The sequence below is a fragment of the Carassius carassius genome, chromosome 25 (genome assembly GCF_963082965.1).
Source record: "Carassius carassius chromosome 25, fCarCar2.1, whole genome shotgun sequence".
Lineage (NCBI taxonomy): Eukaryota > Metazoa > Chordata > Actinopteri > Cypriniformes > Cyprinidae > Carassius > Carassius carassius.
In genome coordinates this window covers 19,226,548-19,486,086 of record NC_081779.1, presented here as the reverse complement: position 1 = coordinate 19,486,086, position 259,539 = coordinate 19,226,548, and the positions used below count along the sequence as shown (strand labels likewise).

The 259,539-nt window shown below is 37.5% G+C and overlaps 18 protein-coding genes and 1 long non-coding RNA gene across 29 annotated transcripts in view; 7 read left to right on the top strand and 12 right to left on the bottom strand.

The window, feature by feature from the left end:
• The window catches only part of atxn1a (ataxin 1a), an 87,425-nt gene extending 62,912 nt beyond the window's left edge, over window positions 1-24,513 (top strand). Inside the window, exons 1-3 of one of the 2 annotated variants that reach the window (XM_059509781.1) lie at window positions 13,815-14,055; window positions 20,168-22,266; window positions 23,163-24,513. In XM_059509781.1, coding sequence (XP_059365764.1) covers window positions 20,482-22,266; window positions 23,163-23,723 — 2,346 coding nt within the window. In that variant the 5' untranslated portion in view covers window positions 13,815-14,055; window positions 20,168-20,481 and the 3' untranslated portion in view covers window positions 23,724-24,513. Of the gene's footprint in view, window positions 1-13,814; window positions 14,056-20,167; window positions 22,267-23,162 lie in introns of those variants that run through there. The other variant, XM_059509779.1, reaches the window with a different exon arrangement.
• A 7,918-nt stretch (window positions 24,514-32,431) lies between these two features.
• On the bottom strand, window positions 32,432-36,856 carry gmpr (guanosine monophosphate reductase). The gene is made up of 8 exons (XM_059510291.1): window positions 36,735-36,856; window positions 36,406-36,489; window positions 35,633-35,806; window positions 35,435-35,516; window positions 35,209-35,315; window positions 34,913-34,955; window positions 34,590-34,749; window positions 32,432-33,553 (listed from the first exon to the last, which is right to left on the bottom strand). Exons 1-8 carry the CDS (start codon window positions 36,777-36,779, stop codon window positions 33,316-33,318), a joined length of 933 nt encoding a protein of 310 aa, XP_059366274.1. The 5' UTR covers window positions 36,780-36,856; the 3' UTR covers window positions 32,432-33,315.
• A 3,931-nt stretch (window positions 36,857-40,787) lies between these two features.
• On the bottom strand, window positions 40,788-45,674 carry LOC132104740 (tissue alpha-L-fucosidase-like). Its single transcript, XM_059510290.1, has 8 exons — window positions 45,184-45,674; window positions 44,970-45,104; window positions 43,793-43,930; window positions 43,531-43,636; window positions 43,241-43,441; window positions 42,345-42,535; window positions 41,140-41,239; window positions 40,788-41,048 (listed from the first exon to the last, which is right to left on the bottom strand). Exons 1-8 carry the CDS (start codon window positions 45,534-45,536, stop codon window positions 40,917-40,919), a joined length of 1,356 nt encoding a protein of 451 aa, XP_059366273.1. The 5' UTR covers window positions 45,537-45,674; the 3' UTR covers window positions 40,788-40,916.
• A 6,058-nt stretch (window positions 45,675-51,732) lies between these two features.
• Window positions 51,733-55,653, bottom strand: zbtb8b (zinc finger and BTB domain containing 8B). 2 transcript variants are annotated; one of them, XM_059509777.1, is made up of 4 exons: window positions 55,457-55,653; window positions 53,286-54,320; window positions 52,836-52,993; window positions 51,733-52,098 (listed from the first exon to the last, which is right to left on the bottom strand). In XM_059509777.1, exons 2-4 carry the CDS (start codon window positions 54,310-54,312, stop codon window positions 51,793-51,795), a joined length of 1,491 nt encoding a protein of 496 aa, XP_059365760.1. In that variant the 5' UTR covers window positions 54,313-54,320; window positions 55,457-55,653; the 3' UTR covers window positions 51,733-51,792. The 2 variants fall into 2 exon arrangements, with proteins under 2 accessions (XP_059365760.1, XP_059365761.1); XM_059509778.1 differs by lacking the exon at window positions 55,457-55,653 and adding an exon at window positions 54,767-54,824.
• Window positions 55,654-72,227: 16,574 nt separating this feature from the next.
• On the top strand, window positions 72,228-78,794 carry heyl (hes related family bHLH transcription factor with YRPW motif like). Its single transcript, XM_059510289.1, has 5 exons — window positions 72,228-72,789; window positions 76,091-76,157; window positions 76,501-76,584; window positions 76,734-76,815; window positions 77,758-78,794. The coding sequence occupies exons 1-5, from the start codon at window positions 72,710-72,712 to the stop codon at window positions 78,363-78,365; spliced, it is 921 nt and encodes a 306-aa protein (XP_059366272.1). The 5' UTR covers window positions 72,228-72,709; the 3' UTR covers window positions 78,366-78,794.
• A 6,597-nt stretch (window positions 78,795-85,391) lies between these two features.
• zgc:91944 (uncharacterized protein LOC436941 homolog) lies at window positions 85,392-100,385 on the bottom strand. Of its 2 annotated transcripts, XM_059509775.1 has the most exons (11): window positions 100,166-100,385; window positions 99,545-99,656; window positions 97,835-98,234; window positions 97,302-97,387; window positions 90,055-90,165; window positions 89,122-89,247; window positions 88,116-88,266; window positions 87,585-87,667; window positions 87,335-87,430; window positions 86,790-86,911; window positions 85,392-86,707 (listed from the first exon to the last, which is right to left on the bottom strand). In XM_059509775.1, exons 2-11 carry the CDS (start codon window positions 99,621-99,623, stop codon window positions 86,564-86,566), a joined length of 1,398 nt encoding a protein of 465 aa, XP_059365758.1. In that variant the 5' UTR covers window positions 99,624-99,656; window positions 100,166-100,385; the 3' UTR covers window positions 85,392-86,563. The 2 variants fall into 2 exon arrangements, with proteins under 2 accessions (XP_059365758.1, XP_059365759.1); XM_059509776.1 differs by lacking the exon at window positions 89,122-89,247.
• A 2,922-nt stretch (window positions 100,386-103,307) lies between these two features.
• Window positions 103,308-109,458, top strand: tmem54b (transmembrane protein 54b). The gene is made up of 6 exons (XM_059509773.1): window positions 103,308-103,456; window positions 104,149-104,342; window positions 104,947-105,006; window positions 106,115-106,306; window positions 108,281-108,427; window positions 108,969-109,458. The coding sequence occupies exons 1-6, from the start codon at window positions 103,444-103,446 to the stop codon at window positions 109,188-109,190; spliced, it is 828 nt and encodes a 275-aa protein (XP_059365756.1). The 5' UTR covers window positions 103,308-103,443; the 3' UTR covers window positions 109,191-109,458.
• Window positions 109,459-110,262: 804 nt separating this feature from the next.
• On the bottom strand, window positions 110,263-149,279 carry hpca (hippocalcin). Its single transcript, XM_059509774.1, has 5 exons — window positions 149,088-149,279; window positions 116,941-117,111; window positions 115,536-115,817; window positions 112,172-112,277; window positions 110,263-111,418 (listed from the first exon to the last, which is right to left on the bottom strand). Exons 2-5 carry the CDS (start codon window positions 117,034-117,036, stop codon window positions 111,321-111,323), a joined length of 582 nt encoding a protein of 193 aa, XP_059365757.1. The 5' UTR covers window positions 117,037-117,111; window positions 149,088-149,279; the 3' UTR covers window positions 110,263-111,320.
• Window positions 149,280-166,785: 17,506 nt separating this feature from the next.
• Window positions 166,786-168,006, bottom strand: LOC132104737 (uncharacterized). Its single transcript, XR_009423588.1, has 4 exons — window positions 167,972-168,006; window positions 167,547-167,685; window positions 167,305-167,354; window positions 166,786-167,182 (listed from the first exon to the last, which is right to left on the bottom strand). It is a non-coding gene; the product is annotated as an uncharacterized LOC132104737 (long non-coding RNA).
• A 3,337-nt stretch (window positions 168,007-171,343) lies between these two features.
• LOC132104349 (cytosolic 5'-nucleotidase 1A-like) lies at window positions 171,344-186,040 on the bottom strand. 2 transcript variants are annotated; one of them, XM_059509771.1, is made up of 7 exons: window positions 185,600-186,040; window positions 183,376-183,420; window positions 178,713-178,880; window positions 177,645-177,774; window positions 175,034-175,156; window positions 174,104-174,288; window positions 171,346-173,097 (listed from the first exon to the last, which is right to left on the bottom strand). In XM_059509771.1, exons 1-7 carry the CDS (start codon window positions 185,744-185,746, stop codon window positions 172,741-172,743), a joined length of 1,155 nt encoding a protein of 384 aa, XP_059365754.1. In that variant the 5' UTR covers window positions 185,747-186,040; the 3' UTR covers window positions 171,346-172,740. The 2 variants fall into 2 exon arrangements, with proteins under 2 accessions (XP_059365755.1, XP_059365754.1); XM_059509772.1 differs by lacking the exons at window positions 183,376-183,420; window positions 185,600-186,040 and adding an exon at window positions 180,093-180,466 and having other exon boundaries at window positions 171,344-173,097.
• A 2,257-nt stretch (window positions 186,041-188,297) lies between these two features.
• On the top strand, window positions 188,298-193,735 carry LOC132104346 (serine/threonine-protein kinase 3-like). Its single transcript, XM_059509766.1, has 11 exons — window positions 188,298-188,487; window positions 188,733-188,813; window positions 188,904-189,032; window positions 189,147-189,261; window positions 189,343-189,507; window positions 189,721-189,888; window positions 189,981-190,118; window positions 190,659-190,784; window positions 190,873-191,071; window positions 193,125-193,297; window positions 193,386-193,735. The coding sequence occupies exons 1-11, from the start codon at window positions 188,465-188,467 to the stop codon at window positions 193,542-193,544; spliced, it is 1,476 nt and encodes a 491-aa protein (XP_059365749.1). The 5' UTR covers window positions 188,298-188,464; the 3' UTR covers window positions 193,545-193,735.
• A 1,746-nt stretch (window positions 193,736-195,481) lies between these two features.
• On the top strand, window positions 195,482-198,986 carry rida (reactive intermediate imine deaminase A homolog). Of its 2 annotated transcripts, none has more exons than XM_059509767.1 (6): window positions 195,482-195,641; window positions 196,488-196,590; window positions 196,844-196,898; window positions 197,317-197,385; window positions 198,120-198,175; window positions 198,654-198,986. In XM_059509767.1, the coding sequence occupies exons 1-6, from the start codon at window positions 195,577-195,579 to the stop codon at window positions 198,711-198,713; spliced, it is 408 nt and encodes a 135-aa protein (XP_059365750.1). In that variant the 5' UTR covers window positions 195,482-195,576; the 3' UTR covers window positions 198,714-198,986. The 2 variants fall into 2 exon arrangements, with proteins under 2 accessions (XP_059365750.1, XP_059365752.1); XM_059509769.1 differs by lacking the exon at window positions 195,482-195,641 and adding an exon at window positions 195,757-195,955.
• si:dkey-284p5.3 (uncharacterized protein LOC557830 homolog) lies at window positions 198,924-202,798 on the bottom strand. The gene is made up of 4 exons (XM_059509770.1): window positions 202,343-202,798; window positions 200,571-200,807; window positions 199,609-199,659; window positions 198,924-199,514 (listed from the first exon to the last, which is right to left on the bottom strand). Exons 1-4 carry the CDS (start codon window positions 202,419-202,421, stop codon window positions 199,495-199,497), a joined length of 387 nt encoding a protein of 128 aa, XP_059365753.1. The 5' UTR covers window positions 202,422-202,798; the 3' UTR covers window positions 198,924-199,494.
• Window positions 202,799-204,584: 1,786 nt separating this feature from the next.
• LOC132104736 (large ribosomal subunit protein eL30-like) lies at window positions 204,585-206,237 on the top strand. The gene is made up of 5 exons (XM_059510288.1): window positions 204,585-204,692; window positions 204,808-204,856; window positions 205,491-205,636; window positions 205,722-205,852; window positions 206,131-206,237. Exons 2-5 carry the CDS (start codon window positions 204,836-204,838, stop codon window positions 206,187-206,189), a joined length of 357 nt encoding a protein of 118 aa, XP_059366271.1. The 5' UTR covers window positions 204,585-204,692; window positions 204,808-204,835; the 3' UTR covers window positions 206,190-206,237.
• Window positions 206,238-208,876: 2,639 nt separating this feature from the next.
• Window positions 208,877-217,634, bottom strand: LOC132104345 (lysosomal-associated transmembrane protein 4B-like). 2 transcript variants are annotated; one of them, XR_009423527.1, is made up of 9 exons: window positions 217,535-217,634; window positions 217,328-217,420; window positions 215,433-215,550; window positions 214,411-214,484; window positions 214,027-214,149; window positions 213,843-213,941; window positions 213,531-213,626; window positions 211,002-211,555; window positions 208,877-209,032 (listed from the first exon to the last, which is right to left on the bottom strand). XR_009423527.1 is itself a non-coding variant. In XM_059509765.1 (7 exons), the coding sequence occupies exons 1-7, from the start codon at window positions 217,418-217,420 to the stop codon at window positions 211,481-211,483; spliced, it is 678 nt and encodes a 225-aa protein (XP_059365748.1). In that variant the 5' UTR covers window positions 217,421-217,630; the 3' UTR covers window positions 210,996-211,480. The 2 variants fall into 2 exon arrangements, 1 of the variants encoding a protein (XP_059365748.1); XM_059509765.1 differs by lacking the exon at window positions 208,877-209,032 and having other exon boundaries at window positions 210,996-211,555; window positions 217,328-217,630.
• A 1,889-nt stretch (window positions 217,635-219,523) lies between these two features.
• LOC132104344 (protein LYRIC-like) lies at window positions 219,524-229,724 on the bottom strand. Of its 4 annotated transcripts, none has more exons than XM_059509763.1 (12): window positions 229,270-229,724; window positions 228,531-228,668; window positions 226,990-227,074; window positions 226,671-226,835; window positions 226,468-226,515; window positions 225,601-225,768; window positions 225,250-225,324; window positions 225,054-225,131; window positions 222,823-222,944; window positions 222,629-222,736; window positions 222,421-222,535; window positions 219,524-221,166 (listed from the first exon to the last, which is right to left on the bottom strand). In XM_059509763.1, the coding sequence occupies exons 1-12, from the start codon at window positions 229,621-229,623 to the stop codon at window positions 221,099-221,101; spliced, it is 1,524 nt and encodes a 507-aa protein (XP_059365746.1). In that variant the 5' UTR covers window positions 229,624-229,724; the 3' UTR covers window positions 219,524-221,098. The 4 variants fall into 4 exon arrangements, with proteins under 4 accessions (XP_059365746.1, XP_059365747.1, XP_059365744.1 ...); XM_059509764.1 differs by having other exon boundaries at window positions 226,671-226,832; XM_059509761.1 differs by having other exon boundaries at window positions 228,531-228,671; window positions 229,270-229,723.
• A 1,303-nt stretch (window positions 229,725-231,027) lies between these two features.
• Window positions 231,028-235,707, bottom strand: LOC132104343 (ribonucleoside-diphosphate reductase subunit M2 B-like). The gene is made up of 9 exons (XM_059509760.1): window positions 235,551-235,707; window positions 234,957-235,106; window positions 233,308-233,424; window positions 233,052-233,185; window positions 232,603-232,697; window positions 232,375-232,508; window positions 232,111-232,215; window positions 231,904-232,017; window positions 231,028-231,817 (listed from the first exon to the last, which is right to left on the bottom strand). The coding sequence occupies exons 1-9, from the start codon at window positions 235,596-235,598 to the stop codon at window positions 231,665-231,667; spliced, it is 1,050 nt and encodes a 349-aa protein (XP_059365743.1). The 5' UTR covers window positions 235,599-235,707; the 3' UTR covers window positions 231,028-231,664.
• Window positions 235,708-235,929: 222 nt separating this feature from the next.
• LOC132104342 (antizyme inhibitor 1-like) lies at window positions 235,930-242,925 on the bottom strand. Its single transcript, XM_059509758.1, has 12 exons — window positions 242,737-242,925; window positions 241,229-241,372; window positions 240,555-240,731; window positions 240,261-240,434; window positions 239,985-240,157; window positions 239,224-239,352; window positions 239,046-239,127; window positions 238,874-238,948; window positions 238,625-238,790; window positions 237,813-237,928; window positions 237,510-237,727; window positions 235,930-237,038 (listed from the first exon to the last, which is right to left on the bottom strand). Exons 3-12 carry the CDS (start codon window positions 240,654-240,656, stop codon window positions 236,963-236,965), a joined length of 1,311 nt encoding a protein of 436 aa, XP_059365741.1. The 5' UTR covers window positions 240,657-240,731; window positions 241,229-241,372; window positions 242,737-242,925; the 3' UTR covers window positions 235,930-236,962.
• A 2,952-nt stretch (window positions 242,926-245,877) lies between these two features.
• LOC132104341 (V-type proton ATPase subunit C 1-B) lies at window positions 245,878-251,575 on the top strand. 2 transcript variants are annotated; one of them, XM_059509757.1, is made up of 13 exons: window positions 245,881-246,064; window positions 246,414-246,573; window positions 246,656-246,723; window positions 246,937-247,022; window positions 247,426-247,520; window positions 247,620-247,711; window positions 247,795-247,893; window positions 248,299-248,367; window positions 249,064-249,156; window positions 249,854-249,947; window positions 250,149-250,246; window positions 250,342-250,465; window positions 250,989-251,575. In XM_059509757.1, exons 2-13 carry the CDS (start codon window positions 246,445-246,447, stop codon window positions 251,082-251,084), a joined length of 1,143 nt encoding a protein of 380 aa, XP_059365740.1. In that variant the 5' UTR covers window positions 245,881-246,064; window positions 246,414-246,444; the 3' UTR covers window positions 251,085-251,575. The 2 variants fall into 2 exon arrangements, with proteins under 2 accessions (XP_059365739.1, XP_059365740.1); XM_059509756.1 differs by having other exon boundaries at window positions 245,878-246,064; window positions 249,854-250,246.
• The last annotated feature ends 7,964 nt before the right edge of the window (window positions 251,576-259,539 follow it).

The window sequence follows — 259,539 nt, the reverse complement described above, 5'->3', positions numbered from 1 at the left end:
GCCTCTAAGTACACGTGGTGAAGCATAGCAATTCATCACATTCATGCTACTGCGCTTTCTAATGCGTTCTGAATGTCCTAATCTTCTGTTAAGTGTTAATATGGCAAAGGTGGGGTTTGGCGATGTGTTTTTCCTGTTGGTTAGTTCTCAAAATACTTTTTTTTTTTTTTAAATGAGCCCAAATGGATGACAAATTGATGTTGTGAGTCCACTGGAATGCATCAAAGTCCATTATATGTCATTATAAGAATATGAAAAATCGGCAAGATCAAAGCATGATGTGCTTCTGAAAATAGATACTGATCCCAATGTCATTCCAAACTTATACGTACTGTATTTCTTCCATTTGGACCCTATTGACTTTCATTGTGTGGAATAAAAGTCACATTTGTCAAAATATCTTCTTTTATGTTCCACAGAACAAAAACAGTCATACAGGTTTGGAATGGCAAGAGAGTAAATAAAGGATTTTGGGTGAACTCTCCGTTTAAGATTTCGTTTAAGTCAATTTCCTTTCCCTGCCCAAATAAGTGTTTTCTCAGTGATGCCATTTTTGGTTCCCCAAAACATTTTCAGTGAACATTTCTTTTTTTAGTGTGAAGAACACTGTAATGATCTAAAAATCATTTTTTCCCACTATTAAGAACCTTTGGTTGTCATTTTAATGTTTTCTTGTCAGGAGTGTGTCTTGCACAAATGACCCTTTTGAAGTTCAGGTGCTGCAGAAACCAGCCTTGTGTTTGCCTAGTGTGTGTGTGTGTGTGTGTGTGAGAGAGAGAGAGAGAGAGTTTGGTGAGTGTGCGAGGACAGCAGTGCTATTCTTGGCTGTTGGGGGAAGTCTTGGCTCCCAGGCACATGGGAAAAGTGTTCTTGGCAGGAGTAGCAGTGGCATTCCATTGTGCCTGGGTCCCTCTCCCCCTCAGCACTTAAAACTGTGTCCTTTCACACCGTGATCTCAGCGGAGCGCTTTCTAGAAAGAGGGAGAATAAATAAATTACTACCATAAACACCAAAGCACCTCGGAATCCAACCATCTACACAGGCACAGCCATTCACACACTTTTCACATCTTAATTTCATACATACATACACAAACATGTTTCATACTTCTATTTTTCATATTCCTCTCTTGAACAGTTTTGAATGGCAGCTCAAGAGATTCAGAATAACACAAACATCATTTACTGCTGTCATAAACATGTCTCTCAGGACATTGGCCCTTATTTGGTGAAGCCCCTTAAGAAGGTCAGAGCAATAAACATTCAGTTCTCCGACATGCTGTGATTTTGCTCTCCCAGAAATGATCTTGAAATTAATTTGACCGTTGACCTAACAGTGGAAATCAGCAGGCATCAGGCAATAAAATGAGGGAATATAGCGACTATATGTTTTGCAGGTGTAATATATGTAGTCTAGGTCAGTGGTTTTCAACCTGTGGGTTGTCGTGGTGGTATTGCAGTGTGTGTGTCAAAATTGTGATTAAAATCGAAATGGCAAAATTGATCAAAGTTTTTTTTTTTTTTTCGTATCGCACAGCCCTAGTTCATTCAATAAATACAGTTAACAATCTAGCTTCTGAGTACTAAGTTATTAACCCAACAGTAGCGGGGTCAGTAAATTTTTTTGCAGTGGGCCGCGCAAACATATGTGTTTGGTTGTGTGGGCCGCGAGTTGAAAAAGGTTGGGAACCACTGGTCTAGGTCATATTTTGTACTTCAAACTGGTCTAGGGGACGTGTGTGTGTTAATTGTTATCAGCTGCCATGTGCATCACGCATAATCTGCATCTGCTTCACGTGTTTGTCAAGATCTGTGACATACAGCATCTTCTTTAATAAAAAATATTTTATTGTTCATGTTCATTCCCTCTATTTTTACAGTTAGATTGTCTTTGATGTCATCTAACGCTCACTTTGATACTCAACAATACACTATTGCTTACTCTAATAATACCTTCATTCTTACACACACATTCACACGTTTATGCTTTATCCAATCAAATGTTTAAATGGGACTTGAGAGCACAAATGTTTGCTTTTGCTTTTTTATTCACCAAAGTGGTATATTTAAGCTGCGTCTGAAACCAAACAACTGTTTTCTTATGCTCGGGTGGCAGAAGTCTTCTGTCTGACACACTGGGTCAAAAGGTCAGACGCTTACTGCTGAAAATCTAGACATCAGATTCGAATTTAGTGAATTTAGGATTAGTTTTTACAAAGATTAACATTCCATCACACTAGACATAAATGCTGATGTTATCTTCAAATTCTTTAGTTACATGTTACCAGCCCGGATGGTTTCTGACTGAAGCTCACATATAACTGGATACCAATTATATGTTATATTATACCTCTAAACTAGCTCCAGCAGGCCACAGATTTGGTGGTGTGTGTGAAAGGTGACCCGCTGACCCTCTGCCGCTGTGCACATAAGTCACATATAGTGTCATGTCACATGAATTACATGACAAATACAAATGACTTTTTCAACATTGAAGGTGACAGAGGTTATTTTTTAAATCTCGTCTTTTCATAGCAGGGTCAAGGAGAAGGAGAGCCAAGCAATCAGTGTGAAGTAATATTCTGAGAAGTGTTGCTGCTATTAGCTTCCGTTTGTCCTCGATCCTGGTGTATTGAGTGTATTTGTTGACATTTGCTGGAGTTTTGTCGACCTGATTATTCACAATGAATAATCATCAGTGTCCTGCTTAGCAACCCACATCACAGAGCATGTTTAAGCAACAGCAAAGGTCAAAATGTACCATAACATGACTTTGGTGGTGCTTACAGAAAACCATGAAATGGTTTTTATGAACTCCGAGAATAAAAGCTTGGGTTTATTTGTTCCGCTCATAGATAAAGTCAAAGCATCGTCAGGGGTCTTTTATTGTGGTCCAAACCAGGCCATATTTTTCTCTTTCACGTTTGCACGAGGTCTGTGATTCTCATGCTCTCGGGTTTCGTGCTGGTAGTCTGTGTGGGGAGCTGGCCTCTCACACTCATTTCTCAGCCTTTATTTATTACCTTGGTGTTATCTAAATGTTTAATTTGTCATGAATGAATGATCACAGGACCACTAAAGTGGGCGCTAGCAGGATGGGGGATATCTCGCTGAGAGATAACAGCACGTATTACGATTTAGACCTGTCTAAATAGTGTCATTATGATTCTTATCACCCTTATGTCAGTCATGCTTCTGTGTTTTATTTATTTATTTTATTTTATTAAATACTGATTAGTGATAGAATGGAAATTATAGCTGTCCCCCCAAAAAATACAGCTAACACCATAAAATAAGGTGTAACGTTTATTAATGCATTATCATTAAATAACAATGAGCAATCATTTTTACAGCAATTATTAATCTGGGTTAACTTTTAAATATGCTGTTGTTCAGCGTTAATTTATGTTTGTTAGTGATATATCAACTAAAGGTAATTTATACAGTTTGAAAATTTTTAATTCTGTTAGAAACAAATGTTAATCAAGATTAATAAATGATGTAAAACATATGTATTGTTTATTGGAAAGCATTACAAAAATGTCAAAGGGACAGTTCATTCAAAGAAAGACACAATTTGAAATGCTTAAATAACTATTTATAATTACAATTTAATCTTTAATTGCCCTCTTGGTTTTTATTTTCTTCCAAAATGCTAAATAGCAACAAACACCAACACACCATTTTCCCTGAAAGCCTGATTGTCGCTACGCACTGTGTAATTTTCTGAAACATGAGGTCAGTTCGTACGATAACAAAAGGTCGAATTCGATCTACAGGAACTATTTAATCAGTTTTATGTAAATGCTGTAGAATGTAGCTAATAATAGACCCTGGAATTATCACATAGGCTATACTTTTACGCACCTTTTATTTACTAAAAGACAAAAAATACAGAATTGTTTAAAAAAAAAAGAAATTGCAAAAATTACTCAAAAGTGTGGTTTTAGCCTCATTTCTTTGCATATGCCACTTGGGTTTAATTTGTTATATAATGCAGTGACATTCATTCATTAGCATATCTTAGCACTTTCAATTCAGTTTTGTGTCCCAAACCTGCTGTGTACAGGCCATCAGCCAGTCTGTGCTGTGTGGGCAGACGTGGGCATTGTTATGGATCACAGCGGTGTCCTCAAACCAACCCTTCAGTCTGTCTTCGTTTGGACAGCACCGCTGAGGCACAGCGGAGCCAAACAAGGCCACCCCAAACACAATTGCATGTCGTCCCATTTTGCCACAATTCAAAGAGCCTCCATCCTGAGTCCTGCTGGCCTGCTCTCTCAGGAGCATAAAGTCTTCTCGGTGTGGTTCACAGTGTGTGAAAGCTTTTAACAGGGTCTCACGCTGTGCTTTGGTGCGTATTGTGTGAGTGTTGTTTGTTGGAGGTCCACATTTGTGTTCAGTCATTGCAGTTTCGGCGTGATGCAGCTGTGAGTTTGTATGCAGGGGTCGGTCTTCTCAGCAGCACAGGTGTGATAATGGGCTGTAGCTTTGAGGTTTGTGTTACTGTACGGCTGCGTGTTATAGTTACAGTATATGCTGTTATGTTTGTGGTGATCTTTTATGCAAAAGGACGGTGGGTAGAGGTGCACTGAAGCAGAAAGCCAGTCAGGAGTGTGTCAATTTCTAGTCCATGGACACACTTAAGGTATTTCTTTGGTTAAATACTATTTATTACTTATTATTATCTTATAAATAATAATTATACAGTGTGTGTGTGTATATATATATATATATATAGTTGGCGCTTTGCATCTTAAGTTATTTTAGGATTTACTTTGGTGCTTATTCATGCAGTTTAACACGTATCACATTTTTATGACTGTATAAGTTGCTTGTAATACACTCATAATATATATAACTGTACCCCTTTTTAATGTTATTTTAAGCATTTAAAAGGTCCTATTTACTTCACAATTTGTTTTCAGCTTTCTTTTATTATATAAATCTTTTTTTTTAATGTTTTAAAATAAACTTTCTTTGTAATATGCTAGTCATAATAACTAATAATATCATAGTATGCTGCTCATAATACCTATCAAGGAACATAATATACCTAATAATAATCATGAATTTAGATTTTTATTTTTTTTTTGCATTCCAAGAAATAAAAACACAATATTTGCTAAAATTGATTTTGGTTTTTATCATATAAAATGTTTTATTTAATGCTATTTTTAGCATTCTGACTGCTACCATCACTTAACATATTTTAATTGAAGAATTGTTATAAAAAATGTATTATGTATTAATAAAATAAAGGATGAAATTTTGTTTCTGTATTTTTAAAACAAAGCTGCTGATCATAATAACTAATAATAATCATATGCTGTTCCTAGTAATAAACGTAATAATAAACATAATATGCTGCTGATAATACCTAATAATAGTCATGAATTTTCTAATGTTATTTTTTGCATTCAAACAGTTCACTCAACAATATCAATCAACAATATTTATTTGTGAAAATGTATTTCTATATTTATAAATGTATTTATAGTTTTTCAAACTGATTTAAGATTGCTATCTTTTTTATTTTGCTTGCTAGTTTGAGTTTCCACCAATTCACTTGTCTCATCTGTATCTGCATGCATATTTATTAAAGATTATGTGTGTGAAATGGAACACAGTCTCCACTCTGAGCTTGTGTGTGTTGCTCTGCCTCTTATTTATCACAAGCGTGTGTATCCTCAGTCTCTTTTCGTCAGTACGAGAGTGTGTGTATACACTCATGTGGGATTATCGAGTAAAAGTGGGGTTTAGCAGTGCTTTGCCTCCATGTAATCCGTCACACACACACTGATACACACTCCACATAATGGCGGATTTAGGATGGCTTGTGAATGGAGGGAAGGCAAGAAGGACACATCGAGGACACGGAGGCACCGTCAACTGTTTGTGCTAAGGACAAACAAATGTGTGAAATCGATTTCAGGTCGTAATCAGACTCCAGCGCACGTCTGCAATTATGTGCAGCTAATCTGCACTTTTTAAACACAGTTGAAGCTTTAGCTCTGTGGAGCTGTATCTGAGGAGAGACGAGAGCTATTTATTTCTGTGACTCAGATTTAGCGGTCATTCAGTGCAAGTATTAGTTCAGAATGACACAAAGCACCCTGACAATATCACCTCCGTTTAGACGTGCTTATTAATACAGTCATGATAGATTAATATAATATCAAAGCGAACATTTAGCAGCCCGTTTCATATATATATAATGGAGTGCTGCTACATTAGTCTAAACTACTGTAAATTAGGTTACAAATATTTTTTTATAAATATCTTTTTATTTTTCTGTCCTCATTTACTAATTCTCATGTCATTCCAGAAGAAAAAAAGTCAAACTGGTTTGGAACAACATGAGGATGAGTAAATCATGACACCGTTTTCATTTTTCGGTCGACTATCTCTTGGAAACACCACCTTTTAAAGGACTAGCAAACACCCAGAACATATTAACGATCTATCATAGCCATATCGCGACTCAGCAATATTATAGAGATGTGCTCTTTTGATGTGATATGTATTTGATGTTATATTTGATATACTGTAGGTCTTATCCAGTTTCTGGAGCTTGCCTAACTATGGCTTTCTCACTTTCACCCACATATGAGAATGTTGGTGAGGGTTGGTGTGTAGTAATTATAATTAGGCTTATATAAACAGTATGAATCTATGGATTATTGTCGTAAAGCCATGCAGTCATATGTGAGTATTTTTGGTCAGTGACTGGGCTAACCTCAGAGACCTCCCTCACTCACATTTATAGTTACACCCTCAGACTTGGCACTGAGAGAGATTGAACAGAGCCAGGACTAAGTTTCATTCCATCCGTCATCGTCTTCATCTCTCTCTCTCTCTCTCTCTCTCTCTCTCAGTTATCAGAAACAGAGAATGAGGCTCTCTGTGCTGGAGAGAGCATTCAGGAACACCAAGGTTGGGCAACGTACAGTGAATTTAATTTAATATAATTACAATTTTTTTAAAAGAACTGTTTTCTATGTGAATATATTTTAAAATGTAACTTATTAATGTGATGCAATGCTGAATTTTCAGCATCATTACTCCAGTCTTCAGTGTCACATGACCCTTCAGAAGTCATTATAATATGCTGATTTGGTTTGCAAGAAAAAAAATTGTTTTTATTAGGAATGTTGAAAGCAGTTGTGAAACATCCCATATTGTGTGTTTGATGTGGGTAAACAGACAAATACAATCTATTATTAAAAACAACATTTAAAACAGCATGCGTTTTTTTAAATTCATTTGAATTCATTCATTTGATTGCAAAATTACTTCCATAAATTCAAATTTCATTTACATTTCTACATCTGCTTTGCTACTGCAGTTCAAAGTCAGGCACTGAATTGCAAATGAAAAGGGATTCTCTGTTTAATAGTGCACAACCCACACCAGACTAAGAGCCAAATACTACTTTTCTGACTGAAGTGTTGTGGTCTCTCTGGTGTGAGCTCAGCATTCGGCCATTGCATTTTGCTGCAGGCACTTCAGTAAAAAGCACATAACGTTAATCTGCAGCCATTCCTCTCTCCTCAGGGCTCAGTATGGGGTTAATACTCCACTCTGTAGTGCTGCTGGGTATGACTGTGGCACTGCTCTCTCTGTGCCAATCTGTCTATTCACCCAGCTAATGAGTCATTGTTGGGTTGTTAGTGCTTAGGGGCAGATGATGGTGATACAAGCAAGAGAGAATGTTCCTCATGATTATAGAAGTGATGGATAGAAGGAGATACTGGATTGAAGGAATGGTTCACACAGGAACTGGAGATATAAAGCTTTAAAAGGACACTATAATACACTAAAAGTATTATAAAGTCATGTGGATTGTTTTAACGATGCTATTATGTTGTAATTTAGACAACATTTTGACAGCCCCCTTTACTTGCATTACACTACTGGTCAAAAGTTTAGAATAATTATGATTTTTTAAAATATTTTGAAGGAAATCCTTAGGCTCAACAAGGCTGCATTTATTTAATCCAAAATACAGTAAAAACAGTAATAATGGAAATATTATAATTTAAAAGATATGTTTTCTATTTTAATGAAATGCAATTCATTCCTGTGGTGCAAAGCTGAATTGTCAGCATCATTACTCCAGTCTTCATTGTCACATGATCCTTCAGAAATCATTCTGATTTGCTGCTCAAGAAAAATATATTATTGTTATCAATGTTGATTTTTTTTTTTTCTGCTTAACAGTTTTGTGGAAACTGTGATACACTACCATTCAACAGTTAGTAATAATTTAGTAAGTTTAAGCAAGATTAAAAAAGAAAAATCAAAAGAAAATCAATTCTTTTATTGTGCAATGGCCCATTAAATTGATCAAAATATTAAAAATGTTAATGTTACAAAAGATTTCTATTTCAAATAAATGTTGTGCTTTTGAATTTTTATTCGTCAAAGAATCTTGCAGAAATTATCACAGTTTCCACAAAACTATTAAGCAAATGTATTAACTCAAGATTTGTATTAATAAATTGACAGCAAATCAGCATATCTGAATGATTTCTGAAGGATCATGTGACACTGAAAACTGGAGTTATGATGCTGAAAATGATGCTGATAGCTTTGCATTGCAGGTATAAACTACACTTTAAAATATAATAAAATAAAATAAAAAATACTTTCAGATCTAAAATTATTTCACAATATTCCGGATTTATTTTTCAATATTAGTGTCTTTCAGAAACTTTTAAAAAATCCTAATTATTCCAAACCTTTGACCAGTAGTGTACATGGAAAAATGCAGCCAGGACATTCTTCAAAATATCTTCTTTCCATTCAACTGAAAAAAAAAGTCACAGGTTTTGAACAACACGAGTGTGAGTAAATGATGGCAGAATTTGATGCCAGAAAAATGTATGCATAATGCGTGTATATAGAGCCTTTCATGTGTCTCCTTGGCGACACGTCTCTGGAGTTGATCCCTCGCGTGACAGCGACAGAAGCAGAGAGAGGGAAGCCACTGCTGAACTGCAGACAGTCGGAGGCAGTCGCAGCCTCTCTCGCGCAGGTGCGATCAAAGGCTTGCTGCTATTCAGATCTGAAAATGCATATCAGTCTGAAACCATTCAGTGTGCGTGCATGTAAAAGGCCACATCTGGCGATGAGAGGGTGGCTACATTCTTGTGAAGTTTAATTTGAGTGGATTTTTAATCACTCCACACAGAAAGCGACACAGAAAGAACTTTTAATGAATTCTTTGGCAAACCCCAAGAGTGCACCTTATCATTCCACAGGATATGAAACTGATCATTTTGTGTGTTAGGAAAACAGAATTATATCTATAGAAGTATGACTTTAAGACTATAACTTTGTTTATTCATGTGTGTGCATATTTCTATATACTGTACATGAATATTTTTTTTTCGAGTTTATTTATACATACTGTGATTACTTGATAGTGTCAAGTATAAAAAAGGACTGATAATTGCAGTTGGATATGATTTTAACTCTGCTTTCCAAGAAGCATAATAAAAGAAACAGTTTAAAATAGATGTGTCTGTGATAGTCTGGACATTCACCATGTTAGAATCATTAGGCCGGAGGATTGCAAGACCAGATGTTGACTGTTGATACCATCAAGCTTTTTATGCTTAAAATTATTAAACTGAATTTTATATTATATATGATATTATACTTATTCACTACCGTTCAAAAGATTGAAGTCTTGTGCTCACAAAGGCTGCATTTAATTGATCAGAATCACTGCAAAAGCAGTTAAATTGTGAAATATTATTACAATTTAAATAGCTGTAATTTATACCTGTGATGCATTGTCAGCAAGCATCATTACTCCAGTCTTCAGTGTCCCATGATCCTTCAGAAATCATTCTAATATATATTTTTTTTTTCAGTGACTTGATTAATTTATATTTGTAAACGTTTCTTAATAACTCTTACTAAACTATTGAACAGTGGTGTGTCATATGTCATGTTATGTTATGTTATGCCATGCTATGCAATGCTATTGTATTATTATACATTTTTAGATATTGTGAATGTGAAATGGCATATAGAGGTGAATATATATATATATAATGTAACCAACAGTGAAGCTGCACATAGACCCTCTGTGATGTTATGGGCATTGCCATAGAAACAGATCATTTCTTAGTATTTCAACAGCTCGGAGTAGAATCTGAATTGCCATCTCATAATTACAATAATTCTGACATGGTATGAACACAGCTTTAGTCCAGGATACTCAGGTTTCGAAATTTCACACTAAACCTATTTAACTTTCCTCAGATGCCGAAACTAAAAACAGGAAGTGAGCATCTCTGTGACTATAGAAAGCTCATGAATAATTAACAAGACAAGCACTGCTTAGTTTATGATTGGTTGTCAGTTGCTAAACATTTTACTTTTACAGTCTTTAAGAACTGAAGATCATTCTTGAATAATGCTGCCATATAACGCGATTCAGGACTCATATGACAGCATTTCAAGAGAAAGTAAAGCTGCTCTGAATGCAAATAAGAAAGAATCTTATATATTTACATTGTCAATTCTTTCCCATATTTAATGACTGCTATCTGTAGAGAAGAGGAAGATGATGTTCTCCGCTGTAGACAACAGATTCATCTTCTGTAAAGAAGGAATTAAGGGAATATTTTGTTATCAGGAAGTTAGCGGTTGCAGATTTCCAGAGCGAGAGATTTTAATCTGCCATTTCGGTTTCAAATTGTCACCATCTTTTTTTATCTTACTCTGCTTCTGTCTGTCCTCATAATCTCTGTCTGTATCTCTTTGTTCCTCTCTTCTCCCCCGTCCATTTATCAATCTCTCAGGTGACTGCACGTGCTTCAGAGTAAACACACACAACTAATTGAATTACCCTAAAGGCCCAGAAATGGAGAGCATAGCTAATTTGTTGCCATGGCAGCAGACAGACCTTCCCATGCTGCTTGTTGTGTTGACTGTGGTTCTGTAAACAGCACGCACTCACTCGCCTAACAAGGGAACTCCTTGCGTGCCCGTCATGCGCTACGCTTCAGATGAACTCACATTAATGACCGAGCCTGAGCTCAAAGCACTGACAATCTCTGACTGCCTCAGACTTTCCATAACACGGCCCATAGGGACGCGGTCAGCCATGCGTTAAATCGACTCATCGGCAGGCCCACATGGAGTCTGTGCACGCAGAACTTCAGGGAGCCTCATTCACAAAGTTCTGCACACTTTGTGTGTTTTCATTTCATATTCATATTCTATATATATTGATGCATGCTTAGTTAACTAAAACGAAAACTGAAACTAAAATAAAACTATAGATAACCTTTTTGTTGTTTTTTTAATATAAAACAAGGAAAGTATGATGAAAGTTTGATTAAGGCAGAAGCAGTCAGTTTAAGTGAGGAAAATAAGAATTTTGTTAATTTTTACAATATTATGGATAATAATGTGAATAAACAGTGAATTTACAGGAAATTGCTCTAAACCACTGGTCTCAAACTCAATATTATAGTAGCTGAACCAAACCAGACAGTTATAGATGAACACACAACAGCCGACATGTCAGCGGAGTAGAATTGTGTCAATAAGTTGAACTTCCTCAGCTGGCGTTTCCGTTGTGAAAAAGGCCCAGCAGAGGCTGTACTTCCTTCGCCACACTGTAAACACATTTTGCCAAATTGAAATCCATTCAATAGTTGTCCGCAGACTTTACACTACAATCAGTTTAGTAAATGCAAAAAAAAGATACAAATCTGGTTCCATCTAAGTCCTGTTCACAGGGTTTGGTAGAGAAGTTAGCGAAGCTATACTTAAAGAACCCGAGTGTAAACAGAACGTTTCAGCTTTCACCAGTGTTATTTTACTATCACTGAGATATTGTTATAGTATTTTTTTTTTTTTTTGTCATTTTATTAGTTTTGGGGTTTATTTAAATGTCTGTATCATTTTTTTTTATCACAATTTAAGTTTTAGTTGTTTTAGTAATTATAAAGTAGTTTTCTTGTAGGTATCACGGTGAAATTAATTCTGTTATGGTTTTAATTAACTTTAATAACCCTAGCTGTCGCCCTCTTTTTTTTCTCACTGCACCATCTTCACCACCACTGAGCAGAATATATATTTATCCAAACTGTTTAGCTAACTAGGTCAGCTAAACAAACTCTCTAGCCGTTATGAATCTGAGATATTTTTGTTTCTAGCACCACCTACTGATGAGTTAATAGACCTGCACAAGCGCTATAGCAACAGTTTTCACTCGTCTTTATATGGCACTTGAGTTTTAAATGGTGCTGAAATTAGATGGGATGTTGCTGTACAGGATTAGCATCACAATGTCCTTCTGCACCTGAAATGATCTTGTAATCCTGACTCTGCGGAAGTGTGTGGGTCTGTGTTTGTGTGTGCTCTTTTCCTCAGATCATTAGTGCTGTGTGTGGGAGTGCGTGTATAAGGGAGAGGGCATATTTACTCATTTGAGCAGTTTGTCTTTAGGCATATTTCTTCAGCTATGAAGCACTTTTGACTTTCACAAAATTAGCTTCCTTATTACTCTTTTCACTGGTTTATTTCAGTCGAGTTACTAGAAGATCAGACTTCCAGTACTGTGTTTGACATCAGTCTGTGATGGAAATGACAGTGGTGAAAATGACATTTCAGAGATTTCTGCATTAAAATGTTTTTTTCTTTTCAAAGTATAGTAGTAATATTGTTTATATCCTAACAGTTAAAATAAGACCTTTTGCTAAATCAGTGTTTTTGACCACAAATTATGCATAATAAAAGTAAACTAGTAAACTTTGAGGCAAAATTGTTCATTGCTTCTCAATTTTTTTTTTTGAAAGAGATTATTACTACTATTCAGCATCCATTAAATTGATCAAATGTTTCAGTAAAGACATTTGTAATTTTACAAAAGATTTCTTTTTTTTCCCAATGTTTTTTCTTTTTCAACATTGCTAACAATAATAAATGTTTCTTGAGCACTAAATCAGCATATTACAATGATTTCTGATTGATCTGGAGTAATGCTGCTGAAAATTTATCACAGGAATAAATTCAATTTTAATATATTTTCAACAAGAACAATCGTCATAATACTTCATAATGTAATTGTATTTTACTGTATTCATGATCAAGCAAATGCAGTCCTGGTGAGCATAGGAAACAAAATAAATTACAAAACTTTAAAACAGTAAATATACATAGAAATAATTTCCTGAAAAAAATGGAAACATGTTCATTTTACTATATCTTAAGATTATGGTCGTTTTATAATATTTAATATTTTTGTGATGAATTAAACAAGAAATTAATTACTAATAAAAACCTATAGCTACATAAAAAGCATTTGAGAAGTATTCTTGACACTTTTAATAAGAACTTCACTGAACAAAAAGCTCTTCGTTTTAAAAACAGTCAAACACCCTGAGACACAAAAGTGCCTGTAGTTGTAGAAATGGCCTTCTATCTCTTCATCACTCTCTTTATGACCCTCCTCCCTCTCTCGATTCCCCTCGTACTCTCGTTCCCTCACCTCCCTCCTCTGGCTCTCTGTATATCCCTCCCTCTCTCCTTGATTTCCTCCTTCACTCTGGCTCTCTTTCATTCTTTCGCTCTCTCTTTCTTCAGCAGTGTAATCTGGGCACGCTGCCAGCGGCCTTGTGTCTTTTTTGAATGAATACCTGATGAAGTTGGTGGTGAGCAGTGAGGTGAGGTGTGGGAGGAGCTGAGCGAGTGAGAGAGAGAGAGAGAGAGAGAGAGAGAGAGAGAGAGAGAGAGAGAGGGGAGAGCTGGCAGTCCGTCGAGGCCTTGCATAACGCATGTTTGAGTGCTGCAGGCAGGGCTCCGAGCTCAGACACACGGGGCCCAGCGGGGCAGGGGGCAGTGCCTGACCACAGGCATGACTTAAGCAGGAAGGGCCTGCGTACACACCGGCAACACCGCTGTACCTCTGTAAGGGGTCGGGGTCGGGGCAGAGCGAGAGGGGGCTGTCTTTTTGTCTGTTTGACTCCTGTGGGAATAAGAGAAAGACTGAGAGAGAGCGACTCAAATGGCCTCTCTGGACACTAAGGTAAGCTTTGACACACTCCCGCTACACTGTTTTACTTCATTGTGTGTATGTTAGAGATTGTGCACGTCTCTGTTAGGCTATAGTTATAGCATGTTTCCCAACAGCATCCAAACGGGTATTTTAGCTGCTTTTAGGAGGTATTTAAAAAAAATTAACAAATAAATAAGTTTTGCTTTCTTGAACTTGAGATATCAATGGATTAAATTAATTAGCAGACACACTAGCACATTAAGATCCTTTTTAAATTGAAAAAGCAAAAACTGTGTGTATGTTGTCCATTTGTGAGTAGGCTACATGTGCATATTTACTACATGAGGTCACCAGAACTGTTAGTTTTAATTGGTGTTAATGAAGTGGTACTTAAGAATTAATGATTGAACTGTGAAGGTTCATAAGATAAGGTCAGGAAACACTGTTTAGTTTCTCTCTTTCTGTGTCTTGTCATTGTGATTCATGTTCTTTATGAGTATCTCTGGACTTGAAAGTGCAAGTCATTCAGCTGCACCTTTTCATGTGGCTACAAAGCTCTCTCTCTCCTGAGAGTGTTCTTCTTTCCTTTCATCGTTTCTACTTTACAAACTGTCTCCTTTTCACTCGCTCTATCCATTTCTGTGCAGTTCATTGTAGAGATGGGGCAGTGGGACTGATTGTAAAGGCAGGGACAGTTAGTGAGTATCTGCCCACCTTTTAAAGAGATAGTACCTCAAAAAAGTGTGGAAGGGGCTACAGTACAGTAATGTTGTGTCTAGAGAGCTGCTTGTCTACACAGCATTTTAGATGCATTCTAAACCATGTAATTTGTACTTTTGTAATTTTCAGATTTTAGTTAAAAGTGTAATTATAAAAGTTTATTAATTTACACATTTAAGTAAATATATATTTTCAGTTATGTTTCTTATAGTTAGTTATAGTCTAGTCATATATCTCTTATAATATATTTATATACATCTAAAAGTCTGTGTGTGTGTGTGTGTGTGTGTGTGTGTGAGTGAGGAAAAACATCATAATATAAAGAAATTGTTTGGATTTTCACAGATTATCTGTATTCAGAATTACACATGTAATTTAAGAGATAATGGCAGAAAATTATATGTGACCCTGGACCAAAAAACCAGGCTTAAGTGTCAGTTTTTCATAACTGTGATTTTATATTATCTGAAAACTAATTTTTGATATACCGTATTTACAGTAGGAAATTTACAAAATATCTTAATGGAACATGATCTTTACTTAATATCCTAATGATTTTTGGCATTAAAAAAAATCTATAGATTTGACTCGTACAATTTTTTGGCTATTGCTAAAAATATACCCAGCGACTTAAGACTGGATTTGTGGTCCAGACTCACACACACACACACACACACACACACACACACACACACACACACACACACACACACACATATACAGTATATATTAGTTTCTCAATTAATATGAGGTGATAAAAACAATAATTACAAGAATAATGAACAGAATTTTTTTTTAGTCACTAATGTAATACATTATTTTTGTAATAATTGTTTTATTGTTATTTTGATAACATTTTCCAAATCTAAAATATTTTTGCATTTTAAATCAGTGCGGTCAGTTGTGTGCATTACTGATAGACTTTCATTCTTGTCAATAATGCTGTGGTTATATTGACTTAAACCTTGTCATCCTCATGGTCATCTCCCATTGAACCACTAATGCGGTCTGGATGACATGTATTGTTGCGGTGCATCATTGCAGTGTGCGTGGGATTTTATGGAGCTAAATGCATTTGGAGAGCCCAAGCTTTTCCTCATTCATGTCATTGTTAGAGTCACAGTGAATGTCTTTGATTATTGTCTCTGATTTGTCCCTGCTGTTCTCCGTGGCTCTGGGGCCCCGGGGCCGTGATTTATACTGTTGCAGGGCTGATGGAGGACAATAAGTTTAGGTTTTCAGGTCATCTGATACTGTTCCTAGTGCGCTCAGCAAGATCCAGCTGACAAGGCTTTTATACTGCTCTCATCTCACTACGCTCTTAGTTTACAGTGCTGAAGCAGTGTGTGTGTGTGTGTGTGTGTGTGCTAATGAGTATTTGAATGAGCCTCTGTGCTGGTCTTCTGTTGCTATGTGCTTGCCGTATTAAAAGCGTGTGTGTGTGTAGGTGTAGCATAGTGTTCTCAGTAATGTAGGTCAGTAGATTGCTTGCTCCATCCCTGCTCTGTGTGTGTGTGTGTGTGTGTGTGTATGTGTGTGTGTGTTGGGTTTAATCCTGAGGGATAAGCAGGGAGGGCTGAGAGGACCCAACTGTGAAAGATTAGGACTTGGCTTTCCCCGGGATACCACAGCAACACACTGAATGAGTTTGTGAGTAAGTGTGTGTGTGTACATTAAAATACCAGCCATTGGCATCAGTGTCATTAATCCTAAGTGGCTCCTGCAGTATCAACATTCATTAAAGAATAGTGTAAACTGCAGTCAGTGGTGTAAACTCTCTCTCATACTGTGAATTTCTCTCTCTTTTACTCTGCTTTCCTTGAAATATAATGGCACCGTGCCTTCGCAGTATGTACTAAATAGGGATGAGTCATAGAGGATGCTACCAATAATCATTATCTGTCAATTTTATGGAGTGAGTTGTACTTATTATTATTTTTTTTATCCCTCTGAAACATCATCCCTAGTGCTGGTACTGGACAGTGTTACATCAGAAAAAAGCTGTGATTTATACACTATATGAATTCATATTTAGTTGTTTTTGGACTCATTTATTTATTTTTAGCTATATTTTAGCCATGTTTTCTTTTATTGAATGGGTAAGTTATATGGACATAGGAAGTGATAAGAGAGGAAAGAGAGAAACAGGATCAGGATGGACCTAAAACTGGGACTTGAATTTGATAAATAATATTTCTAATAATATAATATAAATAATATTATTTGTGTATGTGTGTGATATACATTTTAATAACCTTTTTCTTTATTTGCAGTTCGCTTAAATAGTCTTGCGCTGACAACTTCATTTTTATTAATCTTCCATGTATTTTCCAAATTAATATGTGATAAAAAAAACAATAGTTCCTAATTATAAGGTTGTTTGAAATATCTCAGATTTGTACACTATATTATATCTATCATCATTATTTATTTTATTTTATTTATTTATATAATTTGGCTAAATTTTTTTTTTTTTTTTTGCAAACTAGGCTTTATCTGTGACCTCATAGGAGTATATTTTTTTTTTTTTGGAAAAGATGCTGGTTCTGTTCTGTCCATAGAAACAAAGTGCTATATTGAAGTTCTCTCCATGTCTTCCCCCCACACCCCAGTTTCTTAAACTCATTTGATGTGCTGAATTCTGCATACTGTGTTGTTGGAAAGTACGCAAATTCAGATGCAGAGGGTGTCTTTGGGTGTGCTTTGATTCATGTGAAGCATATATCATATCCTCTTATATGTAGAGATTAAATCGAGATGCAGATCGTACATCAAACTGGGAACAAAGAACCACTGATTATCATTTAAATAATTTTTCAAAAATAATCAGATCATAAAGGTTTTATTTCACTGCAGACATTCAAGGACCTGGAAGGGACCAGTTCAGATCTCTAGAATTGCCTTTAGAGTAAGTTATAATACCATCTGGATAATACTGTCATCTACCATGCATGATTACCTAATTCATTAATTTAAATGATTATGATAATTGGGTTATTAACATGCTTGATTGCCCTTGTCTGATGCAAATTATAGTGAAGGAAAAAGACTTGAGAGAGGTTGGGGGTGGTACAAAGAGAGATGAAATGATATATAAGCCAAAGGGAAGAAATGAGCGAGTAATGGATGGGGAGATGAAATGTAAAAAAGAAAAAGAAAAAAAGAGGCAGGAAACACTGATTGAGAGAGTGCTGAGAATAAACACCCTGCTCAATGTCAGTAGCTGTCAATCAATAGTGTTCAGCTGTTGCGTAACCTTTCTATACTACTTTGACTTAAGAGCAAACCGAGAGGACATGCTCCTGCTGTTTGTAATCAGCTGAGGGCTGTTGTGTCTGCTTTAAGTGATGACATGACCACTGTGAACCTAAACATTACCTTTGAACATAAAAAAACAATCAGTATTGTATGATTACTTATTGTGTCTAATTTTAAAGCATTCTCTGAGGATATGAAGCTTGACAGGCACACTATAGAGATATAGTAATGCTATGAGATGGTAATACCATGGTACTTTGGTATCAATATCATGATTCTGAATGATTACCATATTCATATAGTCCACAAAGTTAATTCCTTGGTTCTTTAATGATACAAATTTCAACATAGTATTGCCATATCCACACAATAGTGTTACCATGGTGTAAGTGCAAAATACCATGGTGTAGTGATGTTGATCACATGGGAATACCATGGTACCTGAATATATACCATGGTATATGGTTACTCATGATTTTATTATTTGATACCTGGTACTCCAAGGTACGTCAAAGAACTGCCACTACATGTCCAGAAGATATGGCTATACTATGGTACTTTAATATATATATATATATATATATATATATATAATATATATATATATTATATTATATTATATTATATTATATTATATTATATTATATTATATATTATTAATTTCTTTTTCTTTTATATATATATATATATATATATATTTTTTTTTTTTTTTTTGTAAATGTAATATTTTGATGCAACACAATATTACCATGGGGCCATGTCAATGACACTAGCAATGTACATATCCATAGCACCATAGTGATACTACGGTAGCCTACATTACATAAAAAGTAAGCTGCTATACAGAGTGCCTTAAAGGGTGGGTTCCTCTTACAACAGAATCCGTCTGTTCTTTTATAGCAATGCGACACTTGTTAAATCATCAGGGCCTGTTTATCATGCAAAACCACCCTCCCACTAGTACTGGACTACAGACGCAGCTGAATGGGTTCAATCAATAAAGCTCAGGGAGAAATGTCAAACAAGCCATAACACTGCACAGCATCACTGTTTCGTCACGTGTCTCCCCATACACTCTAGAGTAGGAGGTAGAGCAAAATGAGACAGTGGCTTCCTGCTTTGATGGAGAGCTTTTAAAGTCAACATTTACATTTACATTTAATCATTTAGCAGACGCTTTTATCCAAAGCGACTTACAAATGAGAACAATAGAAGCAGTCAGATCAACAAGAGATCAACAACAGTATTCAAGTGCCATGACAAGTCTCAGAACACATAGCCAGGTTGTTTTTTTTTTATTTGTTTTTTTAATAAGAATATGAAAGACAAGAAAAGAAAAGTGCTAGTATTAGTTAGTTAAGTGCTGGCGAAAAATATGAGTCTTTAGATGTTTTTTGAAAATGAGTAAAGACTGTTCGACCAACATCGAATCAAAATAGACAGTTGTATCTTCCTAATACACGTATGCACAATTCATACAGTGGTTCCAAAGTAAAGTAAACGTCTAAGTACACATTGTAACTACAGGAGCATCAAGTTTTAAATAGTAAAAATATCAAAACTCTTTGGTCATTTTTGAGTGAGATGCTTATGGTCTAATCAGCTTCAATGATCTATGCTAAGCTGCAACTAAAAGGGCTACCTCCAGACCTGGAGATCGGCTGAATGGATTCAAAAACAGTAAGACACAACTGTTTACAACTCTAAGGAGTTGGAAAATGAGCCTGTTTTCAAAAATAGTGGAGTGTTCCTTTAAGGCTTGTGTGCTGAAGTACTTAGTTCATTTAAGTCTAGCTTCATTATGCCATAGAAACACACTTTGTTTTCACATTGTAGTAGATGAGCCTCCAGTCTAATTTGTGATTGTGTGTTGCATAAGGGTGAATGTGTTACTGGCCTCAAATAAGTCCTGAGTGCAGAGTGCTGGTTCATTATTAATGATGCTCACAATGTGTGTTCAATCTCGCCCTACAGGGGGTCAGTTTACATATTTCAAACACAAGACAATGATGCCCACTCACATGTACAGTGATATTTTACAACGCTATTAAATGCACTGAACTAGCCTTTCACTCTGAAGTGTCAGAGTTTTTATATGACTTTCTTCCACTGAGCTGTTTCCAAAACAGAAATAACCTTAATGACGCATGTGTTTATTTTTCAGGTTCTTCCTGCAGTCCTGGAGACTCGCTCTCAGAGGGAAATGATTCCGCATGAATTGCATGGACCGCTCTCCCACAGCAGGTGTGACTTCCGTTGCTTAAGACTGAAATCTGTGTCCATCCGACCTTAGGCACAGGACACATCCCCTCACACCACCACTCTCCTCTCTACCCCATCCCCATCCTCGCTCTGAGCCAGTCAGTGGGACGCCACACTCTGTTAGCAGTACAAACAGAGACCAAGAGGGAGAGGAAAAGAGCCAAAAAAGACGGGGAAGAAACATCCAGAAAGAGTGGTACAAGATTCTCAGACACCATGAAGTCAAACCAGGAGCGGAGCAATGAATGCCTGCCCCCAAAGAAGCGTGAAATCCCAGCAAGCACTCTGCCCTCAGAGGAGAGGCCCATGGTGATGGCGCCTGCCAATGAGAGCCAGCGTTCAGGGAACCTGGCCTGGCTTGCCAGTCTGGCAAGTGGACATGACAGAGGGCGGCAGCACACCAGCACCTCCTCAGAGCTCGATGGGCCTCAGTACAAACCATTGTTAGCCACAGCTGAGAGCAATCATCCTTCGTCCACGTACTTAACCAGATCTCCCACTGCAGTGACTACCATATCTGCAGTGTACACATCACCCGTCTCTCAGCATGCTGGCACCATCCAGTACACACCCCTGGCTCCTAATCTTCACTTCATCAGCTCTCCGTACCCTGCACCATATGCTGGCTACATCTCACCTCTTGTTCCCCCTTTGGCTGCCACCGCTACCACACAACGTGACGCTTATGCCAGTACCTCCAGTTCTCTAACATCCAAAATTGAGCAGCACCACCAATTGGGCCGTCCTACAGGCCTGGTCACAACTGACAACACCTCTTTGCCCCACTCCACACAATACGTCCAAATTGCTGGTTCTCCTCTAAGCATATCTCCCCGGACTGCTCCGTCACCCCATGCTCACTTGCCTCTACACTTACACCCTCACCACACGCTCCCCATCAGTGGCCACTCGCCAGTCTTAGTTCAGTACACTGATGGACCTTTACCCAAGAGAGAGGAGACAAGGCCCAGGGAGGTGCTGAACGGAGAGTTAGAGAAGGACAGACGCTTTGGTCCATCTCCCGAATCTAGTGTAGGGAAACAGGGCAGCACTGCCAAAGGAGGTTCCTCTACTCAACAGCACCAGATCCACCAGCAGCATAGCCAACGTCACTATGAGGCTCGGCATGTGGTGCTCCCTGCCGAATATGTGCAGGACAGTGCTACCATGCGGACCTCGTTGGTGCTGGTACCCAACAGTCATAGCTCCGGTGGTACACCTGACAAGCTGCCTCCCCCAACATCCCACTCTGAGAAAGGAGGGATTTGTGCAGGCAAACCCATGTCCCGTAGTTCCTTCTCCTCGGCCTCCCTTCAATTTCCTCCTCCCCCTCCACCTGTGGACAGTCTGAAGGGGGCGTCTACCACACTGTCTCCCCATGGAGTCATCCAGACCACACATAACACCACAGAGTCACTATCCCTGGGCCTCCCCTCCACCAATTTCTACTCTGCTCAGCAGCCCATCATCGGTTACATTTCTGGCACAGGGCACCAGCAGCCTCTCAGCTACCACACCAGCCTATCTCAGCACCTGGTCATACCTGGAACTCAACCGGTCATCATCCCAGTGAGTGGAACTGAAGCTACTGCTACATCGACTACACCACACTTGCCTGCAGCACTACCCCATACTTTCGTCACCTCAACGGCCCCAAAAGTAGAGACTTTTGAGGCTACATCCCCATACCCTCACCCTGCCACAACTGTGGTTCAAGCCCAGTTGCATCTGCCTGTGGTTCCGGCCCCTGCTGGCTTGCTGACGACTCCACCACCATCCTCAGCCCCTTCACTGCCCCCTTACTTTACCAAGGGCTCCATCATCCAGTTGGCAGATGGGGAATTGAAGAGGGTGGAGGACCTGAAAACAGAGGATTTCATTCAGAGTGCTGAGATCAGCAATGAGTTGAAGATTGACTCCAGCACTGTAGAGCGCATCGACAGCAGTCATACACCTAACTTTGCTATTATACAGTTTGCTGTTGGAGAGCATCGCTCACAGGTGGGATAATATGTTTTTGCTTCACTCTTGATGTAGAATGTTTAATGAAATATCTTGTACAGTGCTGATTGTTTCATGACACTTGTAGTATGAGTATTTTTCGTATAAGTAATTTTCATAAGTATGTATATACTGCATAATTGCATAGTGTTTATTATTGGCTATATAAAGTGTATATTTTAGGTACATTAGAATCAAAGTTATAGTCAGTTAAATCCTGCTATCTAAACAAGATTTCAGTGGAAGTAACTTGGCAAATTTTGTCCTTTAATGGTAGTTTGATAATATACAAATGGAATCCAAAGATGACTAATTTAATTTCATATTTTTCAATGCTCATTGGCAAAAAAAGTAATAATAATAAATCTTTGCACCTTTTACAAATGCCTAGGGATCTTTCTTTACTTTGTTACAGCTTTCATGCATTTTTATCATCAGTTTGAATAACCATATGGTAGTCATTTCTATATTTTTAAAAGCTGTGAGGGTGTGAATGTCCTCTTATATGAACTCCACCTGCACTCAATCAGTGTAACTAGATGTGGGGTAAATTGGCATCTGAAATAATCTCCCTGTTCCATAATCCTTCCCCTGGCTGTCCCTATGGCATCTTTGTTTAGTTTGTGTGGGATTCACTGGCAGAATTGAGTCATTCCTTATTTCTGCTTCCTTCTGTTGTACTGTGTGTGGGCTGTATGAAAAATCTGTTTCATTTGTCTGGGAGTTGAGATGGGGCCACCCACTCGAAAGCAGCTCTAAAGTCTGTCAGTTTGAGAGTCGCTGATTAACAGATGCTATTTAGCAAAGGCATTCATTCATATCATCAGGCATTTGTGCATGACTTCTACTGTATATTTTTAATGACCTCTCCTTTTGCCTTCCTTTTTCTCTCACAGGTCAGTGTAGAGGTGTTAGTAGAGTATCCCTTCTTCGTCTTCGGACAGGGCTGGTCGTCATGTTGTCCAGAACGGACATCCCAGCTGCTCGAGTTGCCATGTACCAAGCTTTCAGTAGGTGACGTCTGCATCTCCCTCACCCTAAAGAACCTGAGGAATGGCTCAATCAAAAAGAGCCAGGGGCAAGTTTTGGATGCGCCTACCCTCGGTCCACCCCTTAAATCACCCAAAGCACTCTCCAGTGGCGTGCGAGGGGGTGTTCGGCACACAGAACAGGAAAATGGACTTGGGCAGTGTGGACATCAGGGAGGAGGAGGCAGTCAAGGCAACAGAGAGAATGGAGAACTGAGGTTTGGCGAAAGAGACACCTGCAAAACACCAACAGTCACTGAATCAGAGTCCGGCAGCAAGCCCACAGGCCGCAAAAGGAGGTGGTCGGCCCCTGAGGGCCGCAAAGTAGAGAATCCTGAAGGAGAGCCACCTTTAACGTTCCCCAAGCCTTCTTTCATCCCTCAGGAGGTTAAAATCAGTATCGAAGGCAGATCAAATATTGGAAAGTGAATGCGGATTGGACTGTCATATTGTAAAAGCAAATTTTGCCTTCAGAATGTTTTAGGTTCTTTTTTAAAATTGAGTTCTGATTTAATTTTCTATCCGGATTATTTTACCTAAAGGCTAAATTTACTCCGTATGCACATTATCACTTCTAATATTGATGCATTCAATATTACACAAGCAATTGGTGCAATTCATTTGATTGGTCAAATTCAGGGCAGATGTAGTTCAAGGTGGGAAGGTAGTGAGATACATGAAGGCTTCAGTATATACAATCAGTCACAACTAACATCTCTATTCTCTTACCTCTTACATCCTCTCCTTTTTTTTAGCACAGACAAACCTGGTTTATCTACACCTAGTGGCAATGTTAATGGTGGCAGAACGGAAATCACTCCTCCACTGGTTGCAGGAGCTTACATGATGTCAGCCATCTAGTTTAACTGTGACTAAAAAAAGACTATCCAAATCAGTGCTAACAATGTAGAGCAGTATCATCAGCGCAGTTAGACTAGCTTAGATCATATTAACATTTATTGAAATGGAAGATGATGTTTCCAAATACTATGGTACAGGCCAAGAGAGATGATGTCACTGAGCTAAGCCAGTTGCTCCTCAGAAAGATGAAACTATCATTTAAAGCAGGGAAAGATGGACGAGTCTATTTTTATATATCCAACTGTCTAACCTTTTATTTGATTATTTTTGAAGTTTTGCATGTTTTAATTTTCCATCTCACTTTTCATACCATACATGACAGGTAGTTTTTTTTATTTTTATATCACTTTTTTTTTTTTTTTTTGATGAATGTGTAAACCTTGCAATCAGGGGTCTTGTTTTTTTTTTTTTTTTTTTTTTTACATAGATGGGTTCTTGTGTGTGTGTATATATATATATATATATATATATATATATATATATATATATATATATATATATATATATATATATATATATATATGCATGGATGTATCTTGATGCATACAAACACAATGAGTAAGGACATCGACCAGTCCCCTGTTTTTAGTGCAGTCTCACCTGTTTTTTTATTCCAACAAGAGAAAGTAGTTTTTTTTTTCTAAAAGAGAGTGAAAGTTGTCTGAGAAGGATGAGATGAGTGTTGTCCTGAAGCACTTACCTAACACACCTGTCAAGCTTACTAGCAAATTATTATTGTATAAATTATTACTATCATTTTTATTATTGCTACTACTATTTTCTGTTGATCTTTCAACATGAACACAGTACTGTATGCTGTATCATGAATTGGATGTTGTGTGGCACTATGGTATGGTGATTGCTCACAAGGGTCACTGTGAAGGGATGAATGTAACAAGTGATAAAAGAGAAAACAATGAGATCTAAGAGGACTGCTTTAAAAGAAGCACTTTTTCATTGCGTATGATTGGCTTAGCCTTCTCAAGTAAACCGAAAGCTTGAGTAAAGATAGGCACAAGAGGCCATGGCCCAGTAACAACTGCCATTTAAGTCATTTAAAGCAAAAAGAGTCGTATGAAAGTGGGAATGCAGGTAGAATTAAGTACAGAGACTGTTTATATATTTAAGAGATATATGAGAGACAAAGTGAAAGTGAGAAACTCTGGCTATAGATATCTTCTGAGGATCGAAGGGTGTCATATACCTGTTTGTTAGCAATGTATGTGGTCGTGCACGCATGCAAGTCTGTGTGCTGTTACGCACAGGCTTAAACACACATAAACTCGTGCACGGTTACGGTAATTTCAATCATGTTGAATTATGTCATGTATTTTTTGTACATTAACATGTATAGAACTGCATATGTTATATCTATCCTACTGTATGAGAGCGCAAGACTACATGAGCACGTTTTTAGTCCCGTCCCCCAAGACACTGTCTCATCGAAAGTATGTTAAAAGCAGTCATGTAGTAATTTCAGTGATCTATAGTATATTTGTGAGCATGCGTGAGTGTTAGTGTGTGTGCGTGCAAATGTGTGTGTGTGTGTGTGTGTGTGTAAATACCACACATATTATAAATAGATATTTAAGTTCTACTTAAGAGAATATTGCAATTTGCACATTTGGAGAGATAGTAACATGATTTATTTTGTTTTCTGTCCGCACAGGACAGGGCTGAAAACCCAATTTTTATTGAAATGTAGCAGTTTCTTGACAAGTTTGCCTGGTTAGAAGGTCTGTTGGGTTCATTTTCATTAGGAAAATTAGGAAGCCCCTTTTCAGGGTGTTTAAATCACACACAAAGACATAAAAGTAGGATTGTGCATGGTGCTGCGTCAAGGTGTTCGCTTCATAGGGGTGGATGAAGTCATAGCCTGTAGCCTGCATACTTGTTGAGTCCTTTCAGTGGCCACCCTCAAGTTAGCTTGGGTAGATGAAGATCTGGCAGGAGGATGGGTGGTAGTACAGAATAAAAACATACATTGGATGGATGGATGGATTTAATGAGTGGTGGAGGGTTGGTGGGTGAGTGCACCCCATATACAATTTGAAAATGCTTTATTTTTTTATAATAAAACAGGGTTTCTCAGATCAACACCACAACTGTGCATTTTTTTCTTTTTTTCCATTTGACACGACGTCTCTGTCCCCTCAAAATGTGCATGTTTGAGTTTTACTTAGAATGTTTGTGTGGATGTGTCTGCTTAAACCAATCAAACTTGATATTTCTGTTGTGTTCAACATTTATTTTGGGCCAAAAGGTAGAAATAAGATGTGATGTTATTTGTCCATTGAACCACCCCAACAACACGACTATCAATGGCGAATCAATCTCGCATTTGTTTTGTTTCTGTGATCTTTCGCTTTTGTCCTTCTCTTCATGTAATGATCAGTGTTTCCAATGTCGCTCATTGCTTCGATCATTTTAAGAAAATTGTCTGCCTCCTTCTGGTTGCACAGTGCGGTTCCACATACACACAAGAAGCATTCCGAACAACGGCACGTAGCAATAACCCTTAGTCTCTAGTGCTGAACCAAAAAAAATATATATACAGAACCGGACATCAACGCCAGACCTCCTGTTCGACCTCAGCAAGCTGTTTTTATCCTCTTTAGGTTGATTTTCAGTTTGCACAGCCAGCCCTCAGTAACTTCAGGGAGAAATATAAATTCATATGCAGTGACAGAGTCTGTCCCCTTCTAGCCATCTTAACCTGTAATCAATAGTGACCTCCAGATGCTCTTCAGGTGCCCATACAGAACCAGTACGCCTCTCTCAGAGTATGTTTACCCAACCGCAACCGCTAGCTACCTTCTTTTGCCTGGCATGTACGTGCAAACTCTTTCTCACCCGGCACACCCACTATAGTTCAAAAACGTTGTTTTCTTTTCTCTCTTTTTATCTGTCTCTCTCTCTTATTCATAGCCATAGAACCTTAACAGTATTTGTGATGGAGTTTCATATTGCCTAGCAGTTTCATATTGCCTAGCAGCAGGAAAGGCCTAACTGTTGACTCGTACATTTTTGCTAACACTCACCTATGAAATCTATTAAAGTCAATGTAAATTGACATTTCAACCCATTTTACTTCCATGATGTGGTGTATTTCATAGTTGAAAAAGGATATTCAATCAAGAAAAGTGGGCTTTTCAGTCCAGAATGCACACAAAAAATATTTTGACTGCTAAAATAATACCTAAATACCTAATTGATAAATATTCAATCTATAGTCTGTCTAGACGAAGTGATGTCAAGACAAGTAAATATGTTCTTTACGATGTTTTACAAACATCAGAGTACCATCCACTGATGAATCACTCAAAATAAGATCTAGAATGAGCATTGAGGAAGTAAATAGGGTTGATATTGATTCACACTGACTTTAAGTGTCACTTGTTATGTACCAGGAGACAAACAAGTTTAAATGTTTAATTTCAGGTATGTTTTTTTCCCTTGCATTTGGACTTCAAGGCCAATGACCATGTATTGGTCTTCTCAAATATTGAAGAACAAGTCCAACTGCAGATGAATTAAACATGCTTGACGTGCGATGACCTGAATGAATGAAACATCACAGATGTTCTGTGCCGTCTCATTTGATGGTCATCACAAACAAAGAGAATAAAAGATGCACATGGTACAGCTGGCGGTTTATTGTGCTGATAATGATAGTCTCTTTTGACTTCCAGTGCTAAGAGATGAGAAAAATAAGAGAACAGCAAAAGTGGCAGCCACTATTTTGACACCTATTTTTTTTTGTATCAATGTCATTTAAAAACCTAAACCCCACTGATGATGTTCTAAAGTGTTCTTCTGTTTAGGTTTGACATGTTACACTCGTAACAGTCCGTGCCATCTGTATGTAGCACTGTTTCTGTGGTTTCCACTCATATACCTTCTCCCTTAAATTGTATTGTCTGTTTAAAACCATCTGTAGCCAGTGGGTTTTATGATTTTATTTTGCTGTTTGTGAGTAAATACGGCAAATACTGTGTTTTCACTTTGTAGTGAACCCCTGATCTATCATTTTTGCACATTTTTTTCTTTTTTCCCCTTGTGTTTCATTCTCTTTGGCATGGGGGGGGGGTTCCTGTCACTGACGTTATGACAACATCATTTGCTTTTCTGTTAAAGGTCAAAATCTTTCCTTGGGCTTACTCAGGGATGAGAAATAGGTGTGAATGTGTGTGTTGAGGAGGTTGTGTGACCTTTGAAAGGTTTGTGTACATGTAAAGAGATAAATATATATATATGTATATATATATTATTGTGTGTTAAACTGCTGTAACCAGAAGCAGTCATTTCATTGGCCCTGTGCTTTGGTTTCCCACAATGTCTCTACACCATATGAGGCCTTCCTCACATACTCTGTCTGTCTCTGTGTAACCCGTCTGTATCGGTCTGTTTGTCCGCATCACAAGCTGTCTGTCCGTCTGCCTGTTGTCCCTCTGACATCACAAGCCCAGATCCTCACACATGCAAGATTCTGAAAAAAGACTGAGAAATGATTCATTGACCTCATCAAAGTGGGGACCACTTTTATAGAAACAAATGAAAACAAAATGCACATTTTTTTGTCATTTATAAAATAGATAGACTTGATAATACTGATTCAGCACTTTCTAATCCCGAGGAAAATAGGGTGAGAGGTTGGTGTCATCACAGTTTCTCCCCTCTAATACGAATTCCCTCCGTCTCGGCCCGTTCCTGGGTCCAACGGGCTGAGACGATGAGGACAGAGAGTTGAAATTTGGAAGTTGGAATGGTCCTCTATGAACCTGAGATGACTTTACTTTTTGTTGTACTGATGTGTGCTCGAACACCGTCGTTCGGTTTTATTTGTTTAATTTTCATGTTGGTTCTATATTTGACCTTGCTTCATGTACTTTGGACTTTGTACTTTTGCTTCGGTCTCCTCTGTAGCACTCTTTTATCATGGTTGGAGACGAGAGAAAGTGTTTAAATGAATGTTTTTAAGAGTTTTCGAGCGGCTCTGTGACAGCTCGCGCTCTCATAAGAGGAGCACCGCTGACAATTTCCTTGTTTTTACTTTCATTTCTCTGGCACAAATGTCAAAAAAAGACAAATGTTGGATTGGGAGTTTCAGCAGTTTGAAAAATAAATCAAAAGATTTTCTTTTCTTTTATTGTGGCTTATTGGAAAAAAATCTATATTTAATATATTTAGTTTTCTTTTCTTTGAAATCAGTTGTAAAATCAGTCAGGATTTCTCTGTTTAACTTGACTGTTGTTTGACATCTTGTCAACTGTCCAAACCGCTGGATTAATAACCTCAGGCTGAGAATCTTCTGCAGGCCCACATTATGGTTTTGTTTCACCCTAACTAACTGATGTATGGTTTGCTTGATATGGGTATTGTAACTAGTCTTATTGTTAATTCTATAGATAATATATGAGCATTCAGCTATATCAGTGCTGGATAGTGAAAACAGTGCACACTCCTTAAAAAAAGGAGACCGGCCCTTCTCTTTTACATCATTTTGGTGAGCCGGTAAACTGACAAACACTTCCTCAGAGAGAGGTAAAGCCGGGCGCAGGAAAGAGACTAATACAACCATCCTCTGATGTATCCTGAGGAGTATTTGTCACTGTTGGGTTGAACTGGACACTCAACCCTGGTTAACCTCTGAGAACTAAACGCCAGGGACGTACTGACCATCACAGGCCTGAACCGACTCGTGTACAGATGCTGTTTTCACATACCCGATGTCACCTTCACGCATAGCAATCGACAGCCTCGTAACGTGTGTATTTATCCTTCAGAATTTGTACTACACTCTTGAGATAACATATCTTCAAGTATCTTCAAGAAAAAAAAAATCATTTTGTAAATCTGGATTTATTGCCAATGAATGCTTATTAAGATGTCTCTGTAAAACTGTACTCTGTAAAATCTTTTTAGGCCTAATTTTAACATGTCCGTAATTTCCAAGTATGTTTTGTGTAAATTGGATTCTGAATAAACAGTGAAGGTAGTTTCTCAGCCCTTGGAATAATCGCCACGAGATTTTAAAGCTGAGGTCAGATACACAAACTATTAGCCAGAGGTGAATAACACTATGTACTCCTTGTCAGGTGAACGCCGTTTGGTTATCATTAAATGTGCACGCATGTCCAGCCTCTTTTTTTTTTTTTTTTTTCCTTTTGAGATTGAAATGTTAAGATGTGTTTTGTGATAAACAGGAAGCCATTGGTCATTCCTCAGGAAGGAGTGGGTTCTGATATTGCAGTATTACCCCAGGCTTGCTGGACTATAGAGGTGTTGAAGGTCTTGTCATAAAGAGATTTGATGTCTTCCATTGGAAGGAAAATGGAAGCTGTTTCTAATTTCTTTTTTCACTTGCCATTGGGCAGAAAGATCCACGTTAATAAAACCTCCGGACTGGACCTTTACCTACTGTTAGAAAACAATGACTCAGTAGAGGCAGGTTGCCATATTGTTAGTGTTGTTGTTTTCTCCATTGCTTCAGTGCTGTGAATTTACTGAACCTACAGTATAGTATGTAAGACACCACGCAGAAATGTTTAGCGAGACTGTTAAAGAAAAATTGAATGTTGCATCCTGTCCTGAGGTTCTATTTTCTTGGAATTGTATCGGAAAAGTCTGGGCAGTAGCAAGAGATGGTTGTTGGGAGAGGAAGTAGTGTCTTGCACCTTATTTAGTAAAGGAAACTAGATTAAAAAAATATAAATCCATAGGTAGGAAATCATTGTGAAAGGCCAATTTTTTTTTCTTTTGGTTTATTTTATTTCCAGATGCGTGCATACTATGTAAGTTGTGCAAAAATATTGTACTTGCACTAGCTTTTTTAAAAAAGAAAACTAATATAAAAAACATTTGAATTGAAATTCTATTTTCTAATTGTGGTGTGTCTATTTGTAGGATACACTCACGTTGTTTCTTGGATTTTTTTGGTCCCTTTCTTTGATGGTGCTTGCCGGTTTTCTAGTTAGAACTTATTTCATTATTCTGAAAAACAAAAACAATATTTGATTCAGGTTGTGAACAAATTTGTTTAAAAAATAAATTGTCTGTATACCAGTACAAGTTTATTGTTGCAGTATACACGTACTAATAAAAATGACAGTGCCAATTGCAAACTGCACCCTTTTTGGAGTTTGTGATTTGTGAGAATGGGATTTTAAAGGTGCTTTTTTCAGATACAGTGGGCATATTTCACAGACAGACATGAAGCTATACTTGCAAACAATTGCACACTGAGGTATTCCACAGGCTTCTTTGGCTCTATTGCACCTAGTCAGTGGAGTGTGGGTGTTGGCGGAGGAGGCGGCCTTGAGTATTCACTTCTGTTCCGGACTGGATCATTCATTTGAAGAAGTGTAGATCATGTAAGACATTGAGATCTTATCAAACACAATCAAACCCACACCTGACTGTTGGAAACAGTTATGACTGATACAATAAGCCAGACTGATTCAGCTCGGTCTGCTTGTCTGATTTTGTGTTTACAATTTAGTTTGAACCACAGTACATAGTCTAAAAAGAAGGTAAGCCTGAATATACACATTTAATGAAAAAAAAAATTCCGGGAGTAAAAATTCTATTTATTTTTAACAATTCATAAACTAAGACAGACCTACTGTGAGCTATGAGGAGATTAATCGATAGTATATGCTTTTGTGGATATGGTGCTTTTTGTGGATACCCTGTATTATTTCAACTTATTTTAAAAAAATGATTGCATTCAACAATAATTGCATTGACCAAAAAACACTTTAGTCCCTGCCCACTCTCATGAAGCAATGTCGATCAGTCTCCCTATGCTCTGAAACTAAAATAATTGTATGCAGAATATGCATTTATACAATAAACATAAAGTGCTGTTTCTGTATACATAATATCTTTAAATCAATAGTTTATATTTATTGTTTTAATTTCAATTGCATTTGCAGTGCTTTATGGGATTGTTGTTCTTTCCTCTCAGTAAAACCAATCTCAGGTTTGTACCACTGACTTTTAAATACTTTTTTTTTTTGCTCCAGATCAAGGTTTGTAATGTTGCAATTGTCCTCGTAGCTGGTTGGTTTGGATCAAGTTTTTAAAAAAATCCTTATGTGAAAAATGAATGGTAAAAATACTGTGGGAACCAAGGCCGTTCTCTCTCATTTCATACAAACTCGAAGTGGTGCCATCTTGCTTTTCAGTTATCATCTAGAAAAAATTATTAAGAGGACATCATTATTCCTATTACCGGAGTGTATAGGCTGATAGTTTTGTTTGCTGTAATGGACAATTTTTCTTAGTATAATATACAATCACATATAGTCAGTCAGTCATCATTGTAAAATAACATATTTGATCACATAATTGGCAAAACAAGAGAAGATATTTAAGGCATAAAACAACAACATTTCTTGTTCAGATGTTTATTCCTCCATATGTAATTTTTTTACTCGTAATACATTTAATAAAGTATTTTCTACTTCATTTAAACTGCACAAGTCATGTTGAAGAAATGAGGTGCAGTAGTTTTCACATTCCTCTGGTCTGATATGACATCCCACCACACCCTCTGTACAATCACAAAGGAAGCAGGCCAGCAGAAATTGTTCACAACAGTACAAACTGCACCACTCGCTGCTCAAATCAACTCAAAGTTACAACACACATGGGACTAGATCTTAATGTGGCAGAGAATTTTCTCTGCTGGTGTGTAAATTCTCCACCAACATGCATTTCTTTCTCTCAAACTGTCATGCTGATAGTTACACTCTAGGGAGAGAATGGATTGCAGCTGCAAAGAATGAATTCGCCCCAGTATTGTCCTGTCAAGAGATTTGATGTTTTCTTATTCATCCTCTGCATCATACAGATGCAGACCCACTGCATACTTTAGAGAACTTGAAATGAATAAAACTGAGCATGCTGCAACATAATTGGTTTTCCAAGGCAATGTATTGGGGTTCAGCAAGGTTCCTGAGTGAAACAATATCTATGGGTCTGTCTGTAAGAGTGTAAGAGTTACAGAATGAATAAGATACTGTAGATTCATGAATCTAATGAGCACAGAAAACTGAAAAAGCCAGAGGGAAATATGTTTATGAATGCATCTGCCATTTAAAGGGACAGTGCGTCCAAATTCACAGAACAAGGACAATTATCATTTTCAGCTCAACTAGTCCTTTACTGGTGAATCTGTATTTGTGAGCGTACACGTTTTTAGTGTGCACAGGTAAGTGAGCATTTGGCTAGACTGCTGTGTGACTCTGATGAAGGTCGTCCTGCGGCTCAGTTCTTTGAGTTTGGCAGCTCCAACATATATGCAGGTGGACCGCAGGCCACCCAAGATGTCCCTGATGGTGTTCTCCACGTCACCTTTGTAGGGCACCTGGACCGTCCTGCCCTCTGATGCCCTGAAATCACACAAACAGATAAGATGCCCTGTAATATCAGTTATTTTTGTAGCAAATGCACTAAAACCCCAAAATGTATATGTAGCAAGGTAAGCAGGAGAAGGGGAGGGGTGATTGGGGAGCAACTACCAATCCCATTGCAGATTGCTGATAGGGTGACCAAATTTAAAGAACAGGCAATATGGAAAGGCAGCCGGGGTCCTTGTAGCACCAGTTAGCCGTTTGGCTAGTAGCCATGTGGGGCTGGGTGTCCTGTGTTGTAGCTTTTTCTCTCAGTTGAAGAACGGTTTGCCCGATGGAATAAATTCAGGACCATTATGTATTTGTTTGGATGTGCACCTTAAAGGGTGTTGGATGTTGATTGCTAGTCGCTGTTCTCGTATATTGTTTTTTTTTATGTTTAGTTTTATGTGATAGTTGTGAAAGTGACTGCTCCCTGACTTAGTTGTGGTAATTAATTTCCTAGCCAGCCTTATGTGTGGTTGTTAGTTTAATGTATTGTGTGATTGGTGGCTGGCTAGTGGAATTGTTCATGTATTTTTAATTTTTTTATTTTTTTTTCTTTAAATTATGTATTTAATCTAAGCTGTTCTTCACCCTTGATGAAGCAGCAGGGGGTATTTTCCCATTGTGATCAGTGGAGAACTAGGAGTACAATTTAATATAGCCCTTATAGGTCTTGTGGGTTGATTTGGGGTTTACTAATTGTGAACGTGTATCACATACTCTGGTTTGTAGTGAAGGGCGTATGGGGGTTTGCTGTGGTTTTCCCAGAATGCAGTGAAGTGTCTCCTGTATAGGTAGCTCAGGTTTCTTTTGTATTCCTAGTTGGACACTTTAAGAAACCGTTCCCCCTGCCAGCTGAATCAGTTCATGTCCTGAACAATTTTATGGTATTGTTTAATAAAGAATTTTGTATTTTTTTTCTACAACTTATTGTCTTTGATAGATCTGTTTTCTTTCTGTTTGCCTTGGCCCTTGAGGGTGTTACATATAGCTTTAAAGATGCCCTATAAATGTATGAAAACATCCTCACCTGTACTCCGCTACCCCTCCGACATTCTTCTTCATGGCAGTGTCTGAACTCATCCCATAAAATAGCTTCAACTTTTTGCCATCTTTCTCAATGATTTCACCAGCACATTGATCATGTCCTGCCAACATTCCCCCCGACATGACAAAATCTGCCCCAGCACCTAACGTAAAATTCATTATTAGATACATTAATGCTTTATAGTTGGACAACAATATAACAAGCATACTGTATAATAGCAATTTTTTTTAATAATGGTACAAGAACAGTAAAAATGTGTTTTATTAGAGATGTTGGAAACATGAAAAAACAAGAACTTTATTCACCAAAAGCTTTAGCAACATCTCCAGGGCAACTGCAGCCTCCGTCCTAGAAGACGAAAAAAAATCGCTGCAACACTCTATTCTAAAAAAATATGCATGAACTAAAAGAAATAAGTCTGGTTAGATGTTAAAGAAGCCTTTTAGTCTTTCTGAGGAGGCAAGCAAAACTGAAAAGATAGGGAAACTCTGGCACTGAGTTGAGGATGCTGCTCTCTTGTGGTAGTGTGACACTGCTGTCTTAAGCACTGCATTACAGCATGGTAACATGCTAACAGTGATAGCCATTTAAAGAGCCTCACAGAGATGATGTGTCCCTTCAGTCCATGGGCCGAGTCAGCACACTCGATAACAGTGCTCAGCTGAGGATATCCCACACCGGTCTTAATGCGTGTGGTGCATACAGAACCTGAAGATCACAGAGTTTTCAAATCACTGTGCTCCAGATTAAATAATATCTAATTTCATTTAAAAGATGATTGTGTACTATGAATATGTATTACAGTGTTGGGAATTCTAATGTGATACCTGGCCCAATGCCCACTTTAATGATATCAGCTCCAGAAAGAATGAGCTCCTCCACCATCTCCCCCGTCACCACATTTCCTGCCTAAATGATCAAGATGTGTTATATGATACTTTTACTTCAAAAAACACAAAATAAATGAATATTTTTTGTCGTATTGACATGACATTTGTTTTGTTACATTTGGGCAAAAATCTCACCATGATGGTGTGCTTTGGAAACCTTTCCCGAACCCTTTTTACAAACTCCACAAAGTGTTCAGAGTAGCCATTGGCCACGTCCAGGCAGATGTACTGGATGAGAGGAATGGCCACCAGGATACTGCACAGTTTCTCCAGATCCGCCGCTCCACTGCCCGAGCTGGCCGCCACATGCTGAGGATGAGAGGAAAGATGGCTTCTGTGATTCACCACATGAAAATTATGAATTCGCTATCTAGAAAGCTTCTGTATGCTTGATATAATGCAAGTTGCATTGCCTAATTTGCTGTCATTCTGTTATGATAAAAAAACTGGTCATATATAAATGCATATGATGCCTGACATCTAAAAGATTTTCAACCATATAAAAAACCAAATAAAAAAAAACTTAAGTAACATTATTAGATACTATATGAGTATAGAGTTTTAGTGTTACAATCGCCCCACCAGTTTCAAATGCGTATTAGTCTGTTGAAAGGCTATTACAGACTAATGTATAATGTATTCGGTGTGACAGTTGCTCAGGTGTTGCTCTGGCTGGTTGCTGCTATGGCATTGCTAAGGTGTTGGATAATAGCTGGGTGGGATGCTAAGACTAGCTGGGATGTTTTATCTGCTATGGCAGATTTAGTGTTAGAACTCAGATGCTATGGCATTGGTAGTAGGCAGTTGCTAGAGTGTTTAATTTGGTTTGATGTTGATATAGTTTCTAGATGAACTGCTTAAACAGCTTTTGATCAAGCAAGGCAAGAAAGTCATTTTTGCCCTTTCACCTCAAGGCACTCTGGATGACTGGCTGCAAAAGCCTTCCACTCCTCCAGGGAGTAGTGTTTCTGGATGGCTGTGAAGAGAGTGTGCTGAAAGACAGAGCAGAGAGACGTCTGAGAGGGCAGTGAGTGTCTGGCACTGAGACAGACAGAAATATAAGAGCCTCTCTATCCCAGTGCATGGAAACAGGACACAGCTAATTATGTTTCAGTGAGATCTTGATAATCACAGAGATAAAACATAGTAAAACAAGTCTTTCGCTGGGTTATATTGCAAAGATAGAGGTACTACTGTGTTTCATCAGTTACTGTGCTTCGTTTAAAGAAGCACTCACCTTGCTGAGCACCAGTGCCATCTCAAAAGTCCTGGTGGTGTCCATGTTAGCAGCAATGATCGGGATGCCATTGTAAGTCTGCTTTGAGTTGCGGAATGTTTAGGTCCTCTGCAGGTCAACCTTCAAGGACGAAACATGTAGAGGAAATAACTTTCCAAACATACAAACAGTACATGTGACAGCCTGAAAAGCCTAATTTTAATGGATAGGCCCATAATCAACCCAATATATATATATACTGTACACTGTGTGTGTGCTGTGTGTGTTGGTCTTCCGAGTCAAGCCAAGGAAACAAAAGTCCATCAGTGATAAAAATGGAGAAAAAAAAATAATAGTAAAAAAACCTTGGGAGGCTCAGTCAGGGCCCAGTTCTCCTCTGGACAGATGAAACCAGCATGGTGTGGTTTAATTTCAGGCAGCAACACAAGTCAGATTGAGCAGAGGACTCTTGTGGTCTTGTGCCGATGGCCGACGAGGTCTTCACATGGGATCGGTCTCTGCTGATATTCAGAGCTGCAGTGGTCGTCTTTAGGTGGGGATCCACCATCTGGACTGAATACGGAGGGCTATCACAGCTGTGCTGATATACAGCCATATCGCACTGATACTCATATGATATTGCTCATACTGAGCATACACACACATAGACGCGTGTGCAGAAAGATGGCTCTTTTATGTCAGCTGTCTAATACACACAAGGTTATGTCAAAAACACAAAGTTCACAAACACAGTTGGTTATGTTTGTAAACGTAAACAGCCGCATGTGTATCAGTATGTTAAATCTGTGAAACAATGTCTCTTGGACATAGCAACTATACACTCCTAACATAACTCAATCAGGCCTCGCCCCCTTTTATTTATTTGCTTATGCCTTGGGTGGTAATTATTTAAATTAGGGATACTGCAACTTTTCAGAAACTAAAACTGAGGCCTTTGAGGGGGAGTTCCGAAACAGTGCTTACTTATTGAAGAACAACTCCCTTTGGAGTGGACTTTCTAATTTTGCAGGTCTTTTGCATGCACAATCAGCAACACTACACACTAAAAGAAGCTTAAAATGTATATGTATATATAATGATACATACATATATATATATATATATATATATATATATATATATATATATATATATATATATAGACACACACACACACACACATATAAACCTAATGGGACCCTTTTAATGTTCAGTGGATATTCTGAAAAAAAGTGTTTACATGACCCAAAATTCTGATTAAAACAGGTTTATTCCAACTGATTTAATCAAGTTTTATATATATACTTTCATACAGTATTAATACATCAGAGCATGTAGCGAGGATCAAAATCATAAGGCACATTGATTTGCAAGGCAGAATTAGAAACTAGTCTAACAAACAAACATACATTCACGCGTACATACAAAAGGAGAGCAAAGTGGATGAATGAATCCATTAGAGAAACCAGAGAATGCAGTTATGGAAAGAGTCAGTTAACCACCTGAGAAAAACCATTAGCGCAGTTTAAGAATGGGGTCTATAGCTTATACTAAACCTCTGTTTCGTTTAGTTAAATGTACAATACTTGCATTGCCTTGGCCTGGAACGAGCGTCGGGATGCAAGTCTTGATGATTTGGAGGTTAGTTGGTGTAGGAGTTATGATCACCTTCTTCCGGGTTTGAAGAGTAATGAATTCCAAAGATGTTCTGACTAAATGGTGATTGGGAGTTTCTTCCCAGTGGGAAGTGAAAAAGAGCTAAGAGAGACATCAGCTGAGATCCTAGGATCTTTGGTAAATGGAAAGTCAAGACAGAAGGCATAGCACATGCTTACCCCAAAGAACTAGTTAATTATAGACCGATCTCGAATCTCCCTTTTCTTACCAAGATACTAGAAAAAGTAGTATCCTCACCATTATATTTCTTCTTAGAAATAAATGGTATCTGTGAGGATTTCCAGTCAGGATTTAGAATGTATCATAGTACTGAGACTGCTCTTCTTAGAGTTACAAATTACCTGCTCTTATCACCTGATCGTGGTTGTATCTCTCTATTAGTGCTATTGGATCAACACTATTGACCACAACATTCTTTTGCATAGACTGCAACACTTTGTTGGCATTAATGGAAGTGCATTAGCATGGTTTAAATCGTACTTATATGACCGCCATTAATTCGTAGCAGTGAATGAAGAGGTATCATATCGATCACAAGTGCAGTATGGAGTACCTCAAGGCTCAGTACTAGGGTCGTTACTCTTCATGCTTTACATGTTACCCTTGGGAGATATTATCAGGAAAAACGGTGTTAGCTTTCACTGTCATGCTGATGATACTCAGCTCTATATTTCTTCGTGGCCCGGCGAAACATACAAATTTGAAAAACTAACAGAATGCATAGTCGATATAAAAAACTGGATGACGAGTAATTTCTTACTGCTAAATTCTGAAAAAACAGGTGTTAATCATAGGACCTAAAAACTCTGCATGTAATAACCTAGAACGCTGTCTAGGACTTGATGGCTGCTCTATCAATTCTTCGTCATCAGTTAGGAACCTAGGTGTGCTATTTGATCGCAATCTTTACTTAGAAAGCCACATTTCTAGCATTTGTAAAACTGCATTTTTCCATCTCAAAAATATATCTAAATTACGGCCTATGCTCTCAATGTCAAATGCAGAAATGTTAATCCATGCATTTATGACCTCAAGGTTAGATTATTGTAATGCTTTATTGGGTGGTTGTTCTGCACCCTTAGTAAGCAAACTCCAGTTAGTCCGAAATGCAGCAGCTGGAGTTCTTACTAGAACCAGGAAGTATGACCACATTAGCCCAGCTGTCAACACTGCACTGGCTCCCCATCAAACGTTGTATAGATTTTAAAATCTTGCTTATTACTTATAAAGCCCTGAATGGTTTATCACCTCAGTATTTGAATGAGCTCTTGTTACATTATAATCCCCCACATTCGCTGCTTTCTCAAAACTCAGGCAATTTGATAATACCTAGAATATCAAAATCAACTCCGGGCGGCAGATTCTTTTCCTATTTAGTGCCTAAACTCTGGAATAACCTACCTAACATTGTTCGGAGACTTCCATGTTAGGGGACCCGTAGTGTATGTATATAGAATTAGCTCAATCTCAGGTAATAAAAACATAACGGTTCATTAAGAAAAGTCTTTATACACCTCTGAAAACATAGTTATATATATTATATTGGATTTCTGTAAATAGATCGTTGTAAATATTAAACATTGGACCTGTAAATATTAACATATATAATGAATTCAATGGTAAATCCCTGTTTGAAGATGTAAAAGTACAAGAATTGTCCCTAAATATGTGTTGTCATAATTTTCTTAAGCACCATTTACAGCTTTATTATGCAGTGTCACATGCAGATTGTACGTTCACAATGCATTTCACTGTTGTTGTTTTTTTTTTGTATAGTATTATAATATTTAATATAATTAGTTAGTGCCTGTTGCTTATTTTCATTAATTTCTAAGTTTATAAGTCTTATAAGTTTGCTTTATACAAACAGTAAAATGATACTAACATTACATTTCAATTTAATCCAAGATTGTTCCAAGGTCTCAAACATGCAATGCTCTCGCAAGTAATGAAAAGCCCCATTATCAATCTGAAATTGACATTTGCTTTTTATGTGCCATTCAATTTGTAATTTTTTATTCAGCAATCAAATTCTATACAATAAAAACTTTATAGAAACTTTTTTAAAACAAATGCATTACAAAATCGAGGCATGTCATCAGTGAACGACAAAAATGAGAAGTGTTTTCAAATGCACAGCAGTATTTACTCTGAAATGAGCCACTTCATTCTAATCTAAAACACAGTGCATCAGAGTATATATAATTAAATCAAAGCCTTTGAGATTTGATGAGTCACACCAACAGTTTCATATACTCTCCATCACTGATTGTTACTCTCATTGGGTGATTGACTGGGATGCTAAGGGCTTTCCGCACACAGCTGCTACACGTAAGTAATCCATGTATACAGATGCATGAATGCATTTGTAAAAACACAGCATTTCACAGTTTTAGTAACCGTTTAAGGCCATTCACAAGGGTCATACATTTCAAATGTGAAAATAAGTGGGGTGGGGCTTTGGGGTCACATCCCTGAGAATCTCATAAAAATATACAAAAAGGTTTTTAAAGGTTTTTAAAGGCTTTATGCCACCTCATCCAGCTGGAGGGTCCAGGCTTCAGCGGGTGTTAAAGGCAGATCAGGCAGCTGAACAATAAGTCCTGATGTATGCAGAGGAGCCCATTTCAGAGGCTCAGGGTTCCCCAACAAAGTCACCTAAACAGAGATGCAAAATTAATACAGATATTTCATTGATATCTAACCCCCCGGATTTTTTTTTTTCTTTGATGAATGAACAAATATTTACCACTGTGTTGTGAGAGGTTTTAGGAGTTAAAAGCTTAAAGGAGTTCTGCATGGGATTGGAGGTGAAGATCGCATACACCGTGCTGCTTTTTGACGTATACCTGAAATTGAAGGAACATTTTAAATACTAAAATTTATGAAGCATTCACAGCTTTCATAGAACTACACCACATGCTAAATAGGACTAAACTAAGTTTGCAGAAACAGAGAAGGAACCAAAACTTCTGCTGACTCAGCTCACAAAAACCCAAGCTGCTTATAAACAGATCGAGAATTATTCAAATCATGTGAAATGACAATCAAATGATCATATGATGGATTTATTAACATGTCATAATTTCAGGGTAAAGGTTTGCGTTCAGTCTAGATTAAGTTAAGTGAAATGTGGCCAATTATGGTGACCCATCCAGGTGCACACACACACACACACAGCAAATACGTCTGAAATACGCCTGCCTTCTGAAATACGAAATGTGCTGTGATTGGTTAGCTGAGCCAGTGTGTGTTGTGATTGGATCCACTCGGCGCCTGGTCAGGAAATGCTATGCCCCTTACCATTGCCACCTGCTGCGGGCTTCAGTGTAAATATTGCTCAAAATCAAATCAATTTGAGCGCAATTTAAACCCGTTTGTCTGCCTTGGGAAAGCTAGCGTGTCTCCAACATAGTGATAATAACACTCGTTGCCTTCTCTAGTGCAGCTCAACCCGGTCTCGTCCCATTCGTCTGTATCTATGATATCACAAATCCCGAAAAACATGCGTTGTAGTCCAAACAAGTCATTCGTTGGAGTTTTTGAAAAGTGATTTCTGTTAAATAAAATATCTCCTTTTGAATTGGACTTTGAGCTTTGTAACTTTGCAGATCTTTTTTATGCTCAAACAGCAACATTACAGTATAACTAAAGTTGAAAATTTTAAAAGCATAACAGGACCCCTTTAATTGAGAATAAGTACCCAGAAGTCTCAGCAGAGTTTTTGGAAAGGCCGGTAAAGTGAATGCACTCTTAGGATTGGCCTTAAAGTCATAATTTTAAACAGTGGTCTATGAATCCTAAACTATAATTTTCTCACATGGCTCCTGTTATAGTCATCATGGACTCTAGGTGACACTATTTCACTGCAACCACAACATGAGTTTCTGAAAGTTTTTCAAAGGAACTGTAAGGCAAAGACAGAAAAGAGGAAGTTTAAAAACATCAGCATACCTGACGAGAACAGTAGCATTCTCAGCCTGGACTCTCCAAGGCTTAGTTCCATAGATGGCTTCACCATTGACCTTCAGCCAGGTTCCGATTCCTCTGAGACGTTCCTCAAAGACTGGTGCAATAATGCCATCTGCTGTAGGCCCTATATTCAACAGGTAATTACCCCCTAATGCCACGACGTAGACCATGTCCTGTGGTCACAATATATGAGAGTCATTAGGCACCATATGAACTTGCATAAGCTTTATATGTTTTATTCACACACACACATATACATATATATATATATATTTAGGGCTGGGCAAGTTAGCATGTTATTATCGCGTTAACGCATTAATTGATTAACCCCGATAATTATTTTATCACGCGTTAACGCAGTTTTTTATTATTATGAAAGTCCGTTACTCTCTGGTTCTGAATACACAGAGACAAATCAACGGTCACAGGAGGGAATGCTCCCAATCAAATTATGTAGGCTAAGCATCAGCATCCATAAACCACTGTCCACTGTTATTTTTAACAAAAAAGAATGCAATGAGCTCATAATCACAACTTTATAAATGGGAAATAGGAAGTTTCTGATAGCACGTGAAATTGTATGATATAGCACTACTTTTATATGAAAAAGTGCACTATACACTACTTTTGAATGCATTATTAGTTTTGTGCATAATTCCAATTATGCAATTAATGCAGACAATAATGCAATTAATCGCGGTAAAAAAAATAAAAATAATAATAATAATTAATTGTTGCCCAGCACTAATATATTAAATATATATATATATATATATATATATATATATATATATATATATATATAATACATTTACAGCACAAGGATCTAGTATTAGAATCTAAGGCAAGATCTTCTGTCTATTAGCAACACATCACACCTTTATAATGGATGGTAGATCCATCAGTTCGCTTAGCTTCATATTTCGGCGATACCCCCATGATATTATGTCCACTGACTGGCATTTCTCCCACTTGTGGTTGGGAAGGTGTCCAGGAGTGAACTTGTCAGCACAGTTATAATAACCTCCATGTTTACAATAACAGCCCGCCCCCCATCTGTCATTGGTCACCACCACATCCTGTAAGGAGTGACATAATGCAGTCATTATGATCTGAATTACAATTTGAGATCATTTTAAAATAAAAACAACAACATGCATGATCTCACTTTGACCGGACTTTCGTTGTAGAGCCAGGCTAGGAATCCTGTAGAATTCCAGTAAGTGTCAGGTGCTTCCCAGTCTCCATCTGACCAAATCAAGTCTGGCTTGTACCTGAATCATCAAAAACATCACCAGTTAACTTTCCGAAATGTCACACCATATATGTAAACCTTAATCTTTGCACAGAAAAAAGCTGTTAGACTTGTATCATAAACAACTGCACTTCGTTCTCCAGCCTGTATCATCATATGACTGATGCAAAATTACCTGTTGACCAGATCGTAGAGCTCTGGCATGGCTTTTTTTTCAACAAAGTCCTGGGTCTTGAAACCAGATCGCTTGTCACTCAGGTAGATGGGATTGAACCATTCATACAGAGAGTGGTAGAGTCCATAATGCAGAGACCTAATATAAGAAATCCAAAAATGTTGCACTAAATAAATTATGCAAAGCCTTACTGAGATATCCACATTATTTAAATGTAAGAGCAGGCATGGCCTTTTTTTAATGACTTTCTGTGTCATCTTCCACTTATTTTAGCTGTACAAAAACGGTTACGCTGCTTGATTTAGCAAACTGATATTTGTTATCATATTATTTTATTTTAGTATTGTAAATCGAAATTTGCAGTTTTTACTACACTTAATTATTCTAGTTATTTACCTATAGACTGCGACCAAAAAAAAAAACATTTTAAAGACAGACCTACTGTGAGCGACGAGGTTGTCAATCAATGGTATTTGCTTTTGTTAAAGCCATCAGCACACATCATTTCTACTAATTTTCTAAAATAATGTTTAACAACAGATACATACATACATATAGTTTATTTATATATAGTATATGCATGTGTGTCTTTGTGCAATAAATGTAGAATATATTGCACCTATATCTATAAATAAATTTAATTAACAGATTTAAATTTGTTTATCTAATTGAATTCAATTATGTCATTTTCTCTCATTTAAGCCGTTAAGTACAAGTTTTGTACCTTTGTCTTTTTGTCTCATTTTCAAAGACATTTTTGCTTCAGATCAAAGTTTTTAATGTTGAGCTTGTTAACTGTTGAGGATTGTTTAACACAATTATACAAACACCTGATTTTATGTGTACAGATATTGGTTTAAAAATGTGCTCTTTAAAAAATATCACATACATAAAGTAAAATATGTCTGTTGTACAAAATATATAAGATTGTTATCCACAGTTATAATGATTCTATAATTTCTATAAAGAACAACACTAAAGCAAAGACGAAAGCTTTGTTTTTTTAATAAGACAACTAAAGTATTAGTTATATGGTTGACTTTTGTTGCATGATGTACGATGTGTAGCCTATGTTGTGTAACTTCTCATCAATAGAAGAAAGCAAGAGGCTTGTTTCCGCGTTGAAACGACAATGTAGCCTTCGCTTTAGCATCAGTCTGTTCTAAAAGCACAATACCTCTTTCTTATTGCAGCTCCCAAATCTCCAACAAGATCCCTGTGAGGTCCATTATCAACAGAATTCCAATTCCAAGAGGTCGGGGACCCCCAGTTTGTAAAACCTTCGTGGTGTTTTGATGTGAGGACCACATACCTGTGCAGAATGACAGGCAAAAGCATAAATACGTAGAACAAACACAGAAGCCACCATATTAATTAAGTAGCCTACATACTTAGCTCCCGAAGCCTCGAAGATCTCAGCCCACTCGTCGGGATCAAAAAACCGCGCGTGGAAATCAGGAGCGAAATCCGCATACCTGAATCCAAGCGGGTAGTTTTTGACCATGAACAGGATATATTCAAATTTTAGTGAGGCCTTCCAGTACCACCAGAACCACTCGCTGCCGAACGCTGGCACTGAGAACACCCCCCAGTGAACAAAGATCCCGAACTTCACCTCATCGTACCATTCAGGAAGAGGTCTGGAGTCCAAACTGTCCCAGTCGGGCGTGTATCGAGTCCCGAATGATGCTGCGCATGATAGTAGACAAAGAAACAGCGATATCTGACACGGAGTCACTTGCATGACTGACCACAGGTGAACTTCACTGACCGTGAGCAGCAAAAGTGACTCTTAAGCGATTTCTGCCGACAACAGGTTTGTATTTCCTGGTCCAACATGTGACTATCTACAACACATGACTTACTGCAAAACTATTTGTCTCAAGGGATGTGAAACTGCTTCCTCTGTAAATGTAAATGTTTTGTTTTGTAAAAGGGGAAATGGCCGTTTTACTTTGACATTTCAAAACAAAATATTTTATTTGCCTTTTCTAAGACAAAATGGATTTAAAAAAGGCAATATGACAACCTCTTGGTTAAAAAAAAAAATCAGTTCACAGTGTTTTACATTTCATAACATTACACTTCTGCAACAGATACAGGCCTATTAGGCTACTACTCATAACACTTATTTAATCAAGCAAGGAAACCACTAAATCCAGTCATTTTTTTATTCCACCAAATAATTAACAGTATTTTCTATTCCACAAAGTAAAAAGTGACTAAACCGGTAGTTTGTTAAAATGGTAGAACATCCCGGGCCACCCTCTTATGTACTAGCTCTTATGAATGAATCTACAACAGTGTGCCATTCCCTGCAAGCTTTTTTGCAACTTTGTTTATCATCTTGTCCAGTAGTACTAGCAATCACCTCGGCTTCATCTTTCCTTCGACCATAAACACAGGCCAGTCAGAGTCTCATTAATTTGTTTTAGACAAATATAAAAATTATATTACCAAATGCTAAAATTACATTTCAGTTTTAACCATGGGTTCTAAGGTATTTAACATGCATGTGATAACGATCTGATCTGTAACAAGGAGGACCAATATCACGGGCGCAAAGTTGGAGTCTAAAAATGATTTTTATTTCAAGTGGATTGGCACTTGGGTTTTTTTTTTTTTTTGTCTAAAGCTATAACTGCTGAGTACTTAAAACAGTACTAACTTCCATCCACTAAATAAGGGACTTTCGCACCACGTAGTTCCAGGAACTTGCCAGCAGGGGGATTCAAGAACCAATTTCTCCCTCGGGCTGTTTCCTGGTTGCTTTCGCACAGAATGAATCAAAGATGAATAAAAAAAATCACAGAAGATTAACTGGAGTGTGAGAATCATTTTTCTATTGTCGGAGGAGACTGGTCAGTAATTAATTTCAGGTGCAGGTGGCTAATCATGTGACCAAGAAAGCATAAATAGCTGTTGTAGCGACATATAGTGAGATTGGCATGTTTCTGAAGTTGAGTGTGACATGCAGCCTCTTAACCTGGTTCTCGGTGTGCAGCCTTTTAACTTTTGAGCTAGACGTGCAGTTTTTACCTTTTCATATAGGCTGATTTATTAAGTGGTTTTACACTGTCTGGAAGCGGGGCAGACAGACATTTATTGCTGCAGTATCTTCAATGGGCTGACAGCTGTGTTGGAATGCTGAATAATCGTATCTTCTCTGTATCATATTTAGAGTTTGATCTGGGGATTGAGCGCTCAGATTGGGGGAAGACCAGCCAGTTTGTTGTGTATTTAAGTTTTTCTTTTTTGGTTTGTTTTCTTTCTTTTTTTTTCATTTGAGCTTTATGTTTAATTTGATGATAAATATTGTTTGTCGTTTGCTTTTGTTTGTGTGATATTGCCCTCCTCTTGTTGTGTGTTGCAGTGTGTAGTGGCTTTGTACAGGGCCGGACCTGCATCAACACTTTTTTATTATTGAGTTTATTATTGATGCATGTTTTTATTGGGAGTTATAATTTTGTTTGTCTGTGAATAATAAAATTGTGATATTTGATGACCTACGTTTACTGCTTAAAATCAAGTATTGCATCAAGACTTTGTAGAGGGCTCCTCCTGCCCTAATAAGGAGGTGGCGTAGTCAGTTTTATTTTATACACTACATTTTTGGCATATTCAGAAGGGTATTTATTGTGATAAAACTGAAACAGTGGCTGGTACGAGATGACAAAGAGGAGAGTTTATTTTTTCTCCCCTCTTTTTATATTTATATGTATTTTTGTGGTTAGCTTGGTTTGTTGTAAATATGAGTTTGGAAGGGGAACAGGAGGAACTTCTTGCTCTACGTGAAGATGTACAAAGATTATGAGTATCTAATGCAAATGAGCTAAAATTAGTTTTATCAAGGATGGGGTGCCAGTTCAGTTGCAAGTAGTATTAGTGGACTACTTGAGGTTTCTAATACTGCCTCATCAAATTTTCTTAATCAGGCAAAACCTGAAAGGTTTGTTTATATTCATCGGGAGAGGAAGTGTCCTTATTTTTCAAAACTGATTTATCGGTTTATGACTGGATTAAGAATGTTAAAGCATGCATTAGAGGTAGGTGTATTACCAGTAGAGAGAAGGTCCTCTTCATTTATGATCATTTGAATGGGGAAGCAAAAGCAGAAATTAGATTTCGTTCTTTGAGAGATCAGGAAAACACTGAGGTTATTTTACTAATTTTAAAAGATTTGTATGATTCCTATTCTTCCTTTGTTAGTCTCCAGAAACACATTTTTGATAGAACGCAAAAAGATGGACAGTCCTTAAGAGTTTTCTCACTTATTGTAGGCTTTAATTGGGGATATTCAGCGTTTTTACCCAAATAAGCTAACAGACCCAGACACCTTGGTTAGAGACCAATTTGTGGAAAATGTGCATGATGTAGCATTGCGCAGGGAGTTAAAGAGTATCGTGAGGATACAACCCGTTAATCTCTTTTTTAGCACTCCAATAGGAGGCTATTAAATGGGCTGAAGAGGGGGAGAGGCCTTTGGGACAGGCTCAAGCAGGGCTTTACCATCAGGGAGCTAATTTTAATGTTGAAGGGTTGTGTAATTCAATGGGAACTTCTCTACTCTACAAGAGGAACCTCACTAACTCTAATTATCAGTTTTCTGCAGAAGGTCTACCAATTTGCCTGCGCTGCCGTAAGCCTGGACAAGTCCTTCGCCAGTGTCGACAGAGGCCAAGACCACGAGCTTCTAGCACATCCGTTGACCCAGATGCAACACCTGCTGCTACTGGATCTTCAGGTATGGGAAATGGGGGGAGAACAAGTGTTAATAATGCTATTGGTAGCGAGCAGGTCTCACCACACCTTATAGGTAAATGTCCAGTTGCTGAGGTGGTGATGGGTAGGATAGAAGTGAAATGTCTGTTAGATACAGGATCTATGGTCACTACCATTACAAAGTCATTCTTTAAGGAGACATTTCAACATTTGATGGCCCCTAGACTTAGATCATGTGGGTGGCTTGCCTTGAAGGCAGCTAATGGGCTAGATATCCCCTATGTAGGTTACTTGAACCGGATGTTCAGGTGTTAGGCAGAACTATTCAATGCTGGGGGGTTTAGTGGTAAAAGATCCCCTTGGTGTGTCACGACAAGAGCAGAATACCCCCTTCACAGTGGCAAGCTGTGAAAAATCATAGTAAGCAGCTTTTGGACAGTAAGGTAATTGGAGAAAGCAGTAGTCCCAATGCATCACCTATTGTTTTGGTATAGAAAAAGAATGGTGAATTAAGAATTAAGATTGTGTGTGGATTATCGGCAACTGAATGCCAAGACACGAAAGGATGCTTACCCACTGTACCATACTGAGAAGTCTTTAGATGTCTTTTAGATTTAGGCAGGTGCATAGTGGTTATCTACCATGGATCTAGTGAGTGGCTATAACCAGGTCCTGGTAGCGTAAAGGGACAAAGTGAAGACTGCCTTTTGCACCCCTTTTGGGCTTTTTGAGTCCGAGAGAATGCCTTTTGGATTATGTAGTGCACCAGGGACTTACCAATGACTCATGGAAAGAATATTTGGTGATCAGAGCTTGCAATCTGTCCTTTTGTGTATTGATGACGTTGTTGTCTTCTCTTTGTCTGTGTAACAGCATTTGCAGAGGTGGTCCTTAGTTGACTTCAAAAGAAAGGACTAAAAGCAAAGTTAAGTAAATGCCATTTTTTCAATCGTGTGTCCAGAGAAGGAGTGGTGACTGATCTAGAAAAACATCTGCTGTGACAAATTGGAGGTGGCCCCGTGATGTGACAGAGGTTGGGTCTTTCCTCGGCTTCTGTAATTACTATCAACACTTTGTGAAGGGTTTTGCCCAATTAGCTGCCCCCCTCCATCAGCTGGTTGCAGATGTTGTTAAAACTTCAAAGAATGCTGCACTATACACTATGCTGCAGTGTAGCAAGACATTTGTCCCTTTTTGCTTTCTGTACATCCAGTTGTGTTTTGATGTATTTACATGCTGCAGTATTGCCAAATCCACATTCTTTTTTCCGTGGAACTGGGCTTTATTACACAAACCTGGCAAACCGAGGGGGAACAGGAATTCCAGATGGGAATAGAATCAACTGCTACAGTGGCAACATTACACAAAGTTGATCCTGATTTATCTTCCTGTTTGCATTCAAAGTGCTGTTTTGCTCACAGATAGAACCTTTATAGAACCAAGTTAGAGTTTGACTTTGTTGATGGAACTGTTTTCTAAATAAAAAGTCCTAAAATGTACACAAAACATCACATAATGTAAAAAAGCTGTAGCAGAATAAGAAAATGTGAATAACTCAATTTTTTACAAAAATGTCAGATAGAACTTTATAATTCCAAGGAGACAAAGGAGCAAAAAGCAATGTATAAGCTAAACAATAAGATAATAATAATAATTCCTTGTGCTTTTCTGGGCACTCAAAGCATTTAACATGGAAGCAGGGAATCTCCTCAACAACCACCAGCGTCCACCTGGATCATGCGACGGCAGCCATATTGTGCCAGAACACCTACCACACACCAGCTTACAGGTGGAGAGGAGACAGAGTGATGAAGCCAATCAGTAGACATGGGGATGGTTAGGAGGCCATGATCGGTCCGAGGCCAGTGGGTGAATTTGTCCAGAATGCCGGGGTGTTACAGCCCTACTCTTTTCAAAAGACATCCTGGGATTTTTAATGACCACAGAGAGTCAGGACCTCGGTTTAACATCTCATCTGAAAGACAGTGTTCCAAGGTGATGAAGTAGCAAAAAGCAATGCATAAGCTTAACAATAAGATAAATAACCTAATGGCCAATAACATGTTTTTAGGTTCTTGATGACAAAACCTTTTTTTTTTCTTGAACAGACATGATACTCATAACAATTACATAAACAAATACATTGACAAGACTACAGTATTCCCTGAATGTGTTTAAGGCAATTCATTTTAAAGCATTTATTCACACAACTACTACAACGCATAAAAAAATGTGGTGCCCTCATTGTCATACAGCAAAATAGGTTCATAATCCATAATTAGCCAGTGCAGATTTGTACTAATGTTTGACAGCTTTCCCAGCTGTGTAATTTTTCCAATACAAATTAATGCTTTAAGGCGGTCATATGATGTTGCTAAAAATATTTTTTGCATTTGTTGCATTCAGTGGGGACATAATTACTATTTATAATGACTTCTACTGTATTTTTACACGTTGCGTATCAAGCTGTGTAAACATAAAACCACATCTGCATTTGTGATCAGAGAAACAACAAACGCTACTCTGCACTGCTCATAACTTGCATTTGAATCATCAGTGGCACATTCTTTAAACATGAAAACGTACTTCCAGACTGTGAGTCAGAAGCGCCAGACTGCCCTTGCAAAGTTGGAACTGCCCCACTTTATAGAAACAGACACAGGCATTGTATACTGTCGTCCGCAAAATGTGCTGCATACATCTGAATATTTGGGTTGAACTGTTCTGGAACAGTGTTGTAAATACAACTTAAGCACTGATTTCTAGTTGTGTCCTCTTTTGGAAGGTCAAACAAAGTATTTTCGCTTTCACAACGAAACACACAGCATCTCCACGACATGGCTCCGGCGGCAACAGCAAGAATAAATCTTTCCTTGCGTGAACATTTGGGTGGCATTATGCAAATCTTCCCACATCGTGATGTAGAGATGTGGGGGCATGTTAGAACGAGCCGTTAAGGAGGCCCTGGTTGACTCTGAACTTTTATAAAGAAGATCTCTTTGGATTTGACACTTTAGTCTTCGCAACTTTACAGATCTCCTTTATGCACCAAGAGCTTGTAACACTCCAAAGAGAAAGGAAAAATTTTAATCACATCATATGACCCCTTTTAATTGCCCTAAATAATTAACCGTCTTTTCTAACCACAAATAATATGAGGAAGTGACTAAGGTGGTAGGTTGTAACCGGTAGAATATTGAACACACCCTCCCTCAGTCTTTTCATGCTCCGAAGTCCATTCATTTAGTAAGCATTCATGTGAAACTGTGAAAATGAATCTACAACAGAGTGCCATTTTCTGCAAGCTGCTTTGCAACATTCTGTTTATCATCTTGTCCAGCAGTATTAGCGCTCGCCTCTGCTTCAACTCCTTCCACCATAAACACAGGCCAGTCAGAGTCTCTAGTGCTCTTCTCCATAGATTCAGACTGGATGCTGAGGTTCATGGAGGAGGGATCCTCATTGGTTGTAGTAACAAAGGTGCAGCCATCACAAAGTCCAAATCGCTTCATTCCCTGGGACACAATGCCTGAGAACACTTGACGACAGCCTTTGCACACAATGGGCCAGGTGGAGCGATGGACCTTCAAAACATAAATATACATTAAAACATTTTGATGAGAATGATTAAAGCTCTATACTGATACATAACCAGTAGGGATGTCAACTGACTCAAATATTTAATCATAATAAATATTATATATATATATATATATTTTTTTTCCTTTTTTAAATGAACTTAATTTGTATTAATGCATTTTTTAAAGAAATTTTTTTTTCCAAAAACATCTGTAGAACCGAGCAGCAGTCAATTAATTAATATAGTTGCTTTAGACTCAATATATGATATACAGCAAATCTTGGCAAAGAAACTGTTAATATCACAAAATGTAAACGTAGCTCAGTTTGTAAACTTTATTTCCATATATATAATACACTCGCATTAAACAATATAAAGCAAATCTCAACTGTTTGTTTATATTCTTGCAAAATGTAAACTATATTAATGCCTAGTCTGCTGAGTGTGACTATAAGGCATGAATTAAAATGAATTTCAGTAAAGCTGCTTTCAAACAATTTGTACTGTGAAAAGCACTATAAAATGACTTGACTAGAATAATTAAAATTTCTATCAAAAGCATGACTATTTTTGAGAGATTCAATACTTTGGAATGTAAGTGTTTGCATAAAAAGTCAGCTAAATTCTTTCTCTGTAATTCTTTTAAAAAAAACTTAAGCTGAACAAAAACAAACTGACTTATAGCAAGTTTGGATAAATGATGCAACACATTCAGATAATTCCCAAGTTATGACGACTTACGGAAATGGCATGAGTGCGCAAATGTTCTTGTCGCGTGAACCGTTTGCCGCAGACCTCACAAGGATATGGTCTTTCTCCTGTGTGGCAGCGGATGTGCCTCTTCAAAATACCCTTCTGTTTGGCTGTGTATGGGCAGAATGGACATTTGTGCAGCCTCCCTATATAAGCACACACAAACATTTCAACAATTCAAAAATGATTCTCTGCATCTGAATATGCCAACTTTTTTTGCCATTTATAAATGGCAATCAAGTGATGCAACTGATGCCACAGGTCACATGACATTGAAAACATGTATGTAGTACATCCAAATTTCATTCCTACTACACACATTCATACTATATAGAACAATTTTTTTTACAGAAGTTTAATAGTAGTACCTACTATGCAGTATGCAATTTTGGACACAATGATTGTTTGACTGTAGCAGTTTTTGTCAGCATCTCTCACCTGGATCATCCCCGTACCAGTCATTCTGAATCTCCATCCCACAAGGCACCGCAGGACCGAGCACATCTTCGCCACGGCCCAATCCACCAACGTACCCCAAACTCTGCGAAAAGTGTTCATTTGGGTTTGGGTTTAACCCTGCTCTGAACAGCACATCTGGAAACGGCTTCATCGGGCAATTAGCATATGATACGGAGGAATGCTCAGTACTTGGAGCCGGGCTAGTGTTAACAGTTCTCTCCTCGTCCTGATTCGGGCCTTGATAAAGAGTCGTGTCTTTGGATTCCCGTGAAGATTCGCCCTCCTCATCAGGGTCATACTCTATTTTGGGATGCACCAAACCTAGAAGCAAACCTGGGGAGGATGAGTTGACTAAATCTGGGCCTGGACTGATCTTGAGTGAAACATTCATGGGAGGATGGTTGGAAAAAGCTCCTTGGGAGTTTTCGCCTTCGGAGTCTTTACTACTGGTGGCCACTGGGGTGCAGACAGCAGCTGTTGGGGCGTCATCAGGGCTGAGGGCCTCTGCGACCTGACAGGTCCTTTGGTCGGCATCAGAAGTGGATGCCACAGGAGCACTATTGGCTGAAACTGAATTTTCTCTATCATCCAAGTCCTTATGCCTATTCCTCTCCCTGTTACAGATCTCCAGGGAGGATTTTATGTAGCCCTTGCAAAAGTTCACCACGTCGGTCATCTGAAGGTAGCTCGCAGCTGACATTATTTCAATGACATTGTCGCTGCGCAGGTCCAGGCAACCCGAATACAGAAAGTCTAGGATGAAGGAGAATGCCTCAGCTGTGACGATGTCCAGAGAGGCCGTACTGTGTCGCTGGCTATTGTCCTGCAGGTAATGCACCAGCAGTGCCCGAAAATAACCACTGCTGGCGAAGAGAATATTACGATGTGCTTTAAAAACTCGTCCCTCTACTATGATGCTGCAGTCACAGAAGAAGTCCCTCTTACGCTGCTCATTCAGCTCAGACAAGAGCCGGGAAAGGTAGGAAGGAACCTCCATATTCACCATGCGTTTCTCTGGAAGAATCGAGGTGTAACGAATTAATTGATGATCACGAGAAAGCCATGCTATGAAATAATTCCATATTCTCAAACTGCTATAACATTCACAAAGAGATAAAAAAAAAACAGGGGTGACCAGATGTCCACATTTTCCAGCGACTTGGTTTTTGGTGTCCTGTCCACAGAAATGTACCTATTTTTTTTCACACATCTTAACTATAACTCATGGGTGAAAGTACACTACGATATGAAAAAACAACAACAACAACTAAACAATTACACTTACAAAAACTTACATTCACAGAAAGCATGTAAATAAAAAATGCATGTTATTTTTTATTTAGCACTGACCTGAATAAGATAGCTCACATAAAAATAAATTTACACATAGTCCACTGGATTTATAAAAATTACCCCATTTAAAATGCTTGTATGCTTGATTCTTAATACTGTGTTGTTACCTGGATGTTCCACAACTGTTTTTTTCTTCTTCTTGTGATTGTTGTTTATGAGTCCCTTGTTTTTTGTTAAAAGCTGTGGATCTTCCAGGTAACAATACTGAATTAAGAATCATAAAGCACATGTAAACTTTTGAACAGGGACATTTTTATGAATTAAGCTATTATTTTATCTCATGCATTATATGAAAATATCTTTTATGTGAAATAACTTTTTCAGGTCTGTACTAAACAATAAATAACATGCATTTTGCATGATCCTTCTTATTCTTGTAAAACAACTAATAGATAACTAATAACATATACTGAATTTTTTTACCACAACTATTTTGACCAGTGAACCAGGAAAATTTTCCATTTCAGAAATCTGGCCACATTAAGATTATATCAACATATGTTGACAAACATTTTAGGTGTAATTTATCACTGTAACAATAGTATAAAACGTATCTGAACCAAAACGAACTCGCATATCAGTCGTTATAATTTCGGATCAACAAAAATGCGATTATGACGATCGTTATGTTTTTCAGCAATGCATTTTATTTTAGTGATGAGCGAATTATAGGAAGCAGCAGCGATCAATAAAAAAAAAAGCCCACTGCATTGTAACAAATCCAGCACACTCGAAACAGCTTTAACAAATTTACCCTTAACCTCTAACTCTAATAAAAATCATTCGTTTATACTCACATTTAGGTGTCTGTTCTGTTGTTCTTCATAGTGGTCTTTTAAAAATGTCTCCCTGACTCCTTCCTGATTCCTACGTTGTACTTCCTTTCTCTGCCATAGCAGCGGGCGGAGTGTAAAACCGCTCCATATTCCCTATATAGTGTACTACGCCGGATGTCGGCCATTCGTTCACTGGTGTACACTTGTCGAAGCACTATTGTCCAAAATTCAACGCGAGAGAGACAGCGTGAGAGAGTAGTGATGGGAAGTTCGGATCATTTTACCGACTCGGATTTTGAGTCTCGTTCAGCAAAATGAACGAATCTTTTTTCGAGTAATTTCGTTAATTTTAGCAAAATGTAATTAAAATGTTACTTGTTACTTCCCCAGCACATATAGTACTTACGCAAACGTTGATCACACTACAAACAATACAAAACTAAAATGCTATAAGATACAGAAAAGATTAATTCATTGTTTATCTGGGTCTTCAGTCTGTGATTAGCTCACCTCACCTCTTGTCTGAAAAGTCTTCGGCTCGAGTCGTTCCTTAATCAAGACAGCCCCGTAAACTTAACCAATGCAGTCTGAGCCAGCCGCAAAGAGAATTGATTAGTTCATCTTTCGGGTCAGTCGTTCCTTAATCACGTGACAGCCCCATACGCTATTTCTGACATTTCTGCCACTGTGTTTTTGTTTCTGTTTCTTCAGAATCTGTGCTGTGTTATTATTTTATAAATAAATAAAACCCTGTTATAAATAAAATATTGATGAATTTGTCTTTCTGACTGTCTATCAGTAAATAAACACTAGGCTATATAATAGTCCAAGCCTACAATACAAAGTATTTATAGGCTAGTTTGTTCATTTTTAATCCAATTTTGAGTTTGCTGGTATAATAATTGCTTTTCCTGGGCAAACTTGACATTTTGGTCTAATATATGTATAAGAAGATTGCTGAAAAAGGACATAATGACATAAATTAAAAGCAAATAACATTTTGAATCCTAAACAAGTAACACTACAGTTCTATAGTCTAATCTGAAGGGTGAACTCAACATAAATCATACAACAAGGTCATTTTTGAAGATTAGAATCCACTGTAAAAAAAAAAAAAAAAAAAAAAAAAACAGAAAAAAATCTCTTCTTTATCAAAGTGATTTCACCATCATATGGGCAAAATGTAAAGCATAACCAACGATTATAATAAAAAATATTAATAAGTTCTATGCACCCATTTGTAAGGAAGGTTGTAAATTAACTAATTACTCTAACCAATGTTGTCACGTGACAAAAGAACAAACAACCCGAAGACCCAAAAGATGAACTAATCAATTCTCTCTCCAGCTCAATACTGCATTGGTTTAACGTATGGGGCTGTCACATGATTAAGGAACGAGTCAAAACCCCAATAGACCCGAACCATGAACTAATCAATTCTCTTTCCGGCTCAGATTGCATTGGGCAAGCGTATTGGGCTGTCAAGTGATTAAGGAACGACTCGACCTGAAAGACTCATGAGATGAACTAATCAATTCTCTTTCCGGCTCAGACTGCACTGGTTTAACGTATGGGGCTGTCACGTGATTAAGGAATGAGTCAAAAACCCAATAGACCCGAACTATGAACTAATCAATTCTCTTTCTTGCTCAATACTGGATTGGTTTATGTATGGGGCTGTCACGTGATTAAGGAACGAGTCAAAAACCCGATAGACCCAAACTATGAACTAATCAATACTCTTTCCGGCTCAGACTGCATTGACTGACACAAGTGAATTACTACTAGCAGAACAGAACCTATAGAATATTGTGCATGCGTGACTGAACGAATCACTCCCCGAGACGACTCGTTCTTCCCGAGTCACAATAAAGATTTGTTTAAAATGAACGAATCGTTCAAGAACGACATCACTACGAGAGAGTCCTTTTACTATGTCCCCACAAAATGTACAGTAGCTACTTACTGTAGGTGCAATTAAGTTAGGTTAGTGTAAGAGGGCCATAGGAGGAAACTTCCATCTCTTGAAAATGGGTCCGTCGAAATAATGCAGGGATACACATAAACTGAAACTTTACTGCCTTTTATTTGACAGAGCTCAGGAATGAATTTAACACCGTTTTTTTTGACACACTCCCCTGTGACTCCCCATTTCACATCACAACTACTGCGCATGTCATCGCCCCAACCTGTCCGTCACATCACAAATGCATAAACCAATCAGATTATCCTACTTGTATAACAATTTACACATAATATAAAATCAAAATAAATCTCACATTAGTAATGGTCAAGGTTAGAGACCCCCATTCTGGCTAACGTTATAGGTTTAAAAACTTTTTCTTGAATCATTTCTTAAGGTGCCCGGGAGACGACATGATCAGTTTACTTAGTTTTGTCGTGGCCACGAGATATTAACTTGTGGGAACGTCATATTATGTGTCCACAAGATCATTTTGTCGAGGTAAGGATATCCTTATGTCGTGGGCTCGAGATGCTATGTTGAGAGAATGACATCCATATCTCGTGTCCACAACTTCTTATGTTAAGGAGGACCACATATTTTTCTCGTGGCCACGAGTTTAATGCGTAAACAGACTGTGACCATACCAATCTGGGATTAACAAAAATAGATAAAACATTTTTATTAACGTTAAACACTTAATTTAATGTTTGTATATAATTATTATTATTACATTAACTTATTAGGGCTATTTTGTTATATTTATTGTTTTATATACTTATTTTCCCTTTCAATTTGTGTATAGCTTTAACATTACCTAGTAAACGTTTTGTATAATTATGCTAGCATTTGCTAGCCTACCATATATATTACAAATAAATGCCTGACAATTAAAGCTTTGACTTTATGATTGTATTTATGCTCATTTGTGATGATAAATGAGTGTGTGGTGTTTTCATTTACAAATTAAACTACTTTGTAATGACTGATTAAGTCCTCAACTAAACACTATAATTATGGTTTATTAATTAGCAGAAATAAAATGAAATAAATTAAATTTAAACTGCTTTCCAGCAAAAATTCCAGTCAACCATATCAAATCTTTATTGGCATGTTGAGCATTTACAGTAGGCTATTATTTACAAAAATGTTCAGAACGTTAAGTAAAGAGATCGAAATGAAGGGGAAAATTAATAAACAAATATAAAAATATAACCAATAATAATAGCCTATTTTTAATAATAATAGTTATATACGAATATGACAGGAAAAAAAATGATCAGTTAATGGACTAATATGAATGTATGGATTTTTTTTTTCTTGTAGGCAAACTTTTCATTACCTGATGGGACACACTTATAGTATTGTATAAATGCAAGTGTTTACATAGCTTTATTTTAATTTTAAATACTTTGCATTTTAAAATCAGCATGTTGCATGATGGGATATAAGTTTTGAATATCACTCCGGAGCGGTATTCGATATAGTGTGGATTTAGTGGGCATTAAGGGTACTGTGCTTTGGCATTTTTAAAATCTGGACAGTCTTGCACACTTACTTCCTGTCTCATGCACGCGCTCTCAAGTGGCCAAGACCGCAAGTGTGGGTATTTGGACAAGGCAATAGCATCCCGAGCCCACAACATCCATATGACGTTCCCTCAACGAGTTATGTTCCCACAAATTAGTATCTCTTGGCCAGGACATATTATCACGTTCCCACGAGTTACTGTGTCATGGCCACAAAAAACGAAGTGAACCAACCATGTCATCTCCCATGCACCATAATTTCTTGATTAAAGCAATTTTAGATTAAATCAAATGAGATCCATAAACTGTAGACAAATTGGTGATTGCCTCAGTCCACTTTAAATGTCATTTGAATGAAAATGCAGGCAGACTTTGGAAGGTTCATCCTCGCCTTTCAACGCTTTCTTCATTCCACAGACTGCGGCGCAGAGTGAGAGAGAGGACAAGTTGTGTGTTTAACGATAGATTGTTATAATATCTGCACCTGTGCAGTTCTTTGTCATAAATACAGTTTACAAAATGTCATGGCGGAGCAATCGGTTTCCCATCTACTGTAAAGTTATCGCTCTGTTCACTCCTGATCACACGACAGCTGTTCCCTCCAGCGAAAATGTAACCTAACCTTTAACTCATATGAACACATCAAATGACCATGTTGCTATTTTCATTTGAAAAATGAATTTCAGTATAAAACACATTACAGTGCATGTGGTATTAACTCCCATACAGTCATGCACAGACATGATTCAAGATAGTGACAGACCTACTTGAGCATAGAAAGAGGTTTGTTTAGAATTGCAAATAGTACAATTTTACTCAAATGTTATACCCATCTAACGTGTGCAATACAGTTGAATACTGCAATAGATTTAGTATACCACCCTAACCTACACTGAATTTTTTTTTAATTCATCCAATTAAATAAAACTCTATCTCTATATTTTTTAACTTGAGCCAATGAAAAATAAATAACTAAACAATATTTTCTAGATCTATGAAAACTATTTTATAAATCCTGGCAAATTATATATTTCTTGTTGAAGAAAGTTATAAGTTGGGACACTGTACAAATTGTGAGTAAAAAAAGGAATGGAGTAATTTACAAATCTCATAAACTCATATTTTATTCACAATAGAATATAGATAACATACCAGATGTTGAAAGTGAGACATTTTGAAATTTCATGCCAAATATTGGCACATTTTGGATTTCATGAGAGCTACACATTCCAAAAAAGTTAGGACAGGTAGCAATAAGAGGCCGGAAAAGTTAAATGTACATACTGTATAAGGACCAATTTGCAACATATTAGGTCAATTCGAAACATGATTGGCTATAAAAAGAGCCTCTCAGTGTGGCAGTGTCTCTCAGAAGTCAAGATGGGCAGAGGATCACCAATTCCCCCAATGCTGCGGCGATAAAATAGTGAAGCAATATCAGAAAGGAGTTTCTCAGAGAAAAATTGCAAAGAGTTTGAAGTTATTATCATCTACAGTGCAGAGCATTTAATATCATCCAATATCATCCAGTGCATTTAATATCATCCAAAGATTCAGGGAATCTGGAACAATCTCTGTGCGTAAGGGTCAAGGCCGGAAAACCATACTGGATGCCCGTGATCTTTGGGCCCTTAGACGGCACTGCATCACATACACGAATGCAACTCTAATGAAAGTGAAAGTCGTGACATTTGTATGATAGCCCATACTCGGAAGTGGTGCTCTGCATTTAACCCATCCAAGTCGATACACACAGCAGTGAGACATGAACACACTGTAAACACACACCCGGAGCAATGGGCAGCTATATATCCAGCGCCCGGGGAGCAATTGGGGGTTCAGTGCCTTGGGCACTTCAGCCATGGGTATTGAAGGTGGAAGAGAGCACTGTTTATTCACATCTGGAAAGGCACCATCAATGCTGAAAGGTATATATATAAGTTCTAGAACAACATATGATCCCATCCAGACGTCGTCTCTTTCAGGGAAGACCTTGTATTTTCCAACATGACAATGCCAGACCACATACTGCATCAATTACAACATCATGGCTGTGTAGAAGAAGGATCCAGGTACTGAAATGCCAGCCTGCAGTCCAGATCTTTCACCCATAGAAAACATTTGGCACATTATAAAGAGGAAGACAAAGAAGAACTAAGACAGTCGAGCAACTAGAAGCCTGTATTAGACAAGAATGGGACAACATTCCTATTCCTAAACTTGAGCAACTTGTCTCCTCAGTCCCCAGACGTTTGCAGACTGTTATAAAAAGAAGAGGGGATGCCACACAGTGGTAAACATGGCCTTGTCCCAACTTTTTTGAGATGTGTTGATGCCATGAAATTTAAAATCAACTTATTTTTCCCTTAAAGTGATACATTTTCTCAGTTTAAACATTCATCTATGTTGTATTCTGAATAATTGAAATTTGAAAATTCCATATCATTGCATTCTGTTTTTATCCTAATTTGTACAGTGTCCCAACTTTTTTGAAATTGGGTTTGTAGATTTACATTTACATTTAGTCATTTAGCAGACGCTTTTATCCAAAGCGACTTACAAATGAGGACATTGGAAGCAATCAAAAACAACAAAAGAGCAATGATATATAAGTGCTATAACAAGTCTCAGTTAGCTTAAACGCAGTACACATATAGTAGTACAGTAATCTAATTACCTTTTTAGATTAGTTTTTTTATATTATTATTATTATTACAGTAGCTTTTCTCTCTGCCTGATTGATGTGGTCTAATAGGCATGTCTGTCAAGGCAGAACTTAATATTTTAAAAGGACATGTTATCGGATGTTGTTTCAAACCTGTTTGATTGTGAAAGTAGATATTTAATTAAAGAATGTCTTTGTCTATGAAAGTTACATTTCCAAGCATGTTATTAATGTACCATCACATCTGATTTGGACTCTCTATAGATGAGTTAATAGTGCACACTAGTTTTACAGTGTGTATATAGTGTACTGTGATTGTGAAATGTAGCCTATTCATAGTTTCAAGAATACTGACTGTATAATACTCATGACTTAAAAGATTTGCTAACTCACTGGGATCCTGTTCCCCAACTTTCCTCTGTTTCTTCACTGTCTCATAAAGAAAAGTAAAAATCATCTAAATGATTAAATTATTTATGCTCTTTATCTCCCTCATATCACGACTATACTATGGCATAAATGAAGAGAGTGTAATAAACACTATCACCAGATGAGGGAGCAAAATCCCTGAAACAGTTGGCACTGCCAAGAGTTTCAACAAGTGCACATTTCCACTGCTGTTACACAGATGACAGGGTGATGAACAGCACATTCATGAGAAGTAGTTTATTTTTCAGCATAGTGGTTGACCACCATTGTGGGGACAAGATGACAAACTCAAATCTGCTCTGAAATAGATCCCGTTCTGAGTGAGGACTGATGTTTTCACAATGCCCATATCCTAACATGCCCCTACTGCCAGCTCATGTGCCTACCCCCATTGTCTTGCTCTCTTTAGCCCCCAAATAGCTGTTTTTTTAACATTTGGACCAAGATAAAAACAAACATGCAGTTCCTGCAGGCTGCACCGCACCCATGCATCACAATCCACAGCACTCGAAAGTGATTTTTAACACTGATGGGTCACCGGGTGAGTTATTTGTTTGCAGAATTTTCCCATGGTAAAGCCACAGAGCACAAAGGCTTCATGGTGGCCCTTCTAAACCGCAGGGTAGGCGAGTGGACATAAGCCACCATACACCCTCTTTTGAAAACGAAGTTTATAGCACCTCACAAAACTCTGTTCATCCTTATAATTCTTATATACAAACCAGAGTGTGTTGTCCCTGAATCCTGTAAACTTGAAACTAACCTGAATTAAATGCTCAGGCTTCAAGTTGGAGTGTCCCCAAAAAACAACCAAAATAAGTGCTTTTGATTCAGCTTTTTTTCATCCTTAAATCTCATAAGGTAGGATATGTATTAAGACTGAAGGTTGCAAGTGAATATTTTTCTGTCATCTTTAGCAAAAAGACAATGTTTTGTTTCATAAATATGGCTGCTGGAAAATCAGAGGCCTGTTTCAGAAAGGAGGTTAAGTGAAAACTGAGTATGTTAACCCTGAAATTATGGAAACTCTGGGTTTTCTGTTTCAGAATGAGAGGTTTGTCAAACCCAAGAAAGCATGGTACGTCAAGCCCGTTTCGGTTTTGATCACTTTGAATACTGCGGTACGATTACAAAATAAATAAATAAAATAAAATAAATAAATAAAATGTTAAAACTAATGGAAAAGAGTGGGATTGGAACAATAAATTATTCTATAATTTATTATCTGTCAATAAAACACAATGAGAGAACAAAAGTATTACATTATGACTTATGTATGTATGATAATCTGTCTACTGTTTACTATTTTCCTGCTTAACACTGTAAAGCTGCTTTGACACTATTGTACAAAACCCTATATAAATAAAAAATGTGACTTGACTGTAAGGCATTGAAATCTATTCATCCTTGTAACTCCTATGTATGTTTTCCAAATATTGTAAAGTTAAACAACCTAGACACTCACAAACTCGTGCTTCAAGATGGAGCCTAAAAGAACCAAAATGAGTGCTTTTGATTCAGCATTTCTGGATGTGTCATAACTATGACAGGAGACTTTATTTTTTGTGCCATTCTCAGACTTCCTAGGTGCTCCTACATATCAAGTTTGAAGGATGCAAGTGAAAATCTTCCTGTCATCATATATGCAAGGAGGCAGACAGTGTGGTTTGATGGCATGTTTCGGCACCGAGTGGGGCAAAGAGCTGCTTTTTCCCAGGCATAGATGCACACCACAGGGATAGTTAGAGCCACAGAAGAGCACTGATTAAAGAGAGAGACAATGGGGAGAGATTGCCATGACATGGTGGCATTTTCCGTTCCCGAGAGCTGCCTCTTATGTGCGCAAAAACTGCACCGTGAAACGTTTGAATTATCCTAGAATGTTAGGAATTTGTTTTGTGGCACCAGCGCAGACCCCTCACACACTGATCTCAAGATGTGAGACACAGCCTTGACTGTCTCTTTTGTGTGCATGCGTGTTGTGGACGGGGAGATGGGTGTGTTTGTTTGAGGTGGAACGGTCATAATACACCACAAAGGGTCTGGAGGATCTAGACATCTGATGGGGGGTGTAGTTGGGGGTCTTGGTGATATGATACCAATTTTGGGGGTCTTAATAAGACCGGCGCCTCTCTACAGTCTGAAGACACCACTCTCCTCTTTAGTCAGAAAGGAAATCTCATCTCTCTGTAATTACCACTTAATGTCCTTGTGTCATTCGGAGACGATATCTCATTGTGTCCTGCGCGTCTTTGCTTTTTCTCCCGGGCCAATGACTGCCAGAAATAAACACGTCTGCCTTTTTATTATAATTTATTTGAGGCAAAGGAGAGTAATAATTGCTGTTGCTTTAACCACATGCTTCCGGCCACAAGCAAAGCTTTGCTGTCTAGTTCAGTAACACTCATTGACTCCTTTATTTGCATTCCTCAATTTATTCAAGGAATAATTCACCCAAAAATAAAAATAGATTTTCATTCATGTATATTTATTAAGATATTATATATATATATATATATATATATATATATATATATATATATATATATATATACAGTACAGACCAAAAGTTTGGACACACCTTCTCATTCAAAGAGTTTTCTTTATATATATATTCTCCTGTGGTGGCAAAGTTGAATTTCTTTTAGCCATTACTAGTCTACATTATCACATGTGTATGTGTGTATATATATATATATATATATATATATATACACACACACATATATATATATATATATATATATATATATATATATATATACACACATATAAAATTTATTTATTTATTTTTGGAACTATGATAGTTGTTTCAGGGTTCTTTGATGAATAAAAGACGTTTCTTGTATTCGATGTGCAGCTAGGTATTTTTGTGCTTGTTTTTATGAATAAAGAGATGAAAATAGAAATCTTTTGTAACATTAAACAAGTCTTTACTATGACTTTGTATCAATTTAACATATGCTTGCTAAATAAAACAGTTAATTAAAAAAAATAAAAATACTGACCCCAAACTTTTGAATGGTAGTGTATATTGTTTTCCATTTTTCAATAAATGATGTTGTTTTCTATTCTTCAAAGTATCACAGGTTTCAAAAATATTAAGCAGCACAACTGTTTCCAACACTGATAATACATTAGCATATTTAGATATGAACTCCTGTTGCATGACTACAAAAATTCTTTAAAAAAAATGTTTTTAATAAAAAGTATCAGTGTATGGGTTTGGAACAATAAAGATATTAGAAATGTAATAATTACATGATTTTCTGGTCAACTATTCCATTAATTACTCCCTCAGCTCTCAGTTCAATGAGACTTGGGTATGTATAATAATCTGTATCTGCTGTAAGACAAGGATTTTGTTTGTGTTAATGCGGAGTGCGTGACAATGCTCTTGCTCGCATCTGTATTTCTGTTCGTGTCTGTGTGGTTTGGATAAGTCTGTGTCTATCCCAATGTGTGTATTCTGTGCCCAAGAGAGTGTGTGAATGCATGCTGTTGTTTGGGATTCTGCCGCCACTACCTACGGGCCGGCCGTCGCTCGGCTGCTCTGGGCTGTAATGACAGGGCCGTCTGGCTATAATTAAGTTCAAACATAGCAGCGTGGTGGACGGAGCCGGAGGCCTGCAGCCCTCAATATCATGCAGACTGACCACAGACTGACAGCTCTCCAACACCCACCAAACACTGAAACTAAGACTAAACTATAATCCTACACATAAAACCCGGACTTAAGGCTGAGTTGACGTACAACAAAACACAATAACTATCCAAAATCAGCACATTACCCAACAACCATGCATACATGAGCTTTTGACATGTTCAGTTTTTAAATCATCTGTATATTCTCATGTAAAATGTAAACAGATATGCACATCTTTATGAGTATAGCTGAGTACATCATATCTTTAGCTGAGTATATCAGTCTCTGTAAACACATATATCTTGAACCCATCATTTCATTCACACCTCCTGCACACTCTGTATAAAAAACGAATTTATATATGTAGAAAAGGAATTTGTTACATAGAATGTTTGCATTGCAATAAAAAATTTTTTGTTCAATATTTGTCACATTTATATGAGTACATTATAACCTAAATATACACCTTTTGGAAAGGTACTATTATGAAGGTAATTACTGTATATATGCACCCTTTAGGGGATGTGTACCATTTGGAAAGGTACTGTCCAAGTGACCCCTTTTATATCTTTTCTTCTAAGAGTGTGTTTATATATGGACTATTTCAGACTAGAGCACCAAAAGTTGCATAGTTTACCTTAAATTAAGCACCAAGGTCCATAGCTAACCCATCAGTGAGGCGTGTGCAGATTGAACGAAAATGTACGAATTAAATTATACAAATTCATGAATTAACCACCAAATGTAAAATAGTTCTGAATTTTTAAATATTTAGCACGAAATATAAACTGGATTGCAGGTGATTAGAACATAAAATGCATGTTTTGTGCTGAAATACTGTGTGCGCAAAAGTTTGGCAATTTAGTGAATTCACCCCTGCACTGTGAAAATGTAAAAATATTTTGGAAAATTTAAACACAAAAGCAAGGAGATATTTCAGCAACATAAAACACATCCATTTTAAGATAAACAGTGGTTGCAAATATACAGTAAAATTGCTAGAGCCATGCTGTGGCACAAGCTACAAGTGCAAAATAAGTGATTCTGACTTTCGTTTCTTCCCCTTCTCTTGCCCAGCTCATAAAAGATGGCGTAGTGCGTGTGATGTGGTCGCCGATCTCAGTCAGAATGAACTGATTACCATGGAGCTGCAGATCCTTTGAGTCATGGCACACAGTGACATTCTTTAGACTCTTAAAAATAGAAACACGTTTCTTTTTTCCAGATTTGTTTTTCTCCTTCAATGTCTGTGGGGCATCCTCTCTTAGTTTAGAGTCTCGAATCATAACCAGATTTTCTCTCTTTTCTCCACTTTCTCCTTTCCCTTCTGTTGTTGGAGCTTGCTTAATCTTGAGGAGAAAATTGGCTTAGCATGGGAATGACAGAATTCTTTGGGGATAGGTTTTGTTTTTGTTTTTGAGTTTTTCCCCCCCTTTTTCAAGTCAGAAAAAGTATGAGCTTGTGCCAAACCCTCATAAAGTAAAATAAAAAAATGAGAGAGGCAGGCCACAACACCATGACAAAGACAGGGCCTGCTTACCACTCAAGAGTCTTACAAATCACAGTCTTTTGGAGGAATAAAGAGAGATGGAGCAAGAAAGAGAGCGACGAGGATAACATTTGGAGGGAGAAGAAAAAATGAAAGAAATGTGGATGGGTTGGGGGGAGAAGGGGAGGAAACATTCCCCTTGCCACATTAAAGACAAAAAAAGAAAACAAACAGAAAAACATGTCTGACATGAAGACGCTGGTTTCTGTGGCGACAGACAATGGCAGCTTGTGGCCTAGTGAGGCCTACCCGGCCCGTCTGGACCCCGGCACCAGCGAGAGTTACCGCAGTCAGGCCCTCTATCGGGGGCACGCACTGTGGGAAAACAGCTTGAAAGGGACCTCGCTCTCAGCCACAAAGGGCCCTTTCTGCTTCCTCTTGTTGGCTTTTGCCCTTCTTATTTATCTTTTGGGAGCCGGATGAGGAGTGCATGGCAGCGTGGGTAAACAGCATTGCTGTCTTCCTCAGAGATAGAGGATAGAATGGCTGAAAATCGCACGCTACCTTTTGATAGCAGTAGACGCCGGCTGTCATCATGAATCAGGGCATCATGGCATCGTGGCCTTCATTGCCTGGATGGACCCAGTCTTACCATGTTGTTGTTGTTGTTTTGCAGCACATGCATGCATAACTTGAACCACACTGTACTATCCAGTGTTGTTTTTGATAACTAATATTATAAAACCTTAAAGCTTAAAAAAAAATAAAACTTAAATGAAAATTGTTTATGCAAGTTACTAAAACAAAAAAAGCTAAATATAAATACATTAAAAAACTAAAACTAATGAAAATGTACGATATTTACTAAACAAAATGACTAAAACTTAAACTAAAATTAAAAAGGGAACTGAATATTTGTATACTATAATAATATGTAAATAACTCAAAATTAACACTTACATACTCATAAAAGGCCAATACAAAAAAATACATAAAATACATGTTTATCTGTAATTTACCTATGTAAAAAGTCTTTTTATTTTTATTTTTTTGATTGTATTTTTATTTTAAAACCTAATAAATATTAGGAAGTAGGAAAAAAAATTTAATAAAGGAAAAAATGTGCAGATGCAGAAAAATAAAGTTAGCTTATACAGCAGACCTCATGAGATAAATGAAGTATTACAAAATACATTATTTTAATATACAGTAGAAATAAAATGATGGAAATTTAAAGGAATATATATATATATATATATATATATATATATATATATATATATATATATATATATATATATATATAGCCTAGTATAAAGGGGGAATATAAAATTCTAAAGTGAGAAAAAAATAAAAAAAATAAATTGACCCTAATGTCATTATGGGTCATTTTAAATATCCATCAGCAAATGTGAGAAATGTGAAATTTCCATGTGAGAGCAAACAGGCTCCCTCATCAATAACCCAATCAGTTGTGACATTTGTCATGTGTTCAGTGCATTTTGTCCTTGGGGACACATATCCATGAATACACATACAGAATCATGCAATGCGGAGCTGTGTCATTTGTGGGCTTTAAAGTGGGCAAGCCTCAGTGTCTGGCATTCCTCTCGTGGCTGGAGGAGAGATAAGTCCCTGTGAGATTCGTCAGCGCCCGCAGCAGGGCCTCAGCTCTCCGACACGCAGAGAGTCAAATGAAAAGAAACATCAAAACACAAGCTGATTTTGGGGTCAGCCGCTGAGATTTGCACATAAAGGGAGGAAAGTCATGCAAGATGTGGCAGAGCTGGTTAAATGCATGTGGGCGTGTGGGTGTGTGTGTGTCAGCACGAATTAAAACATGATTACTGCTTGAGGAAGACTGTGTGAGCTTTGGCTGCTGTCATTTGGCAGTGACATTTAATAAGTAAGTTGCACATTAGTTTGTGTGTTGACTGTGTGAAAAACAGAAAGTGGGCGATCGCGTGTATGTGTGCATGCGCTTCTTTCTATGAGAGAATCGTAAAAATATGAGCTTGTTAATTTCAATTGTAGAGCTGTTCTTGTTGTGGGGAAGAGGGAGGGCTGTGCGAAAGCACTGAAGTGGCCAACCAAGAGCGTAAGAAGCCGCTCTGCTCAATTCCAGTGTTCGCTTTGTTCTCTGGTTCTTGCTCTCAGTTTCCCCCCTTGTTCTCAAACTATTTTTGCAGATCAACTTATTTATTTACTTAATTCCCCCCTCTGTTGCATTCATCCAATTTCCACAGTGATTTCCCCCTTAATTTGTCATCAGTGGAGGAAGTGTGTCATGACAAAGATCAAAAACCCAGAGGAAGAGGAGGAAAAAGGGGGAGAAGCGAAGGATGCAGAAAAACCTTGCATAAGAAAAATAATCAGAACGGAGAATGAGAAGAAAGCACGACTTTGAAGCGTGTGGACAACAAAAATAACAGCAGAGACATGGCGACAGGCCCGACTTCATAGATTTTCTCTCAAGCTCCTTTCTTCTTACTTTCTGGAAATGAGATCCAGACCCGAATAAAAGAGGGATTTGTAATGACAGGAGATGGAGTCGGGGGAGGATGGAAGGATCTCTTACACTCGTTTTGACTCACACATCAGACCATAAGCCTCCCGCGACGGTCAAATGCCACACGTTCGCTCACTGCTAATTGCTGCCACCATCCATCTCTAAACGCGGGAAGAGAGGGGAGATGTTCAAACAAGCATATGTGCTTTATACGGCTCATACCCTGGAAAAACAAACACACATGTACATGTACAGTGGCCTCAAAAAGTATTTGGACATAGAAGTGACACTTCACAAAGCATTTCGAATTCATAATGAAAGAATCAAACCAAATGGCATAAAATACTAGCAAAGCTTTTATTAAAACATAAGATGTGACAACTTCCCTCAACTCTTTTTTTCAGTGGCCGTATGAAGTAAGTTTTTATAATTTTTTTAGGGGCTAGCAGTGGAATACACTACCTGACATAAAAAATCGGAGAAGATTTTAAAACACTAAGCACCACACATTTAACGACTTTGTGAATAGTTACAGAGGAAAATCTGGCCATCATACATTAAATGACTGAGGATCACACTCTACTAGACTTTGAAGTCATTCCATAGACAACAAACTCATGCAGAAACATGTGCTTTGTTAGTAGGAGACACATGACAGATAAAAACATGTTTGATATCCTAGTCATAGTCTGAAGCTAAAACAACTGGAGTTTTTGACCATGATACACTCTGCTATTTTCTGTCAAATCTGTCATCTCAAATCTGCAGACTGGCTCTGACTTTCAGAAACTACCGTCAACTTGAAGTTGTGTAGTATGTTCCAGTCTTACCTTACATCGTTTAGTAGTGTGAATGTAGTTCAGCTCTTTTCAGAGTGGTGCAGATTTGAGCTACCTTTTCCAACCAAATGCTACATTACTGTTTTAATGTCTGAGTTGGGAGAATAGTCAAACACATTTAATTTGACATAATTACAAATGGCACTTTTTTAAAATTTCCTTCATGAAAGTGTACTGTCATTATGCCATTTTATATAATTAATATTGTATTATCTGCAAAATCAGGTTACCCACTGATCCGGGTGTGTGTTCACTGCTGTGTGTGTGCACTTTGGATGGGTTAAATGCAGAGCACGAATTCTGAGTATGGGTCACCATACTTGGCTGAATGTCATGTCACTTTTACTTTCTAGAAGAACCATTTTTGGTTCCCTAAAGTACCTTTTAGTGATCAGTTCTTAAAAGAACCATTTCTTTCCTACATGTAAATAATCAAAAGAAACTATAAAGAAGCTTTTGTCCATTTGAAAGTTTCCATGGATATTGAAGTTTCCTAATGAAACCACAGATTCTAATAAGGAAACTTTATTTTCAAGAGTGTACTGTAGGTGTAATTGCATTAGACAGGCTGCCTGCCAATAGCACTGGCACAAATGTGCACACACCAGAAAACTATTCAATTGCGTACGGCCCAGTGGAATCAAAGCAGCAGGCCAACAGGAAGGATGGAGTATTGTGTGATTAAGGACATGCTGCTGCAGCTCTTGGGTCCGTAAGGCACCATTCCTGACAGCAAACTCCTGCCAGGCACTTGTAATTCTAGTTTCTATGGCTGGTCTCACCCTACAGCTTCCCACGGTAGTGGATGGAGGGGTGAACACCTCTGATTTTACATGTATGTGCTTAGCACTTTATAGTGTGAAGTGGAATGTTTCTTTTGAAAACGCCGTGTGTCTGACATGGGAGACCGAAAGGCTTTCATCCTTGAAAAGATCCTCTGTTCAGACACTCAGTGTCTAAATCCTCTCTTAACCTCTCTTCATCTCTATTCAGACTGAAGCCATCAGTTTAGGGTCACTATCAGAGCTGCTTTGTCCTTCAGACTCGGGGGCATATCCTCAACATCAGATCAGTGGTCAAATAAAGTGTGTTTATCAACAGTTGATGCTTACACTCTCAAAAAACATCAAACTCAAGCCATTTGAGCCAATTTTACTGTATAGATATTTAAACAGATTCTGAATATAATTGTATTTGGACATTTAGGCCACATTCAAAAACCTTTTCAGATTTAAGTATTTTCTTCCAGCTTGTGTTGCAGTGATTTTATGAAGGCAGTTCATAAAGAGTCTTCACATATGTAAGCATATTCCATTGACAGCCAAAGAGTTTCCAAATGTGTTTTTTCTTAATTGCATTTGGATTTTTTTATTTTTAAAAGAAAACAAAACTTCTATTCTATTCTATCCATTTACTGTTTGGGGGGCCACTGTATCTGTGCATGTGGGTCCAAATCCAAGGCACTATTCCCACAGTGTTCTTCCTATTGTCCTGGGAGAGAGGGAGGGCAACTAATTAAAAAGAGTGGAAAAGAGGAGACAGAGAAACAGACAGAAGGAAGGAGGGAGGAACTGAGGGGGTAAAGATAGAGCGAGATGAGACAGTGGAGAGAAGAGGCTAATTGAAAGGAGAGAAATGACAGAGAGCGAGAGAGAAGGGAGGGCTGATGAGGGGCTGGGATGAGGGGGGTATGGGAGGGTAAGGAAGAGGGAGCCAAAACACTTTGCCAAAGTGCCCAAGTTCAGTCACTTGTGCTGCTGCAGCAGAAAGTGGGAGGACGAGCGTAGCCAGGGTGACTGAGAGGTAGGAAGGGCCAGGAAAAGCAGCAAAAGTGAGAGAAGACAGGACAAGGACTGTCCTTCTCTGGCTTCAAGTCCAGGGGGTCTGGAGATGTCAAAACACGACTACATATAAGAGCAGAAACAAGTACCAGACTTAGTCAGCAAAAGAGGTCTAATAAAAACTCCCAAGCAAGCGTGCTTGTATTGTGGTCGGAGGATAGAGGGAGAAATAGAGAAGTTGGAGAGGAAGAAAAGGAAATAGGGAGGGGCGTGTTCACATTAGAAGGTGGCTGCTTTCCGTACTGCTGCATTTGAAGGACAGAGGAGGAATCCATCATCTGAGATCATCTCAGATCATCTCACACATCTCCATCCATTCAACAGTCCCTTGCAGGGATAGAGGAGGACGGAGGACCCTGTGGCGATGAAGAGACCTCATGATTACAGTTCCCCAGACTCAGACACGGATGAACTGATTGATGTTGGACAGGAAGACAGCTACTGGTGAGGACTTTGAGTGTGTATTATATAATGTGCTCAGTGGTGGTGATATATGGCTGTCAGTGACTCTACTAAACATGCAGAGCTCACACTACTCAGAATTTCTAAAGACTGAATCATGTGTTAAAAAGTGCCATTTATGATGAGTTTAATTAAGTATTCATTGAAATTGACAAGCTATAGCTCTTTTAATGCAAAAATAGCAACTTTGGTTGTCAAAATGCAAGGTGTTTTTTGACAGCTGCATTTTCGACTTTGCGTGGGCCTTAAGAGTTGGTGTTGTTTATAATAATTCATAAAATGTTTAACATTCACAAATTAAGTTATACAAATGCTATATTTGGTTATGAGTTATCCTTTACACTTATTTACATAATTATACTATTTCATTACAAGTATGTACTATAGGGTATAATTACAAGCAACACCAAACCAAACCCTAACCCTAAATATGTAGGAAGAACATATTGTTAATTAATATTACTTGTACTTGTAATTACACTGTAGCGAAGGCACATTGAAATTTTCACTTCTTGATATTTTTTATGTTGTACTTTAATATTTTATGATGCCTTATTATATTCAGCTAGGTTTCACCAAGAAGCATAGATCCTGCATGAGGGGACAGCCAAGTCATGTCCCAAAAATCATCAAATACTACAAACCGAATTCCGGAAAAGTTGGGACGTTTTTTAAATTTTAATAAAATGAAAACTAAAGGAATTTCAAATCACATGAGCCAATATTTTATTCACAATAGAACATAGATAACGTACCAAATGTTTAAACTGAGAAATTTTACACTTTTATCCACTTAATTAGCTCATTTAAAATTTAATGCCTGCTACAGGTCTCAAAAAAGTTGGCACGGGGGCAACAAATGGCTAAAAAAGCAAGCAGTTTTGAAAAGATTCAGCTGGGAGAACATCTAGTGATTAATTAAGTTAATTGATATCAGGTCTGTAACATGATTAGCTATAAAAGCTTTGTCTTAGAGAAGCAGAGTCTCTCAGAAGTAAAGATGGGCAGAGGCTCTCCAATCTGTGAAAGACTGCGTAAAGAAATTGTGGAAAACTTTAAAAACAATGTTCCTCAACGTCAAATTGCAAAGGCTTTGCAAATCTCATCATCTACAGTGCATAACATCATCAAAAGATTCAGAGAAACTGGAGAAATCTCTGTGCGTAAGGGACAAGGCCGGAGACCTTAATTGGATGCCCGTGGTCTTCGGGCTCTCAGACGACACTGCATCACTCATCGGCATGATTGTGTCAATGACATTACTAAATGGGCCCAGGAATACTTTCAGAAACCACTGTCGGTAAACACAATCCGCCGTGCCATCAGCAGATGCCAACTAAAGCTCTATCATGCAAAAAGGAAGCCATATGTGAACATGGTCCAGAAGCGCCGTCGTGTCCTGTGGGCCAAGGCTCATTTAAAATGGACTATTTCAAAGTGGAATAGTGTTTTATGGTCAGACGAGTCCAAATTTGACATTCTTGTTGGAAATCACGTACGCCGTGTCCTCCGGGCTAAAGAGGAGGGAGACCTTCCAGCATGTTATCAGCGTTCAGTTCAAAAGCCAGCATCTCTGATGGTATGGGGGTGCATAAGTGCATACGGTATGGGCAGCTTGCATGTTTTGGAAGGCTCTGTGAATGCTGAAAGGTATATAAAGGTTTTAGAGCAACATATGCTTCCCTCCAAACAACGCCTATTTCAGGGAAGGCCTTGTTTATTTCAGCAGGACAATGCAAAACCACATACTGCAGCTATAACAACAGCATGGCTTCGTCGTAGAAGAGTCCGGGTGCTAACCTGGCCTGCCTGCAGTCCAGATCTTTCACCTATAGAGAACATTTGGCGCATCATTAAACGAAAAATACGTCAAAGACGACCACGAACTCTTCAGAGGCTGGAAATCTATATAAGGCAAGAATGGGACCAAATTCCAACAGCAAAACTCCAGCAACTCATAGCCTCAATGCCCAGACGTCTTCAAACTGTTTTGAAAAGAAAAGGAGATGGTAAACATGCCCCGTCCCAACTATTTTGAGACCTGTAGCAGAAATCAAAATTGAAATGAGCTCATTTTGTGCATAAAATTTAAACTTTCTCAGTTTAAACATTTGCTATGTTATCTATGTTCTATTGTGAATAAAATATTGGCTCATGTGATTTGAAAGTCTTTTAGTTTTCATTTTATTAAAATTTAAAAAACGTCCCAACTTTTCCGGAATTCGGGTTGTACAACCAAGATTCTACAGAAAATGTCATGTTGTTGTCCCTCCCTTATTAGTGCATATCACTGGCATCTACACTATTCCTGATAGTTGAGTACGATGACACGGGAGTTTATGTGAGCAGACCCACATTGTCAAAATCATGCACAGGGCCAGTGTCTAGCTGATGGAGGCCCATAATGATCTTATTTGTCTTAGTCTTGAGAGGCGTATCTTCCTATTGCTGTGCCACTGATGAGAATTAAGCTCAGCATGCTTTTTCCTTCTCTGTCTGTTTTGCATTTTTCTCGCAGTTGCATTTAGTCTTTTTGATGCAGTATTTTCAAAGCTGTGACCCAAATCAAAAGCAGACTTAAGACGCATGTAGCCGCCGTTTGGTCCTTTTGAATTGTGCCCTACGATGACCAATGGTTTCTCATCTTATTGCATTCGAAAAACTTTTAACCAGAATGCAAAAACTCTATTTCTGTAGGACAATTTCTATTTCTTATTTCTGTAACTACTCTTCTTTTTGGACTAGACTCTTTTCCTCTAAACAAACCTAATGTCTGTGCATTAAGCCTCTTAATGTTAAAAGGAATTACAATATGATAAAAAAATAATAGTTATGCATGGAAGTCAAAGTAAAAGCAAAACAAACACTGTCATTCTGCTGGCAGAGCACAGAAAGTGCTCATGCAAACCAGATCCACATTGAAGGATAATACCATGTATTGATGTGCTCAAAGTGCATGCAAAAGCCACCATTTCAGCCTGCCCTGCAGATATGTAATCATCATGTCTTTTGAGCTTAAAAAGAAAATGCTTTCGTACTATGCAAAAACCATAACATATCAGCCATCTGACAATAATGTCCAAAAACGCGTTAAACCAAAATAATCTTGTTTTCTGTTTACCCTGGTCCTCCCGTGTCTAGCAGTTCCCCAAGACAAATTAGATTGGGTTTGATGATGTGCAACAGCGTTTCTGCATTGTATTAAGTACAGTAATGACAACAATATGCATTGACATCAAAGCTTCAATCTGTCCCTTCCCCGCTCGCTCTTTCTCTTGATCAGCCCTGTCACTGGGTCCATGTCTCCAGGCAGTACCTCACAGATCCTGGCTCGCAAGAAGAGAAGAGGGGTGAGTTTACGTCAATCTAGCTTTGTTTTTCCCCTGCTTGTTCAAGAACAGACCAAATATATAATTTGGATATGATCTCGGTACAAGGTCTCTTCTGTGAATGCTGGCCTCTTTAAAAACTCCCTGCAACATGACCCTCTGCAGCAACATGCATTTGTACAGTTTAAGCCCTCTTGTCTGACTTTGATTTGTCATTTTTTTCTCTTTGACTTGGTATTTTTTTCCAAAATCTGATTTTAGAAATGCTGCAACTAAAGCCTCGGCCACAAAAATAAACCAGTTAGCAACTGCCTTTAACTTCAAATTGTTGCTATCTTTAAATTGATTCTGCTGGATTCCACAGATAATTGAGAAGAGACGCAGGGACAGGATCAACCACAGTCTGTCAGAGCTCAGGAGACTCGTACCCAGTGCTTTCGAGAAACAGGTAAGATGATCAGACTGAACGCCACAGGAACAGTTAGATGCTTTAAATTTTCAAAACAGCTGAGTGGACAGAGTTTAAACGTACAGTAACAATAAAATAATAATAATAATAATAATAATTTAAAACTAAAACCAGTTCATTTTTCCCAGGGCTCCTCTAAACTGGAGAAAGCTGAGATTCTTCAGATGACAGTGGATCATCTGAAACTGCTGCATTCCATGGGCGGCAAAGGTAAGAGAAGATATTGAGCAGGAGAACCTTCATGACCGTATACAGTGTTACTGCTACTATAACTATTGCTCATCCTTTGGGTTATGGATTTTGGCAAGCCCATAACCTCAAATATTCACTTATGATGCCCTGTTGAGCAACCAGAACAGCTTAGAAACAACACAGGAACATGCTAAAACTTTAGCAAATGCAACAGGAACATCATTCATTGTAACAGTGCATGTTTGCACTTTCAGACACCACTCGAATTTACTTCTTAAAAAGATTTTTAATTTACTCTTTACATGTATTAAAACTTATTTTAATTTGACTGACAATTAAAACTTACAGTGTGTGCTTTTAAAGACTGGTCAGATATCACTAAGATTAATCACAACTGTGCTATTCTATTTTACAGATACTATTTTGCTCTGTTTTAGTGACACAAAAACATAAAAGCCAATTATTTATTCAAGCATAATATTTTTTCACATAATATAGGCCACATCTGGGATCAGTGAGATTTTTTGGATGTTTTAAAAGAAGTCTTTTATGCTCCACAAAGCGCATTTATTTGACCAAAAAAACAAATAACAGTAATAATGTGAAATATAAAAATAACTTTTCTATTTTAATATATTTTTAAAAACATTCTTAAGTGATCCTTGAGAAATAATTCTAATATGCTGATTAACATTTCTACTTATTTTAATTTCTTATTAATATACACAATATTTTTTTTCAGGATTCTTTGATGAACAGAAAGATCAAAAGAACATAATTTAATTGAAATATAAATAAAAAGTAAAAAATAAAATAAATACTGACCCCAAACTTTTAAAAGCTACTACAAATGTCCTTATATATGAAAATGTATAGATATATTTTAGGAAGTAGGTCCCTCAAAAGGTAAACATAATAATTGTGGGTACTCAAATATATAATTTGTTTTCTCTGTCCTAGGCTACTTTGATGCTCGTGCTCTGGCAGTGGACTACAGGACTCTGGGCTTTCGGGAGTGTGTTGGAGAGGTGATAAGATACCTCAGCTCTCTGGAGGGGGTCGAATCCTCAGACCCCATTGGTGCACACCTTGTGTCCCATCTCAGCCACTGCGCCAGTGAGCTGGACCCTCTCCTCCAGAGCCCCGCTTTGCCTTTTCCTCCTTGGCCCTGGCCCTCCTTTCCTCAGCTGACATCCACTTCATCTCCTGCTTTATCTAGCCCGTTTCCCCCTACCACCTGCCGAGATCTGATCCCCCATGGCACCGCTGCCTTGCTGGGCTACCCTTCACCGGCCCTGCGAGTGGGATCTTTGAGCACCCAGGGGGCATTACTGAGTCCAGCGCTGACCCAGGTGCGTCGAATGCCCTCTGTCCCCAGACATCCACACAGACTTCAACAGCACTCACCTGATGGACCCACAATCCCTTCATCCTCCTCATCCTCCTCCCCTCCCCAGATTTCCTTCAGACCCTTTGCCCCTCTGGGGTCTCAAGCCCCAGGCCGCAGGGGTTTGGGCACCTCCAGTAAGTCTGGACAGGCCTGGGGCACAGAGATTGGGGCATTCTGAATCAGAAGTTTGGAGTTTATGACAGCCTGAAAGGAAAAAAAACATTTCTTGGTCATTCAGACTTATTTATGACCATTACTGCCTTTTAAAGGAACTACAAAGCATTGAACAATTAAAATAAAATGTGTTTTCAGTTGAATCTACTGTTCCAACATTTAAACTCTCAGATGAAACAGATACAAAAGCTGTCACTGGGGTGATGCCCTTTTAAAAGATACACCTTGGTACTCCTAAAGGGTGCATATTAGTACATAAATACATATTAGTATATACCGACTGACTGCTTTTGTATTTTTTTTCGGAGAGTTTAGAAATAATTGAACAAAACTTTTTAGTTGTTTGTGATTTTTCTGCTTACAAAGAAAAATAGGATGGGAATGACATGGACTGTAGAATTTAAGTGTAAAATCAATTAAATGCATCTATCAGAATGACGGGATGAGTTAAAAGAATGGCTCAAAGCAATTTAGTGATAGGAAATTGGATTTTGAGATCCATATACCGGAACTTTCTAGAATGTATTTTTATTAGTGTACTTGTTTACTCAGTCATTTATACATTCACTTGGATTCTGACATGATATATCATACATCTGAGATGGAAATTCTTGAGAAGATTACATAAAGACAAATTAAATGTGCCTTGTTAAAACAGTGTTCCTCTTGTTCACTTACTTCCAGAAGATGGCAGCACTCGAACAAACTCACAAACTCACTCTCTCAAGGCAGGGCCATGTGTGCAGAATTTTGTGAAAGTGAGTTCCCTTTTCCTGAATCCCATGATCAGAGGAAAACTATTAGCAATGTTATGTTTTTTTTTTTATTCTATACTGGACACCCAGTTCTTTTATCAAAAAGTCAATAAAAAAAAAATAATATATATATATATATATATACAAATCTCGCAGACTACTCTAACTTGCATCATAACTAAATTTTATTACCAATATTTTGTTCAATTGACTTTCCTTAAAAATAACAATTAAAAATCCATTAAAAAAAACGCTTATAAAATTTCAAGGGGAGGTCTAATGCTATTTCATGCATTCTGACATACAGTTAAAGAGTTGAATCCTCATGCTAAACGTGGCCAAAGATTTAATAAACGAGTTGTATGATGGAGTATTTTTGTGCCAAATACACTGCTTCAGGGTTTGTTAAAGTAGTGTAAAGCTGTCTTTTATAAATCTGGTAAGACTAAAGACTCGTTGGAAATATTAAGGATGAAATACTTATCTATAGGTACTAAAGATTAAAATGAGAATGGCATAAACTGTGTGTGTGTTATGTCCCCTTTAAAGAAGAGATGGACTCACCAAGTAGGTGTACACAAGGTGACTCTTATCTGAAAGACTCTTCTGGGTGCTGTAAGAGTAAGGTGCCATTTAGAGCATCTTGTTTCCTTTAGCTGTCTCCAGTGATGGTGATGAGAACACTGCGGTACAGCGGCCACTCAGTGAAAACATAGGCGCCGATTTATGTTTTTCTCCGTCGGTGCTCAAGGGCGCACGCCATTTAAAAAATAAAAAAATAGACTAGGCTATTCAAAAAATATTGCATTTCAGAACCTTAGGCTAACGGACAGCGGCCGATACAAACAAACACAACAGCGTCACTTCTCAAAAATACGAACAGGATTGGAGATGAAAAGTTTAGCTGACACGTAACCGCTAATGCGTTCAGCTTCTTGGGAAATTAATGTTTTGTAAATATTGATTAAAAAACTATTGCGAAAGGACAGCGTTTCCATTAACCGATTGTTGCGACTAAAATAATGAGTTTCTGGGAATGTCTACCTCATTTATGTTTCGAGGTTTCTTTTGATAGTGGCATGGCTTTTCTTTGAGGTTTCGAATCCATTATTCATATAGGCTAAAAAAATATTTTTTTATTTTATGTATTTAACAAAGAACTCGTATTCTGTCCAAAAGTAGGCTACTTTTGTGTCCATTAGTTTTTCCTCTTTTAAACCGTATATAGGCCTATACTTGAGCAGAAAAATGTTCCCATTTAAACCCTGTTACAAACTTTAAGGAGTCTAGGGAATGTACCGTAACATTTACATATTAACGTACTGCTGGGTATGAAATGAGGTGGAAGAACATGACAGACAAAACTTTGAAAGAGAAAAAATACTGGACGTTTATTCACAAAAAGCCAAAGCCACTAGATCCAGTAAAATAACAATAATAATGTGCGCTATGTACAAGGTGAAAATGTAAACAAACAAACAATAAAATGGGAAAAGAACGAAAGCGGCGCCAAAGGAAAGAACAAAATATAAGAAAACAATCCTTAATCTAAACCTAATCTAACCCATTGGCGCCCCCAGAAAATGTTAACAGGGGTGGCCAAATGAGGCCACAGTAAATTTTGGGGGTGGCACATTAAAATAAAGAAAAAAATTAAGGGTTTGCAATATAGACAAAAAGTTATATCTCTGTGAGTTCTAGGATTTTATCGATAACGATAATTACACTATTTTGCTGAGTGTTATTGTGCTGATATCTTATTTTTAATTGTGCTTTTTTTTTTACCTTTACACCATTGTTTCTAAAAGTGTGCACCATATTTTAGGTCAAATACTTGCATTTGGGCTGTTACCAAGCAAATGCAATCAGTATCAACAAAATTGATCTTTGCAATGTAGATAAAACAGAAGCTGCATCTGAAGTGCCATTTAGATGTTTTTACACACTGTTTAATGCAGCTCCGTGGAACATGAAATACTTTAACCTGCAGTTACAAATTAATAAATAATGTTTTGATATTTTAAAGATAAAACATTGAAAACTGATGTTTGAAATTATTTAAAAAATGAAAAGGTTCCATTAAATGTGAAATTAAAACCGCCAATAGGTGGCAGCGAGTTACTGTTAATAAGTGAGTCATTGCGATTGAACCGAATCATTTAAACGGTTGATTCATTCAGGAACGAAACACTTTAATGTTGCTCAGACAGGGCCGGCCCTGACCAATTTGCTGCCCTAGGAAAGATTTTACCTGGCGCCCCATGCATCACAGCCCATTTCACCCTGTCATTGTGTTCATGATTTAGCATATATGTATATATATATATATATATATATATATATATATATATATATATACACACACACACACATTACAGCAGAACTGTTTCCAACACTCATAATAAATCATCATATTAGAATGATTTCTAAAGGATCATGTGATAGACCGGATGTCACATATGACACTGAAGAATGGTAATGATGCTGAAAATTCAGCTTTGCATCACAGAAATAAATGATAATTTAAAGTATAATAAATTGAAAACAAATTATTTTAAATTGTAATAATATGTCACAATATTAAATTTTTTTCTGTATTTTTGATCAAATAAATGCAGGCTTGATGAGCAGAAGAAACTTCTTTCAAAAACATTAAAAATAGTAATGTTTCCAAACTTTTGGCCTGTACTGTATCCCCTGCACAACTGTAGAGTAAAACATTAATAAAAAAGTGATAATAAAAAATGCGTCTTAAAACTGACATGATTGTACAAAATCACAGTCTGGGGACTCAGAACTCAGAACAACTGCTAACATTAAGTTTAAGGTAAAAATAACTGCAATGAAATTATAGTATCTTACTCCTATGCAATAAATTGTTCTTTCACTGCATCTCTTTACCTCTGTCTTTATCCTCTTCTCTTCTTTTTTGCACTGTATCTATCGCAGACTATGCTCATTTATAATGTGTCATGTAAATTCGGCCTTCCGTCACAATCAGGAAACTTTCACCGTGTCTAGAACTGGCGCGAGCTGCCAGGCCCGTTTCTACGAGCTGTGTGTTAACAAAAGCAGTGCTGTCTACATTGGATGCGGCGTCGGGCACGCTACACAACAAATTACCAACAACTGATCGCGCGCGCGCTCTGTTTCTAACGCACTTCAAGCACTCAATGGGCGGGGGAAGATTGAAGATCCGGACTTTTTTTTTTTTTTTTTTGCTTTATTTGGTAGTATTTCGAATTAATGGTTTTTAAATAGTAGCCTATTATAAAAAAAAAATATGTAAAAAAAAAATTCACTCGTTCACTCATTCTGGCGCCCCTATGGATGAGTGGCGCCCTTAGCATTTGCCTATACCGCCTATGCCGCGGGCCGGCCCTGTGCTCAGAGACGCAAAACTGTGGCTGCAGCAGGTGCTGCACTTTTTTTTTTCACTTCTTAAACTATTGTGAATTTACATTCTGCATTTAAATTAATAGGACCCACTGTAAATAATCCTAGGGGTGGCCGCAGGGGTGGCCACTGGCCAGAGTTTATACAGGGGTGGCCTTGGCCACCCCTTGGGGGCGCCCCTGATCTAACCAAAGCAAAATGTAGAAAATAAACCGAAATCTTCAGTGCATCCGGCACCTTAACTAAACTGTCTAACAAAAACAGAAATACAATGTGTGGCGCTCACTTCTTACCTAGTGTGTCTATACAATATGTACAGTGTATATCGCGATATACTGACCTGCGTTCTCTTCCCTCTGTACTACCAGCTGTTACTCAAGGTCCCATAGCGAACGAATAACTCTTAGTCTGATTAATGATTAGTGATTACGGAAAGCAGTAAATGATTACATACTCGCACGGAACTGTATAGTTGGGGATGGGACGTTTTCAGAAACGCTGTGATTGGTTATGTCACTGTCACTGTCAACAACATAACCAATCACAGTGTGGCAGACGCTTCATAGCGCCAACTGCAATGTTTAATTTTAAATAAATGTAGCCTACTGGCAGTCTGGCACTGGCACACGTGGGTGCTCATTTTCCGTGGGTGCTCGGTATTTTCCGTGGGTGCTCGAGCCCCGGAGCACCCACGGTATCGGCGCCTATGAGTGAAAACATGGTGGCTGCTGGCCCTGATCCTGCAACAGCAAGAGGAGACCAGGCACACCGTGTGTCCTCTCAGTGCCTCTGCCAACCACTCTCCATCTACAGGCTGTAATTAGAGTGAAACCAAACTAACCTGCTCTCTTCAAAACACAAAGAAAACAAAAAAAGGGATCTTGTCGCACACATATCCTCACATTTATACACTGAAGAAACATACTGCTATATAAGAGATAATGTGTTGTATAGTCAAAATCTGACAGTTATTAAAAGGGATAGTTCACCCAAAAATTAAAATTCTGTCAGCATTTACTCACCCTCATGTCGTGTATTAGTTGCTTTCTTATGTTGTACATAAAAGAATATATTCTGAAGATTGTTGGTGATCAAACAGTTGGTGGTTCCCATTGACTTCCATAGTATTTCTTTTCCTACTATGGAAGTATGGTTAGGGTTAGGATTTGGGTTTGACTTAGGGTTAATTGCATGTAATTATGCATAATTAATTGTTACTAATAGTTAAAACATGTAATATGTAACAAGGAGACTTTAAAATAAAGTTATCAAATGGAGAAATATAAAACTATTGGCTTCCACAAACGCATGTATTATCGGTTAACAACCTTGTCACTCACAGTCGATGTGTTGTTATTAAGTCAGTAATCATTAAATCAATGGGACCTTTACTTTATGAACCCATCTGCACAACACTGATTTTTAGGAAATATCTGACAGTCAGAATTAAATATTCTAGAAACTGGTAATGCACACACACACACACACAAAAAGAAACATAATTGTATTAAAGCAAAAGTACAAATGATCACATTCTGTGACAGAGAGCATCCATTATATCTGACTCAGAAAAAGATCAGCTTTCCAGCAACACCACCGGAAAGACAGCATGCATCATTTACAAGATTGTTTCAAATTAAAAGTGGGTTTAACCATGAAAACTGAATAATCATGTGTTTTACCACTAAAAGGGCAATTAAAACAAAAAAATCAAAGTGTTGGTCTTTGGTGATGTGATGAAGGAGAGTTGTTTTTTTTCATTCTTGGGTTGTTGTTTGTTTGCTTGTGTTTTCCTGCAGTTTGAACCTTAAAATGGGCATGGAATGTGTGTATGCGTGTGCTAGACTGTGTGTCTGTGAGGGATGTGGCGCAACAATGGGCAGATTCTCATGTGAGTGGCATGTGGACTGTGTGTAGAGAGATTCGCTTGTTGATCGTGGTGTGTGTTTATGTTAGTGAACGTTTAGGCTTGAGTGTGTGTGGGTTAAGTCTACCATTCTTTCGGCACCAGTAGAATCACTGCTGCGACCACAGCTTCCAGTATGGGCCACCACAATCACATGAGGCCAGCTTTCCCACGGGTAGGGGCCACAGAGAGAATAAACACTAAAGAAGGAATATGACACACACAGGCAGGGTAGATATGTTCCTGTCAATATGAAAATAAGATTTTTTTTTCTTCCTGTTTAGGAAGTCTGACCTTACTTCTTGTTCCTTCAACATGTTCCATGCAGTGCATTGTTGCTTTGATACAGTGCCTTCAATCTTAGCACATTTCACACTATGCAGGCTGTGGCTATTTTAGCCCTTGATTTGTGTACAAGTAGAGCTAGCAAAACAGTTCTTCACTGCAGTTTGTCATTATAATGACTTCCAATTAAAGCTTTAAACAACAGTGCAGACAGCTTCGAGTTATATGCATTGACAGGTAATTTACAGTTAAATCTAAGAGCCTATCAAACCAGTTTTCTTAAATAATACAGTGATAGTACAGGTCTCATCCAATCTGAAACAACAGACACATAATAAATATCACTGCCCTCTACTGGTCATGCTCTGAGAAAATCATCTCACAAATACCAGTGCTTCTCAACCAAGAGGGCTGCAATATGACTTCAAAATGTTTAAATCAATATATATATATATATATATATATATATATATAAAATTAAAAAACAGAAATATTAATACTTTCAAATACTTGCAAAAATGTCAATATGTGTAATTTTACAGTATTACTATTCTTACTGTATTTTTGTTCAAATAAACCCCAGACATGTACTCAGTTATATTATCTGTTTTACCTGAAGAAAGGGTAAAATGAGCATGCCAAAAAAAACCTTGCCTTGCCAAACACAAATTTAATTCAAACTCAACACTACATTTGTTTATTCGTTTTATTGTTTTATACCATTAGGAAAAAGCACAGAGTAGTGGGCCTTGACAGCGTGCAGCATCGAATCCTGTTGGTGTACAGAGCTGACAGGCCAGAACAATAATCATACTGTGTGCAGCTTCAAGCCTTTACACACTCAAAGCACTACTCACCAAGGTACACTGATGTGCCTTAAGCAATTGTCAAGTCTATTTGACTTTGTTCATGTAAAATGCATTGTTTTACAACTTGGCCAAACTTTGGCATTCGTTAAGACACAGAAAAATAAACCATGGATATCAATCCATTGAAAAGCAGCTTGTTGCATTAAATGCTAATATTATACTTGTAGTTTTACATACTGTATTGCATTATTAAAGAGGTTCGTAAATTATGCCTTGTAGCAAATAATGCCATGGGGGGACTTTTGAAGTATTTTAGACCCTTCACACTAGTAAGGGTCAGTATAGCATAGCTGGATACAAAGAGCTTACAATAACTATGTATATAAAAACAGAGCTATGATAATCCGAATATTACTTTCAGATCAAATCTGAAAAAAAAGTGTAAAAACAATATGTACACAGATCTGTATGCTTGAGTCACATTTCTATCCAATGAACCATTATTGTGAGAAACACTGATTTCCATGAGGGTGAAACTGCAATATTCTCACTTAACTGCCAAGTTTAGTTTTACCTGAGTTGGTATATCTAGTAGGGGTTTGTCTATCCAATCTTGTCTTTAACTATTGCATATGACAATTAAGAGACTGTTAAGCTCTTAAAATTCATAGACTTCAAACTGGGTTCAGTGCACCCATTGTGTCAAATTAAACACCTGTCCTGCAGGTTTCTCTAGACTGCTCGCTTGAGATAACAGGTAGAACTGTTATATATGAGAACACTGAGAAATTAAAGCAAACAGCTTTAGCATGATAAGAAAGTTATTAGTTTGCACCTTACACATTTTTCCCTCTTGCAGGAAGCGTTAAGACTGTATCGGAATGCACAATATACTGTATAGAGTAAATATTGCCGTTACTACACACGTGATTACTGTAGATACATAAGAGTGGCCTCCCTACCACTAGAGGCACCAGAGAATTTAGAGTGTCAGGCTTGGCTGAGAACCACGTCAAGCCACTTTGGAACAAAAATACGACTCATTCATTGGTTAATCATCATCAGTAGCCTCCCTTTTCGATTCATCCAGCTTCTGCTCCATGAGTTGAGAGGTCAGGCTTGAAGGAATAACCACTTCCACAGGATGAAGCATGTCTCCTTCTAACTCGATGTCTTTCCTCTGAGACAGCTCCTCCTGGATGCAAACACATCACATGCAAGTGAACAATCCTGACCACAAAAGCAGTCCAAGTAGTGCATTAACAACAACCTCTAACCTGCTCAGAGAACCGCTGACTCATGTTTTGATCTCCAAACACCTGAATCTCGACCTCTTCGCTGTTGGAGTGGCAGCTGGGGCTGGGTACCTCTATCCCATGGCTCTCTAGTATAGCAGCCTCTGAGTGAAAGAGACAGATAACGATGATAATGATGCTGAAAATTCAGCTTTGGCATTACAGAAAATAACATTTTAAAATATATTAAAATATAAACCAGTTGTTTTAACCTGTGAGGATATTTCAGAGCCTTTTTTTTTTCAAAAACATTACAAAAAAATCTTACAGAGACCAAACTTTCGTATACTTCATAAACACACAAATAGACAAATAATTATTTTTAGTAGCCAGAGAACCTTACTGGATAGGGACCCATAGACAGACTCTTTGTGATTTTGTTCTTAAAATAAAACCATTTTGGTGAATATTCCACATGAAGTACTGGAGAAATAAATTAAAACTTCAGGCTTCCTAGATAAACATTTAATGCTTGTGTCACTTAAAATGAATGACTATCTGTCAGACTATCATTCTTGCTGTCTCACCTATGTTTGCACGTCTCTTCATCTCCTTCCTCCGATTGGCAAACCAGTTGTACACTTTGAGTGCAGTGACTCGTTCAAATTCGGACAGTTTGCTTCCTGAAACAACATTTAAATAAGAAATTAATCATTTAAATCAATTAGTAAAGGCATTTATACATTTAGTGAGGAAGGGCAACATTTGCAACAAAGACGGCAATGCCAAGACTAGTCTGGATCTGTAGCAGTTCAGATACTCATTGCAATCACTTACCAGGTTTTTGAATGACAGAATTACAAGCATTGGCAATTTCCTCTCTTTTGGCTTCATCAGGATACTGATTCTCTGTAAAGAAACTGAGAACAAACAGAGCGAATCAGAACAAGACTTGTGATGTCACGATTATTGTTCAACCAACAGGAAATAGGAATGGCCTTAGAACATTGCAGATTAATAAAATAGGCTATTTAATGTTTATGACAATGACATTAAATGTTAAAATGCTTGTTAACAAAGAAAATATTCCAATTGTATGGGTAAATTGTTGGTCAACATAACTCACTCGTTGGACGGATATTATTTTAAAAAAAAAAAAAAATATATATATATATATATATTTTTTTTTTCCGATAATATGTTCAAATTAAGCACTTCGAAGAAGAGTGAAAATCATATTAAACTGCAGCACGTATGTTTTAGAGTGTTTTATCTCAAAGGAGTCATGCAAATGTTCTTTTACAGAAGTCACCCTGAGAAAAATTACGGTCTGAATAGTGCCAAAGACAGTAATGTTCTGTGATTTACCTCTCCATGATTGACTGGCACTCCTTTCTCCAGGTGAAGCGACTACCTCTACGTAGTCTAAAAGGCCCAACAGCTGCCCTTTCTGCAGGACTTCCAGCAAATCTCCAATCAGGCTCCTCTTTAACCAGAGAACGCATGGACAATGTGGCCCCTGTTGTGAACATTATCCAAAATGATGGAATACAGAACTTAAAACGCATACAAACCAAAATAAAAATCAAATATAAATTCACTGCATTGTCTGCATTGTCTCCCATGGAGCACAAAAGGAGATATTTATAGCTGATATTTTATGATGCTCTTTTCCATAAAATAAAAGTGAATACTGACCAAACCATAGAAGTCTCTGGTCCCCATTCACTTTCAATGCGTGACATTTTATTTTTCATTTCTTAGTTTGTGTTCCACACAAGTAAGAAAATCATAGATGTTTAAAACTGTGAGGGTGTAATTTTCCGTTAACTATACTTTTATATATAGCTTATTTAATTCGAAAAGATTCTAAAGCCACCTTTCCACTATTTCCATAGGTTTGTTACATATCACCCCCTAGTGGCAGTCAAAACTGGTCCTGATGCATATACTGTACTACATGTACGAATATTTCCACACAAATGATCGCAACACGTTTAAAAGAAAAGCATAATGGGTTTTCTTGAGCTAATCATTATAAATAATTATGTAATATTTAAAAAATAATTATTTTGGACATTATTTATGACGGTTTTTTTTTTAAATATTTTATTAGAATCAGTCTAGCTGCAAAAGTTGAAATATTTCAACTCAACAGAATCTCAAATCGGATCTGAAAATTCCGCTTATGCATATGACTGGAACTGTACACAGCTGCCGTACTACTCTAAATTAGAAATGAATGATATCCGATCTGTTATATTATGAGATATTGAAAAGGCGGCTTTAGGCTCTAAGAGAACAAATATTAATTTCTCAAACTGTTTGTATTGAAGTGAACTTAAGCTGTGTTTCCTTGCAGCATAGACGTTACCTGACTGGGACTGGTGAGCAGAGTACCAGGGGAGGAGGTGCATCAGCAGTTCTCTCTGCCTATTCAAGGGAGTGTCAGTCCTGCTCCTGGGGACCTGAGCATGCTGGTTTTTACTCCATCTGATTCCTTTAGCCCATTTGGGCAATCAGAAAACTGTGTTAACTAGAGTCCCTTCAAGGGATCAAAAACTTGCTGTGATGATCGTTAACAAATATTAACATAGTGCTCAATGAAAATCCTATGAGAAAACTTAATTGTAGACACTATACAGTGTTAATAGACATTTAAAGTGATTGAGTTTTATGGAGCCATGCTCAATTCTCTAGTGCTGTAGAGAATGTAAAAGCGTCATGCTCAGGGGTCTGTTAGTAGGGTCGGGTGTTAACTGCACCTGAGTGCAGAGAGGACATGAAAACCAGCATTAGACAAACCCAGGATCAGGACTGAGAGCTACAGAAGAATGTCCAACCTGGGAGATGGAGAGCAGGAGTGGTCCTGGAGGGCTTCACATTACATAATTAGCTCCTTTACGCATCAACACGTTCTCTATATTATAAATGTGAGATGATGCAGGCGTTGGCAGTGTTACAGCCTAAAAGGCTTTAAAGCTAATTTCTGACTGCCACAACCTACACTTCTTAGTTGTGCCAAGAATAGCATTAACCTAAGTGCATAATTGATGGGAAATGACACCAGTTGATTGAATTTCAATTCAGTGCAGCATCATGGCATGTCCTTCCAATACACGTCTTGATTTCTCTAACCCTCAAGGACCATGCAAACTACATAGGGAAGATATGGCAGAATAGCAAATGAAGAAAAAAAAAACGAAATATAAAACTCTATTCTTGTTTAAGCCAGCCCCAAGCCCAAAATTCAGGCCACTGCCTTGTTTTTGAAAAGACACCCCCTTGGAGAGGAACAACAACTCACCTGGGCTGTTGCGCTCCAGCAGGTACCAGCAATAGAACGCCCTGCGTTTGGAGTCGCTCATCTCCAGCCCCTGCTGCAGAAGCCACTGGGAGATGTAGCTCTGGCTAATACCTGCAGAATATCAGTCAAAAATAAAATAAAACAGAGTTACAGAAATGGCATGAAAAGCTGAAAGTACCAGAATAAAACCAATAATTATCATTGGTAACAAAAAAATATTAAAAACATTTTTGGTAATTTAAACAAATCTGAAATCAAATAAAATAGAAACATTAGATGAAAAACTGGAAGCTAGACAAAATTTAGGAATGTTGCCTTCGCTAACTGAAATAAGTTTAAGTTGTAGCACTAAATTTACTAAGTAGAAAAAAAAATTAACAAACTAAGACTGAAAAAAATACCAAAAGCACATAAATAACTGATTATTAAACTAAAATTAAATTAAAAAAAGAAAACATAGAAAATTTAAGCTAATTCAAAATACTAATAGTATAAGTAACACTAAAATAAGACTTTATTCTATAAAGTTCTAATTCTAAGCTTTATTCTATTGGTGTGATTGTACAATGATTTTAAAATATTGTTTACATTTTTAAATAAAAGTTCAGCATGTTCAGCATCAATGCAATACTGACTTACAACAAACTTTAATTTCAAACAAACATCTTGCTTTTTTGACACACTATTTTGAAAAAAATAAAATAAAAAAAATAACGTCCTCGAAATAAACTGATTTGGATACTATAAGCATATCTGTACCCAATCTGTACTCTGTGTATTAAATGAGATCCAGAGATGATTTCACTATTTAATGTATAATAGTGTATAATGGTGCTTGAAATTCTGTAAACCCTTTCTGAATTTTCTATATTTCTCCATAAATATGACCCAAAGGGTAATCAGATTTTGCTCTCCGAAAAGAACATTGCTGCCCATCAGGAATTTGCTAAGATTATGTAGACAAGCCAGAGGGCTACTGGAGAAATGTTTTGTGGACGGATGAGACCAAAATAGAAATTTTTGGTTTAAATGAGAAGCGTTATGTTTGTGAAAAGAAAAAAAACACTGCATTCCAACATATGAACCTTATCCCATCTGATGCCAACATGTTGGTGGTAGTATCATGGTTTGGGCTTGTTTTACATCATTGATGGAACAATGAATTCTGAATTATACCAGCAAATTCTAAAGGAAAATACCAGGACATATGTCTGAGAACTTTATCTCAAGAGAAAGTGGGTCATGCAGCAATACAATGACCCCAAGCGCACAAGTCATTCTAACAAAGAATGTTTAAAAAAAGAACAAAAGTTAATGTTTTGGAATGGTCAAGTCAAAGTCTGGACCTTAATCCAACTGAAATGTTGTGGAAGGACCTGAAGCAAGCAGTTCATAGACGGAAACCCACCAACATCACAGAGTTACTGTAAGGGGGTTCATTAACGAGAAATGGGCTAAAATTCTCTATCAACTTTCAGAAAATCTGATGAATTATGCAGAAATATAGAAAATTCTGAAGGGTTCACAAACTTTCAAGCACCACCATACATTAAAGGGTTAGTTCACCCAAAAATCAAAATTATGTCATTAATGACTCACCCTCATGTCCTTCCAAACCCGTAAGACCTCCGTTCATCTTCGGAACACAGTTTAAGATATTTTAGATTTAGTCTGAGAGCTCTCAGTCCCTCCATTGAAACTGTGTGTACGGTATACTGTCCATGTCCAGAAAGGTAAGAAAAACATCATCAAAGTAGTCCATGTGACATCAGAGGGTAGTTAGAATTTTTTGAAGCATCGAAAATACAGTTTGGTCAAAAATAGCAAAAACTATGAATATATTCAGCAATGTCTTCTCTTCCGGGTCTGTTGTGAGAGTTCAAAACAAAGCAGTTTGTGATATCTGGTTCGCGAACAAATCATTCGATGTAACCGGATCTTCTTGAACCAGTTCACCAAATCGAACTGAATCGTTTGAAACGGTTTGCGTCTCCATTAAGCATTAATCCACAAATGACTTAAGCGGTTAACTTTTTTAATGTGGCTGACACTCCCTCTGAGTTAAAACAAACCAATATCCCGGAGTAATTCATGTACTCAAACAGTACACTGACTGAACTGCTGTGAAGAGAGAACTGAAGATGAACACCAAGCCGAGCCAAATAACGAACAAAAGATTGACTCGTTCACGAGTCAAGAACCGTTTCTGTCAGACGCGTCCGATTCAAGAACCGAGGAGCTGATGATAACTGCGCATGTGTTGTGTTATTCAGTGTGAAGCAGACTTACACACAGCGTGTCTGAACCGAACTGATTCTTTTGGTGATTGATTCTGAATTGATTCTGTGCTAGTGTTATGAGCGCGGGTAAACCAAAGGCTTGAATCAAGGGCAATCATCGCCAATGACGCCATTACGTCGAGCGCAAAAGAACCGGTGAACCGTTTTCTTCAACCAGTTTATTGAATCCAACTGTCCGAAAGAACTACTAGTGATCCGAAAACCAATGCAACTTGTTCTTGACTTGTGAACGAGTCAATGTTTCACTCATAATCTGGCTCGGCTCGGTGTTCATCTTCAATTCTCTCTTCACAGCAGTTCAGTCAGTTTACAATCGCGGCCAAAAGTTTTGAGAATTACATAAATATTGGAAATCGGAAAAGTTGCTACTTAAGTTTTTATAATATCAATTTGCATATACTCCAGAATGTTATGAAGAGTGATCAGATGAATTACATAGTCCTTCTTTGCCATGAAAATTAACTTAATCCCAAAAAAACCTTTCCACTGCATTTTATTGCTGTCATTAAAGGACCTGCTGAGATCGTTTCAGTAATCGTCTTGTTAACTCAGGTGAGAATGTTGACGAGCAAAAGGCTGGAGATCATTATGTCAGGCTGATTGGGTTAGAATGGCAGACTTGACATGTTAAAAGGAGGGTGATGCTTGAAATCATTGTTCTTCCATTGTTAACCATGGTGACCTGCAAAGAAACGCGTGCAGCCATCATTGCGTTGCATAAAAATGGCTTCACAGGCAAGGATATTGTGGCTACTAAGATTGCACCTAAATCAACAATTTATAGGATCATCAAGAACTTCAAGGAAAGAGGTTCAATTCTTGTAAAGAAGGCTTCAGGGCATCCAAGAAAGTCCAGCAAGCGCCAGGATCGACTCCTAAAGAGGATTCAGCTGCGGGATTGGAGTGCCACCAGTGCAGAGCTTGCTCAGGAATGGCAGCAGGCAGGTGTGAGCGCATCTGCACGCACAGTGAGGCCAAGACTTTTGGAAGATGGCCTGGTGTCAAGAAGGGCAGCAAAGAAGCCACTTCTCTCCAAAAAAAAACATCAGGGACAGATTGATCTTCTGCAGAAAGTATAGTGAATGGACTGCTGAGGACTGGGGCAAAGTCATATTCTCTGATGAAGCCCCTTTCCGATTGTTTGGGGCATCTGGAAAAAGGCTTGTCCGGAGAAGAAAAGGTGAGCGCTACCATCAGTCCTGTGTCATGCCAACAGTAAAGCATCCTGACACCATTCATGTGTGGGGTTGAGATGGGCTCACTCACAATTCTGCCCAAAAACACAGCCATGAATAAAGAATGGTACCAAAACACCCTCTAACAGCAACTTCTTCCAACAATCCAACAACAGTTTGGTGAAGAACAATGCATTTTCCAGCATGATGGAGCACCGTGCCATAAGGCAGAAGTGATAACTAAGTGGCTCGGGGAGCAGAATGTTGAAATTTGGGTCCATGGCCTGGAAACTCCCCAGATCTTAATCCCATTGAGAACGTGTGGTCAATCCTCAAGAGGCGGGTGGACAAACAAAAACCCACTAATTCTGACAAACTCCAAGAAGTGATTATGAAAGAATGGGTTGCTATCAGTCAGGATTTGGCCCAGAAGTTGATTGAGAGCATGCCCAGTCGAATTGCAGAGGTCCTGAAGAAGAAGCGCCAACACTGCAAATACTGACTCGCATAAATGTCATGTAATGCCGCGTTTCCACCGAAATTACCCGGAACATTTGTACCAGGAACTTTTTTTCCCAGAAAAAAAAAAAAGAAAAAGTACGCTGATTTTGGACGTGCATCCTCGGTAGTTCAGACTTTGTGCATTCGACTCGGGAGTGTGATGTCAGCGACGACGCGAATCCTGTAATTTTCCTCTCTGTATATTATCAATAAAACGAAATAGGATATCAAATACCACTGCCTCCTTTGGTTTTCATTTAAGCATAATAACAGCTGCAGAAATGTACTTAGTTCAGGAATATGTGTATATGCAGCCATTACAATGAAACTAAATATTATATAAATTTGCCTTTTTTATTTTCATTTTAACATATAGATAAATTGAATACAGACCAAAAAAACCTGTTAGATTTACCCCGCAGCTGATTTATATTTTATGTTTAACCACTAAAGAGACATCAGAGCCAGTGGCACATATCAGAAGGTCTAGCCGAGGTGAGGCTGCTTCTGGTCGGATGGATGATCACTGAGCTCCCACTGATCGAGTGAAGCTCACCGTCTCCGAGATCGGCGAAACACATTTTTAAATAGGCGCTGTCTTTATAAATAAACCACAGATTTGAGTCTTAAACAACTACATTCTCGCCTGAAATACTTTTAAAATTACATTTCATGACACAATAACAGTAATATTTTGAAAATGTTTATCTGAATAAATGGTGGTTGAACTCAACCAATGCTGCGTGAACTCAACCAATCAGCATGTTTAGCGCCAAAGTCCTGCCCCCGAAAGTTCCGGAACTTTGAAAAAGTACCACCTCGCCAGCAGGGACTTTCTGAGGGGCTTTTTTTTACCCGGAACTATATTTAGTTCCTGGTTCCTGCGGTGGAAACACACCAAGTACCAGGCCAAAGTCCCTAGTTCCTGGGTAAAGTTCCTGCGGTGGAAACGCGGCATAATTGTCGATAAAAGCCTTTGAAACGTATGAAGTGCTTGTAATTATATTTCAGTACGTCACAGAAACAACTGAAACAAAGATCTGAAAGCAGTTTATCAGCAAATTTTTTTAAACTAATATTTATGTAATTCTCAAAACTTTTGGCCACGACTGTACTGTTTGAGTAAATGAATTACTCCGGGTTATATTGGTTTGTTTTAACTCAGAGGGAGTGTCAGCCACATTAAAAAAGTTAACAGCTTAAGTCATTTGCGGATTAATGCGTATTGGAGACGCAAACCGTTTAAAACGATTCAGTTCGATTTGGTGAACTGGTTCAAGAAGATCCAGTTACATCGAATGATTCTTCGCGAACCGGATATCATACACTGCAGTGACACGCTCACAACAGACCCGGAAGAGAAGACAATGCTGAATAAAGTCGTAGTTTTTGGTATTTTTGGACCAAAATGTATTTTCGATGCTTCAAAAAATTCTACCTGACCCTCTGATGTCACATGGACTACTTTGATGATGTTTTTCTTACCTTCCTGGAAATGGAGAGTAGGGGTGGGCGATATCTCGATATTTAAAATATATCGAGATATTTTTTAAACACGATATGGATTTTGACATATCGTATATATCGATATATTGTTTATATTTAATTCTGATTCCGCCACTTTGCTGGTTTGCCTTCTCTGTGCTGTGCTCACCCCCGCCTCCTTGATTTTGTTCCCCCTCCCCTCGCGTGTACAGAACTAGTCTCAAAAAAAAGTCTAAAAGAAAAAAGGAAAACGATACTTCGGTTTTAAGGCGTCGGGCAAACAGCAGGCAGATGTCTACTGTACGTAGGGCACTATGATTTCCACGATGCAGAAAACGTGGACGGAATCGCGGAATCCAGGCATAAAAACGGAATTTACATTTTAACGTGGTATGTCACGGAATGTCAAATTTTGAATGAATTAATCAAAAGTAGGTCATTGCACTTACATCAAATCGCAATATGGACTAATATCTGCTAATATTAAGCCAGAAAAATTAATCCTGCATGAATCCTGCATGTTCTGCGTGTCTGTGTTAATGAATGGCACAGAAGCGCGTCTTCGTTTATTACAAACACGGAAGAGCGCCTGACACTCGCGGTGATTTCAGCGTTTGTCTTCTCACTAAATAAAGACGTAAACACATGAAGAACATGCTCTGAGAATCACTTCATGAGCATTTGACCGTCATAGACTGTAGTATCACATACACTGAACTGTAAAGGTACGGTAACCCGTCAAAATAAAAGTATTTGCCAGAAATCTATTACTATTGTTCAGCAGAATGTACATAGCCCACTACTACTACTATTAAAATGAAACGAACATAATTTTTTAAGGAATAATCACACAACATTTCTTCCATGTTTTATTTTTAATAGTAAATCCCCTTTGTTTACCAAAAAATAAAGTTTGCTTAATTTTAAATAATTAAAAGATAAATTAAATGAATGTTTTATGCCTTCATTTGATAACCAGAAAAATGTAAATACACAGAATTTCTGAAGGGAAAAAACATTTCACATAAGGCTATTTTAAGAAATGTTTTTAACTAATTAAGTTGTTTTTATGCATTTAAATAATTACACATGCTAAAACACAGAAATTAGGTAACAATAAAACATATGGTGAAGAAAAAAATAAAACATTTCATAGGGCCCTAAACTTAATATTTTGCATATTTGTTTTTACAGTTGTTTTTGGGGGGTTATTTTTCCTGTAAAGATATCGAGATATATATTGTATATAGAGACATAGCAAAATATATTGAGATATATTTTTTGCTCCATATATTTTTTTAGTTATTAATGACATAATTTTGATTTTTGGGTGAACTAACCCTTTAAGTATGTGTGCAATCTTTTTGACAATGTACAATTTCTTAAAGAAATGGAAATGCAAACTGAACTTGAAATCACAGTTTGTTTCCACAGACTTCAACTATTTCATTGTGTAGATATGTTTAATATCTGTCTGAAATTTGTCTCACATGCACATGCTTGCTGTTTTTTCCTCAATATCAACATTTGGGTTATCAATGGCCTAGACTTTCTCTGTCTGAAAGTCTTGAAGGACAAACTTTTGGTGCACCTTTGACATGTAGTAAAATAAAAATTTATATATTTATTTTAGTCAGCACAGGAAATGAAGAATAATTTGTGTTTGTACAGTAAATGATTATAGGTTTTAAATAAAAAAAAAATACTTTAAGTGGTTTGCCTAATTAGAATATTGCTGTTTTGGGCTACACTTTTCCCACTGCAAGACAGAAAGCATTCAGAGTACCTGTGACTTGTCCAACAATTGCCTGTGAGATCCTTCTGTTATTGAGAAAAGCCTTTATCTCTTCTTTCACAAGGTTGCTGTCCCTCCTAGTCCAAACAAAGACAAGCATTACAGTGACACTGATCAAAACAAAACATAAGTATTACATTTCATTAAACACTGACATAGTGAAGAACTTTAGCAGCTTTAAAATATTTTTTTTTTGCAATTTTAGATTCCAAAGAAAAATATTCATTTCATATTTTATTTTAGTACAGGACATTTTCCTTAGCGTAAACTTAAACTCTAGCCTTAAATGGGGAAAATACTGTTTAATGTCACATTCTCCAGAGCCAAAGCAGTAACAGAAAAAGCTACAAAAAGCATCCATCAGAACCAACTGTCCACCTGACCTGATTCAAAAAGAGATTGAGTTCTCTGAAAATTACGCTGTTGCTCAGGGACATTCACTGCCATTATCGGCTGTTATATTAATCTCTATCTCTCAGTAGACCGGAGAACAGAAGCCCACAGAAGCAGCTCATAAACAATACCTCATGTATTCCTCCACCTTCTCCTCCAGATCCCAGTCCTCTTCTGCCAAGTCGTAACTAAACGACCTCTGAACTCCGCTGGGTGGGGGCGAAGCATCGTAACTGTTGCTTGGCGATAATGCAGCATCCATAACAGGAGTCTGTGTGGTGGCTGAGGTAAGAGAGGAGAAGGAAGAAGAGGAGGATGAGGGAGCAGCAGGGGCTGCGGAGGTAAGGGCGCTGGGTGGGGCCGAGTGATTGTTGCAGCATGGGGTCCGATGGTCTAGATCAAGCCTCTCTAAAGACTCAAGGGCTTGAATGATCTGAGGTTTGGTCATCCCTGACAGCCTTAAACGCTGGAGCAGGTTGATCTGTTCAATGGTATAGCGTGGCTCCACATCACAACACTCCATCCTAGCATCTGCAGGACAAGACAAGTAAAGAAATTTCAATTGTCATTTGCAACGCTTCAAGAGATTGTAATTCTTTGTCATTATAGTACGAATTCTTGTTTTTGGACAATTTTCGAAAATGTTTTGCTTCAAATCAAAGTTTATAATTTTGTGATTCAACTCATAGCCACTTAAATATATTAAACAAAGACAGAATATTAAACAACGACTTAAACCAACAGAATATTACATATGGAGGTGGGGTTGTGGTCATTGTTGCACAGGAGAAAAAAAAAAGTAAAAAAAAAAGTTTTTTTTTTTTTTTTTTTTTTTTTAAAGTTGAGTCTCTTCCTCGCCATTTGAAACAATATGTATTGTAAAACATGCTATACAAATAAATGTGATTTGAACTGGATTACACAAAGCTATTCCATAGCCCTGGAATATAACAAAAGTCAAACTGACCACTTTGATCATACTTTTATGGTACTTTTTCTCATTTTGGAGCCTGACAACCCCATTAACTTTCATTATATTTAAAAGAGTGAGGAGGACATTCTAAAATTCCCCTTTAATGTTGAACAAAATAAATAAAGTCATAAAGTTTTGGAACAACACAAGAGTAAGCTGATTTTTCTCAAATATTAGTAAACTGCAAAAGGGCCAGGCCAGCCAGACTTACATCAAGATGTTTAGTCTGTAAACTCTCCATAGACGAGGCTTACTCCGAGGGGCGGGATAAACGGCTGTCTCTCAAAATCCCTCTGCACGCAATAGGATAGCGCTACAACCAATCAGAGCAACGAAGAAGGTTGAACTTTTTCCGTATCCAGTCGGCAAAACTCATCTTCCTTTTTTAAAAATGACTTAAGTGCCGTTCTTTGCTCTTTTCTTAAAGAGAAACTTAACTCCAAGTCCTCCAGGGTCGCGGCCAAAGCCGATTCAAAAGATCGTTGTTCGACAGCTGCAGCCGCCATTCTTTGTTTTCAAGTGGCAGCCGTCGCAACTCTCTGTCGTCATATGTTAAGCCCGCCCCGCCTGCTCTATACACGACGTGATTGGCCTGACCCAATCTGGGTTTTTGCTGCTAGAAGGTGTATTGAGAGTTGCTAGACTGTACTCTAGGCTGCGAAATACATTTTGCTGCCGCTAGGGTGCGTCTAGATTTCTAGGCTAATGCTGGACTCATATTACTGTCAATCTCACTTCTTTTTCTTTTCTATCTAACCTTTTACTTAAATCAATTATTTTGCTATCCCGCAAACACTGGCATTCCTTCAGGAGTGTAGTATACAGTAACTTCATATAAAATTTATACACATCACATTTGTGGTCGTACCTGAGATTTGAGGTGATAATCGGCCAGTTGGGAGCGGTTCGGCGCGTTGAGCCACAGCTGGAAGACACCACTGTCGCATGGTCGAGGAGTCACCCCGCAGGGCACAGGGGGGCTGTCAAAACATCACAATAACTAATAACAGCCAGTCAGCATGTATCAGTTAGTCATGCTAGACTAACGATAGAAATAGAAACAACTCGTCCGTTGGTGTCTGCTTTAAAAAACGACCTTCACAGCCAACGCACCTCTGTGATCATGACTTTAATTTGTGTCAGGCTCGCGCTAGCTGGCTAGCCCCAGCGGGCACGCGCTACTGTGCAACTGCATGCAAGAATGCTTTATCTTCGCGTTTGTTTTCACACTTGCACCTGAACCCAGTGGCTTGGGGACGGCTTTTACTTCTGACAGACAACCAGACAACGCGTACAGTCAGCCGTACTAGAAAAAAAAGTAGCTGCTCTAGTTTTTGAAACGGATTCGCTTCTCACTGTGTCACTTTGTTATGACTGCGGGTGTAAGATGCCTTCATAGTAGCACAGCTTTGATGCACAGAGCGCTAGAGTAACTGTATTGCCGCTAGCATGAAAAGCTATATGCCCTAGACGCAGTTTTCCGCCTTACCTCCCCGCGCTTCCGTCAAACTGCCGCCGGAGTTGGAGATGGTGCGGTCGGTGCACACCCTGGGTTAGATCCCGGCCCTCCTGTGCGCTCACTTTCACTCCGTGGCGCTTCAACTAGCTAATGAAGGTGATCCGAGGAGGGTCACATTGTCCTGGGATGCCGCAGCATAATATTACTGGATAAATGGAAGTAAACAATCGACCTCTCACCCGCAGCGACAGTCCCATGTGGATGCTAGTACTTCCATACCTCTTTAACGACATGTAAAAATATTTTAAAAGACATTATGAAGAAATATTTGGGAGTAGTTGTGAAATATAAAATGAGTTCTTACTTTCTATCAAGTTTGTTTACTTTCGTTAGATTTTGCAGGACTGCTATTGTGTACGGATTCAGTTTTCCTTTTTTTTTTTTTTTTTTTGCTTTCTTACTTTTTCTTTTCTGCACTAATCAATGTGAATGTTGTCTGGAGTGCACCAGTAATGAGTTGCTTGTTTGCACTGTAAATATGAGGTTCAAACTGCTGACCAAAAATAAATCGTTGTTATTTTATATTATATTATATTGTATTGTAAAAAGCGCTATACAAATAAACTTAAGTATTAATACTATAGCATGCAATGTGCAGGGGATTACTCCTACAACAAGCACAACCAATTTAAAGCTTCTACAAGAGATCTAAAAAAAACTAAATCATTAGTCATGACTTAGACTAAACAATAAAATGAGCATAAAAAAAGTTCCATACAATTACTAAAATATTTAATTGTCAACACAATTATTTATGGACTGTAAATTTTAATGTACAGTTTAGTCTTTTATTGTAGCCTATTGGATAAAATAATGAACTCTTTTTTTATGTATATTAAAAAACATAAAATTTATTTAGAAAGTCTAGTTATGTATCCTTTCCCCGTTCATTATCTAACAAATGTTCAAACAAAATGTTTTTGCTATTAGTTTTGTTTCACTCTAGAATATCTCATTCTGTCTAATAAAATTTACACAACACACACAAATACAAAGCAATAGCTTTCTTTAGTTATATGTGGTATATTATAGTTGTAGTAATGAATAAATGCCTGAACAACTAACAAATGTTGTAACAAAGTATGTTGTGTTGGTATTATTTGTTTTATTTCATTCTAAAACAGTTCATTCTGTCTAATAAAATGCATACATATACAATAGTAATAATCAAATGAATATAAGTGCCTCAGTTTGATTATTTCTGATCAATGATTAATCAAGTTTAAACAAAACTTTCATTCATAATAATCCACAGCAGAGCACTTCACCTTTAATTGACAGTGCTGTACATTTTCATCATCTGAATGAGAAGTCCTGTCCTCAGGAGACCCGGCCAACAGCGAAACCCATCTTAACAGTATTTTTAACATAAATGTGCCTGGTGCACATCCTGCCTCCTCTCTGTGAGAAGCTGTATCTCATTATGAAAGGCTGATATGAGTGTGCCAGCTCGCACAAACGGATGATCCATCTAGCAACTCTGGCCTGCAAAGACAATCAAGATAATATCCAGGAGACAATATTATTATAGCTTGCCTACCAGCATCCTCCCTCAGACTTTATTAGTGCTGCTGGCTATCTCCTGAACTGGACTTCCTCTCTTGCCCAAATTAATATGCTTTGGTTGAGACGCCACTGTGTATGATCCAAAAACAAAACCATTCTGGTCCTGATCAAAACTCGAAATACTTTTCTAAATTTCAATCTAATTTTCTTAATTTATTTTATCTAACTAGCCATACATAACATAAAAAGAGCCTTTGAAACAAATTTTACTCAGAAATTAACTTAAAGAGATATTTCATTCAAAAATGCTAATTCTATCATCATTTACTCAAACTGAAGTTGTTCCAGACCTGTAGGAATTTTGTTCTTCTGTTGAACACAAAAGAAGATATTTTGAAGAATGTTGATAATCAAACAGTTCCACAACAATTCCATATTATGGTTGGGAGATATGATGGCAGTCAATGGCTCCCGTCAACTGTTTGATTAATATTATTATTATGTTTTTTTGCACCTAATAAATTATGTTGATGATGATGAAAAACTTGATGAACATGTCCCTTTTATAAGATCAAATAAAAATACAAAGACATTTTTAAGTACAAAGACTGAAATAGTATTTTCTTGTAAAATGTATAGGCTTGTAATTTGTTTTAAAATGGCATTTAATACATTGTAGTATTTGGTAATGATTATTGTGTGTTGTGGAGAGAGAGCCACACTACCTCTAACCCAGAGGGCTCTACACTCTATGACACAAGACAGAAGCGGAAAGATCTATAAAATGTTTATCTGCTTATCTTGTTTCACAAGACAGGGGTCGGGGTGCTCATCTTCTACTTGCTTTGTAGGCCAGTGATATTGCTACCATGCCTTAAACATGGCCTGCATTCAAAATAAACTTAAAATGATTCAAAATCAGTAACAATTTCATTGCCATTTTATCATATTTTTTACAACTGAAAAAAGTGGATTTGTTACCCTTGATTTGAATTCTCACTGTTTGCCTCAGTTGTGTTGTAATAACCATGCAGGGGAAAAAACAACAACAATAAGAAGTAGAAGAGAGAAAAAAACTGCTAAGAACAGTTTAAGCTGGTTGGCTGGGTTTAGCTGGTCTTCCACCCTGGCCGTAGCTGGTGTTTAGGTGGTAGAGCAGCTAAGACCAGGGGCCAGTTGCACAAACCTAATAGTCTGTGACTATTCTGACCAACAAGCCGTTGTCAAGGGGTAATGAGTCGTATATTTTGGATTTAAATGAAACCAATCTAAGTTTTTATGCAACTGACTTAAAAAATAAATAAAAATATGACCAGTCTTAAATAAATACATTTGATGACTAACTTGTAAGACTAGTCTTATGAAACCGGCCACAGGCTGGAAGAGCTAAAACCAACTAGGCAGTGCTCTTCCCCTCGTTTGTGTTTGTGTCCCTCTTGTGGAGAGAATCTACATCAATTATTATCCTGTTCGATTATGAGACAATCCGAGTCCATTTGCTTAAACATTATTCAGAATATTAAAACAAGTAAACTAATCATTAACAAACGATGTATAAACTTATCAACCCTGAAGACTGCCCAGCCTGTGAGGAAATATCCGGGGCACATTCCTTCAATCTGTACACAAACACATGTGTGATTGAGACAGTACAGACAGGAGGTGCAGCTCCTCTCTTCTGGTAAATATACAGAAGTGCCATGACCAAACCAAGGACATAAATTAGATTGGAAACTGTTCAAATGGGGAATTTAGGTGAGTTACTGAGACAACCATAATAATTCTTCACACACCCCTAATGATTTTGAATCTATGTTGAGGATGACTGGTAATTTTCTTTCTGTTTACTGAGAAAGCCTAAATTAATAGTGGTACTCAATATGCATTAGTCTCTTCAACACAGTCTGCTTCATATGTCATAAAGCTTGTGGTTTATAGAAGGTCTGTTTATAGTTTTACAGGCTGCAGGACGTACAGTATTACTTAGAACATAATATTTCAAATTTATGATCACAGTAGTACTGTCACAAACCTTTTTTCTTTTCCCAAAAGTCTAACAATTATCTGTTGAGTTTGCTGTGCCAAGTGTACAGAGTGTGTAATGATTAACCGAGGTGACATCTCTCCTGTAGCCCAAACCCTGTCCTCAGTGGATCAGCGGAGCCTTTGTGTTTGTCCACCCACACCGGTCTGCTCCACTTCTAATCTTTCCTTTAGCTTTCACAGTCTTTCCAGAGCACAGCAGCAAAATATCTGTAATGTTTGTCAGCACAGCCGTGTCAAAATACAAGCCTTGTCTTCTCTCCAAGTCTTAACTTAGTGTTTATCTTGTTGAGAGGAAGTTACTGGAGTTAATTAATCGACTAATAATAAAATCAGCACAGAGCTCTTGGTTACATTTGGTATCCCATCAGCTCTCTCTCTCCCTCCCCCCCCCCCCCCCCCAGGGGTGTGTTGTGGCAGTCTGGAGGAGCAGAGGGGGCTGATGAAGATGGGTCTTAGTATGGTGTTAGTAGGGCATGTGAACTTCCTGCTGGGTGCTCTGGTCCATGGTGTGGTACTGAGACACTTCAGCCTTCAGTGGGGACAGGCCATGGAAAGCGCCATCTCGAACGTCATCGCCCTGACTGCAGGCCTGCTGGTGAGGCACGACATATTCATGTAAAGTGGGCAATTAGCTGAACAAGATAATTTTTTTTCAAAACAAGCTATTTAACAAAATACATATAACTAGCAGAGTAACCACAAGTGTAGTTTATCTACAATGAACATGCTTTACTGTTTAATGTCTGAAAAAAAAGAAAATGTCCAAATGCTTTTTATAATTTAGGACCTAACATAACACACACTGTATGTTCTAAATGGAACTTTATTGTAAAGTTTTACCAAGATATACATTTTATTTTTCTTATATACCCCGGACAATGTCAGGCTGACATGTTTGGTTATATATTGTTTGGTCTTATATTATACAAACACACACACACACACACACACACACACACACACACACACATATATATATATATATATATATTTTTTTTTTTTATTATTATTTTTTTTTTTTCCTTGTGAAATATATTACTTGAAACATATTCTTGTGCTCTTTGTGCTTTTTTTTATTTATTTCTTTTAAAAACAATTGCATTCTTTTTTAAATGTGGCTATTTTATAAATATTTGCATTCAAATATTTTGGGGCCAAGAATAAAATGGAATAATGTGCTTTCATGTTCATCCTTTTAGGGTGTAATTATTGGGATACTAACTATTGTCCTGTCCAAAAACAGGAAGAACAGGGTGCTGGTAAGTAATAATTTCTAGTACACAAATGATTTGTTTTTAGATAACTGTAATATAGTAAATGTAAAAGTTCAAGCTTTATTAATCAAATAACATTACGTTTCAGCCATCCAGGTCCTTCATCAGATGGCCGGAACGTCATGCTATTTTATTAATAAAGCTTGAACTTTGAAGAGTGCGTGTTGCACCTTTGTATTTTTGGTTGCACCTCCTCTTCTGTTGGTAGAGCACCTCTTTTTACATTTGTTATTAAAACCACACACATTCTCTTGTAATGCTTAACAGATGAACACAGCACAACAGTAAAGATAATTTCCAACTCATATTTTCATGAAGTAAAAACTATAATTCTATACTACTTATATATGTACTGATATTAGATATATATTTGTTTTTATTATTAATATATAATTGTAATATAATATAATTAATAATATAATTTCTATTATTATTATTTCACCATAAATGTATTAAAAGTAATGAGAGTTACGATATAATTCCGGAACATATTTACGGACAATTAATAATAAATCAAATTTGATGGGACATGTTCTTAATTGTCATGAAAATAATGTCAATATAAAATAATATTCATCTTAATAGTAGCCTAAGCTTCAGTGTATTTATGCAAAATGTATTTTCTCATCTAATGAAATTCAGCCTTTCTTTCATGAACGTCATCTTCTAATATCATAGACCTGGGCTTTAGATAAAAGCTAGTTTTGTATTAAATGCAAATTTCATTCAATGTTGCTCCACCATAGTTGCACAAATAGGAACTTCAAAAAAGTTTCTTTCACGACTCAAAGAGAAAAAGCCCATGAGAGTGCTGTGAATGATTTGTGTGTTTGTGCATTCTCTGTCAGTTTTCCTCAGTTTTACTCTCTCTTGGGTCTTTCTGCTTCAGTGGCACACACCTGCTTCCTCTTTCATTCATCAGGGCTTGTGTCGAGCTCGCTAGCATTTGATCACTGGTTTGTGAGAGTGCTTGCATGTGCCTTCACAACTCAGAATTGACTAAAACCCTGTGATACAGAGAAGCCTGCAAGGACAAATCCTTGAGATAATAGCTCTTTGCTAATATGACTAAAACAGCTCTCTTTTATTGTAGAACTGGTCAGTGTTCGTGTCAAGTGCTGTTGCTGTTCTAGTGGCTGCCGCTTCAGTTATCGGACTGATGGTGTCCTTGATAAAGACCATAATTCATGGCGACAAGAGATTGCTGGCTTACTGTGGCTACAGTGATGGCAGGAGTCACCTAACCATCGCCAATGAGTGTCCTTTTGACCCCACACGTATTTTTGTAAGTACAAAAAGAGAAATCAGAGAAAATAGTCTGACTATTAAAAAAAATATATACATTTCAAATATGTTTCCGGTTCACCAATTATATAGAAATGATTTAATGCAGGGATCTTTAGCAAGGGGTCTGCAGTAGAACTAATTAACCTCAAGCTAACTAAAACAGTCAGTTAACTTCAAACTAAAGCTCATGTTAATTGTCCCTGTCATGTTAAAATGTATTGAGCGAAAATAAAATCCATGACTCTGTGAACAAATAATGGCATTTTTTCAAAGCTTTGCAATGTAAGCATCATAAAAAAATGTGTAAATAAATTAATATTCATTAGTATTATACACATGCTATTTTGGGCCAGACTTAAAATGATGGTTTAAAAAACATTTATTTTTATGCAGTTTGTAACAACAGACTTTAGTCAGGGAAATCGTCAATATCACATACTGTATAAAGGTTCTATATCACATAATTTTCACAACTTTCAAAACAGTTTTATGCAGTTTTTCTTTGGAAAGTTTGGAGATTTTGGATAGTGTAGTAATTATAATACAATTTTGATATTTAATTTTTAATTGCTAAACTGTGGTTTATTAGAATTACCACTGTTGTCAGTATTAAACTTGAAGTATTCTGATGCAATATTCTCCCACTGGATTTCATCATTTATTGCTCATTAACTTCAAATAAAAATGTGCACATTTGTAGGAAAAACATTTTCTTCTGTCATAATGCCTATTTTTACTTAAGCTATTCAAAGGAGCATATTAGATCTGATAATTTTGTTCACAATGTGAGTCTCTACTCATTAAAAGCACATTTAGCAATTTCTTCCTCATTAAAAAGTTTTACAAAGAGAAATTAGTATTAATGTGAATGTTCAAAATGTTTTAGCCTACATCATATTAGTAGCCTAACTATGGCCAAGATCACATGATCAGTCAAAAATGACTTTTTTTTCAGTAACCCCACCACTATTGGATATTTTCATTAGTGGAATAAACTAATTAGGACAAACTGTAAATAACCCATTTCATTTTGCATGATAATGCATCCACTATATCAAGATGACTGTTATATGGGCCAGTATACAACTTTAAAACTGACATTAAAACGCAAAGCAGTACAAACAATGCATTAGTTTAGGCATATGACACAACATTAACTAAAGTTATGTAACATTAGTTAATGAATTATAACATTACCATGAATCTGTTACAGTATTTATTAATATTTAACATTAGTTAAGAAAAATACAACCGTTGTAGACTGTGATGACTCTGATTAATCCAAAATCTAGCAACGCTATCTATCTATATATATATATATATATATATATATATATATATATGTGTGTGTATGTGTGTGTGTAGATATGCTAAGCTTTTTTCTTTTCTTTTTTTTTCTTTTTGCTATATGGGGCAAATGAAAACACAAAAATATATATTTTATTGTAATTTCTTGACTTGACATCCGCTTCTGAGAATCCAGGAAATGTGAAAAGGGTCCATATTAATGTTTTACTAAATGTTAAAATTAACATTATCTAAGATTAAGAAATGCTTTAGAGCTATTTTCATTGTTAGTTCGTGTTAACTAATGTTAAAAAATGGAACTTTATTGTAAAGTGTTACCAAGATATAATTTTTTTTTTCGTATATACCCCAGACAATGTCAGGCAGACATGTTTGGTTATATATTGTTTGTTCTTATATTATACATACATATATACACACACGCACGCACGCACGCACACACACACACACACACACACACACACACACACACACACACACACACACACACATATATATATATATATATATATATATATATATATATATATATATGCACAGAAAAGGAACCAACTGTAAACAGCAATTAAATAACACTGTGCTGGTCACGATCACCCAGTGCGCTCACAGAAAATATATGCAATAAATCAAGGCTTTCTATATTTTCTCTCTCTCTCTCTCTCAGAGCACCACGATAGTCCTGTGGGTCCCACTGATACTAATGAGTGCAGTGGAGATGGTGTTCTCATGTCGCTTATTTAAGGTCTCCATCTCCTACCTCGGTCTTCCTTGGTGCCTCCGCAAACAACATTTACAAGATGAGAGCAGATTGGTATGTGCATGCACTGAGTCTCAAGGGAGCTTAAATTTGCACTAATAAAAATAATCAGTGCTTTGGCGTAGGTGGACTCATCCTGTGAGTCTTAAGTTGTTCATCTGACAACTGAAGCGGTCATCCTAATAGGCGAGCGTGATTTCACCAAGTACAACATGTTCACCAGGAACAACATTCCAATCAACCAATCAGAATTGAGATATAACTTTTCAGTGCTTCTACACCCTTGTTAATCAGCTATCATTTCCCACTGATTTTAGGAATAAATTCTGGGTAAGGTAAGGTTTAGGGGTAGGGATTGGGTTAAGTCTATATTTTTGGACAATAATGTTGATCCAGGATCATCAGAAGATGTTGATCCAGGAACATGTCTTACTTGGCAAAATCACAGCGACCCATCCTAATAGATGCTTGAGAGAATACTATCTAACATGTGTGTGACTGACTCACATCCCCTGTCTGTATGAGAGAGGGTGTGCTCAGTGACTCATTCTGCAGTCATACTGTACTATAGCAGCATTACTATGTTCCATTTCAGATGAAAATCCCAAGAGCAGCCGACCCCCATTGCTCACCCCCGTCCCAAAACTGCCAAGAAGATGAGGAGCAAAAGCTGTCCATTATTAGATCCCCAGAGCAGCACAGGCCACCCTACAATTCACGGCCACACGGCTCTGTGTCCTTCGGTCTGTACCGCCAGCACCACTGTGCATCTCCGTTTAACCGGGCAGCGCTGGAAAGGTCCAGTATCTGGATCTGATTATGAACCGGACCATGGCTCTGGCATCATTCAGGGACCAAGTGCATTTTAAACACTTATGAAGAAAGGTGAATGTTACATTGGCGCTTGTGCAGGTTGGATTTGATGTTTTGTCATTCATGTATCACAACTTATGTGTTTTTTTGATACACTTAACATACCTTTTTAAAAACTTTTATGCTGTCTAGAGAAAGTGTAATCTAATAAAATATAAATATTATAAATATAATTAAAGACTTTCAAACTAAAAAGTCTTTGAAACAAGTTACATGTATTTCTTTACATTTCTATTCATTTGAATAATTTTAGCTTCTTTACATTTCTATACAAATTTAAATTTTGCATTCTGTTTTTTTTTCTACCTTCATTCCAAAATCAGGAATCATATTGGAATTTTCAAGGTATTCTAAATTCAACTTTGAATGCCACACAGTTCGTCTAATTACCTTTGCAGTTTATGATCACATCACCATGTTAATCAATAAGTTACTGACACAACATTACAGTAAGTGTAAAGTATGTCAGTGTTGTGTAAGAATCACTCTCAGGCAACAGTCTAAACACATATGTATATTTTTCAACGTCAGAAAAAGGGGACAAACATTGTCCTCGCATGAGGTTTTCATGCAACATAATAGAGGAAAGTTGCCATAGAGGGTGCAGCATCAAATATGGTCTCAGTACAAATATGGAAGCAACATAGATGCCAGAAAAGTGAGAGACAGCTACACATGTATTGAGAGTGGGCATATATGGAGTTCACAAACTAATGCTGCATGCTACAAAAGCAGGAGCACCTGGAGAATTCAGGTCATGGAATCTCAGTCGCTGCATAAAACGAAAAAAAAAAAAAACCAAAGCAGTGGCGTTCTCTTCACACCTGTTGATTCAAGAGTGGAAATAAGCCCTTAGTGATCGCTTTCAGGATTCAAACTTTTTATCTAAAGGTGAGAAATGATTATAAATTATAACATTGTACATTCCTGTCTATGTTGTTGATGGAAAAGTACCATTTGATGCCGGATCAAGGTGTCACGAATTTGCTGCTTCAAATCAGGGTTCAAAAACTTGCTTGCATACAAAGATATTGTATTAACTACACAAAATGACTATAAAGTTAGCACAGATGCATACATACACCAAAACATGCAAACCGTCATTCTTGCGTACATACAAACGCGCATAACCGCACGCACACAGATGAAGCTCTTCAAATGATATGTGCTACCAGTGTCTTCCATTCAACGGAATGTGTCCCCTGATGCAAAAATGTCCCACAATGCACTGAAAAGCCTCGAACGACTAACAACTAACTCCAAACGGCATAATACATCAAGTGTCTCACATCTAGTTTTGACAGTAATAAAATATCCCCAGTTAAAATAAACACCATAAAAATGCAAAAAATAAATAACGAAATAATGAAAGCAAACCACATATTTACAACAAAAACAACAACAATTAAATGAACAAAATTCAAGAATGGGATCCTCAGCCTTCTCTTTGTAAAATAAAGATCATGAGTGCCAGAGCAGAAAAATCCCAAAATTCAGTCCATCAGTCCACTGGGTCAATTGGAGGCTAAAATCTGGATAGTGGATACTGCCCAAAGCTACATAATACTGCCATAAGATGCATGTGACGTCTATAACTGCCTTCCTTTGTAGTCCTATCATGTTTCTCTATGCATTTATACTGTATATACACATACATATCAATATAAAAAGTAGATGGGGAACTGTGCCCTCACAAAACTAAGAGGAAGAGAAACAAAACAGCACTGATATTAAACACAAGAGGGGTGGTGAAGATCAAAAGCGCATGCATGATTCCTAAAAAGGAACTTTCTTTTCCAAAATCTGGACCCTGGAACACGATCAGCCGCTTTTTTATATATATTTTTTGGAGTCGAGTACTCCATTAGCTTCTGCAGAGACAAGGACGGATGCCACGCACCAGACAGAGAATGTCCTGGCAGGTGTTCTCTTTGTTCTTCAGATGTACACGTCCATTCTGGGAAAAACTGAAAGCAAAATTGTTGCACTTTTTCTTAAACTCTTCTGTCTGGAACACAAAAAAGACTGACATATAAGAGCTTTCATGCATTGAGTGCCGCTTGTCTGGAGCGACTCAAAACTGTGAAGCACTGCTGGGGTCACACTGTAGTAGCCGCACAATGGAGGGATCACTTTTGGCACCTTTTATGAACTCTTCCAAAGACAGCTTGCCTAGAATGGGAAGACAGAAATGATCCAAAAATAAACATCAAAATCAGCACAAAAATGGGTCACTGAACACAAAACATATAGACACATTGTTCAAATGCAATTTTCTCTTTAAGGCAGATTTGTAACATCTTTCCTTGATTGGAACTTCTTAATTATTGCCCACTTTCTATTTGGTGAATCTCAACAATCTTGTGCTGCACATCAGAACTATATTCTTTGCTTTTACTCCTTGTTATGGATGATTAAGGGAATTTGGAATTTGTGCTCCTCATATCTATAATCCTGTGAAACAGAAAGTCAATTTCATGCTCCTAGTAACCCTGGTGTGCTAAAAAAAATTTTAAATATTAATGGAAATATACTTCAGATATATTTTACACATAAGAATTTCTAGAGGTGGCAATAACTGGCCAAAAACATTTCTTTCATAATGTGAGTTTCCCCCCAATTTCAATTGTCTTATTTCAATGAAAGATTATAATTTTGTGCATATTTTGAATGGAAGATCAAAAAGATAAATGATGCAAAGTTATTTTCACAGTAGCCTTTGCTCATATTTACCAAGGGTGCTAATATTAGTGGAGGGCACTGTAGCTATATATGATTTATATTGCTTTTTACAAGTTAATCAGTAATCTGAGCATTATGCTCTTTCACGAGGCCTACACGTGTTCTGAATGCACACATACTATACATTTATTTAATGAAATCACATACTTTTGCTATTTAATAATCACACAATCCACATCTTACCATCATTGTTCAGGTCCATTTGTCTGAATATCTTATCTGTCCTCTTCTCTGGTGTGGATTCATCCTCAGGCATTTTCATCACCGATGACACCATCTTATAAATGGCCTGTTAAAGAATAATGACCCAGGTTCAAATATCAGTAGACCACCTCTATCTGGCCTTCACAGGTTCAGCTTATCCAATATTCTGTTCCATTAGCATGTCATCCTCCACTGAGGTTCACCACGAGCCATGAAGCAGAAAGCAAACCAGAGCAGGGAAACTTCATAGGCTTTTTCAGCTCATTTACCTGCCATACCCACTAAATCAGAGATGTCGGTTTTGAGTCAATCAATTATGTCAAGTTTTTGAGGGATAATGATATTCACAGTTGAGCAGACTGCTGGTGCTGTACTCTCGGCTTAGCCCTCCACCTTTTAAAAGCAGCCGCCTTGATAAAATATGCAACATGCTGCAATCTCTGAGTGCCAGCCAACTGTAACCTCCATGAGCTTGCGGATAATCCCACCGTTCTGCACACACAGGGATAAACCGTGGTTAAATTTAACTCGTTGATCCAACAGAGAAGAGAGCCAACTTGGGCGCTACGGCCCTCCCCCCATCTCCGCGATCTTCCCCACAGGCTTTGCTAGTCAAGGGGCATCGCACAGAATGGAGCTTTGCCAAGCCTAGCTGAGGGACACTGGTACCAACTGAGCACGCTAAGCACATGCTAATAGCTTCTCTATACTCCCACAGCACAGGATGACAGGGGAGCGATCATCTGGGACAGCGCACTAATGTCTGTGTTTGATCTCTCCACCAGGGGTCAGGCTGCTTATCTCTGTGCTTTCTGCTAATTATGAAGACTTGTACTGTATGTGTACTTAGAAGTGACTGCTGGTTTAGAAGAAGAATACAATGCTACTTTTTTATAACAAGAGATATTTGATATATATGATATTTACACAGTATATATACTGCAGAAATAGTAATAGACTATATGGTAGCAGGCTGGCTCAAATATTGCCGCTTGTCTCTTACTGATTAATTCTGATCTGATGAATAATTTCACACACATTAAAAGAGAAACAAAATCGAGGCATGCTGCAGTAAGAGGAGCATGAAAGGCTATGGCTGCATTGTTAATAGGCAACATATTAGGTGGGTACAAATTGTGTCTGTTTCCTTCAAGTACTTTTTTTTTTTGAAAGATAAAAGCAATAGTTTTTTGACTGCAATCTGACATTATAAGGACACAAAGTCACTACAGAAGTCAATGAAGAGGAGGATTTCTTGAGCCAAGATTGATCATCATAAGACTAGTGTGCTCAATAAGCCTGAACTTTTAGAAATCACAAATCCTTGTAGAAAAGGTGAGCAGATTTCTGCAATGGAAACCAGGAACATTTTCTAGTTCAGTGGTCAAAATATCATTGAAATGTCATATTATTATTTAAGAATTAAAATAAATGGGGACATTTAAATTGTTTCCATATACTATTATTATAATTAATAATTATTATGCAGTTAGCTGGCCAAATTGACCCAAACTGCTTGTAATAAAATTCACCAAAAATCACACTATGGAAAATTATAAATAGTAACCATTGCAAAGAGCAAACAGATCTAAAGAGTATTATATATAAAATAAACTATTACTTTGCATTTAAAAATTATACAAGATAAATAAAACTGTTTTTAGCAAATAATGTTTTTTTACATGTTCTAATTGAATTTAATAATTACTTTCATTTTCATCAACTGTGCTGCAGTTGTTACAACTTCTTTATGTTATGTTTTTATGTTTTATGTTATTTTATGTTTGTGCTTTTGAAAATGGAACATTATTAGGCTCATTATTTTGCATTTTAGTCTCTTTTTGAGCACAAGGGTTGGATAGTAATGTGAACACCTAGGAAAGTGGCAGTATGTCTCGGTATTTATTCCACCATTTGTCTTTAACAAAGCATCCAAACTTCCTAGAACAGATTCATGCAACTATTGAATAGTCTCCAGTGGACTGCTGTCTATCAGAACAACTGTCAGATGCTTAAAGTCCCCATGAACTGGAGGTTGCTGCTGACCTTACTTAAGTATTGTGATGTATTTCCAACTGAAAGAGAAAATTAAATAGAAGGTTTAGCACACCTCCTCTCCACCTCTCACTTGCATCAAACTAACAGTTGTGGGGGCGTGGTTAAAGATATTCTGCCCAAGTCGTCAAGCTGTCATCATCAGAGAAGGCATGCCCCTCCAGAGCAGAAGCAAATGTTCAGATTTTGATTAAAAATCACCAAGACAAACAATTATTTTAGAGGCTTAACTTGCATAGATTAATTGTTCACCTCAAAACTAATAATTTGCTCTTATAAAGTAAATAGTGTAAATATTGATTTCATGCAGAGATGCTGAAGAAGAGAATCGGCTTCTCACTCTTCTCTCAAAAACTGCCTACAATGGTTTGATAATATTAAAATCATGTGATTTCCAGGGCATCTTGGTGCTACAACTGTCCAGTTTTTATGATCATAATACCATGTCTATTATGTACTTTCACCCATGTGTTAAGATTTGTGGGTGGGAATTACGGACCTTTTGGGAATGTTTAAAATTGTGGCAAAACAATCCGGCATGCTGTTCAGGCCCTGTTGTATAATACAAAATAATCACTACACGATTACTCTGGTAACCAGCAAGCTATGCTGATCAGGCTTTAATAGTCAGCTTATTGAAAATGCCTGCGGCTGTTAGTTGGTCTTCCAGCCTGCCCAGTCTGGTTAGGCCACTTTGTTTTGGTGTTTTGGGTGTGTGTCAGCTAATCAGGCTGTGAGACAAGCTGGCCAACCAGCTAAACATTTGACAATTGTCATGACAGTTTGAAAAGTCTGGGAGATCGGCTAGCCAAGCTTTGAAAGTTAGCATAGCACCTAACATCAAAAGTCCAATAAACCATATTTGTTTATTAAAACCATCACAGCATTGAGAAAATGAGGGTATGGATGCAATATACAATTTTTTTTTCTGCTAAAGGGAGATCATCCAAAAATTTAAATTCTGTCATAATTTACTCACCCTCAAGTTATTCATAACCTTATTGAGTTTCTTTCTTCTGCTGAGCACAAAAGAAAATATTTTGAAGAATGTTGGTAACCAGACAGTTGACAGAATCCATTAAGATCCATAGTATTTTTCCGTACTGTATTATGGAAGTCACTGGCTTCTGTCAATTGTTTCCTAAACAACATTCTTCAAAATATCCTCTTTTGTGTTCAACAGAAAAAAGGGTACAATTAACAAGTTGAAAGTGATTAAATGATGACAGACTTTAAGAGTGGATTTACGGTGCAGACTACAGTACATTCATCCCAGAAAGCCACTGACCTGCACAATCTCTAACATTTCCTCACGGCTGATGTAACCGTTGCCATCCAGATCATACATGCTGAAGGCCCACTTCAGCTTCTGCTCCAGTTTTCCCCGCGATGTCACACTCAGAGCAATAATGAACTCCCGGAAGTCAATGGTCCCATCGTTGTTCGTGTCAAATGTACGAAAGACGTGCTCAGCAAACTTAGAGGCATCACCATATGGGAAGAAGTTGGCATAGATCTTCTTAAATTCCTCAACGTTCAAATGCCCAGTGGGGCAGTCTTTCAGGAACCCCTGTTTAGAGCGAACAACATACAGCATATTACCATAAGTGGCATGGTTTAATAGACTCCATTATTAGAATATGACATCTCAGGTCAGATACAGTCATCCCCAAACCCCCAAAGTCATAAATGATTTCTAATGATGATGCTGTAATTTCCACTTAAGTCTTCAACCTTCACAATCAGCCAAGGTGTTTGTGGGTTTAATACCAAGTGGGACAGTCTATTACTGCATTCACATCCTCCTGGGAGGTTCCTGCTAGCAGAAATTACTTAATAATTTGTTTTCAAGTGATTTTTAAATACAAAAATTTACTCCAAAGACAATATCATATTTCTCTCTTTGTTGACTTCCCAATAAAGACAGGGACTGTTTTCAGTGCTAATACAATTATATAATTTGTGTATTTTATCATTCTTGTGCTGCCATTGAAAGTGATGTGAAAGTAATTTGGTCAGCTCATAAATTCTTCATCAACAGTACACAAAATATATAAAATTAAATGTGACAGTCATTTCGAAAGTACTTGAATGCACAATAAGATCTGCTTTTATTCAGCCCCAAGGCCACTGTGGCTCATAATATAGTAGCTCAAATTTACATAGATATACACATACATATGCCCTTAACCTTTTGTCCCCTCTGGGGCAGCCAACCCTGGGATATGTATTTTACTGTAGGCTTAGTGATTTCTCATGACAACCACTTATAGAGACATAAATTAAATGCTATATTTAACCATATTTTTGGAAAGGTGGCTGTTTTCATGTTCAAATATGCATATAGTCTATGTATAAACACCATATATTTAAAAAAAAAAAAATTAGCAAAAGTTGTGTCTTTAGGGATACAATAGTTTTTTACTGGGACAGTACTCTTAAAGGGACAACTTTGCATCTTATGTACCTCTGTATGGTTCATAGTAGGACCTGAGGGTATATATTACTACTCCTACATATTAATAGACACGTTTTAGTGGTAGATAAGGCTCAAAGTTGTCCCTTTAAGGGTACTGACCCAGTGACAAACTGTTGTTCCCCACTAAAGGTACAGTTTTTGCATTTTGTTCTGAAGTATGGTGGCTTAAGTGCCCAGATTCACAGCACCTGTGCATGTCTCAAGATGTTCCCACCTTGTACCACTCCTGCAGCTCGTGGTCAGTGAACTCTGTGTTCTCCCTCAGGTCCTGTAGCATCTCGGGCCTGAGTTTGCTGTTCTGTTTTCCCATGATGATATGTCTCTGTGTGCGCAGTGACAACGCCGAGGCCCCAGGTCAGACCAATGAGGGCCAATGAGGTAAGACCTGAAAACATTTTAGAGTAGGTTACAAGTTTAAATGGCAAGAAGTAGTTTAAGTTATGAGGCCAGGGGTCAAGTGATAAGATGCCGTCATGGCATCGTGAACATAAAATTTCAGCTAATTAAAAACCACAGGCTTCTTCCACATCATAATAAAGTGTGTTTGAACTATCTTGCTCTGGTGTTACACCCATCAGGGCTCAGTGAACTCTAATGTCTCCCCTGACATTAGATGGATAATTAGAGACAGTGTGTTTGTGTGCGATCGTGTTTTTGTATATGTGTGTGTATGAACATATCCATTAGTGAATTAAAAGTACTCCTCTGAGCTGACTCATTCTCACTTCCTGGGCAAAAAATGTGCTCTGATAAAAACACTTAAACGTCTGTAATGCTGCAAAAGGAAATGTACAAATTAATTGGTCTAAATGTGAGGCAGAAAAACCGCCGTTCTCTCATGATGTTTTGAGATCAAAGTTAGCTACCCGCGCTAATTAATAACAGAGCTACCCACAATTACTGCAAGATGGGCAATGATCCGAGGCCACACAGTGCACCATGGTAAAAACACTGAAGGAGGAACAGTACACACAATCAAGACTCTCCAAGATATATGAAAGCATCCAGCACTGAGCACTAGGCACATTTATCTCAAACACACAGGGAGTGGTATGAGCTCAGTGAAGAAAGATTATCTTGACAGTATGCGATAGAAGCAAAATTTAAGCTAAATAACCTTACATAAGCATAGAGAAAAAGAACATCCTCCAAACTGTATCACTTTCAGGGATGCTAATTTTTGCACGATTACGGATGATAGCAGTCTGTCTGATTAGATTTTTCATGTACTTTGAATGCATGTACTCACGAGGGAGAAGCAAGCCCCAGCAGAGAGAGATCAGATGATGAAAACCTAATTTAAAACATTTTTTTAGCTCTCAGATACATGATCAAATTCAGATTGCTCCATGCTGTGGTTTGAGGTGGGTCTGCAATAAAAAAATCTTCCTCAAAATATCTTGTTTTATGTTCCACAGAAGAAACAAATCCAGGTTGGAAATGACATTAGGGAGAGTAAAGAAAATTCATTTCTGGGTGAATTATACCTTTAAGTAAGTCATTACAAATATATTGAAGTTAACTATTTTGCATTGCGATGAGGGCTGCACAATTAATCAAAATAAATTGCAATATGCCTTAAATTTAGACTGCAATATAATGAAAATAATTTTGGAGTGAAGCATGGCACTGTGTTCATTTGCACATCAGCAGCTCATGAACCTCATGAGTTTTCATTTTATCAGGGAGGCTTGGTCCACAACTGTTCCACACAAAATCCACCTGCTCTGTATTTGGGTTGCCTGTAATGTGCATTTGGGAACACAACATGCACCAATCATCTTCTAATTTTTGCAATTTTTAATAATCTAATTTTTCACCAAAATTCCTCAGCCCAAATTCAAGTCAAATCAAGTTAAGTTGAGCAATATTGTCATTCCTCTACATGTGTGGACATCCAGTGGTACAAAATGTCGTGCTACATAAATACAGACATACAACCAAGAAGTAAAACAGTATAAACTTTGCTTGCCTATACATAAACTTAAAAAATATAAACTATTAAAATGCTACTCATAAACACTGTAGCTATACAAAACTAACCTACTGACAGATTTTGAATACGAATATACTATATACAGATATTTACCTATACATAGACTGAAAAGGAAAAATATACAGACTATACATACGAATGCTTCACATAATACTGTACATGTGAAAAGAGAAACGTCGTAAGTCAAGCAGCTGGCTGGGGAACAGTGCAAGATGATTTGTAGTGCATAAGCATGTAAACACAAATATTACTCTTTTATGAATTATGTAAATACAGCAGTGTGTGAAAAGTGTCTAGTGAGCATAGAGGAGAATTGCAAAAAATAGATTTGAACTGCACAAAAATAATTTTTCAGACAGTTTTCCAGTGATGTGAAAAGGCTGGGGTGTGTTTCGGGGGTAGAGGAGGTGAGATCGTCCATGTTTTAGGAGGTAGGGGGTTTGTGTGGGGTTTCAGAGGAGGGTGAGGTAATTTGAGTCCGGAGCTCTCACAGCCTGGGGTAAAAAGCTGTTGAGCAGTCTGGCGGAGTGGGCTCTGATACTCCGGTACCGTCTTCCTGATGGTTGGAGCCTGAAGAGAGGGATGGGTGGGGTCCTTCATGATCTTGTTGGCTTTGCTGGACCATTGTGTGATGAAAATGTCCAGGATGTGGGGTAGTGGGGCGGCGAAGATCTTTGCAGCTGTGTTCACTGTCCGCTGGAGGGTCTTGCGGTCTGCTGCACTACATTTTCCATACCAGACAGTGATGCAGCTGGTCAGCATGCTCTCAATTGTTCCTCTGTAGAATGTGGTGAGGATGGGTGGAGGGACTCTTTTCAGCCGGCAGAGAAAGTGTACCCGCTGTTCTCCATTCTTGGAGAGTGACATGTGTTGGTGGTCCAGGTGAGATCCTCTGTGATGTGCACCCCTGGAATTTTAGTGCTGCTGACTCGCCCCCCAGTCGAGCTGTCGATGGTCAGTAGGGGGTGGTCAACAAAGTTTCTCCAGAAGTTCATCAAAACCTCCTTTGCCTTCTCCACATTGAGGGACAGGTTGTTATTGCCACACCATTCAACCAGCTTTGCCACTTCCCCTCTATAATGTGTTTCATTGCCGTTACTGAGGAGACCTACCACAGTTGTGTCATAAATCGAACTTGATGATGTGGTTTGAGCTGAATTTGGCAGTGCAATCGTGGGTAAGCAGCGTGAAGTGCAGCGGGCTGAGCACACAGCCTTGTGGGGCACCTGTGCTCAGTGTGGTGGTGCTCGGGGTGTTGTGGCCGACAAGGACTGACTGAGGTTCTAGGTGAGTAATGTTACAATATGTTATATATTGTCAGAAGGATGTGACAGACCATGTATGGTAAAACTGTGAGTCCTGTTTATTTGACGTCATTAAGATGAGCGAGCATGTGAAGTAAAGTGAAAGCACTGAGAAGCATGCGGTTGTGAGATTCCTTTATTTATATAAAATTAGAGATATTGACAGAGAGAACCAAGCATAACATGGTGGCAGCGGTAAAGTACAATATAAAAGTGAAATATTAAGTTTGCTATCGAGAAAGCAACTGCGAGAGATCCGATCATGGAGGGTGCGTTCAGATTGAAACCGCCAGCAAATTTTGACTGGAATGCTACGTGCATACCCAAAGCTTGGAAAGCGTGGGAAGAGGAGTTTTCCCTGTACATGGATTTGTCGCTTACAGACGCGGACAACAAAACGAAGGTAAAAGTTTTCCAATATCTAATCGGAGAAACAGGAAGAGAACTGTGTAAGACGCTGAGCGCGGCTTTGCCGGCTGACGGCGAGCTGACGCTGGAATGGCTGTTAACCGCGTTCAGAAATCATTGCAATCCAGCACCGAATGAAACTGTGGAAAGATACAAATTTTTCTCCAGAAATCAGAACTCAGGCGAAACGTTTGACAAGTATGTTACTGACTTGAAAGTGCTGGCTGACACATGCAATTTTGGATCAGCAAGAGATTCTCTGATTAGAGACCGAATAGTATGCGGCATAATGAACTCGCACGTGAGAGAACGCCTATTAAGAGAGATGGACCTGACACTTGATAAGTGTGTGAGGATATGTAAAGCATCAGAACTGTCAAAAGAGAATGTGATGACTATTGAGGGTCAGAAAACGGAAGTGCACGCAGTTCAGAGAGTTAGACAGGCCCAGAGTGCCAAACAGACACAACCAGCTAAGTGCAAATTCTGTGGAAAACAGCATGAGTGGAAAAAACTGAGTTGCCCAGCTTATGGAAAGCAGTGCAGAAAATGTGGCAAGCTGAACCATTTTGCATCCACATGCAAAACAAAAGAGACCATGCGAAAAGGAATACACAGTGTGGCAGAAAAGGAAGAAGAACCGTATCAGGAAATCCTAAGCCTTAGTTCACAAAAGGAGGACAAACAGGAAAAACAGCTGTTTGCGACCATGCTGATAGGTGAGAGGCCAGTAAAATTTCAACTAGACTGCGGAGCCAGTTGCAACGTCATACCCATTCAACTGTTAAACCCTGACACAGTAATGGAAAAGACTGAACAGATTCTGGTCATGTATAACAAGAGCACTTTGAAACCCATAGGGAAGTACAGAATAAAAATAAGAAACCCCAGAAACAGAAAACTTTATCGTCCGGAGTTCATTGTAGTGGAGGAAAGCGCATCAGTGCCCCTGCTAGGAAACAAGGCTGTACAAGCAATGGATCTGGTAAGAATACAGCATGAAAACATTATGGCAATTGATGATATTGTTACCACAGAGAGATGCAAAGAAAACAAAACGTGGGGCAAGAAAGACTTACAACGAGAGTATGCTGATGTATTTGAGGGAGATGGATGCCTGGAAGGGAAATATAACCTCGAGGTGGATCCTGAAGTTAAACCGGTGAGGCTTCCAAAGCGCAGAGTTCCGGTGGCACTAATGAAGCATCTAAAAGACGAACTAGGAAGCCTGGTAGATAGAGGAATCATAGCTCAGGTAGAAAAGAGCACAGATTGGATTAGCAGCATGGTAGTGGTGAAGAAACCAAGTGGAAAATTAAGAATCTGTATAGATCCAAGACCATTAAACAAAGCACTTAAGCGTCAACACTTTCCTCTGCCTACCATAGACGATGTTCTCCCGGATCTGACCAAGGCGAGAGTTTTTACAGTGTGTGATGTAAAGGACGGATTCTGGCATGTAAGGCTGTCAGAAGAGTCAAGTTATCTTACTACTTTCGCTACTCCGTTTGGCAGGTATAGATGGATCAGAATGCCCATGGGGATCAGCCCGGCTCCAGAAGTTTTCCAGCACAGGTTGACTCAGGCGCTGGAGGGGCTCCCAGGAATCCGGATAATAGCGGATGACATCCTCATCTGTGGGGAAGGCGATAATGATGAGGCAGCTGAGAAAGATCATAACGAAAAACTAAGACAACTACTGGAGCGATGTAGAAACAGAAACATCAAACTAAATTTCAACAAACTCAAGCTGAAACAGAAAGAGGTGCCATACATCGGACACTGACTGACTTCAGAGGGTCTAAAGATTGATCCAGAGAAGGTGAGAGCCATAGTGGAGATGCCCAGGCCGTCAGATTTGAAGGGGCTGCAGAGATTATTTGGTATGGTGAACTATCTGTCTAAATTTTGTGCACACTTGTCAGATAGCTGCGACACATTAAGACAACTGACACACAGAGATGTGGTTTGGGAATGGACTGATATACAGGAAGAAGCGTTCAATAAATTGAAACAAATGATTGCCTCTGCACCTGTTTTGAAATATTATAATCCAGAAGAAGACCTGGTTCTTCAGTGTGATTCCTCAGAGACAGGGCTGGGTGCAGCACTTCTGCAGATAGGACAACCAGTTGCTTTTTGCAGCAGAGCACTTACACCCACGGAAAAGGGGTATGCTCAAATAGAGAAAGAATGCCTGGCAATCCTGTTTGGGATGGAGAAATTCCACCAGTACACCTATGGACGGAATGTAGAAGTCCATTCTGACCACAAACCCCTAGAAACTATCACAAGAAAGCCACTTCTAGATGCACCTAAGAGATTGCAGAGAATGCTTTTTTTCAGAGGAGAGAGAGCTGTAATACCAGCACAGCTAAGAACAGAAATCATGGAGAGAATTCATGCTTCGCACTTAGGCATAGAAAGCTGCTTACGCCGAGCAAGAGACTGCGTATACTGGCCGGGGATGAGTGGCGCCATAAGAACATACGTAGGAAACTGTGCAGTCTGCAGAGCAGTGGATGCACGGCAGCAGAAAGAGACAATGTGCCCACATGACATTCCTATGAGACCATGGTCCAAAGTGGGAACAGATTTGTTTTCATTTAACAACAGAGCATATCTCATCACAGTGGATTACTTTTCAAACTTCTGGGAAGTAGACTGTCTAACGGACACCAGGTCAAGTACAGTAATACACAAGTTAAAGGCCCATTTTGCACGACACGGGATCCCAGACACTGTGATCTCTGATAACGGACCACAGTACAGCTCACAAGAATTCAAGCAGTTCAGCACGGCTTGGGAATTTAAACATGTAACGTCATCTCCAGCATATCCACAAAGCAACGGCAAAGCTGAGTCTGCGGTAAAGATGGCCAAACAGCTGATGGAAAAAGCAAAGAGAGCAAAGACTGATCTGTATCTAGCTATTCTAGAACACAGGAACACACCATCTCAGGGGTTCCATGCCAGTCCTGCACAAAGACTCATGAGCAGAAGGACTAAAACATTACTGCCGACACATGACAGCCTCCTGCAGCCAGGTGTTGTAAACACAGAACATGCAGTAAAAGACAACCAACGCAAACAAGCATTATACTAAAACAGAGGAGCAAAATATCTTAGACCTCTCCAGCAAGGAGAACACGTAAGAGTCCAGCTGGACACGAAACACAGATCTGACTGGACACCAGCAAAAGTGTTAAGAATTGCCAATAACAGATCATACACAGTCAAGCTGGAAAATGGAACTGTTGTAAGGAGGAATAGGAAACATCTCAGGACTGTGCCTGGAGGACCACAGAGAGCAGAAACACAAAACTTGAGTGACAAGATTGAACAGTCTAATCAGAAGATCCATCGGGATGAGGGACATTCACAGACAGTACCAGAGACACACACACGCACACAACATTCGGATAACAGCAACAGTGTTGTGATGTGGCAGAATAGTCAAGAGACCAACACATTTGAAAGATTTTGTTTAAATCTGTTTAATTGTTATTGTGACACAGAAGAGTTACTTTGAGTGTCTGTTATATTGTTGTTCTTAGTCACAAGTTTATTGCATACAGTGACCACAGTGACAGTAAAAAAAAAAAAAAAAAAAAAAAGGAAGGATGTTACAATATGTTAGATATTGTCAGAAGGATGTGACAGACCATGTATGGTAAAACTGTGAGTCCTGTGTATTTGACGTCATTAAGATGAGCGAGCACGTGAAGTAAAGTGAAAGCACTGAGAAGCATGCGGTTGTGAGATTCCTTTATTTATATAAAATTAGAGATATTGACAGAGAGAACCAAGCATAACAGGTAAGAGCCAGGTGGAGGAGAGTACATTGTCTGTAGAGCGGTTTGGACAGTGTGTCCGCTCCAAACTGGAGTGGATCAAGTTTGTGGGGGAGGCTGGTTTTGATGCATGACTAACCTTTCAAACCACTTCATCGTGATTGTAGTCAGTGCTGTGGGACGGTAGTTCTTTAGACAGGACACAGGTGATTTCTTTGGTACCAGTATGATGGTTGTGGATTTGAGACATGTGGGGACGACTGCGTGGCTCAGCGAGGTGTTGAAGATATCTGTTAGGACATCTGTCAGCTGTGTAGCACAGTCTCTCAGTACACGGCCAGGTATGTCGTCAAGGCCCGCAGCCTTGAGTGGGTTAATGCTAGATAGGGTCTTCCTTACGTAGACTGGAGACAGACAGAGCGCTTGGTCATTGGGAGGTTTGGGCAGTTTTTGTGCAGGTGTGTTATTCTGCATTTCAAACTGTGAATAAAAGGGGTTGAGTGCATCCGGGAGGGATGTGTCATCTTCACAGGCGTGTGGAGGGGGCTTGTAGTCAGAGATGGTCTGAATGGCTTGCCACAGGCTCTGTGTGTCTCTGCTGTCTGTGAAGTGATTGTTGATTTTTTGAGCATATGACCGTTTTGCATTTTTGATGCCACAGAACAGATTGGCTCTTGCTGTTTTGAGGGCTGCTTTATCTCCTTATCTGAATTCTTCATCTCTGGTCTTTAGCAGCCCACGAACCTCTGCTGTCATCCACGGCTTTAGGTTTGCACGTGTGGTGATGGTCTTGGTGACTGTCACTTCATCAATGCACTTTTTGATATAAGCAATCACAGTTTCAGTGTACTCATGCAGGTCTGTGAGGTTTTTGTAGGTGGTTGCCTCTTTAAACATGTTCCAGTCTGTGCACTGAAAGCAGTCCTGTAGTGTTGAGGTAGCATCATCTGGCCAAACTGTGATAAGTTTTTGAACGGGTTTGGTGAGTTTCAGAAGTGGTCTGTATGCTGGAATTAGCATAACAGAGATGTGATCCGAGTACCCTAGGTGGGGGCGGGGTACAGCCTTGTATGCGTTCTTTTCTGTTGTGTAGACAAAGTCCAGTGTGTTTTTTCCTCTTGTTGCAAAGTTTACATGTCGGTAGAACTTTGGCAAAACTGTCTTTAAGTTTGCGTGGTTGAAGTAACCGGCTATTATGAATAGACCGTCAGGGTTATTTTTTGTTGTTTGCTGATGGTGCTGTACAGCTCCCGAAGCGCGTCCTTTGCATTAGTACAAATGGCAGTGAACTCCCCCGGTATATAAAATGGTCGACACTTCACAAACATAAACTCCACCAACGATGAACAGTGTTTTGTCACTACCACAGCATTATTACACCACTCTTTGTTGACGTACACACACAAGCAACTGCCGCAAGCCTTACCAGACAGTGGTGTGTCTCTGTCCGCTCGGTAGCAGGCAAGTCCGTGTAGCTGAATAACGGAGTCTGAGATGTTGTCTTTTAGCCACGTTTCAGTGAAAACAAACACACAACAATCCCTTGTCTCATGCTGTTTAGACCGACTGAGATGAATTAAGTCCAGTTTATTTTCCAGAGAGCGAACGTTTGAGATCATGAGTGATGGAATCGCTGGTCTAGAGAAGTTAGCCCTTAGCCTAGTTTGTGTTCCTCCTCTTAGCTTCTCAGTAGTCACCTGCGAAAGCTATTGTTTGTACACACTGCAGATTTCCAAAAGGCTCTGTCAATCATAGATGTGTTTCTGGGTGTTTATCTGATGATTTTGCGATAAGGTGAGACTGTTCGAAGACGAGGAAGCGAGACAAGCAGGCATAAAAACACTGATTTTGGGACCCGAAGTAGCCGTTGCATCCGACTGTGGAATGTTTTTTTAAATTGCAATTATAGTGATATTCAAGTTCATACTTGTTTTTCCTTGAAGGCCACCATAGGATGCCATCCAAATAACACCATTGGTATTGTCCCACCCTCATCAGGCTCCAAGGTTCAGAGTCTTTAACCTCAGCTGAGTCCTGTGACTATATGTCCCAAACACTTCATAATCATAGCTTGAGGCTGATCTTCAGACTTAGCCATTTAGGGTTGAAACTACAGCAAATGATTTAGCAAAGGGATCACAATGAGGCCAATGAGGGAGTGTGTGTGGGGAGGGATGATGGGAAAGAAAAAATAACAACAATGGTAAGAATGCAAAGCAGGAGCAGCTTACACTGGCAGCAGGCCCAGAGGTGATGAAAGAGCATCACCGCCGAGTGTTGGTGTTGGACTGACCAGCAGACATGCAAATGGCATTGTGCCGTGCATGTTTTTTCATTATGCCATCTGATTATGTGCCTTAACCAGCCCTTTGGATATTTCCTGGATTTCTAAAGCATTTTTGCTTTAAGTTGCCTTCTATAGGAACCAGAAAACTGAGAGGCGACATAAAACTGAAACTACAGGACAAAGTAATTGTGTCTGCATCTGTACTTGAAAAAACTCCTTATGGGTGGCAGTTCAATGTCGCGACATGTCTCTCTCTCTTTCTCTGTGTAGCAAACACCTTGCTGATATTCAGTTAGGAGTGCCATTACCCGTTCCCTGAACGAGCCTACCCAAAGAAAAAAAATATCCTTAGCTCCAGAATAGCGGAACATAAGACATCTGGAGGAAGATGAGAGCAATATATAAAAAATGAAAAGTGACCCTGGACCACAGTCTTAAATCGCTGGGGTATATTTGTAGCAATAGCCAAAAATACATTGTATGGGTCAAAATTATAGATTTTTCTTTTATGCCAAAAATCATTAGGATATTAAGTAAAGATCATGTTCCAGAAAGATATTTTATACATTTCCTACTGTAAATATATTAAAACTTAAATTTTGGTTAGTAATATACATTGCTAAGAACTTAATTTGGACAACTTTAAAGGCGATTTTCTAAAAATAAAAAAAATTCTCCCTCAGATTCCAGATTTTCAAATAGTTGTATATGGAACAAATGTTGTCCAATCCTAACAAACCATACATCAATGGAAAGCTCATTTATTCAGATTTATTCAGATCAATTTCCAAAAAAAATTTTTTTGCCTTAGGGTCCAGCGTCCCAAATGACTTCATCCACTTACATTTTCTCAAATAACTGTCTCTTGGCAAATCCCAAAGGGAAAGTCACCAGTGAGATCCTTTAAATGTTGTGTTCCTCCTTAGAAAGGAGGTTAAATAACCTGCTTATAAATTTTCTCTTGCAAAAAAAACACCCTAATAGTCTTCTCTAGGGTTTTCAGGAAGCTCCTATACTTTGCTTAGATAATCAAAATCACACTCAGTAAATCTGCACTCAGAAGTCAGAGGTTTAAATAAGAAGAGTCTGTTATGCTATTCTCGATTATATTATCGCATATATTGTTTAAAATATTGGGGTCGGTAAGATTTTTTTATGTTTTTGAACAAGACTCTTGCGTTCACTAAGGCTGCATTTAAAACAGCAATATTGTTACATTTTATATATGTGTTTAGTTCAATATATCTCTTTTCTAAATATTTTATTAATACATTTTAAAATGAAATGAAACCCTGTGTTGGTCAGTCACTGTCACATGATCCTTCTGAAATCATTCTAATATAATAAGAAACATTTCTTATTACTATCAATGTTGAACAGTTGTGCCAATAAATCTTTTTATGGAAACCATGATACTGTTTCAGGTTTCTATCTTTGATTAGACTGTTCAAAGGACACCATTTATTAATGTTGAAAAAAATTTAAAATCTAGTATAAAAGTTAAATTTATGGAATAATGTACACAGATAAATCATTCACTATAATAACAGGCAAGAGCATGAAAAAAGTAAATGGGATAGTTATCTAATTTTGTGCTGACTTTAAGCCTCCTGTTTAATGAGCAGGCAAACCTCTGAGCAATAAAATTTTCATCTGGAAAAGCCTAAAAAAACAAAGGTGCATAAAAAACGAAATTACTAACAGAGCTTATTTATTACATAGAAATGGGACAAGTGCTCTTGAAAACCCCTGATGACAGCAGATACCAGAGAGTCAGATATGCTGAAGCACACTGAAACAGCCCCTGCGTAAGCTCAAACAGAATTTCTCCTTTTCTTGTTCTATGCAGTTTCTCTTGTTTCTTCCTCTGGATGTTTGGGCTTAAGGGGTAATCCTCTCTCGCTCCACAGTGTCCCACATGTGTTAGTGGTTGTTCTCACTGTTAAAATCCAGGACTGCCTTCCCACCCCATCCTGCAGACAGCTGTTCCTCTCCTCTATGTGGGTCAGCAACATCTGGACTGCTAATCCAGCTGTGGAGGGATTGATGGATAAAAAGGAGAGTAATGCTGTGCTCTCTGGGAAAATGTTTTTTTTAATTTGAGGTTAAAATTCACGCAAATAACTGCATTGATTGCCTTGAGTCTGCACAATGCTGCATCCACACCATCAGTTGTCAGTATAGAGGCAACTGAAGTATCGGTCAGCACATCATAAAAACAAAAATTTCTTTAAGCACAGCTACAAGTAGCCATGTTTGCCTTGACAAAAATGCTTCATGTAAATATTCAGTGCATTTAGTTCCCGTTTAAAACTGGATTGCAAACATTCAAAAGTGCCACAATGGTTCAGTGAAATCGCCCCAGAGTTGTGTGGGAAAGCTTGAGGGATGTGGAGGCTGAATATCTGAAACACAAGAGCCTCATTAAAATCCCTGCTAGCATGAGAAAGGAGTGTGAATGAGCCACTGCATACCAGTCAAATAAAAATGCAAGGCTAAGAGAATATAGAAATGAAAGGAGGGAGTTAGAGTGCATCAGAGGAGGGGAGAATGAGCCAAAAGATGAATTTCACAACAGTAGTATATCACAATAAAGTATCTTATTTCTGCATCTATAAAAAGGCAGAAGGAAGAGGATGACAGAATTGATTTTTGTCCCTGCTCCTGCGTTTCCATCTCTCATCCATCTATGAGAAACAGAGGTAATCAGGGAATCAATCTGACCCGACAAGCGACTTTTGATCTCTCTAAATCAGCCACCATCTCTTTCTCTGCCTCTTCCTTTATAATCTGCCAGCTCTATCCCTTCCTTCATTTCATTTACTTAAGACAATTTTAATTCCTCTAAAGTTGAATTCTAATTGCGCAACCTTCGCATGAACCATCTCTCTTTTTAAATTCTCTCTCTATCTCTCTTTCCCAAGAGTCTTGTTCCAAAACCTATTGAGTTGTCTCTGTAGGCAGCATTTTAAGAAATCATAGCCGCCCAGCTGTTCCAAAAAGAAGATAGCATAATTACGCCAGCTGTTGATATACCACCATTTTGGGATGTATCCCTTGTGGGGAAGGCAATCTCATTGTGTAAAGCTCTGAAAAAATTCAAGGCTGTCAACTGATTAACACTTTTATTCAAATTAATAACATATACTGCTTTTCAATATATGCTGAAAAAAGCCCCTTAGTACAAATAATTTAAACAATACATTATTAAAGATGGAAAAAATCAATGAATAAACATTAGAAAGTAGCTTTAGAAGTCTATTTTGTTTTATTTTCATTGCACATTAGTCTATTACTGGCCCACAGTCCATTTTACAGAAGTGAATTTTCAGTATGTTTGAGGGGGAGTTAAAGGAACACTCCGACTTTTTGGGACTTTAGCTTATTCACAGTATCACCCAGAGTTAGATAAGTCCATACATACCTTTTTCATTTCTGTGCGTTCTGTAAGTGTTATTTGACGCACCCACCGCTAGCCTAGCTTAGCACAAAGACTGGATGTAAATGGATACTGGTAGCATAGTAATCCCAATAAGTGACAAAATAATGCAAAGATTTTCCTATTTACATGTTGTGATCTGTATAGTCACCACGTGTACAAATAACAAGGCTATATGAGACAGAGACCATTTTTAATCGTATAAATACTGGAAACTATATTCTCACTAGGCGTAGGAGCACAGCTAACGTTACTTGGGCGGAGTGATTAGCGCTGCACACGAGACGCCCTGTTGATAGTTCCGTAAACAAAACAAATGTGACTAACTAGCTAGACGTGACTTGTGATCATGGCTGACTTTGAGGAATTGTCAGACTCAGAGGAATTTTACTGTGTATCAAACCAAGATCCAGAACCATATAGTTTTGAGCCAGAATACACAGACGAGGAGTTACAAACTTTGGAAGCTGTAAGACGAAGGGAGAATCAGAACGAACATGGACTGGTGGTGTAAATGTGGAACATGACAACCTATGCCGACAGAAACCGAGTGCCTTTGTTGTAATGAATTGGACCGGGTATTACCATCAATGTCAAGGCTTGATGACAATCAAAATATTTGCGTCAATACCACAGAAGATTTCTCTGCCCTAATACACCCGGCAGTTGTCTTTTTTTCCCCATTGTGACAAGATCAACTGGAAGAAACGCCCCATGCCGAGTGAACCTAATGGTCAGCTATCCACCAAGTAAGTGGTTTTGTTATAATGATCATTCATAGTTCAATAAAATTTTAGTATAGCCATTGCATACAGTGTGTCACAATAATAACAATAAAGGGGATACACGGAGCCCCTATTCACGTAATAGTGTCACTGCTAAGGTTATATTACATTAGCATGGCACTGTTACAGTATGGCTAATGTTAGTCATCTCAAAACATAACGGAACACTTACCGCAGCAACAGGTGATCCAATTTGTCCTGTCTTTATTATCGATGGGATGGCTGTATCCTTTAGCACACGTTTCATGGTCCGTGTGGCAACTTTCATTTTTCAAAATAGTCGTCTACAGTAAAATGTTCAGAGCAAACGAAATACTTTGTGATGGTGTTTACAGGTGTGTTTGGATCTATGTCGTTTATGAGCGTTTTTGGTTGGAATTCTATGAAACATCATAGTAATACCTGGTCTCCCCTGTTTATTGTCGCAGTTCTTTACAATACAGCGAACACCCATGATTGTACACTATAAATCTACTATCTAGTAATTGCTGACTCTATTACTCCAACTCTGAGCGAACTCTCTTCTCCTCACCACGGCGCATCTCGTGTGCAGCGCTAATCACTCCGCCCAAGTAACGTTAGCTGTGCTCCTACGCCTAGTGAGAATATAGTTCCCAGTATTTATACGATTAAAAATGGTCTCTGTCTCATATATCCTTGTTATTTGTACACGCTGTGACTATACAGATCACAACATGTAAATAGGAAAATGTTTGCATTATTTTGTCACATATTGGAATTACTATGCTACCAGTATCCATTTACATCCAGTCTTTGTGCTAAGCTAGGCTAGCGGTGGGTGCGTCAAATAACACTTACAGAACGCACAGAAATGAAAAAGGTATGTATGGACTTATCTAACTCTGGGGAATACTGTGAATAAGCTAAAGTCCCAAAAAGTCGGAGTGTTCCTTTAAATATAACTGATCGCACTAAATTAACATGTTAAAGGGACTGTAAGTAGGAATTACTCCCATCTAGTGGTGAAATTGTATTTTGCATTCAAACTAATTTTGCTCTCCAGCGCCTCGCTTTTTCAAATGCGCGTTGCATCTACGGTAGGCGATATGTACCAAGAAGCTTTGACAGGATGTCTTCTAATAGCACTTAGTTTTGGCGACAATGTTTTCTTCTCCTGTGCCGCGGCATATGTATGGTCCATAATAAGAATGCAATCCAGCCTTTTAAACTTGCCGGTGCAGTTTCAAGCGCCTCTCACTACTCTGCACCTGCGTTTCTGGCTCTGACCGAAAACGCGTTGTGGAAACGCGATGGCTTAGTACTTTTTGTCCCTCTCTGCTATTATAGTTTTGCAAGATGGCGGAACTACATGGAAGCCTCCGTCGACCTACCCGTCCCATGTATATAAAGATAATAAATTCTTCATTTACAAGGATTAGTTTAAACATTGGCATAGGTATTTGTACACCATTGAGGGCATATTTATGAATAAAAATATTGATTTTAGATAATAAAATACCTAAAAAGTTACTTATTGTCCCTTTAAATAACAGGAAAATAAATTCACAGATGAAGTGAGAGAATTGTTGATTGTAAAAATACTTTATTCAAATAAGAAAAATCCAAATGCTCTATATTACAATATTTGTGGGCGCTCTGTATTTTTAACATGATTTTTATTCCCTCCCAACCAGTTAAGAGCAAACTAACTCTGCAGTTGATTCTCAATATTTCAATCACAGTGCTGATTGTCTTCATAATGCTAAAACAAATACTAAGCATTATCTCTAACCTTAGACTTAGCATGGTAGCACATCCTGATAGCATTATTGTTTTTGGCGGCTGGATGTTTTTTCTGAGCTCTGAGTTGAGTCCATGAAGTCTGACCTTTTCTTTACAGAGTCGACCAATGAAAATTATTTGGGAGTGGACTTTGAGCTTAACTGGTTTTGGGGTAGGGGGAGTATATTTTATCAGAGTACTCCACCTCACTATGTTTTGGAATAAAGCCATTTTCTCTTTTTTGATTTTTTCCTTCTGTGTGGTATACTGATGAGATAAATTACAACCTTTTTTCACCACACACACACACACACACACACACACACACACACACACACCTCACAAATGCATCCTTGCACTGACATTTTGACAATATACAAAAACATCTCCCATGAGCCGAAGGACAGACCATCTTCTTAAAAACACTGTTGTTGAAATCCCCAAACCATCAAATTTCGGAGCTTACAGAGACTAAAGGCTCCATGCCTCATTCCACAAGTGTACAACAACACGGTAAATCTAAATGCAGATTACAAAGCACAGTTTAGCTGATAAACAATCCTGTGACGTGACATCATTGTCTAAAGAAGACTCTTAACTCTTCAAGTCAAGACCTTTCTAGATGTTTCTAGATTTGGTTTAACATTTGAGCGTAGCATTACACAGCAGCACTCGTTTCATCCAGCTGTCAGGTATGGCTTTTAATAAAGACAGCAGGGGTTGAGCCCTGACCTGAATCAATGAACCTGCTTCGCTTTACTCAAGAGAGAGGGAGGGACTAGAATACCTAATAACAAGAACAGTCTGAGAAAGAGAGAGAGAGAGAGAGAGAGAGAGGAGGAGAGAGAGGGAGAGGAAGATGGAGAAAGCACGCTAATGAAGGAGGTAAAAATAAGAATGAGGCTGTGTCCTCGGTGAGTGCGGTCCCCTCTGTCAGCTCACATTACAGACGTAATTTCATACCTCTTGCCAACAGGGACTTGCAGCTGATCTCAGTTGGCTGCTCATCAGAGAGATGGAAGAGCAATGGTCTCTCATACCTTCTTGCTTATATATTTGGAGTATTTGGTGTCTGATTGAAAACAACATAGAATACACTAGTAACTGTATAGCAACTAATTATGCATACTCAATCACCACATACATTCTCTTTAAAAATAAAAAAACAACCAAAAATGTATGTATGACATAATCTAACTGAATCTCCAAACTATCAAATTCACCAAACTTTGTGTGTTTCAGTTGGCAAGCTAACCACAAAACAAGTGCTCTGACACTAGTGCTGCTTTTAATCATGACAGTTAATGAGGGCCACAAAGGAATCAGAACTTACATCTCAGTGTGATTACAGTAGAGCCATACGAATATATGAGAAGTAGAGATATTACTCTGAGAGAGAGAGAGAAAGAGAGAGAGTCAGAGAGAGAGAGAAAAGAGATTATATGCAGGAAAAATATGGCATAAGCAGAAACATATGCGCTATGAGCATCTCCCCCAGCATATGACCTACACCTCCATTAACAAGCTTTCCGACACATTGGCTGTAGTGTGTCGTTATTACAACATCCCTCCTCCACACTTACGAGGGGTGCATAAAGGAAGTTCCGCCGTCTCTGCCAGCATACTGTGGCAGATCACTTGATCATAATAAACAAAAGCAATTAGGACCCACTCTGAGCGTGTAAGCCTGATAAACACTGGAGACGGGATGACCGCTGTGACCTGTGTGTGAGCACATAATGTTGGTGTCCACACCTGCATATATACAGTACGTGTGTGTGAGTTGCATCATAAACTGGATAGAGTTGCAGATGTTGCTGAAAGAGTATAACTGCTCATCTGTCGTTTATTGTTTCAGACACAATCATTTGGTTTCACTGCGACTGCTGAAAGAATGCAGTCCATGACATACAATGATGGAGGGCTATTCTGTTCAACAAAAGACAATATTGACTAGCCTTTAATGAAATGCTTTCTTGCAGAGACTCGATGAGTAGGTTGTATGCGAATTTATTGCTGTAGAATACAAGCTTCTCTCAATCTCAAGAAGAAAAGTGAATACAAACTAGACTTCTTCTGCACAAAAATCAGCACCACCATGCTAGAGTGTTGTGAATTGTTGTCACGGTTACTATGCTCATCACGGTTACACCTTACTATGCGGTTGCTAAGGTGTTCTGAACACATTTCTATGCAGTTTCTAGGGATAGGTAGGGATGCAACAATACAGAGTTAATTCACGGCTCAGTAAATATATAATTTTTTTACCCAAGGTTTTCGGTTCGGTTAGGCACCACATTCACTGTTACTGAATAAAAATAATTTTTTGAATGATAAAAGAAAGAAATATACACTCAACTGCTACAAATATAGTTTATCTGTGTTCTTCAAGCCATCTCTGGTATTTTCATGAGGATTAAGTATTTATGTAATCCATTGCTAATCGACATAGCCTTTATTACAGTTTAGAATATGCTTATTCTGTGATAAGAAGCCACATCATCATAATACAATAATTTAAAAAAGCATCAGTTTGCTGTACTTGTTAGTAGGGATGCACAAGAAAATGTGTGATTATATATCAATATGACTATGAAATAGTAATAACAATAATAATAATAATAATAATAACAATCAATTATAGTATATAATAAATAATCAATTATTAAGATAAAATACTAAACAAATTGAGAAATCTCATTATCAAAAATATTTTTTTAAATGTATTTAGGAAAAATACTATAATAATAATTGATGTTATAATCAATACCATGACTATATTAATCAATACCATGACTATAAACATAATATCAATAATAAAAACTATGATGATGATCAGAATTATTACTAAATACAAATATTAAATATTAAAGAAATGTCATTTTAGTGAAATTTAATATTTAATTGTAAAATAAAAAAACCTAAAAGTAGTTCAGAAAAATATAATAATAACACTTTTTATTTATAATAGTGTAAAATTACAACAACAAAACAAAAATCCTGGCTGTCTTCATTTCTTTATTTTTCAAACATAAAAACCACCAAGCTTATATTCTGGTGGAATATGTTGGCAGTCTTTTGATGATGGATGACATAATATCGTTTCTCATTACAAATTTAATAATCACACAAAGCCATATTGTGATTCCAAGTCAGAAAAGTGTCTATGATGAAAGACTATGAAAGTCATACAAGTTTAGAATGACATGAGGATGGCTAAATATTGACAGAATTCTCATTTATGTGCGAAGAAATTGTATTTAAATATGAGCAATAGTGATGTGTGCTTTAGTAAGCAATGCTAAATTGTGAAGAAAGACCACTCACTGTTGTAAACAAGTACAGTTATCAAGTCACTTGGCCTGAACCAAATGACACTGAGTAAAAAAAAAAAAAAAAAAGAAAAAAAAAAAAAAAGACAAAAAAGTGGTACATCGAGGTCAACCCTGGGCATGTTTCCTTAGAGAAACTCAGGCTTTTATAAGCACTTATGGTTATGTGGGTCACACAGAAAGGGACCACTGGCCTTCATCCACATTGGCACAGCATCAGAGCACAAAAGGAAAGAATTGAGAAATGAAAGGCGGACACATGCACAAAAACTATTTCACATTCCACTTTAAATGAGCTAAGTGCTTCTTTGAATATACACAGCAGCATAACTTACTAATGTAACTGAGAGCTGATGTATGAACACATAATCATGATCTTAACACATAAGACATTCAGTGCTGGAGCGATAATGAAAGCACTTTACAAACCAGGAACGGATCATGACGTTGAAAGAAAATAGACAGCCACCTATTGGAAAGGAATGCTGTTTATATTCAGCTGTACACTCATGCTGTACACATTGCACTTGCATCAGATGGCATACACTTCAGAGAAATGAAAGTAGTGATGCACAATGTATTGGTACCATACCGATTATCGGTTGATATTTGATGTTTTTATTTTTATTATAATTTTTTTGTTAGTTTGTTTGTTTGTTTTTCAGTACTGGTCGATAATGTATATTTAATTGTTCATTCCCATTTGACATTTTAAATCCAAGTTAATTTTCTACTTATTTAATAACACTGTTAAATGTACAATTAAGCAAATCACAAAATATATATTTATTTGAATCATAAATTATAATGTTGTGATACATAATTTCAGTTTAGCATCTAAAATGCTAGAATAAATTTTGTGTTTTATTTTAATGTATATACAGTACAGACCAAAAGTTTGGACACACCTTCTCATTCAAAGAGTTGTCTTTATTTTCATGACTATGAAAATTGTAGAGTCACACTGAAGGCATCAAGGGCTATTTGACCAAGAAGGAGAGTGATGGGGTGCTGCGCCAGATGACCTGGCCTCCACAGTCACCGGACCTGAACCCAATCAAGATGGTTTAGGGGTGAGCTGGACCGCAGACAGAAGGCAAAAGGGCCAACAAGTGCGAAGCATCTCTCGGGGAACTCCTTCAAGACTGTTGGAAGACCATTTCAGGTGACTACCTCTTGAAGCTCATCAAGAGAATGCCAAGAGTGTGCAAAGCAGTAATCAAAGCAAAAGGTGGCTACTTTGAAGTACCTAGAATATGACATATTTTTTTAGTTGTTTCACACTTTTTTGTTATGTATATAATTCCATATATAATTCCACATGTGTTAATTCATAGTTTTGATGCCTTCAGTGTGAATCTACAATTTTCATAGTCATGAAAATAAAGAAAACTCGGTAGCACTTTATTTTACAGTCCTGTTCCCCATGTACATACTATGTACTTATTATAGTAATTACAATAACTATGTAATAACTAGGTACTAACCCTGAACCTACCCCTAAACCTAACCCTACCCCATGTAGTTACCTTTTATTACCAGAACTTACTTAGATAAATACAATGTAAGTATACTATAAGTACATTTAAGTACACGTACTGTAAAATAAAGTGCAACCGAAAACTCTTTGAATGAGAAGGTGTGTCCAAACTTTTGGTCTGTACTGTATATATATATATTTTAGTATTTTTTAAAACTGACATTAACAATCAATCTTTTTTGAATTCTGTGAAATACCTTGTATGCCGCAAACAAAAGCTAAGATGGAAAAGCAGTGTTTAAACTCTGTGTAATGCATTCAGTTTCAAAGAATTCAAAAGAATTGAAATTCATGAAAAATTCATTCTCAGGGTCTAATCAAGGTTCGCCGCCTCATTAAAGCTGCTCGTTTGTGGAATTCAATAGATAACAATAGGATCTCTTAACAGCTTGTTGACCAGAGTCTGTAGCTTTATTACATGTCACCATATTGATGTGCATTTGGCAGGAGGTTTTACATTGCAGTATACACTTTATACGGAGTCTGCAAGAGCCAGTCCCATCCTCTATTCATCTGCCCATCTCATTACGTTGGGTCTGAAATCTATCCTGTGCAGTCTGTAAAGATAGCAAACACACACCCAAACACTACAATACTACAATGGTGCTCATAAAAGTCAGCTTATCTTCTTCTGCTGAAACACTGTTCTGAAATACAGCACACATGAGCGACCCCTCCACTTCAAATCACTTTAAAATTTAAATAAGTTGTGCATTTGCTCTCAGCCGAAAAATAAACTTTCATCACGTTCAACTGGTAGTAATATTCTTCGACAGAAAGCCACTGGAGCTGACTGAGAACCACATCAATAGAGAAGGTGAACCATGACCACAGTTTGACTTCCAGCCCCTCAGGATCTCTTCCCAAAGTGGAAATAATGTGTAAGGGAGTGGGAAACAACATAGAGGTTCAGTATAATCTAATGACCCCTCAGGCAGTAGCCTAAATAGAATGAGTATGTATTAAATTTCATGCCATTTTTTCCCCAAAGGGTATTTTCACGCTTCTGGACTGTTCGTGTGTGTTTTTCTTCCCATGTGCTCCCCGTGACCCAGTTTCTCCCTTGTTTGATTGTGTTAATTTGGGTTCAGGTGTGTTGTGTTAATTGGCCTCATTTCCTCTATGCTGTCTATGTTGGTCGGGTCTCAGATGCCATGTTCGTGTGTTACAGCCATAGTGTGGATTACCCTCTTGTTTTGGATTTATTAAAGACTGTTTCTCTGATCCACTTCTCCATTGTTCTCTCCAACACAGAGTGTGAAAGGCATAGTGTAGTGATATCTTCTATAGAGTTTTTTTTTAAAGCAATATTACAACTTATTATAGTTATCGTCCTTGATAGTTATAGCTATCATCCTACGTGTTAAAAGAGTTAGATGTTGGTTCAGTTACAAATCTGTATTAATGAGTTCATTCAGAAAAGGATTAACCAGACTGAACTCATAAGTTTTAGAGTCTTTTTGAATGATTCATTAAAATTGAGTTGATAAGAGTCATTTGTCTAATGTCTGGTTTGGGGAAGTCGTGGCCTGGTGGTTAGAGAATCGGACTCCCAATCGAAGGGTTGTGGGTTCGAGTCCCGGGCCGGCAGGAATTGTGGGTGGGGGGAGTGCATGTACAGTTCTCTCACCACCCTCAATACCACGACTGAGGTGCCCTTGAGCAAGGCACCGAACCCCCAACTGCTCCCCGGGCGCCGCAGCATAAATGGCTGCCCACTGCTCCGGGTGTGTGTCCACAGTATGTGTGTGTGTGTTCACTGCTCTGTGTGTGTGTGCACTTCGGATGGGTTAAATGCAGAGCACAAATTCTGAGTATGGGTCACCATACTTGGCCGAATGTCACTTCACTTCTTCACTTCTGTTTGCAAAAAACGAAAACATAATGCATTTATTTTCACCTTTTTTTCTCAATTTGGACTTCAATCTCATAACTCAAAACTAAAATATATATATATTTTCCAATTGCAGTACAGCTAATGCCGTAAATCAATGCCACTTAACATTCAGCCAACAGAAACCTCTCGACAATTTGTTTTCACTTTGCATGATCCAATCAATTCCCTATGCAATAAATCAACTCTCATTCTACATTTATGATGTCTCGTTTGACTCAGAAAGGCCAGATTATATAAGCAAAATGGTTTGTGAATGTCATTTCATGTTGACTTTAAAAAGAAATACTTCAGCTGCACTGTTCAACTTAATAACTTTTAGCCATTTTAAATGTTGGAGGAATGGAAAATGGAAAAATAAAAGAATTTGGATAATATTACAGAGACACAACCGCATTGGGGAGAAAATGTATCCTTGTTAGCCTCCATGTGCCTTTTATACGAACATAACATCAACATAGAGATATGTCAACTGGATAATCTCCCAGCTGTACAAGTACAGATTAATTCAGATAACACCTCACTCCACACAGCCTGTTGACACAAATACACAGAAGGTCTGCCATTCTGTTATTGTTGATGAATTAAAAATATATGGCAGTGCTTATTAAAATATTGCAATTAGCACGATTTAGATTCACCCCAGAGAGTTGCTTCAAAACCTCTGCAAAACCACTGATGTTTAACAAATCCATTAATTTCTGCCTCAAACGTCCACCTGCTAGAAGTTGCTGAGGGATCGGTTTGTGAGTTCCTGCTGGCAGATTTGGCGGCGGTCTCCTGCCAGCCAGTCTAGCACTGGCTGACTGTTTAGCCGCAAGAAGACACAAACACATAAATCACCTCACAGGGCTGTGAAGCCTGAGCTCCACAGTATCTCCTCAAACTGTGCCTGAAGGTCATTAGTCATGATCAGGTCAGAAAAACAGACAAGCAGCCAGGGCATGGTTTCAGTAGCCCCGTTTTTAAGGGATTGGGTTATGGAAATTTCCTGCACTGTGGTCTTCATATTACATCTGGAGAATCTGAATTATGGAGGTGACATAATTAGAATGTAACTTCTGCTTTGGGTTTCCCATTTTTCCTCTGGGACGTGCAGTGCAATGGAGTGAAGTGAAGGCAGCGTATCATTCATCCCCCTGGAGTTACCTGTTGCAGGAGTCTTTCTGCAGCTGTAAATCCCACTGACTGGGATTTGGGTGTCAGCTCTCAGTGTACTAGCTCGAGGAACACAAAGAGCTTTTCGCAGAGAGTCTGATCTTATTAGTGAAGAAAGTGATCAAGGTTGTGAGCAATTCAGTTTTCAAAGACATCATCCTGTCAATATCAGAAGACACATCAAATATTCTACAACCAGTGTTAAGAACGATAAAAACACCAAAATAGCATGAACTGAATGTAATATTTTCGGACACTTAATGTTATTTAATTGCATTTTTCTCCACTTTTTTTGAATGAAACAAATCAATGCTGCTTCTGAGGATGCCCTGGACCAGAAGAAGTGGAGAGTGACATGCCAAACAGTGGACCCTGCGCCAATGCAGGATTAATGCTAGGAAAGAGAATTGCATGTTATTTACAATTCAATGAAAATGTATTAAGGTTTAAATGTATGCAATTACTTGAAATTTAGAATGCTCTTTTGACCCACTTTATAAGTACTCAAGTACATATATAATTTTATAAATACTTCTGTTGTCTTCGAAGTGTGCAGCCAAATGTACTGACTAATTACACATTTACACTGATGTAATTGCAATTTAGTACATCTTAAAATTAGAATCAAGTATTTTACATGTTTTAGAGTTTTAAAGAAGAAATCAGATGCCTGGGACAACAGTTAGTTTAGTTGTAGTTTAGCGGACATTATATAAATATATGCATAAATATATTGAGCAATCCGGATTATGTACTTCAGAGCACTGTCATAAAAAATAATAAAATGCACTGCAGTAGTGCTGACTACCTTAACAAAGGAGGTGCTGAAAAGATTGTCTTAAAATGACACTACCAGTCATAAGTTTGAATTAATAAAAAAATATATATAAATATTGTAGAGTCTCTTATGGTCACCTAGGCTGCATTTATTTGATCAAAAATATGGTAAAAACAGTAATGATATGAAATATTATTACAGTCTAAGAATTATATTTGATCTCATTCTTGCACTACTTTTGTAGGACCAGAAGTTGGTCCAATTTCCTGGAGGCAAGAAGAGCATTTCTTCCTGCTGACAATCACACAAAAACACCAAGACTGATTGGAACATCTCCGTGCTCTAAGGCTCAGTCTGCAGTCACTTGTCTGAGCTTGTGGATTCTGCTAACCTGGTTTCTGGCAGTCTTCAGGCACTTAACAACTGCTAGACATACAAATCACATCTGTTTTTCCGACAGATGTTTGTTCCAATTGCCATATTGAGCCAGACTACGAACATGTTTCCTAAGCCTCCGTTACCAACATTTCAGAATCCACTCAATGAGGAATGGGAAAGCAGACAGTGAAGACAGTATTAACAAAAGATCACCAGCTGCAGTCTGTGCCTGCACAAATTTAAAATAAAAACTATATTTAACCATTCTGACAATACAAATAATTCCAAAGCATCTGTACATACAATAGTGTTTTAAAATCCCCAGCAGGAAAACCCACATCATTGACAGTAGCAAAGAAAAACTCCCTAAAATGCCCTAAAAGATGTTTAGTAAGATCCGTAAGAAACCTTGGAAGGAACCAAGACTCAGCTGATGAGCCCACATCCTCAGGCTGGCACGTTTAAATGAACACATACAACCTAAACCTATATATATATATATATATATATATATATATATATATATATATATATATATATATATATATAAATATTGTCCCGCTAGAGAGTACAACTGATTTTGTGGAAGTTTCGTGGAAGCAGAATGTAGCGCAGCTCATTTCCATTTTTAACACTATACACCGAAATGTTCTAGACTCAGAGGACATCCTCCATCCCACATCCACGTAATTATTCTCACCACACCTTAATTGCCTAAGGCATCATATTATTCAGGTCAAGGAGAACAGATCTCTCACTTCACAGAGGCCAGTCACAGTCAGATCGTCAAAGTGCTGACCCCATGGATGTCCAGACATCAACCCATGCCAACCTCAGCACGTCCCATGACAGGACAGCAAGAAAAATAACTCTTTCCTATCACACCTGAGATTTCAATTCAAAGTAATGTTTGAGTCGATAAACTTACAATACACTAAGGATTCATTTAGATGAGGGTGTATTACTCAAAATGGCTAATTCAATGCAATAAATTCAGATTCAATTTCAATAATAAATATATAGAGTGGTTCACAAGGCTATACAGTCAAATTCGGAATACACAAATCTACATGCTAAAGCTATAGGAGGTCTTCATACTACTGCCATGATATTCCCAAATAAGGATGAACTGTTCCAGTTATTGTTTAATGGGAGGGCTTGGGAGAAAGAGAAACAGAAATGTCTCAAAAAGTATGTTATTTGAGACATTATGGAGCCCACTATCCCATTTCCTGTCGTGATGAGGCCAAGACTAAAAATACACATCCCCTTTTGTCAGAACACAAACTGCCCCCTCAGCACGAATGTCTCCTTCAACCGCTATCATGTAGCACAGCACACAGTCTCTGAGCAGAAAGCAAACCCCACAGTCCCCATGCCTGGGATCAAATGAGCCACACGGTTGGCTTACTTTGATCGTGTAATGGGTTGTGTGTAAACTGTGTTGACCTCACTAGTCTAGAACACTTTCTTGACATGACTCAACGGCAATATATCAGACCAAGGGTGTCTGAAAACTAATTGCGTGCGTTGACCTTCAACGGTTACTCTCATTTTGTATATTAGTATCCATAGATCCTTTGGGAATACTGACAATATGTGTTCACTTTATGATGAGAGTATAAAGGTATAAAAGGCCTTGTGATTTGCTCTTAATTGTGCTCTTGGAGGGCCAAAGTAGTTTGGCGCCAACTTTAATTAAACACACCACATCCTTGAAACAAGATTGGAGCAAATATGCAAGTAATGCTCAGGGAGTCATTTTCAATCAGCATTTCAGTTTTTAAAAGTGTGCTGTTTTGGCTTTACTTTCATTCATCTTCCTAAACAACTAATACAACAGAGATCTTGAACTTAATACTGAAACCTAGTGGCATGGATGACAAACCACGTAATAACAGACAGTTTTGTTATGTATGGCATTGTAGAAATGACTTTTTTACCAATGTTTAAAATTCATTCACAAAGTGAAAGTGTTCAGAAATAGAGAAAGGTATCAAGAGTGAGTAGTGTTCAGTCGGTCATGTGATCCCAACATGGCAGCCTCCATCCCGATGTAAAATAAAACTATTTTTTATAAGCCACTGACTGGACTATGCATATTTGTTAAAATTGCTGAAAATAATAAAAATAAAATTCTGTATGTGAAAATATGTTAAAGGGTTTAATAACCTCATAATTCTTTTGGCAACAGTTTTTCTCAAGAGTAACAGTCTAGTTTTATATAACTTTCACTATGAAGACACTGGTCATTGGCTGCTTTTGTAAAATGTTTTAATTCATTTTTATTGTATGCAACTTTTAATTGAAATTGCAGCTTGAATCCACTATACTGCTTTCTTTTTCTCATTTTCTTCTGTGAACTTTTCTGTTGGTCTCTGAATTTCTCAAATGAGGAAACCCCTATGACTTTTTATTTGCTTTTCCTCTTCTTATCTCTCTGTAGCTAAGTCATCTCAAAACACCAAGTATAGTTCTCATCAAGTTCAAGAGGTCCTCCAAACTCCCCTGTGTCAATAAAAGGTCATCCAAGATGACAGCAAAAGGAACTGACTCACCAGGGCCCAGTTCATGCTGAAAACAAGGCAGTCCATCTGAACAGTGGGAAGATCTATTGAAAGAGCCAAAACCAAGTTAGACTGGATGTACAGAAGCAGTACAGTACTTCACGTTTTGGTCCGCTTAATTTCAGATTTCTGGAGGTTACTGTGCTTAAGCAGGGCATTTGTGCATTTTCAGCAAAAACCACAGACTTTATTTTGCTCTTAGGTTTCTCTGCAGCCAGCGAGCTTAAAAAACAGCATGACACTGATTGCATTTACTCACAGACGGAGGCTCACTCAAGAAACACTTGAGCACACAAAAACACACACCTTACCACACACACTCTCCCAGTAGAACAACATGACGATTCTGGGAGAACTCCTTAGAATCAACCACAGTGCGGCTGCTGAGAGTAATTGGTCTCCCTTTCAGCAGCCTAATGGAAGGCACAGGGCAAGGCTAGTTCTGGGTATGCTATGGAAAAAGGAAGCAAGAACTTTTCAGTGGGGGGCAAAAGCCACATCCTCCCTTGAAAAGGTTCTCAGACTCACAATCAGATCTCACAGCGAAGCCACAATCGGGCTGAGTGGAACGCACTGGTCAGGTAAAAGGCACATGCAGGGCTTGGTTACTCAAAGTGTTGAAATGAGCTGTATAATGCTGAGTCATACTACTACTACTACTACTACTAATATATATATATATATATATACATAGTACAGACCAAAGGTTTGGACACACCTTCTCATTCAAAGAGTTTTCTTTATTTTCATGACTATGAAAATTGTAGATTCACACTGAAGGCATCAAAACTATGAATTAACACATGTGGAATTATATATGGAATTATATACATAACAAAAAAGTGTGAAACAACTAAAAAAATATGTCATATTCTAGGTTCTTCAAAGTAGCCACCTTTTGCTTTGATTACTGCTTTGCACACTCTTGGCATTCTCTTGATGAGCTTCAAGAGGTAGTCACCTGAAATGGTCTTCCAACAGTCTTGAAGGAGTTCTCCGAGAGATGCTTAGCACTTGTTGGCCCTTTTGCCTTCTGTCTGCGGTCCAGCTCACCCCTAAACCATCTCGATTGGGTTCAGGTCCGGTGACTGTGGAGGCCAGGTCATCTGGCGCAGCACCCCATCACCCCATCATTCTTGGTCAAATAGCCCTTGATGCCTTCAGTGTGACTCTACAATTTTCATAGTCATGAAAATAAAGACAACTCTTTGAATGAGAAGGTGTGTCCAAACTTTTGGTCTGTACTGTATATATATGTGTGTGTACATAACAAAAAAATATCTGAAATTCTCAAAATTTTAAATGTCTCTAAAAAATGTCTATAGGTCTTTTTGATTGCAGTATAAAGTCTCCCTGCATCGAAAGAAATGGGACTTATTGCTCCTCTGATTTGATTTCCATATTTACAGTATATCTTGAATATCTTAATTACAAAGGGCACTTTAATTTATTCTTACAACTATCATGGATGTCTTATTTATCTTAGATTATGTGCCATGACTAATATTATCATCAATGTCCATTAACTCACAAGCCAGTAAAGTGGATGTTTTATGGACCAGTGTTTCCGACATAATGTGTGTCATAAACTTACATTTTATGTGCAGCAAACCACAGCTTCCCTGTAGTGAATGCATATACAGTCACTTATTGTTGAAAATGAACAAAGTGGATGAGATCCACCCTTCCATTCGGCCTTTCACCGATTCCAAAGAGGATCATGTGCTTCGAGCCACTAAAGAAAACAGCAGAGTGAGAACTAATGTGACAGCTAATGAGACCACGAGATTTCTAAGAGAAATCCAAGGAAAAGCCCCGACGGGAGATTCTAGCCTCACAGAAGCAATTCATCATGTGTCAAGCACTGATCACATACTTTAAATGGCGCTGTTAATGGCATGCAGAAACTCAAAAACCTTGTGTCACTGTCATCTTCGATTTTCTCAGTCTACACTTAGATGCAAAGTAACTTTCAAAATTAAGCATTTTCTTCAAAGAAATGGATCATCCAAAAATCTAAATTATGTCATTATTTACTCACTGTTCCAAACCCATATGATTTTACTTTTTTAACTGAACACAAAAATAAAGATATAAAAAAAAATTGGTAAGCTCCTCTTCCCACAACAGATCATACAAAGTTATTATATGACTTAGAATATAGCACTAGAGTTGGTAGAATATAGCACTAGAGTTGGTAGAATATAGCACTAGAGTTGGTAGAATATAGCACTAGAGTTATATGGACTAATTGTATAATATATTTATGCTGTTGTTATTGTTATTTTTTCTTTTGTCTTCACAGCAACGTTTAATCAATATAAACTGTCATTATACTGAAAAAAGCTGTGTTACAATTCTGCATTTATGTGTTATATAAAAATAACAGCATATGATATATATATATATATATATATATATATATATATATATATATATATATATATATATATATATATATATATATATATATATATATATATATATATATATATACACACACACACACATATATGTATATATATATATACACTCAGTGCAAATGATAACACCCCAGTGAAACAACACCCACATGTCAGAAAATAAAAATATAATAATAATAATAATAATAATAAAGAAACAGAATCACTGAACTGGAAAGAGGATCACCCCCTTGTGTCAGTATTTTGTTGAACCACCTTTTGCTTTAATTACAGCCTTTCGTTTGTTGGGATATGTCTCTGTCTCTACTAACTTTGCATATCTAGACTTGCAATATTCACTCACTCTTCTTTGCAGAACTGCTCAAGTTTGGTAAATTTGATGGTGACCATTTGTGGACTGCAGTCTTCCAAGTCATTGCACAGATTTTTCAATGGAGTCTGGGCTCTGACTAGGCCATGCAAGAACATTCACCCTTTTCTCCTTTAACCACTGTGTGCTTTGGGTAATTTTCATGTTGGAAGGTAAACCTTCTTCCCATTGACAACTTTCTGGCAGAGGGCAGCAGAATTTCCTCAAGAATTTGTCTGTATTTTGCCCCATGATAGGTATCCTGATAAGTGCTCCAGTTGCTGCTGCAGAGAAACACCCCTATAACAGGATATTACCACCTCAATGCTTTACTGTAGGAATGCTGTTACTTGGATGGTGAGCTGCATTGGTTTTCTGACAGACATATCGTTTGGTGCTGAGGTCAAATAAATCAGTTTTAGTCTCAACTGCCTCAGGATCTTCAAGGTGCGCTTTGGCAAAGCTCAGTCATGACTGCATGTGGCCTTTCTTGAGGAGTGGCTTTTTTCTTGCAACCCTCCCGTACAAGCCACATCTGTGGAGAGTTTGTGTTATTGTAGTCACATGCACTCAATGACCACTCCATTATAAATTCCTGCAGCTGCTTCAGAGTTGCTGTATAGGCCTCTTGGTCAGACCAAATACCCTCAACTTCTTAATAATAGACTTCACTGTGCTTCTAGCCATTGATATATATATTTTTTGCACCCATCTCCTGACTTGTACCTGTCCATAACTTTATTCAGGAGATATTTTGACAGTGTCTTGCCACCTGCAGTTGATTGTTTGCTTCAATTGCACTATCAAGGACTGAAATGCTCCAAGAAAGCTCTTTTCATGCTGAGCGATTAATCAAAATGACCACAGTTGATCACAGTTTAAAGTCAAATGGCTTTGTACGCATTGAAAAAGTGATTGAGTTTACAAGTCATGTATAGGAGGGGGTGATCCTTTTTCTAAGTCAGTAAAATCTGTTTTTTGTTTGTTTGTTTTTTCTGACATGTTGGTGTTACATCTTTCACTTAGATGTTATACATTGCAATGAGTAAATATAGCTGGATAAAACCAAAACATGTCTGTCTTCATTTCAATTTGCAAAGCAACAAAATGTGATTATTTTAAAGGGGGTGTTTTCTATACCCACTGTATTAATATATATATATATACTATATACTATCCAAAACTATCAAGTGAAATATCATTGCAGTCACTACTAAATCACTCAGATTTGATAAATAAACATATTTGTTCTCGTTTATTTATTTTTATTTAATATCTGTGAAGCAATAAGAAATATGCTGCCGTCTGATGGTAGTAGTTTTTTTTTTTTTTTATAAATAGGCTATAAAAATACTGCACTAGCTATTAATATAATCCTGCTGTGGGGTTCTTTATATATTTAATCCTATCGGTTAAATAATTAACTGGTTATTTTAAAAGCATCACTAGGTCATAAAACAGGCTATACACTCACTTGTGGGTAAATATGTCACTTTTTCGAGATTATTGTTGATATAACACTGAACTGCTTCTAGAGTTTAGCCTGCAGTCTAATACACGTTGCCGAATATGGTAACTCGTCATAATAATTACATTTATATTATAAATATTTTTGCATTGACCACTTTTCGAGCAGGCTAATGATGACTGATCGCAGCAGCCGAGGGTTCCCTCCGCAGGATCACTGTCCCGCTTCCTCGAGCCCTTCAGAAGCGCAGTCTGGACAATAGCATCGCCTGACTGTCCGAGCAGAATAACTGGAAACGCGCACATCCGTCGAGCGCGAGCCCTGACCCATCGAAACATTCCTTACGTCCTTCATAATCACAAAACTATCAGTTCACTCATAAAGAAATGTTCACACGACATGGAGGATACACGATGACCCCGATCCTGTGTTGTGAACTATCAAGCAATGGAGCAGAAATATTTTACATCCGCGTTATTGTATGTCTTTCTTTTTAATTACCAAAAAAAAATTAATATTATTATTATTATTATTTTTTTTTTTTTTGTAACTGCAGGCTTTACTTTCAATCGTTCCCAGTGTTCCGCGTGGTTATGATGGGATGCTATTTGACAATACAGAAGAGGAGAGCCAACGCTCCGTCATTAAGAATTTAAAAATATTAATATGTTACAGTAAGTAATCTGGGCGCGTTGATTGGCCATCATATCTGGCTTACCGTGTCCAAGAAACGCAAAGTTTCCCTCGTTGCGTTGATTTGTTGTGGAAGGAGAGCAGGTCAAGCAGTGCGAGCGCCTTCTCTTACGGTCCAGCGATACTGTCTACTGCTGCCGCGCGCTGCACACCATGTTACCGAGGAACACGAGCCGCGGAGGAGGAGGAGGAGGAGGAGGAGGAGGCTGTGCGTCTACACAACTGCCCCGGACGAGCGGATTTAAAGCTAGGGAGGGTGTTGGTAGGATTACGTGGTGCCGCTTTAATAAGATATCACTACGCCGAATGGGACCGCTGCTACTGTGTCAGGGTCCATATCGCTTATTTTAGAGAAGTACAGTCAGCAACACCAAAAAAAAGCTCATATAGGATAGGAGTCACAAAGGAAAGCTGACTGCAGAGAGGCTGCAATTAAACTGTTTTAGTGCATTATGTGTGAGATAGATAGATAGATAGATAGATAGATAGATAGATAGATAGATAGATAGATAGATAGATAGATAGATAGATAGATAGATAGATAGAGAGAGAGAGAGAGAGATAGATAGATAGATAGATAGATAGATAGATAGATAGATAGATAGATAGATAGATAGATATATGACTATGAAATACAATAAAGTGAGGTGGATCCAAACCATGAGATCTCTCTGGTGTAAGACTAAGTAGCTTTAAAACCTCTTAATGCACAATCTTAAAAGCAACCAGCCGGGCAGAGCTTTGACAGTGATCCGGCTAATTAACAGCTTCCCAGCAGGATTTACCCAAGATGCATGATGACCCACCAGCAAGGCAAACATCAAGACAATAGCAATTTTTCTGACAAAATTACTTGCGACTATACCTGTGCAGTTTATGTGTAGTTTTAGCATCAGTATATATTATACAATACCTCTCATTATTGGACAGAAACTTAAAATGACTAGATTCAGGTTCTGAATTTAAATTGATGTGACCAACAGATGGCGAATTCATATTGGAATGTAGTAGCCAAGAATTAAAATGGAATAAAATTTAAAGAAATTAATATAACTGCTGTGTGTGTGTGTGTGTGTGTGTGTGTGTGTGTGTGTGTGTGTGTGTGTGTGTGTGTGTGTGTGTGTGTGTGTGTGTTTGTTTGTTTGTGAGAGAGATAGTTTGTGTGTGTTTTGAGTGGCCGTGTTACTGGTAGATGGATACTGCTGATGTGGAGTCTTATCCCAGACCAAATAAACTCGGAAAGTGTTGCTATATCTTCAACTCTCTCCCTCTCTCTATATAAGAAACTGATGTGATTGAATTTCTCCACTGCTCCTCATCCGATTGCACCTCTGGCTTTGTTAGCTCAAGCATTATTCTGTTTCTTAGCCAGAGTTGCATTTTCTCACTCCCAATGTTACATACATTACCTGTTTCCATAGTTCTTTTTTTCTTCCAGGGATTTTTTGGCTTTGAAATACACTGGACTCAAAAGCCTAGGGCATATCACAACAGTCCTTCCACAAAAAAAGAAAGCACCTTCATAGGAGTCTCAAGGCCTAGAAAAAACCTAGCCTTTTTACACATTCTGTTCTGATTTTAAGTGGAAAACTGTGAATTTCTGTTAAATGTAAATATAAAATACATACATATATATATATATATATATATATATATATATATATATATATATATATATATGTATATGTATCTCACACAGCAATACCAAGGTTAAAGGGGTTTGATTCCCATGGATTGTATAAATCAATTTACATCTAAATTTTTAATCAAAACATCTGCCAAATAGCACTAGATAAAAATATTGATTTTCTGGTTCAACTAAATCCTGATATTGATTTTTCTGAGATTTTACTCTGACAAAAATCATACAACCATTTTAGTCTGAATGAAAAATTACTCTTATAAGTCAATTATTGATAGTGAATCAAAAACATGCAGTGCAAAAAGTGCAGCCTGATTCACAAAACAAATGACTTACAGTTCAGTTCTTATAAGTTAGAGATTTCAGTCAGTCTGAAACACCTGTCCTGTATGGCTACAGCAGAGAGAGGATTTCTTTCAAATAAGGAAAATGGACATTATAAACAAAAAACACCCAAATGAATCAGTATCAAATAAAAATTACAAATCAAATAGAATTGCTGTGAATCTGAATGGAATCAGGAAATCTGTAACAATCTATAACAATATCCAGACAAAAGTTTCCCGTGCAGTTTTAGCAGAGAGAGAAATTTTATTATATAAACAAACTGGACATAAAAACTGAAAAACACCCAAATGAATCATATAGAAGCAAAATTAAAATGATTCCGGGAATCTGTATCCAGAGCACCAATATAAATGTGCGAACTGAGAGCTCTACATACACTTTGAATAGCTCAAAGCATTATCAAATTAGACAAATATATAATAAATGAACACAAAAAGGCAGAGGGTGTGTAGAATTTTATGTATAACAAAAGGTTAAATTCTGTGACCACAGATTCAATCATCACTAAGAAAACGAATCAGTTTTGACCATGCATCCTCAACATTAAATTAGCACACATACAGTCGTGGCCAAAAGTTTTGAGAATTACATAAATAATGGAAATTGGAAAAGTTGCTGCTTAAGTTTTTATAATAGCAATTTGCATATACTCCAGAATGTTATGAAGAGTGATCAGATGAATTGCATAGTCCTTCTTTGCCATGAAAATTAACTTAATCCCAAAAAAACCTTTCCACTGCATTTCATTGCTGTCATTAAAGGACCTTCTCAGATCATTTCAGTAATCGTCTTGTTAACTCAGGTGAGAATGTTGACGAGCACAAGGCTGGAGATCATTATGTCAGGCTGATTGGGTTAGAATGGCACACTTGACATGTTAAAAGGAGGGTGATGCTTGAAATCATTGTTCTTCCATTGTTAACCATGGTGACCTGCAAAGAAACGCGTGCAGCCATCATTGCGTTGCATAAAAATGGCTTCACAGGCAAAGATATTGTGGCTACTAAGATTGCACCTAAATCAACAATTTATAGGATCAACAAGAACTTCAAGGAAAGAGGTTCAATTCTTGTAAAGAAGGCTTCAGGGCATCCAAGAAAGTCCAGCAAGCGCCAGGATCGTCTTCTAAAGAGGATTCAGCTGCGGGATTGGAGTGTCACCAGTGCAGAGCTTGCTCAGGAATAGCAGCAAGCAGGTGTGAGCGCATCTGCACGCACAGTGAGGCCAAGACTTTTGGAAGATGGCCTGGTGTCAAGAAGGGCAGAAAGAAGCCACTTCTCTCCAAAAAAAAACATCAGGGACAGATTGATCTTCTGCAGAAAGTATAGTGAATGGACTGCTGAGGACTGGGGCAAAGTCATATTCTCCGATGATGCCCCTTTCCGATTGTTTGGGGCATCTGGAAAAAGGCTTGTCTGGAGAAGAAAAGGAGAGCGCTACCATCAGTCCTGTGTCATGCCAACAGTAAAGCATCCTGACAACCTGGTTGCTTCTCATCCAAGGGAGTGGGCTCACTCACAATTCTGCCCAAAAACACAGCCATGAATAAAGAATGGTACCAAAACACCCTCCAACAGCAACTTCTTCCAACAATCCAACAACAGTTTGGTGAAGAACAATGCATTTTCCAGCATGATGGAGCACCGTGCTATAAGGCAAAAGTGATAACTAAGTGGCTCGGGGACCAGAATGTTGAAATTTTGGGTCCATGGCCTGGAAACTTCCCAGATCTTAATCCCATTGAGAACTTGTGGTCAATTCTCAAGAAGCGGGTGGACAAACAAAAACCCACTAATTCTGACAAACTCCAAGAAGTGATTATGAAAGAATGGGTTGCTATCAGTCAGGATTTGGCCCAGAAGTTGATTGAGAGCATGCCCAGTCGAATTGCAGAGGTCCTGAAAAAGAAGGGCCAACACTGCAAATACTGACTCTTTGCATAAATGTCATGTAATTGTCGATAAAAGCCTTCTAAATGTATGAAGTGCTTGTAATTATATTTCAGTACATCAGAGAAACAACTGAAACAAAGATCTAAAAGCAGTTTAGCAGCAAACTTTTTGAAAACTAATATTTATGTAATTCTCAAAACTTTTGGCCACGACTGTACACTGAGCAAGCCCTCTTTTTCACCATACAATTCCCTTTCTGATAGCAGTTCTGCAAGGTAAACACACAATCAAAGGAAACCGTGCACAGGGTTACTGGTGTTACATTTCTGCCTGACCCAGAGACCTCTAAAGCAGGTAGCACTTTCACCTAGCCACTGTCTCTCTCAGCGACGGCTAATCCTTACACTGTTCATGTCACCTCTGCTCAGTTAGGGGATTATCGGGTTGACCTATTTCTGGTGAAGCAGGACGAGCTGCCCAATAATCTTAGTAGAAGTCTGACCAACGGTTGACCAACGGTGGTCACTGAAGACAAGCACACAGGTCTTAACTCTGCCTCTTAGAACACAATGTGATGTTTGTGCACATCACAGCTGTAATGCTTTGACCAAGTGCTAGAACACCTTTCAATAATCAGAGCGGATGTTCTTGTATACACCAAAGACCACAAAGGATTATGAATGAACGCACAAACAGCTGAATGAAACAGATGAATGAGAAGAGCTTCTCAAAGCTCTCAGTGTACTCATGCGTTTGGCTTATTCACAGTGCATTATGTCTTTAAAGAGAAATATTAAACTTTGATATTCACTACACAACCTTAAAGGTCAAAATGGAGACAAAAGATACAAAGGTCACATAAGCTACTGATCTGCATAGAGTTTTGTGTTTTTTGTGATTCACAATCACTGACCTTAGCAGAAGCTTCTTAGTTTCATAAAGGCAGTGCACCTGTGGTCCATGTGGTCTAACTAAACAAATGCTGGGCAGAGTGGTGGAAAGTGCCTTTGCCATGTGTTGTCCAATGTGGAAGTCATTTAGGCTCTGCAGCATCCCTCCATATAGGATATTACTGTAATTACGATATTGGCAGGGCTGGGTAATGTCCAGAGAAGAACATCTCTTTCTGCAGGGCAGGGCAGAGGGATGAACCTCCCCATGTTGGCACATTAGTGAGAGTGCTCACAAAAGCAGATTAATAAACCTCCATTTGGACCTCACAACCCTTTCTCTTAATTTAATAAATGAAGGGCTGAGAATTGAGAAACAGGACTTATTCAGAAAAACAGGTAAAGCTTCTTGCACATGCATTCTTATGCTGAGATGTAAATGGAAAACTGTACTAAAATACTCAAGAGTTTCCTGCACTATACTTCACTTCTACTGAATCTACAGCACAAAATATACAGGCCAACCAGGGCACCTCATGAAACTTCTAGGGGGTGGGGGGCTCAAGAAAACTTAAATCTATTTAAAATAAGACAAAACAAGAATTCAGATAAGTATAATCAACAACAACTACAAAAACAATATATTTATTATTGTGTTTCACCCCCTCAATAACTGTTTTTTTTTTCTTTCTTTTTTTAAAGAACTGGGGTTCCCACTATATTGAAACACCTATATATGAAGAAGCCTAATTTTAAAAGTGTGATTTATAGACCTGGAAAAGTAATGTGAATTCGTAAAATGTGCATTTTAATACTAAATTGTAAATAATTGATGGGGTGGGACCTGTAAAGCAATGCAAATATAAATACATACAGTATGTATGAGTACTGTAATGAGCACTTATAAACAAACCTGAAAAACTGTAGGCAATTTTGAAATTTGAAAAACGAGGACATATGGTCACCACAGCCTTGGAATTAAAAAAGGTTGAGAACCACTGGTGAAGATTGGTTAAAAAAAATGAAAGACTCATGAACGATTAGGAGCTGATTGTTTATGTGAGTCAAAAACATGCAAAGTACAGCCTGATTTCTGAAGGAATGACCCTAGTGATTTGTTTCAGTGCAACGAATCAAGCAAAAACTGATTCAAGCAAATAACTGTGATTTACTTTGTTTATTTTACTTATTATTTAAGTAAAAATTAGCAAAATGGGTTTCGTCAGTAGCATTTCATAAAAATAATTAAATGTTTTGTTTGTTTATTGTTCTTTGACACACTCATAAAAGCATATTACAACATTTACTTTCAATTAAATGAAGAATCAACAGAGAAAAAAAAGAGTTTGATAATCGGTAAAGAATTAACATAATGAGTCGTGATAATAACAAAATGAATTAACATAATGTGTAATGAATAATGTATTATCTGTAATTTGGTGCATGAGATGTCTAACAAATGTACCTCAGTCATAATATGTTGAAAGCTACATCAAGAATCATTTTTCTCAACCTTGTTTGTCAGTAGGATAATTTTATTTATGGCATGTTTACAGTTGAACAAGTGTTGTGCAACAAGGACAATCTGCATGCTTGATATCAGAATCAATATCAACTACCTGATGATTTTGTTCCCTCAGTACACAGATGAAGCAATGACACCAGTACATATTAATGGGCCATTGGTGACACCAAAGAAAACGAATGGTCAAATTCTATTGCAATGTCAATATCAAGGTGGCACCATTCTGGCAATTTAGTATTAGACTATAAACAAAGCAGCCAAACTTTATAAGTTACATTCAGCTGTATGTGAGAATGAATTTAAAGACAGCACTTGCTGTCAGACTGTTTGAACTATTAAAGTGTTTGTCAATGTCACTACTGCTATTAGCTACATACTGCCTTAAAGGACAAAAGTTGATGTAATGTTGTGGGAAAACCCTCAGCCATGATATTTACTCCACTATGAAGCCAATAAACACTGAGCATCTGCAATGCAGCCCCGGAGTCAGCCTTAAGTCTTGTACAACAGCAGCTGAGCAGCAAGAGACTGAAAAAAGAAAAAGAAAACAAAGCTAAATTAATAATGAAGGTGGAGCCCACCAACAGCAGGAGAGTGTTGCTGCAATATTGATGAGTTCTGATCTGAATAGAAACAGAGTCAGAATTTGTCTGTACAAAAGCTTAGAAGTGTCATGAAAAGCTTGTTATTGGTATAACATACTATCTGCTTATTAAGCTACATCGGGCTTCTCTTTGTCAAGGCCATGGCATTTACATGCAAAATAAGCTCACAAATATAAGAAAAACCCCACAATATTTTACTCTGGTTCTGATGTTGAAGCATGAAAAAAGATGTGCACATTGAATAACCTGCCTGCATGCAAAGGTAAATACGTGAAATCGTGGTAATTATCTTATTACAGGTTACATTTACCCATTACAAATAACATTGTTTAAGGTGTTTTCTCACCCTCATACATTGTTGGGTTATTAAGCACAGTAAGCAATCTAAAATTGTACCAGTAAATCCTTTTACCGAGAGTATTTGCATAAAAACGTAATTTGGCAATATTTGCTGCAAAGATTACTCTAAACACCCGGGCTTGAATTTTTCCCGTTCCTCGAGGATATACTGTACAATAACCCACACATGAGCACTGAATATCAATTCATTTGCTTGGGCTCCCTTTCACAAGTTCCAAATCAATATGCACTATCCTTAAAATGACCCAATCAGTTTTGCAAAGCATATTGCTGGTTTATATAACATACAATTCTGAATTATTTAAACAGAGTAGATGGATTTAAGTGTTAGGAACTGTGATGAAAGTTCTGAGGCAAGTAAGTAGCAGTTTGTGATTAAATACAAAACTTGCTACTGCATAGACAAAGACATTTATGAAGGTTGATTAAGATGAATGATATAGTGTTTAAGCTGTTTCCTCTGATTTACTCCCTTGCTGCTCTCTTGAGTCTTTTGTACAGACCCAGAATGCTCCTCATAAACTGTATTTCTCACCTATTATCATTCAGGCATGCAGTGACCGTTTTATTCAAATAGGTGCAGTTCCTCACAGGAGCAGAAAAATAGCCACTTGTAACAATGATTATTGATGCTAATGAATACAGTTTTGACGTGGCAGTTTATTTCCCCAGCTCTTTCACACAAAGACACCAATCAGGGCAAACCCCTCATCAACAAAAGTCACATTCACACACCCATGAGAATTTAGTTAACAGTAGCAGAAAATGAGGAGAAATTAATCAGGTTTACTGGAGCGCATAGGCCTATTTTTTTGCAGAAGACAGAAAAAAAAACATTCAGATTAGCAACTTCATGATCATATCTGATTCAGTCAGTGGCTCACTAATGTTGGGGAACCACCAACAAATGGGTTTAAAAGATTAAATTATAACTAAATAATTCTGCATAGTTATTCTGCACGTATTTTTTACAGAAAAATGATGATGATTTTTAACTGAATGTTACCTTATGATATATGGTGACATTTTTTAAATGACTTAACACCACATTTTTTACTATAAAATACTTTAAAAAAAAACTGTGATTTACAGTTAAAAACAGTAAAATGGTATTTCTAGAAGCTCTGCATGACACTTTTCAAATCATACTTTTCTTCATGTATATTATTTTTAGGGTATTTTGTACAATGCTATGCTGTTAGAAAAAATAAAAATACTTCGGCCACTTGGAGCAGCCAAAATAGAGCAGTCATGTGTTGTATCCTCATCCTGGAAACCTGTGAAGGAAACTAATCAATGTAAAAAAATAAAAAAATACAATTAAATTAAAAAAAAGTGCACAACGTTTGAACATTTGAGTTCTGGGATTAAAATTTTTAGGGTAGAATAAAATTTTCAACAAGAGGCATCATTTCATGAGCATAATTCATTTCTGAAATGTCCTTGCAAAGTGAATTATTTTAAAAGGAATCCTTAAGCATTATTTATAACTTAACACACGGATCAATAAGAGATTCCTTCATTGAATTGAATGTACAACCATCCATAAGGCATTAATACTCAGTGGCACTCAAGAATATCTGAACATGTGTAATCTTGTGTTATGAAAGTATCACCATCAAATAAATCTGTAATTCTGAGTTTTTCAAAGCTTCCTCTGTTCAACTTTGATCAAAGTATCTTTCCTTTCCAACTACTGTCAAAGCCACAGAGACGATTATCAGAGCATAAGTGACATGTGCAGAGCTGCCCTCTTGCTGTTGCTGATGGCAAGATGCCATAAAGCAATACATGTGACTACTTTAAATTATGCATAAATGTAAATTAGAGGGTTCGCTATGCAGCAGACACCTACAGTGCACCAGACTAGTCCATTTGTGTACAGCAGTAAATCCTGTTAAAGTAATACTGTAGTGGAGTAATTGGCTCGATGTCTTCCCACAACACTCAGCTGAAGCTGTACCTCTAGAGAAATTCACTGAGGTGGGTTAATGTGCTCAGATAGGAATCTTCTGATGGGTCTCATGACTCATCCTCTCTCTGAAAGCAGCTTTGTGTTCAGATCAATAGTCAGTATCTTGTGTGAATATCAGTATGCATGTCAGTAGTGATCTTAGTAGTCTGCTTAGTAAAAACAGAGTGCATATATCTTTTCGCATGCTTCTCAGCTGTTCAGTAAGTGGAACATTGCACATATATTATGCATGGGAAGTAATAGACACTTTGTCTACTATATGCTGTAGAGTGCAACTGCTAAAAATTGAAAACAGGCTGAATATGTTAGCTTGTGTAGGTATTAATTAAAGAGATAGAATATCCTCTCATAGCGTATCCTCATGTTGTTCCAAACCTGTAGCAATGTCCATTCATACACAATTATTTTTATTACATTGGTAAATTAGTTGGTTGATCCCATTCAGAAAACCAGTTTGAATTATTTGTTTACAAAATCTTTGTTCGGATTGTGATTAAAATGCATCTAATTTCAAATGGATACAGATATTTTTTTCTATTAGTTTCTTTTTTAGGGCTAGTTCAACCTTTAATAGAGCAACAATTTGTTCATGCATGCCTTCATTCAGTCTTGTCTCTTGCTTAAAGAAAAAAATCATGATCAATGCATCTCTAGTTTTTATAAATAGCCTCTAACAGTCATAAGTGACTGACTATTAAGAGTATCCACAGTAGGAATACACACAAATAAACACACACTGTGTGTGTGTGTGTGTGTGTGTGTGTGTGTGTGTGTGTGTGTGTGTGTGTGTGTGTGTGTGTGTGTGTGTGTGTGTGTGTCTTGAACCACAGTGTATGGGTGTTGTCTGGCTGGACTGATTCTGAATGATGGGCCATTAGGATGCTTTTATCCAAAGCGACTTACAAATGAGGACAGTGGAAGCAATCAAAAACAACAAAAAGAGCAATGATATATAAGTGCTATAACAAGTCTCGGTTAGGTTAACACAGTACACGTAGCAGGGGCTTTTAAATAATATAATAAATAAAAAGAAAACAGATACAATAGAAAAAGAATAGAGCAAGCTAGTGTTAGAGGTCTTATACATTATATATATATATATATATATATATACACACACACACACACACACACACACACACACACACACACACACACACACACTTGCATAATAAATGAAAATAAAATACAAAAAGATTAGAAAGGTAGTTAGATTTTTTTTAAGAATATAATTATAATAGTGAGTGTTAAAGTTAGAGGGTCAAATAAAGTTGGAAGAGATTGGTTTTAAGCAATAATAACCAATATAGTACCAATATATCTTTCAGACCAACTAGTGTCCTATTTTTATTTTATTTATTTTTTTGCCTGGGAAAGACTGCAGAGATGTCAATGCCATAATAACTGGAATCCAGCTGATCTCAATATCTCGTTCACCTTACCAAAAATATCTCTCTGTTTGATGCTGTTTACTCAAAAGACTTCACTGTGAAATCTACTGTACAAGACTCGCTCACCCTTTCCCCATCGCATTAATCTCACTAGTTCTTGTCACTTGTTGAGCTTGCTGAGCTTGAGCAGAGTCTCTTTTTAATCTGGACTGAACTGTCAGATCACAGTCTGGACCAATTTCACATCTGACCCCTCATTATGATGCTACTGTATGAACAATGGTTTTGATGTAATCATGTTGGCTTTCAAAAAGTGTTAATCTCATCACTACATCCTTTTATCTAGAAATACTTTGTAATTTACTCTGTTTACAAAGCTATCAGACTCAGCACTAAATAATTAAACAAAGAATGAAAGAGGATTTAATATCAAACCACAGTTTATGGACTAGTCCCTGTAGTGCTGTGGAATATCCAAGACCATCTTTTTAAAAGGCTTATGATCAAAGAGCAGAGTGCAGCATAGGCTCTATCTATGTAAACATCAATCACATTTGTACCAGTCCTTCGATTTAAGTCCAATTTGAGACCAGCTTCACATGGGAGTGATTTTAATTAATGTGGATTGCCCTAATTAGCCTCTTTGTGACTGTCTTAGTTACCAGGACAAAAACCGGGACAACCCAATCTGAATTAGCATCAAGCTAGTGGATTCTAAGCTTTATTTTTATGCAGCAAGGTCAAATGTTTCCATTCTGCTCTCCTTGCATTAATGAGACTGCATTTGCATGTGTATTGAATCAGATGTGACAGATTATCATCCCTCTGCTAATCTCTGTCATTGGTATCCAGGGAATATTTTTTCCATAACAAAATTCAATAATCATTAACATATTATAACAGCAAAGTACCCATAGTATTGGAAATGCCACAACTCTGCCAATGGGAAAAAAGTTTTCATCTATTTTTCAGGAGAAAGTATGGAAGCCTGTTATCGCCTTTAAAATGTTATTGCAGCAAAGTCACAATAATGAGATATAAAGCTGACAAGAAAAGAAGTCACCCTATGAAATATAATGTCACACTGTGAGATATAAATTCACACAAATTCGCAATTACAAGAAAAGATGCAATAACTCAAATTACAAGAAATTCACAATAACAAGAAATAATGTCTAAATATAAAGTAAAAAAAGGTTGCAACTGTAAGATATAAATTTGCAAGTAAATTTGCAGTTGCAAGAATAAGTTGCAATAGTAATAAAACATCACCATTAAAAGAAATTTGCAATTACAAGACATATTCCAAATTTAATGATAAAAAAATTAAGAAAAAGTTGCAACAGTCTCAGTTATGATATATGAATAAATAAAGTCGCAGTTGACCTAAAAAAAAAAAGAAAAAAAAGGATGAAATTATGTAAACAACATTGTTATTAAGTGAAAGTCATGAGATATTGTGTGATAAAGTCTTTGGGCTTCCTTACACAAGTGAGAGACTGATGATAGCCAAGAATAGAAATGACAACATTACAAATTCATAAAGGACTACTGAAAAGTAGATTTTCTATGTACAATAAATACTTGTGGATTTACACATATTTATGAATTTAAGTTGCATTCCTGGTTTCAAACGAGATGAAAAAATATTAAAAACCCTATGAACCTCAGAATTCCCAGTATTGCCTGAAGCAGAGGATTTGTTGTGTTCCATAAGTCTGACGGCCACACAGAAAGAGTCGAAAAACATAACTTGATAGAATTGATGTACTTAAAGTAGTATGCCAAAAAGCCTTTGGCAGCTCTGGAGCCTTAATTAAATGGAGATTGAAGAATGAGAAGCTTCACCAAAAGGACTGAGCTTCCATGGCAACAAAGTTGGAAAGGTTTAATTTATGTGTGAGGATTTTCTCTTGCTCTCTCTTCCCCCACATTATGGGGAGACTCAATAAAGCATTAGTGAATATTGATGACATTGCTTCTATTGGAAGGCCTTGTCACCCAGGGCTACTCATTGGTCTGAAGATACAGCTCACCAGGCGCTATGGATTTGGTTATTGGTATGGCCTAAATATAGCACCAGGGCCGCTAACAGATGAGAGCAGACAACTGGTCCCTGGAGTAAAGGAGCATTTGCAGAGGCATTCGGGCAATGCCCATCTAGCAGACACTTCGATAGAATGCAGGAAAATATATTGGGCTTTGAATTTCATTTAAGAGCAATATTGTTGAGAGACTTTCAAATCCAATTTAATGCCAACCATTGATTAAATGGCCAAAAGAATAAATCTCAAACAGAGCTGCCGGAAATGTAGTTTGAGTGACGGATGGAGCTCAAGCGTAGTCCAGACTGACCACAGTGTGACAGCAAGCATCAGCTGATGCTTATCTGATTGTAACTCCTCCCACTACAATTAAATAATATATATAAGTAGGGACGGGTATCATTTACATTTGATCGCTACCGATACCGATACTGCTTATTGATATACTCTATAATTCGGTGCAAAAAGACAATGTCAAAAGATGTTAAAAATTTAATGTTATTTTATTACTGCTGAACATTAGTACTGCAGTTTACAAATGCCTCTAAGTAAACAGAAATAGGCACATAAAGCACATTTTTTTAATAAAAAGGAGGGAGAGATAGAGAGATCCTTATGCATACCACACCACAACATATTCGAAAAGCATGTGCATAGTAGCACAACTGAATATAATAGAGAATTCTGGCATCTCTAGCAATTTTTATTTAAGAAAATGACCATATTGAGACTTTTTCAGGGAGCAGGCACTATCACTCCTTACAGAGAGTGTCCCTGGCTGTCGAGAACACTCTTTCACACTGAGTTGAGGAAGCCTGAACACACAGGTAGATGGTGAAGAGCTGTGAGAGTCTCTTTCTTACCCCACCACCAGAGGACAGGGTCTTCGGACGTGGGGATGAGAGGCAAGGCTCTGTAGACGGACACTTCACTCTTCATTTTCTCGGTATAGTATGTTGTTGTTGTTGAATGAGGAGTCTCTCCAGCTCTCGGTCCTCTTCTGTGAAAAATTCCTCCAGTGCAGAGAGTCTTTGTTTCTGAAGCTGAAATATAAGATTTGCCATGTTATTGTAGTCAGTTTTATTCCTTGCTTTTTAGAACACAGCATAAACATCACACAAATAAATCTAACTTACTAAGTCCTCCTCCACCTTTTCATGCGCTTCTCAATCTTGGGTCTGTTGCTGATCCCATACTTCGATTACCTCGTCAGCCTCTTCTGACAACTGAGATGGACATGACTTCATTAATGTCATGTACATGATTACATTCATTCTACATTAAAGATAAAACATCTCATAGTTAACATTTCTCATATTCTGAAAGAAACTATTTAATGAGTACTTCACTGCCGTCTCGACTTATCGATCCCAAACTTCACTCTGCCACCTTTGCCTTGAATTGAGGGTCCATGGTGGTTGCCTCCTCGAGCAATGCCAACACATCACCATCCTGTATGTTTTTTTTTATTATTATTAATTAATCAATCAATCACTCACTCATATTGACTGTCTTATTGTAGGCAACAGCCAGCTGTGTATAAATTTTCATTATGATGAGTGATAATTTTTTGGCACATGGAAGCATTTGGATGGATCACACCATATTTTTTTTTTTTTAATGGCGGCCACAAACTAAATTCTTCCACTCTAATTCTAAAGTAGATGCTCCATCTTTTCAAGGATTTGGTCACATGTAGCATTCCTGTCACTGGACACGATGGAGCAGATGTGTATAGAAGGTGCATCACACTGACTAACTCCTCAGCCTTCCTTTAGTCCTCCTCTCTAACCTTTTCAAGTGAATTCGATTCTGATGTAAATATTGCACATTAACGTTACATTATTTGTCTTCATCATTACATGTACTTGAATCAGGCTGGCATGAGCACTTCCAGTACAATACAATAACTGAAATCTACTAGATTCAGCCTAGCCACTTTATTAACTTAAATCTGCTAGTTCTACTAATGCTTATGTGAAATCCAGCTCATTGAATTACTTGTCCCTCTTTATGAGCCATTTTGCATTCAAGAAGGTAGTTTGTATGGCAGGGTATTGTTCAACATGAGGAACAAGGTGTTCCAGCAGGTCTTGATGTCCAGGACAATGGATTGGCTTGGCAAGCCTGAAACATAATGCCAATTGAAATCAATTTAAATGATAGTTATTAGGATGTTGTACACCTTTTCTGCAGCAAGGTTGAGGGTGTGCGCAAAACACCTAAGATTTCTGATCTGTAGCTGTCGTATGGCCACTATCATATTCGCAACATTGTCTACTACAATAATTGCTATAAGTTTCTCTCCTAAGCCAAATTCTTGAATGACTGTCTCCTCTGCCACCACTGGTCCACTCTGAGACTTATATAAAGTAAACTATATATAAAATATATAAATTTAAATATTAATAAACATGATATTATTTACATTACACAGTGTACTGTTAGTCAGTACTTTCTAGAAGAGCCGTCTAAACAGATTCTGTGAATGAGCCTCACACCATACGATCTGGAAGCAACCCAGTGCACAAGTAGGTTGCCATGGTGAGCAGTGGAAAGGATCTCCCCATGGAGACTGACTCAGACAAATCTGAATCGGGCCAAAATCTGTTCTTTTGCTGTTTGAAAGATGGTTTGGGGGACTAATTAATTTACAAAGTTTTGTCTTGTGAAGAAGAGAAAATCTACTTTATCTTCCACAGGAGAAAGCTGAAGTTTATTTATAAAAAAAAAAAAAAAAAAAGGATATTTATAAAGAATGCGTAGAATTCATCAAAAGTGACAAAGACATGTTTAATGTTACAAATGATTACCATTTCAAATAAATACTGTTCCTTGAAACTTTCGGTTCATGAATTCCTGAAAAAATTAATCATGGTTTCCACAAGAATATTAAGTAGTTAAACTGTTTTTAACATCAATAATAATAATAATGTTTCTTCAGCAGCATATTAGAATGACTTCTAAAGGATCATTGTGCTAAAATTCAGCTTTGCATCACAGGAATAAATTACATTTTAAAATATATTCAAATAGAACATTTGAAATTGTAATAATCTTTCACAATATTACTGTTTTACAGCAGTTTTGATCACATAAATGCAGCCTTTGTGTACATAGGAGACTTCATAAAAAATATTAATAGTAGTGTACAAATTTTAAAATTGTAATCTTTCGAGGCAAAATGGAGCAAATGAGGAAAAGTCTGAGAATAAGGCCCCCTCAAATATCCTGTAGAATAATTTTCTACTATGCCGTTTATCAACTGTGTAAAACTGGAAGATTGATGAACATCCAGCACACTGCTCCCTACAACAGTTATTAGATAAATGATGACTGGCTTAAGGTGTATATTCTGTGTGACCTTAGCGGAGACGTGTCGTGTCTGTGCTCCCAGGGTCCCTGTTATTACATTACTGTCTGCTTCACGTCACAGAGAGGGAGACGAACACGATCATTTGAGGCCAGCGGTTCAGCCTGACAGGGAGTGGAAATCAACAACATTGGATGCCTGTTGCTCGGGATCAAATAGACAGAGACATCAAATAACACTGATTTCCGGGAACAAGCATTTCACACATAGGGGGACCTGTGACTCAACAGTTAAAATGTCACTGGGAGGTGAACAAGTGACCTTTACAGCACATTTTGGTTCCAATAAAAAGCTACTAAAATTAGGCCATAAATACAACTGTTGGAGGACAAGCACAAAGACGCACATTTGGAGGCAGTTGAGTCTATCAGCTCCTTCCTGCATAAGTAGGGAATCATCACATTAAAATGGCAGCTATAAAAAAATAAATATAAAAAGACAACATTTGGCATCGCAACAAGTGTCACTGCTTTCGGGATACAAATGACACACATCTTTGTGATTTTAAAGGCAAAATGAATGTGTCTTACAAAATCTTTCGCTTTAAAGCATCCACGATCATGACAGATGCAAATTAAGAAATTCAATGCAAATTCCATGTAGATGAACATATTCCTGGGGCTCATGATCAACCAGCTGCGGAGTGTAACATCTGGAGATGCTGCTGATGACTGCAGTTAACTCATGCATCATGAATAGATGAGGAGAACTCTTCAAAATCAGTGAATGTCTTAAAGTGTTTGTTTTCTGACACTTTAACAAGAGATATTGATTACTGAGGTATGGACAAAGTTAGGCAGAATTTTCACTAAATATTTAAAGAGGTCCACACAGCATATTTATTTAGACTGAGTGGAATTCACAGCAGAAGGGATGCACACTGGGGACCTAAAAACCCAGAGCCAGCCACCCACCGCTGCCCTGTCCACCCACAGCCTGACTGCAAGGTTACGTCAAGGTGTCAGCAATGTATCCAGATCAGGCTAACTTTGCCAATTCAGTTACACTTTACAATTAGGTTGAACATGTTAAATATCCCTTAATGCAATAATCAAACTGCCTCAGTGCGAGACTGACACTGCTTTAAATCCTGTCCTAACATAATGCTCCAGCATAAAATATATATGATAAAGAAGTGAACATTTTATAAATATAAAGTATAAATCTAAATTATTTTGGGTTCACAGGAAAAAGACATAAAATTTTCAAATGGCATTATGGGTAGTAAAATATATATATATATATATATATATAATACTACCCATAATTACTGAGATATATAAATATTAGATATACAAACCATCTTTTTTTATTTGACTTATTTTCTGGAAATTGCATTATTTATATACTATTGTGTGTATATATACATACATATATATATATATATATATATATATATATATATATATATATATATATATATATATATATATGTATATATACACACTTTTTTTTTTTTTTACAACTTTTTAATATAAAATATTTTTCCAGTTTTAGTGATTTTAGTACTTTTACTTAAACTCATTTAGTTGCCAAAGCATTATTTATCATTTTTGTTATTTTATCATTATTATTTTATTTCAGCTTTATTTTAATAGTTTTAGTTAACAATAAAAAAAATCGTATAACAAATCCACTTTAATCCATTTTGCTATGCTTCTGACAATTAAAAAATAGAATTAATGCTTATTGGTATATGATACATAATGCATTAACAAATGCTGACGCCTTACTGTAAAGGGATACTTGCCTGCAATTATCATTAAAAAACACATTATAAACATTACATTTTCAGTGAGTTCTCTTAGACATCAAAAAATTCTGAGTTCACTTACGTATAAAGGTGTTGATTAATAATAAGGAAACGGTTTATCTGTGGATCCCAAGTTATGCATGATTGGTCTCATGGTTCTACTTGAGCTCTGGTTACTATGGAGACAGCAGTAAGCGGTTTCTAATTCAATAAATACTGTAAAGATTGACCATAGATTGCCCACACCAAGGGACAACCTCATCCTGTTGCCATGGATACCTCCTGCCGACCACTTAGACCAGGTTCAGCACCAGAGAGATCCTGAGATAAATCAATTCACCAATTTACATTATTAAAAAAACTTCAATCTTAAAGTTAAATGAAATGTTTAAACATCACAATCATTTAAGCTTGTAACTAAGATGTCAGTGTTAAGTTATTACACAAATTCTTGTCTGCCTCCATGAGACTCAATTCAGTTCCACAGTGATGTCTGTGGAAAAAAAGAAAATAAATTGCTGTTCTTTTTTTAGACAGAGGTAGAAGAATGCGTCTAACTGTTGCTTTTAGTCACGACGGAAATCAATGGCCGGCAGTGTATGAGCTTATATTGATTAGATCTGCAAGCTTGCTTAAGCAGATTCAGTAGAGTTGTCTCTAAGGGATCAGGGCTTTCTACCGATACCGGGCTCCTATTCAGACCTGTCATCCTGAACTGATGGCTCTGACTGATCAGATTATTCTGAAGCTTGATGGATCCGTCAGGACTCATTCGCGCTTAAATTAGGCTGTTTTGGGGTTATAGGAGTCCAGACCATGGTCTGCTGAAGAGATGCCTGTGTTAGGGCAGAAAGTGAGAAGCAAGAGAACAAAGGGAGAACTGGGAGATCTAGGACCTAAACTACTTTTATATACATCTATTTAAAAAACTGCCTAAGCTTGTCTATTGGTTGGCTTTTAGGGGTTTCTGGCATATTTTCTAGTAATAAATTATTTTTTCCAAACGTGTAGCTTTGTAGCGTATCAAAACGCTATGTTGCTTCCCTATTATCGCAATAATGAACTTTGCCAAATAATACAATATAGTGAAGTCAAAATCAAGCGGTTTACCTGGTTAACATGACCTTATTAGACCCTGCTGGTAGATAATATAACTTCACACCTATAATTACTCCATACCCAGCCAAAACTAACCTTCTAAGCAACATCTATATCACTAATGTTTTGTTAATACAGTATATATTTTACATTTTAGCCATAGTCATATATGTGACCCTGGACCACAAAACCAGTCTTAAGTCGCAGGGGTAGGCTATAGCAACAGCCAAAAATACATAGTATGGGTCAAAATGATTGACTTTTATATTATGCCGAAAATCATTAGTTTTAAGTAAAGATCATGTTCTAGGAAGATATTTTGTAAATTTCCTACTGTAAAGATAAAAACTTAATTTGATTATTATGCATTGCTAAAAACTTTATTTGGACAACTTTAAAGGTGATTTCTCAACATTTAGATTTTTTTCTTTTCACCCTCAGATTCCAGATTTTCAAATAGTTGTATCTCACCCAAATGTTGTCCTATCTTAACAAACAATACATCTATAGAAAGATGTTGTATGATGTATCAGATCATGATGTATAAGTCTGAAATGTACCATTATGACTGGTTTTGACACCTCTTTTTGCACATATAGATTTTATGTTTTTTGTTGTTGTAATTATTTATCTTTATGATGGCATATGTTAATGTGGAGAAAAACATAATGAATAGGGTAAAAACAACAGCAAATTCCCTACGATCCAATTCCGTGGTCAGTCATGGCACTGGATTATACTGATGATTAACTCCTCGGGGCCATACCCCGTCAAATCTCCCACATTTTCCCTAATGAATTTCCGCAGCTGCTGATAGAGTCTAATTATTGTTATCAGATCAAAGTCTGGCAATTACCTCACCATTACCTCATTGCCACAAAGGCCAATTCATTGGCTACCATCAAAGAGTCTCAAAGCTATTGATTTCAAACAGGATATTAAACATTAAGTGTATACAGAACCTGCTGCAGCCTATCTGATGAGAAGATGTTCTTCCTGTGGAATATTCGCTAAAACATTGGTCTGAATACATATAGGCACAGCATGATGAACTGAAGTGAAGTCATGCTGAGGGAGAGGGCGACCTTGCATTGTGGCTGGCAGATCATACGAGTTCACTGCACTTCTCTTCATCAGTCTGCACCAGGTTTAGATGTGGTTTCAGCTTCGCTAGCTCTTAATAAACTGGTTATAATCATCCACCCATTAGATCACTTGCAGCTGATTCAGCCTAATACTACAGGATGTAATGGTGCAAGTACAGCACATAAAAACTGCCAAAACGTACACAGAATCGATAACATCTTGTTGTGACTAAAAATGCTTTAAAGCATGGTTTTCCCCAAGCAAACAAAATAGTTTCAGCATCACCATCAATTTTTGTGAGCTTCATCACACATAAGTCATTTGAAATGCCACTATTAATTTATAACATGTATCCTCATTCATTTAAATTTGCCAATAGAATGGAAAATAAAACAGCAGTTCTACCTTTTCTTAAATGAATGGTTCACCCAAAAATGAAAATTTACTGAAAATGTGCTCACTCTCAGGCCATCCAAGATGTAGAGGAGTTTGTTCCTTCATCAGATGTGGAGAAAATAGGCAAATTTAGTGAGCACTTGCTTACCAGTTGATCATATGCAGTGAATGGGTGCCTTCAGAATAAAAGTTCAAACAGCCATTTAAATTATAACAATCCACAATTAAATGTCTTGTGAAGCGAAAATCTGCATGTTTAAACAAATCGGTCGAGATGTTGCTTCCATGCAGAAGTCCATCCCTTGTTGTCTTCTCACTGTTACGAATGCACACATGAAACAAAAGATCCAATTGCAGTGGTTTTAATAGTGTAATCCAAAAATCAAAATCCAAAAACAGGCTAGAGGTCAATAACAAGAAAAGCATTCCAAAAACAAGAAACCCACGAGGGAACACGAGAAAGCCGGGTGACAGAAAACAAGGACTCCATGAAACAGATAGAAACAGACCGGTTTATATAGACAGGAGAAAACGATGAAAGTGGAGACAGCTGAGTGCAATTAACAGGTGTGCAATTAACAGTGATGAAGGGACAAAGGCGTTGTGGGAAATGTAGTGCCTGCAGTGGGGTGAATATGGGGAAGTTAGACCACTAGTGGACACCCAGGAAAACACAGACCAGACACTGTGACACTCACATCCAAATCCAACCACATATTTGCTTAGAACTGTTTTGGACTGTTTTATTCAGTATTGGAAATGTCTTTAACTACATCTCTATCTGTATCCATCTGCATCCATGCCTTTGATTCTTACAAACATGCAAGATGAGATGACCATGATGAACTAGACTCATGTTGTGGATTATTGTGGAATAGTATAAGATGTCTTTTTTCAACAGTTTGACGTCACCCATTTCACTGCAGAGGATCCATTGGTGAGGAAGTGATGTAATGCTGAATTTCTCTAAATCTGTTTCGATAAAGAAACAAACTAATTTATATCTGGGATAGCCTGACCGTACATTTTCATTTAATGTTTCATTTTAACATTCAAGTCCAGCTTTACGATTGAAATGGCTTTGTTAAAATGCACCCTGAATTGATTATCTTAGTCAGTTTCAAATGACTATTTTATTGAAATTCTGGTTAACAGCAGACTTTAATAAGCTTATTTAGAGTGTGTTTGAGAAGAGTGTATTAATAAAGTCACCCAGATGGCAGTAGTCCCTCCCCAGCACTTCTCCAAAGTAATAAAATGGAAACGATCTCTGATCAATCACTACATATGGGGTGGACAAAAATGGCCTCATTACCACGATGGCACCTCAGAGGCACAGTTGCTTGATAGCCCTCTAGTTTATCTGCACTTGCAGTTTGGCAAGGCTTCTGGGTAATTGGCACCAGCAGCAATGATGAACAGAGAAAGCATTCATTTTTTCTCTTTCTAGTTTCAAAACCTCACTGAGCGTAACAAGTGCTTAGACCCTGATAAATTTCAGTCCTGTTTTAGCCTCTCGCTCTGCAAACTCCAGCAAAGCTGATACATTATACCATAGGATGATGCACAAAAATAATAAATATCTGAAGTAGGCTATATAAATGCTCCTTATTCCTCAGTGTTTTAAGATATTTATTTTGAGATTATGGTAGCATTAAAAATGTTTTTGAGGTCCTCAGCTTTTGGATCTTCAGCAGTCTCTAGGATCATATACAGCTTTGCTGCCACCTAATGTGGTGATGAGGAGGTGCATGCCGGGGTTACTAAAATATATTCTCAAAAAATACAATCAAAAATGTTATTTTATAAATAGTTAATTCTATATACTGAACAAGGAACAACTGAAGGACTGTAGTATTTGTCTATACAGCATTTTTAGGTAAAATATGCTGACGGTGAAACTGATAAGACTTTTTTGTGCCACGTTATACATGGAGACTAAATTTCTGCATTCCTCAGATCTTTACCTTTTTTATCAAGGTAGATTAGTTTATAAGAGCAAAAAATAATAATAATAAGTCAGAACAGAACATCCTATTACGTAATAGGACGTTCTGTTGTGGCAAATTATGGAGAAGGCAGCTAATATATCACAAATTGAGTAGATTTAACAATCAGAGCTGGATTAATTTAAAGAGGTAGACTAAACACTAATGTCAACATAGTTTGTTCCAATAATGTTTATACGACGGATGCTGCAAAACATTACTAAACAGCACAGAAAGACAAGGCACAAGAAACATGCAAATAAATCAGTATACAGTATAATAAGCAGGAAGTGATGTCTTCACTACCCTTAAGTAGAAATAGACAGTTGCCAGTTCTGATGATGATTACTTTTATTTGTGTGCTAGATGCCAAGCTATGGACCATGTGTAAACAAGAAATGATATTAACTGCATGACGAATGTATCTGGAGAGAAAGTGTTGAAGGTAATGATAATATCTTTTAATATTTTTGTGGCAGCACATTTTCTGTAATACATATTTTTCAGGATTCTTTAATGTCTATATTATAATTATAATATTTACTGTCTCTTTAGATTGATTTAATGCATCCTTGCTGAATAAAAGTATTAATTTCTTTCAAAACATATTAACAGTAGTGTATATTGAATGCAGATGACAAAACAAAAAAGTACAGTTAGCACTTTAAATATATCATTCACTACCCATGGCTTTATAGACTCTGAGTACTTCATCTTCTCATAAAATATTATGGCTTCTTATTAACATTACACTACAGACTAACATTCCATCCATTATATATGACCATATTCCTTAGATTACATGAAAGAATACTGTAGTTTTGCTCACACAGTAATAAACAAGAACACCATCACAGTCCAATGCTGAATTATACAGTGCATTTCAAAACACACACTGTACAAATAAGAATAGCAGCACGCATTCCATTTTAACAGTAAGTTGATGTCATGTATATTTCGACAAACTGAGAAACTCTCTTAGAAACATATGCTTAGATGAAAATGACCGTTCATTGCAGTGCTTCAACAGAGGCACATTGGTCAAATTTCATTCATAATAAATATTTCAAAAGTCATGTACAGAATTACTGATGGTGAAACAGTGCAGAGGAACAACACTGGGTTGAATCTTTAGCTGGTTAAATGTTGTGTGTGTCCTTGCATAGGTCATATAGAAAAAGGCCAAGAGAATACTGAGGTCCTGATCCAATGAGTGCACAAACGAGTTTAAATAATAAAAATGTACGCAACTTAAACGTCGTTTCCAAAATAGGAACATAATGTGCCTCTTCAAATTTTCCCCTTTCTTTGTTATTTTCCTGTATTGGTGCTTTTTTTATGAGGGTATTTCTGTGCAAACCCGTAGGGCACATGGGCGGCAATGGCACCCATCTCTACAGCGCCCTCCACATGAAACATCTGGTCATCAAAGTAGATGTGGGGCCGGATTTTCTCCAGCATGGGGCCTTTTGGTGCCCCAGCCAGGAAAAGAGCCTCATCTGTCTCTAGTCCCCAGGCACGGAGAGTCTTTAAGGCACGGATGCCGGAGCTGGCTGCGCTGCGGGCCGTCACGAGGTAGGTGCGGATGGGACAGTGCAGACGTTGGCCTTTAGCGTAGAATTTCTTCTGAATTTTCCCAAGCACTTCCAGAAAACCTTTCAGTGGCCCCTGTGAGGTAAACAGATACGTTAATGTCTGTTGTAGCATCAACTATATTGAAGAACAAGGACACTCAGTCCGGTTGTTCGAGATTCAGCTTTATATAAAATAAAAACATGATATATTATATCTGCTACTTTAAAGATGGTGCGTCATTATTTACTCCACTGGTGACAATGCCAAAATGATAACTCTAAAGGATTACAGAGGAATAATTTACATTAGCTGAAAATTTGAGTTTGTTTCTTCATCAGAAAGGATTTGGAGAAATTATATCATTATTATATCACAGCATTATATCACTTGCTCACCAATGGATCCTCTGCAGTGAATGGGTGCCGTCAGAATGAGAGTCCTAACAGCTGATAAAAACAACACAGTAATCCACAAGCAATCCATCCATTAATGTTTTGTGAAGTTCCTCTATATATAATAGAGTCCACTATAAATAATATTGTTTTCTAGTTGTCTCGCCTGAATCAGGAGAGAAATATGCATAAATCAAGCACCATTTTCAACAGTTCTAAACAAATATGTTTGTAGATTTTAATGTGAAAAGACAACAGGGAATGATTTTTTCACTGGAGGAAGTGTTATTATGGATTATGAATATTTTGGACAGAAGGGACGGTTTAAAGTTAAAATACCTTAATGATGTATTTTTTTTCTTACTAACATTCATCTTTTTTCTTCACAAGACATGCCTGATGGATTACTATTATCGTGTGGATTACTAGTGTATTATTGTGTTGTTTTTATCAGCTTTTTGGACTCTCATTCTGACGGCACCCATTCACTGCAGAGGATCCATTGGTGAGCAAGTAATGTAATGCTATATTTCTCCAAATCTGTTCCAACAAGGAAACAAACTCTAAATCTAAATGGCATGAGCATGAGTAAATTATCAACAGATTTGAATTTTTGGGTGAACTATTCCTTTAAACATGCATTTTTCATTTGCTCTGTCTCATTTAAAATATAAACAGATCAAATGAATAAAAATAAAAATGCATACATGATCTAACAATGTGTTTTCATTTTCCCTCTCGTGTTCGAAGAACTTGTCCAGGCCATGGGCTTTAAAAATACGCTCAGATTCATCAGAAAAAAGAACAGCGTCACCATCAAATGCCACTCTCAGCTGGGTCTCGGACACCTCAGTTTGTTTTTCTGACATAAACATGGTGGCTGCTGCAATCCCTATAAGAAAACACAAAGATCAAACTCATCAGCCTAAAAGCTGTGTGATGACTGACATTTAAAGAGTGTTCTTTAAAGACTTTAGGACAGGAACCATTAAGCTTCAGTAAAACAAATAGGTCATTGGATTGTTAAATTGATCTGGAGTTCAATGTCTTCCCCCACTTCAGTTAGGTTTATTTAGCTTACTTTATATACAAGTTATTTATACAATAATTAATATGATGACTGTACTATGTGAACAAAGCGACAGACGGTACAGTGCTCATGTGTTCAAAGGATCTTTAAATGGCAAACTGCAAAAGCAATTTCTTTGGGGTCACTATGACCAATAAGTAATTTAACACATTTCAAAATTCACAATCATTGACAGGTTACCTCTTGATACACCACAAGATTAATGTTTGTAAATCACCTGGTCATGATAAACTGTTTTTTTGGTAAGTTCACTTCACATGGTTTTGCTATACTGTGCTGTGACATTGAGACTGTACACCAATTCTGCATCATATAACTTTTACTCACCATTTATGAATTCAATTTGATAAAAACCTTTTTATGCAACAATTTTTTGCCAAAAAAGTCCTATGAATATTGTATTTACTAACATAACATCAAAGGTCTCTTGTAAGCACTTTGTGCACTGCTTGTTGCATAAAAATGTCACAGTTACTGAATGTAATTGTGCTACAAGATGAAGTACTAGTCGGTTGCATGTGTTATCTCATATTTACTGTGTCCTAACCTTCAGCGAGGGCTTCCTGAACCTTTTCAGCATCGGCAGACAAATACAAGTTTGTATGCAATGCTTTCAGGTACCCAATGGGGCTGCTACCTCCTGTCATGCAGAACCGCTCAATGAATAGATCTGGGGATGAGAGAAGAATATTAAACACCCATTTACATTTATGCATTTGGCAGACCCTTTTATCCAAAGCAACTTACATTGCATTCAAGCTATTGTTATTGTAGTCTTTTCAAAAGGTATATACATGTGATCAAAAAAGAGTGTAGGTATATTGATCAGTAAATAGTTAATGTGGTTAATTTGGCAATCTATGGTTTATAGTGACACCTAATGGTGTGGATGTAGTATCAAACTAAAAAAACCCTTCAGTTATCAATGCAACTATAGAAATACTCTGTTAGCTGTCGGCCAGGAGTAATTTATTTTCTGTGATAATGCAAGTATTATTCAGCTGGTCATGTGATTCTATAATGATCCTTGTGTCCATGTAAAATAAAACAGATGTTATATGAATGGAGTCTTCCTCTCACATGAGTATATATTTAAAAACATTTACCAAAGTAGTATTAGCTGTAGCTTTATCTATACAACCTTTTTAATGAGGGGAAATGTCGTTAGACATAAAGGTCATTAAAATTAATGTTATTAAAAAATCAGTGTTAAAAGGTCACTGTTCTCGATTAGAAGACTTTAGAAGACTATTTCGACACCTCATTTATGAACTGTCTAACAGATGGAAAGCTTAGACTGGTGGGAAATGTTGGGGTAATGAGCTCCTTGTAGATTTTGACACATTAGTGCTTGGGTGCCAGCTCAGTAAGACATCAGCAGCAGGTTTGATTTACATGACACGTTAAGCCAAGTTTGGCAGGAGTAAAGGATAAGGTACAGTCAGCTGATCATTATCTCAAAATGAACCCCCAACAGCATCCTGGTGTCGTACATCACCTGAAGGTGTTTATTTTGAGATAATGGTAATAATTTTGCTCTGCATAACATTATTACATTTCTAGGGCTACTTAGCAAATAAGTGGATACATGGACATAAAATATTGATTTGACTTATTTTATCATTTATGAATGATAAAATAAGTGAAATGAAATGAAACTGTGGAGTGCAAGACAAGAAATTAGTACCAAATAGGATAACAGGAACAGTGTCGAATATACAGTTTAGCCTTGTTATACAAAAATATGTGACCTGTGACCAGAGGATGCTGTGACTGACCAATCAGAATCAAGTATTGCTGAGAGCCTTTAAATAAAGAGATATATGCAGTTCAGAGATGTAAAAGAAGCGAAATGAGAAAAAAAGGCTCAGGTGAGAGGAAATGCACTGAGACATCAAAACATTTTCATATTATTAATTGCTATTGCTAAAACATTATACTACATTTTAATAAAGTATGAATATAAAATATTAGTGATGTGAATGTGTCTACAAGCTAATGGGGTTAATGTTCTCCAGTGAGAATAGAACAGAAACATGAGAGAACTTTTCAGCACTCTTGATATTTTAGATCAAATGATCTCCCATGTGATTTGACTGGCTCTTGTTTCAAAGCCCAAACAATTTGAAAAATAATTATCGGGCTTTAGATGAAAGAAGAATATATAAGCAAAAAATAATATTTGTTGCACTCTTTTGTATCATTTTTTTTCTTGCTGTGATGGATTTTGGCACTTTTGCAGCATTAGACTCTTCTTATTTATCATCTAACAAACATCTAACAGTATTTCATGGTACAGGACACAAAGTTCTGACTTCAAATGCTTCATGAAACATCAGTTCATATCCGCATATTTGTTGTTCTGTTCAAAGAGAGGCCAAAGGATGGAGAGATGTTTGTTTTTTCTTCAGTCAGCCACCCGAACGATCAAAACCAGTCCAGCTGGGGCACTGCAGGGAACCGAGCAGGAAGTGGCTGGTTTGTGATACAAAGGTTAGAGGTGTCACATGCATCTCTGTGGGAAGATATGATCGGCCAGCTGGAGATTTATCTTCTAAGAAAACATTTGTATTTACAGTTTTGTGTCCTCTGAATCATGTCAGTACTTTGTATCCCATGCCTTTGACTTATTGATTAATAATATAGCATAGCAATCTACATTTTACTGCTTTATTGTTTATGATTTCATGCTGAGTTACCTTTATTTACATTTTACTGCCTTTAATCAAAACGAATGTAATTTTCTCAAATGAATAATCATTTTCTTTCTTATTATTTTTTAACTGAATATATACGTTACATACATGTTACAGTTTTTGCAGTAATTAAAGGGATAGTTTACTCAAAAATAAAAATGCTGTCGTCATTTACTTATATTCATGATCTTCTGTGAAACACAAAAGAATATATTTTGAAAATCTTTTTCGTTTTCAAACAAGACATTTCTCAAAACATATTTTATGTTTCATAGAAGAAAGAAATTCATACTGGTTTGGAATGACCAATGATGACCATTTTCATTTTTGTGTGAACTATCCTTTATTAATTATCATTCATTGTCAACACTGATCACCCAAGGATAGCATTGTGGACCTTTCCATGACCATGTTTATGGAAAGTATGGATCCAGATCGCTGGAAGGTCAGCAGTATACTTACTGTGGTAGTTGATGGTGTTGATGAGTCTGATGCCTACATTAGCATGGTTGTAGGTTACTAGCACAATGTCAAAAAGCTCCTCGCTTTCTGGATAGAGCTCCCGCAAGTGGCAATTTACTGTCTCCAGTGCCTGAGAAAACACACAAAATACTGTGTCTAATCAAATGGAGCTATATTGTAAGCAGTTGATTATGGGGTGGTCAGTGACAATATTACAGTCAATATTGCTAAAAGAATAGTTCACCCAAAAATCACACCCTCAGGCCATCCAAGATGTAGATTATTTGTTTATCAGAAAAGATTTGGAGAAATGTAGCATTACATCCTTTGCTTAGCAAGAGAATGAGAGTCCAAACAGCTGACAAAAACATCACAATAATTCACAAGTAATCAAGTGCACAAGCTTTGGATTTGTAATAAACAAAATTCATCATTAAGATGTTTTCAAACCAATGATTCTGGATAAAATAATCCTCTATTGCTTTCTGTAGTGGAAAAGTAATCATCTTGTCTGAATCAGGAGATACATATGCACCAATCAAGCATAAATTACATGCGAAAACAGTCCAAAACCTTTCTAAACAAATATGTGGATTTTAATGTAAGAGGGCAAAAGGGGATGGACTTTTTGCACTGGATGAAGTGTGATTGTGGATTATGGACTCATATTTTGGCCAGAAGTGACTGTTTAAAGTTAAAGCATCTTACTGATGGATTTGTTTCTTACAAACCTGCAGCTTTTCACTTCACAAGATGTTAATTGATGGACTGTAGTGGATTACTTGTGGATTATTGTGATTATTTATCATTTGTTTGAACTCATCTGACGGCACCCATTCACTGCAGAGGATCCATTGGTAAGTGATGTAATGCTACATTTCTCCAAATCTGTTTCAATGAAAAAACAGAATCATCTTCATCTTGGATGGGCAGAAGGTTATTTATTTATTTATTGTTTTGGATGAACTCATCCTTTAAGACAATGCCCTAGTATTTGTTTAAAAAAAAACTCATAACTTGATAATGCATTATATTTTTCAGTTTTCAAATATCATTGTGCATTATTACCTTAACCAATGGGAATGCTGGGCCAGGAGCAAAGGGCTCATTTTCATGCTCCACCTGATACCTGAGGTACTCCTCTATACCTTTCTGCTCAAACACCTTCTGCTCTATCTCTGTGTGGAACAGAACCCTCGACGACACAGCAATGGTGACTGCGTTCTCTGGTTTGGGCTGAAGAGGGATGGTGAAAGTGCTGTGAGACATTCATCACATATTTAGAGCATATATCATACAAGTACAGGGTACCCGGTTCCTATGTTTATTTAAAGCATGTGCACTGATTTAATGAAAGTGGTCCATATGTCAAATGATAGCCCCATGTGACAAATATACTGAAATGTCAACTTCCAAATAATAATCTTCCTCTACAACTCTCAAATTCCATTTGTGTGATTTGAAAATTCTCATATTTAAGTATTACATAATAATATGGTTATTTTAGTAATCATTTTAGTACTAAAGTTAGTAATCCTGTTATATGCTTTAGTCATTTTTGAAACATTTACATTTTTTATATTTCTATTTAAATTTCATTTATATTTATTTCAGTTTTAATCATTTTTGTACTGCAGTTCAAACTAGGCCAAGGCAACATTTCAAATTTTCATTTATATTTTTCTATAAGTTTAAGTTTTTCATCTAATATTTTATTTGTTGATTTATTTAACTTAATTTGAGCTTTATTTCAATTTAAAAAAAAGTGTATACCTAGTTTTACTGGTTTTTAATATTTTTATTGGTGAACAATAACAACACTGTTCAATATAAGAACTAGTAACATTTGGAATCATTGATTTCAAATCTGACAAGACATGTCTACTGTATATATATATATATATATATATATATACACACATATGAACACATGAAAGGACACATTCTTAAATAACAATGTCACTAAGGCATGGCAAGACTTCAGATGAAGTAAATATAGCCCAGAAGTCATATTTACCAATTGCCTTTAAAAATAACTGTCAAGATTTAAATATTGTGAAGTGCATAAAGCAGTTGAAAGAACAACATGAAACACAATAGTCATCTCTCTGCAGCAGGCAATCATGCATCATTACAGATTATCACTTTAGATGAGAAGGCAATAATAGCGTGATTAATGAAGAGCACATTATGATCTCCGGTAGATCGAGTAGATCGGACAGGACCAGATAATTTTAGATTATCATCACAAACTCTATTCCCGAATTTGATTATTCAGTCAGTAATTAATATGCTGCCACACAGACCACAAAGAGTGACCCAGTCATCAAATTAATTTTCAAGTAATGTTTTCAACTTGTGTTCTGTAATTCAGTGGAATCTGCTGGTGATGTATCAGGTGGTGTAGTCAGTAATGTGATTCCTAGCTGCAGAGCATAAAACATTTACCGTGCTCATGTGTCACATGGCCACATATCAGCTGACTGATGGCTGCTCAGTATGTCACAGGAAACCACCAGGAAGAGCAGGGCTATTTAATTTTGGAAAGGGGCTCCCGCGTGACGCAGCCAGACCACTGTGCATGCTGTTCAACACACCCTCAACCGGGCGACAACCCTCCAGCCCGAGACGTGTACTGTTTGTGGGTTATGGGAAAAGGACAAGCCTGTGTAAATTGATCTGTGATGAGTTAAAAGCATCTTTTCCCAAAGAACTGAGGCCGATTGGCCGTTCCAGATGGGCCATGTGGCATCTCTCCATCGTGCTATAGGGGATCCTAGAGATCTGATTAAAGGGATAGTTCACCCAAATAGTAAAATTATGTCATTAATAACTTACCCTCGTGTTGTTCCAAACCCGTAAGACCTCCGTTTATCTTCGGAACACAGTTTAAGATATTTTAGATTTAGTCCGAGAGCTCTCAGTCCCTCTATTGAAACTGTGTGTACGGTATACTGTCCATGTCCAGAAAGGTAAGAAAAACATCATCAGAGTAGTCCATGTGACATCAGAGGGTCGGTTAGAATTTTTTGAAGCATCGAAAATACATTTTGGTCCAAAAATAGCAAATACTACGACTTTATCCAGCATTGTCTTCTCTTCAGTGTCTGTTGTGAGAGAGTTCAAAACAAAGCAGTTTGTGATATCTGGTTCGCGAACGAATCACTCGATGTAACCAGATCTTTTTGAACCAGTTCACCAAATCGAACTGAATCATTTTAAACGGTTCGCGTCTCCAATAAGCATTAATCCACAAATGACTTAAGCTGTTAACTTTTTTTAATGTGGCTGACACTCCATCTGAGTTCAAACTAATCAATATCCCGGAGTAATTCATTTACTCAAACAGTACACTGACTGAACTGTTCTGACAGAAACGATTCTTGACTCAAGAACGAATCAATCTTTTGTTCGTTATCTGGCTCGGCTCGGTGTTCATCTTCAGTTCTCTCTTCACAGCAGTTCAGTCAGTGTACTGTTTGAGTAAATGAATTACTCCGGGATATTGGTTTGTTTGAACTCAGAGGGAGTGTCAGCCACATTAAACAAGTTAACAGCTTAAGTCATTTGTGGATTAATGCGTATTGGAGACGCGAACCGTTTAAAACGATTCAGTTCGATTTGGTGAACTGGTTTAAGAAGATCCGGTTACATCGAGTGATTCGTTCGCGAACCAGATATCACAAACTGCTTTGTTTTGAACTCTCTCACAACAGACACGGAAGAGAAGACAATGCTGAATAAAGTCGTAGTTTTTGCTACTTTTGGACCAAAATGTATTTTCGATGCTTCAAAAAATTCTAACCGACCCTCTGATGTCACATGGACTACTCTGATGATGTTTTTCTTACCTTTCTGGACATGGACAGTATACCGTACACACAGTGTCAATGGAGGGACTGAGAGCTCTCGGACTAAATCTAAAATACCTTAAACTGTATTCCGAAGATAAACGGAGGTCTCACTGGTTTGGAACGACATGAGGGTGAGTCATTAATGACATAATTTTGCTATTTGGGTGAACTATCCCTTTAAGACTGGAAAAATGTTTGATATTTCAGGTGGTTGTGGAAATGAGACATTACCAGGAAATAAGAGTGGATAAGAGGCCACTGCATTACAAAGGGAATGGGCTGATGGGGCATATTTTTCCTGCAGATATTAGTTTTCTTTATCAGACAGAAATACAAAGGCAAAACATAGTGAAACAAATGAGTTAATGTTAAGGGGGAAAAGTTGAGAATATGCTAACATTTAGGGTGTTAAAGGGAAAAAAATATTTACAAATAAATAATTAATTAATTAAAGAAAGAAAGAAAGATAGAGAAAAAAGAGGAAAGAGTCTGAGTGTCCTAAAGACCAGTGGTTCTCAAACAGGGCCTGGGGCAACTTGGCCAAAAAAAGTATTATGTGAGAACTTTGACTTTTCCAGGTCCAGAAATCAAACTTTTAAAGTTAAAATCTAGAAGAAGAAAAAATTAAAAAGAAAAGAAGGTGTACATTTTTATAATGATTTTTTTCTAGTTATGTAATTTCTTCTAGCTATGTAAAATTGCTATTTGTCAGAAAAAGAACAAAACAAAATAATCACATATGACTATAAAAGTCAAGTTAACTGATTGGTAAAAAGTGTAAACTGCATTATAAGTCAAAATAATTCGTAAAATTTGTTAAATTCAATTTAATTTTTTTTTCTGATTGCATAAGTATATAATTTCTATAATGATATACTCTACATTTATATGTGTGCATGCGTGTGTGTGTGTACATTTTATATACTGGTGGGGACTTAAACCTGAATACACACCAACTCATGGGGACTTATGTCACCGTGGGGACCTAAATTGAGGTTCCCATGGGTACAGAAGCTTATAAATCATACAAAATACATTTTTTTTTAATTGTAAAAATGCACAGTTTTCTGCCAGGGGTAGGTTTAGGCGTAGGGTTGGTGTAGGGCATTAGTGAGTGAGTGAGTGAAGTGACATTCGGCCAAGTATGGTGACCCATACTCAGAATTTTTGCTCTGCATTTAACCCATCCGAAGTGCACACACACAGAGCAGTGAACACACACACACACACTGTGAACACACACCCGGAGCAGTGGGCAGCCATTTATGCTGCGGCGCCCGGGGAGCAGTTGTGGGTTCGATGCCTTGCTCAAGGGCACCTAAGTCGTGGTATTGAAGGTGGAGAGAGAACTGCACATGCACTCCCCCCACCCACAATTCCTGCCGGCCCGGGACTCGAACTCACAACCTTTTGATTGGGAGTCCGACTCTCTAACCATTAGGCCACGACTTCCCCACAAATTAGAAAATTTGATTTGAAAATTTGAAAAATACAATTTGTACAGTATAAACATTACGCCTAGTCCCCACAAGGATAGTGAACCAGACTGTGTGTGTGTGTGTGTGTGTGTGTGTGTGTGTGTGTGTGTGTGTGTGTGTGTGTGTGTGTGTATTGCCTTTAGTTGAACCCCACTGCCAGACACACTAATATATCTAATGAAAGGCATGGATTTTGAAATGAATTTTCTTTGCACCCAGTAATGTGACTTAAAAACACTGTCAAATGTTTTAAAAGCATCATCAAACTGAGCTCTTAAAATGCAATTACATAGTCCATATTGTAGGTCAAAAGGTCATGCGTTTAGTAGAGCAAAGCAGAACAGATTGTTAATGTGACGGCAGAGATGAAAATCTGCATGACCCTTTGAAAATACTTACAAAGAATATGCCTCCCTCCACCTTCCTGGCCCGTCTCACAGGTCCCTTCATAAAATAACATTTCATATCAACCTCCATGTCACAGTTTTACAGATTTGTCTGTTATGTAATGCATATCATAATACATGTATTTTCTGAATGGAAATAAATAGGAAAACACAGATGGAAAGCAAATACAACAGATGAGCCTTGTTGAGAAACAAACTACCAAACAATCCTTTCATGGTCACCAACAACAATATTGGAAAATTTGCTTCTGATTCAGTAAATAATGCTATATTTCACTAAGAATCATGGGTAAGTGATATTGTAGCACTTTGGAGTGGCTGTTCTTATTAGCTCTCCTGTGGTGATGTGTTATATATAAACAGTGTGCTTAAAAAAGCTAAATGCTTGCTCAGTAGCATGCAGTGTTATTCATGGTTCAAACTCTTGATTTAGAGACACTTATATTCTGTCACAGATACAGTTACAGACACCACAGGGGGTTCAAGATTGAGTTTTAGCAGCAGCTCGCCTCAGGAAATAATCTCCCGGTAAATAAAAAAAGTAAACTCTGTGTTTTCTTTCCCTCTGACCAAGCAGAAACCGAAACTCCAGCTCTGCTCCTTTACATTGTGGGCATTCCTTTGAAATATGAAGTGGGCATAGAAATATACCATCCTTCTTCAAAAATGTTGTTTTGTTGTCTTATAAAATAGGAGCAATATAAGAAGTTAGAATATAAGAAGATCAAAAATACATCAAACTGTCAAATTGAACATTACTTCAGTTTAAAACAACTGTTTTCTATAATAATTCACAGCAGCCATTACTTCAGTTTACAGTGTCACTTGATCCTTCAGAAATTTTATGATTTTATTTAAAAGAAAGTTCAAAAGAACAAAGTGTATTTGAATCAATAAGAATTTTTTTTACATAACATCTTTACCCTCACTTTTGATCAAATTAATGCATCCTTGCTAAGCAAATGTATCAATTTCTTTCAAAAAGGAAACATATGACTGACTCCACACTTTTGAATAGCAGTGTCTGTTGTAATTTTACAACATTTATTACTTAACCAAATTTTTAAATGTATATGTTTGTATATTATCATTTATCTAAGGCCAGGTTCCCACTGACAACTTGATAACTTTAGTATAGTGTACATGCAATAAATGAACTGAAATGTCTCTCTGGTCAATAATGCTGTAAATATTCAATTGCTTTTTTGTACCCAAGTCTTTAAGGTATGTGTCTGTACACTCAAATTAGATATTTTACTTGGCTAATGTGTGTTCATATAGGTCAAAGTGTATGGGCTTTGTGACTTCCTATACCCACTAACTAGGTAAACTACTAGACAATACTGGGAACAGGAAACATAAATCACTTCTGGGTCCATCTGGGACAAGCAGTGCAAGTGTTGGAAACAGGAGAATACAACAAAGAGGAGAACAGCATTGCTGTTATTAATAGATCTGGAAAAGGCCAGTGACGCTTAGAGTGTGTATTGAGCTAAAGGTTACTGCAAAGAAGGGAAATATCCACATGGTGTTGACCAGTTGCCTGTTGCACGCACTGAGCTGATTTCATGTCTGTTCAAATTAATGTGCCATCCAAAGTGTATTTAATAACACGTGTAAAGTTCTTTAAGGTACAAAACAAATGCACTAGGTCAGACAAAATCTCCTATTATAAAGCTCTGCCCTTGGAGGCAATGTCACTATTTTATTCACCACAACATTTGACAGATGGCATTTCGATATCTTTACGCTGGTGTTAGCAGAGTCTAAATAAGCAATGGACGTCTGAGCTGCACCTGCTGTACCTCCTCTGATGGCATTATCTCCTTACATTAGTGCTGTTACTTAATAGTGCTGTCCTATTAAACCTGTTCTGTTTCTGTTTTACAAACACTGACACAACAGCAGGCATCACAACATAAAAGGCTATGCTCCTCTTTATGTTTTTCTAATTATATTTCATGTAATTATGCTGTTCTGACAAGCTACAGGTCACTATGAGGGTAAAGTGACTTAAAAGGGGGCACTGAAATACGTGCACTAATGTACGTACACACTTAACGCACTAAATAGCCGGCAAAAGTGGGACCTCACCAGAAAAAGGACAGAAGCGATAGGAAAAATCACACCACAATTAATGTTGTAGAGGTTATCTATACAAATATGATGCACAAACTGAATGGGAAAGACAGAAATCACAAATGGGAAACACTCACTGATTTGGGCTTCTTTGTAGAACCCACATTTTCATGGATATCCTTGCTGTCGTCCCAGGGTGCTTTGCTATTACCGTTTGAGGCTGACGGGCAGGCTTTGGGCAAGGAGTCTTGCCTCTTCATAACCAGAACAGGGTCAAGACTCATTCTCCCCAACTCTTCTCATTAACGACACACTGATCCAGGGCTAATTCTCTCTGTTCACATGCACAGCCTCTCTTCCACACACAGTGTATATCTCCTGCTTTAGGAAGCACAGTACAGCTAGTATCCAATGCTATACTCCTGATTCAGTGTCTAATGATATTGCTGGCTTTGGTTCTATATCCTCTCTGCTCTGACCGTGCCTGCAATCTACTGCTGTGATGTGGTATGTGTTGATATCTGTCCCCTTCTCTCTTTCTTTCCCTCCCTTCATACTCATCCCTCACTCATGCACATGCCGCCCTCCTCTATTTCCCTCTATTCCCTCTTTAATCTATCTGCATGTGCTATCTCTCCCTCTCTCAAAATATAATATTCTGATTGGATCAGCATCTTACAGCCAATGAATAATGGGCTTCCCTGACAGCTGTTCTTACTGGTATATCCCCATAGACACAGACACAGATAGACATACAGACAGATACCCCTTACTGTCATTGTAATGGGGTGAAACAGCACATTACCCAATACTGAGTTGCTAGGCAGCACTTCAACCCCATGTACAACCTCGCCAGGGATTGGCTGTTTAGTTGGAGCCCTGACAAGAGCCCTGGGGCCAGGAGTGACAACTGTCCACACTGTCCAGTGCTGTCCTCTTCTGGGTGAAGGAAGAAATTTACACCCACGACTGCAAGCCTGTGCATGGATCCAACTCCATCATTAAGTTTGCAGATGACACCACGGTGACTGGCCTCATCACAGACAATGATGAGACTGCCTACAGGGAGGAGATACAGCACCTGGCCACATGGTGCGCTGACAATAACCTGCTCCTTAACACCAATAAGACTAAGGAGCTCATTGTGGACTTCTGGAAGAAGAAAGGAAGCACGCATGACCCCATCCACATTAACGGGATGGTTGTTGAAGGTGTCTCCAGCTTCAAGTTCCTGGGAACCACCATCTCGGAGGACCTGTCCTGGACCACAAACACCTCCAGCCTGGTCAAGAAGGCTCACCAGCACCTCTTCTTCCTCAGGACACTGAAGAAGGACCAGCTGTCTTCAGCCATCCTGGTGAACTTTTACCGGTGTGCGATTGAGAGCATCCTGACCAGTTGCATCACAGTCTGGTATGGGAACTGCTCCGTTGCTGACCGCAAAGCACTGCAGAGGATGGTGAAAACTGCCCAACGCATCAGAGGGACACCACTTCCTGCTCTTGAGGACATCCAGAGGAAACGCTGTCTACGATGAGCTCGCAGCATCCTCAAGGACTCCTCTCACCCTGACCATGGACTGTTTAACCCCCTGCCCTCTGGGAGGCGCTTCAGGAGCCTCCGGACAAGGACCAGCAGATTCAGAAACAGCTTTTTCCCTAAAGCTGTCTCCTTGCTGAACTTTGCCCTCTGACACCCCTCAACACCCCACACCACACACACAGACTCCTCCCCCTCTTCATCACTACATCTAACTGATTTATTTATATATTTACAACAAGCAAAAACAGTAAACTTGTTATTACTTGCACTACTGTCTGTTCATCCAGAAACACTGAATAATCCATTTGCACACTGAAATATTTTCTATGTACAGTACTTTACTGTCCATTGCAATAGTGTAAATTATGTTCATATGTTCATAGTCCTGTCTAGTGTACATACACTTTTACATAATCCATCTGTATAGTATATTCATAGTACACCTATCTGTGTATCATGCTAATAGTATTTAAAATCTGTAAATTATGTCCATAATACTTATCTGTATAGTTATTGTACATATTGTAGACCTTGTATATTCTGTACTTACTGCTTATTGCACTTCTGGCTAGATGCTAACTGCATTTCGTTGCCTTGTACCTTACATGTGTAGTGACAATAAAGTTGAATCTAATCTAATCTAATCTAAAATATATGATCATTCTCAGGGATTCCACAATAGCAGTTTAAGTATGACATCTAGATATGCAGCATGCAGTGTGATATTGCATTGGGTAATGTAAGTTTTGGCCAGTTAGTTTGTATATTTTTATCCAAGTTTTGCATGTCACCAAGCAACTCACAGACAGAAAGCTTATCTGGCACAACTCTAGGCAAATTCTGCTCCTCGCTCTCTATATACCACTTCTGGTTTGTGAACAAGAGGAGGGATAAATGCAATGGCCCAGTGTTGTACTCTGAAACACTGCTCTGCCAATCATAGCGAAGAACTGGAACTAACTAACTGTACTAACTGAACACTATTATATGTTTGAATCTGCCTAGTCCAGCCACATTTCTCCCCATAGAAACAAGCAAAGAGGAGACTCTTGTTTTATATGTTTTGATTATAATCCTGTTTTATTCAGAAATAAAATCCACTGAACCTCTCAAAGTGGCTTTTGAAATCGATTCATGATGTTAATGCAGATGTACGATTTATTTTCTGCTTAAACACTGTAAATGAAAAGTCTCCATTATTACACCCTCACTGAGCCTTCAATATATTTAGTACTTTTTTTCTTTTTTTACAGACTTTTATTTTGAAGTGCCGGTTGTCGTGGAAAATCGCACAAGACAGCTCGCTTCACATCATTGTGAAGCGGCAAGGAGAGACAGATAGCGCTTCCTGAAAGTCCGTTCCCGAAAAAATGCGTTATTGCCTGACTCCTTAAGATTTGAGCAAACAAAGTGTTTGAAATTAATCGTAAATTACCTGTTCATCAGAATAACAAAAACAAATGGAGCATTCGGTGCCCAAAAAGTAAGTGAAAGATCCGCTATGCTAACCAGTTATCGGTCAAGCTAATATTTACAGGCCTCATCTTACCAACCAAATTGAAACTGCAGATTTTGGGGTTAATATCTAAATGTTCGTAATTAGCCCTATCTACAAGAGCAGTTGTTGTTATTTTTTGTTGGCGTATATATAAGTTTAAGTCACATTTGAACTTCCTCTGTCTTGGACCACGGCGTTAAATAACCTACGATTGTGTTTATTGATGACAGTAAGCTGAAGAAACTCAGTGAAGACAGTCTCACCAAGCAGCCAGAGGAAGTGTTTGATGTCCTTGAAAAGCTTGGAGAAGGGTGTGTATTGACAGTGTAACGTTACTCAAGTGATGTTAAATGGATAAATCTTTAATAAGAATTTCACCCAATGAATGCTTTTTGGTTCAGATCATATGGCAGTGTTTTTAAAGCCATTCACAAGGAATCAGGCCAGGTTGTGGCCATTAAACAGGTTCCTGTCGAATCAGACCTGCAGGAGATCATCAAAGAGATCTCCATAATGCAGCAATGCGACAGGTAAAACAGCCCATTAATGCACAATAAATGAATAATAATAATAATAAGCATTTTATTTTATGCCTATATGAAACATTTCCCAACACTGATATTTTTTCGTTTTTATTTAAACAGTCCTTATGTGGTGAAGTACTATGGCAGCTATTTCAAGAACACAGATCTGTGGATCGTGATGGAGTACTGTGGCGCTGGATCCGTGTCTGATATCATCAGACTGCGCAACAAAACAGTAAATAAAAACATGACTTTACATACACTACACAGCTTCAACACAGGGTTAATTACACTGACTTTTTTTTCTCTTGACAAGCTCACAGAGGATGAGATCGCCACAGTCCTCAAATCCACCTTGAAAGGTCTGGAGTATCTCCATTTCATGAGGAAAATCCACAGGGACATCAAAGCAGGGAATATTCTCCTCAACACGGAGGGCCATGCTAAACTAGCTGATTTCGGAGTGGCTGGACAACTTACTGTGAGGATTGAAACTATCTGGTTTAATGCAGAACTTGCAAAAACTACTAGTTAAAGGGTTGAACATTACATATAAAACATCCAACATTACTCAACAATTTTTTTTTACATTTTCCATATTCTAGAGTAATAGTAAAGTCATTAAAATATAAAGCATCCAGCACTTTATGCTTGTTGTCATGTTTTTTTTTATTTTTTATAATGACCACAAAAGGACACAATGGCGAAGAGGAACACCGTTATAGGAACACCCTTCTGGATGGCCCCTGAAGTAATCCAGGAAATCGGCTACAACTGTGTTGCAGATATCTGGTCTCTCGGCATCTCATCCATAGAAATGGGCGAAGGAAAGCCTCCTTATGCAGACATTCATCCAATGAGAGTGAGTGGAACATGCTGAGAAGTCCTTGGTGTGCAACTTTGATCAGAAAATGATTGGTGATTGTGTCTTGTTCTGTCTTTTTGTGTCATCAGGCTATTTTTATGATCCCCACAAACCCTCCACCCACTTTCCGCAAGCCAGAGCTGTGGAGTGACGAATTCACAGATTTTGTGAAGAAATGTCTGGTGAAGAACCCAGAGCAGAGAGCGACAGCCACTCAATTGCTGCAGGTATATGAATAGCCAAAAATATTGCTAACTTCTCATTCTGTTTGGGATTCATACAGTTATTTATTCATTCTCTATTTTATTTGGGGAAATTTTTTCATTTCTTTTTTTTCTTCATTTTCCATCCAAGCTGTAAAAATAAACATCTGGTATACTTTTACTGGTATACTTTTACTGGTATACGGGAAGTCGTGGCCTAATGGTTAGAGAGTCGGACTCCCAATCGAAAGGTTGTGAGTTCGAGTCCCGGGCCGGCAGGAATTGTGGGTGGGGGGAGTGCATGTACAGCGCTCTCTCCACCCTCAATACCACGACTTAGGTGCCCTTGAGCAAGGCATCGAACCCCCAACTGCTCCCCGGGCGCCGCAGCATAAATGGCTGCCCACTGCTCCGGGTGTGTGCTCACAGTGTGTGTGTGTGTGTGTTCACTGCTCTGTGTGTGTGCATTTTCGGATGGGTTAAATGCAGAGCACAAATTCTGAGTATGGGTCACCATACTTGGCTGAATGTCACTTCACTTCACTTTCATTGTCTACTCCGCAGCATCCATTTATAACCAGTGCTAAGCCGGTGAGCATCCTGCGGGACCTGATCACAGATGCCATGGAGATGAAGGTCAAGAAACAACAGGAGCAGCAGAGAGAGCTGGAGGAGGAGGATGAGAACTCGGTGAGATAATTCACCAACGTTGCATATTAGTTGTACAGCTTACGTCTGCATATGTTTTAGCTTATGTCATATGTGACTGATTGTGCAGGATGATGAAGTGGAAGTGGATTCCCACACCATGGTGAAGTCTGGTTCAGAGAGCGCTGGCACCATGAGAGCCAGCGGCACTATGAGCGACGGCGCTCAGACCATGATCGAGCACGGCGGCACCATGCTGGAGTCTGATCTGGGAACCATGGTGATCAACAGCGACGATGAAGATGAGGAAGATTTCGGCTCGATGAAGAGTGAGCGTTTATATAGTTTTCTTTACATTAAAGGGGTCATATGATGCTGCTAAAAAGAACACTATTTTGTGTATTTAGTGTAATGCTATGTGTTTATGCAGTTCAAGGTTAAAATATATATATATATTTTCCACATACTTTACATTATTGTTGCTCCTTTATGTCTCGCCTTCCTGAAACGCGTAAATTTTTACAGAGCTCATTGGTCTGGAAAGCGAGGTGTGCTCTGATTGGCCAGCTATCCAGTGCATTGTGATTGGGTGAATTCCTTAAGTGTGTGATGGAAATGTTACGCCCCTTAACGTATTGTGATGTTCCAGTCAGAACACTGGCCACCGTGACAAAAAAACAATAAAACCCATTACAAACAAGGCATTTGCTGCATCCAAAGGGGACATAATTACAGATTATAATTATAATGACTTACCGTATTTTTCAGACTATAAGTCGCACCTGAGCATAAGTCGCATCAGTCCAAAAATACGTCATGAGGGGAAAAACATATAAGTCGCACTGGACTATAAGTCGCATTTATTTAGAACCAAGAACCAAGAGAAAACATTACCGTCTACAGCCACGAGAGGGCGCTCTATGTCTTCAGTGTAGACTACAGGAGCACTGAGCAGCATAGAGCGCCCTCTGGCGGCTGGAGACGGTAATGTTTTGTCTTGGTTCATTTCTCTTAGTTCATGTCAAATTATTTTAATAAATAAGACGCACCTGACTATAAGTCGCAAGACCAGCCAAACTATGAAAAAAAAGTGCGACTTATAGTCCGGAAAATACGGTATACTGTCTTTTTATGATTGTGTTGCCTGTATCGCGCTGCGTAAACATAAAACCATGTCTGCATTTATGATTGGAGAAACAACAAATGCTACTCTACTTAAATCATCAGTGGCACATTCTTGAAATATGAAAACATACTTACAGACTGAGAGTCAGAAGCACCATACTGTCCTTGCAAAGTTGGAATTGCCCCACTTTATAGAAACAGACATCTGCTTTGTAGGCTACTCTCACAGGAAACATTCCTCGTTCTCTGTAAAATGCGCTCCACACATCTGAATAGTTGGGTTGAACTGTTCTGGAACAGTACTGTAAATACAACTTAATCACTGATTTCTATTTGTGTCATCATTTGGAAGGCCAAACAAAGTAGTTTTGTTTTCCAACGAAACAGTGTCTCCACAACATAACAGCAGTGGCAACTGCAAGAATAAAAGTTACGCCTTCTTTGTGTGAATCTTTGGCTGGCGTTATACAAATCTTCCCACATCATGGCGTAGACAGTGGGGGCGTGTTAGAACGAGCCATTTTAGGAGGCCGTGGACAAGTCTTAAAGGGGTCATATGATGTTGCTAAAAAGAACATAATTTTGTGTATTTGGTGTAATTAAATGTTTATGTGGTTTAAGGTTTAAAAACCACATTATTTCCCACAAACTGTACGTTGTTTCTCCTCTATGCCCCGCCTTCCTTAAAACGTTTTGATTTGCACACTAACCACTCCCCCAACCCACATGATGGAATGACAAGCACAAGATATAAGTTGTAATTCGTCAATTTGCTTAACAGATTCGTTATCACTGCTATTTCAGAGTAATACTTACGTCAGAGACGTCAGCAGGTCTCTATTTCAAAGCCTCTACACATTTGCTTTGACTGTTTCAGTGTTTCATGAAGCCTTGCTCTGCCCACCACTAGGAAACACACAGCATCTCCATAACATGGCGCCGGTGGCAACAGCGAGAATCAAAGCTGCGTCAACATTTGTGTGGCGTTATGCAAATTTCCCACATTGTGACATAGACATGTTGGGGTGTGTTAGAGCGAGCCATTTTAGGGGGGTGTGTTTGACTCTTAACTTTTATAAAGAATATCTCTTTGTATTTGAGACTTTAGTCTTTGCAATTTTACAGATCTCTTTCATGCACCAAGAGCTTGTAACACTCCAAAGAGAAAGGAACATTTGATATCTCATCATATGACCACTTTAACACTTTTGTGCTGCTTTGAGAAATGTTTAATCTGATGTTTTTTCCTCTAAATAGGGAACCCTACATCTCAGGAAATACAGCGTCCATCCTTCATGGACTACTTTGACAAACAAGCCTCAAATAAAGCACAAGAGGGTTACAATCACAACCAACAGGACCCGTGTTTAATTTCCAAGACCGCTTTCCCTGATAATTGGAAAGTTCCGCAAGATGGAGATTTTGATTTTGTAAGTGCTCTGATTATGTTCTTTTTTGAGTCGTTGTTTATGCATAAAGCTGAATTAAATGATTCACTGTTTGTTTCTGTCTGTGAAGCTGAAAAACCTCGATTTTGAGGAGCTCCAGATGCGGCTTGCTGCTCTGGACCCCATGATGGAGCGAGAGATTGAAGAACTGCGGCAGCGCTATACGGCCAAGAGGCAACCCATCCTTGACGCCATGGATGCAAAGAAACGCCGGCAGCAGAACTTCTAACCGACTTCACAGATGCTGTAGCTTCAAAGCTGGCTGGCCAGATCTTATGTCCCCTCCTGTGTTCAGTCTTTGTACTGACGCTTCTTATTCTAGACTCCTGCTGTTTGTACATTTTGAAGAAGGTCCCAGTGGACGTATAAAACATAAAATTACTATTTTCTTTTATTAATTCAAATTCACAATATTAGGAATTAATTCTAAACTGAATAAATTATTCAAAATCTTAACCAGTTTCACCCTATATCATGAAGTTTAGGCTTTTCGCTAATCTTCAAAAACAAATTCAGCAAACTCTATATTTGTGGTTTATACATTCTAAATACTTAAATGGATCCAAGGCGAAAATAACTGTAAAAATGTGAAGTTTTGCGGCTGAATTTATAAGAAATGCTGGTTGGACTGCTGCAAAGTCATTTTTAGGTGTGAATGGATTACTAAACCAAAGACAATCAAAAGCAGAGGATGCCTTAGAGCGCTTGATAACCCTCTTTTTGAAGTTTGCATCACCAAGCTTTGTTAGTATTCTGTTAATATGGGACCATGTTACAGTAGAGATACCACAGTTTTGTCTGTCATCTTTATTGGTATTAATTTACAGAGAAACGGGACCATTCCTGCAGCTATGCTTCCAATCCTATTAAAATTCCTTGTCAGCACAAAGTAGGGTTTGAAACATCTGTTCACAGCTTTGTAAATATGCATGGCTTTTTTATGCTGAATGTCACTTTCTCGGTTTCTGAATGTTTGTGTGACACCTTCCCTATGTTTTCTTCACTGCCACTGGTTTCTTGATAACTTGTGGCAAATATGTGTGTGAGGAAGTGAGAACTACTTTTCCTGTGCCCCATTTTAAAGTTCTCACTTTATCTCAGGGGTTGCTCGGCTTTGAACTGTCTCTCTCTCTCTCTCTCTCTCTCTCTCTTCTGGTCTTTTTCGAAGATTGAGTCATTTCAATGCAGTGATTTTGTGTTTCTCATTATGGTAATGGTACCAGCATTACTAGGCCTATTGAGTCTTGCAATACCTACCAAAAGCAATACAGCAGCTCAAGGACATAGTAATGTAACAATGCCAGTAATGTGAATGTCCTAAACCAGTTGCTGAATCTTCTCTGAAAAGGATGAGTTGTTTTAAATAGACATGGTTTGAAGTATAGTCTTCTAATAATTTTTCTTTTTAAAAAAAGCTTATTCATAAAATAGTTAGGGATGTTACCAATGCCTTACATTTCCTGCAGTTGTGAGTTATATCAGTTTATTTCATACTCTGACATTTATATAGGCACATTTTTACTGAACACTCTAATTTATTGTGTATTATTCATAATGTATGTTATTTTTTTGCGCTCTGCCTAGAGTTTTTGAATAAAGGTCTGTTACTTGTGTCCATAAACTCTTTGTGGAATATTTTGAACAACAGTATTTTTAATATTGTTAAATATATGGGGAACACTATTGAAACGCTATTAAATACACTGACAAACCTGGAAACAAAAGAAAAATGTAAGCCAACTTTTTTTTTTTCAGTTTGAAGTTACAAAAACAATACTTATGGTTTGAATGTGATTGTAACATTGTCTCAAGCTATTTGTTTAAACTATAACACTTTAAAAACTACAATTAAGCTAATGTTTATAAAATTGTATATAGGCCTACAAACCATAAAAACAAAAACTAGGAATATTTTATATTTCCTGTTTACACGAATTACCGTAATCACTCAATTACACTCAGCGCTGATTTATTCTGCCAAGTGATAATAAATACTATATTTATGCATAAAGACCTGAAACAGCTTGTTCAACCGTGTATGTTTTGTCTATGATTTATTCCCTTCATTCCCCAAATAGTTATGACTTGTTATTGAATAACCTGAAACACACACACAATGTGTAGGACTATGTGTGTCGTTACGGTAGGAATCGCTGACGCCTACTGGAAGTGAATCCCTACAAACCTGCTTTACACTCATTCATTATTAACTCAACTAGGAGTTCACGGACAGTTGTGCGTCTGGATCTCAGTGTTGAAAGATGTCTGCGGTTATTAGGAAGATCATTCACACTGCAGCTGCTCCAGCCGCCATCGGGCCCTACAGGTGAGAGAGTCAAACCATCATCTTCATCTTCCTCAACAAACGCACATGTGGCACGCTCTAGCAAATGGATGAGTGTGATTTCTACATAAAGCACCACCAGCTATGCATTTAACAGTCAGCATTGACCAGCAAAAGGCCTGAAACAGGCTGCTGCAGTGCAATATTTGTTCGGGGCGTGTCTTTAGAAAGCTCACTCAACTTTGTGCTGGGGATTTGGTGCGATTTATTTTCATAAACTGTTTGGACGAGATGACTTCTGTTCAGAGAAAAATTCCATTTACACCCAAAGCCCCTATTAGACAGGGCATATACAGGTAACAGTCTTCTTATTCACTTCACTGTTACAGAACAATAGCATTCTGATTTCAAACTGTTTAAAATGGTAAATCTGGGTTTTGTTATGAATGCATTATAATAAGATTATTTGTAACGCTCCATAATGCCACTGTTTTTTAAAAACGTTTCTCAGGAGCAATAATGTTTATAATAACATAATGTTTGCATTATGTAACTTTCTGAAGTAGTTTTGTGTTAGACACATATTAACTTGGACTTGGTATTGGACTGTGACCTCAAGCTAAACTTGCACTTGATCTTGGTGGTCTACAAAGCTACCGGGTGATATTTTAGTTGATAAAATATTCAGTATCCAATTTATGATTAATAATATCCAAATATACTGTGCCCAACATTAAATAAAGCAAGAAAACCTGATTGGCTGTTGGGCTAGTCAGAAGACAGAGGAGGACAACATTTCCCACAGTGCATTGTAATGTACATTTATTCCTTCCAAAATCAGAGTTCACTATTAATTCAAATTTGAAATGATACTGTTACTACTTTCAGCCAGGCTGTTTTGGTGGACCGGACAATGTACATCTCAGGACAGATCGGCATGGACGTTAGTGGACAGTTGGTGGTGGGAGGAGTGCAGGCTCAGGCCAAGCAGGTGTGGCCCTTTAATAATTGTTGATATTTTGATGAAGATATTTTCGAATAAATTATTCATTGACAATCATGTATTTGAATTATATTTTAAGTAATTAATATTAATTAAATAAGGTCAGGGTCACGTTGACACTGATACATACATTAAAAAGTTTTATTACACAAAGTAGTTATTCTCACTAAAGAATCCAGTATGGGATAGAGGTAATTATGTAATTATGCATGTTCCAGTGTTTTTTCTTTCAACTTCATAGGCACTCATTAACATGGGGGAGATTCTGAAAGCTGCTGGATGTGGATATGAAAATGGTAAATCATCCAGCATCACCTGTTTACAGGAATAGTTCACCAAAAAATGAAAATTTGCTTAAAATGTACTCACCCTCAGGCCATTCAGGGTGTATGCTGCATTGCAAATGAGAACCCAAAGCAACGGTTTTAAGTAAAAGATTTCTTGATGGATTTAATTTTTACAACAATGCAGCTTTTCACTTCAAAGTATTTTAACTGATGGACAGGATCATTACTTGTGGATTATTGTGATTTATCAGCTGTATGGACTCTCTTTCTGACGGCACCCATCCACTGTTGAGCAAGTGATGTAATGCTACATCTCTACATTTTCACATCTCAGATGGCTTGAGTAAATTGAGCAAACCTTTCTTTAACATGTCAGTTCCTTCTTACAAATTTTGAAGAAATTTAATGTTCTGTTTTTTTTTGGCAGTTGTCAAAACCACAGTGCTGTTGGCTGACATTAATGACTTCAATAACGTCAATGATGTTTACAAGCAGTGTGAGTATTAATAAAGCAATCTTGATGGAATAATTCACCACAGCGTGTCATATACACAATGAACCACAGATTTATTTCCCTTACAGTTTTAATAGCCTTGATAATAGCTCTAGAAAACCTCATCATTGGGAATGACATTGGTGTCCTTTGTTGTGGAATTAAAAACAATCATGACATTCCTGTATATAGCTTCCCTAAAATCGCTTTACTTAACATCCTTCACTTTAGTGATAATGCTTTATGGAAGTTATTGGAAGTATTATTGGAATGTAACACAATGATGCCTCTGTGCATCCCTGGGTATTTCCTCTTGAATACAATGCTGATGGGTAATCCTACCCTGTCTGCGTGTAAAGGGATACAGTGCAGATCTGTGAAACGAAAGCCTCCTCTATACGAGGACAGCCCATCATCACTGCCTCCTGCCACACAGAACTTTCCATGATGTGACATGCAAACCTGCATCGTCAACAAACACTCTAAACTGAATTCATGTCATCCTCTCTTTAAAACTTATGATCCAATTAATGATACACACAAGGATAAGAGGCTGCTATTCATATCAGAATACTATGTAAAATGAAGATTATATTTGATATAGCATACAGCTTATAGACACAAAGTGTCAGTTTCAACTTTACTGGCAGTTTTGTTTACATTTGTCAACAGTAAAGATCCCAGAGTTTCCCAAAGTCTAAAAACATTTGAATTTCTGTTTCTTTTCTTCTTCTAAGTCTTCAAGAGCAATTTCCCAGCTAGAGCTGCCTATCAAGTAGCTGCCCTGCCCAGAGTGAGTATATCACATAGACTAGTTAGTGGTGTTTGCTAAGTCAACCTGGTAACTACACACTACTTTTTCAACAGTTTGGGGTCAGTAGCTTTAAAACACACACACACACACACACACTGAAGATTGAAAAAATTATTAAATAAATATTAAAATAGAAGTTATTTTAAATTGCAAAAATATTTCACAAGATTACGTTTTATGATCATGTAAATGCAACCTTGGTGAATATATGAGACTTCTTTCAAAACATTTGTGAAACGTTATCGATCAAAACGTTTGAACAGTAGTGTAAGTATTAAACTTTGGCACACAAGCCATCTCACACTGTTTGAGCAAAGGAAAAGAACAATACCTCAAATTATATGACTTCTTGAGGAGAGTTGTGCTATTACTTTACTCTAATGGATCAACTTGAGATAAAAAGGGGGGAAATCCCATAAACCTGCTTTGTTTTTATATCTCATTTTCTGTTTGACAGGGAGGACTTGTTGAGATTGAAGCGGTCGCTGTGTTGGGACCCATCACAGATGCCTCCTGACTATATGACCCCAGCATGCATCACAAATTGTAAACACACTATATGGAGACAAACCGTATCCCAGATAACAAGAAAATCTATCCAACTTTTAACCTCCCATTTAACCTCCCAAGTCACCAACAGAAGAAAAACAATCTTTTCTATTGCCCATTTTGCTAATATAAATGTTATTGAGAGTATTATATATTATGTAATAGCAACGATTCAAAACCCAGTTCAATTCGACTTTATTTTTAAACTTGTCATCATCACATTAAATCAAATCAAACCACACCACAAAAACCAAATTTCTTCCATTTGGTGAGTTCAATCTGTTGTGCTTGTTGCAGGAAAACATTAGCATACATTAAATAAAACCTAAAAAAGCCTGTTTTTCAAATAGTAAGTCCTTTGTCATTTTAAATGTATATAACATTTTATTTCCGTCGGTTAAAATATTACATAATTATATAAATAGCATTCCACAATTTTATTATCCTCTTTGGCTTTTTGCATTTTTTATAAAGGGGTAAAGCCACTTAGATAGGCACCAATATAAAATATCGATGAAGGAATTCTCTAGCAATTATAATTCACTAAACTAGAGTGGGATGTTTGTATTCTGTGTATATGAAGACAGGCACGGAGTCTCTGAAGACCAGCTGGTCTATATCTTGGCAACAAATAAGCAATATCAACTAATGTTCCACTGGATTTTTAAACCATTCATATGAATCTGAATTTTATTGAAAATAGGTGGTTGAGTCTGGATTCTGTAGTAACTGTGCTAAATGATGCACACTTAACCCTCTCCACCAGAAGCTGAAAGAGATGAAGTGGTATGGGAAATCAGACGAGACATTTATCCCCTGGAGAAGATTTTTAGGTCTGTCTTGCATCATATTACCCTACTTACCAGGTGCTTCCTCTGGTGGGGAAGATTCAGCCTGGGCCTCAGTTGTGTTTTCTGTGGAAATACGGGTGCGTTTCATTCATTTAGGCTAAATTTTTCCCCTTCATAATGGTTAAAGTAGCCAAATAAATTGCATCATCATCCAAAAAAAACAGAGAAATTAAACTGATAAATAATATTTCATATAAATGTATCAGTCTTCATTCCGTGATTCTATATTTCCTATATTTGTCCTGTGGTTTGTCATTATGTTATTTTACAATGTCAGAGTTTTTTCCACTTTGCACCCGAGGCATTTGCATGTGTGGATAAACTGTCATTTACATTTAAAATTCAGGCAGTGAGGCATGATGTGGTCCTCGCCACATTAAAGATCTGGCCAATGGAACTACTGTTACAGATGAAAAAAATGCACTACTCCTATTCCTGTCTTACTGTGTATTCATAATCCTGAAATGAAACCGGCCAGGCTAACTGGAACCTGGTTTTCTTAAGGTTCAGTTTTTCTAACCCTTATCAGACCAGTGCAAGAAAGCCTTAGCAAACCATTTGGTAAAAAGAGATGGAAGGAGGAAACTAAGCAGAGCAGTGCTGTACTTCTACTGTAGGTCTGTTAACAGTGAGTAGGACACCTGTCAGGTTAAACAATCACACTATTACCAGTTTAGACTAGTACCATCACCTTTCACTTGAAGTGTAAAGGTAAGTATAAATTTGTAAAATGGTGCTTTAATGTTTAAAATGATACAAAGAGAGAATGTGCAAGGTGTTTTGCATCTAGAGATACGTACCTTGAAAGTACCAAGGCCATTTGCATGCACAAGCATAGAACACAAAGTATTATGTACCTTGATCTTGAAGAACTACTGTGAGCCAGTTTTTCCATGAGACTTGGCTCACCATCTCTTTAAGATATGGAAACTGGCAGAAAACTTAGTGTTGTTGTCTGTTAATGTGAAACGTACCACTTGGTGCTGGTTCTTCAGTATTGTCAGCTGTTGTGGAGGGGTTTGATTCGGGTTCGGCAGGCTGGTCAGATGCAGCCGCTTCTGGTTCACTGTGAGCTACAGCAGCCGCAGAGCTCTGTATTTCCTCCGAGGCAACAGGAGCTGCACTGGATGTCTGAGGAGATTCCTCGGCCTGGGTCTGGTCTGGAACCGTCTCGCTGTCTGCTGCAGGACCACCATTTTCATTATTTGTTCCTTAGAGATAAGGAAAAGATTTACCAGTTTAATTATTGTTAATTAAAACCATTTAAAAAAATCTCTTGAAATAAAACAAACTTTAAAAATAATAAAACCGGTTAAAGCAAAAAATAAATAAAAGTCAAAAAAAGTTAAAGCACTAAAATCAGAAAAAATATTTAGACATAAAAAACTAATAAAAATGACAAAAGCAATTGTAAATATAAAAATTATATCTGAATTCAAAACATTAACAAAAATAAAATAGTTTCTCAATGATATCAAAACTTGAAATATTATTTTACATATTAACATTTTGATAGTAAAATAATAGTGGTTATATATATATCAACATATTTTCCTACATTTAAATCTATTCCACAGAATACACATTTCATCAACACAGAAATAGGAAAATATATTACGTCCTTTCTCTCTTCCTATCTTCTGTGTATCAAGTGTCCGTACGATAGAAGACAACTCTTTTTGAGACCCACTTTAAATTCAAAATAAACCTCTGAAGCTTGGACTAGTCTACTAAAGAAGATCCACTGCCCATAACTATATATGAAACAAAGCTATAACGAAAAATAACAATAGGTGCAGCAGAAAGAAAACTGATGTATTAAAACAAGAAAACTAGCTTTTATGTACTAGGTTATGACATGGGTCATCTGTGATCTAAAGCACACAACATTTACATACATAAGACCTGTTTCTCATCTCCATAGGCACACACTTTGTTTATATGTCACCATCGGCAGGTTGACATGCATCACCACACTTGAGGGAGCACCTGAGGTGGGGAGGACCTCCTCTGACCACCGATATGTATTTCCTCAAATTCCAAGAACTCATCCACTGTGAACAAGCATGTTACATCAACAAAGCAAAATACACATTTCCTATATTTGTTTGATAAATTAAATTATATTTAAATTTGCTCTTTGAATGGCACTTTTGTTGTTCGTGAGATTGCATCATTTTTTTGAATACATGTAGATGTATAAAGGAGGTGTTTGCCACTATAGATAAAAAAACATCTCCCAAATACATAAATGTAAGTGTAACACGGGATCATACAAACTGCATGCATGCATGCTATTCATAAATAACTGTATATTATAGTGTTTCTCTGAAGGATTATTAATAGTTTAAAGGCAGTTATAAAATTGCAATGGTTTTGCTTATGGTTTAAGGTCGTGGGCAAGGTGTTTAACCTTAGGTTTCTCCAGGGGGACTTTTAGTGTAATGAATACTCTAAGTTTCTCTATGAGAGACGCTGGAGTCAAGTAGATCTAAACTGATGACAGCATTCTGGATAAGGATCTGGGTTCCTTACACATTGTTGAAGGTTCAGTTTCAAGTTAAGGTGACCCAGGATCCGAGAAGTAACTAAGATCACAATCTACCATGCATTTTAGCAGCGTGTCTATATCATGGCATAATATCACGTGATCAGTATACAACATTTTACCTAAAATTCTTCCTTAACCTCGTGAAACACCTTGCAAACCAACAATAAATGACTAAATATAGTTGTGTATTCTTACCTGATGTGCTTCCATCTTGTTTGGTGTTGGGTCGTGTTGTGTCTTGAGCTGTGGTCTGAGTGCTAGAAGCGCATCCCATCGTGTCTTCCTCTGACAGGAGTGAAGTCAAGCACTTTAGTGAGTGTTGTTTTGCCCAGAGGCGTACATCGACTTCAATTGCAGAAGGAATGTGCTAATTAAACGCGCAGTTGGTAGAGACAGCACTCATTCCCTGCTCAGGGAACACATTGGGTGTATCTGAGTGTGTATGAGCGGCGGTCATATGCAAACCTGCTCTCATTCCCGGTAACTTAATGGTCACAGTTGAATTTGCAAGACAACAGCGAAGTTCTGTCCTCTGTGGTTAGAATGCTTTGTGTTACGAAATAATAGGTGACGCTTTATGTTCAACTTCAGTTCTAACAACCAAAATAACGATATAAATCCGACTGTAACAGGTTTAATGAGAGAAACTGTATTTTAACTTTAAATTATAACGTGTTGGTTGAGTAATTATTTTGGCGACATCTACAGGTGACCTGTGGAGTAGCGCTAGTCAACCCGAATTAGACTGTAATAAAAACTACTATAGGCTGTAAACCAGCATCTTCAGGCTCTACAATAAATATCCCTGATGTCCATAAAACTACATCTAAAACTGGACATCATGTCAGTTCGCAGAGAATGCTATACATCCATAACTTACTGTTAATAATTTTCATAAGTTTCTTTATTTGGATAAATTGCTCTTTGGAAATTGGAAAACTTTGTTTTAAATTATACATCTTTTGCATTAAAATAATGAGGAGACATATTTGTGGGCCTTTTGACAACAAAATGTATGAAAATTGTTTGGGTTATCAAAAATCCCATTTAATATGCTTCGATCATTCTGCATAAAAATGTCATATTAAGGGACCCCTACTGTATATCCTATAAAAATAGAATATAGTGATTTGAACATTAGACAAAAGACTCTAAATTCACTCTAAATACTCATATTGCATAAAACACAGAGTGTGTGTTTGCTATGCATTATAAATTGCCATCAGACACATTTCACAACACATCAATGAGCATCAAAATATGCCTCTAATACTCAGAAAAATATATTGATGAATGAATAGTTTGAGTGATTTTAAAAGGAAAAATGGCTTTGTAACGCAGCATTACCCACATTATGATTCTGTTAGGCTTTAGATCATCATATTTTTAGTTATTAAAATAAATAGTTTAACTTTTCTAACTTAATTTATTTCTCAAAGTAGGAAAGGCAGGCTGCTCATCCTCAAAAAAAAAAAAATTAATTCCTTGTACGAATTTTTTTTTATTGTCAACATGTAACCAAGTCAGTAGCATGCATTAAAAATAAATTGGCCAAGTTTATGTATTTTTTAATGCATGCTACTGGTCAACAATTCACCTTTTAATTAACTTCATAGCTTGCTCTTCCTGTGTTATGACTCTCTTGACATCTGTGATGTACTGAATGCAAGGCATCACAAGCCTGTCACATTCAAATCTACCTTTAATTTCACATTCCAATAGGCAACATGTCTTAAGTCCATGACAACATCGTGTTTATTAACGCCAAGGCAACCAAATATATACAAGAATAAGAATGCAGTCAAGTGTGTATGTTTGATGCCTACAGTTTTTTGATTAAGAGGCCTACATCAGAGGTTCTCAGCTAGGGGCCCGAGCATCAGCACACTTCCAGGGAGTCCTCAAGATGACATGGTAGTGAACCACTGTATTGGCGTCTCGGATCAGTTTTATCAATTTGACATTTTAACGATACATTTGTGTAATTAAAAGGATGAGTTGTAGTTAATAGTCTCATACAGGCCTCATACAAGTTCTCCGTTAAACAAACAAAACAAGCCCAGGAAATTAATTATATATATATATATATATATATATATATATATAAACATACAGACACTTCATATTTAACAGTATTTTATTATTTGAATTACATTTAATATATTATACTTTAAATAAAGCATTTGCACTGAGTTTGTAAAAGCTGTTTTATGCATGTTTTGACCTGTTTTTATACAGTCTATGGTTTTGACATGAGTTTGTGCTGCATGTACACAGTTTTCACCAGCAGGCGTCACGCTTCGAAACAGTGAATCATTTTGCGAAGCAATTGGTTCAATTGAATCGAAGCTTCAAAAAGGTTCGTTTTTCGCATCACTACCATAGACAGTTGATCACTACTGGCACCACACGTCACTTGTGTGACTGTTCTGAGATCAGCGGTCTCGAGGCATCGCGCTCTCGCGATGCGGGTGCGTGAGGTTTACGCGCGCGGTGCACGCTGGGAAGCCCTCTCTCTACTAGGCCATCTTGGTGTGATCAGGAGGTGAGCGTGGCTCTGGATGAAACGATTAAAATATCCCATTTAAGACTTTAATGAAGACTGCAAATAGAAGGGGTTTGAAAGTATAGGTTTTGATTTGTTTCTCTTCTGTATTTAGGTTGGCCAAATTGGACTAATCAGGAAAAATGGTGGCCGCGAAGAAGGCGGTGAGTGGAGCGCGGTGCTTCACGTGGAGCTCCCTTCAGGCCCGATATTAAAAAACAACATGTTTTCATTCACAAATACTGAAATATTACATTTACGTTACGAAATGGGGCTCTTATTAGTCATTGTTCATATCTATGTGCTGTCGTGTTTGCTAAATGTGAGCTAGTTAAAGAGTGCAGCTGCTTGCCCGGATGTTTCTGTTTCAGAGGATTCGTTTTATTGAATATATCAGATATCTTTATAATGATACAGGTGTCTGCAGAAGACAGTAAGGGAGTAATTCTTCTGAATTATCGTTGAGATATAGTATTAAACTAGTTGTCTGTGACGCAGACGTGACATGGTCACATTGTGTATATAACTTACTGTTTATAAGTGCATTGATTTTTTTCTTCATAGAGCTAATGGGACGTGTCTTTCTTAGTTACTTTGGAAATGCAACCTATTTGTGTAGCTAATTATGTGCTCGACATACTAGTCTAATGAGCAATTCAAAGAAATCTGTCAAAGAAATGACTGGTAGTTGTCTAATGTAAAATATATTTGACATTTTAGTCACTGTTGTCTGTCAAAGTGTATTTTTATGTTTTGTGCAGTAGGTGTATTTATGGTTTTCTTCATTCATCTTTTCAGAAAAAGTCCCTAGAGTCTATCAACTCCAGACTGCAGCTGGTGATGAAGAGCGGTAAATATGTTCTCGGATACAAGCAGTCTCAGAAAATGATTCGCCAAGGAAAAGCCAAGTTGGTAATCCTGGCCAACAACTGTCCTGCTCTGAGGTGTGCGCCGCTTACTACGCTGTTAATCTGCTGTCTAAATGTGAAAAGTCTTTGTTAATACAATTGTATCCTCTTTTGTTTCTAGGAAATCTGAGATTGAGTACTATGCTATGTTGGCCAAAACCGGAGTCCATCATTACAGTGGAAACAACATTGAGCTCGGCACAGCCTGTGGCAGATACTACAGAGTGTGCACACTGGCCATCATTGACCCGGGTGTGTGTTCATGCATCCGTCCCTTTCAGTGGGGAGCTGATCTTATACTTTTGCTTCATTGTTAACTGGTTTAGTATTATTATTATTATGTGTCAGAGTAGATGTACATTTAAAAGGTTGCTGGTATGTTTTGTGCTATTTTGATTCCGGCGTGGAACTCTAGAGCACCTTACACAGCGTCTGACTGTCCTTTATGTATTCTCAACAGTAGTATTGTAACGTTGTGTCAGGTTCAGCTGATTGTTCTGTCATTAATGTCTTTCTCTTGCATTTGACAGGCGATTCTGACATCATCAGAAGCATGCCGGACCAGCAGCAGCAGCAGGGCGAGAAGTAGAGCCATTTCCACCAGATCTTATTAGAAATAAAATTGGTTGAAACGGTCTTTGTTGGTTCTGGTTGTTTTTGTGTCGGCTTTTGTTTAGACTTGATGTTTAATGGATAAAAGGCATGTAAAAGACTGCTTTTTTTCTCATCTTTTGACCTTTGATGTTGAGAAACGGGTTATTGTTTAGTCACCGTTTTCTTTATTCAAGGTTTTTTATTATTATAAAAAAAAGATCAACAAGACATTATTTTTCCCAGTTTAAGAGCATGAATGGTCCAATATTTTCATTATGTGTGCTGTGAATTCATTTTTGAGCCACAGCAGTGGGCTGAAGAAATTCACACCATCAATATGTATTACTATTTTGTCACTAGAGGGTGCAATATTTAATGCATTTTATTCTTAGTTTTGCAGTTAAATCATTTTATCAGTGTAGGGTGAATTAGAAAGTTGTTCTTCGTAGAATACAGTGTTATATTTTGGCTTGAAAATGTCTAGTCCAGTACTAATTTGAAAAATATGTATAAATTGTTAAGCAGTCTTAAATGAAATGCTTGTCATCCATTGTGGATTGACCTGAAAAAGTACTTTGTTTTAAATTGCTGCCAAATATATTATGTTCAGTTAGAAGGGGTTGACTTGACTTTTATAGATTTGAGGATAAAATATATTTGAGGTATTTGAATTACTCAATTCCATAGTTATGTAAATTAAAATTGAAAATGATGTCATTGCAGTAGCTATGTGCCAACAATGTCAGCAATTAATGGGCAGTTTGTGTAAACCAGGTAGATAATTGAATTTACAGAATAATTTGTCCATTGTTACTTAAATAACAAATACTCTCTAAACAAGGAAACCGTCTGTGAAGGTTTTAAATTTTTTGTACTGTATTCATAATACTCATTTCAAAATGTAAATTGTTCTCAGTGATTTATAGCACCCCTGAGATGAGGCTGAGGTATTAGAAATGTGCTGCTGCAAAGACTTACTTTTTTCCTCTTAAGGATTTTCAGACCAAAATTAAGATCTGACAGCCCTAAAGGGCTTGAGCAGAGACTCTTCACTGAAGTGATTGCCCTAGTTTCCTCAGTCACGTGTAGTTGGTTTTGAAGTCTAGCCTAATTCTTAAATACCCACACAGATGAATATAATCACGTCCAGCATCACTGGACAGTATCTTGGACTATCAAAATAGGACAGTGGATGAATATATATAATATATATAAATTTCTTGTAACCAAAATAATTGGTAAAACCCTGACATAGTTCTAATGAGGAAGGACTGAAATAGGTGAATCCATCTCTGGTCATCAAAGGTAATGCCACGCTTTAGTTCTGAAGTCAGTCCACTCTGATATATCCCAGATCTCCATGGACTTCTACAGACATCAGACAGCCATAATGAAACATTACTGTAATATTTTATTGTTTAGAAATAAGTCATAAGCCAGTGTAAACCCAATACAGGATGTGTATCAAGACAAAGACAAACATTCACAAGCCTTCTACCTACTGACAGACATTGCCCTGGGTTTCTGAGAATTCATTCTGTGATCATTTAATTTTATGAGAAATAGTGTGAGATTTTATGCTAAAATTTACAAGTCACAATGGATACCGAAAGCAATATTCCAAATACACATAATGTGTTTCATGATTAAACTGCTTATATTAAGCTGATTCGGAGATGGTGAATTGAAGACAAAAGTCTACGCACAGAACAATGAAAGAAAATTCCTACATCTATCAATGTCTAACATTTTTATTAGCACTTCTATACCTAATGTTATGAATAAATGTAAGCATATAGTCATTTTCAGCTATGGACACATGTTACAAAATACCATTGCATAGCCACTGTATATAAAAATCAAAAAATGTTCCCAATAACAGAAGCTACTTTGAGCTGGAAGGTGACTGGGGGAGATGCCATGTCATCTGAACTAAGCTACAAGCTAATCTACTGTTTTCATTTGTCACAATTACTGATTAACACACAGACAATAACACGAATGAATAATATTCGTATGTGCAAAAAACATTGCAGTCTGCAGCCACAGATTGTAACCAAGTGATAATGACAAAAAAGTTATGCTACTTCTCTGAACAGGAGGATGTAACTTCACCAAATGACAAAAATGATTTCCTAACACCGGTCATTTTCATTTATTCAATGAGAACTGTCTGGTTCATAATGTTGATTAACTCAAAATGTTCTGGTTTTCTTAAAAAAAAAAAAAAAAAAAAAAAAAAAGGAGCAAAAATCAAGGTATGTCAAGGAGCAAAAATCAAGGTATGTCAAGCACCTACAATGGAATTGAATGGAGATATTTTACAGGATTTTAAATGTCAAGCTTCTAATTTTATAAAAGCACTTTAATATTTCTGTTGCTGCAACGCCATTTAAAGTATTGTTAGTCAATTTATGGGTTAAACTGTAAAATGGGATATAACTTCACATAGAGAGTTTATGATGTTTTCACACTAAAATCATGTTAACACATATCGTCCTGTGATGCTATTGAAAGCAATAAAGCAAGTATTTTAACTTTGACTGGCCCAATTCACTTCCATTCTAAGTGCCTCAACTGTTAAGATGCATTTACATTATCAATATTTTAAACGAATTTTGAGACAAAAAAAGTTTTTTTTTCCATTGTGCCATTGTTTTTTTCCATTCCTTTTCCAAGTCCATTGTGTTTTGTTAATAGTGTAGTGAAGTATAAAGCACAGTTAACACTGAAATCACTTTCAAACCGTGCAGCTTTTGTTCGTGGCATATTTGTGTGCCAAACTTAATGTTTTTAAATCTTTTAATGGGGCAACTGTATTCCTAATCGCATGGATTCCTATTGAATGGTAAATGTGATGGCACCTTAACTCAAATATGTCTTTTTTTGTGACAAGTCCTTTAATTTGAAGTCATATCCCTATGATGCATGAAACAGTCCATAAAATCATTCAAATCTACTTGATTTCACCTCTAAACCAATGTTATCAATTATACACAGCTTTGTAACTGTTAACAAGCAGCAGAATCATTCAGTCTTTGCGACACCATCTACAAGTAACGATTAGCATTTGATTGATTGAAAGAGAATATTAATCAATAATTGCATCATGTTTTGGGACATTGTGTATAAAGGAAGACTTGAAAGATTTCACTTTGTTAGATAAAATGGTGTAGAATTGCTCACATTATTTTTTTCTTTTACAACCCGAATTCCGGAAAAGTTGGGACGTTTTTTACATTTTTATAAAATGAAAACTAAAAGACTTTCAAATCACATGAGCCAATATTTTATTCACAATAGAACATAGATAACATAGCAAATGTTTAAACTGAGAAAGTTTACAATTTTATGCACAAAATGAGTTCATTTCAATTTTGATTTCTGCTACAGGTCTCAAAATAGTTGGGACGGGGCATGTTTACCATGGTGTAGCATCTCCTTTTCTTTTCAAAACAGTTTGAAGACGTCTGGGCATTGAGGCTATGAGTTGCTGGAGTTTTGCTGTTGGAATTTGGTCCCATTCTTGCCTTATATAGATTTCCAGCTGCTGAAGAGTTCGTGGTCGTCTTTGACGTATTTTTCGTTTAATGATGCGCCAAATGTTCTCTATAGGTGAAAGATCTGGACTGCAGGCAGGCCAGGTTAGCACCCGGACTCTTCTACGACGAAGCCATGCTGTTGTTATAGCTGCAGTATGTGGTTTTGCATTGTCCTGCTGAAATAAACAAGGCCTTCCCTGAAATAGACGTTGTTTGGAGGGAAGCATATGTTGCTCTAAAACCTTTATATACCTTTCAGCATTCACAGAGCCTTCCAAAACATGCAAGCTGCCCATACCGTATGCACTTATGCACCCTATACCATCAGAGATGCTGGCTTTTGAACTGAACGCTGATAACATGCTGGAAGGTCTCCCTCCTCTTTAGCCCGGAGGACACGGCGTCCGTGATTTCCAACAAGAATGTCAAATTTGGACTCGTCTGACCATAAAACACTATTCCACTTTGAAATAGTCCATTTTAAATGAGCCTTGGCCCACAGGACACGACGGCGCTTCTGGACCATGTTTACATATGGCTTCCTTTTTGCATGATAGAGCTTTAGTTGGCATCTGCTGATGGCACGGCGGATTGTGTTTACCGACAGTGGTTTCTGAAAGTATTCCTGGGCCTATTTAGTAATGTCATTGACACAATCATGCCGATGAGTGATGCAGTGTCGTCTGAGAGCCCGAAGACCACGGGCATCCAATAAAGGTCTCCGGCCTTGTCCCTTATGCACAGAGATTTCTCCAGTTTCTCTGAATCTTTTGATGATGTTATGCACTGTAGATGATGAGATTTGCAAAGCCTTTGCAATTTGACGTTGAGGAACATTGTTTTTAAAGTTTTCCAAAAATTTTTTACGCAGTCTTTCACAGATTGGAGAGCCTCTGCCCATCTTTACTTCTGAGAGACTCTGCTTCTCTAAGACAAAGCTTTTATAGCTAATCATGTTACAGACCTGATATCAATTAACTTAATTAATCACTAGATGTTCTCCCAGCTGAATCTTTTCAAAACTGCTTGCTTTTTTAGCCATTTGTTGCCCGCGTGCCAACTTTTTTGAGACCTGTAGCAGGCATTAAATTTTAAATGAGCTAATTAAGTGGATAAAAGTGTAACATTTCTCAGTTTAAACATTTGCTACGTTATCTATGTTCTATTGTGAATAAAATATTGGCTCATGTGATTTGAAATTCCTTTAGTTTTAATTTTATTAAAATTTAAAAAACGTCCCAACTTTTCCGGAATTCGGGTTGTACAACTAATTTAGTTATTTTCGGAATAAAAACGTGTCATTTTTATTTCGCACAGTACAACGGAATTAAAGTGAAAATGCCGGCTTCTTATATTCAGTACATTTCTAGGTAATTCCCATTTATTTAAAAAAAGTGCTCTTGCGTAACTCCCGTGTTCATCATATACGCCGCATTCAATTCTCAGGTATATCAGTAGACAATAACACTACTGAGAAATTCACAGTATTAAAAAGGCCAGTGCCCCACATAATCGCCGAAAGTGCAAATCGGATTGGAGCTGACACACAGCGTTGGGTTGCCAGGACAGCTGGGCATCCTCGTCGAGGGAAGGGCGTCTCAAAGTCATACTGCTGCCTCCAGAGAGGAGGCTTACGTCACACAGCGACAAACAGGAGACCGGGGCAACAGAATGGGCTACTGTGACGGAGAGTGTTTCTTTGGAGGAGGTTTGGGAGGAGCGTAGTTAGAGAAGGGTGTGATTCTCAAGCTGAAACGTACTGGGGAGGGGGATCCTTCGGCGGAATGGCGACGGCCTCCTCGTAGGGTGGAAGTAGTACCTGAAAGTAAAACAGTAACATATTAGTAAATGCTTTCCATATTTCTGTTGCATTGCACTATGTTCTTAGATTAAACAGGATAAATTGTTACTTTTTAAATAAATCAATTGTTGCATTTTTTTAAATCTAATTTTGTGAATAAATGTCTCAACTGAATATAAGAAAGCATGTCTAATATTACTTCATTTTTCCCATTGGACATAATGGGTCGTGTGAAGAGCACTGCATTGTGGTATACATTATTTTAGTCGGCTACTGCATATTTTGGCAAATGTATCAGGTCATCCGTACAGAGCCCTGCAAATTCACATTGGAGAAGAAAAACAATATCACGCTGGAAAAAAAGGCCACAAACTGAGAATTCTTTTTTTCAAAACTTATTAATTTGTTCCCTCATTTTTAGTTAAAACAAGGGAACAATTTAGTACACAGTGGCCATGACTTAATTAAAATGAGGAAATAAATTAGTACAACATGGCCACGTAATCAAATCAAGGGACCAAACTGATCAAATGTGACCATGAATTAATAAGTTGTCCAAGAAATTTCTTAATTTGTGGTCATGACAATATTTTCTTTTTCGTGTCATGTTCGGGGGCTCTGTACATCAGTGTATTTCTTAAAGAACATTTTGTGTTTTTGTCCATGAGTCTTTCTTCCTTATTTTCATATGTAACTTTTTTAATTATTGTTATTAAGTTTTAGTACTTCAACATAAACTTAATGAAAATGAGAAATGCTGAATTGGCAACTAGCTGAAATAAACTAAGTTGTTGATGTTTTTATGTTTTATTTTAACAGTAATAATGACCCTAGCATAGTATACATGGTATATACTAAAGATATAATAGTAGCATGGAAGTATGTATTCTGAAAATAGTCATTGATCTATGGTGCTCATGTAGAAGATGCAGGTTCGAATCCTGCCTGCATCATGCCCAAAATGAAATCTCTTCATAATTTCCTAATTTCTTACGGTTTCTTACGGTCTGTAAAAACACACTTAAAAATAAATGTATTTGTTGCTTTCTAGCAATCTGTAAGCCATTACTGTGTCAGAAATAACAAAAGGGGAAAAAAGACCCTTGGTAAGAGATTTCTGCCTTCATCTGATCTGTAAATGCTGTCTGTCACTGCACAGAAAAGTTCATCCTGCCTATACAGAAAGACCAACCAAAAACATTCTGTTATGAAAAGGTGAACTGATTAGTAATATGGTCATGAATGCCCTAAGGGGATCACATTCTCAACTTGTCTGGATGCATTAAATGTAATTCTTCATACATGTGAGTTGTCAGTGACTGGAGGGCTTTGAGAATCAACAGAGAAGCAGGACAAATAGACAGAGGCAATAAAACGGGATTACGTCAGACAGCCAGACAGCGGCGGGGTTAGAGGCAGTAGAGGAACACAGCACTGCCCTCTCTAATGCCCTTCATAAACACTGACTCAACAATACACAGGGCATGAGGAGACCGGCATCATGATCCGTGCATCCCCTTTAGCTGTGCAAAGATAAACTCTACAGTGGACTACATGAGACTGTTTTCATGACTGAATCACGTGTTGGGACAGGAACCAAACTGGAACATTTTCATTATGTTTAGTTTGGTTAATGGGATGTAAAAACTTGCATTCTTTTGCTGATATATACAGCATGACCAGTTTGATAAAAAAAAAAAAAAACATTTAAAAATGTAATTTATTCCTGTGATGGCAAAACTGAATTTTTAGCATTTACTCCAGTCTTTTATTTTTAAGTACTGTTGGATACGGTTGTGCTGCTTTATATTTTTTTCTGGAAACTACGATACATTTTTTCCAGGATTCTGGAAAATAGGGGCAAAAAAGTCCAAAAGGACCGCATTTAGTTGATATTGTTTATGTGTGGTCATTATGGAGACATCTGCAAATGTGAGTGTAAAGAAACAAGACTCAATGTAACAGTGAACGTACAAATAAACCTCTGACTTACTGTAGTGTCATTTGTGGTGACATAAACCAGGACCTCTGTAGTGCTTCTTCCACTGACGTATCTGTAGCAGTTCCACACACAGGCAATAAGGTATGCCTAAAGAAAAAAAGAGTAAGAACAGTAGTTGATGCTAAATAAAACACCACCATAAATCATGTGCATATGGTTTAAACAACAAAAATAATGAGCCACAGATTGTTTGTCTGAAGCAGTCATCTTGCAGGCTACTGTGCATCACATCTAGCTTAAGCGAACCAAAAATGATCTGGCAGAACACAATAAAAGGAAAGCAGTACAGTTGTTTCACTTTACCTTAAAGGCTAAGATGCATCCAACAAAGAGAAGCACTGCTAATACTAGGCACATGTTGTTTGTGGACATCAAGTCCTCTTTGTATGGAAAGGTCCCAGGCTGTTAAAACAGACACATCAAGTCAAAAAACGGAATGATACTTTGCCATATCAGATCTGCAGTAGTCAGATCAGATCGATCTTACCAGCTGCTGAAGATAGTCCTGTATAGTGTTGGGGTAGACTACAACACTTATCGCTACCAGTGTGTTAAGAGCAAAGTCAAAGATTTGGTAGCAGAAGAAAGGAATGATCCATGCAGCATGTTGCTGAAAGAAAAGAAAGAAATCATTTTACTATGCAGCACAACTGATGGATTGAGCATTTGCATTTATTAAATTAGCGGAGTCATAATAAATGGTCTTATAGTCAAAGGATCCTTTAAGCCCAAATGAAAGTCTGTTTTATTAGCTCACCCTTGTGTTTGAGTTCAACGCAAGAAAGAAAGTCTCATGGTGATGTTGGGTAAATAACGTCAGAACTTTAAAATTTTTAGGTGAATAATTTATTTAACAAGCAAGTTGTCAAACCTTATATGCACCATAGGTCGCCATTCCACAAATCAAAATCATCAGCAATGAGATTGCAGCAGCGATACACATGTCTGTGGAGGAAAGACACGCAACATCAGATCTGCACAATATTGATGTACAATCTAGGACAGAAAAAGCTAGATAGTGACATATGAGCCAGTAACATTGCCTGCCTGAGTTAAAATTCTAGTAGTTCAGCGAAGTGCTCACAAGACGTTACAGGCACCATGAGCTAGTTACCTGACCTACTGTCTACAGTGCGGTTTCCAAAACAGCTGCCGGACTCTCAATCTTTCCAAAACACAGGCATATCTCATATTATTGAGAAATACAAACAAAGCAGCATGCAAAGAAACTTTACAGATAATAAAACAACCTACAAAGCACATAGTGGAGGAGAACAAGCGAACTAACTCCTGAAGCTTTCAGAAGGAAGATTGTTTGAACACACTGCCAACAGGAAGATTTCTGGCCTTAGTTACCATTTCCCAAAAATATTTTTCAGAGTATGTCATATTACCACTGACATCCTGAGGAACTATTACACACCGAGTTCGCCTAATGGCTAATATTACAGAGTTTTCTTAATCTCTGACACTCTTGATTGGGAGGCTGTAACTCTATCGTATCATTATGAGCTGCTCATGCTCTTAGTACTGTACATTGAGTTCAGTGGTGCTGGTCTTAGAAACAGAACTCTCTCCAGTTAATTCCCTGCATATGTTAAAGGACACTCCAGTGTACACTCTGTCTACTTCAGCGCCTATTACAAAACAGGCCTCATATAACAGAGGACAGATGCAAAGCTGCCCAGACCAATTAGAAGGAATCATAGTTTAAATCCTGCTGATGAAAGCTGGTTTTAATCGAAGTCACCAGAGCCAGAATCTATAGCTGCACAGACAGCAGGAATTAAGATAGCAGCCTTTGAGCTATTGCTGAACTTAAAAAGTTGATGAAGACTTGTTTGCTCATACTGGAATTTAATAACTATGGGGGATTAAATGACTCAGACGTACTTGCATCGTCCATGACATCCAGATCCGTGCCGAGTTCGGAGCTGGTGAGGTGGTAGTGGTACTGGACTGGGTCATTGAGAGCCGACAACAGGATCAATAAAACCACTGCATTGATCAGCTGAAGAGGACAGAGATTATTAATAAATATTTACATCTAGTCATTTAGCAGATGCTTTTATCCAAAGCAACTTACAAAAGAGGACAATGTGTATATATATATATATATATATATATATATATATATATATATATATATACACACACACACACACACACAAATTCAGAATCAGAATCAGAATGAGCTTTTATTGCCAGGTATGTTTACACATACGAGGAATTTGTTTTCGTGACAGAAGCTCCGCAGTACAACAGAATGACAGCGACAGAACATAAAACACATAATAAAAGAATGTAAAAATACAAAAAATACAAATAAGTAGACAAGGAATGACAATATACAAATTGACAATTGGGCACACCTGAGCATTCTAACCCATGCCAATCAATGTCTTCATTATCATTAGAAAATCAGAGGTAGCTGACTTTGATCAGGGTTGGAGCTAAACTATGCAGTGCATTGGATCTCCAGGGCAAGATTTAAGGAACCCTGGTCTAAAGTTTGTGCATAATTCACTTTCATAATATTTGGCACATTGCCAATATTATATATATATATATATATATATATATATATATATATATATATATATATATATATATATATATATATATATGTAGTTTTATGTTTTTGCAAAATTTACTTTTTATATTAAACATTTTAATAAAATATTAAAATATTAAAATTCTATCTCTGTTTCTCTCTCTCTATATATATGTATATATAATTATATATATATATATATATATAATAAAATATATTTATAATTATAATTATATATATATATATATATATATTTAGAAACTATATATAATACTAAACCTACTGAAAATGTTTGACTTTCCAGACCAAACAAAATCAGTCCCATCAACCATATTATGCTGTTAGCTCTACATAATGACATTTACATTTATGCATTTGGCAGACGCTTTTATCCTAAGTGACTTACATTGCATTCAGATTATACTTTTTTTTTTCAGTATGTGTGTTCCCTGGGAATTGAACCAACAATCTTTTGTGCTGCTAAAGCAATGCTCTACCACTGAGCTACAGGAACAGATTTATATGAACATTTTAAATTAATCTGTGACACACATTGCCTTTATCCTCATTCACTGTCTCTGATAATGTTTTTTCTGTGACAGCACTTTCCTTTCTGTGTCAATAAACATCGCTAGGGTTTTAGGTTAATGAATTCTGCTGTTCCTTGCAGTGCAGAAGAGACTGCAGGTGACCACAATATTCACTGCTCCTGTATTTGTTTGTTAGGACAAAACATCCTTTAGTAACAGTTTCAGCATAGGAGTATTTTTCTATTTATACCAGGTTAAAGGGCTCTGGTTTCTAAAATAAGCCTCAACATTAAGATTAAGACTAGGAGGAAGTATGACATAATCAGAGTAATAACGGTAACATTTAAGAGTTAAATTATTTAATGCATCTCAGATTTTCTCTTTAATTCTGTATTGATGTCCTGCAACAGTGTTGAATATAGCACGATTTCCAAGACAATATTACTGGGCATCATATAAAGTTAGATGTGTGCAGACTTTTCTAGAATTTTCTAGAACTTCTAGGCTGTCTAGATAGGTAATTTAACACTCAATATTTATTTTTAAAACAGCAATTTTTAAATAAAAAAGTAATTAAATTAGAAATCTATTAATACAATTATTACTTAATAACATTTATCATATTGATCATTATTTATGTGGCTATAAAAATAAACAGAATGGCTATATGTGTGTGTTATTTAATAAGAGTTGCATTGGCTCACCATATACCAGATGCCCAGGATAATGGTGCCCGTCCGTACATGACAGCACAGGCAGCAGCTGGTCGTGTACCATCTGTCCAACGGAGAAATCATCTTTCCGTCCAAAAACAGCACGAGCTAGTTCATGTATGCCTTTTTAGCACGAAGCAATATTATAATTTTTTTTATTAATATAAATCGATGGATTTTGAGAGCGCTACAGCTCACCGTCGCAGCATTCGGTCGCCGTTAAATCCTGAGTTGTTTCCGTTTTCCCGTTACCGTCCCGTTCGTTCCCGACCGCTGCATTAATCTGGCTCATCTCCGCACCACGTGACCGGAGGGGGATTTGGTGTGACGTCATGTGCCCGCTGGTGCAGTTCGCTGTGCATATTTATTTTTGAGGGGGATGTAAAACGTTTAAGAAGATACAGTTGTGACCTTTTGAGACAACAATATTATCATACTACATGGGGCAAGTTGTCACAGTGCAATCTGGGTTCATCAGCAAAATGTAAACAGAGAAGTAAACTTTAAACACAAAATAATCTATTAAATATTAAAAATATAAAACATTTGGCTAACAAATATTGTAAAAAATAAATTGTATTAAATTGATAATTTAAGCATATTAACAAACATAAATAGGCTATATAAATAAAATAAACTTGCCCCAACCTGAAGATATATGATATTAAGTTAAATTAAGATTATTAAAACTACTGGCTTCATTGTTTAAACTAGAAATGGCTGTCTAGGAAAAACAACTATTTTATTAAGATCTCCCTTTTTTTAGTTTATCTTAATTTGTGACTATACAACTATTTAAATCTTTTTAGTGACAAAACTGTCCATTGTGACAGGAGTTACACATGGATATGAAAAACATAAGTAAAAACTGGAGCAAACATGTCTTCAGACTTATTCTCCCTTGGTTACAATAGTGTTCATATAATCTTCAGTGTTGATGAGGACACAGGAGGAGAGCAGATGGCCCATACCAACGAGACTCTCTTTGTGTGTGTGTGTGTGTGTGTGTGTGTGTATGTGGGTGTGTGTGCCTGCTAAGCCTCTGTGGGCGACACACAGCTTCTTGACAGCATCAGGGGATTTACAGATCTCAGTCAATGTAAGTTAGTTTAAAAGCAGCAAAACAACATGGTGGCTATAAAGAGTGAAATGTTTTCAGGTTCACCTGGCATTGGGACTTTTGTAATACTCAGCTATACTTATTTATAGAAATATATTCAAATATTTTACGATATTTTGGTCCTCAAGGTATTTTTTGTATTCCTTTTTAGTAATGTATATTTGACTTTTGTATTTTTCTTTCTTTTCTTTTTGTTGTACTGCACTTCTGTTGATTTCTTTGTAATTTTTAATACTAAAATTATTGTACTATACCATTTAAAAGTTTGGGGCCAGTTTTTTTATTTGTTTTAAAGAAATCATTACTTCTATTCAGAAAGGATACATTTATTCAAGTGACATTAATAGTTAGAGGAAAAAAAGCTATTTAAAAAAATGCTGATCCTTTGAACCTCTGTCATAATTTATGTTCATCAAATAATCCTGAAAAAAAAGTCTTGATTTCCACAAAAATATTAAGTAGCACAACTGTTTTCAGCATGGCTACCACAAAGGATGATTGCTAAAAAAAATCCCTATCCCTTCGGGGTGGGGGGCATAAATCAATGAAAAAGGATTAATGTACCACAGAGAAAAAGCAGGAGAGGTTAGACTGTACACGTGACACGAGACTTATTGTCAGGATGCAGCAACATCGATACCAACAATTCATTTAGTATTTTTTAGTGCACGTTTGGTTTAATATCGGATTAGAAAAAATTGAAATACTGCAAACAATAAAAGAATAAAGATTAGCATTTTCCTAAATATTAGTTCTTGCAAAACAATGAAAGAGGGGTGTATAATTACGGTTTATTGTTCCAAATATTGCTGGATAAAAGACTTCAGTGCACAGTGTGCTGTATTTGCAGTATAAAGATAAATTAAACAGAAGCCAATAACGATTCAGTATGAGAACAAAACAAAAAATGACTAATTGCAATTCAACATGCAAATATTATGACTAGGATGTGGGTTATATTTAAACTCCATAATGTTCTATCAGTGTAAGTTTAAACAGCAAACCTAAGACTGTTGGCTGAATTATTCACAGAAGTGTATTGTTGCGAAGATTCATTAAAAAAAAGCTCAGAGTCCAAACAAAATTTTATTTTTATTTAACAAATCAACAGCTCTAAGCTCAAATAGCAATCTTCTTTTATTTAACAAATCAACATAGAAATATTTCATTGACAAGTAAACATGATCATTCTTAAATTGGTAGAAATACATAGAGTAACCTCTAGAATGACAAACAGGCAGGCATCCGATGCTAGCCCAGGGTGCCTCCGAAACACATGATCTACTGAAATTTACAAAACCATGGGCAAAACACCACTAATCAACCTATATATGAATACGCATTTAAAACCCCCCTCCCAAACCCACCCCACATCCATTCATCATCATCATCATCGATCATTCATTAAAGCCTATTTACAGTGAGCGGTACTTGCACGAGTTGAAGAGAATCAGGACGTTGTTCATCACTATGAATGGTTATTAAACTCATGCAAGTGCAACACTAAAATCAATCAATTCTGAAATGAAATAAAATGCCAAACCTGTTAAAAAGACTTTAAAAAGAGGAAGAGAACAGAAAGCATACACTAATAAGTACAGATTAAGGCAACAGATTCCTGATACTGATCCTGTTTTAGTGTCATGGAATTAAAGCTGCGCCAATCATAATCAACATCCCGATCAAAATCATATAAAACTTGCTCAGTCAAAACAAACATGAACAAAAATCAAATGTTCACATTGTGCAAGGGGAAAAAAAAGAAAAAAAAAGAAAGGTAAATAGACATGGTATTTTACAACCTTCAGCACAGTGCAATTACAAAGAGTTTCACCATAGAAAAAAAGCCCTTATAGTTCTATACATATGGCATGGCTTTTTTTACTTTAATTTGCAGGAAATAAAGCATTGGATTCAACTAGTAGTTGATTAAAAAGAGAAGAGTCATTACTCATCTCTAATATCCACATACCCAATTATACGGGTAATATAGGCCTATATATAATAAGGACGGAAGAAAAGCACTAAGAAAATAGGTTTAGCATAAAAAAAAAACATTCTCTGTAATATTACTGTTCTCTGATTTTCCAACACAGCGATTACAGTATTATAGTAATTCACCTCTTACTGCTGGAGGAGACGCCGGCTCGCAGTGCCTCTCTCTGGCTTCGAACAGGAACTGCAGCACTTCTGCAATTGCTGGACACTGCCAAGTGCAATTAAGCAGTATAAAGTGTCCCAGGAAAAGTAATTGATGGAACAAAGGTAGATCCTTAAAATTTCCCAAATGAAATTCAACACTCCAACTTCAAAATCAGTTTAGTAGCAGTTGGAAAAAAAATGACCATGAATGTTTTGCTCCACTTAAAGCATGTCTGATATCAAGGATGATAAGTATTCCTCAACAAACCTCAGTGTAGCGTAATAGTGCACACACATAGTGTTCCAGCCGACAGAATGCTCACATATACTCTAGATTTCTTTCTTTTTTTTGTGCCGAGTTCTTCCAACTCAGTTTGGTTTCCATTTTTGATTTTTTTTTTTTTTTTGAAGCACAGTAAATTTATTCAGTATAAAATTCTGTACTGTGAAATTATTGCATAATCATATTTGCATAAGCTATCCTGGATGCTATTCATGGTTCATGTTTCTCTCCTGGCCTTTTTCTTCTGAACTTGCTTTGGAGGTTCCCAATTCTGATCCGATTTCTCTGTGGGAGCAAAAACAAAGGATATTATTCAGCATGATTATTATTAATTATATTATTATCATAATATTATTATAATATACAGCAGGGTCCCAGAGCCAACTATGAAGATCTAGGATTTAAAATGTAATTTAAACCTGGAAATAAAGTTTCAGGATTTTTGTGGGGAAAAAAATAGTGATATTCTATTACAATCCATCATGCTCCCTAAGGTCACAAAACGCTGGACTTTTGGTAGTTCCTAGGATAGCAAAGTCCACTAAAGAAGGTAGAGCTTTTCCTCATTTGCTTCCCAAACTCTGGAATAGCCTTCCTGATAATGTTCGGGGTTCTGACACACTCTCTCTGTTTAAATCTAGATTAAAAACACATCTCTTTCACCAAGCATTCGAATAATGCATCTTATAATTTGTGACTGCAATTGTATCTGATCAAATGCGCATTATTATTCTTTAGCTTGGATTAAACCAATTAATTTTACTTGGTTAGAACCGCAGCTACGCTAATTATTGCTTCTCTGTTTTGCCACGAGAACAAGGATTTACACAAGCTCCAGTCTGGATCCAGAACACCTGAGAAGAGATGATGCCAACCCTGAAACATCATACAGAACTACCAAATTTTCCTATAAGTTTGATTGCATCATTAATAATTGCTGTCAATAGTGTTCATCGTCTGTTTATGTCTTTAACTGATTTTTTCCGTACATTTCTGTCATACACACATAAACTGACGGTCACCACTGATAAGCTACTACTAAATATTGTAGAAATGTTATTTTCTGTAAAGTTGCTTTGCAATTACTTGTATATTAAAAAGTACTATACAAATAAACTTGAATTGAACTGAATTGAATTCTGAAAGTTTCATCAAAATGATGTCGAAAATATTCTCTGTAATGGGAAAATGGTATTAAAATACATAGAAAAAAAAGTGCAAAATACAATAATTTTTACTCAGTCAAATGCATTCACTGAGGTCTCAAGTCACAAATATATAATTGCTGTTAATCATTCTCACCAGGGTTATTATAGTAAACAAACTACAACCATAAAAAACATTTTCGTTATTTAAAATAAACATTCATTTAAATAAAATGTGATATAAAAGCCTTTAAACTTTATTTGTAACTTTAGTTTATAAAACAACATCTCATTTTTTCATATCATTTAACTCGAAGTACTAAAATAATTTCAATTAAATTTAAACTAAATTATTATACTATGGATGGATGGACATCACCTATGCCCCACTCACTTTGTTGGGACTGTGGAGGGATGTTTTGCTTGGATCCCTCATCCTTTGGAACATGAGGCGGATGAGGCTTGACGGTCACGATCTTCTCTGCAGGAGCAGAACCTACTTGAGTCATCTGGAAGAGGAACGTACAACTTGGTCGGTTTCAACTGCAGAATGGTATTAATTTGTTATGTCTATACATATTTCATTAAAACATGATCGTTACCTCAGCGGCTAATCCGACTTCCTCTGGTCTCTTCTTTTTCTTCCGCCTTTTGGATTTCCCAACTCCTGCAGGGTCTGTCTTGTCATTGTCATCATTTGATTCCTGCAACTGGAACAAATATTGAAATCTACTAATAGTCTTGTTGATTTAAACTATAAAACTATAATTGAATGCGTTTTTTTTTTCTTTCATACCACAAGTGGCTTGGAAACTGGCATCTCTTTCAAAACAGGGGCATTTCCTTTGGGATCTTCATAATTCTCCCATAACTCAGTTGGAGCATTCCAGTCTGAGGAGTCCCCGGTGGGAAGACCATCTGAAATCATAAGAGGACACTGGTGATGTTAAAAGTCTTTCAGCATATACAACTACCTTTCTAAAGTCAGTTTTTTAAAATAATAATATTATTATTATTATTATTATTATTAGGGATGTAACGAGATCTCGTGGCATGAGGTCCGTTTGGTCTCGTGAGAACGTGACAATCCTCGCAAAACAATTTGCAATGTTTACATAAGAGCTGCAAGATTTATCGTTTAAAGATGGCGATCTCAATTCAAACAACCACGCGATCCTAATTCCTGAATGCCAACGATTCAGCTATGTCTATTATGACTGTTTCACATCGCAAGTGTCAGTGGAGCGTGAGAAGCACGTAGTATGCCCATACTGTACGTGCACCGCAGATTTTAACGGGGGTACTTTATACACAAAAGGTATTGACTTGGTATTGCACTAATCAGTTGTTCCACAAGGTGGCAACACTGGCTGGGATGTTGTTACACAAACTAAAGATATGGAACAACAACAACAACAATAGACACCTGCATTGACAAGCACTTATGTGAGGACCAGCAACTTTAGTTTAAAAGAGAACAGAGTAGGGATGTTCATTTTAACCGTTTAACCGTTAACTGACCATTGAGAATATTGACCGATTTATACAATCAGTTAAATGGTTTAAAAAGTAATTTATTTATTTTCAGTAATTTGTTAAAATATTTAAACAAGTTTACTGTATTGTTAAAATAGGCTACACTACACGTATTAAAGAAATGTTGTCGTCAAGTAGCATTTTATTATTTCATTCAGAAATACTGTAGGCCTAATTCCGACGCGAAATGTTTAGTCAGCGGTAAATCTCCATCACCTGGGCGATGTCACATGGAGCAGGATTAACTACACAGGGCCGTTGTTCACCGACAAGCTGCGCAAAAACACAATCAGCTTGTCAGTGAATAACGGCTCTGTGTAGTTAATGCTGCTCCACGTGACATCGCGCAGGTGATGGAGATTTACTGCTGTTTACAGAACCGGCTTTACTGACAAGATGCGCATTAAATATCCCATGCGATTTATCGTGCAGCCCTAACAAACATAAACACTATAAACATATCTATGCTATTTTAGTTCCACTACAAATCCTTTCAATTAACAGTAGCCTATTTAAAAAAAGAACAAGAATAAAAAATAGCCTATAAGAAGTTATAGCAACATAAACGAAAAGCCAAAACGAATTCATTTAGGCCAAAACGAAACTGAAACCAGCGTTGGGTCTTTCATTCGACACAAAATCAAATGTTTCCGTACTCACAATATATTTGAATGCCAAATTATGAGACTACTTCAATCGCATTACAAGATCCACGTAAAACAAAATGTTTTGCACAACATCATGGTGGTACGGTGATAACACTAGCACAGATTTTATTACATGTTTAAACTGAGCAGTGTGGGGGTTTTTTCCCATATGTTTGACTGACTGTATTTTATTATGATAATGAACAGGCTGCTTTGTCAAAGTAGCATAGCTTAACTTGATTTTTTTTCCTTCTAATAGTGGGAGCAACTTCTTTTAGTTATAAAGAGCCTAATCCGAATTGTAAACTGTTTGCCTTTGTGTACATTCAAAATAAAAACAAATCTTTGTGCGTAAAATAAGCCTAAAGAAAAATAGGATGCCGCTTTCTGCTGTCTGTTTCCTTTTGCACAGCACAAAAATTAACCGAAACTGTGTTCTTCTTTTTCATTCCACGTCACCCCATCAAGTTCTTGCTGGATCTGCTCCTCTGCCATCAATGAGAGGAATGTCTGTGCTTCCTCGAAAGACAACGATACAACATTTTTGGTTGTTTAAAAAGGTTCACTCGTTCTAAACAGTTGCGTTTGATCCTTTGCTGGCTGTGCGGATTTAAATCTAGCGGTTCTTTTGTGTTTGTGTCGTTCAGTGATGCAGGTAGTGATGATTCACTCTGGCCAATCAGTGATCAGCAGAGTTTACATGTCACGTTTTGGTAAAGATACTCGCTATACCTCAACTGAAGTGGTATGAAAAAAGTACCAGGTACTGTACCCAGTGGAAAACCCCCCAAAAGTGAAACGTACCACACAGTGGAAAAGCGCCATAAATAGGTTTTGATCTTACTTAAGCTGGACCATTCACTGATGCGTTTACGGTCCCATAGGCCACTATCACTGTTAGATTTTGTCCCAGTCTCCCCACCTGTGAAAATACATGGGTAAAGAGAAAGTTTTGTGTTTCTAGTGCTCATTAGCATACAAGAACAAAATGATTTGCTCCTCACAAGAATGACTGCCTAATTAAATTTTGAAATAAGTACCTGATGGGTTCAGTCTGAGCATGTTTACTGGTTTCGGTTCTGCCTTAATTCTACTATCCAAACCAGTCCACGGCCCTGCCAAAAATAAGACAGCACATAAATATAAAGCTCTGTGAGAAGTGTGTTGTTAAAATGCTTGACATCTCAACTTAATATTAAGTAAGGAGAAATAACTCAACTCGAATTTCACTGGAACTACCATCTGATTACTACATGTAACAAGAAACTCCAATATCTCCAAGATCTGTCACAATAATCTGAAAGTTTACTGTAAAGCTAAAAACCCTTACAAGCAGCCATAATTGTTTTAAACGCATCAAGGCAGGGTCATAAACAACTCTGAATTCTTACCCTCTGGTTTTTGATTCCAGGTGGAGTTCTCATGGTTCTTGAGTCCAGGGGTCTTTCTCCCAACAGACAACTTCTTATTGTTTAAAGCACTTGTTTGGGTTGACTTTACAGGAATCTCTGTCCATCCTCCACCGTTTACAGTGCTCACGTCATTACAGTTAGAGGTCACTAAAAGAAAAGGGTGAAATTTGTAAAGTATATTCTGTAACATCATTAGTTTCAAAAGTTTGGGGATGGCAAGATGCTTTTGAAAGAGGTCTCTTTTGCTCACAAAGGCTGCATTTATTTGATCAAAAATACAGTTCAAACATTAATACTGTGAAATATTAGGACAATTAATTTTCTATTATAATGTATTTTTAAATAATTTATTCCTGTGATGCAAAGCTGAATTTTCAGCCTCATTACTCCAGTCTTCAGTGTCACATGATCCTACAAAAATCACTTATATGCTGATTTGCTGCTCAAAAAGCATTTCTTATTATCCCTGTTGAGAACAGCTACTTAATATTTTTTTGAAAACCATTTTTTTTTTTACAATATTCCTTCAAGTACAGCATTTATTTGAAACAAAGCTTTTTTAACCTTTGTTAAAGCCTCTTGTCACTTTTGATCAATTTAACGCATCCTCACTGAATAAAAGTAGTAATTTCTTTCAAATAAATAAATATAAAATCTTACTTTTGAACTCAAGTTTACATAAATCTACGCCCTCAATAAAAATTCTAAATGTCTGACATTTATAAATTGTATGAAATGTATAACACTTAAGGGGCAGACTTGGCCTAATGGTTAGAGAGTTTTTCATTAAGAAAAGGTGGAACATTCACAGACTCTATATTCATTTTATGAAAACTGTAATTTTACCTGGGGCTATAATGGCATCACCCTTCGAGGCCTTGGCACGTGATGACTCTACAATAAATCAAAGGAAGAGCGCTCCAATGACTAACACTGGCAAACATCTTAAAAGAAATCCTTGTGATTTAACATTTTCTTGGATGCCATGCGCACAGTCCTTGAATGCAGAAATGCATTCAAAGAAAGTACTCTGTATAGGAAATGCATACCTTTGTTCTTTTTGGTGCCAGCTGGAGCTGTAAGCGCAGGTTGCTCTACCTTCTGGCTGGCACGATCTCCACCCACAGGGCTCCCAGAGCTGTCACCAGGGCCCTTCTCTTTTTTGCGCTGCTGACGTTTTTCTCGATTACTGACCTTGGTTTCCCAAGCACCTGCTAAACACAGACATACTGAAAGTGCATCTGGTACAAGCAGCTCATATGAATTTCTGATGTTCTGCATTTCAACCACTGAGACTCATTACTAATAAACAGCCTTCTCACTGAAAATGTGAGGTTGCCACCACAGTTTGGTAACCCAGTTTCATACCTTCATCAGGTTCCTTGCCATCGGTGGAGGAAACCTCTTGGGTTGGCTTCACCTCTGGTTTTGGTTTCTTCTTGTTTTTCTTGGTCTACATAGGTCCAAAAATACTAATTTAGAACTTCCTGACAAGTCGGAAACAAAGTGTCTCTCTTACTCTCACACTTACTAGAAGCACAAAGTGCCACTTCAGACAGTAAGAAAGATATCTAAAAATACTTATTCAGCTTTGTAAAAACTATGCCTAAAGTGTGAGGCCTTGGGACAAAGTATATAGATTCCCCTGGCCTGTGGATCTACCTTATATTTGCCGTATCTGCATTATCAAATTACAGGCCGATACTGACACCCGACCTCTCTCAATCGTTGTTTACAGACTGAACAAGGCTGATTCAAACCTTCATAGCACTATTGTGCAAAAGAGTCAACTGTACATTCCAAACCCGTCTATACAAGTCATTTTAATGTGCCCTGTACAAGTGGAGTCAGAAATGTCAGAATTATGGATTCGGAGCACCGAATGACCAAAGCAAAGTCATATTTACAAGTGGGAAACTGATTCCAGATGACGCCTGAGCTGCGACTTTGGACAGGGCATGTAGAGGGGGATTTCACACTAGCATCACGAAACATCCATAAATAATACCATAATATATTTCTAATCTACATTATGGAGATCAGTGAGTGGAAAGCAAGTCTATAGTGCACTTTCTGTCTGCTGAATCCATTTGACTAATTTCACTTGCAAAATATTCATAAGTACCCCATGAGAAGCCCAAATGGATTTTTAATAGTTTAACACCAGATTTGCATGTTCATGTTTCTCTGATGGTCACATGACATGTAGGTAAACAAATTTCATTAGCTTCTGTAAGGGTTTTATCAGTAAGTTTGAGTTACAACACTAATATTTGTCTTTAACTCTTCACTTTTGGAATCACTTTCAGAACTATTTTCTCCAGCTGATGAATGATAAAAACATCCAACAGCCAGGCGAGAGCCAAATTCACCAAAGGTTAAAGAGCAATTATTTCAGAATATGTCAGAAGACAACATAACCGCAGCATGTGCTTATAATAATCAAAGTTGGTATCATCTGTTGGTGTAGAATAATAGAGTTTTCGTTATCATTCTTGGTGTGTGAACGGACCTTTAGGTCACTCAACTTTTAAGGTTTGCTTCACATTCAGTTGTGATATCATGTGCAAATAAGTGATAGAAATTAGTACTAAATTCAGATGTAGTTATTACAAAAAAATTTTTGCTTCGTTTATGCCACTTACATGTTTCTGAGTTGAGTGTTTTTTGTTACTACACACATTCTACTCTGAGATATAAGCTTTCCAGTCAAATCACTCCATACTTATGTTCGATGTTATTAGCTAATAAATCTCCAAACTGCGCTGCTCATCAGAAAAGAAAACCACTCTTACTAAAATACACCACAGCTGCCAAAAAATGCCTTGGTTTCTAGTTATTGTTACTACAAATATATAAACAAACACACTTCCTCAACCAAACCAGCATGAGTACTAGGTGGACCCAACCTTTGTATCCGCAGGTGGCTGTGCAGGCGCAGACACAGGTGCAGGTGCAGCAGGAGGAGGGGGTTTCCTCTTTTTCTCCTCGATGACTTTGATTTCCTCCTGAGGTTCAGTCACGGTCTGTCCATTCGCCTGAGCCTTCTGCTGCGGGAACATGAGTTACCAATAACCAGAAACTCCACATTTCCGTCCTCTATCAACTGACAGTACTTAAAAACTCCCCTTAGGCCACGAAAACTGTCTCTACGGCGGATCCTTTATAGTGTGGACTCACAAAAGCTGGTGTTTAGCCGAAACGAAACTCGTGTTGTGAGGCGCTCTGCTTGACTGTGTGACGTGGCTCTCCTGTAGTCCTCGTGTCTGTATTATTACTATACCGATAAGTTACTCGGTATCAAATAACAACGTCAGATTTGTTCTTTTAATCCTAAAGCTGACGATAAGCGATATAGAATTAAATCGTTATGATAGGTAAAGTCTTTCTATATGAATAGCTGATGCTTAGAGGTTCTGACAGGTTAGCATGTTAGCAGCTAACGTTACTTTTGGAATTCTCCATCAAACTCAAAATAGTTGAATATGATTTTTAGAAAGACAATGTTACTCGAAACCTGGTAAGCTGCGTACCTAGATCTCATTTTCGGGGTTTCGCATAAGTGTCCAAAAAAACGACAGTGTAGGACGAAAGCTGATTAAGTTTTGAATCACAGCCATTAGCAGATCTCCATCACAGGCCGCTTACCTTCTCGGCTGCTTTCTTTTTGTTCTTCTTTTTTGGTTCGCTCGGCTCGGTCTTCACAGTCTTCGGTGGCAGAGCGGTCTTAACCGGGGTCTCAGCAACGGCGGTGCTGAGACTCACAGTAACGGGTGACACTCGGCGCTTCCTCCGTCCACAGGCCGCAAGCAGCACCAGCACCGTCAGCCCGATCAGCACCGCGCTCAGAATCAGCCACGACGGACACTGCTCCGGCTTTAGACCCAGATCAACCCCCAGCTCGAGCCGGAGGAAGTCCAGGCCTGAGGACAACAACCCGCGGATACGGTCGGACACGTATTCGGCTCGCCGTGTGGCCAAAGCTCGCCAGTCCTGGTCCATTTTTATAAGCAGCGGACAAGAACCGCACGCAGAGAGAGAGAGTGAGCTGCTGCTGGCAGCGGGAGAGAGTGAACGACAGGGGGGAGTGGCTTTGAGATTTCTCGCCTTTTACGTGATGGCTGTGTCTCAAAACATATCGATCTGACTACCTAGACAACACTTTTATGCGTCTTAGGAGGGCGCAGCATTTTTGGACAACAAAAGGAATATATCCTCGGTTTTTTTGTCTGTTTGATCATTTTTTCATCTAGAATTAAAAAAGCTTCCGGGCTCACTTCCTACTATCGCACTTTTTTTCTTTTTTGATTAGACTTCTGACTTCTCTTTTTTTTATAGTAATAGAAATTCTTGAAACAATACGAGATTTTTTTTAAGATTCTTTCGATTAGTTTGCTTTCCTTAGCTTGTTTCCGTTTATTTATTAATTACTACTTTAATTTTTTTGTCATATTCATCGTTTGTTTATAAGGGCTTGTGTTTGAAACTTTTTTTTTTGGACATAAAAAACAAATCAAAATTAATTAAATTCTTATTGCATTTAATAACCTTATCAGTCTATTACCAAATTATGATATTATTTCAGTTTTAACCCACCAGAAATTGCTTCAGTAATTGGTTCTGACTGTATTTTAAATAAAATCACTAAACAAATAAACACGTAGGCTAGTAACTAATCCATTTTTTCAGTCTGGGTTTGTCATACTCTAACAGGTTATATTTGAAAGAAATATACATTAAGTATATCCTTATAGGGATGCAACTGAGGCGGCTGCAACGGGCCCCACAGCGATCAGACCGAGGGGGACCCCACTCCCTACCTCCACCGGGCCCCGTGCCAGCTAAGGACAGCCCTGTACACACGTATAACAATTTTTTACGGAACTCAAAGCATCAAATATAACTGAGATCAGTATAACTAATTTATCAATAGCGAAAAATTTAAAGGCGATCCAAGGAAGGAAGGAAAATTAATGATTGGAGGATGGGAAGATCACGCTGATAAGTAAGTGTAACAGCCCTAGCTGAAGTCATTAAGACATAGCAGTCCTGGATAGACATGAGACCAGCCGAGCTCTGTGAGTGTGGTGCTGGCTTATGTAGATGAAGGTGATGGCAAACAGGTGTTGTGATTGTGAAGTGAGTGCGGGTGGTAACCAGGGAGGATTGTGGGAGATTTAGTGCACAGTGGTGACAGGTGATCTTGACAGACACAAAGTTTGGTTTCAGAATGTCAAAGCTATGAAGAGATACAGCCTCAGGTGCAGTTTGGCATTATGCCATCAAATCTGTTGATGTGGTAAATTAAAACAGCTATGCCTATCAACACGAAATCACAGAAGACCAGTGTTCTTCTAGGCAGAGTTTGATGTAAATCAAAATGAATGACAGGAAGTTCAGCTAATTATGGCATAATTAGTATTATTGTTCTCTGCATAATCCAAGGACTCTAAAAAGACCAGTCTCATGACAAGAGGGAACATGAGTCAAAAGTTATTAAGAGTATTTTTTTTTTCATTGTAATTTTTGACCACAAGATGGCACTGCCATTAAACTTTTGGAGTTTGTGCTGAAGACACATACCAAGTTTCAGAACTATACACCAGTTCATTAGTAAAAAATAACATTCGTAAAAACTAATGCCCAAATTGGTAGACACAGGAAAACTGGTTGCCATTCCACTTGGCATGCTACTCCAGACTGAAAGAGACCAGAGTCTTGTGATTTTTGGCCAATCCATTAAGTTATAAGCAAACATAGCCATTTTTCATATCTCCTGACCAGTGGTGGCAGTATGTTGAAACTGTGCATGCAACCTCAGATAATGGTTGTCATAACACACACCAAGTCTGGTCTGAATACGCTAAAGCCACACGTCCACTTTGGTGAGCTCTTTGACAAATTCGTTACCATGTTATTCAGAAACTGGTAAACCTGATTTCCACTTCTTTTCGACAAGGTCTGAAGGTGATATGGCTTGTTTTTTGTTTGTTTTTACTGAAACTGTCCCAAAAAAATAAATAATATTTCTTGTAGTTCATCGTTAGAAATCTGCATCAAGAGTGAATTCACAGTCCATCACATTTGACATCACTCCAAGTCGCTGGTATTCAGCCACTCGCTTCTCGAAGAAATTAGTTTTTCCCTCCAATGAAATGGACTCCATGAAGTCGAAGGGGTTTTCTGACTTGTAAACCTTTTCAGACAGAATTTAAAAAGCACTGTATAAGTATAAAGATTAACAGACAAAAAATCATAATACAATCCCAATAAAATACTGACTTTGGGCAATCCTAAGTCTGTTAGCAGCCGGTCAGCCACAAACTCAATGTACTGCTTCATGAGAGAGCAGTTCATCCCGATCAAATTGACGGGTAAGGCTTCTGTGAGAAACTCCTACAGGAAAACAAGCAAATACAAATGCAATTACATTCATGTCTGAAAGAAAAAGGAATCCTGCATCACTCGAGTACAGAAAATTGTATGTACCTGTTCAATGCTCACAGCTTTTGTGATGATGTCTTTCACTCGGTCAGCAGAAGGTTTCTTCACCAAGTAGCTGTACATTAGACATGCAAAATTACAGTGCAGACCCTGTGAAGGTTCAGATGGCTCAATCAATACTAGCCATGATTAGATTTTCACTGGGGATTCTTATTATCTCTCTATTTTTTTATTGTGGATACCTAACAAACCTTGATCAAAACATGATCTTAATATCATAAAGATCTTTAAATATCTTAAAGATTTAACCTCATCTCTGCTGATGAGTTCATTGGAGTAAGTGAGTCCTGGCATCAGGCCTCTTTTCTTCAACCAGTAGATGGCCGCAAATGATCCAGAGAAGAAGATGCCTTCCACTGCTGCAAATGCTACTAATCGTTCTCCTAAAAAGAAATAAATATACAAACACTTGTTGTTGAACAAGTGTGATAATCAATATTGTATACTTTTTTTAAGAAAAAGGTATTTTCCACACACCAAAAGTTGAGTTTGTGTCAGAGATCCACTGTAAGGCCCAGTCTGCTTTCCGCCTTACAAAAGGCATGGTGTGAATTGCATTGAACAAAAAGTCCCTTTAAATAGTTTGGATTTAGAGAGAGAAAATGAATGAATGCATGATTTCATAAATAATACAGATGTTATGTTTATAGACATGTATGATTATTTATAAAGTAAATCAAATTTTAATCAAAGATATTCTGATAAAACACAGGTAGGTACAATCAATAACTTAATTTCTCATGCATGTAAGACTTTTTTTTGTGGCTAGAAAAAAATATCTTGCAACATTTGCACATAAACCACATAAGGAAAATGTTAGGATAAACTGCTTAACTGAATCTTGCACCTGTCACCTGTGTAAAAGCACTTTAAAAGGTGTAACTGACATTGTTGAAGTAGAAAAGCATGCTTTATTTTCTTCTCACCTCTCTTTCAGATCCCTTATGTAGGTGTTGATGAGCATGCTGTACATTTCGGAGTGCACATTCTCTATGAGGATCTGAAAGCCGTAGAAGGAGCGAGCCTCTGGGATCTGCACCTCTTGACTGAACCGCTGCACCTGTGACAAGTAAAGGCATGATGTTTAGTAGGAACACAACTTGTACTGATCTATTCAGTACTATATCTGAAATTTTTCATTGGTTTTTCACAGCCTTAATGAAGGTTAGGAAGCGCACTTGCCAGGTTCTCGTTGACTATCCCATCACTTGCTGCAAAGAAAGCCAGTACATGGGATATGAAGTGTTTCTCTTCAGACTTCAGGCTGTCCCAGTGGACCAAGTCCTTTGATAAATCCACCTAAACCAACCATTAAAATGATAAGCAGTTTTACATTCACCAGTGACAAGCACAAATACTAATTTTAATTAAATGTTCTTATAGGACTAGTTTATTAAAAATGTTAATTCATCAGCAGGAAAAAAATATTCTGAAAGCCATTTCAATGATATCATTCCTCTGTGTTTTTCATTATAATTGTGGCGTGTACTTCCCTATCTCACAACATTAGAACTAGAACCTAATAAAATTAATAACTGTAACATAAACCATATTAGGGTTGTCACCAACACTCAACAACGTTGTGCTTATAATAAGCGCATGCTGCAGTTATTTTCTCTGCCGCTTTAAAGGGGTCATATGACGTTGCTAAAAAGAACATTATATTGTGTATTTTGGTGTACTTAAGTGTTTATGCGGCTTAAGGTAAAAAAGGTGTTTCTCCTCTATGCCCGCCTTCTGAAATGCGTCGATTTTTACAAAGCTCATCGGTCTGAAAAGCGAGGTGTGCTCTGATTGGCCAGCTATCCAGTGCATTGTGATTGGCTGAATGCCTCAAGTGTCTGACGGAAATGTTACGTCCTGGTCAGACAGGACAAAAACAATAAAACCCATTACAAACGAGGCAGTTGTTGCATCCAGTGGGGATATAATTTCTGATTATAATGACTTATTCTGTCTTTTTACGTGTTGCATTGCATATCGCCGCCGCGTAAACATAAAACCATGTCTGCATTTGTAATCAGAAAAATTACAAACAACAAGTGCTACTCTACACTGCTCAAAATTTGCGTTTGAATCACCAGTAGCAAATCCTTTACATATGGCCCTACTTACATACCGTGAGTCAGAAGTGCCAGACTGTCCTTGCAAAGAGCAAGGAACGGCCTGCGGCTTGAGTGAGCAGCAGCCTGTGGCTATAACGAGGAACGGCCGGTGGATTCGACGGAGGAGTGTCCGGGGGTTGGACTCTGCTTCGTCCACAGTGAAAGCCGATCCGGCGATTTGGGCGGTGTTTTGAAATCTCCCCACACAGTGACGTAGATGACGTAGACGTGTGGATGAGTCTTAATTTTATAAAGAATATCTCTTTGGATTTGAGACTTTAGTCTTTGCAACTTTACAGACCTTCTTTATGCACCAAGAGCTTGTAACACTCCAAAGAGAAGAAAGAAAAAATTTTTATCGCATCACATGACCCCTTTAAATACACAGTAAGCCCTTTGCCTGGTCGATTCTGATTGTCTATTTTATTGTTTTATTTTATTTTTATTGTTTTTATCGTTTATCAGCTGGAAAAACATTATCATTCCTCTGTGGAGTGGACTGCGCTGTTCTTACAGAATGAGAACAATTATTACAGTTTTATAATTATATAGCTACAGTTATAGTTAAATAGGCCTTTAAATGATAACATAATTTTGTTGTTATTTATCCGATTAATACCACCACTGTCCTGTTACAGTTATTACAATACATTCAAGTGTTTTAATTGAGTTGCCAAATGATAATCCTAATATTAACTTGATAAATAAATAAAAAATAATATTCACCTCCTCAACTGTCCAAAATGACGCCTGGGCTTGTTTGTACATTTTCCAGATGTCGGGATACTGAATCGGAAAAATTACAAATCGCTTTGGGTTTTCTTTGAGAAGGGGTTCGTCTTCAACACTGTTTGCGTCAACATCCTTGTGACCATTCTGCAGGAGAAACATAACTGTTAAATAGAGCAATGAGTGTTTTTAAAGTTGTTTTAACTGTATTGTCTTCCTACATCATTCATTATGAGAGCGATGCCGCGAAACAAACTGATGACGAATCTGCTTACGAGATATTTAAATGGAAGGTTTTTATGGACATGTGATTTAAACAACAACACCGCAATCCCATATTTACATTTAACTTAGAAAATAACCATCAAATCTGTCTTTAATTAACTTTATTCGGTCTTTAATGTTACAACTTTTATATTTAATCAAAATGTTGCTGTCGCTACCCGCAACACTAGTTACTTTACCTAATGTGCGAGGCTCTTTGTTATGAAAGCTGACAGCCGCACACATAACCAGGCAGGCAGATTCAACATTATTTTTTTTAAGGCCGCGATATTTCACTTAAATACTGTAGAATAAGTTTGTTATTACCTGATATTCCATAACGCTCGACAGAGTGTTGCTTGTGCTGGAGTTCATGGTTATAATCGTCTTTGGTCAGCAGCGGTAGAGCTGCGATCTCTCTGTCGTCTGTCATTTACAACACGCTCATACTATAGCTCCTCCTCCACTGTTCTCATCTGTAGAAATTAACCCTTTGCTTCTCGTCTTACGTAAAGATGAAATTACAATATAAAACCACCCGTCAGCTGGTTGATTCAATGCAAAAAGTAAAATACATGTAACGCCAGTGTTGCTTTGGGTATTGTAGTTTAATTTATTAATTTACAAAGAGGTTTTTGTACCAAGCTTCAAAAGGTCTACATTAAAAAACAGACACAAAAACGACTCGATCGTAGTTGGTCAGAAATGTATTAAATTAATATTTTATTAACTTTTACTAGCACAAATTTACAGTCAAAAACAGGCAATGGTCCATTAGTGGACAAAAGGTATATTTCATTTCTAAAGGACGTGATTTATAAAACAGCGAGCTGTTATTATCAATCTTAGACACCATGCTATACACACGTGAAGTTGAAATATACATCATTTGAATTTTCGATTTTAGATTGAGGACCAGTGCTTTAAAGCATTTAATCGGATTGAGGTGAATCTTGTGTTTTAGGTTACTTGAGGTAAATGTAGTATCTAAGCAGGCTGTCAGCAGATTCATAACACTCGGCAGACTTACTAGTTTTATAAAACATATCATTGGAGAAAACGTGAGACCAATTTATATCTACTCATAACCTGACAGAAGGTTTAAAATCTTCAGAAGGGACACTGCAAATTACAGCACACTCAACCATAGAGCACTATGAAATATATAACAACCTTTGGAAATACTGTCACGTGACACACCACATGTAATGAGGAAACCATGATTTGGCATGAGGAGCAATGAGAAGCTCCCTACTATAAAACCATGGAAAATTAGAACGAGAGAACAAGGACTAAACCAATTTTCACTTGTTCACACACTAAGAGTCATGGCATATTTGTGCAGAATCTATACTCTATCCTGATCTGAGACAAATGCATCATGTTGTACAGACAACTCATTTACAAGACTGTCATTAGGTCATCTATATGTACACATAATAAAATTAAATTAGTTGAACATTTATGTAAACGGTGTTTGATTAAGAAACCCAAGATTTGGGTGCCATCTCCAGTCATCCATTTTGTTGCATATGTTCTTTTATATGGGTTTTCTGTCATTCTTTTTGAGTGATAAGGAAAGTGAGCCTTTTTGTAATTGTGAGAATCTGATGTAACAATGTCAATCAATTTGTTTTTGACCAATAACAAAGTAATTTTATTCCTCCCATGACTGCTGGAATGTTGACTCTGCAAGCTATTCACGTGCCCATTGGTTAGTGGATGGAGCTTGGATCTTTTCACAAGCCATACTGGACCAATGAGAGGGTTTTTATGGTGTCATCAAGAGAAATTCCAGCCTTTTGCATCTCAAACCTGGGGGAAAAGGGAAAAACAGCATGATATTAACTTTTCACACCTGTGCTGATAATCCTTTACCTAATTTGGCTTTCCTGGTCAAAAATGACTGGCATTTAAAAAATGCTTGTAAAGCTTTCATTATGCTATATTATCACCAAATCTTGGATTCAATCTGTCAACTTGTTTTTTTTCAAATAGCACATTGATCTGAGTATATGCAACCTTTCGTATTGATAATTTTGTCAATCTTCACTTAAAAACTGAGGCACATAAGCTCAGATCAATGAAGCCTAAGACCAATCAGTTCCAAATAGAAGCTGATAAAAAGACTGAATCCAGAACACAAAATGATCACGCAACCAACGTAACATTTAAACAGCCTTTCAAATTACACCATCCCTCTTTGGAATGGGTGGAATGAAAAAAGGAAGACAAAAACCATTTGTGGCCAGAACAAAAGGTCAAATGCAATGTGATCTTAATCACCAGTCATCTGTGGAGATGGTGTAATACACAGGTGGTTGGTTTGTGTCGCTGAACGTTGCCGGACCCTCCTGACCCCTGGCCCCCATATTGCTGAAAATGAGCCAGTCCCCAACAGCGAGCTCAGGGAGCAGGCAGTGCTCCACCACCTGCTCCAGTGGGTCACACGATGGACCCCACAGGCTGCTGGAGAACACGGGCTCATCTAGGGTGAGCGACATCTGAAAAACACAAAACAATGAGTTTAAAATCTTGGGCAACCGATGCAAATATTGTTCATGTGTTCAGGTACTTGGTGTTATTTACCTTGTGGACAGAGGGTGTGGTGATGACATTTCCAAACAACTTTCCCATAAAAGATCCATAAACACCATCGTTCATGTAATAGACAAATTCTAGTGCATCGTTTGGGGTCAGCTCATCTGAAAGTGCAAAAGAGACACAGAGAAAATGAGGCATGTGTATTTCAAGGGTAAATTCACACAAAAAGATAATTCTGTCATTGATTACTCACCCTCATGTTGTTCTGAACCCGTAAGACCTTCATTCATCTTTAGAACACAAATTAAGATTTTTTTAATGAAATCCGAGAGCTTTCTGTCCCTCCACAGACAGCTAAACATCTGAAATGTTTTTATAGCACAGAAATGTAGTAATAAGATAATAAAAATAGTCCATGCAAATCAGTGGTTCAACCATATTTTTATCGAAAATACTTTGTCCAAAAAAATAAAAAAAATACTTTATTCAACGATTTCTTCTCTTCCGGGTCAGTGTCCGCTGCCATTCATGAGTGCCACGATGCATGCGTGCAATGATGCTGCTGACGCATGAGCCAGCGTACTGACGTAGAACACGTATGCACTGAGACTTGTTTACAAGCAGAGGAATGCAAACGACAATGTCCTTACTACCTTTCTGGGCCATAAAATGTTTCAGTTTCAGACAGCTGTAGGATTTCATCAAAAATACCTTAATTTTTGGTCTGAAGATGAGCCAAAGCCACAACATGAAGTTGGGAATGACATGAGATTGAGTAATCCTTGACAATTTTCTTTTTTGGATGAAGTATCTCCTTAATGCCAAATACAGTTTGTGTCAAATATGATTGGACTCACCATGTGTGCTGCAATGGAGATCCGGGTATACTGCCTTTTTGCCAATAACATTGACAGCCAGAGTGAAGGAGGAAAACACGAAGAAACTTCCTGGTTCAGCAATGATGCTCACTCCAGATGCTGAGGGGAAATAGGCCTCCAGCAGGGGTTTGATGATTGAATGTACCTGATCAAAGAGAAATTAAAGAAATGCTTTTAGTAAGTGGATGATATTCAAAAAAGAAAAAAAAAGACATATACTTGCCGTACCTGTTTCAGCTGAAACTCAGAACCACTGAATCCTCCACCAATATCCAGGATCTTCATGTCAAAGCCAAGTTCCTTCTATAGGAACAAAGAAGACTCAGCACTCCAAAGGATACATGAAATTTACTGATAAATCAAAATTCAATTATCACATAATATCCGTACAACTACTCACTGCCATGTCAAAGATGCAGCGGGCGTCTGACAGTGCATGGGTGTATGCTTGGGGATCTCTGCATGATGCTGGTACCTGGAACCTACCCCAAAAAAAAAAAAAAGTCCCCCTCTAAAAACTCTTAACAAGACAAAAGTAAGACACAGCAGATTAATAATATCCAAATCAGTTGACTTACATGACTCCAACCACATTCACACTAATCTCCTTGGCCATTTCCAGAAGGTGTCTACAACTCTTCAGGGAGCAACCAATGGTCAGACTTGTCTCCTCAACCTGTGCTTCAGTACAGGCTTGAAGCAAAAGCCTAACACAAGAAAATTGCAGAAAGAGAATTTATGACATAAATATATAATAATCATTCATTAATGACTGCGCTACACCTGTTTTAAGGTCCACAGAGTCAGCAAAGGCAATTTCTTTTAGTTTTCTGAAGGTTCCAAAAAACTTCAAATGTTGCATCTTCTCCACTTTTTTTTCTCACGAATTACTATTTTAATAATCACAATATAGACATGTTTTATTTTATCTTTGTTATTAACTAGAACAAAAATGCAAATAAACAGTAGAACAATTATAATACAAGAAAGAAAGAAATTAGTGACTTTTTTCATCTTACATTTAAACAGAAGCATTGAAGTAAGAAAAACAAATAGGCTAATCAAATGTAAAAATCACTTAAGTATATTGATTACAAATAAACCGATTATTAAAACTACAAAAGCAGTTTGAATATATTTTCAGTGCCACATGATCCTTTTGAAATCAATTTAATATGCTGATTTGGCACAGTTCTTATTATCAATGTTGAAAACAATTTAATGTTTGAATAAAAGTTAATTTCTTAACGATAATTGTATTGACATATATAAAATACACATACACACATTTTGTTTAAATGTTTATTACACATATATACGATATGTTTTAAGGACTTACTTAGCCTCAGGATGAACACGGGCAATTTTGCGAAGCTCTGCCTCATTTTCACACACGAGATAGTTAATGCCAGTCTTGGCCGCGTGTTTAATGAGTGAAAGTTGCTTGCAAACTCCAGACAGGATGATGTTCTCAGGAGGGACATCATGATTGAGTACCAATGTGGTTTCAGCCTGAAAGAAATGAAAATTTCTATTATTTGGTGTGCTTTTACAATACATGTTTTGAGATCTTTTTAATATCTACATGTAATAATAATAATAATAAAAAATGTACCTTATTTGCACAGACAAAACCAACACCAAGAGCAGACAGGACTTCAATGACTACAGGGCTGCTGTTACAGCTGACTGGGTAGAAGGGTCGAACGAGAGGCATAGTGGTCTTCCACAGGACATGCTGTCGCATTAAGGCCCCAAGGTCGGCCACAACAAATGCATTCTTTTCAGCCTTACAAACAAAATCACATCAATCAGTAAAAAAAGACAGAAACTTGTTCCATTTGTTGACTAAAACAGATGTTCATAATGCAGTCAGACATTTACTTGGAGACTGATTTTCTGCACTCACCAGATTTTGCTCACAGACGTGGTTCTCGATAACATCGTCAAGGGTCGTTCCTCCCTCCAGTAGTTCAATGAAGTAGTTTGGTGCATCAACAAATCCTTTCATCTCAACCGTATTCCGCAAATCCGACAATCATAGAGAGTTTACTGAGCCGCTGGGGTATTCTGGGTATGCAACAAACTGTTCAGGGGAAACCATAGCATAGTAGTTTCAGTACAACAACTTCACCAACACCAGCAAAGTCACTGTAATGCTATCACGGATTTAAATTGGGTTTCTATGAGGCTAATAAATACAAGAGGCAGGGAAAATGAATCACATAACTAGAGAAGGCATCACATGAGCCCATCTTTAGAGATGACGACAACACACAGGCTTCAAGAATGTGGCCTATGGGCTATTTTTAATTTTTTTTTACTCAGACCCAATCAAGATAAATCCCTGTGGCTTTGAAGCACAATGGAGCATTTAATGGTATTAATAATGGATTATGAACGGGGGACAAAGCGGTTACATGCCATTAAGCCATAAATAGTGTTATGTAAAACCAAAAACTATCCACTACAGTTTGGTGGGTGCAGACACGGATTTTGTGTGTAATTAAACAAATCACATTATTATGTAACTGTCTCTAAATGGTACTTCAGAAGGGATGTGTCCAATATTTATGGACTCACATGGACAACGTGGGAGATGGTCTTCTCCCGCTATCAACTAGGATCCCAAGGCGGCTCAGCGTTGAAGTCAAACTGCTCGCGGTAGAGGGCCTCCCCTAGGCCTTCTGGGTAGCGCTTATACACCCGCAGAGAGAGTGGGGAGCCCTGTGAAGCCACAGAAACAGGTGTATACATACATATTTGATGTACAAGAGCAGCTGATGGATAAAATAAACTTATACAGCACAGAAATGTAGCCAGACAGGTTGGTACATTTCCAATATAACTCTTGACAGACACATAACCAGTTTTCTTGATATGGGTACATTGTACATCATCAGCATCACTTTATTTGTAGGCTACAATGTTTTAATTAAGTGATCACTTATTTAAAGCTGTACTTTGAACTGGACCAGTTAAACAGACCTGGTGATCAGATACTCCGTGTTCTAATTTTTAAGCAACATTGTCTTCATTTTGTTGACTCCATGTGTTAAGATAAAGTAACTTGCTGAACATTTATCAGAGGTGATGGTGTTTGTTTCTTAATGTGGACACCACCTTAACTCTGTAAAGTCTAATGTAGGATATTATTTGAAACATGAATTTTGAAGGCCTCTAAATGATCAACATCATCAAAACATGGCTGGAAAACCCTGTTGTACACAACCTACTACCGTACATGCCGTGGGTCATCTAATTGATAGTTCATACTTTTTTAGCAAGTAAATGGTACACGTGTCTTGCTGTAAAAAATTACTTTTAAATTGTTAGTAACATCCTAAAATGAACAATTAGTGGACTAAAGCCAATTGACCTTCTTTTGGAAAATCCATGTTAAAATGTATCAAATATGACTCATCAGGCTTTTGATTCTATCATCCTTGTATTATATTGCATTATAAGTTTTGCCCCCCAAAATTAACACTAGAGCTTTTTTCCCAGTCACCTTACCAAGACATTTAATTAGAATTATGACATTTTATCTTTTAAAAATATATATTTTTTCCGACTATTGTTTAGTTATTATGGTATAATAAGCATGAAAGTGATTTGTGTTTTTCTATGAGGTAACTTTAACGTTAATACTTTACCAAAACATATGTTTCTTAGGAAAACAACATTTTAAACACCTAACTAGTGTTAGCATGATATATGTTATTACCATATCTCATCTGCTATTAGAGCACAGTAAATCAGTATTAATATTTAATGTGTAACACGCTCGTCATTCAAGAACCTGATCGGGCATGTCGTAAGCGCCTGGGTTTGTCCACTGAATCAACTATTTGACCAACTAAACCGGCCATGCTCCGAGAACTAATGATTTATATCAATAAATAAACGCATTTAATCCTTATTAACTGTGAGTTTGAACTCTATTTCTCGTTGTCCTTCACGGAGGACTGCTGTTGCCCGTATAACAAGCGCGACTACAACCAACCGCCATGTTGTGTCACGGATCCTTACAGCAAACGGCGGATTTTTCCGGAATGAAGATTAAAAACAACAACAAACGCGGTACTTACGTGAGATAACGGCTTGAATGATTTGGAAAATCGTCTTCTCTTTTTCGGCGGAATTTTTAAAGAGTGGTGGGGACACAACTAGAAGAAAGAAGAGGGGCTGTCTGTGCCATATGCCTGGGCGAAGATAGCTCGGTCGAACACGAGAGCGCTGCTGCTGTCTGTCTCACGAAGAAATGGTCGCTGGAGGAAGGCGGGAGTAACCGTGTATTAGAAAACACGGGGCGGGGCGTGGCCTAAAGTACCAGCTATACAAAGGCGCGGCTACGTGAGCTACGCAGCCGTGACTGGCTCGAGATTTGTTCGAGACTGGCCGTTCTCGGGAGGATTTCCAAGAAACGTCAGCCAACTCTGATTAATATTCATGAGCTAATCCCTCCGTTTTGACAGCGGTGAGCGTGGACATCAGATGACTCGTGAAATAATTACGTTCTTATCTTAGATTCATTAGCAAATTCCTTTTAGAGAAACGCACTGGAGTAAGATTTTGTCTTACAATAACATGTTATAAAATTGTATTGAATATAATTTCTTGCATACATTTTATAATACAAAATATGACATACAAAATATGTCAAAATATCCACCTTGGAAATTATGCTCAAAAAAACTGTCAGTTATTTCTTAAGTGAAAGTAAACAGTTGAGGAAAAAAATGGGATGTGTATTACGTATATTGGATGCGTTCATCGTCTCTTAAAGTGACCGCGCCTAATTTAGCTACTGGCTGCTGTAATGTTAATCCAAGAAAATTAAAATGAAAATCAATCACTGCTCTTGACTGAATTACTTTGTAGTTTTAACAGTCAAATCAAAAATTATTCAGACACCAGATATAATTTTTGATATATATAGCAAAACTGTAATAATGTGAGAAATGTTGAAGGTGTCTGAATAGGTTTGATTGTAGGCTATATTTCATTTTTACATTGAAGACTATCCAGTGCTATTTTACATTTAATTATTTGGTTTCTGTACCTGGACACCTACAAACTTGAAAAAACTTAAACATTGTGTAAATAGCACAAATAAATAAAAATAAATGAACATACAAATTAAACTATTTCAAACAGGGCCCACTGGTACTACCTTCACCGGGGCCCCAGCTACGGCCCTGCTCACACCTGTTTCACACATACTCCGGCTGCAGTGTGTATACTAGCTTGATAAACCCCTTCTCAAAGACTTACTGTTTTTCAATTTTATTTGGGTAACACACATATTCTGAATGCCTTTGGCAGAATTCGAATGAGCCATTTTAATCTAGATTAATCTAGATTAATTTTAAGATCACAGTGAGATTAATCTAGATTAAAAAAAATTATCTATGCCCACCAGTAATATATATATATATATATATATATATATATATATATATATATATATATATATATATATAATATATATATACATACATATATATATACATATATATACACAGTACTGTGCAAAAGTCTTAAGCCATTAGTATTTTCACCAACAACAACCAAAAAATTAATCTTTTGCTGTAGTGTGTCAGTAGGAAATTCCAGTTTACATTTACAAACATTCCTTTTGCCACTAAATGTAATACTTCAGTGAGATTTTTGAATGCACAGGGAGTCTGACAGCAGCCAGTGCCTCACACAGAGATCTGATCTCACCATCTTCAGTCTGTTTGGGATTAAAGAATCAGGAAAAACGAAGGCAGGACACTTGAAGAAACCTATCTGCAAAGCTGTACTGTGAAAAGTTATAGGCACTTATGTAAAAATGCTGTAAAGTGAGGATGCTTTGAAAAAAAATGTCATAAACAGATTTATTTATCAGTTAACTTTAATTAACTAAATCAAATCATTTAGTGCAATCCACCCTTTAAGTAGACTGAGCTTTAGTAGGTACATTTGCGCATAGTTTTTCAGGTTTTGCAGATAGGTTTCTTGAAGCTTCTTATAATCTTATTGAAGCTTCTTGAATCTTGTTATAATGCACATGCCTACACTGAAGTTATTTTCACAAAATTGTTGGTAAGCATTTATGTTTGAGATCTCTGACACTTTGTCCACAAATCCTGTTATTTTTCAGTAAATTGGAAAATTTTTATGGATTTGAATTGAATTTGCTATCATCTTGTATCAGTTGAGTTGTTGTATACATGTGAATTAATTCAATAATTAATTAATTGTATACAGTTAATTAATTCAATAATTAATTAATTGTATACAGTTAATTAATTCAATAATTAAGATATTGAATCATAATTATTATTTTTTCTTCAAATGTATATTTATTTATTTATTTATTTGCCATTTTTGGGACCAGATGTATGAAGGAATAGTTAAAGAATGTAATCCTTTTGATTATCACGTTGTTGAGTTTTTATGCAAATCGTCTGATTATATTATTATTTACATTAAACCTCCTGGGACCCATAGACCTCTGTAGAGGAAATTATATTTTAGTGAAGTTCAGGGTTTGATCATAGACACACCTTCTCCTTGGCCTTTAAAATACTGATGCTGACAGAATGATCAAATCAAATCAAATTAATGTAGCACTCTTAGGGAAATATGACAACATTTTGTAATTATCTTTAGATCTGACTAATGCACAAATTGTTTGTCATAAAAAACATCTAATGGCATAATTTTGGCATAATTATTTTTGGCACAGGGCATAATTTTCATACGTATCTAGGACGCAGGACAAACATCATGTTAATCATGATAAGAAATTAGATCAATATTCCTATGAAATATGAGATATTTTATGAAAAGTTATGACTTGCATACACTTCTTTTTTACATTATGGTTTCCCCAAGAACACAGTGATATGTAAATTAGATTAAATGTATAGAATGGGAATTTTAATGGACATTGTTTTAAAATGTTTTTTCTTCTCCATTTGTTTCTTATGCTCCATCCAATCTAATTACATAAAAAAAAAATCGCAAAACGTGTTTTATGGTTCTCAATAAGGTTAATGTAGATTTCTTAAAGCTGCTCCAAGTTTTGTGGCCTATATATATATATATGAAATTTTATTGAAAAAAAAAGGAATCAGCAGCTAAAATATCTTAAAACTCTAACTTTGAAAAATAAATTGATTAATTATAATTAATATTCGACATTTGAAGGGGTCAAAAAAAAAAAACTTCCCACATTGCGCATTCTGAACGCACTGTCAGCTGAACGAATCACAAGCTCCTCTGGTCAGCTGACTGGAAGTGTGACGCTGTCCGAAGGGTTTTCAACAGCGACTCAATTAACTGTGTTTTCAGCAATGTTTTATTAAAACAGCTTCCAATTTTAACAGATTTTTTTGTAGATTACTGAAGTGATTCATATAATCGGTAAGTATCGCGAAAGAATTATGTCAATTTGATAGTCGTGACTGGCGTAAGCGCTGCTCATACAATATTTACAGACATCAAACAGCGAATTTAACTCATTATATCACGGATACGTAATAACGTAAACCATATCAGCGTGCACTTTTACGATTAAAACTATGTGTTACATTTTTAAACGCGATTAAAAGCATGACAGATGTTATCTGCTGATGACTCGTGACTGGTCATATATTTACGGAATGAAATGGAGAAGTGTGAATTTGCGCATATGATCAACCTTGAAAGAAGTTCAGTTTTTTGGGGGGGTTTAAGTGTCTCATATGGCTATGAGATTTGATCTATGTTTTAGGACCCTTTCCCGGATTATTTGAGGAACCATCATGACAGAGTTCTGGTTGATCTCGGCTCCTGGAGAGAAGAACTGCCAGCAGACATGGGACAAGATGAACACGGCCACAGCTCAGACCAACCTGTCCACCAATCACAAGTTCAACATACCTGAACTGAAGGTGAATGACTCCTCGTCTTCTAATTCAGTTAAAGCACTGGTTTATTCATTGTCTAGTGAGTTTTGGTGGTGTTTCTCAACAGGTGGGGACTCTGGACATCCTTGTAGGGCTGTCTGATGAGCTTGCCAAACTGGACTCTTTCGTAGAGAGGTTTCATGTCTACATTTGACTATTTTTATATTATTTTATTTTGTGCATTGTCAACGACACACTGCTTTTGGTACAGTCTCATAGTTCCCCAAATTCCCTTAATGGGGTTATTAAGTTATTAAGCTTCTGTCATGTTAAAGTTCTCTAAATATAATTAAATGTATATGTGCTACTGTTATTTTTATTCATTTATTAATTGCTGTTGTTTTCCAGCGTAGTGAGGAAAGTGGCCCAGTACATGGCGGATGTGTTAGAGGACAGTCGAGACAAAGTTCAGGAGAATCTTTTGGCCAATGGAGGCAAGTGAACATAAAATCCTCAAAACATTTAAAGTGTACTAATGTCAAATTAACATTCACATACAAATCTTCAAAGACAAAGATGTAATCCTTTATGGTCTACCCCAGTAAAAAAAAAAAACAACAACTATACAATAATATATTTAAAAAACATTTATTTCATGCTTAGTATACTTCAAATTCATTACCATATTTATTGATGTGTAACTTAAGACTAAATATTAATATTGATAAGGATTGTATGATCTTTGAATAATATCGGCCTTTAAATGCAAGGTATTTAAAGTGTACCTGAAGTATATCTGCAATAGTTCCACTTTTGCAGAATGTCCTAGTAAATAAACTCATAAATCTTATTTTATATAATTCTAAATATTTATAATGAATTATTGTTTCCGTACAGTTGATCTGGTCACGTATGTTACGCGGTTTCACTGGGATATGGCCAAGTATCCAATCAAACAGTCCCTCAAGAACATCTCCGAGATCTTGTCCAAGGTGACACACGTTAAAATATTTAGTCACTGTTTATATTAGGAGAATATAAAAGGAGATTTATTTTTCATTGAATTTCCCGTTTTGGTTCTCTGTTCTTAGCAAGTGAGTCAGATTGACAATGATCTTAAAGCCAGAGCTTCAGCTTATAATAGCCTAAAGGGAAACCTGCAGAGCCTGGAGAGAAAGAATGTGTAAGTTTCATATTCTTCATTTATTTGTGACATTCTCTGTGGCATTAATCATTTTGAAAGTAATAAGTTGTCTTGTCCACTAGAGGGAGTCTTTTGACTAGGAGCTTGGCTGATATAGTCAAGAAGGAGGACTTTGTTCTGGACTCTGAATATCTTATTACTCTACTTGTAGTAGTTCCAAAGTAAGTCAAGCTGGAGTATTTTGTGCTTTTAAAATGTTTCTTCTTTGGATCCAAAATTCTGTCAGTATTTACTCACCCTCGTGTTGTCCGAAACCTGTGTGACTTTCTTTATTCTGTAGAATGCAAAAGAAGATATTTTAAATCATGTCAGTCAGAAAACAGTTTCTGTTCCCATTGAGTTTTGTGTCCATACTATGGAAGTCAGTGGGAACCATAATTTTTATTCTTCCCAACAATATTCAGAATATCTTCTTTTGCATTCAGCTGAAGGTGTGAGTAAATGATGACAGAGTTATCTCTATAATTCAGAAGGAACCCATTTTTTATTATTATTATTATTATTATTATTATTATATGTTGTTACCTCTGCAAAACTTATTTTTGTCAATTTTATGGCCTAAAAAGGACGAGTTATCCTGACTGGCACAAGACATATGAAACTCTTTCTGAAATGGTGGTTCCAAGATCCACAAAGTGAGTAAAATTCAATGACTATCTTAAAATTGAATCACCTAAAGTACAGAATTATGAACTTTCTGTCAGCTGTATGTATTTAAAGCTTGACATCATTACGCTTTGCTTTTGGTGGACATGTGAACTCGGCAGACAGTGTCTATGGAATCCATGCACTTCTGTTATTGCAGTGACACATAGAAATACAGGCATTACAGTGCAGTGTGCATCTGCACACAAACTATGCTTTCCAAAACATTGTGCACTCCTTTATGTGCTCAATTAATTGAAGTAATACACTCTACAAGAAATCATAGTTAAGGCCAAGCAACATTTCAAGGAGATTCAACAACACTAAGGATACATTTCATTCAGTCCAAAGAACATTTCCAAGACTTTGAATAAACCTCAATAAAAAGGTAACAAAACTGTGAACCTATTGAGAACATTAAGGAAGATAAATAAAAAGTCAATGGCAGTGCTGTCCTGCCTGACAGACATGAGGAAAAACTGCTAGTGGAAAAATGGTTGTACTCTTAATGAGAAACAAATAACCTATAAATAGTTTTTTAGAAATAATCTTTTTTCACATTAAGTACGTAGTATATACTTCATGTTGCAATGGAATTCATGCTTTTAACATTCAAAGCTTATATGTGTTAGATAAGGGAAATTTGATGTTGATAGTGACTGATCTTTCATCTGCTCTTCTGTTAGGCTTTTAGTTGAAGACCAAGACAGTGGGCTGTTTAGTGTGACACTCTTCAGGAAGGCGATTGATGACTTCAAACACAAAGCCAGAGAAAACAAGTGAGTCTTTGAAGCTTCACAGTCTATAGTTGTTGTTTTGTGAAGTGAATCTGAAAATCTGGTTGAAATCATCCTGTAATCTCAGTTTCTTAAGTGTATTTGAATGGCAGATTTTATGAATGTATTACTGTTCAAAATATTTTTTATATAAGTCCCTTATGCTCACCAAAGCTACATTCATTTGATAAATACAGTAAAAAAACAGTAATATTGTGAATATATAATTAAACTTTAATATTTGTTTGAATATATTTTAAAATGTAATTTATTCCTGTGAGTCTTTAGTGTCACATGATCCTTCAGTAATCACCGAAAACTGCTTTATTTAATTTTTTTTTTTGTAAAAACCATGCATTTATTTTTTTCTTCTGGATTCTTTGATTAATAGAAAGTTCAAATGAACAGCATTCATTTAACTTAGAAATCTTTTATCTGTATTGGCACATTTGATCAATTTAATGCATCCTAGCGGAATAAAAGTTTATTTTTTTTAATCCTAAATAAAACCAAGAAAGTTTTGTCCCATATTTCAAGAACCAGTGTAAATATATTCTCAGATTATGAATGATGTACTGCTGTAAGATTGTTATATAATATCACAATGTGTTGGAGTGTCTGTCTGTTTTTGATGTTCACTGATGCCATCCTGTCTTTCAGCTGATTCAGAGGAAAGCTTGACCCTGTTTCTGATTTTCAGGTTCATGGTGCGTGATTTTCAGTACAATGAAGAGGAGATGAAAGCAGACAAAGAGGAGATGACTCGCCTCTCCACTGACAAGAAAAAACAATTTGTACGCGTCCAACTGTCTAAATTTGATTCAATATGGAACATTATAAAATCCTCCACAATGTTGTTGATGAGTAACCTCAAAATGTATCAACCTCACAGCCAGCTTGAGAGGCCCTGGGCCTTGATTAGTCTTCATTTTAATATAAGAAAGAGAAAAAAGATAAGTAATGATAACAACGGTCAATCTGCTTCTGCACTTCAGGGTCCTTTGGTGCGTTGGCTTAAAGTAAACTTCAGTGAGGCTTTCATCGCATGGGTACACATCAAGGCACTTCGGGTTTTTACAGAATCAGTCTTGAGGTACAGTGTGTACAAATCTGTTAAAAGCATTTGAATCTGTTTCATAAGTAGATGTAGATTGTCTGATGTAAGCCCTGCATATGTGTATTTAACAGGTATGGGCTGCCAGTCAATTTCCAGGCTATGCTGCTTCAGCCCAACAGGAAGAACATGAAGAAACTGAGAGAAGTTCTGCAGGACCTTTACAAACACTTAGACAGCAGTTCTACTGTTATTGATGTGAGTAATAATTACATTTCTTTAAGTTAATGTCTGTAAAAGAAATCTCTTATGTTTACCAAGGCTGCATTTATTAAAAAAAAAAAACAGTAATAATGTGTAATCTTTACAGTTTAAAAGAACTAGCTTCTATTCAGCATTACAAGAATACATTACATTTTAAAATATATTAGACATTTTTTAAATGCAATTTTTGTACATTTTCAGCATCATTACTCCAGTCTTCAGTGTCACATCATTCAGATGTCATTCTAATATGCTGATTTGCTGCTCAAAAACATTTTGTGTATTATTATCAATGTTGAAAACATGTTTGGGGTAAATAAGATAAAAACAATTAATACGTTTATTCAGAAAGGATGCATTAAATTGAGAAAATGTGACAGTAAAGGCATTTATAAAGTTACAAAATATTTACATTACTGTATTTGACATATTTTTGATCAAATACATGCAGCTTTTGTGAGCATAAGAAACTGCCCTAATTAAAAATATCTATACGTTCATTTTTGTTGTGTTTTAGGCTTCTATGGACATCCCGGGTCTGAATCTCAGCCAGCAAGAGTACTATCCCTATGTTTACTACAAGATCGACTGCAGCCTCCTTGAGTTCAAATAGAAGACAAATTCCAGTGCACTGTTCCATCCTGCTTCACTGAGACAGTACCCAATAACTTATTAAACACTTACTGTTTATCTTCCTCATTCCTTCATCATTCCTGCAGATCCGATAAGATTTCTAATAAGAAGTCTTAGAATCTCACCATCTGTGTTACTGGTTTCATTTGTTTACAAATGAAGGATTTTCAGGGGTTTTAAAATCTGTCCTTCGTTAGCATGATTGGTCCAACACTGAACACTCGGCTTTCGCTGAGCCCATAATGGTTTTGCATTCTGTTGTTTTTAATCTTCTTTTGGTGCGTACTCTGTGCCACGTGCTGGTAATGCAGTGATTATGTTTAATTGTGTTGCTGAGAACCACTATGTTTGTGTTTGTACTTCTGCTGTGAGATTAAATGTATTTACTGTATGTTTTTGTTGGAAAAGGTGAAATACATGATAACATTCTGGATGTAAAAACCAATCAAAGTCAATAAAATTATAGCACATAATTTTGTTTTTGTTTTATTGTCAGGAGTTAGGACATTTGTTCAAATTTCTATGCACTGATTCTGAAGAATTAATTGAAGGAGATGACTGCCTTAAAACAAGTCCTTAAAAAATACCATGGCAGCACCAGTGTACCACAATCCATTAATATCAATATGTTTTCTTAGGGTTACTCTATTTGGCCCCAAAAAACGTCTGTACAAAAAAGGTGATAAAAAATATATACATAAAATAAATATATTGTAATTTAAAAAATGTTGTAAAAATGTTAACATTAACAAAAATGTTGTATTGAATTGGAAAATACAAAACAGAAGCACTCTCATCACTCCTAGGTGTAGCTTCAGTGTGCGCTTTATAATATAGGCCTATAAAGGCTATCTATACAAGTTTTATTTGAACATGTTTTTGTGCTAATACATGCATCTAAAACGTAAACCTATTCCTTTATTGTTTGTTTCGGCGCAAATCGCCTCCACACAGTAACACAATAAATTGATGACGTAAAGGATGACAAATCTCAAGTTTGGCAAATGCACGAGGCCACTCATTCACTCCCAGCTGCGCGTGGGACCAGAGCTTGCACGCGCATTTTTTATTATTTCAATGGGCTGCGCTGCGGTGGGAGTCGAGCAGATGCTATTGAACCGCGAAATCATGAGAGCTGGACCAGAGAAACCGAATCGACGTGACTTACCAATACTGATGCTGAAATCCACAACGGCGTGACTTCTACAAACTGCGTCGTTCGTGGAGAATCTAGCCATCTTATTAAAGACAATGCAAAACTATCAGGTACATGCTGTTTTTACTTAAAGTAATAGGTTATAATATGCATACATACGGTTGAAAATATTGGCTGTTCAAACTTCAGGGTCTTCACGTAGCCTGACAAAGCAGACTGAAAGAACAGCTGTGTCAAAGTTTGAATAACATTAAGTCTGATTATCATTCGATATATGGTGACAGCTTCTTTGTGTTTTACAGCAGATAAGTGACTCAAAACAGACAATGCACAAAGAGGAATCTGCTGCATCTGCGGGGGAACCATGAGGGAAAAAACATCTTTGTTTGATGCAGAGGATACACTTTGAAACCCAGAGGAGTTCAGTGATGTGAATTAGCAGACATCCCAAGTCTCCCGGAAGTTCCGGGAGTCTCCCGCATATTGAAAGCGGCTCCCTGAGACCCGCAAATTAGTTAAAATCTCCCGGAATCTAGACCGAGCGAGCAAAAGCGCGCATGCGAAACAGATACTGTGTTTCAAACCGTGTAGCGCAAGCACGGCAGAGAGGGAGAGGGAGCGAGAGACCTTGCGTGTGTGTGCTAATGTGCGTGTGTGCGAAGCGCATGTAAGACAGAGAGCATCCTGATTGGCCTGTTTCTGCAAATCAACCAATCAATTGTCAGTGTGGGCGGGCTTTTATCTCTTGTCCTGAACAAAATTAATCAGTTATGTCTATCTAGAAACAGGAGCACCATTGCAGAGGGAGAGTGCCACAAAACAAAAAAAGTATAAGACACATTTTACGGCAGACTACACGAAAGTGTACTCCTGTCTTATAGGTGTCAAACATAATGACAGTCTTGCTCAAGCATTGCCCATGGAGTGTAATATGATTGCAAAAGGCATGTTGAGATGAGTTGACAAGTTTAATTTCATCTGCATATTATTCAGGTTCGTTGCCAAGGCTACATGAAAACAACCAACTCCTTAGACCTGTTTAAAGTTGCAATGGAAAATAAATAAAAGCAGTTTACATAAATTGTATAAGCAGATTATATAAATAGTAAAAGTAACATATTTAAACATAATTAAAGAATAATTACATAGGCCTATAGCTTATAGAAATAATATTTTATGCTTTTATATCTGTTAGGGACCACAACATGTTAGGGAGGCTAAGCGCAGGGAAGGCTGCTCCAATATATCTCAGTTCTCCCATTCAGATAGGCAAAGTCTCACTAAGAAGGTGACTACAGCTGAGATGTATTTCCTTCCTTTTTTGGGGGGGGGGGGGGGGGGGGGTACCTCCCTGAAATGACTTTTTGCAGGTTGTGATGTCTGAATTAGGAAACCATAAGCTGTAAAGAGAAATCACAAGATGATATCCTATTAATGCGCACTTATAAAAAACTCTTTGCTGAAGTTTTGTTGCAAAAGTGGGTTAAAAAGATGCATCTGATCATTAGCATGGCTAATAGAGATTTTAGTCAACCCTAATTTCTTCATAGGAGTTACTGAACAAAGCACGTCCATAATGTTGCACTTGCATAGTTATTACTCACAACTACTTATAGCTCTCATTCTTGTAAATATGCATTTAATGGACATTACAAGATATTTGCTTATTTTATATTTATTGGTCAGTTTCATAGTAATTTAATTTTTTTATTTTAGAAAAAAGTTGCATTATTTACCTTCGACATGAAGAAAAACCACAGACCAGCCAAACCAAGATGTGATTTTGTGCCACCTTAGTCCAGTGTTATTTTACTGAGATATTTTATATACATTTAATTTTTTTTAATGTCTAATATATTTTTTTATTAATCTTTATTTTAGTTTCTTTTAGTTTTTTTTAAGTACATACTAAATAAAAATCAAATAAGCTGAAATATGTGTATATATATATATATATATATATATATATATATATAAAATTTTCTTATTTAAGTTAAAATGTATTTTATTTCTTTTGACTTTGTTATGGTTTTACTTTTAGTAATATTTAATTTAATAATTTAATTTTAATTAAGTGCTGTAAAATCACTGGAGATACTAGATAGAGCAGTTTATTTTAAATTTCATAATAAATGTACTATTGTGTTTTAGACATTTACCATGACATTAATATGAAACATTTATAGGGGAAAAAGAACATTTTTAATAAATGAGGCATTACCTGTCACAGTGTCTGGGTTGTGTTCCCTGGGTTTCCACTAGGTGTCCTCCTTTTCCACGGTGTCTATCTGATTATCACTTCCTGTCTCCTTATTTGGTCACCTTCCTCCTTGTTTAGTTAATTGATTGTTCCCCACCTGTCTCCTGTTTTCCCATTATCCTTTTGTGTATTTATACCTGGTCTGTCTGAGTCTTTGTCACGGAGTCCTTGTTGTATGTCTAGTGTCTAGTCTTGCCCTTGCCGTGTGTTCTGTTCTGTTTTCTTGTTGTTTTGGATATTCTGGTTTTGACCCTGCCTGGACTGTTTACCCCTTTGTATTTGCCCTCAAATAAACACCATACCTGCAATTAGTGATGGCAAAATCGAGGCCTCGAGAACCAATGAAACAGTTGAACCAAATGTGCCATATTGTTTCGAGGCTTCGAATCAATCTGACACCCGTCTCAACGGTGACACCTAGTGGTCACTTGCAGGTGTTGATCTGAAACAACCTTGACGAGCCATTAAAAAAATGTGTTGTTTTTTTATTATTATAATGTTCTAATATGTGAAGCTTGTAACCTATAGGCTCCTCACTGTGCATAATGTTATTTTGGTCATGAAAAATGAATATTAATAAAAGAAATCAAGCCACAATGTCTCACTTTTTTAGAGATTTTTATTCAAAAATATTAATTTATCTGCTGTGGAAGGACTTAGCCTACTTCTTTTTTTACAGATAATTTCTCCAGCCTTTGAAAAAATCCTCTCACAAGGGACACTTGTTGCTGGCATACAAAGATATTTTTTTTGCAAGGACATACAAATGAGGAAAGATTACTGCTCTCTCTTTCCAGTAAGTTAGTGGATCATGAGTTTTGGGCAAATACGCATCGTTGATGTATTTTTTCACTTCCACTGTGGCATCAGCTGTAGCATTGTGTATCATCTTGGTTTGATGGATGCGAGTATCAAAAAGTACCCATAAACTGTCCTGTGTTTCTACTGGTGTTGATGTTGATGGTGATGGTGATGATGATGATGATGGGTGTGATGTTGACATTTCTGGGTCTGAATAAAAATGAAAACAGCAATTGGTAACAAATCCTAAACTGACGGCATATATGAAGGATATATTATATTACATGATTCAGATTACATAACATAACACAGACTGAAACTGCTCACCAGGATTTGTGTTTGAACGCATCAGTGAAGCACACTCCAGTGTGATATGCTTTTCAGTTTCCTGGGCTTTGGCAGCATTTCCAAATGCCACATTTTTGAACCTTGGGTCCAGCAGTGTAGCCAGTGCCAAGGCTCTAAAACTCTCATAACCTCCACATCTGGAGTGCAGACCTTCTTGCAGATGTGAGCCTATGAGCCAAAACAGGAGAAACACATATTTATAATAATGACAATAATATGACAGTTATGGCCAATCACATGGGTAGTATGGTCATTGTGGCCTACCTAATTGAACAGTTGATTCCTGCGTTGCATTTCCTTTTTTCTGTGCAAGCTTGTGCTGCAACATCCTGTACAGTGGTATAAGCTTTGAAGCAGACACTCTCTTTTCCTCTGACATCTCTGTTGTTGCGAGTTTGAATGGTTGCAGTATTGACAATGATTGTTCAATAATGTCATAATCAATACTTGTCAGGGGAGCAGTATCATTGTTTAAGTTGGAAAGTGCAGCAGCCACTGGTTCACGTTGGTCATACAAGCGCTGTAGCATGTCAAATGTGCTGTTCCATCTCGTGTCAACCTCCTGTATCAGTTTCAGAGTTGGTCTTCCCATCAAGCTCTGCATCTCCACAAGCTTGTCCTTTGCTTTGCAGCTGGATCTGAACAACCCCACTATCTTTCTGGCCTTCTGGCGTATTTCATTGATGACTGGGGTTTGATCTAGTGCCCTTTTCACAATCAAATTTAAAGTATGAGTAAAACATGGGACATGGCGAAGGTGGAGTAGCTGGGTACTTAAGATCATCTTAGATGCATTGTCAGTCACAATGCACTGAACTTTGGAGGTTATTCCCCACTCAGCCATTAGCAAGGCTTTAGCCTCCATGAGATGCTGGGCTGTGTGGGTTTGGTAAAACCTCCTTACACCCAGTACAACAGTTGCCATTTTTGCCTCTGGTGTTATGTAATGGCAAGTCACACCAAGATATCCATCCATATTAACGGAGGACCACATGTCAGCTGTAAAGCTAACAAATTCGGCCTTTTGTAGGTCCTCCATAGTCTTCTCCTTGGCTTTGTTGTACTTTTCGCTGACCATTATTTTAAGCACCTTCCGGGATGGGAGGACATAGCTTGGATCAAGCTTGTTCACAAATGCCCTGAATCCCTCATCGTCCACGATGGTGAAGGGCTGCAGATCCTTCACCACCATGTTTATAAGAGCCTCATCCAATTCCCTCTGTCTGACTTTTAAAAGAGAAGACAAAACATACTTTCAGACAAATACATTGGAAAAATACAGCTTCAATTAGTGCACATCTATTAAAAGTATAGCCTACTGGTTCATTATTTGGAAACCTTCCAGTGTTTATAATCAGTGCTTTATATAACTTATAAACTTTATAAACAGTGTCCCAAAAGGTTGTAATTATATTTCAATTATAATTATATCCCAAACAATGCATACCTTGCTTAGATGGCCCAGCAGTGTCAGTAGCAGGCCTAGGTACAGGGGGAATGCCATCCTCTGCACCCTGCAAAATGGCAGGATGAGTGCTCCTCAAATGGCGCATCATGGATGATGTATTGTTGCAGTAGGCTAGCTGCCGATCACAATACACACATCTCACTTTATTTGGGGTTTCTAAATGGAAATGCTCCCACACCACAGATGTACGGCATCTCTTCTGGGGAGCTTCCATTTTATCTATCTATCCAAATCTATCTATCTATATATGAATCGATCTATGTATCTAGATATGTATCTATAATCTATGTATCTATATATGTATCTATCTATAATATATGTATTTATATATGTATCTGTAATCTATCTATATATGTATCTATCTATTAATCTAGCTGTCTATATATATTTATATCTATGTATCCATTAATGTGTCACTATATGTATACTCTGTCTATCTCTAGCCTCTCAGTCAATGTGTTGTGTAAATTTAAATGTAAGTCTAAATTGCCAATAACTAATCAAATCGCACTATGTCACTATATCACCAAAAATCCGCTATCTCAAAGTCAAACTCCTCTCACAAAAACCCACGAGGTCAAAATGCGTTTATTTCACTTTTATACAGATGTGCGATTGTGTGGTCTGTTCCCGACCGTTCCAATCAAACGCTGATTCGGCGGACCACACCTGATGAAACAATTAGTGAAACACTTCGAGGCTTCGTTTGGTCATAGTCACGTGACATGGGTGTTTCGAATCACGCTTCGGATCAGTGTTTCGACACATCTGCGCTTCGGGATCTCGCAAAGCTTCGGAACGACTGTTTCGCTTCAGCCATCCTTACCTGCAATTGGATCTCTCCTCATTTCTTGTATCAACGTACGTGACAGAAGGATTCCGTCACCTTGAGATCCAGCGGTATGTCCATTAACGCTTCTTCCCCAGCCACCGAGCGGGAGAGGAGCAATCGGTTTGAGGGAACCCGCCTGGTCGTGTTTCGCGGGACCAGGGGAGGTCGCCGAGGAGGAGCTCAGCATCGCTCTCCACCATGGCCCCCCTTTGACTCTGGGTTCACGTTGGAGGGACCAGAGCTGCCGTCTCACCAGGGCAGAAGGAGAAAGCCAGCGACACTGCCCATGATGCCCGTGGGTCCAGGACCACAGCACAAGATGGCCGCCAACCCAGCGCCGCTGCGGTGCATGGCCACCAACCCCGCACCACGGGGCAAGATGGAAGCCAGCCTCACACCACAGTGCAAGATGGCTGCCAGCTCAGCACCAACGCCCAAGATGGCCGCTGACACCTTTCTCGAGTACTTCGAGATGTTATCAAGGATCCTAGAGGTTCCCAAGATGGTTCACGTCATGGCTGCTGAGCCAGCGCCTCAGCACAAGATGGCCGCCAGCCCAGCGCCGAGGCTGTACCAGAGGCGCTGCCCGAAGCCGAGGCGTCTCACGTCTCCACAGGCAGTCCTAAGTCAAGTCAGGTGCCCATTGACTTTCCAGAGTTGAGTTAGTCCCAGTTGACCCTCCAGAGTCAGGGTTAGGTACCGTTGACCCTCCAGAGTTAGGGCTAGCTCCTGTTGACCCTCCAGAGTCGAGTCAGGTTCCAGTTGACCCTCCAGAGTCGAGTCAGGTTCCAGTTGACCCTCCAGAGTCGAGTCAGGTTCCTGTTGACCCTCCAGAGTCGAGTCAGGTTCCTGTTGACCCTCCAGAGTCGAGTCAGGTTCCTGTTGACCCTCCAGAGTCGAGTCAGGGGACTGTTGAATTTTCAGAGTCGAGTGAGGTTCCGGTTGACCTTCCAGAGGCTAGTCAGGTGCTTGTGGACCCTCCAGAGTCAGGGCTAGTCACTGATGACCTTCCAGAGACAGGGCCAGTCATCGTGGACCTTTCTGAGTCAGGTCAAGTCACTGAGTGGCCTTCTGCTCCGCCCTGTTGGACTCCGGCATCGACCACAGGGGCGTGGTGGTCATCTGCTCCGCCCTGGGGGGCGCTTGCCCTGACTACCCAGTTGTGGTGGTCTTCCGCTCCGCCCTGGAGGACTCTGGCGTTGACCACAAGGGTGTGGTGGTCTTCGGCTCCGCCCTGGGGGGGGGCTTCATGTTTTGTTTTCCTTTGGTTTTTGTGTTAATTTCTGTCCCTGTTCCTTTCTGTTAGTCTGGCCCTCCGTCCCCCCCCCTGAACCTCCTCCGGTCCTCCTCCCTCCTGGTCTTCCTCTTTTGTGTTTTACATTTTGGTGCCTGTTCCCCATGTTTTTCTTTTCTGACCCTCCGTCCCTCCCCCTGAGCCTCCACCTGTCTGCCTCCCTCCTGGTCTCTGTTTTGTGTCTGTCTTGGAGCGTCTGGGAGCCGCTCCGTAGAGGGGGGGGGGGTACTGTCACAGTGTCTGGGTTGTGTTCCCTGGGTTTCCACTAGGTGTCCT

What these genes read in the sequence shown, in the direction of transcription:
- LOC132104345 (XM_059509765.1), bottom strand. Translation starts at nt 217,420, where the DNA reads ATGATTTCTCCGTTGGACAGATGGTACACGACCAGCTGCTGCCTGTGC. An exon ending in TCCTGGGCATCTGGTATATG is followed by an intron (nt 215,551 to 217,327) that starts GTGAGCCAATGC and finishes TGTCCTCTTCAG; the next exon opens with CTGATCAATGCAGTGGTTTT. An exon ending in TCACCACAAATGACACTACA is followed by an intron (nt 211,556 to 213,530) that starts GTAAGTCAGAGG and finishes TTTTACTTTCAG; the next exon opens with GTACTACTTCCACCCTACGA.
- zgc:91944 (XM_059509775.1), bottom strand. Translation starts at nt 99,623, where the DNA reads ATGCGACAGTGGTGTCTTCCAGCTGTGGCTCAACGCGCCGAACCGCTC. An exon ending in ATTATCACCTCAAATCTCAG is followed by an intron (nt 98,235 to 99,544) that starts GTACGACCACAA and finishes CTTGTCCTGCAG; the next exon opens with ATGCTAGGATGGAGTGTTGT. An exon ending in TTCTGTCATTCAAAAACCTG is followed by an intron (nt 87,431 to 87,584) that starts GTAAGTGATTGC and finishes ATGTTGTTTCAG; the next exon opens with GAAGCAAACTGTCCGAATTT.
- zbtb8b (XM_059509777.1), bottom strand. Translation starts at nt 54,312, where the DNA reads ATGGTGAATATGGAGGTTCCTTCCTACCTTTCCCGGCTCTTGTCTGAG. An exon ending in CTGGTACGGGGATGATCCAG is followed by an intron (nt 52,994 to 53,285) that starts GTGAGAGATGCT and finishes GTGCTTATATAG; the next exon opens with GGAGGCTGCACAAATGTCCA. An exon ending in TGCGCACTCATGCCATTTCC is followed by an intron (nt 52,099 to 52,835) that starts GTAAGTCGTCAT and finishes TATGTTTTGAAG; the next exon opens with GTCCATCGCTCCACCTGGCC.
- LOC132104344 (XM_059509761.1), bottom strand. Translation starts at nt 229,623, where the DNA reads ATGGACCAGGACTGGCGAGCTTTGGCCACACGGCGAGCCGAATACGTG. An exon ending in TGGCACCAAAAAGAACAAAG is followed by an intron (nt 226,516 to 226,670) that starts GTATGCATTTCC and finishes GATTTATTGTAG; the next exon opens with AGTCATCACGTGCCAAGGCC. An exon ending in TGATGCCATTATAGCCCCAG is followed by an intron (nt 225,769 to 226,467) that starts GTAAAATTACAG and finishes CTTTTCTTTTAG; the next exon opens with TGACCTCTAACTGTAATGAC.
- tmem54b (XM_059509773.1), top strand. An exon ending in CCCTGACTGCAGGCCTGCTG is followed by an intron (nt 104,343 to 104,946) that starts GTGAGGCACGAC and finishes TCATCCTTTTAG; the next exon opens with GGTGTAATTATTGGGATACT. An exon ending in TACAAGATGAGAGCAGATTG is followed by an intron (nt 108,428 to 108,968) that starts GTATGTGCATGC and finishes GTTCCATTTCAG; the next exon opens with ATGAAAATCCCAAGAGCAGC.
- LOC132104740 (XM_059510290.1), bottom strand. Translation starts at nt 45,536, where the DNA reads ATGCAAGTGACTCCGTGTCAGATATCGCTGTTTCTTTGTCTACTATCA. An exon ending in TTCGAGGCTTCGGGAGCTAA is followed by an intron (nt 45,105 to 45,183) that starts GTATGTAGGCTA and finishes CATTCTGCACAG; the next exon opens with GTATGTGGTCCTCACATCAA. An exon ending in CTCTACGATCTGGTCAACAG is followed by an intron (nt 43,637 to 43,792) that starts GTAATTTTGCAT and finishes TTGATGATTCAG; the next exon opens with GTACAAGCCAGACTTGATTT.
- LOC132104736 (XM_059510288.1), top strand. Translation starts at nt 204,836, where the DNA reads ATGGTGGCCGCGAAGAAGGCG. An exon ending in TGGTGGCCGCGAAGAAGGCG is followed by an intron (nt 204,857 to 205,490) that starts GTGAGTGGAGCG and finishes TCATCTTTTCAG; the next exon opens with AAAAAGTCCCTAGAGTCTAT. An exon ending in ACTGGCCATCATTGACCCGG is followed by an intron (nt 205,853 to 206,130) that starts GTGTGTGTTCAT and finishes TGCATTTGACAG; the next exon opens with GCGATTCTGACATCATCAGA.
- LOC132104346 (XM_059509766.1), top strand. Translation starts at nt 188,465, where the DNA reads ATGGAGCATTCGGTGCCCAAAAA. An exon ending in AGATTTCGGCTCGATGAAGA is followed by an intron (nt 191,072 to 193,124) that starts GTGAGCGTTTAT and finishes TCCTCTAAATAG; the next exon opens with GGAACCCTACATCTCAGGAA. An exon ending in AAGATGGAGATTTTGATTTT is followed by an intron (nt 193,298 to 193,385) that starts GTAAGTGCTCTG and finishes CTGTCTGTGAAG; the next exon opens with CTGAAAAACCTCGATTTTGA.
- si:dkey-284p5.3 (XM_059509770.1), bottom strand. Translation starts at nt 202,421, where the DNA reads ATGGGATGCGCTTCTAGCACTCAGACCACAGCTCAAGACACAACACGA. An exon ending in TGAAGAACCAGCACCAAGTG is followed by an intron (nt 199,660 to 200,570) that starts GTACGTTTCACA and finishes GTATTTCCACAG; the next exon opens with AAAACACAACTGAGGCCCAG. An exon ending in CCCACCAGAGGAAGCACCTG is followed by an intron (nt 199,515 to 199,608) that starts GTAAGTAGGGTA and finishes CATCTCTTTCAG; the next exon opens with CTTCTGGTGGAGAGGGTTAA.
- LOC132104342 (XM_059509758.1), bottom strand. Translation starts at nt 240,656, where the DNA reads ATGAAAGGATTTGTTGATGCACCAAACTACTTCATTGAACTACTGGAG. An exon ending in GTTTTGTCTGTGCAAATAAG is followed by an intron (nt 240,158 to 240,260) that starts GTACATTTTTTA and finishes CATTTCTTTCAG; the next exon opens with GCTGAAACCACATTGGTACT. An exon ending in ACCATCTCCACAGATGACTG is followed by an intron (nt 237,039 to 237,509) that starts GTGATTAAGATC and finishes CTTTTCCCCCAG; the next exon opens with GTTTGAGATGCAAAAGGCTG.
- LOC132104349 (XM_059509771.1), bottom strand. Translation starts at nt 185,746, where the DNA reads ATGAGTCTTGACCCTGTTCTGGTTATGAAGAGGCAAGACTCCTTGCCC. An exon ending in CTACAAAGAAGCCCAAATCA is followed by an intron (nt 183,421 to 185,599) that starts GTGAGTGTTTCC and finishes TATTTTATGAAG; the next exon opens with GGACCTGTGAGACGGGCCAG. An exon ending in TCAGGAAGCCCTCGCTGAAG is followed by an intron (nt 174,289 to 175,033) that starts GTTAGGACACAG and finishes GTTTTCTTATAG; the next exon opens with GGATTGCAGCAGCCACCATG.
- LOC132104343 (XM_059509760.1), bottom strand. Translation starts at nt 235,598, where the DNA reads ATGAACTCCAGCACAAGCAACACTCTGTCGAGCGTTATGGAATATCAG. An exon ending in AAGCTGTGAGCATTGAACAG is followed by an intron (nt 232,018 to 232,110) that starts GTACATACAATT and finishes GTTTTCCTGTAG; the next exon opens with GAGTTTCTCACAGAAGCCTT. An exon ending in CAGACTTAGGATTGCCCAAA is followed by an intron (nt 231,818 to 231,903) that starts GTCAGTATTTTA and finishes CTGTCTGAAAAG; the next exon opens with GTTTACAAGTCAGAAAACCC.
- LOC132104341 (XM_059509756.1), top strand. Translation starts at nt 246,445, where the DNA reads ATGACAGAGTTCTGGTTGATCTCGGCTCCTGGAGAGAAGAACTGCCAG. An exon ending in GAATCTTTTGGCCAATGGAG is followed by an intron (nt 247,023 to 247,425) that starts GCAAGTGAACAT and finishes GTTTCCGTACAG; the next exon opens with TTGATCTGGTCACGTATGTT. An exon ending in CTACTTGTAGTAGTTCCAAA is followed by an intron (nt 247,894 to 248,298) that starts GTAAGTCAAGCT and finishes TGGCCTAAAAAG; the next exon opens with GACGAGTTATCCTGACTGGC.
- gmpr (XM_059510291.1), bottom strand. Translation starts at nt 36,779, where the DNA reads ATGGACACCACCAGGACTTTTGAGATGGCACTGGTGCTCAGCAAG. An exon ending in TGGCACTGGTGCTCAGCAAG is followed by an intron (nt 36,490 to 36,734) that starts GTGAGTGCTTCT and finishes TCTGTCTTTCAG; the next exon opens with CACACTCTCTTCACAGCCAT. An exon ending in TAAAGTGGGCATTGGGCCAG is followed by an intron (nt 35,316 to 35,434) that starts GTATCACATTAG and finishes TGTGATCTTCAG; the next exon opens with GTTCTGTATGCACCACACGC.
- hpca (XM_059509774.1), bottom strand. Translation starts at nt 117,036, where the DNA reads ATGGGAAAACAGAACAGCAAACTCAGGCCCGAGATGCTACAGGACCTG. An exon ending in AGCTGCAGGAGTGGTACAAG is followed by an intron (nt 115,818 to 116,940) that starts GTGGGAACATCT and finishes CGCTCTAAACAG; the next exon opens with GGGTTCCTGAAAGACTGCCC. An exon ending in AAATGTTAGAGATTGTGCAG is followed by an intron (nt 112,278 to 115,535) that starts GTCAGTGGCTTT and finishes ATTCTTTAACAG; the next exon opens with GCCATTTATAAGATGGTGTC.
- rida (XM_059509767.1), top strand. Translation starts at nt 195,577, where the DNA reads ATGTCTGCGGTTATTAGGAAGATCATTCACACTGCAGCTGCTCCAGCC. An exon ending in CAATGATGTTTACAAGCAGT is followed by an intron (nt 197,386 to 198,119) that starts GTGAGTATTAAT and finishes TCTTCTTCTAAG; the next exon opens with TCTTCAAGAGCAATTTCCCA. An exon ending in AAGTAGCTGCCCTGCCCAGA is followed by an intron (nt 198,176 to 198,653) that starts GTGAGTATATCA and finishes TCTGTTTGACAG; the next exon opens with GGAGGACTTGTTGAGATTGA.
- heyl (XM_059510289.1), top strand. Translation starts at nt 72,710, where the DNA reads ATGAAGAGACCTCATGATTACAGTTCCCCAGACTCAGACACGGATGAA. An exon ending in GGACAGGAAGACAGCTACTG is followed by an intron (nt 72,790 to 76,090) that starts GTGAGGACTTTG and finishes TCTCTTGATCAG; the next exon opens with CCCTGTCACTGGGTCCATGT. An exon ending in CCAGTGCTTTCGAGAAACAG is followed by an intron (nt 76,585 to 76,733) that starts GTAAGATGATCA and finishes CATTTTTCCCAG; the next exon opens with GGCTCCTCTAAACTGGAGAA.